This window comes from Ammospiza nelsoni, chromosome 6 (assembly GCF_027579445.1).
Source record: "Ammospiza nelsoni isolate bAmmNel1 chromosome 6, bAmmNel1.pri, whole genome shotgun sequence".
NCBI lineage: Eukaryota > Metazoa > Chordata > Aves > Passeriformes > Passerellidae > Ammospiza > Ammospiza nelsoni.
In genome coordinates this window covers 2,818,743-3,107,100 of record NC_080638.1, presented here as the reverse complement: position 1 = coordinate 3,107,100, position 288,358 = coordinate 2,818,743, and the positions used below count along the sequence as shown (strand labels likewise).

Genomic DNA, 288,358 nt, shown 5'->3' with positions numbered 1-288,358 from the left:
GCATTGAGCTTAGGGTGAGCCAAGGGCTCTCCACGCTTCCCAAAGGGAGGGGAGCCTGGGTTGAAACCATTTGCACATGTAAAGGAGCACAGTGTAATGGGGCAGCCCATCAGATCCCTTGTTCTCAGGCCTGGGATGTAGTTCAGAACCATCAGAGGAGGTAGAAGGGCTGGACTCTTAGGGAGAAGGAGGGTCTCTGCTGGAAATTGGGTAGAACATCAGAGTCCTGCCTCCCACGTTGAGATAGGCTGAAGAAGGCACAGCTCACAGCAACAAGTCTCTCTCTCCTATTGAGATGCTAAAGCAATGCCCCCCACCAAGGTAAGCCACCCAGAAGAGTGCTAGATAGAAATTCAGCATCAATTCTCCATCTATGTCAACATTCAAATTAGAAAAAATTGAGCCATTAAAAGTATCAGGTGCTGGAAGAAAATGAAAATCATGCACATCAATCCTAAACATTTATTACAACTACAGTCTCTAATAATTACAATGGAATTGGAATTCCTACTGAAACTACAGTTGCTACAGAAAAATAATAATATTTTACCTAAACAGCAATGCCACCAGAATTACATGGCAACAGCACACCAGTACAGAAACCATATCAGTATTTGATGAGGAAAACACATTGGCACCACAAGTCATGGATGGCCATTTGAACTCAATTCAAAAGGAAGAGAGAAATATTAAAACCTATTCCCTTCCCTCTGGCTACAGAAGGGGTCTCAGCTGCTCTCCCCAAGTGGAAGCAAAGGAAGCAAATTCATCCTCCCTCCTCTGCTGCAAGGATGGGTTTTATAGAGCCAGAGCAAACACAGAAGGAGAAGCCAGGGCAGGGTGGGAAGGGATTCCCTCTTCCTCCTTGGATGCTGGTGGCATAAGAACTCCCCTTACTAAACCTGGCCAAGGGAGATCAGGCTGATGCCCCACAGCTCCAGACTCTTACTAATGTCTGGATTTTCATCTCCCACATGTAAATATCAGTACCAGGCACAAACAGCAGAGAGAATCATGTGGACAGGCTCTCCCCTGAGCAGAGCTCTGCACGAAACCTCCCCTCCTGAAGGACTATCCACAGCTACTTATTCCAGCCCACTCTCTGCCAGGCTCCACTGAAAGGATTGCATTTAGCTTTTAGTGTACAAATAAGTGTTCTGATAAATAATTAATAGTAGCTGCTGGCCGTAGAAGAGGCGGCTGTTTGGAAAGTTAAAGCAGTCTGTCATGAAATATGCACCCACCTCCTCTGTGCTCTACTTCCAGGGGCTGTTCCAGCCAACATCTTGTCCTTTTCCATAGGACCATAGATGTGAAAGGAGGAGGCCAGGGTTCAAGTTTCAGACCCTCAGAGTATTCTTGAATTTGATCTCTCTCACTGGGGTATAGATTACCCCCTAAAGCACCAGAAGGGAGGGCAGGTGGTCAGTAATTCACAGAGAAATGTTTGGAAATGAGAGGAAAGGGCACTCTTCTAGGCTTCTAGGTAAGATACAGAAATTAGACTTATTGATCACATTTGATTTTAAAGCCCTCAGAGCTTCTCAGGGTTTTTTAATTTAAACAAAAAAAAAAATCAGGGCCCGCCGCCTTGATATTCTGCCAGACTACCTGCACTCCACCCCCCCTAAATAGCTGGTGTAACTATAGGGCATTTTTAGTTATTACTACTCTATAGACCCTATTTGGGGTGCAATTTTAAATGGCTCCACTACTCTGCCCCTTTGAGTCCTGCTGTTTAGAGTGGAACTGTGCATCAGCGTCCTGGTGAATTAATCACCTGCAGAAGGGCATGGTACCATTGTTTGTACCTCAAAAATCACAGTTAAAGACTAAGAGAATTTTGTGATATCCAGTGTGCACACAGCAAGAAAAGTGAGCCACGCATGCCTCCAAACACCTGACAGGCTCCCATCAGACTAACTCCCCATCAGCCTTGGTGCAAGATCCATGTGCCTGCATCAACCACAGGCAATCATTCTGCACACTTAGATTTTTAACTGAAGGACCTCCCATAAGGTGTTCTCCCCCGGGAAAAAAATATTTGGCAGAAAATAAAGTCTCTATGTATATAGAGTTACCTAAAACTGAGCTTTATGGATTACAAGATATTGTGTCAAATGACGAGACACAATTTTGTCAGCCCCTTCCATAACCCAGAAAGTCAGGCTGGATTTCCTTGTTCATGATACACCCTGGAGATTGTTTTTGAAAACCAAGTGGAGTTCTACATTCAGCCTCCAGGAGAGGAGGACAGGGATGTAAAGACAATTCCAGCCTGATTTGGGAGCACTATATTTAGAAAGACTGACAACCATTTGGATTTTTTTTTTATTCCACACTCTCCCCCTTCAACAATCAGTTAATGCCTCAGTAGTTCAATAAACAGAGATTTTTCAAGAAAGCAAGAGGTTAATCAAAGCCTCTCTATTCCATCACAGAGCTCTAATGGCATTAGTTCTAGTTCCAGTCTCTGAGCTGAGCATGACTCAACAAAAAAATCCCTTGAATTCCCAAGCAGGACCCTTATCCTACTAGCGGCATTTCCAAATTGAACTTTATCTAGACAAAACAAAGAATAGATCTTTCAAAAGGAAACATTTGTTTGTATTTTGAACCAAGAGCAAAACAGTGTCTATAGGTCACAGATGACACACCAGAAATCTCTACAGAGATCTTTCATTTGGCTGACAAAGTGGCTCCTCTCAGAGAAACCCCATAACGCAGTGGCAGGAATAAACACAAAGGAATTTAACCAGGCTACAACAAAAGAGAAGAAATAGGAAGCAAGTACAGCAAACACATTTGCCTGCACACGAAAGCATGAATTTTGCACTGGCTTTCCCAAAAGCACACTTCACAATATCCCTGCTATACACATCCAAACCAAACAAATAATCTTAGAGCATTTTACAGCTAATGTCCATGTAAAGGTAGAAAAGACCAGTATTCCCTCAACAAAGACAGGGAAAATGAAATACTGAAAAAAAAAATCATTGGCCTCCAGAGGGCAGAGACAGAAATTAAAGGTTCTACTCCCTGCCTTATCTTTTCACCATAAAGCATTTTTCCTCTTGATAGGCAAACAGTACCCCTCCAGTCATTTCAAGGTAAGAATTTCAATTTGTGTTAATCATCTTGCATAAAACTTCCTCTGACTGTCTTGTCTGCAACACTTAAGTACATTAAAGGGAAAGTCTCTTGGATACTGTAGTATTTTTGTTACATGACCACATTTCTCTGTCTAGATTAGGTTTACTGACGGCAGTCATGTGTGCAGCCCTAAGTGGTCCCCGCAAAAAGCTGATCTTGCCTGTAAAGAACTGGTACTAAGACTCAACATTTTCTTGGAGGACTGCCTAGGAACTAGTGTAGACTAAAACTAGAAAGAGACAGGAGAGATACTACAAACTTAACTTGCTTCTCCCCATCTGCCATGCAAAAGAAGCAGTGCTAAATGCAAGTATTTATGAGCAAGGTGGAAGAGACTGAATTTTGCCCTTTAGAAGGTGTTTGGAAGTCCAAGAAGCATACACACACACAAAAAAAAAAAAAAAGGAAGCACACGTGGAGGGTCACCCTGGTTTCATCTACTCTCCTTGTTTCATTTTGCTTGGAAGCCACTACTTGCCAAGCCCTGCCAGGTTGACACCAGGACTGGTGGCTTGGGTAATGCCCCAGCCCTCACATCTGCTCTGAACAGAGATTGGTGGGACCAAACTCTGAGTCTTCTCCCTCTTTTTCTACCAAATCCTCTCAACAATAACCAAATCCTTGAGCCAGTGAGGACAAAGGTAGAGACAGGGGATTCCGGCAGAAATTACTCAAAGAATAAATAAAGAGAAGCTGTTATAATGAGAATCAATGTACACAGAGCTTGAAAACTGTGTCTGACTGGCTGGAACTGGGCTTGAGAAAACTCAGCATAAAGCCCTGTTTAAATTCCATGTGGCAAACGTGCTGTATGAGAGATTAAAGTACAAAGTCTTTGTTATCTGGGTTTAAATAGACTTCCTCTGCAGTAGCAATAGATCACTACTATGTGACAGCAGTAGTCCCTCTGAAATAAGTTAGTGGCCTCCTTTTAATTCCTAGCACAAATGTGACCACATCTGACTTGCTCACAAACAGTCCCTGTGACAGGATACAGACACCACAAAACATGTTATTCAATGAAATATATTGGCATTGGTAAAAGAGTGGACACATTTTAATTATCTCACATGGTGGCAAACATTTTTAGCTCCCAGAAAAGCAATAGGACAACAGAAAGTGTGGGAAACAACTACAAAAAAAATCATAAAGACCAAATACTTCAGCTTCTAACAGGCTGTTCCAGAGCCTGGGAGTATATCTCTCTTTTTTTGTAAAAGTAAAGTTTTAGTAATCACCCATAAACCTGTAATCCTTGGTAAATTGTCAAAATCAATATAGAAAATCTGCAGCTACTTGGTTCTAATAGAACCATAAGAAAGGTTTTTAGCAATTTTTTTTTTTAAGGCTTAGCTTTTCTACCCATTCAGGCAACACGTACAGAGTTTGGCTACTACATTGATTGACTTTTAGGAGTCCTAGTTAGGCAGCCATTCTACTGCACAAATGTGTCTCAGCTGAGTTCACAGCACAAATCATTCTGTTGGAACTGGAGAGCTAATTGACAGCCTTAGGAAAGGGGAAAACACTACCAGAATAGATGGACTCTATTAAAACATCTGATAGAGCATCTCACAAAAGTTTTATTTGAAGAGTTAAATGAATTCAAATTGGCTTCCATTGGAGCATTAAACTATGAATTGAAAAGTGATGAAGAGCCATTAACCAAGCGAGAGCAGGAGATTTGTTGCATCAAGTCAGGGCAATGTTTTGTGGGCTGCCTCAGAGCACTGTGCAAAGTCTGTTTTTATTCACCTCCATTCCCCTGGGCTGAGGCACTGAAAGCATGGTGATTCCACTTGCCCTCTCCAGTAATCCCACCAGGAAAGCAAAGCAAGGACTCGATTCTGCAGGGCACACACTTCTGTGACTGCAGCCCCAACTCCCTGCCCTGACATTTTGGTTCTGTCATCGTGGCTTTGGCACTAAGCTGCTGCCCTTCAGATCATCTCTCAACACCACCTTCTCAGCCTTTTGCTGTCCTACACACATCAAGAAACAGCTGCTGAAGGCCATTATGCAAGGGGCTGCTGTTTCCAGCTCAGCCACGGGGTGTCTGAGTGACCTTGGAAAAGCCAGGCTTGATCCCTTTAATGCTGTTTAGCTTTTTGAATTTTTGGTGAGTTACTGGTGAGAAGTGGTGGATCTTAACACCATCAGTCATGCTAGAGAGACACATTTATTAGAAACTGCATTGAGAAGGTATATTTAAATAATCATTAAATTAAGTCTGCCCTGAGAGTTAAGCTGTTTTGCCTGTGACATCAAAATATCATGTGTATTGTGATAATTGTGGTACCACCACACAACATCTGGAGCTGCTCAGATGGTGAGTGTGGTCACTAACACTTATCTGTTGTGATGATCACTAGAGCCACTCTGTCATGAAACAGGAAATACATGTATAGGTTCTCTCCTCATGCATGGCTCTCCTCAGACTATACCTTAATTACTGATTGCTGGGAGCTTCCACTCCTGACACTCCAGAGAGAGCACGAGTCAGAAATTCCTGAGAAAATGTTGCAACTACTCATTATGTTCAGAAGTACCAATGCATTAGAGACCCATAAATGGTGCCATTTGGAGGAAGCCTCACTGAAACATCCCAGATGGGATATTTATGGAATTTCTGGGTGGTCCAAATGACCGTGGGACTGCTGGAAGTTAATGGGTCACAAGAAGGAAGCGGTGAGGCTGAACATCAGGCAACATTCACCACAAGGGTGGTCTGGCTAAGTCTTAAAACACATTTCTACAAGGAGCTAAGCCACATGAAATGTCACATTTGGGCTGGGGAACCAAAGGATGTGCACAGGTGTGAGAAGATCCCTATGGGCAAAACTCATCTGCAAATCACCCTCCAACCACTGCTCCACCAGGGAGCCTTCTCACCACCTTCTGAAATCATCTGGAAAAGCTCAAAGTCAAAGAGAAATAGAAGTCAGAAGGGTCAAACAGCTCCCTTCCAAGTATTGTTTCATGCTAAAAATCACACCAGCTTTCATCAAGTGCACCAGTTGAGGTATTTCAAACTCTTTTCTTTATATTCATTGATTATTGACTTCACCCTCTGGCATAATTTAGCTTTCTGAAATCACACAAGATTATATGTACAATATAGACTTGATCAAACGGCTGAAAATACTGAAAAATTGGGTGTTCAACTTACACATGATTATGCATATAAAAGAAACAAAAGAGGTGAAAGTACTGAGCAGCCTCTCCACTCAAAAATATTAAAATAGAAGTCAGAAGCTCTCCAGCCCTTATCAGCTCAGAAGCTGGCCTTATGCTAGGTAAAGAGAGTTTTCTAATACTTTGTGATGAGCTATGAGAAGCTGGTATCGAGACCTCTCTCAAACAAAGCCACATTTACAAACATAAAACACATTGCAGCTTAGTTAAGTTTGAAAAAAAAATTACTTTCAAAGAGGATGTAAGTTTTGTGAGCTCAGCCAAAAAATCTCCTGGAAACTTTTCTGAGGGAAAGAAAAGAAAAATGCTCTTTTTCTCCTTCCTCAGTGAACGGAAACCCTGAATGTTTGCAAATGGTCACCAGGAGTCATTTATCACTCAAATCAGGCTGCTTGTTTCTGTAATGAATGAGGACTCTCATGCAAGGAGCAGCAAGGCAGCTGTCATAATTCATTGGGCTGGCAGTAAATGACAGGAGTCATACAAGCTTAGAAAGAAAAGAAAAAGGAAAGGCTTTACATTAGGTTTTTAGCCTAAAGGGAAGTTTTATATACAGACAATAAAGACATTCTGACTTCTGATTTATGACAGAATAAGGAAGGGGAAGCTCCGGTCTGCCTCCAGGTGAATTGCTCCCAGCAGTGCACTGTGGTGCAGACAGGAGATTGGGAATGGCCACAGTGCTGTGGAACAACCAGGGTCCTGCTGCTATGCTGGGCAGTGCCAGCACTGCCACGCTCTGAACCCACTGCAGATGTCAAGCCCATTAGCTGCATCCTCAGGGTGAGCCAGCACAGCTGATGGCTTCATATCCATATTTCTACTTCCCACAAGCTCAAGGAGCTCAGAGATCCTCTGCCTACCATGATCAGAGGCAAGAGGAGCTCCCCCAGCCCACACACCAAGTGTGCTGGCTCAGGCACCGAGCCCTGGGGGAAGCTGTCCCCGTGGGAGCTGGCCCATGAGGAGCCAGCCTGAATTCCTGCTGCACAGCTACCACATGGCATTACCAGGGGGCTGCTTCTCCTGGCTGTCGTGCCATCAGTTTAAATAGTCAAGTCCTAATCTCCCAATCAATCATCTTCAGAAGTAGCACGCTTTAGTCATCCATCAAACGCCTTTCTGCGGGCAAGCAGGAAGTGTTATTTAGCAAGGAGGCAGCAATTTTTAAGCCTCCATTTTTCTTCAGCTGCCTGAATTAAAGAAAAATTAGAGTCCCTGCAGATGTGTCTGACATCACAACAGAGCTTTACTGCAGTGTTCTGCTCTTGCTGGGCCAAGGCCCCACATGGAGGAAATCAGCTCAATGGACAAGATCTACTGAAGGACCAACCCTGGATGAGTGCAGCCTTGATTCCTCAACCAAATGCGCTCAGCTTTGGCCTTTACCTCTCTGAAGAGTCAGTGAGTGCTCATCAGTGACCACAGGAGCACAGGACCTCAAATACCAGTTACCAAGAAGCTCCACAAGTAACACTAATTATGAAATGTGGCCTATTTTCATGTTGCTCAAATACATCTAGCACAGGAACTCTACGAAGATAGTTGAATTCTGGAGTGAATGCAAAGCTGTTGAACTTAAAGGAGGAGAGTTTCAAAGGCACAAATGGCACTTAACTTCCAATTATGCCTTGGAGAAAGTTCCACTAATGGCTAATTTAGCTGATTTATTTTCATAACCTTTAATTACTTCACACCTTTTTTTTTTTTATTGAACAGTATAATCAGTTCAACAGAGCAGTTGAAAAACAATGGGCAGACTAAAAAAGGTCCACTCCAATGCCAGGTTTCCTTATGTAAGTTTAAATTCTTTATCAATTTTAGGTAATTATGCATCTCAATAAGTGGGAATACTCACACTTAATTACAACGTCTACATACAACAGATAGTAGCTAATATGAAATCTGATTATTCATATTTTGTCTCAATGGGATTTTACCAGTGTTATTGGGAGGAAATAATTAGGGATGAAGTCCATACTTTTGTTTTGACTAGTATAAAGTCAGGGGCTTCTCCTGTTTTAGTAACACAAGCTATAATATTGGTGAAGTTGATTGTTTTGACAGCTTGCAATACCAGTACCCAGGAGATCCAGCAGGGCCAAATACTGAAGAAAAACTGTGCCATTTTAGGTCTTCTCACAAGCTATTCCCTTGGGCCACAGGTGGAGGCTGAAACATTTGCAAACCATCCAGGGTGATGCAGCGGCACATTTTTTCGAGCAGAACTCCTGCCTTTTATTTAATTTTAAGCATCGGAGTCTTAATTAAGGTGTTTTACGTGCCCTGGGGATTTGCGACGCCTTCTGGCGGGAGCGTGGCCGGAGGCAGGGCAGTGTGCTGCGAAGCGGGGGGAGAGCCGGTGCTGCCTCGCAAAAGCAAGAAGCGATTGCCCTCTAGTGCTCAAAGCAAGCCGAGGATGCACAGCCCGGGGAGCGGGAGTTCAAGATTCTTTCCCAGTCACCTGCCTGTCTGGTGCTGACCGAACAGGCTTTTTGCAGTCAGCTCTTTGCTGGGGGGACACATGACCCAGCCCTGGAGGCTGCCCCTCCCACGGAAAGCAGGAGTCCTGATCTGATAAAGTCCTGAGGGAGTCCTCAATGCCACCCAAACTCCAGCACCATCTTGCAGAGGATGCTTCCCTTGATCCGGTGTTATCTTTTGAAGGAATCTTAATTGGAGGTTTAATAAGAAGTGAAATCGCAGCAGGCAGACAATTGTAGAACAAGGGAAGCACCAAAGCAGGGCAAATGCTCTTAAGATTATCAGGATGACTTCAAGTTCCTAACGGTAGCTGTGATTCCTCTTACATTTGTTCTCTCACACATAAGAAATGAGTAAATGCATAAAAGGTTTCCTATTTCTGTCCCTACCTCACTCCCCTCTTGGCCAGTTATGTGACAGAGCAGGGTCACTACTGGAACAGCCCAGAATCCAGGGGTCTCAATATCTCCTTCCAAACTTCCAAATGAGGAAGGTAAATCAGATAAGAGCTTCAACCCACCAGCGTCACAAATGGTCTCAGAAAACAAACTCCTTCTTTCTAAATGCTTCTTACAAGCATTTTCCAGTTTTAGGTGCAAACCTTAAGATGAATGAATAGTTTTCAGAACGCAAGTCAAAAATGTAATCTGAGTTAATGGAAGAGGACACATCAACTGGGAAGGATCTGCCTGGAAAAAGCATTTCTTCCCAGCAGTTCCAAAACAGTTCATTGTTTACTGTCTCACATTGTTCCAATAAACAAACAATATCAATAATTCACAAAGATGTTAATTCCTGCTTAAATTCATAGAGCAGCAAAGGCTATTTATTTAGTTAGCTTTAACTGCCTCTGAATCATGGGGTTTATTGTTACCAGTGGCAATTTCTCATGAACTTAGGCAGAACTGCCAGGAATTGCACAAGGGCTTCAGAGCAATGAGGTTTAAGCACCCTGTCCTTGATGCATACAGGAACAGACCAGAGGCTGAGGGCTTCAGCCAGAGGTGCCATGGACCAGCACACACACCACCTACTTGTCCACCCAGCACTAAAACAGCTTCCTTGAGGTACTTCTCCTTCTACACAGCACCTCCCACTGATCACTGAGGGAGGCAGAGCCAAGCACAGTTGTACCCCACATTAGTAGCAGCCTGCTCTTCATTTGGAAAATCCCCACAGAATCTTTATAGTTCCTAAACCAGACCAGGAACTCTGATTGCTCTAAGTGCAGAATGGAAACTGGAGAGAAAGCCCTACAAATCTCTCCTCAAACTCCTGTCATATCTTTCACTTTGGTAACATTAGTTTTTCAACCCAATACAGAATTTATACCTTATGCAGTTTGAATTTGATGCAGAATATGGTCCCAGATTTAACAAATATTCACTTGGTCCAAACGTTGCCCCTAAAATCTTCCATTGTTCCATCTGCAATAGTAACGACACATTTTAGATAAGACAAGCAGATAAAGAGATGCACATCCTCAACTAGTTTTCTTCAGAGTTCATTTCTGTATCCTAAGAACACGGGGGAGTTGTTTAATGCAGTTTATCTTAATGCACCAAGAAAGCAAGTGACACTGAGTGCTCCTTGAACTACTCAGAACTTCCCTCTTTACTCACATTACCAGTATCAATCACTGGCCTTATTAATGTGTGGTTTTAATTGCTTTATGGATTTTGTTTTACTTACTCTTCTTTTACTTCTTGTTGCAGATAATGTTAAGAGTCCTCTTCATTGATTATTGGCAGCTGCTGCTCTGTGAGAAAACCTCTTCCAATTTGTCTTTCCCGATCCTTTGACTTCCCGCTCCGGCAGTCTTACAGCCTCCCCGAACGCCTCATAAATGCACTGCAATGGTCACATGAACACCTCGGAAAGGGAACTTCTGCAACTCCTCATTCCCATGGCACATTAGGAGGAGCACCTGGAAGAGTGCTAAGTCCAGCAGGAACTGGAAGCCCTGCCAAAGATGAATCTCATTGGGAAGCTCCACAGAAGCTTCCGAATGCTGGTCATTCTCCTGGCCACCTTCTGCTTGGCAAGTACTGTCATCTCCGCCTATTTCCTCTACACTGGCTACAAGCAGGAAATGGCCCTCGTGGAAACCACTGGGCAAGCAGAGTGCGAGGACCTCAAACTTCTGCCCTACAGGTCTGCGGAGCTGAGAACACCTAAGCCAATTGATCCCTCTAGGACTGATCCCACTGTGCTCCTGTTCGTGGAAAGCCAGTACTCCCAGCTGGGGCAAGACATCGTAGCCATCCTCGAGTCCAGCAAGTTTCAGTACCACATGGTCATTACACCAGCCAAGGGGGACATTCCCCCTCTTACAGACAAGGGGAGAGGGAAGTACACCATCATTATATACGAGAATATTTTAAAGTATGTGTCCATGGACTCGTGGAATAGAGAGCTTCTGGAAAAATACTGTGTGGAATACAGTGCTAGCATAATTGGTTTTCATAAAGCCAACGAGAACAGCTCCCCCAGCAGCAGGCTGAAAGGGCTGCCCTTGCAGCTGTACAACAACGTGGCCCTGCGAGACTGCGTGGTGAACCCTCGCTCGCCCCTGCTGCGCATCACCAAAGCGCCCAGGCTGGAGCAGGGCCTCCTGCCCGGCCAGGACTGGACGGTGTTCCAGTTCAACCACTCCACCTACCAGCCCGTGCTGCTGGGCGAGCTGCAGCCCGCCAGGCCCACCCCGGCCTCGCTGCCCCACGCCGCTCTCCATGCGACCGTCATCCAGGACCTGGGCCTGCACGACGGCATCCAGAGAGTCCTCTTTGGGAACAACCTGACCTTCTGGCTCCACAAGCTCATCTTCATCAACGCCATCTCCTTCCTGTCGGGGAAGAAGCTGACGCTCTCCTTGGAGAGGTACATTCTGGTGGACATCGACGACATCTTCGTGGGGAAGGAGGGGACGAGGATGAACATCAACGATGTGAAGGTAAGGCAAGAACTGGGGGATACCATCCCAGACACAGGTGCATGCTAATGGGAGTTTAAAAGGAGGCAAAGCTTGTACAAGCTGAGCAGCCCTTTTTTCTGGTAAGGGCTGGAAGTGCACAAGTGCAGCCAGCAGATGCATAAACCACAGCCTGAGATGAAAAGGCATTTTTCCCACAAACATACAGAGATGCACTTATGGATGTGTCTACGTAGGGGCATACACATGTTGCACATACATAATATGTTGCACATACATAATATCTTCTAGAGGCCTGTTCTGTATTATTTCTCTCACTATTGCTGTCAAGTAGCCAGAACACTACAAGACGGTTGCCATCACTGCATTTAAAAAAAACAAAGAGCAAAAGGAAAAAAAGAGCCTGAAGAAGTCACAGCCCCAGCATGACTCCTAAGAGTTATCAGGATAATTCTCATTACAGACTAGCAGGTAAGCATTTAAAGTTACCAGTGACAGGGTGGAAGCACATCATGCACTTGAGCAAGTGACATAACCATCTGACAGAGTGAAAGGCCCACAGACTACTCACTGGGGGCTCTTCTACACTTATTTTCCTGATTTGTTGTATCCAGGGACACCATTAAATTTGGTCAGAGTAATTCTCAAAGATGCGTGCAGCTCGGAAAGAATAGACAGAGCTCAACAGCATGACAGTTATTTCTTGTCATTTTCCACATGTGGGAATCATAGAGATTAATTGAATCCCTAAGCATGCAATATCACAATCTCCAGCATTTATTCTGGAGGGTTTTTCCTATAAATACCCACTGCTTTCAGGAACAATAAGCAAACCTTTTGTTTTCAAAAGCACATTTCTATTTCATTTCTAAACCCTTATTTCCATTTCTACAATTTCTATGTTCCTCAGCCTCCTCTCCAGACCTTTGGGGTAGCCAAACACCCAGCAAGAGCAGTAGTCTCACAAACAATTGAAACAATTTTGCACATCAGAACAGTTGGGGCAATTCCATTAGCCACATCAGGTGTATGAATGCTCATCAGGGCTGATTCTGAGCACCAAGGAGTGCCTGGTGCCTTTGAGATCTGAGCACTGTGCATCAAGTGCTTTCTCTCTGGAAATACATGGGGAAATGCTCTGAGCAAGGGCTCCTACACAAGAGGAAACTCACTCCAAAGGCACTTGTGAAACAAGTTTTTCAGCAATAGCTTCCTGCCTGCACCTTTTTGAGAGCACCTTTCTGATGTGGTTTGCTGCGCTAAGGAAGCCTTAATGTTACTGTCCCACAGCAGTCCAAGAGCCCCCACTGCCAGCAGAGCAGTGTCCACACAGGGACACTTGGAGATTCAGAGCTTAGCTCTCACTGGAATCACCTCATTATGCAGGAAAAAACCCAAGTCACGCCCATTACTGTCCAGCAGTCAACAACATTGCCAGGCAAACCTTTCCAGCTGTGCTTGGCACAGCAGCCACACTTCTGCGCTCGTTATAGGAGACACGGCAGAAAACTCCACATCCAGGGGCTGCAGTAAGAGCTGGATGCTGTTAAAAGCATTCAGAATCATATTTATGTGCTGCTTGCCTTTATCCATCTGAAAACCAACCAGTCCACGCTGCTGAATAACTAAACAATAACAAGGAAAAACATCTGCCTGGGATTCAGACATTTTTCATTTTTTTTCCAAGCAATGCATGGTGAGCCTTCTTTCATTCATTATGTTTGAGTCAGGGTACAAAGGGAAGCTTTCATTTTCCCCACATTTCTCAATGCCAAATTAGCAGCCCACCTTCCTCACAAAAACACCAGAAGTGCCACTCATAGGATAAATCCCCTCCTCACCTCACACAAGTAATCACACCACAAACACTAACCACAGGGAGACATCTCCTGCAGGCACAGGCTCAGAATGAACCTTCCCCTCAAGCTCTCTTTTGGGGACAATAAAAAGTTTTTCTCCCATTTTTAGGTGAATGTTTCACACATAAATCCACCCTGCAACTTGAGCACCCACAGATACTCTGTCCTCAACGTTATGGATTTCATTTCAAACCGGCAGAGATTTGTTCCTCAGGGTAACTCACAAACACTTGCTACACAAATCAGTCTGCTCCTACAGACTGGACATTCCCAGCATCCATTAACCCACAGAAGAGAATCCTGTTAATGAGCATAACACTGAAAGCAGAGTGCACTTTGGTTAGTTTACAGAAAAGGGTAATTACAGCCAGTTAGAGAACAATCTCCCAAGTCACTGGGGAAGGAGGAAATTAAGAACCAGCAGACCTGCCTTCACCCTGTAAGGCACAGCAGCTTTGCTTGAGAGGCAGAAATAACTACTTAGGAGGCTGATATTTCAGTGATGGCAAAGCCTTGCCCTGCCTTTGGGAGGAGGGGCTGTGGCTGCTCACAGAGAGCAGAGATTTAGGGACTCTCTGCTAGGCTCTCTAAAGGTGCCATGCCCACCCAAACCCCTCAGGAATGCTTTAATACCCAGCCAGTCCCTTGATAGCAATATTGGCATGTAACAGTAATCAAACAAGTCAACCTGTGCCTGTGTAATGACTTCCTGCAACCCAAATGTTCCTATTCCCTCACAAAGCCATTTGTCAGTTAGGTGCCTCAGGGAGATAAACATATATATAGACACACACACACTTTTATAAAGGGTGGCATCAGCTACAGAAACAGAGATTAGAGAACAGGGTTATTATGGGCTCTGTTTACCACAGAAGATCTCCTAGTCCCTGGTGTTGAAGAAGTTGTGCAAGGTCATGTCTGGCTAAGTAATTAACAGGAACTCAGCAGAGCCACAGAAAGCTGTTTTTCCCAGCTTTGTGGAGTTCTATCATGAGCCTAGAGAGCCTCTGCAAATGAATTTCTCCCTTTCCTGCCTGCCAATACATTATCTCAGTGCTTGATTTTCAAAGGCAAAAGAATTCTTCAGTTAATTTGCAGAAACAGTGAATTTGTGTTCTTGTAAATGATACTGGGTCCCAGCCACATGAGTCCAGTATCACTGGCATCAGTGATTTGGCAAAAAACCCCCGGAAAAGTCTTTTTATGCTGTCTCTGGGAGAGCCACACAGAAAAAACACAAAGCTTTCACCCTTAAAGTTTGCTTTTAACTGAGCACTAAGAGGGCTGCATTTCCCAAACAAGGAGTAAGAGCTTGCTGAAGTATTGCTATTTTTCCTGTTGCCATAGTATGAGCCAGTACAATATTTACTCCCCCAGGAAGAGCTCCATGCAGCCACCAGGGTTTTCCAGCACCTTTCACAAATACACCCTCTATTGCTAACTCAAAAGCCCTGCAAGAGCACAGTGCAAGCTAAGGCGTTTACCCCTCAATAAATAAAACAAACAAAAACCTACTCCAAATGAAACAAAAAGCTTTAGCTTTTCACTTGGTACCCTCCTCTCAGCCCCAGGATTTAGACTGCAACAAACCTCCTTCTGGGTGGAGTTAGAACCACCTGCTCCCCTCTCTTATCCCACTCTCCCAGCTGGAGCTGACGAGATAATCGAGGAGAAATTGCCTGTCCCAGCACCACCATATCCCAGAGCTCCCTTCCCTAAAAGCTCCATTTCCCTTTTCTGTAACCCCTCTAATTGTCACTATAGGGATGGGAGGATCCTGGGGCTTTCTCAGCTGCAGTAAATGATGGAGCCATGTTTGGGAATGTCATTTCTGTTAGTGCTGACTGCAGGCCACCCTTCTCTCTGCAGCCTGTCTGCCTTCTCCTGCTGCCTTCCCCCTCTGAGCTCCACTTCCTTCAGTGGAAATAACAATTTGTCTCTGACACCCCCTCACTGCCACAGTCTGCACTTTGTTTTTGACCTTGATCATCATTAAAATGCCTGGAACACTTAAAGCCTGTGATTTCTGGCTCATTTTAGTGTTTTCAAGACAAAAATCATGTTGCAGTTGCATCTTTCCTGGCAATTCCAAATTAAAGAGTACTGGAACAGCAGGGAGCTGAGCTCAACCTCTCCATCTCTCCAGCATATGATTATCCCTGGTTTTTGTGCAAAGACAGCTGCTTTCAGGTGGAACTACTGGAAATGTCTGGGCCACATCACCAGGTATGGCAGAATGGTCAGTCGTGAGATAAAACAGTCACCATGATACCCTTTTAATCATAATAAGCCCCTTCCAGTAAAGGAACCATGGCCAGCCCAGGGAGAAGCTCAGCCCAGAAACCCAGAGCAAGCCAAGCATTAGTCACTGAGCCTGGGTGGCACTTCTGTCACCTTCTGAAGCACTTGAGAGTGACACAATGAAGTGGAGTCTGCAGCTCCCACTTTTGGACAGTCTTAAAGTCCTTAAAAATGAATTCAAAAAGCAACTGAGAGGCATTACATGAAAATTTTAATAATTTTTTTTTTGTAATGGGAGTCCCTGCTCCCTTCTGCTTCATCAGAGATGACAGTTAATATTTTCCTTGTTCAGGTCTCTTGAATCACCCAATTCTTTCTGTAATAATTTGAGTGTTGAATACCGCTCAAGTGCCTTGTCAATACACATCAGACAGAATGTTTCATTCTTCTTTTGTTTCAACAGGGCCTGTTCTTTCATTCACAACTTCAGTAGCAGTGTAGTTAAACACCACAATTCCCTTGGCACCAGCAGAACCCGTATCCTTCTCCTTGGCAGCCTGATGGATTGACTGTCTATCCAAGGACCCTCCTGAATTCTAATAGATTTGGAGTTTTCTCATCTGCCACCTTCCCACTCAAAATTAGGTGGTCTTCAGAGTGTTTTAGAGAGTCTTGTCAGAAAACAGATTCTGGTGGCTCAAATTTTCTACCTCTTGAATTTATTGAACAACTGTGTCCCTAGCAAGATTTTCCTCAATGTTTGAAAACTCACTTGGTATTCTTCTGACCCAGGGAACACACTGGTGTTTGGTCTGTAGGGTTCAATTTGGTATTGTTTGTACAAGCAATTCATCTCAGAATAATCTCTGTTAAACACAGAATTAATCTCAGATGTTTGGGGTTTTTTCCCCCAAGGAAAAAAGTCTAACACTGCACAAAACAACAAATGAATTATTTAAAAAAAGTGAGAGAAATCATCCTTCATTCTGGCTATAAGAACTCAAGAGAACTTCATTTTGAAAAGCATTTTAAAATTTGATGTTTTAAAAAATGTCACAATACATTTAAAAAATGTCACAATACATTTTATAATATAGAAATGGCAGGTCTTCCAGGTCAAATTCAGATTTCTGGTGCTCACATTTCTGGTGCTCACAAGCTGACTTGTGTCACATTGCTCTTCTATACTTGCACTGATTTCCTGGATTTGTACTTATTTCTTGAATCCTTTCTCCAAACTAATTCTGAAGTCATAGGTTATAGAAAAATGGAATCTATTTCCAGGATACACGTGGTACTCTATTTAATTTAGCCTCACTTAGGAATCCATAGGAGCCAAAAAACTCATCTGCTTAATATCAACCCCTCCAGAGACCTGCATTAACCTGAGCTTTAAAACAACACATATTAGTTAAAAAGGAGCCCTAGCAGCTGCTTCCTGCACAGAAAACAACACACTGGAATGATGGAATGGCCTTGTAGAAGGGCCAGGCAGTGCAGACTGCAAGAGCAGTGATAATTATTGCCTTAAAAGCACTTGAAGCAGCAATAAACACATTAGCAGGAGCCCATCCATAATGCAGCTCCTTCAGTGGCGTTACTTAAGTGACTTTAAATAAGCCTTTGTCATCCAAATGGAAGCATGAGGAACACTTGGAGCAAAAGCTCAATTTAGCACTCTTGGCATTATTCAAATGATGTGCAAGTGGCAGTGCCCAGGAAAAGGGTGGGGACAGGGAGGGATGGACAAACAGGTGAGAAACTGAGAAAATCTCCCAGAAAAAATGAGAAATTTGAGACTTAACTACTTAGCAATAATTAACCAGGAGTTTTCTGCAAACCTCTGTGTCACAATGAAGTATAAAACCAAATATTTGACTATGTCTGGCTTCAAATCCTTAGCCATATCCATCCACCCCTATACTTTACATACATATGCTCACAGAAATTAAGTCTTAAAATCTTTGTCTTTTCTGTGAATATGGCCAAAGATCCTTTCAGTTACTGCTTTTACTCCCAGTGTTCTACACCTCCACCTGCCTTCTTTCCATCCAGGCAGAAAAAAACCCCAACAAAGTACTACAGAGTTTTTTTCACCTCATGGGAAATTCTAATATAAGACTATTTAGGAATTTAACTTTGTCATTTTGTGTCAACAAAATTTCTAATGTTAAATATGGTAATTTATAACTTAAATAGTCACACACATTTTATAGATAATATCTTAAGATATTAAGTTAAGTTAGTTCACAATTTCTCTCCAGAAATGTCAGGGAGAAAACAAAACCATTTTTATTCAATTCCATTAAGAATTTCATTTTCAGTGTTTACCAGAAAATTAAAGGACAAGCTAATAAGAATTTTGTGCAAAGCAGTGTATTAGTTAAAACACTTCATGGCTTTCTTTAGGAAACAAAGCCATGGATCAAGTATTTTTTCCCCTTCAGAAGCACAAATTTTACATGTCCTTTACCAAGCCATGAAAATTTCTCTAGGTATTTGTAAGTCTTACCCTTGTCTATGTTTCTGTTCTTTCTGCGAATTACCAGCACTCTCTTAGTCTGCTGTTCCCATTTTCCATCCAGACAACACCCAAACACAAGTGGGATCTGTGGTGTGGGACACACTCAGCTTCTCTGGCACATCACATCCCTGTTATTTTTGACACTTCTGATCAGAAAAGGATGAATCTTTTATCTCAGAGTTCAATTTTTTAATTGATGCCATCATTTAATTGGAATTTTAACATTTATTTTAAAAAAACCCACAAACTAAATCTATTAAAGCTAATACCACCCTCCCAATACTTTCTGACAAAGGTATGGAAATATTCAAAGAGTGAGAGGTTAGGATTTTAATTTTCCTTCCATCCTACTTGTTTAGCCATTTATCCTTATAGATGGGTGGAAAATCCTTCTAAAATGGCAAAGTGACAAGGCAGAGGAAAATGCAGTTTATACTCCAGTTACTTGATCAACCTGGATTGCTCCACTGAAACAGCTTTCTGTGGCAAAATGTTGATTTATGAAATGCACAATGTTTCACTGGAATATGATTCAAACAAAATTGTGCTCTGCCAGCTCATCTGCTCTGGCAGACTAAAGGAAAAGGGGGCAGTTTGAAGAATATTAAAAAAAAAATCCAAAGATCATAATTAAATGTAGCCTTGGAATTGCTGATCTTCCAGAAATTAAAAAATGCAAGTAATTCACAATTTGCTGAGACATTCCTTTAATACAAGAATTTCAAGGAAATGGATATTTCAGGTTTTTGCTGCCTCTTCATTTTACTTAAGAGACAGAATTATTAACGTAGCTTTTACATTACACATTAAATCTAAAATACTGACAACTGAGGCAATTCCTAAAAGCTGCCTCAATATTCCACTTGAACTGCTGGGATTGAATCAGAATCAATTAAATCCATTGGCTTCAGCACCTGTGTGTTTTTCACCCCAAAACATCAGCCCTTGAAGTAAAAAATGGTATTAAAAAATGATGGAATTCACATTTTTGACAGCAGACTGTATTTGCCTGCCTGGCCCAGACCTGATGAAATATTGGCTCTTCAAGCTGTCAGTGATTCTTGATAGCACAAGTGCTTTTTTTGGTGGAGACCCAATTGTTTTTAGAGGGCAGCAAGTTGTACCTGGGGAAAAGCAGCCTGGTGAAGAGCAGGACAAGGGAAAAGTGCTTTGTCCATTTCCCAGTAATATTTAATCCCTGAGGGCCACAAGACTGGAGACCTCCTTTGTAATAATATTTACTGTAGGTTTTTCAACAAATGAGCACAAATGTTTGGGAACTGAATATACATACATAAATAAGCATTAATCTGCATGAACCTATAATTAATAGAGATTAAATACTCTATAATCTTATTACTTTAGGAGTTACAGGGACAAGTGTGAACTGTTGAGGCTATGCTCTGCATGGTTAATAGCAACAATAATAACAACAATAATGCATTACATTTAAAAAATAGGTTAATCTGCAGAATGTGAATTCTTTAATGAAAAAGCTCTGCATGTCTCTTCCTAGCAACATATCCCAAGATTTATGTGCATCATAAACAAACATGTCTGTGGTATTATCAAGTGTAATTCCTCTGTGTTTGTTATTAGGAAAGGGAATATGGTTTCCCATATGCTTTCCCTCTTATTTCTGCTGTAACTGGGCACAGGCCCCCAGTACATTATCAGGAAACAAGACCCACCATCCCTGCTGTAAATATTGCAAGGTGAGTGTTAAAGACCAGAGGGAATTTCGGGCAGGAAACCTGTGCCTGGAAAGAGCCCACTGCAGGATGGCTAAAACCACCTTTCTGCTCTTCAACTGCTCAAAGCCAGCTGAGATTGCATGCACAGAAATATTCTGGATTATTCATTTCACTGGTGACCTAACACATAGGGTGTGCTGAACCCCAGCGGGGCAGAGAGGGGGCAAACAAGGGGGAATGCACAGCTCAAAGGAGAGCTTGAGGTGTAAGGAAGGATTTCCACAATGGAAAAAAACACCCAGCTTTTAGCACTTTCTCATCTTACAGCTGCAAATTATTTCCAGGATTTGGATGTACACCTGGCCAAACAATCCTGTTGGGCTAGCAGAGCAATACCCAAGCAAAGCCTGTCACAGCAATTCAGTATTTGTCATTTCTAAACAGCTATTCCCATATAAAATAAAATTATGGCATTACCCTTCAGCTGTGAGAGTAATAGAATCTCTGACTTCAGAAATGAGTGGAATTTAGTGTAACAACTATAATTAAAAGCTTGATAGTTTGCTGAACATATTTTTCCCAGTTTAATGATCCTGTGTTACATGAAATCATACTTTACACTTCAAGTAGCTACAGAGTTTTCAATGGGAATATTTAGAGGGAAAAGTGCTGCCTTTAATGATTAAGATCAAAAGCAGGTAGATTTAAAAGTTAACTGCCTCAGTAATGCCACTTTTTCTGGCTGCCACCAAAATCCCTATGAATGGCTCTGAAATAGCAATCTGTTTTAAGCAAAAACCAAACCTTCCTCTCCAACCTTTCTGTCTCAGTTCAGCACTCTTGGCATTATTCAAATGATGTGAATTGTCTTTTTTAAGATGATGCCATGCAAGTATTCCATGTGCTGGTGAGATCAGCTCTCCTCCCTGTTCCCAAGTGCTGGAGACCTATCACCACAAGGGCTGACAACCAGGGTGCTCCTGGATGTGAGAACAGAGGAAAGCCACGAGATCCAACAGTTAGGAGACTTAGGAAAGGATGGCACCTTCTGATTTTTCACTGGGCCATTATTGCCATCAGCCATTATTACTCTTGGAAGATATACTGCTCCTCTAGGGTGTGCTCAGGGAGCTTGGGAGCAGCTGGCTGGCTGTGGGCACTCACACAGAATCATAGAATAATGAAGTTGGAAGAGACCTCTAAGATCAGAGTCCAACCTATGCCCTAGGTATAGGTTCATTGAGGTTGAACACCTCAACTGCACTACAGCACCAAGTGACATGTCTGGTCTTTTTTTAAACACATCCAGGGATGGTGATTGTACCACCTCCCTGGGAAGAGCATTCCAGAACACAAGGAAAAAGGCTGGAAAAGCCATGTAGAAGGGCTTCCTGTTAGCACAAGTTTCCTTCCTAGGAAGTTACTGCAAGGACTGAAAGACTTCATCATTTTCCACAATTACCTTGGACCACTTGAATTTCTCAAGGTGCAGGTTTGAGTTTTTTGCCAGGTTCTATTCCAGAGTGATCTGAGGAGCAGCAGTACTTCAGTTTTGCTCTGAGTGTAATTTTCCCACATATGGGAAAGGTGTGGTGATACTTTTGAACCTGAAACATTTCCTTTGACTGTTAAAGAGCTTTGTTCTCAATTTTACCTGAAATCACCTAGTTTTATGAAGAAGCAGCCTACTGAAACTTCTGCAATTGTTCATTTCAAATGTGCCAGCCTCAGTTGGTGGTCTGGGTTGATTTTGTTGGACAACATACTGGCCTTTCATGTTTCTGTTCAAGAGAACTGAGTGGAAATGTAAGATGGGCATTGCCATTTAACTTTGGATCTTCAGCCGCCTCCTCTGGACAGCTCACTATGCTGTCTTCATGCTGGGAAGGATTTTCTGGCATGGAGGGATTTAAAACCTATCCTGGAGGACAACAAAGGCTTTAGCTCTCTCTGCACTGAACCTGATGGAACAGGGGGTGGCAGAAGCACTCTGATCTCTGGTGAAAGAAATGCAGTGCAAAGCAAGAACATTTACCTTGAAATTCCCTTTTTGTTCCACAGAAACATCCAATTCTAGTTATCAAAACACTGAAGCCAGCTCCCTGGATAATGGAACGCAGCATCACAAAGAAGGGAGGAAGGTCAGAGAAGCTAAGCTCTGCCAGACAAGTATCAAGCATCTCAGAAATATTAAAAAGCAACACTTAATCCTAGTGGTTTTTAGAGCACACCCTTACTCATCAAGATTCTGCAAAATCAAAGTTTGACAATAACCAAGGAAAACAGTTCTCCAGACTTCCCTGGTTGCTGATTTTTATGGAGAGGGTGAGCAATGGGCAGACTCACACAGGGAAAAGCCCCAAACGTGGAGGCACTCTTTTAATGCCACAGGACAGATCCATCCTTGTGCCAACAGGCCCATTCTGAGCCCTGAAGGACACACCTCAGCTCAGGATGTATCACCTGCTCCAATCTCTCCTCTATGATTGAATGTGTGCAGAAAAAAACCCTTAATTCCCCACCACAAAGCATATACAGCAGGTAGTTTTTAAGCAGTAAATTTAAGGCAGGGATTTGACACTGCTGGTCGGTGCTCAGAATTTTGAGATGAATGTACATGATGAGAACTTGAAGGAAGTTTGATTTCTGTGACAAGTTATCCAAGTGAATGATTTCCAAGGGCAGTGAAGGAATAGAAAACCACTCTGATTAAACCTTAGTAGATCCAAGTCCATAAATTAAAGAAGATAAATAAGGTAGCCTCCATTAGTCTAGTCTTTAAAAAATTCATAGCAACTGAGTACCCACCTGTAACAGACTGTAGAGTTTATTTGTAATTCTTTCTTTTTTTTTGCTTAAGAAAACAAGTCTGAAGCACCAAAACACAAGAAAAAGAAAGAATATACAACTCAACCAACATGTAGTTGTTGCTGTTACTTGTCTTTTACCCTATATTTGTATTGTGCCAAGGAGAGAGAGAGACTTTGGGGCATGGCCTAGTCGTGACCTGAGCTAACTAATGAGCAGTGTGGGTTTTATGTGGCTGACATGCAGCACAGTGACTGACACCGGCACAGTTTCCTGCCACAAGACCACAATGGCTCAACAACCATTTTTTAATAACATACTACTTTAGACCTTGATGCTGTCCCTGAAAAGCCTTGAGACAGTTATGCCATTCAATTTCTATTTTAGGGATTAATTTTGTGATTGATCAGAGCTGACATGAGGACTCTGTCCCTGCCTTTTGGGCCTCTTCCTTGGGGGCTCTACAGTGGAATTAGAGAGACAAACCCCACCTGCCTTGTGCAGATTGGATATGGGGAAATAGAGCATCTCTTCTTTATTTCATGGAGCTGTTGTGCTGGCCAGGCTGAACTGCAGCCACAGGGAGCAGAGCCACTGAAATCAAAACAAGCATTCCTGATCATGTTGTTTCAAAAACTGGACCAATAATCCTTGATCTCCCACTGGCAGATTGCCTTTCCTGATTCTCCTGCCTGAAGAGCCTTTCTTCAAGAGATTTCTTTTGCTGGAAATGCTTAAGCTTCTCAAAAGTCAGAACTGATCAGAAATAATCTCTAAGCCCCTTTGCTGCTCTGCTCCAAGTGCCACCAGCTCCTATCCCTGCTGCATGGACCTGCAGGGAGGGATCCTGCTCGGCCCTGGGCTTGTGCCAGCAGCTCCCCACAGCCCAGGAGATTGCTCCTGCTCTCAGCTTCAGCACAGGCTGGCTTTTCCCCTCCCAGCACTTGCCAGCACATTTGGTTAGTATTCCTAGAAAATCCTTCAGCATCAGCAGTGATTGATACTGGAGACCCTCAGCTCTGGCCCAAACAGGCTGTAAATCTTCTCTCTTCTGACACACAGCAGCAATCACTGCTGGCAGGGAGCCACTGCAGCCACTCCCTCCTCCTGCAGCTTCAGCAGCAGCTCCTGTGGATACTCCCAGCCAGGCCTAATGCCTTTGATCCTCCCCAGAATGGGAGCAATTGCCTTAACTCACCTGCGTGGCCCTGTTAAAATAAACCCTGCTTCTTATTCATGCTCCCTATTTTCCATTCATACTTTCTGCCCTGTTACACTGTCCCCTTGCTCTTCATTTGAGCTTTTTGCTGCTAGGTGCTCTAACAAGGCCAGGAATTCCTTTTTCTAACAAGAGACTGAATGATTGCCATGGATATTTTTATGTGTCTGTGCACCCACACTTGAGCAGCTGGTCAAGGTGCTCTCACTGCCAGGCTGTGTCACATTCAGCATCATCTCTCTTCTAATACTGAATCAAGAGCCACCTCCTGAGTTCTCAGGGATGTTATTCACCACTTAGTCATCAGCGAGTTGTCAATTTACTGCAGGATCCCCCCATTCATCTCCTTCAGCTGGAACTGGCTGAACCTCTACTGGGACAGATGCACTCCTCTAGGTCCAATTAAATGCAGGTAGACTCCTGACAGTTTTCTGACTTTAGGCTTTAGGACAGAGTTACAACACAGCCACAGAAATGGATCTGATAAAGTGGGTATTCCATTCAAGAAATAAAAATTTTTTTTTTCCTGTTTCCAATAAACATACTACACAAATATTTGCAGATCATCACCTGTTTCTTGCTTCTAAGAAACCCACCTATTCTGTCAGACCTCACACAAAGGCAGCCAACTCCAGGGAAATGCTGAACAGGTTCAAGTAATAGCTCTACAATGAAAAATAGATCTGCAGCCAGAGCTGGCTGTGTTCAGCCCCAGCTGAGAGCTCCCTGTTAATTATTTATATGGCACTACGGATTAGCAGGCTGCTTCACAGGAATAAAAGCACCAGGAAATGCAGTCCCAGCCCTAGGGAAGGCAGGGCCAAAGCCCTGGCTGTGCCCAGTGCTCTGCAGCCAGCACTGGAAGTGGCACCATTTGCAGGAAGGACTGGATGAGACGTGCCTCCAGGTCTGTGAGGTTTGGCAGTTTCCCTCTGATCCAGGCCCTGCTATTCCAGCCAGGACTGGCATAGGGTATAGAGCAAGTGGTTTCAAAATCCCATTAAAGATTTTACTGACACCAACCCCTAAACTGCTTTCAAACTCTAGCCACTAAGTCAATAATGTGGATTCTTGCTAATTCCTACACTCTGGTATTATCTGCTATAAGCATGGGAAGTTGGCTAAAATCCTCACCACACAGAAATCATCATCTCAGCTTCCCTGGGCTTAAAAATTCCTCAGCAAGTTGAGTTTTAACAAGTGCAGACACAGCTGAGTTGATTGTCCCCCTTATGACAGAAATTTATGCTCCAATCTGAAAGCTGAAAATAAGGAACTTAAAATCCCAGTCTTGCAGTGACCCCATCAGTAATGTCAGGCTAGACATCACTTTTTTACTGACGGCTTTCCTGTCAGAAAATAGCAGTGGCTAGTTATTTCACACCTTCCTTACAGTCATTACTATGATTTTAAGTGCTTTGTGGTATTCCTATCAATTCCAATTCCACCAGCTTTGAAAATTGCCAAGACCACAGCAGGCTTAGTCAGATTTTTTATCCTAGCATAGATTTCAGGGAGGGAGCAAGAGCAGGAAGAGGCAATCAAAAAATCACATCCTCACAGCAGCTGCCTGCAGTGCAGAGAAACATTGCTGGAAGTACTTTCTGCTTTCTCTTTTTTCCTTCCAAAAAATTTCAGCTGGAAATTTAGAGTAAAAACTATTACTTTGTAGCCCTCCAACTTCGCACAGACCAGCAGCAAAGTGCTGCACAGAACAGCTTGGGAATGAACCTCAGGGCTACGTAGCTGCACAAGCACTGAGGACAGATGTTAGGGACAAAAATGAATAAATGCAATAAAAATTGTTATTAATACCATGTTCTTGGTATTAATAACAACTATGTACCATAGAAGCCTGAGAAAACTGTCTGGAAGTGAAAAACAATTTTGGTTGGAAGGATTTTCTGGAGGTGAGCTAATCTAAGCCCCAGCTCAAAGCAGAGGTAATGTTAAAGTTACGTATGTGCAAATATTTGCACGTATTTTCTGCCCACAGTATAGATAAATAAAAAGTATTGTGTATATGGTGAGCATATCCATATTTTATACACACAGACCAGAGCAGAAACCTGCAGCAGTGCAATCACTGTCCAGCACTAAGATCTGTCCCCAAATGAATCATGACTTTGAGTAATGGCAAATGAGCCCATTTTTGACAAGACTCTCAGTCATACCCTCAGAAGGTGATGGGACAGTGCAACCTTGGCCAGCACCCCTGGGAAGCCAGGCACTGGCACATCCTCCTGTGCCAGAAGCACTTCCTCAAACCAGTCTGTGCAAGTCAAATAACTCAGGATGACAGCAAATTACAGATCCACTGCAAAGCAGGGATATCCAACTTCCCCTCCTTGCCTAGATCTCCTTCCAGACTGAGTGAAGAACTTCCTCACCTGCCCCACCCACTGAGCATCTTCACCAGCAGGCTCTGCAGTAAATTGGGATGGGGTTTCCTTGGGCAGCTCTCCCTTGTGGAATGCCCCAGAGCACCCCAACCACACAGACCCTGCCATGGACCTCCAAGACCTGGAGGTTTTGCTGCTTGCCAAAATTCACATTCACAGCATTGCCTCTGGAGGGGCACATGTATGAGCAGGAGCCCTAATGAAATGCCAGGCTGGCTGCTCCACACTGGGGAAATGTTCAGTCCTGCAGACCTTGTGTCCCTCCTGTGCTTTTTCTGATGCTCTCAGTTTCTGGCAATGTCCCTGAGACACCTCTGAGTGTCAGGAGTTGGGTTCTGCTTTGCAGAAATAATGTTTAGAGGTGTCATAAAGATGTTCTGACAACTGCAGTTTTCAAGCTAAACAATGTCTACATCTCAGAGACTTTCAGGATTTTTCCTCCAAAACTAGACTAAGTTTTCACCAGCTGATCTCACAGGCACTGATCCTTTCTTTCCCAAGAGCCTTTCTTGTCTCTAATGCTGTTACCTGCTGTGGGAACAGAATGAAGGGCACAACAAACAACACTGGCTAATAGAATACTAGAAAAAGGACGAGGATCTGTGCATCAATTCCCATAATGAATCCATTTTTGGTTTAACTGAAGTTTCAGGGATCACCAGTCCCTGTCTGCGCACTTGCACACACACCAACCCACAGCTGCACATACAATCTGTCTCCCTACAGACAGCCCCAACATGGAGCCCCAATATTTGCCTCACTTTCCCCTGTAAAAAGATGGAATTCCATCGTGCTGGCTCAATCCACGTGGCTTCTGCCCCCCTCCCCCCAAACACCACTGCCCATGCAAGTAAGGGCTCGTGCTTTACCAGCTCTATTGATCCACTCAGACCTTTGGGTGGGAGGAAAGCCTCTTTAATTACTTTGGCTGATTTTCAAGTTCTGTTTTGCCTTAACAATGTCTTCAGAAATCCAGTACTGCATTTTAGCATTGTTATCGCCTAACTCAGATTTGGAGTTTTGCTCCCCAGAGAGGCACCTTCTACCTCAGCCTGGCCAGCCCATGCTTGGCATCAAAATCACACCAAGTCATTCATTTGCCTTCTCTAAGGATTTGATAACCTCTACACTTCCCTCAGCCACAGGTGTTTTGACCTTTAATTAAAAGGAAAATTTGTTGTCTTCCACTCAGAAGGCAGCAAATAATGAACTCATTAAAATGAGGTTACTGTTCAGGCCTTAGAGCAATAAGAGCCAAAGTCTCATTAGCAGCTAACAATCCAGAACATAGCACATAAATAAACCTAATATGGCAGGGCAAAATGCCTTGGTGCATTAAATTTGAGCAGAATCAAATGTTTACAGTCAATGATGTCTGGGGCATGAAGTCTTAATGTACTTAATGAAGGAAAGCAAATTACTTCTTATTAGGCATGAAATGTTCCTGCAGAAATCGCCCCAAAAAGTTTATTATGTAAATGAGGGATTGAGTTAGAATTAACAAGGACATAGCAGGGAAATATCAACTTCTTCCTAATAAATGCACCAATTATGAAGAATAAAGACACAGCAACTTCAAATTTAGAAAAGGTAGTCATATGGATTAATGTAAAAACTACTGAATGCAATATAATGAAGAATCTGTACCTTGTGACTGTCAGAGAGAAGCTTCGCTGACAAAGCAAAGAATCAATTAATAAAGTTAAATCCATGAGTTTTGAGAGATTCCAGGCAATTAAGGGCTTACCTTAAAAAAAGCCCTGTCTTTGCTTAGCCAGGCATAGAGATGTGCCTGTTTGTCCCTGCACAGTGTGCTCCATGGCTCTTTCCCTGGAAATTGATAATCACTAAGCATGATCTGTTCAGCCGTCCAAAAATAACCACCTGTGGTTCAACAGGGAATGCTGGTTTTACTTCCACAGGCATGCAGTGGGGACAGGGGTGGGATGGAGATCACTGAGCCCCCAGGGAAGGGGGGATGCCTGTGAAGCCAGGGACAGCAGGCAGAGGGGGAATAGCTGTGTGGCACCTGGCCTTGGAAAGGGATCAGCTTTCCAGCTGTTAAAATTCAATAGACCTTCTCCACCTTGCAGAGCCTTCAGAATCAAATCAAATAAATACCTTCTGCCTCCCATGGAGCCTGTGCAAATCCTAGGAAGGTTTCTGGCTCTGGGTGCCAGGGATATGCAGCTTCTCCACTCTTTCATTAAAAATAGGGAAAGCAGACCCTAATCACCTAAAAAGTTGTTCCATATTAAGGGTGTGGAAGACATGAGTGGCCTTCCTCCAAACAGACAAGCAGTGACAAAATGAGTTTGGACTGCCTTAGCTGACAATATCTTCTTAGCATTAAATAGAGGGGTGGTCATGACAACAAAATTGAGCTGCCTATTATATGAATTAATATGTATATATGGAAATTGAAATGGCAAGAAAAAAGCCTTTAGGACCAAGCCAAAGCCAGTTTGAGTGACAGATTTGCCCTTTAGACAGAGGAAAATGCTTGACACGTTGCAGGTTCCAGGATTCACATCTTAATCCTCGCTCTGTGTTTTTAATGAGGCCAGGCTGGGCTGGGAGGCTCCAGCCTATCCTGCAGCTCTGTCATCTTGCTGAGATGTGAGCGGAGCAGGAGAGGAGCCCCGGTGATGAAATTATGTTTGTTCCCTGCCCCTTCTCCTACTGCACCTTAAGTGATGATAATTTCTCAAGAAGTTCTTCCCTCAAAGGAAAATTCAATTGATTTTGCTCAGCCCATCAGTCTTTCTCAACATATCTAAAATGCTCTAGATAGCTTGGAAAATTATCTTCTAAAATATAACGACTCTGATTCTATGCTTCTGACTTTAATGGTGTCAATTTAGTGGGGATTTTTACCAGCTGGGGATTTTCCTCAATGTCTCAGCTAACAGTGGTGTTCGTCTCTGAGGTTTTGCATTTTAGTGAACGTTTACTTGTTATATATTATGTAAATATAGTCCCACATGTGAGATTGTCACAGGATTGAAATAATCAACTTACAAAATGTCGGGCAAGATGGGCTGGAAACCATACAACCACCTTAATATTTACTGCTAAAGCACAAGATTTACTGACTTAAGATTGCTTTATTTCCTTTGGCAAGGAGAGGAATTTGCTTGGTGACTGTTGCAGCTGATAAACACTATCTCAATTTTACATCTTCCTTGCAACCCTAAGTATGTTTCTATTTTAAAAACTCAAGGCAGATGCACCCTGCCTGGAAGTCTGTTGTATTACACTCACCCACCTCAGCTGCTTAAACCCTGCTTTTGTGGTTTATCCTACACTGGAGATACTTCTGGTTTCTGGTCCTTGCTTAAATTAGATAAAAAAACTATTTTCCTATGAAGTTAAAGGAAATTATGACCATACAGAATGTAATTTTTTCAAATGAAGGACATTAGCTGGACTGGGGTAGGGTGTAAACCACTGCAATCATTTTATCTTTGAACTCTGCAAGAACATGAAGGTCCAATCAATAGGAGTGTTATTAATAGATAATAGGAAAAGTTCTCAAGGGCCACATAATGGAGGCACAGAAAATGGATGAAAACAGAGTTTATAACCTATTCAGCATTGGCAAGGCCAACAGGGAGAGAAATACACTCCCCATCTCACATGCAGCACCCCCAAATTCTAGGGGCTGGGGACCCAAAGCAGATCTGTGCGCAAGGAGCAGCTCCAGGAGCAGTGCAGAGCTAACAACCAGTAGTAAACATCAAGTAAAGCTCACACAGGTTTAATCATCTTCTCCCTTTCCCTAGGAGCTGGAAATACATCCAGAACAAAAACTGGACCAGTGGCCAAGACTATTTCTTCCATAAGCAGCACCCTTTGCTTCCTTTCATTTCCAGTGGACTTACCTTAGCTTGAAGGAGAGAATATAAATAAACATTAATTAAATTAAAAATGCATTTATGACATGGACACAGCTTCTACCACAGGCCAGACCTGAAGATTTGCTCATTCACACTTAAGCCTGAATTTGCTATTCAGACACAGCCCAAAATGGTCCTGTGGGTAAGCAAATCCCAACACCTTCATGCCTAGATGATGAGCAGTATTCCTAATTTTATTTTGTGGTGTAAGCACATTTTATCAAGCTTCACTAATGAAGTGAGCCAGTATATTGCTGCCTCTGAGTGGCAGGGTTTGAGTCCTGCTATGGATCAGTGCCCCAGGGGAAAATGTCCTGGGCCAAGGCACAGAACCATCACCTCCTTGGACACTCAGGCACTCCAACTACCTTTTCTAGCCCATCAAACTCTCATGGAAAAAATTAAGCTCTCTGTAATAGTCCTATAAAAAACGATGAGCCCAAAATAATATTAATTTTTCTAAATCTGTGTTAATTTCTTATTTATTTCAGGCTTTACTAGAGACTCAAAATTTACTGCGCACTCAGGTTGCAAATTTTACCTTCAACCTTGGATTTTCAGGAAAATTTTACCACACAGGTAAGAAGGAACTTCATGCAGTTAAATAGGTGACAGAATTTTAAATCTACCTTTAAACATTCCCTTTCTAAATAATCAGAGGCTCTGAGACATCATTTTCCCAATCTTTTATATTTCATCATACCTATCACACCTGAAAAACCTTACTCTGTCTCCTGAGGAAATAGAGATCTCTGCAACCACTTTGCCTCCTTTATAACACTAAGATTTACCACCACACATCTTTCAGGAAAACACCAAGGGCATCCTTGTGTACCTGAGCAGTTCATCCATAGTGTGTCTTTACCCCTTTGGACACTGAAATGGTGGAACATCTATTTATTCTTCTTTAAAACAGAAAGGATTATGCTTCATCTTGGTTGGGTTTTGTTATAGTAAAAGTGCAAAGTTTTATTAGGTGCATATCTAAATGTACGAAAAAAATAATGGGGAAAAGTAGGTTTTTTTCAAGAACCACACTCTACTTCACAAGTTAATAAAGCACTAAATTGACCTAAATCTACAATCTCTTCTTCTAGTTCTTTTTGTATTTCAAATACCCTCTTGTTTCCTCTCCATCCCTAACTTGGGCTTATCAAAGAGACCCACAGCTGCCTCACAAACTCCATTTTCTCCCTGCTCTGTCCCATTTTGAAGGCCTGGGTTAAGTTTCTTCACTTGCCCATGCCTGAGTGACTGCAAGTGAATCACAAACCCCAAAACCAGCCAGTCACTCCCAAAATGCAGGGCACAGAGGGAGCAGCCATCAGGCCTTTCTCTTCAGTATGGAATTCTCCAGTAAACAAGGTTGTTTTCTTTTTCCTGCAGCACTCCCTTCATAGGAGAGCAGCTTCCTTAGAACTTGCAGAGTGCTGCAAAGAGGGAAGCAAAGGGATTCAGTGACTCTGGGAGAAAGGTTCAAAGTACTGTTCTCCTTGTGTAGTGGCATTCTTCAAAAACCATGGCAGAAATGGAAAATAAAAGCCAAGAGCTGAAGTGCAGGCACTGAACAGGGATCTCTGGATGTTCCTGCCAAGTAAACAGTGACATCCATGGAGCTTTCGCTTCCAATGAGTTTTGCAAAACATTAAAGGGCCTGTAAGAAGACAGGATTTCTGTGTTTGCATCAGGGGACTGATTTTGGCAATTATTTCTTAGACTGAAACAAAATGAAAGCATTCAAATTGCAACGAACACAAAGGAAATGTGCTAAAAACCAAATATTGTTGGGTGGCTTGAAGGTGAGGTTACTGGAATGTCACTGTGCCTTTCCAGGCTGGAAAAGCAGGGCAGATGTGTCTGCAAATGGTGGCAGCAGCATTGTGTCCTCTCTCAAATTGAAGGTTTTCTTTGTTACAGCCACAAATCCTCGCTTCTGCCTGAAGCAGATCCCTTCACTAACACAGGAGGTTTTATTGGGTTTCCTTCAAGATTAAATCTGGTCAAAATTTAATATTGAACCCTAAGAAATATTTGGAAGCCTTTGCCATTACAGCTTCATGCTTTCCACCTAGTTGTATTTTAAAACTTGTTTCACACTTTACCAGAAATGATCAGATTTCAATTAACCAAGGCTAATAAAGGGGTAGTTACAAGGAGGATAGAGGGGAAGCTTTGATAAGATTTCATTTTTATCCATATGTTGCCTTTATGGAGTGTACTTGGTATTTAACAGTGACATTATTATCGGGACAAAATGAAAAATAACTGATACCTTTTCTTTAATACCAAACATCATCATTTGTCCAGCTTTCAAAAGACCTGGAAAACAGCATTAATATTCCTGGCACTGTTTTGTCATATTAAATCCATCTGCCAGGTTATGGGGATAAAAAGATAGTGTGGCATTAAAATAAAGTAAATAGAGAAAATGGGGAGGGGGTGGTTTTGAAGATCATTATATATTAAAAAGAAAGTCCTACTGTTTATATTTAATATTCCCATAGTTAGTAAACATAATAGGAACACAGTGAGACAAGCCAAGGACACCAGGGTTTTTGGCAGACTCTTCTGTGTTTAAAAAGCAATTATGGGCCTTTTTTGCTTTCTAGTAACTTTTTTGTTCCTTTCTTCCCTCTGCAGGGACTGAGGAGGAGGATGAGGGTGATGACCTGCTGCTGAGATCTGTGGATGAATTCTGGTGGTTTCCCCACATGTGGAGTCACATGCAGCCACACCACTTCCACAACGAGTCCTCCCTGGTGGAGCAGATGATCCTCAACAAAGAGTTTGCAATGGTGAGGAAGAGTTCCCAAGAGATTTACTGGGATGCCTTCACTACCGTGGCCATGCCTTCCCCACTGGTTTCATGCTTGTCTATACAATACCTATAATTTACTCAGGCATGCAAACAGAGGCATGAGTGAGGTTAGAAACTCATCCCAAACCCAGCCTGTTTGTGACTAAAACTGAATTTTGTCTTGGCCTTTCCCACTGACACAGGCTCTCTGCAGAGGGAGCAGCCCTGCCCCAATATCCTGGCAGGACCATGGGGATCAGAATCAGTGCAAACACAGCAGACAGCAGCTGGCCTAAACAGCTTTAGGCAGCACTTTGTACACAGGTTATCAGCTTGGCAAACTCTGCTGCAAAATACTCAGTAAGGCAGGGAGGAAGCGGCAGTGAACTCTAAACCTGGTGTGTGGTTTGGGACAAATCTTGATGCTGACAAGTGAAGCTTCTGGGTTTCACTGTGTCTTTTTAAATGACCTGCTTGGAAAATGCAGGTCATTGAATACAGCTAACCTCTTGCTGATATTGACAGATAATTGTGCTTCCCTTTTCCTCATTTGTGCTCTGAACTTCCATGAGCCACCCTCCCCCTTGCCCAGACCTCACAGTACTTGTACTATTTACAGCCTTTTCAGGATAATTCTGCTGGCTTATTGCACATGGCAAAGAGAACCTGAAATCCATAAATGCTGGCTTTGGAAAGACACTGTGTGGTCTTTGGTGAGGCACAGAAATGCCAAGCAACCAGAGCTGCTCACAGGACCTGAGGGACACAGTGGGGCTTTCTCAGCTGCTTTGGGAACAGCAGCTCCCCAACCCTTCCCAGCTTCCAAAGGCCAAGCCCCTGCCTCCCAACCCTCACATGAGCCAAGGCACATCAGGAAAAAGGCAGAGGCAAATGCCTGAACAAGCACTTGGAAGCAATTTATTCCCTTGTTTATGGAAATACTTTCCAACCAACCTTTAAAGAAAATTAATTTAAAATGGCTTAACTGTTTACTTGTTATGCCAGACTTGCCTCCCTTCCCATCTCCTGCTTGGCAGGATGGCTTCCTTTGCTTTCTACACTCCTGCTTCCCTGTCAGCCTTCCTGGCACAGCCTGTTCATGCCTTTGGTGTAGCCTGGCCCAGAGACACAAACAGAGCTGAGACTTGAAATGCAAGAGTAATTTTTTAAATAATCCATATCTCAAAAATACACAACCCCTTCATCTTTAAACCTCTGGAGAAATTCTAGTATTTTCAGGAAGCATGGAGTCACCCAGGTCGAGCCACCTTTGGGAGTAAAATCTATAGCATGGCCTGAAAACAGAGCTGGTAATGGAATCTGTTTGTAACTTCCACTCCAGAAAGATAAAGCCTGTGTCCTGAAGGGTAGAGACTCCTTAGGGTGCCTATAAATAAGGAGCTGATGTCAGTGAAAAGCTGCTGTTATTACACTTTTATTTCCTGCTAACATTTCAACAGGGGTTGTATCTTGAATCTATATGAGCTGTACCATTTACTTATGAGAACATTTCTTTTCAAAAGGCTTCCTCTGAAATTCTCCCTTGTGGGAGAAATTCATCTTCCCTCTATGACAGCCTCCCTGATAGCTATCAGAGAGGTCCCAGCCATGACTTCAGAGTGGTTTCATTCCTCCCTGGCTGTCTCATCCTCAGCATCATGAGAAACAAATTCCCTGTTCTGCAGCTGCACTTCTCTAAGCCCTTCAAGTTAAAGCAAACCTCTTCCCATTAGTCTCTGATGTCCAAGGTGGATCCAAATTTAAATTAGACATCTGGAACAATACTTGGAAAATTTGCTTGATGTTACATGTGTTTTGTCTGTTGTCCACTGCATTATACTCAGGAGAACACAGCTTGATGCTGGTGCCATTTTCTCCTGCATTTCTCATTTATTGACCATATCTCCCTACCTCCTGTTTTGGCTGTACATACAGGTGACACTTTGTGTCAGCTTCTGCAAGAAAAGCTGCAGTAATTATTTGGAAGTGTGATCACATTAATTCTTCACCTAAGGTGCTATTTCTTTGTTCACTTTTTTAAAACATGGCTAAGGAGGTAACAAGGTTTTCTGGAAGGGAGAGCACACCATTATATCCAAGAACAATACTCAAGGTTGCTGAAGATGCCAAATAACACCCAAAAGTTCTGTTTATTGTGACCTTTTGTCTCCTCTGGCTGGTAGATAAAAGCCTTGGCTCTGTTTCACATGGCTTTATCCACACCTCCTAACAAAGCTCTGTAAAATGGAGCTTACAATTGCAGCCTGCCTCAAATAGCCCTGTCAGCACACAGATAGAAATCAGGTACCTAAACAGCTTTTTACACACAGAACTAATTGCTAATTAGGTATCTAATTGCCTTGATCTCAGTGCAGATATGGACACCTCTGTGCATCTGCCTTCAAGGATTCCCTTCCACGCACATTGCATGTGAACCAGGAGGCTGCCTTCACCCAGAGCCCTCCAAATTGTTCCATGCATCCCTGAGATATTTATCATTTCCACTACCTCCGTGGTGAGAGGAAGAAACTTGCTCACATCCTGCAATAAATGTCATTGTCCCATTGCTCTGGATCTGGTAGGCAGCAGGGGAAATTTGCCTGGCAAAATCCTTATCCAATTGTACCTGAGTGATGGCCCTACAGCTGCACCATGCATAGCCCCATTCCCAAAGTCCTCACAGCCAAATCTCTCATCAAGCATGAGATCTTCAGCCCCAGAGGAGCAAGAGGCAGAGGTTTTAACTGTGCTAAAGTTACAGGCTACCCAAAGCTTTGCTATCCCAATGTCATCCTATTTATGAAAATATGGATGGTGTGTTCCAGAGCCTACCTAAGGAAGTGGGAAATTAAAATTATTTTGATTATCAGTTGGGTTTGAGTTGATCATGTTTTGTGGTTTGGGGTTTTTCTCTATCAGAGAATCCCAAAATCCATTAAAAACATTAATGAACAAAATCTCAGATTAAATTTTACAAACTGATAATTCCTCAAGTACTATTCTCCTTGTTTATAGGCAATGCAATGGATACACAGAGAGGCAAAAAAATTACTCAAGGGGAAATCTCTGATAGCATATATTCCAAAAATAAAACAAACCAAGCTTTCCCTGCCATCAATAACAAGATATTCCTTCTCCCCCTTTGTACATCCTTAGCTGACAAAAACAAGTAGAATGTATCTAATCCAAAGCCTGTAGCTCTTTATTCCATCCCTGGTTTGTTTGCTCAGTGATTATCTTCTGTGCTCATTTGTGAGTACAAAGCCCAAAGCACAGCAGAGACAGGGCAAAAACTGTCACTGGCTCCACGAGGCAGCTGGGAGCTGACAGGAAGGAGAAACAAAGATGTAGAACTAAACAAATCAATTGAGGACCTGTCTAGCAGCACTCCTTGGCTCCCACCTCCTGCTTACAGCCAACTGCAGATGCACATTAGCACTTCCTCTGCCTTCACCTCTTGAGCTGCTCAAACCACAAGTACAGCAGGAGCTTTTAATACACCAATTAAATCCCAACAATGGGAGGGCTCAGTGACCACACAGTCAAGGCTAAAGCATCTACATGTGATGAAAAGAGCCTCATTTGGCCCATTATTAATATCTGTACTTCATGTGGGGAAGGAGAGCTGCCCACTGCCTCTAAAAATGGGCTGTGAATAGAGGATAAAATCATCCTGTGCAGCAGGATCAGATTTATTCTGCCTCACCTTATTTTGTTCTGAAATGCTCATTTGCTGCATCACCTGCTATCAGACAAAGCCAAAAGGTTGTGCAAACTTAGCTGAGGTTGAATTTAGCTTTTGCATCTAATAAAAGCCTTCACACCTGCACCTTGACTGACTGTGTGCAAAGACCTACAGTAGACATAAAATTTATTAAATTAAAAGTTAGCATTCTTATTTTCTCTAACAATGGCAAATCATACCTACATTCCAAACTAAACCAACAAGCACAAATTTTGAAAACAAAAAACCCAATGTACATTTTCAAGGCAAAAATCAGGCAATTGCTCCTTAGAATACACAAGAAAAATACTCAGTATTTCTCATATCTTGACACCCCAGTATACGCCTCCTTTAACACATGAGTTTTCACTCCCAAAATAAGTTTAATAACAAAAAATCAGAAAATCATTAAAAGGGGACACACAGTATTTAATCTTCCCAGGTAAACTGCAAATAGAACTGCCCAAAGAAAACAGAATTATTTGATAGTTGTTTCTTCTTAACTCCATATTGGCTATCGGATGTATTTGTGTGATGAGCTATGCAGTGAGCAGGTTTTATTCAGAGACTAACTTGTGTTTTATGTTGAGAACTCCTGAAAAACTGCCTGATTTGATTTGTGAATGGCAGATCACCATTTCAGCATTCTGTTGCCATGGCAATTCCAGCATCAAACAGCCAGGAGATAAACAGGATCTTACACATATTCATCCAGATCCCTACTTTGGGATAAGTCATCCGGAGCAGTGTTCATTGTCAACCCCAGGACACATTTGCCTTACATCTCGGTTTCTGTGTACTCCCTACCCCACATTTTGTGAAGGTTTGTCCATGAAAGCTGAGACAGGATATTCAGGTTAACAGTTTCACAGTCTGAGCATCACAGACCTCCCAGGCATGGCAATAAATGGCCAGATTCAAAGAAATCTTTTGATACAGCTTTTTCCTTTTTACATGTCCATGGCAAAAAAAAAAAAAAAAAATTTAAATAGAGAACAGGGTGATTTACCATCTGTCATTATAGAGCTATCCCTCATTCCACCCTTAAACTGACTCATGCCTCTCAAGTAGGTAACAGCGTTAACAAACTGAAATTACTTTATGTCCTCAGTAAATGACAAAATAGAGAGTTTGGGTTTCTCTTTTACAGGATTGGTCTGTAACCGGAGGTCTTTACTATAAGGAGTGGATCATTTAAAGTGGTTGCATTATGTAATGTAGGAATTAGCGTTCCCTACAGATTTAACCTCATTTTTGCCAATGAATCAAAACCCTTTCTTTGTTAAGTACTTGAGGATGCTCAGCAGAACCTGCTGTTCCTGGAATTAAAGTAATCAATGGATAATGTGGGCAAAAGGAAGGACAAAAAACCCCCCATAAAATAATCATCTCATATTTTAGCCATTTCTCTCTGCAGATCAGTTTTAAAGGAGTAGAAAAGGGCTGACGTGTCTGGTAGTACTGGGAGCAAGATGAATTTGTGTCTTTGGAGGAAATTTGCAAGATAACCTATAGATTATATGATGAACACTCATATATTTCCATAGAGGAATTGAGCTAAATATAAATATTGATAAAATGTAAAAGTAGTCCAAGCTATTTTTTGCTATACTCTAACACCATGGAAAAAATCAGGAGATTCAGAAGATATGAGGAATATTTACTTATAAAACTAGGAAGGAATCTTTCTCCTATGCCAGAACTAGGAAACAAAACCCCATATATGTCACTGCAACATTTTTTTCCGTCTGTTTACTAGCTGAGTAAATAAGCAGCAGTGGTTCACTAGATTACCTTTAAAAAGAACAAGGCAAAATATGTGCAATATGTAATGGATCAGGAGGCAAATCTATTCCATGCAACAGCAATGGAACATAATCCAGAAGGATTACTCCTTCCTCACTGCAGTCACCCAACTGTAATTCCAGTTACTTCCAGCTCGTGCTAGAGTAGGTACAAGTCTGTCTAGGGACAGCAGCTTCTCCAGTGCCACAGCGTGCAGGAACACAGCTTTGAATGATGACGTGGGAGGGTGTTCTGTGTGTCCCTAACGTGTCCATCCCTGTGGTGCCCTACCCTGCAGGAGCACGGCATCCCCACGGGCATGGGCTACGCGGTGGCCCCGCACCACTCGGGGGTGTACCCGGTGCACGTGCAGCTCTACGAGGCCTGGAAGAAGGTGTGGCACATCCGTGTCTCCAGCACAGAGGAGTACCCACACCTGAAACCTGCACGGTACAGACGGGGCTTCATCCACAATGGCATCATGGTACACTGCATTTCCATGTTCATAGCAATACTACTGCAGGGACTCCAGAGGGGGCTGCTCTTACTGGAGGCCTCGCCTCTGCCAGCATCCTTAACATTCCTTAAAATTCCCCAGGATCCAGCAGCTGTAAGGATGCCCAAAGAGTGCATTTGTTAGGCAGTTTAAAAGAGGGGGACAAAAGTCACACAGACTCAGGCAACTGTAGAAGTATTCCTCAGAAACTAAATGTGCTCGTGGCCCCATCGCTACCAGCCGAGTTGTGGCTGCACTCTGTGAAATCATTAAATGGCCTAAGACCTCTGTTCCCAGCTCTGCTTCATCTTTATGCATGAAAGGATTAGAAACCCATCACCTGGGAAGATGAACAGGTGTAAGTAATCTCCTCCAGCACTTCTGCAAAGCTGAAGTTTCAGCTCTGCTCCTGAAATTCCCAGAGGCAGGACTGGGACACCTGCCTGACTCTTACACCCCTCGCCCAGGGGAGAGAAGTCTCCTCCCATGCACTTAAAAGTGCACAGAGGACAGGAAAACTTAGCAAGCCCTTTGGCCTGTCCTACCAAGCTGGGTGTTCTAAAGTGAACTGACAAATATTCCAAGGGATGGTTTCAAGTCCCAAAAGCTGCTCTGAATATTGCCTGTGCATACCAAGTGCAATTTGTGATCCCCTAAACAAGGCAGAGGGAGTGGCTCAAAAGCAAATTCCTGCAGAGTCCAATTACTGCTGGAACAGACTCAAGATCAGCAGTATTTTTACACATGTACCCAAATGCTCTACAAATGCAGGTTTTGGTTGTTGTTTTAATTGAGTAAAACTATATAAAATATTGAATTAAGGGAAATCAAAGTCCTTCCCCAGGTTGATTATGGCACTACAATACCTGAATAAGCTGCTGTTCTTCTGTTCCCAGGTGCTCCCTCGACAGACCTGTGGCCTTTTCACTCACACTATTTTTTACAAGGAATATCCTGGTGGTCCTCAGGAGCTGGACAAAAGTATCCGAGGAGGGGAACTGTTCCTCACCATTCTCCTGAACCCCGTAGGTACCTTCTTGTGCTGTTTTTGGATGTGCTGGCTGGCAGGAAGGAGGGGGAAAGGGAAGGAGATCAGGTTGGGAAATCAAAGCCAGGACCACTTGCTCAGATATAACAAGCAGTTTAAGAACAAAGGAGAAAAGTGTCTTCTGCCAATTTCCAGCTACAACTGTACCTGCAACAATTTCCTGGGAAATGCATTAATTCCAGCTCCTTATTGTTTCCCAGCCTGAAGCCAGGTCCCCCTGAGAGACATGTGTGAAGCTGAAACTAACCTGTGAGGGTAGAAAAAACTGATCTTGTTCATTTTTTTTCTTTTTTTCTTAGCTCCTCAGGCGCTCCTCATATAGCTCGATGGAAACCCCAGGACTCAGGCCTGATACCATTCCTCCATCACCAGCTCCTAAAAACAGGTTTTGAGCTGCTAAAAAAATGCCTGGTACCATTTAAGACAGGGGCCTAGAGGTGCAAGGAGCAAGCGAAAGAGCCAACCCCCCCATGTATTGATTCTTTTTTCTTGACATTGTCCTCCCTCCTTCCCATTGCACCCAAACAAGCTGCACCAGGCACAAGATGAATGTCCCTGTCTTTCCAGGTGGCCTCATTTTCAGTGAGTTTAAACTCCAGTACTCATTGACTCCTCTGCAGAGCTAAAGCAACTTCAGGTAGAGCTGACTCAAATCCAGGTCACTTTTATTTAGACACCTACAAATAGATTTTTGGTGCTATACAGTTAGATGCTGGTGAGTGAACATTTGGCTGGGTAAGTAAGTTGGTGTCCGAGTGGGATTCAGTGGTCTTAGAGAAATGGAACTTTTCTATCAGGAATTTTTCTATACCATACACATGACACCTCACTTGAGAATAAAACAGATCCTTCTTCTTTATCCTGCCTCCCCGCTACCTGCAGTTCTCTCAGGCTGGCTTTTCTTCCCATGCTTTCCTGAACTGTAGCTTGGAATTCACACTGAGCTTTATCATCCTTGGATGAATACCTGTGCATTTCTCACGGAGGTGAAGATTTCCTCAGATTTGGGCAGTGCAGCAGCCTGCAGCAGAGCATGTACAACTCCTAACCCCACAAACAATGCTTAGAACAGCCCAAATTCCTCAGCCAATCTGTGTCCCAATAACTTGAGAGCGCCCTAGATATTGATGGTGGTATTTGAAAAAACTGCCATGAACAACTTTTGATTAAACAGTTTTTCAAAAGATATATACAAACTCCATCCCTTCCTCAGATCATGGTTAGCAATTTCAGCAAATATATTACAAATACCTATTAAGCTCAAATACCAAAAATGTTTGTGCTTCCATGAAGCAATATCACACAGATGATTAAATTAGAAAGTGCCCAAGGGACACTGCATTGAAATAAAGTTTGCAGAGAGATTGTCAAGGGGATCTTCTGATGGAATATTTTAAAATGGCTTCTGCTAAATACTCTGTGGCTCAGAGAGATATTTTCACTGTCTAATTTATGAATCCTAAAGATGAGTCATGTCTGGCAGAGATGATTTAGTAGTAGGCAGAGGAGGGATAAATTCCACCAAGACAGACAGAAATCAAACCAGCTTCCTTGGAGTTTTAATGAGGGTTACAAGAATCCCAGGCAGACCTTTCCAGGATCCAGCTAAGGCAGCAGGCTGCTCAAGTCTGCAGTCTGGGGTACTTACTCTTTGCATAAACACTTCAAAGCAAAGCTCATTGAAGTTAGTGGGGAAGGCTCAGCAAACAGACTGGCCTTGAAATAAACCCAAATAGCCAAACTCTTTCAAAGGTATCAATCCAGCTCCCCTCTGAAGGGTTTCCTTCATGTGGAGGCTAAGAGCAATAACAAGGAGCTTCAGATGTATGTACAAATAAGAAATGCAAATACAGTTTGGGGCAGAAAATTAAATATTATCTTCTTGGACTTTTGCTTTACTATTTGATACAAGTAAGAAAAATTTCAGTTTAAAGTTTCTTATCTCCCTTGCCAGACCAAAGCTGACTTTTCAACCAGAGTTAAGTTATAATCATCTTTGATGTTTTTTACTATGTGGTTTGACAAACATCAAAACCCAGTCAGTCACTAAATCTTAATTAGGACAGACCTCCCAAAAGCTGTAGCATCAGCACTTGCACAGTAGCAGTGAAAAGAGAGCAGCAAAACCACCACACTCACTAGAAATAAGGGAAGAGGGAAAAATTACATCTAAAGCTACAACCAACCAAAATGTAAAAAAGCTTTATAAAACTGGTTTTGTGCCCAATCTTATTTTGATAGCAAAATAAAACTTGTCCCAACACTATGATTCTTGTAACAGCATAAGTATTTCTATTAAGTATAGGTAGATCTTAAGCCAAGAAAACACATTAATACTCCAAAAAGTACATTGCTGCTCATGATGTATCTTCAAAGACAGGAGTGCAATATCAAAGAGCATCTTAAAAGAAAATCACCATGTCCTTAATGGGAAAGTAACACTACCCAGCTATGTAAATATGCTAGAAAATTCTCTGGTTCTGATCAGCATTATGAAAATAATATTTAGGTTTTCTGCAGGTGTGCAGCATCCCACAGCTCCAGCAGCAGAGGCAAAGTCAGCTTGAAACTTGCAAAAATTTATTTTCTGTTTAAAACCACGTTGAACAGCATCATGTGATTTTTTTCTCTTCCTAAACTTCTCAATTCTTTACAACTTTTTGCAGTGCTTTGAGATATCTTTCTAACATTTGCTTCATTGGGTTATATAAGATGAAAAAAGAAAGCTTATGGCATTTCAAAGGAGTTCAACATTTCAGTTATTTTCAGCCTTTTAAAAATTCTACCGCTGGTTATTTGCTTAGCTAATTGTGCTTTAGAATAACTTTTTCTTCTCACAGAATATGTTCTTACAATCTCCCTCCCTCACTGTTTATTTCACCAGTGCTGTGCCACATTGGTTTTCTTTTAAACCTCTTCCCATCAATTCTCCAGGCACTTCTGGTTTTGCCACACTCCATAGAGAAACGAGCAGTAGAACCAGCCTGCTTTAAGGTGCCTGCTTTTTTTTTTTGGAAAGGGAATTTGGTGTGGAAGCTGTGCTATTTTCCCAGGCTCTCATCATCTGCTATCATGACCAAACACAGAACAGGAGGTGGAGAGAGCAAATGGGATGAACAGAGCAAATCCCTCTCTGCTTCCAAATGTAACCTGTGAAAACTCAGAATTAAAGGCAACCCATTTGTAACAAAGTCCCCAAAACGTTAGAGCTTTCAACAGCAGGGAAAAAAAAAAAAAAAAAAAAAAAAAATCAGGTTTCTCATAGGCAAAGTTAGGGAGCTCCATTGGTGCTGAAGTTTTCAGGGAGATTTTCCACATCCAAATGTCAGACTCAAAACCGAGTGGGTTCTCTGACCCTGCCCTTCATTCAGTCTCCCGGGAAGAGCCTGACATGTTTAATGCTTTTACAAGCTGTTCTATTTATCACCTCTTGAGTATCCACAAGGTCTCCCACTATCTGTTTGATTGCTCTTTCCTTTCCTCCCCTGCTCCATAGGCCATAAACAACAGCCATAAACATTTAACAGCCAAGATAAGCTAATAAATACAGCCCTAAATATTATTGCCTCCACGAACAACAGAGAGAGAGTCATTTCTCCTAAAAAACACCTCCTTAAACCTGAGAGCTTTTTATTAAGCCAGCAAGTGACAGCACAAAAGGCACCTCAGTCGAGCACTACAGCAAAAATGAGTGTATGGGGCTTTGAGGAGAAGCAGCAACACCCACGGGCTTGGTTGAGCAGTCAGTGAATTGGATTTATTTGCCAATGGGATACACGTTTTCCCATTACCCATTCATCTTGAAAAGCTTTTGGATAACCCAGGATCCTGGCACACCTTTCCTGCAGCGCCCTTTTTTCTCTCCCTGTTACACAGGAATTCATCAGGACTGACTCTTCCTTTCCCCTTCCTCTCACAGGGTGTTTTTACTCCATCTCCCACTGACTCCTTTCCATAGTTCCACCATCAAAATGGGCACAAGTAATTTTTCTCCCTATTTTTATATGCATAACCCTCCCTATTCTAGGTTTACACCTGCCTCACCACATAGGATGTAGAGTCAGGCACACCCTGCACAGCATTTGGCCCATAAAGCCACCAAAGTATCACATATTTGCAACTGACAGATCAGGTTAAAAATGGAAAAGCAGCAGAAAAAGGGTTCTCTTCAGGCTTCTCTTCCCACTTCAATCAAACACCCCTAAGAAGCTTTAAGCAGAGGTGAAACATGGCAGATGAATTTCAGGAAGAGTAGCTTTTATTCACAGGAATTTGGTTGTCAAGAGCGAAATCAGACCTGTGATTGAAAGGTAACTTTGAACTCCCCTCAGCAGAAGCTACAGGCAGCCCATAATAATGTACATTATTATTCCAACTCCCTGGGAAGTGGCATGGGACACTTTTAATTCTGAGGGCCACTTAAAGGCATTTCCATTTTTAAACTCTCCCCATGACTAAAGGGCTTTTGCTCATTCCCAGCCTGTTGGATCTGCATTCTCCACATCCTGCATGTGCCACACTTGGAAGACTTTATTCTTGTTCCCTGCTCCCTCTCATCACAGAGACAGGAGAATCACACATTATTGCTTTGGCATATTAAAAACAAATACAGAGAGGGGTTAATTTATACCTTCCACAAGAGATTTGGGAATGTTATTATGGAACATCTTGAGTGCTGGTAATGTTTTTCTTTTTATTTGCTTTGTTTCTCTGAGCATAGTTATAGAAAGAATAAAAAATAACCTTGGGCATTGTAGGAAATGTGCTGCAATCCAAAAGTAATTCACAGTGCGGTTCTGCTGAGGGCTCTGTGAGCTGAACATCTCAGCACATTTTGGGGACAGAAAAACATCTGGCAGGCCACCTCCCAATAAAAAATGTCAATATTTGTGGAGCTGCAGTTATCAGGGTGCAGCCCACAGGGACACACGTGTTCCTCTCCAACCTGACAAGAGGGAAAGGTTCATTCCACCAAATTAAAAGGGAGTTTTGTTAACAAGTTACATCAGAATTTATCTTAATGTTCATAAACACACAAATCAACCCTTCCTCATGGTCCTGAATATTTTTCCCCCGCCGTGGTAAATCATTATTTTTCCCCTTTCATCCCACATGGCTGCACAGAGCTACTACAGGGAAATATTTTCCCATGGAAACTCAAGCCTTCAGCAGCACATTTAGAAACTAATTAGCTTGAAACCCGGAGGATCAGGAAAACATTTCAAGGATAGCACATCTCTTTTCCTTCTTTCATGACATTTTCCTGCTTTATGAAAGCTGCTGCTCCACTCCACACATTTTGATATTTCACCAGAATTCCTTCCCAGCAAGTTGGGTGATGGCAGAAATAGCAGCCAACGACTGCATGTCAACAAGGGGGTACTGGGGAAAGAGGGAAAGAATCTGATACCTACATGCACACAACATGCAATTATTTATTCAAGTGAGAGAAGCAAGTCTTCCAGGTGAAAACAAGCTGACTCAGAACTCTCTGATTATTGAAAATGAATCCTTAATAGAAGTAAATGGCCAAGAACTAAATTTCCTCACTGTGCTTGCCATTCAAATTAATTGGAAAGTGGCTGATTTGAGAATATTATATCCTCTAGTAAACTGAAATTGCTGCCTTTTTTTTTCTCTGAAACCAAGAGTGGAGAATTAAATTAACTCCGAGGTTTGTTTGCTCAGAGTAGGCCACCAAACTGGATTAATTAATCGTCATTTATGAACACTCTATCACCCAGAGCAGTCAGAAAACTGCTAAGATAGCAACATGACAGTAGAACTGCTATAAAAACAAATGATAAATTTCCTGCATCTCCAGCCTATAGTAACTTGCCAGGCATTTCTTTGCAGTTCAAAAGAAAATATCCTGTTGAAAACGCTTTCTTAGTTTTTATAGGAGTGCTCAGAATAAACAGAATGATTTACACTTGTTCTGTAATTTGGGGCCCATAGGGAATGCCAGGGAATGTTTGCTTCCTCCGCCTGGAGATTACAGAGTGTCATGTCAGGGATAAGAGACATCATTCCTCCCATCATTCCAAGCCCAGTTAGAAGCAGATTTTCATTTACCACATGTCTAAAGAGAAATGGCAGACGAACTGTCATTTATAGGCACTTATCCAAAGTCATCATCCTTTGGGCTTCTTTTTGCCTGCATGTCCCTTGTCCTCCACAGCTCTGCCTCATGTTCAGCTTGACCTAAACCAACAGTATCCAAAACCCCTGCAATCTGCTTCATTTCCTTAATTTGAACTTGGGTTTGTCCTTAAGTCTGAACTGAGTAGATTTATTTCCTTTTTTAAGAGACAGTTTATAGTCTGGGGAAGTCTTTTCAATGAGAAAACACAGATGGCAAGAAAACAAATTCCTGTATCATGAATTTCACTAGAAAATGGAAACAACAAGAGAACTGAATTGCTGTAGACTTCTGCAAAGGCTTCCTGGGGCCCACAGATGTGACTGGCAGCAGTTTTGGCCACAATTAGCTGTGCTGCTGATCGCTTGCACAAGTGTGACAAATGAACAGCCATAAAACTTCCATTCATCTTCCACCCTCACCCAGCTACACACCAATTGCACAAATTCATCAGAAGCAGTAGTTACTTTTTTCACAGCCTCTCAAAGCATGTGCTGAGAGGGGAAAAAAACTAAAACCCCTCTTTTTTCTACTTTCAGGCTTTGAAAAAAACCAATATATAACTAATATATATAACTAATAGATTAGAACCTCCCAACCAGTTTTCTTCATCTGGGACCCCACACATCATGAGGTGTCACAAATGTATATGATCGGGGGAGCGGTGGCTGTGTTGGAATGTACTCATGATTTAGCCTTTACTTTAGAAGCAAAACTTGGAGAGATAACAGGAAAAAAAATAAAATATCAAACCTAGCAACTGTATTCTCAGAAGGAAAGGAACAAGGCACAAGATTGTTCTGTCAAAACTGAGGAATTCATTTAATCCTGCCAACTAAACAATGGAAAAGCAGAAAGCGTTCCTGGGTAAATGAGAACCAATTTTGCTTTTCCAATAGGGAATTTTAAAAGAGCATAGAGGCTCTGCAGCATTTGTACAGCTGTCCCAAGGCCACTTCCCACCACTGCTGGACAGCAGCTTCCAACTCCCATCCTGGGAGCACTCAAGGTGGAGAGCAGACACAGTAATGAATATGGGCACAGGAAATAAAATGCCATTCCATGCTTTTGTTTCCCCTTCAATCAAAGACAAAAATATTTCTGTCCAAACACTGACTTTGTTGCTTTCTTTAGAGATATTATATTTGGAAAATATTTGATTATCCTGTCAAGAGTATTAAATTATAAACAGATATGCAGAGTGGAAAGAGAGCAAAACTAAAAAAAAAAAAAAAAAGTGCGATTTTCAGGCATATAAATGATTTTGCTTCAGCAGCAGAAGGGTCATGAATATGAATAGTGCTGAATTCTAGAGAAGCCATTTGTCATTATTAAAATTAGTGCTTTGTCAACACAAAACTCTCCCTCCCAGCCTCCCCCTAGCTGCAGAAGAATCCACACATTAATTCCTCCCTTCTGGCAAACCTTATTTAAAAAAAGCTAAAGACACTAAACATCCATTTCCTCCCAGAACAGTGGAATTCCCACATGACACCCAACTCTGGCTCCTGGGCTTTCCAGCAATGGGCCAAGCAGCAGGAGGAAAGGACCTAAAGGGGAACATTGATCCTATTTAATTGTGGAGTGGCTGAGAAGATGAGGTGGAACACATTTATACCTAAGTTTCCTAATGGATTTTTTCATTGCAAGTGCTTGATTGATGGGTAGGGAGAGTTTCAGATAGCAACAGAAAGGAATCAGCCAATCTTTTATTCCCAACACAGAATTGCCATCCTTGAGATTGTGATGCACTCCAGCTGTGCCCTCCAGAGGCAGGTGGCTAATCTTTGTCCAAAACCAAGTGCTTTTAGGTAAAGCTGTGCTAAGTCTGGCAGTTACAGAAGGAAAAAAGCGCTTTATTCTGAATTAATAGGGCAGTGCATCCAGAGCAAGCACGCAAACTCTGAGTAGAGAATACAGTTTCAAGCCACTGGTTTCTATTCAAATAGCTTTTTTTTAAAGCCCTTTGCTTCTCTCTACTAACTACTGTAGGTTTCATTTTCTATAACACAAGCCTGCATATACAAACATTCCATATAGAGAAAACAAGATTCCATATAGAGAAAACACTGTATATCTAAATTCTAGATGTAAGTGATGTGAAATAGCCCTAGAGACAAAAAGCACACAGTGAGAGGGTGCGATGGTCCTGCCATTAGTTTGCAAACAATCTGCAATCATCCATGCTCTAAAGTGAGCAGTTAAAACCCATCACCTTTCATCCCCAGTGATTTGGAGGTAGACAGATATGATGAATAATGCATCATATCTGGGGCTTTTTCACTTCCAAAAAGACCACTGGAGCAAAAGAAGTCAAAAGAGTGTCCAAGATCTTTTGACTCCATGAAGAGCGATTAACTGGATCTTTTAAATTGGTTTGCAGCAAAATGAAACTCCTAGAATAAGCTAATACTCTTCTCCTACAAGTACATTTTAACATTGAAAACAATCTCATCCATTTTCAAGTGTAAACAAAGCACAAGGAGCACACAGATTTACTTGCATACTTCATTTGGTGCAATAACATTAAATGTCATTTAGCACTCATCAAACAAATGCTCCAGAAACAAGGTGATATTCTCCAGCAACATTCCCTACAAATGTTTTCCTTTTCAGCACTTTAAAACAGTTTACAGGAAGAACTTTGCACATTTGTGGGAGTTGAACTAGCAAGGATCTGTTTGCATTGGCTGGGGTTTATTTTGTGAGAAGAGGATGATTTATTACCTTCCTTATGGTTACTGGGGTAGTACTTAAGGACATGCACCAAGTTCAGGGCAATTTTAAGAGTCACTCTGTTTATGTCAAACACTTGGGGTCATAAAACGCACGAGAACTGGAATCCACCAAATCAATCCACAGAAAAAAACAACTTGTACATCTTCCAATCTCTGCCTAGCCCAGGCCCAGAGCAGAATAAAAGGGAAGAATAAATTACCTTTTGTGGCATAAAGTGTGCAGAATGCCATCCCACTGCAGAGGAGCCATGAGGGACACTTTCTCCTAAGCTCCATCTGTCTCCCCCTTGGAAGAGCACAAAAAGCTCCTTGTTAATAATTTAACGAACTGATGGACACATTTCCAAGCACGGGGGGCTGGTGCTTAAAGAAGCACCACCTTGACACAGCAAGAGGGTGAGATTGGGAAGCTGGTGGCTTCTCATGCCCTGATGGACTAGGGACAAGCCTGGGACAGCAGAGCAGGAACCTGCAGGAGGGAAAGCTTTTCTGCAGGTGGATCACTGCTAAAAACCCTCCTGAGACACACACAGAGGTATTTCAGAGCCTATCTCAAGCATATCTGACCCACAGCCCAGGCTCCAAAGGAGTGCTGCATAAACACTGTCCCTCAGGCCTGGGTTGGGCAAGGCATCGCTCAAAACACACCCAGAAACCCTCCAGCACATCAATTCCATTCATTTTGAATTTACAAACTCAAAATGCACTGACCTAAACATGACTCCTGTAGCAGCTTCCAAAAGAAGAAAGCACAGCCACTGTCCTGCACGTGACTTTATAAACTTCTCCCGTTCCTAATCATCTCAGACGAGGCTCACCTGGACACAATTATCTCTGTGCAGAGCAAACCATTTACTGGGAACCAGGTGTCCCCACTGTTGCCAGGTCCCCACTGCTGACAGCTCATTTCTTCAGAATGAGGTTGCTTCAGTCCCCCAAATCTGCCTGCAGCTGTGATCCCATTTCACTGTCAGTCCATCCCAGCTCAGGCCACTGCACTGACTAAAACAGCCAAGGGACAACATTCAGTTTGGTGCCATCTTCATAAAAGTAAAAAATTACAATCTACAGGTAAAACAGCCACAAAACTGTGTTTAATCACCTCGTGGAAAGAAAATGCTGGGAAATACATTTGTCACTTTATTCTTATAAACTCTCTTTATTCCTCTGAAATAAATCACGAGATCTACAAGGCAGTGGCCACATAAAGGCTGATAACAGGAAGTTATATCAGCTTTAAGGAGAAAATGAAGACAGAGATACTTAGCTGAGATACCATCCTTCACAAAGCCTGGGAGTGTTTGTGTCAGAATTTATTCCCTTACTTACATCCAGGCTATTCTAGGCACACCAGCCAGCACCAGGGGGGGACAGCAAATTGGATTTGTGGTGTGCCACGCCTGAAAGGCTCCTCTTGCCCCCAGATCAGCATTTTCATGACCCACCTGTCCAACGACCGCCTGGGCCTCTACACCTTTGCCAACCTCGCCAGCTTTGTCAGGAGCTCCACGAACCTGAGGCTGCAGACGCTGCCCCCCGTGCAGCTGGCCCAGAAGTACCTCCAGCTCTTCCCCGAGCAGACTGACCCCCTGTGGCAGGTAAAGGCACCTCCTTTCCCTCCTCCTGCTGCAATCCCCTCGTTGGAACGAGCAACTTTTCTTCTAAAAAGCCTTTTTCGAGCGTGGGAATGTGAGTTCAACACTGTCATCTAATGGTTACCTGTACCTGCCTCTTCTACCTGGAATACTGTGAGCCACACTGAGCTTGTAGGTTACACAGGGTTAAATCCAGGAGGGCACCAAGGAAACCTGTGCAGTTATTTAGGGCTTACACTTGCAAAAAGGTGCAGAAAATTTCCCCTATAATTTTTGGCCCAGCTACAAAGGAAGTATAAATCTACAATATTTTCACTGGGCTGCAGCAATTCTGTTCAGCTGATTATTTTCTCCATCATATTTAGTTAATTTTATTCACCAGCAAAGTGTATCCTCTGTTACCTCTGCAAAAGCAGCATCTGTATGGTAACTGCTTTGAAGAGCAGCCAGTCCCAACCTCTTCTGCAGGGCCTTTTGTTCACAGGTTTTTATTTTGCATTCATAGGTAGGAGAAAGATAAGGAGATGAATAATATCCCACATTTCTATTTTGTCCTTCCCTTTTGCATTCTCACGTAAATTAAAATTGGCACTAAGCCCCATGCATCCAGAACCACTCTGACAGCTCAAAAAGTAATGCCTCAAAGCCATCCAGAGGCTTCCATCTGAACCTCAAATGGAAATTTGATTAAATCAATGTTCCAATTTTTTTTCCCCCTTCTTTTTCTTTTCTGCTAATGACTGAACCTTGTCCTCAGTCATTCAAAACCACTGTACACACACTGTGGGGTGTTGCTGCTCAGTGTAGGGCTCTGGCATTAGTGCAGAACACTCAGACCCTGCAGAGGTTTCAGATTCCCAGTGTGATGGGCGCCACCACCTTTTGTCCTTCAGAACCCGTGTGACGATGAGAGACACAGGGATATTTGGTCCAGAGACAAAACTTGTGACCACCTGCCCAAATTCCTGGTGATAGGACCCCAGAAAACAGGTAAGGAGCACAAGGAGAGCTTTTAAAAGTTTCTATAGAGTCAAAGGTCCTTTTTTAATTTTTTTAATATTTCCTAATGGCACCTCTTTTCATTGTCATAGGTACAACAGCCCTTTATTTATTCCTTCTGATGCACCCTTCCATTATCAGCAATCTCCCCAGCCCAAAAACTTTTGAGGAAGTTCAATTCTTCAATGGCAACAACTACCACAAGGAAATTGACTGGTAAGGAGAATGACAAAATGGAGGTGTTCATTCTTAATGCATGGAAAATCACAGTGGAACAATTCCAGGAGCGCGTGTGACATCCCCTTAATTACTGGATGAATTTGTTATGCTGGGAATTATTATTAGATGGAAAGAGAATCTAATTGGTAATGATGGGGCATTTAATCAAGCCCCTAATTTTGTTTAGATATTACAGTAAGGATTTTCTGAGTTTTCACACAAATGAATGCAAGAGGCAGTTCTGTCCTGAGTAACATCTCTGTCTTGTCATAGCTGTAGCTGCACTGACTTACACTCTGTTCCTTCCAAAGTGGCTTTTCATGAAGTGAGGTTCTGTTTATCTCTTCACAAGGATCCATCCAATCAATTTTAAATGGAAAAGACCATTCAAAGCCAAAATTCAAATCCTGTAATTCTGAAAGCGTCCAAAAGCAAAAATGTGTCAGTCCCAAAATGAAGTACTTCAACAATGTTAACATTACACAGTTTGACATTTAAATGTTGACATTAAATGTTGACATTTTGAAGCTTTTCCCAATTTTTTTCTGCAGCTAAAACTGAACTCACTCCAAACTGGTGAAAGATATTCCTTTGACACTGAAGTTATTAGCAAAAATCCCATCCATCACAGGAAAAACCTAATTACCAGACTTCATGAGGGCTTTAGCTATTACCAGCACCACCTAAGAGCCAAGATGCATTCCCATTACTTCAGTCTGGGCTGAGCTGAAAAATTCAATTTTGCTTCTTGAGAATTATGTCTGAAAATTCACCTTGTCACCCACCATGATATGGGAAGCATGGGGCCATGACCCTGTTGTGCTGCTGCTCATTCTGACAAGTCTCTTCCCTTCCAAGGTACATGGAATTCTTCCCCACTCCTTCCAACACCACCACCGACCTCCTGTTTGAGAAAAGTGCCAACTATTTCCACTCTGAGGAAGCTCCCAGGAGAGCTGCTTCCCTCATCCCCAAGGCCAAGATCATCACCATCCTCATTGACCCGTCGGACCGCGCCTACTCCTGGTACCAAGTATGGAATTCTGTGCCCCAGGAATGCACAGTGGGGCCACTGCCAGGGGATGGTGGTGGCATCAGTGGGAACCTGTGTCCTTGGGCAATAATAGGAGTTGTGGCACAGCCTTGGCACCCCGTGGAAGCAGGAGGGTGCCGGATGCCACCTTGTGCAGCTGGCACCTGTGACACTGGTGTTGGGAATGATGGAAGTTCCCAGCACAGAGCTGCCACCAGCTGGGATCAAACAGTTCAGTCTCAATTACAGCTGACAGGGCACAGAGGGAGAGCAGGGCTCCATGCCCAGGGACATGCACAGGGAAGAGGAGCATGGCCCAGCCAGGGAATCAGAGCTCCTGATGCTGAGGTCTGGCCCCACTCCCCTCCCCCCAGCGTGTGCTCAGCAGCCTGCAACCGTGCTCAGATGCACCCAGCGTCTCCTGAAGTTTCCAAGGAGGTAAAAAGGGCTGTGATTAGAGACACTGGCTTTTTTCTCTGCTTGGAAACAAAAGCAAGCCTGTTGTTTTCCCCAGGAAACTCCAGGATGCTCTTCTTTGCCTTTTACTGAGCCCACACCCTTCCATAACAAAATCTGCACTACTTAAAAATTCTATTTTTAGGGAAATATATAATCATGCTTGGTTAAATGGCGTGGGCAAACACATAAAGGAAACACTAAATGCAGTGTTAAAATAGCCTGGGATTAACAATCCTGGGACAGCATGAAATACATCATTTCTGATCCTGCCAGCAAGTTCTGCAAGGAGCAAAGCACGGCCAGGGGCTGCAGCTTGTACCGGGTCATGTCTCACTGGCAGCTTTCCAGCTGCCGAGGCAAAGCAGTGAAACAGTGATTTTAAAGATTTTTAAGAATTCAGGTTTCATCTGCAGCATCCATACCGTTGCACGTATTTCCTTCCCTGCGTCCCCGCAGCACCAGCGCTCCCACGAGGACCCCGCCGCCCTGAGGTTCGATTTCTACGAGGTGATCGCGGGCGGGCCCCGGGCGCCGCCGGAGCTGCGGGCGCTGCAGCGGCGCTGCCTGGAGCCCGGCTGGTACGCGCTGCACATCCACAGGCGGCTCTCGCACTTCCCGCCCGCCCAGGTAAGGGAGCCCGCCCGGCTCGGCCGCCCTTGGCACGGCCCGAAGCTGTCCCGAGGCTCCTACGCCCCGGGAAAGCCGCGGCGTCACACCTGGTGCCAGGGCTTTTAAGAAATATAAATTTCATCCTGCTCCCTAGTCAGTCCCCATCATAGAAAGCTTCACATGTCTTTGATCCTCAGATGGAATTGGCCTTTCTTAGAGCTGGAGCACAGATTCCTTCTTTTGCCCCTCTTCCTTCAGATATTTTATTGCATTGTCTTTTATAACTTCACCGTGAAAAATTTACCTAAAGGCATAGATCTAAAGAATACCTCCATTGTTGAAGTAAAAATAACCTAATAATAATAAAATAATAAAATAACCTAAAGCAAACATTTTAGTACTGCAAAGCACGTGCATGGGCACTCCTTATCCAAGGACATGGCCACATGGCAGTTCATGTCTGTGCCTCCTGTCAGGCAAAGCTGGAAAAGGCTCTGTCATCAGCAAGGATCCCCAGTCTGCCCTGGGTGGGACAGAATGTACTGAAAGGAGGCAGAGCTGAGCATTGCCTACTTTGTCAGGGACCTGGGGAAAAAAAAACCAAACCAAACAACAAAAAGAATTAGAAGCTCTGTCTTCTTGCAATCCTGATTTTTCTTTTTATCCAGCCTCAGCTGTACTAAAGAGAGGAGAAGCAGGTCAATCCCATTTCCACAAGAAGGGAGGAAATCTCAGTCATTTACTTCTTTCTTTCCTCTGCCCTTTGTACTCTTTGATAAATGGGGAGGAGTCCTGCCCAGAGCTGCTGAGCTGGCAGCAAGGGCAGCATTGCCCTGGGAGTAAACAGGCCACATCTCCTCCTTGCCCACCTCATCCCAGCTTATTCCTCCAGAGGAGAGGGGGATGTCCTGGCAAACTCTGAGCATGCAGAGGGTGCTGAGCATCCCATGCCCTGTTCCCTGGGCTCCTCCTCTGCCCTCACCTGGAGCTGCTGCCTTCTCTCCTCAGGACTTCCAACAGACACATCGTAAACCTCAACAATATTTTACATCCTTTCCTTATCTCTTTTCTCAGAGTTATCTGAGTGTCAGATTTGGCTTGGGAGGTTTAACTCCTGCATTTGAACAAGGTGCACACACAGAGTTACAAGGTGCCCACCTATGCAAATCCAACTCAACAAGGTAAAAAGCAAACCTAAAAAGGGGTTCATCCACATGAATGCTTTTTGCACTGTACAAAGTCATTTAAAGCTAATTTAAATCCAGGTTGTCACAGAAGTGAAATAATGCCATTTTTTGGTTACCCTTAGTCCTGTTTTCAAATCAGTGCCATATTTACCCCTGCAGTTGCTCATTATTTGTGGACAGCAGCTGAGAAGTGACCCTGCTACTGTGATGGATGAAGTGCAGAAGTTTCTGGGAGTCTCTCCTCACTACAATTACTCTGAAGCCCTAACGTGAGTGTATTCCCTTTCTTATCTGCCCTGTGGGGTCCCAGGGCACATGCCCTCCCACCAGGATCCCTGCATTACTAATTACAAACACATAAGGACAACAATAACTTGGAGAAGCCTGGGGTTCTTTCCCATCAGTGTCCAGAAGCTGAAGCCTGCAGTGTCAGGTGTGGAAAGTTTGCCTTCACCATTCCAAAGGAGCCTGATGGCAGAGGCTGGGTGAGAAGCGTTCATTCCCCAATCCCATTTTCCTGTCTGCATTTCCATGTACAGCTGAGACTCCTGCAGGGGAGGGAGTGGGCTGAATTCCCCTCTCCCCTCGTAGTCCAGCAGAAAATTGTAAGAAGCTTTTGCCCTGAGCCTCCCTGTGTGAGGAGCATCATCTCTTACAGCCCCAGCCCTGGGATATTTGTGGCCTGGGAAGCCTGGCACTGCTTTTCCAAGCCCCTGAGCCAGCACATGGAGTGGGAAGCAGCACAGCCTCTGCTTCACCTTCCCTGCAGGCTGGTGCTGAGGGAAACACAACCACAGACTTTGCAGCTGCCCCACACTGCTCCTCTCTGCTTGCAATTTCCATTTAATGTTTCTTCTCCTGGCAGGGTTCAGCTTATTTATATCACAGGTTCAAAGTAAGACTTCAGTGCTTAAGGAAGTTGCTCTGCCAAAACCTTTTTCTAGAGAAAGAATTTTGGATTTCAGAATGCAATTTTTTAAGTCACTAGTTTCTTAAGAGGGTGGAGGGGAGGAGGAGTCTGATCACAGAGCTGAGCTATTGATGCTTGAACAACTCACAACTGCACATCTGCAGTGCCTTCTGCTGGGTTTTTAAAATCCACACCCACAGACATACATCTTCCTTGCTGGAACTAAATTAAAGTCATGGAGTCGCACAGCAGGAAGAAATTTGGCCTCTCATACTGGTTTGGACAGGAAAAATGGATTGTAAACAGATCCATAAAATTATGCACTCCCTCTTTAGAGGCATCAAGAATGCAAATGTGCTGTGGAAGCCCTCACTTCTGCATGGATTTGGGATGGAAGGGGAAAATGCATTAAAGTGTGTACCTGCTTTCTGGCAGGGCTTGTCAAAGGGGAAAAAATTGCCTAGGATTGTTCCTAGTCATTACTGTCTAACCACTGCACAGCACACATTCCTAAAGGTGTCAGGAAGCAGCCTAAGGAGCCAGGCCTGTGAACAGCACTGGGCAACAAGTCCATCACCCTGAGTAATTGTGTTAAAGTCCTGCAGGAGAGGGAAATCAAGCCAGGCAGAAGGGAGCCATGGGAGGGGAGCGGAGGGGCACAGAGGCAGGGCTGGAGGAAAAGACAGGATGAGAGGAGTGTGCTTAGGAAAGTGTTCTCCCTTGGAGGGCTGCTACATTCTGTCAGAGTGAGAGAGAGATCCTCATGGTGGCATTGCTTGGCTCTGCCCTCCCAGGCATTCCCTGCCTCTGGCATCAGGTAGTGCCTTCCCAGAACCCTGCCTCTCCCCCAGGCTTCCTCTGCAGGGAAAGGAAGATAACCAGGCCTCCAAGGCTTGCTGCTGACAGCTCTAAAACGCTCCCCTGTAGCTTCAGCCTTAGGGCTATCACTATTTTTAAATAAATACCTCCACTGTGCCCAATTACATTCACAGAAGCCCTGAGAGTTCTGTGATTTCTGAACACAGAGGGTTGAATTCAGCCTGAACTGTCTCACCCTCTTTTCCCCTTCCCAAATTTGCACATCATAATGTTCAATAAGCTGCTTCTGAGGCAGAAGGATTGTTTGGGGCATAGTTTTGCAGTTTCCCTTTTACCCAGCACATGATGTTGCTGCTCCTCTTGGGAAATCAATGCAAGGCAGCTAAAGCACTTCACCATGCAGGGAGCATATGGGAAAGGCCAAAGCAGAAATGAATCTATCATCAATATACCCATTTAATCAATGATTTATTTGTTTTTAATTGATACAGCTGCAGAGACAATTTAGGAAACAAAGGTCAGGCTGCATTAATAGGCTGGGCAAGAAAAAACCCATGGAGAAGGTTCACCCTTCTCCTGAAATTCACTCACTTCTGCATCTGTATCGTAGGGACAGGGCAGGGGCAGAAAGGTGGTGTGTAACTAATTAACTCTGTGCTCCAGCCAATTATCTTTCATCCCTCTCAAACATCTGCTGAGCAGCAGGAATGAGCAGTGTTTGGATGTTTTATGGCTGCTTCCAGTCCCAGAGCAGTAAATTCCAAACCCGACGCCACATGGTGCCGTTCGTTCCTCAGTGAACCCGTTTCCAAGCCCTCATCCAAACCCCTTCTATCTCTGCATTTCAGACTCCACAATCAAATGGCATGGCTCAGATAAGGCTGCTAAGACAGTATTTATGCTACAATGCCACCCTAGGAAGGAAAATGGTATTGAGATGCAGTGACAGGGAGCAGCCAGCTTCTTCCTCAGGAAGGTTAAATCATCAGCACCCAAGCAGCGCTTCCTCAGGAGACCTGCACATCACCCTGTGGGCTGGACAAGGACAACAAAAGTTACCCAGTGCAGGTAGTGGGAAAAACTTCCTGCCTTTAGACACTTCCAAGGCAGATTTGTGGGAAAAAATGAATCCCCAGAGTTTATACAGGTTGCCCCCTCTGTCCTCAGAATTCCAGTCATCCAGGGAGATGCGTGCAGCATTAATTTTGGGCTAACACTGATGTCTCAGTAGCCAGGAAATGTTTCTGTAGCAAGGTCTTTTAAAATATATGATCCTCCACAGGTTTGACCCTCAGAAAGGCTTCTGGTGCCAGTTATTGGAAGGAGGGAAAACAAAGTGCCTGGGGAAAAGCAAAGGTCGGAAATACCCAACAATGGACCAAGAGGTAAGGGCTGTTCGGAAATTTATGGGAGCAAATAAGGTCAGTTTTAATACTGACCTTAAATAAACACACTGATTACTTTCCCCCCTTTGTTGTATTTTCAATGGATTGATGTTTTTAAAAATCAGAAACTCGAGCTTTGGAAGAGAGTGCATTGAGTTCCCCCTGTGAGAGCCAATTTGTGGGGGGTGTTATAGGTTAGTTGCGGTGGGGAATGAATCACTGACTAATAAGTCCAAATAACATGAAATTTATTAATTGATAGAGCAAGCGATAATAGGCAAAGTCAGCGCCCCGGGCACGCTGGACGACAGGAGAGTCTCCGCTCTGACACTGCCGCACTCTTCTGGTTTTCTGTGGAGTTCTTATACAGTCCTTCTTCCGGGCTGATGTGCAGTACTCTGCGTATTCTTCTTTTGTGTTTAGGTGGTCATAGTCCACCTCCCGGGATCTGAAGATGAAGGTTGGTAATTTTCCTTTGTCTGATTCCTGGAATTTTTAGGTTCAATCTGCTGAGTTCTTGGAATCTTAGGTTTACTGAGCAGATACTGTGTTGTCAATCATAGCAAACCCCCCACCCATATTAACAGTTTACTAAACAGATAAACAAATGTTTGTGAAACCTATTGTCTTTTGGTTTCATCTTCCTTATCTTTTAAAGTCTGGAAATTTACTTAAACAAACTAGAGATGTTGCAACAGTCTTACTGGAATTACTTTGTCAGCTTTGATGAACAAACTTAAAGTTTTAACCCATTACAGGGGGGGTCTCCTTTAACCTGATCTTGGTTTCTTTCTCCGCCCTCTCAGTCCCGAGCGTTTCTGTCGAGCTACTACCGCGAGCACAACGTGGAGCTGTCCAAGCTGCTGCACAGGCTGGGCCAGCCGCTGCCCTCGTGGCTGCGGCAGGAGCTGCAGAAGGTCACGTAGCACCGGGGGCGCCCGGCCCGGCGCATCCCTGCCCGCCCGCACCCTCCCGCTCCTCCGGCTCACTCGGCATCGTCAGGACAGGACCTCACGGACCGCGCCCTTCCCAGCGAATCCAGACAAACCACAGGAGAATACATAAAAAGCCCCAAACCCAAGCCCGACAAGTGTTGGAATGGCCGCGCTGCCGGCGGAGCGGCACCGAGCCCCTCGGGCGGCTCCCGGCCGCTCCTCCTGCACCCCGGCCGGGGCCGCGCCGAGCCTCGCTCCTCCCCTCAGGGGGCACCACGAACTCTGCGTGGGACGGACGGACACCGCACGGACAAACTGCAGTCTGTCCGGACACGGGCAGAGGATGGGAACGTCTCTCGCTGGACTGGGAGGTTGGTCATGCGCTGGGCTTTTCCCGCTTTGTTTGCAAATCCCTTCATGTTCCCAGCAGGCCGCGCAGCGGGCACTGCCTGCGGCCTGCTATTGACAGCTGAGCTTCTGTCTGCTGAGCAGCGCTGTGCTTTTGAAACCTCAGACACTGCGTGAGTCATTTAGGGTCTCAGTCTGCAAACTGGTGCAGAAAAGTACCTTTAATTACCTTTTTCCGTGTTCTGGACACAAACAGTGTGCTGGAGCACAAACCCTTCCTGTAGACTTTTATGGAGTTGAAAGGACAAACACAGCCCCTGTATATCACACAAACATGTATGACATACATATCTTCACTCCTGAATATCTGCCTTGTGTATCTTTAGATCAGACACACACTCACTTTTAAATACCTGCTTTTTGTGCCCACAGGGAAATGAAAGGGTGGTTTACCAGAAATGTGACATGAACTGTGCTTGGTTCTCAGAGCTGTGGGGGCAAGGTCAGCAAGGCAGGGCAGAAACTCCTTACTTGTCCTGGATGGAGGTCATTCCTCAGACCTGGAAGTGGTAAACACATGTATTTGTATGTAACATAGAAACCCACAATCCCTTATCTTAGAGCACTGGCAATACCACAGATGACTGGAATAATGAGAGCTCTGGGTAAGTAAGGCTTGCTCAGAGAAGAGTATCTAAATGGAGCATTTGATAGAATTATAGCTGTTAAAATGCATTAAAACTGGCTCAGCTTTAATTAGAAGAGGACTGCCTCACTCTTGATTAAAAGCTGAATAAACATGACACTGGTTTCAGGAGCTTTTCAAGGAAATGAGACAAACACTAGAGAATCCAGAAAATTATTTCTTGTTCTTAACTTTTTGTTTAGAAAGAAGTCCATCTCTCCAGCTCTCAGCTCTGTAATGGCACCATGTCCTGAAAATCCACCAGATATTTTTATACCTCACTCGTATTTTTTAGGTTTGAATGGGCCTCACATTTCCGAGAGATCTCATGTTCCATTGAGAACTGACATTTGAATTGACTTCTTTATGTGTCATAAAGATGAAATAACATTATTTCCAGGTTCACTCCCTCCACTTGTAACAGGACCTACCAGCACAGAATTTCTCTGCACCACCGTGTGACAGAGGAGCCTTTGTGAACTGCCTGGAAATGATCTCCTTTGCTTTTTTATGCCTTTTTATGTCACTGACCACATCATTGTTGGGATTCTTACAGACCAGCAAAACAAAGGCAGCAAAAATGCAACAATTATTGAAGGCAAGAGGGCTGTGGCTGGGAAAGACTGTGCTGGTCCTTCTTTCTGTCTGTAAGCCACGGGATTCCTGTGCTGTAGGCTTTAATTCAGAGTTTCACAGTGCTGCAGGGGAACTGCAGCTGCAGTTTGCTCCCATTGCCCTGGAAATGAGAATTCCAGGATGTGACCCTGTGGGGCAGGGAGGGGAGTCAGGGCCCCTGGCAGCAGAGCTGATGATGAAAGCAGAGCTTTGGGAAAGCTGAGCTCCTATAACTGAGGTTGTCTTTGAGCAAGAAGCAATCAGAACGGAATCCAAACCCCTCTAAATTATGCATTGACCTCTCAAGGTCTAAAATAAAGTTGCAGGATTAACTGCTCCGAGATGTTGTCTAATAAACCAAATTTCCTCTCTGACAGGGGAGCAGGCTGCCAAGAGTCCCCCAAACAAATTAAAATGGCGGAATTAGAAATTCCTGGGGGAGGAAGAGGTTGTGTAATGAAAGCGCTGATGGGTCCAGGCTCTCTGATGTGATAATGAGGCAGTGGGGATGTGCCCTGAATACAGAACCAGGAGCTGAGTGTTTGCTCCTCTTCGTTCTCCCCCTCCCCACATGAGGCAGGGAGATGGGGGATCTTTCATCCCCTGAACAGCCAGGGGGTGGGGTGCTCCTTTCCCCTCTGCTGGGCCACCCAAAAGGGAGACATCAACCACTCATGTAGCTCCCATCAGTAACAAATTATGTTCATAATAAGCTTAAAATTGATGTTTCTAACAGGAATGTGAGTGTGCGACATCTGTGTCAAGCAGGGACGTAAATCAGCAGTGACCAATGGCTGATTTGATTGTACTGAACTAAGGCTAAGTTTGGGGTTTCTTCTACATAACTCCGTGTTCATGGGACAGGAATTTCCCTGTCAGACAACATTTCTTACACTGTCTTTATTTCTCTTTTTGTGTTCCAGTTCATCCTTTTAGTGTGACTGCAAAGGTGTGGACCTGCCCACGGACTCGATTCCTCCATCACTCTCCTACCTAGAAAAGCTGCCAAAAAGAAATCAGGATTTGCAGGCGACACAGATTCTGAAGTGTTCAGTGCTCCAGTGACTGGATAACTTTTATAAGACTTCTATGATTTCTGCAGTATTTCAGAGCAAAGGACATCCTGTTGATAGAGCTGAGGAAAAATTTCACTGTCTTGCCCGAGCTCTTTTTACTTAAATTTTTCTTTCTCCTCCTACATGACGACAGCAAATCCAGTTGAACAAATACTTGGTGTTGAAGCAGAAGGAATGAAAATAAATTTTGATCACTCAAAGTATTTTTATTGGGGGGGTGGGGATGGTGAGGGAGGTCAAGGGCTGTACTTGCTGGAATTGTTTTAAATAATTGATGTGCTCACAGCTGATTATGGGTTCTTCTCACTGCCACAGAATAAACATTTCTGATGGTGTATTACAGACAGAGCTTTGCTTCTTCCCTTAAACCCTCCTTCCCATTCCCTGAGCCAAAATCTGGGCCTGCCCTCCCTAAGTTTGGCCTCCCTGCACCCCACAGGAGAGGGACACGCAGCCCCAAGCAAGCTCTTGCCCTAATTAAAAATAATTTTCTTCTGCTCCGTTTGAGGAATCTTGAAAGGCCCTGATTCCAGCTACTGCAAATTCCTCAAACTGTGCACTCAGAAGTATGAGATAGCTTTTTTTCTCTCCCTAAAATCTCGTAATGCTTCTATTTTTTATTATAAAATATTCATTTGTTTTACTGATCTGTGTCATAATGAGGTTAAATCATAGCAGAGTCGAGGATTCGTTCTACAAACCTTCCAGAATACCTAATTCCACCTCCCTAGAGCTTCTATCATTGAGCAAATTAGAAATGACATTACAGATATCTCACCACAAGTTTTGCCCTTTTTTCCAGGTCTGCCTGGTGCTTGTAGACAAATTTTCAAAGGTAGCTAAATTTCCAAAGTATTTTAGGAGTCTAAATCTGTTAAAAAACCCAGGAAAACAAAAAACCCCAAACTTGTGGGCCCCTATACTTGTAGGCCCTAAAAATCAGCTGGCTTTCCATCAGGCTTTCCAGGTCCAGGCAAATTTCCTGCCTCAGTCTTATTTAATAAAAGAACAGCAGAATTCTTGAAAAATTTTACTACTTCCAGAAAATTCATGAATCAGACTATTTCCTCCTAGAACCTGGAAACCTGAACTAACTTGTGAGGTGATCTGTTTGTGTAAAGAGCTTTTCCTATGTCCAGGGAGAGAGGAGAAGGAGAAGAGAAGGAGAAGGAGAAGGAGAAGGAGAAGGAGAAGGAGAAGGAGAAGGAGAAGGAGAAGGAGAAGGAGAAGGAGAAGGAGAAGGAGAAGGAGAAGGAGAAGGAGAAGGAGAAGAGAAGGAGAAGGAGAAGGAGAAGGAGAAGGAGAAGGAGAAGGAGAAGGAGAAGGAGAAGGAGAGCTCTTTTTCAGGCCTGTAAATGTCCAAATCCCAGTCAGCAACTGATTTATAGAATGGCAGAAATGAATCCTGCATATAATTTATACTCCTATTTCTGCTCATGAGGAATTAAAGACTTCCCAGGAAACCAGATTGATATTTGCATTTCAGTCAGCTGCAGCTGCTGGGTGTGGAGAAAAACATTTAAAACATCTCAATAAAGCCAGATCTGCCACTTTGGGTTTGCAAAGCTGTTTGTCCTGCTGCAGCTCCCTCTAACCAGACCTGGGCCAGTTTTATAGTGCTCCTATTTCTTTGGGACTGGGAATGTGACACGTTAATACACAAATCTGTCTCCATCACAGAAGGTCAGGGGGGTTTATGGGCTGGCAGTTGGAGTCATCCTGGGGTTTTCTCAGAGGTTATTTTCAGCCAGGAGAAGGTCAGCAGCGGGTGGAGTGGGATTTCTCAATCTGAATTGCAATTCCATAAAATGCTGTGGGGGTGGAAAAGTGTGGTTTATAATTTGGGAGATAACTGCATGCCATTCAATTGACTTTGTACTTGCCACTTCTCAGAGTCTGGTGGATGTTCTGCTGCCTTGCAGAACTTATCTGTAACACACATCCCCTGTTGGTAATTTAGCTTCCCTTCAGAGGAGGAGCTGAGCTACAAGGAAGAGCTGGATGTTGGAGGAGATGAGTTTTTTCAGAACTTGCTCTGAGGCAGATATTTATTTACAGTTTTTCTTTAACTCTCTGTGAGTGTTTCACTGTGTTTGCCTTAGCTGGGGAATCATCTCCACATTAAATCTGCACGCCCTCCAAAGGCTCTCAATTCCCATCAGCATCAGCGGCAATTAAATATTCTGGTGATGGAGAGAATAGACCCACCAACAGAAAATGTTATTCAATGACATTGTAGCTGCAGCACATCTTCCTGCAGAGCTTTGTGTAATCACACCAAGTAAGCAAAGAGAAATTGTTCTGCAACATGAAGCATTTAATATTTCATAAGCAATCTGATCTAAAAAAGAAAAAAAGGCACAAAATCACCTTTTGGGTACTTTTTTCTTTTAGGAGAAAGTTTTGTGTCTTAGATTTTGGGGTTTCTGCCTTCCTACAAGGAAGTGCTGTAGCCTGCTTCCCCTTTGTGCTTTCCTACTCATCCACACTCCTTGGGGCTACTTCTCATCATCAGCATTTATTCATTCACCTGCAAATTTCAGTCCCAATTGAATTTCTGCCTTGGCTAACTTCTGCTCCCTGCTTCCACAGAGAAAAACTGCAGATCTCCCAGGGAAGCATCACCTTTCATTGCCTAGACCTCTTCAGGACCCTTTCCCTAAGGAGCTGGAGCCTTGACAATACTACATCCCAGTCTGCATAGGCACCTTCCAGGTGACGTGTCACTTCTGGACAGGATGGGTAGCCTTGGCGGCCGTGGAGCACACGCCAGTTATCAAATGTCAGTACGTCTCCTGTAAAGAGATTGCACCAAAGACAAAGGTCAGTAGTTGGAATGTTAGAGTTGATTCCTTCAAAAGACACAGAGGCAGATTCATATCAACAGTTAGTGAGCAATAATTTTAAGTAGCCCAGCTGGAGATGCACAGCAACAACACAGTAATTTTAACTTTCTCAACCAGAGAGGCCAGTTCCCTTTTGAGACCTCTTTCATTTCTTGTATAATGAGGAGTTAAAAAGCAGGCTGCTAGAGGAGTGCATACTGAGAAAATCAAGCCCTGAGGAGAATGCAAATCCATAGGGGTGAAATAAATAAAATGTGTGAAAACCATTAGAATACATTTTATTTGACCAGTCTAGTACTAGCTGTACTAAACACATATATGCTATCCCTGTTAAGAGAATTTCATGATAACAAAGTCAAAACACAGAGTTAGGAAATTGCATAAATAATGCTAGAATACCGATTTAATTTTTCTTCCTTGTGTGTCTCCATTATGGTAAATCTTGAATCAAATAAACTCATAGTCTTTTTTATCTTCTCCTCATTCCCCATACCACCATTTGCATTAATCAACAAAATGGATGCCACTAATGTAATGTAAGGCACTTTGTTTTTCCATTAATGTGATCTTACATATTATTTTATTGTGTGTTTCCAAAGGAGAGAGATTAATTTCCTCACAGACATTTTAGACACAAGTACCATAGTATATGAGGCAGTCAGATACAAAGATGAATTTACTTTCGTAATATCTCTTGAGAGATTCATGTATTTATTCTAATGCTGAGGAATGAAAGAACAGAGATCAAGGCCACACAAGACATTACATATAGGACTGCCAATCTATGGTGCTATTGAAACATCAATTTCTAATATCCTATGTAGCATAAAATGCTGTTTTGTATTTAGTTTAGAGATACATTTGACTAATCTATAGGTAGACTATTCTCCCCTGCCACTTTTTTCTTCTTTATAGTGTAACAATGGCAAAAGAAATCTACGAGATGAATGCAAGAAAGCAGTATGAAATAAAATAGATGATTGAAAGACTTGAAGTTCCTCCCAGTACTAGTGCTAGCAGTGTTCAAGTATTTTGATTGTCAGGAAAAACATGTGAAAAATTGTTGTAAGGAGAAGGAACTTACTGACCTGGTTTCATCTTGAAAATAAACTTGTGTTCTGCGCTGTTCAATAAATCATTAAATTCCTTTAGAGCTGCATAAAATGGCCTCACTTTTTCAGCTGGTATATCAAACACTGTGTCTCTTGTTGCATTGTTAAAATTGATGCGAATTGCTTGACCTCTAGAATCTGTGCTATAAAACAAAGAAAAGGGGAAAAAAAGGAAAAGAAAAAAGAAAAAGGAATGTATTCTGTTTTTACTGAAACAGTTCAAGATGATTAAACAATAACTGAATTCTCCTGCTGGAATATCAGTATGTTTCTATAGTAAAATTCAGATTGATATTGGATTGGATTTTGCTAATTAAGACTAACTAGGAAAAGGGATAACCAGGAAAACGTGTGGACACTTAATTTGCTCAAAGATCTATATTATACACTCTTTAATTGTAGACTTTTTAAAATAAATAATCAACTTTTTTTTTAATCAGGAAAGAATATGAACATTTACATATTATCTTCTGATAGTATATAGTTCTTAACCTAAATGTTTCATGATGACCTCTCCTTAGCATGACATATACATGTACATTGGCTGGCATTTGGCTGTTTGCTCACCGGTAATTAGAGTAACTCTAATTACCACCACTTCTTGTTTGTGTGTGGCAAAACCAACTAAGTGGCACAATGCACAGTACAAGTCACACATTTCCCCAAAAAAACAGACTAAAGATCCCAACCAATCAACCAAAAAAACTCCACCCAAACCGAGAACTACAGACCAAGTTAAACCAGTGTTTTCCCACAAGGTGGCAGGAGCAGACCTTCTCTTACCAACACATCATCCACCAGATGACAACAGGGATTTTCTTTTTAGGTGTTGTTGAAACTACTCACTCTATAATCCTTTGTTTACTGTGCACAGCAAAATCACAGTAATCCACCCCAACATCAGTATAGTCTACAGCAGTAGAGGACAGGATCTGATATGCCTCAGGATTTTGTTTCTTCAGCTTGTTGCATACATGAAATCCATCTACAACTTCACTTTCACCTCCTGCAGCTGTTTGCTTTATACAATGAAGAAACTGAACCTGGAAGGAATTAACAGCTCTTTAAAAAAATAATTGGCTTGCATATTTAACAGTTTATTAGTATCAGTTCTCTCACATCTGTGGTTCTTTTATTCTGGTTGTTTGGTTTTTTTCCCAGTGACAGACTGAGCTCTCATTTACTGCAGCTCACAACACTCTGCCACCAGTATCACAAAGGCAGAAAATTAAAATAGCGTGTTCATAAATCCATCCCATTGGGATATCCTCTAATGCTTGCAACCTGTGAGTCAGTGGCAGAGGTCTTGCTTCTTTCCTTTGAGTCCCTCTTTCTCTTCCTACTACTTTCCAGTTCTCTGGAATGATGTGAGTTATGTGGATTACAGTTTGATATGACAGGAACGGGGTGAAAACATCTTTTCTGTGGTTGTCCAGTTTTACAGAAGGGCCCTGATTTTTTGTCTGTTATGAAAGGGCAAAAAAGTATTTATCTTTTACCAATTCACAGAAAACAGAATATACCATCTTAATCTTCATTCTTTCTCTGTTACCCTCCTGAGCTGAAGAGATGAGTCCTAAAATGTCACAACCTGACTGTAGCATTTAGACACTAACTTTTGTGAAATAATGAGAGCAGTACTCACAGCATATAAAGGACCTGAAAGTTTTCTCATATGGCAATATTTTCAATACTTTGTGAATTTAATTTTAAAATTATGGGATATATGGGAGACATGCTGAATTTATATCATACCATATAAATTGTATGCCATGTGTATATAGATCGGCATTTGCAGTATAATATATCGATATATTTACATTGCTCTTTTAAGACAAAATTCAGAGCCACTGATCACCAACCATTTTTCACACTACAAGAACATTTCCCTTTCTCCTTTTGTGGAATGAAAAAGCCAGTAAACTCAATTTACCCCAGGTGGATGCTGCAGAGCAGGGTAATCAGTGTGAAAACAGAGTCTCTCAGTTGTGTATGCTACATTGTTAGCATCTGCTTTGTCTTGCACTTGCCAAGTTGGTCTTTATAATGAAAGGGAAAAGAGAAAACACATTAGAACATCCAGCCTGCATGCCAGACAGTACACATTGAAACTGTGAAATCACAGCACAACAGTCACTTCATCTTTGGACATGAAAATATTGTAACATTATAAGGAAATAAAGATTTAGCAGTGTCCCTCCACCCCAACAGAGGCTTATTTCAGCAGTCCTAGATAAAACTTCAGTGTGTCAAGGGACATCTGGCTTCAGGGCAGTACCTGGAAGAGGGATGGCTTTCCAGTGGTGGAAAAGGCCAGCTGAAGACACTAACCAAGAGGCTTCTGCCAGTAGAAATCATCCTAGTAATGATGCTTCAGAAATAAATGAGTAGAAGCTGGCCCATTTCTTTTTATCAACCTTTCACTTTCCCTTTGCCACATGGAGCACATTATCAATGAAATGCAGAACTTGTAAAGGCCATGTAATTTTCCCCAGAAGTTATTTTTAAGGCTTCATAATCTTAGAAAATATAGAATATCCTTTACAGGGGGATCTTTCCTGTAAGCTGAAAATTTGCTTCTGGAGAAAAATATCTTGATGAAAGACTTTGAAACTTCCTCCCTTTCTATGACATCCTTTTTGAGAACTAGCTCTGTTTATTTTATTATATAGTTCATCTCTTGGAATATGGCACAATTCAGTAAAAATTTTCTGACAATTGCAGTGAAAAAAGTAAGTCACAGCTATATGACAATGACATGAATGCCTCATGTTGCTGCACAGACAAAATGTGTTTTGAGTGACACACCATGCAGGAGAATTTGAGACCTAGAACCACAGGTTTTGTTTATACAAAGCTCATGTGATGGAAGACAATCCTCAGCAGATGCATGTTATAGATCCAGATGTTTGTCTGGAAAAGTGTAATTTACCATACAGAGATGATATAATTGCACGCACATCAGTGACCAAAAAGAAATTGTGAAATTCATTTTCCCTTGTGGAATACTATAGACAAAATATGTTCCAGATGGTGTGTGCCTACTTTTACTTCTTAATAACAGTTTAAAAAGAAAATAGGTTAAAGATCATGCAGATAAAATTATTTATATGTAGTATATAAATACTTTTGTTCTAGGAGTGCTATTTAGTATAGAAATTATGAAAAATGCTAAAATTAGATTTCTACAATTTCCAGAGGGAAAACCCTCTTGAGTATTTGCAAATGTGTTTAACTGACTAGGAGAAATAGTTTTTATTATTTGGTATGGCACATATTCATCAGTACATTACTTGAGTAACAGCACATATTCATTATCACATGACCTCAGTACTCAAGTGTGACAATTTCAACCACATTTCCACAGTCTGACAGCCAAAAAATAGCCCCTTTTTATAATTCCTGCAATTAGTGCTGAAGGCAGCTAGATTTGCTCCATTTTTAAATTCATAAGCTTTGGTGTCACTTGATGGTTCTAAAACAATTTAACACCGTCTTATTTAGATAAAATATATAAAATTGCTGGAGTGGTAACATTTTATAGAATCATCAGAAGCTTTTGTAAAAGCAGACATTGCTTTAGTATTGTCAGGATTTGCAAGGGAAGCTGCTCTCCAGGAGCTTTCCTTCCACACAGTGAGCTTTGGTAAAACCCAAATTACTGACTTGAAGTCAAAGAGGCTAATGGGGAGCTCAGCATTGAATAGGGAAAAATCAACCTCACTTTGTCTAAGTCTCATCTGAGCCGAAGCATCTTGGCCATGTTGGGGGCACAGGTAGTAAGGTTATGTTAGAGGACTCTGGGACCTTAAGGAGAGCAAAGTGGGTTGGAATGGTTTGTGGTTTAATAATTAGGGTCAGATTTCAAAGCCCATTGTTCAGGCTGTTTGATAGAGTAGGAAGATTGGCACCAAGCAGGTGTAGCAATTTTTTTGCATTAGATAGCAACATGGGTTCAGCCTTCATCAGTAGAAAACCAGGCTGACTGTCACCTCCTTAGTCCTGCCAAAGTGCAGCACTAGGAACTGAAGACACATTTGAATAATTTGATCTTACACTTCATTAAAAGTGTATGTCTTATACATATGAGATTTGGGACACGTGTCCTTCTCTTGCTGCTGAGGACCTCCAGGTGACACTGATGGATTGGCTGTTTCCATGGCAGTGCTGGAGCCCTGAAAGGAGGACTTCACACCACACCAAGCACTGGACAAGGCTTCAGAACAGAGGAGGAACACAAGGTCTCACAAGGTGAGAAGTTGGAGAAACAAATAGCAGTATGACTGGAGACTTCATTAATGCAGTTGGGTCTCCATAATGGAAAGAAAAAAGTTAATTTAAAAAGTGGAAACTCTTGGTGCTGTTATATGGCTGATATAGAGAATGTTTCCACTTTTTACAGTAATGACATTTTAGGGAGGTCACACCAAGCAGACATCTAGACACAAAGAAAGGTTTTTTTCTTTCATGTGTTAGAATTGTATTCATTGCTGTTACATTACAGTTTAAAATTCAGGGTTCTGTTGCGGTAATGTTTAATTTGGCAGGCTTGCCAACTCCAAGTTTATCCTTTTATTTCTCATATTTTGTAGGCCATGTATTTGGCTCCCAGTAAAACACCAGGGAAATAATGACCCAAAGTTATTACTTTATTACAGTTGTGAAAGCCACCCCAGGACTGGAAGCCAGCAAGAACTGAACTTCTGTTTTGGAGAGGAAAATTATGGTAAGTACTAGCTACAAACACTTTTTCTTAGTTAGATAGAGGTTACTGATTCAGCTCAGCAAGATCTGAGTTGCCACCATGGTTTGTCTGCTCATTTAGTAGGTGCTTGCAGAGGTAGAGCTTCAGTTTGCCAGTTCCTGGCATCAAAAAGATAATTTCCAAGTGCCTGCTTGTGCGCCTTCAAGCTGAACTCTGCTTGTTGGGATTGGCTATGGCTTTCCAGAGCAGGCTCTGTTGAAAGCAGGAAAATGGGTACTCAGCCCATTTTCTTGGTGAGGTAGGCCATGATACCATCATCTAAGTCTTACCTATAGCCATAACTCAAAATCAGACTAAATAAAAGTTTCAGAACAGATAACTTCCTCTGTTCAGAACAGGACTGAATTAGGGATTTCATGGCATAGATAAGTAAGTCTGTCTCACTGTTACCCTATATTCAACAGCATTTTCCTTCTCTTTGCAGTTAGTGTTATTTCTGCTCTTCTCTACATACCCTACCTGTAACAGCAGAGCAATTATCTTTTAAAGTATATGAACTTGATGCCAAATTTTCTAAAATATAGAGAAAAAAACATACACTTTGCTTTAGCATATAAATCCTCAAAAGAAATATAACAAGCTTAGACTAAGAGCATTAGAGGTGATTACAACACTGGCAAAACAAAGATTTTATAAAACAAACTCACCCATAAAATGTGAGACGCAGGAACCCAATCCTGTGGCCAAGTCTAATCAATTCTCCCTGCCCTGTAGCAGCTCCTGTCAGTAGAACAATTCCTACCTTCTTTAGGGTGCACAACCACCTGTATGCACTTTCATCATTGTACATGATCTCTTCAAAAGGTATTTTGGGAAGTTGAAGGTCTGAGCCCCAGTACTGATGTTCTGAAAGGGAAGAAATAGAGAAACAAGTTCTTAGCTGTTTTAGTATCAAAACTCTTGCATTTACTGGCTTGTATGCACAAACATACACACACATTCAAAGATAGTGCACAGGAATGGGTAAAAAGGACAAAGATGCTCATTCTTACTTTTTTTGTTTTGCTTAAAGTTAGCATTGATTCTAGTTTTTTGCAAAACTTGAAACATTACTGGTTTAAGTCAAGCATTCTCTAAAATATTGAATCAGGGCTTTTATTCTTACAGTAAAGACATAATTGTTTTTCCTTGCTATTATATATTTAATCTGAAGCTGCTATTCTTAGAAGAGTGTATTATAAAGCATGAAAAGATTTTATCTAGAATAATTGTTTTGTTTAAATCATAACTACCTTACTTGGTGTTTTAGCTAATATTCAGATAACTTGCCCAATCATCAATCACAGAGATCACACACTAAAAAATGAGACCACATAAACATTTGTAAAATTATGCAGGTGGCATGACTTATAAAATGCCTGTATCTCCATTTATTCCAACGTCTCTTCGTGGACAGGACAAATAAAAACTACAAATTCCAAGGAGCTTTCAGAATTGAGAACTTTGGGTAATTTTACCTCGTGACTGAAGGACATCCTATAGTTCAAACAAATGCGAAGATCAGGTTTGGGCTTCTTTTTTTACCTCTTTCTAGATATAGGTAGGAAGCACAAAATACAATATGCTCTTAAAAAAAAAAATTAACTCAGACACTACAGAGTTAAAATATTTTTTAACCAGTAGTGTTCTTCTTTCATCTGGCTAAGGCTACTTAGAGATGGTCCAAGAATCAGAACACACATGGCCAGGAATAAGCTATCCACAAAGACCATCTTTTATGGTCTACCTGATTTTCAAAGAAGCAGCAGTAGTATGATTCAACAAGCTGTTCAATTTTGTAACACAGGTCTGCGAAATAAAAAAATGCAAATCTTGAGGAGACATATAATCTCACATCATTAAATTCCTTTTTGATACCACTCCATGGTCAGTTACTCACTGATCCACTGTGTTTAACTTAATATAGATCTTTTCACAGAAAGTTTGAAGGATGGTGAAAAAATAAAGTATGAATATTTTCACTTTACTCTATTAGAAGCTAAGAAATTTAAATAGACTTAAGTATGTTGTATAAGAATATCCTTTGAAAGACAGAGCAGGTGAATAACTATGTGAAAACTAATAGAACATTTTAAGTTTCATCTTTTCCATCCTAGTTTTCTTACTGACTTGCTAATAAATATTTTCCTAATTTTCCAGAAACAAGAAGTAGAATTTCAAGGAATATATCAACATATTTTCTTCACTTTGGAAAATAAATACATGCACCTAGAATTGAACTGCAGCTCCAGGAGTCCTAGGCTTCCAAGGGTACATGGACTGTAGTGTGCTCTTGTTCAAGTTCCCAATTGCTCTTGCTAGAAGTTTCACCTGATATGGGATGATCCTTCTGGAGCAGAGCATGGCCTGTGGTGTTGGGTTTTCCAGTGGGTTTGGCTTTTGTTACAGACCTGTGCTTTGTCACAGCACTGCAGAACAGCACATGCTCAGCATAGCAGGCTGGGATTGCCTTGGACTTTGGCATGATAAACCTGCCAACCCCTACAGCTGCCCTGTGGAACCACCACCCTCCATCCTCCACCCAAGCAGACCTGCAGCGCTGGTGCCTGTCCTCTGGCCTCAGATTCAAGCTGTGGAGCCAAAGGGAGGTAAAAGCTAAATTCAAAATGCTTCTCATATCACTTAACTTGAAGAGAAATAATTTTTCTGGGAAATTAGCCTTTGCAAGACTCTGAAATGTATTTGGGAATAGTACTGTAACCATAATATGCCTGCTGACTGAAGAGATATTTAACCTCTATGGTACTGCTAAAGGTGGAAATTGCAAAGTGTCAACAAAACTGAACTCTACACTGATACTCCTAAAACAGCTACTAAAACTGAAGAGCTTTTTTTTTTCTTTAATGCTTCACCACTTTGCATTTTAAAAACAACAACAAACAAAAATAGTTGCCAAACACCAACAAAACAAAAAACTAGAGATTAAATACAGTTCAATCCTGCCGTGCAAAGCCATAGACTCTTTTCCCCAAAGCGTCACTTTTGTTATATAAATTCCCTTCCAGTGACAAGTGTAGCCAGCACCCTTAATGCTTTAGGTTTGTCTTTCTTTTTAAAGGTGCAAGCTGGTACACAAATGCATGTAAATCCACCTCAAATTTCAGAGAAGAAAGGCTCCAAGTTTCCAGCCCCTCCTGACATGCTGATGCAGTCAAGAGCTTGGCCTTTGAGCTACTGCAGGAGCAGCCTTTTCCTCTTCACATTTGCCAATGTACTCCATAATGACACCATGAGGTTGGAACATTGCATATAGCTCCAAGTGGTAATATGAATGTGACCACACCATTTAATACTAATTATCCCAAAGAAAATGATTAATTTTAGCACAGGATCTCCAGCAGACTTTTTAATCTTTATGCTTTACATATTAGTAATTGTGGGGTTTTTCAAAGAGCTCTTAGAGCTTAATTTAAATACATTAGTGCCAATTTTGATCCTTCTAGTAGCTGCAATAGTTCTGAGGTCTAATTTCTCACACTTATGGTATACACATGAACAGCTTTTAAACAATTCATATTTGTATGAAAAACAGTGAAGGAATTCTCCTTACTGGTCCCAGAGAGCATCATAGTCAGGTGAGCACAACAGCAATAGGTGAAAGACAAGTCATAGATCTATGCTAAAAGAAGCAGCATTTACACCTTGGCTCCAGAAGAAAATGCTCTATGTTGTCCAATATTTACAATTTGACAGATTACCAGGTCCATAATTAATTGGAAAAGGGACAGGAAAGCAAAAGAGAATGGAAAAAAGATCTTGTGGTATGCAGGTTCTTCCACTTAAAAGTGTTTTTTAAAAAGACTTCCTGAAAGTCTTAGAAAACTGTATGCTCCCCATGGCATGTTATTCTTCCACATACCAAACAACAGGAACTTTCTACCCATTTTTATTCACAAAATCTCTTCAGCCTGAAAATCTATCAAGGAGCTGCACTGGACTGCACAGGGACTGTACTCTTTGGCAGTATTTCCTTGTGGATCCCAATCAAGCACTTTATTGTTTTATCATGTCATCATAGAACAATTTCTTCCCCCTGCTAAGGCAGTAAATACAGTTTCCATTGTACTACAGTAGAAGTAGTAGAACATATGCTCTGAAAGCAGAAGGGGTAAGAAAGATAAGGGTGAGTCATTAGTGTCTGGACAGCCTTAGGTCTCAATTGCACAGCACAGCTGCAGTTGCCAAATTAAAAATCTTTATGTTTGCAAATCACAGTCAGCTGGGTTGGGAAAGACTTTTGTGATCATCAAGTCCACCCCATGACCTGGCACCACCTTGTCAACTAAACCAGGGCACCGAGTGCCACATCCAGCCTTTCTTAGACATCTCCAGCACAGTGACTCCACCACCTCCCTGGGCCACCCATCCCAATGCCCAATCTCCCTTTCTGTGAAGAAATTCTTCCTGATGTCCAGCCTGAACCTTCCTGGTGCATCTTTAGTCTGTGTGCTCTTGTTCTGTGGCTGGTTGTCTGGGAGCAGAGCCCGACCCTCACTGGGCCAACCTCCTTTCAGGGAGCTGTGGGGAGTGATGGGGTCACCCCTGAGCCCCTTTTTCTCCAGGCTACACAGCTGAGCTGCTCCTCACAGGACTTGTGTTCCAACCCGTCTCCAGCCTTGCTGCCCTTCTCTGGACATGCTCCAACATCTCAACGTCCTTCCTGAAGTGAGGGCCCAAAATTGGACACAGCACTCCAGGTGCTGCCCAACAGGGGAACAGTGACCTCCCTGCTCCTGCTGGACACACCATTCCTGATCCAGGCCAGGAGCCACCTGGGCACACTGCTGGCTCACATTCAGTCTGCCACAAGACAGCATTCCCAGGTCCATTTCTGCCTGGCTGTTGTCCTGTCACTCTGTCCCTAGCCTGTAGTGCTGTAGGGGTTGTTGTGGTTTGGATGAACCTCACCTTGCTGGATTCAGCCCATCTATCCAATCTGCCCAGGTCCCTCTGCAAATGTAACTGAACAACTCATACAGGATAAAAACAAGTCTTATAAAATAATTTTGTATCTTTATTGATAATTTATATTATGACTACTAAATCCCCAGATCGATGTGCTTTTCAAAACGGGAAGAATGAAAATCTTTTGAAAGAATTATTGCCTCTTTCAATAATTTCAGAACAATAATTTGGGGGGAGGGAAGAAAGGAAAAACAAAAATCCCATTTCTTGATCATACCAGGTTAGTCCTAACTACATTAGAGTTTGCATAAAATGAGAAGATGCCCTTTGTTCAATACCTGCAGATGGTGTGCATGCATCAACACTTGGAATTATCCAGCATTTACTACACAACTTGGGACAATGCTGATCAGATTTTCTGGAGTAATAAAAGAAAGTCTAGACACCACTAGAGTAAATTACTTCATCTAAAATTATTTTGCCTACAGCATGTATTTTAATGTTTGTTGAAAGCCAAGTGTATTTTTGCTGTATCATAAGTTATGTATATGGCAGCCTAACTTGTCATTAAGCCCTTATTAGTTATTACTGCAGGATAAATTCAAATGACCAAACTTTTAAAGTAAAAAAACTACTTTTAACTTCATCCTCCTAAAATTATCATCTCTCAGGACCTAGCAGAGAAACTGAAAACAGCATTGATACTGTTAGCACCCTGATTCAAACTTTTATGGAGCTGGATGTAAACATTCAGTACCATATTATCACATTTTAAAGAATTATCATAATTTGAAACCTTTAAATTGCTGTTTAAACATTAACCTAATTTAATATTAAAAATATTAGGTACCACTACAGACTAGCTCTGCAGAATCTTCTCTTTCACCCAACATGAAAATATGATTGTGATGTTATCTAATTTCCACCCCCACCTCCCGAACCCCCCAGCCCCATCCTATTGTTGGAATACCAGCATGTTGGAAAATGAGCCTCAGCAAACACAATGGAGTTAGATACTGGATACTGGCTTACTCTGTGTCTCTCACAAGCACCCTCTACTAACCCCAGCATCTGAATTACAGACATGGTAAATCATTCCTGTGACATCTGCTGTGTAGAACTCCAGTAAACAGAAAGAAAAAAGAGTATCTTTGAGACACCACAGCTCTAGAAGTAGAATATGGCTCTTTGGCTGTTCTTTTGGGAGCATCTTGTAAGTGGGGCTGAAATGAGCCTTGATATACACAAATAGCAGATTTTGATTTTGCATATTGCATGGATAGGATTCTGGCAATGTTTTAAAAGAGAAATCTTGACATACTGCCATAAAGCTATTTATAGTCACTTCATCATGCACTGAAAATCTGACCTACTCTTCTTTTTGGGCTTGACACAATGTCTGACATCTATGTTTCTGGAATCAGAAACCATGATGGAAAAATATTTTTTTTAAAAAAGCAGCACTAAAAGCAAATAACCCCTTGCAAAAGAAAAAAAACCACAAAAAACCAGCCACAGGTCTGAATGTCAGCAGTGAAGGAAGGTTAACCTTTAACTACAGCAGTCTGGCAAGCTTGCATTTCTCTTTGTTGAAGCAGCATGCAGGGCTGGCATTTCATAGCACTGTCTGTAACATTATACTCCTGGGCTATGGTTAGCTGCTTAAGGGCATGTGATTTGCAGTGTGCATCACCACAAGGAAGTGTGTGCTAAACTTACCAAAATATACAATGAAAAACAGATCTTAAACAGCCAGCAAGCAAACTTGCAGCCTTTTTTTGCAACTGAAACCTGGGGAAAACTGCAAGAAGGTGTCAATCATAATGAGCTAGGGAGCTCATTATTATCATTGTCTGAGAGCATGAGGAAGATTAATGACACCACTAAAATAAAGCCAGTTAATTGGTGTAACATTTATACACAATTTCTTCAGACCAACCATGTGAAACAGAATCTGAAAAAGCATTGCCCAAAGAATGAAACAGATCTTTGGTGTATATTTTAACCTGGATGGCTCTAATGGAGAGGAGCAGTAGCAGAGCAGAGAACTGGCTTCCAAAACATGCACTGTATTTAGATGCCAAAGGTAACCACTGCGCAAATGCATGCATGTGAAGGCAAATCACAGTCAGTTAAGACTTCATAATAGGTAAAAAATGTAGCATTACATCTGAAATATTGAAATCTCAGTAATTAATACCTTTGCCAATGAACACAACCTGAGATCTAGATTATTTTGCATGGGTACTAATTAAAGCAATTTACATCGATCCCCTTGAAGACTACGAAACATCCTGCTAGCTTTCATAGGGCATTCATTTTCACAAATAAAAGTTCTTGCCATCTGAAAAATCAAGTCTAGTTTCCCTGAATGAGGTCTGCATCTTCACCATATTCACTCTGGAAGCATGCAAAACTCTTCAAAATACTAAACACAACCGTTTATTTTTGCCAAAAGTAAAGTAGATAGAAACATTTATATTATCAGGGGAAATAGATCCATTCTGAACTATGAAGAGTTTATTACACATCCATTGAAATGAATGGAGATATTTCTTATCTTTTAAACCAGTAATGTCCTATTTTAACAGATACTGTATTAACACTGAACACAGCTTTCTGCAAGAGCAGATCTCGCAGGAACACCGTCAAGAGCAATCGCAGGCATCCTCCAAGCTTTCACACCTCCATGCTCAGTCTGAAATGCTGTCAAATTTCTGACTGATGAAATGCATCATGCCAAACCTCGTGGCTCTATAATTATCCACTTTAAAGGGTAAGTGATCTGTACAGGGTAAATGTCACAAAGACAGTTGAACAAAATACTTTGTGATCAAAAGACAGTCTACCACTAAAACACGCACGGGAAGCAAAGCAAACACAACCTGAACTTCAGCACTACACACTGCCAGGCTACACAGTTACTTTTTAACAAGAAGGCCATGAAAAAGGGGAAAAAATATTTCAGTTGTAACTCCCTTGCAGTTCCAAATAAACTTTCTTTTTAGAAAAATTTAGAAAAAATTTAAATATTTTAAACAGCACTCAGACACTTGCATAGCCACAGACCACTAGTGGTCCATGGCTCATTTATGAGACCTACTAACACTTTCTGGAAACAGAAGGCTTTTAGGAAAGTAAGTGCAGCCCAAGTAGTTGCATTTCTCCCAGGTATAGAAGGTAGAAGAGGGAAAAGATAACCACAGGTCCCTGTCACACATGCACAGCCTGGCACTGGGCACCAAGGGCTGTTCCCACAGCTTCAGCTGGGTAGACCTGGTCCTCACACAGGCACCTCAACCAGGACTGTCAGTGTCAAACCCCTTGCATTTGTCACAAGCATGGCAGACATGGATTTAATTCCTACCTGGCAAAAATAAATCTACTCGCATTTCAGCTCTGGCTTCTTCAGAGAAGCATCGTTTTTTCAACCACTCAGCTTCATATTCACTTGTGTGTTCATCAGGCCATGTAATAGAGATCTTTCAACACAAAGGAAAAGGTGAATTAGGAAAAAAAATATTTGAAAAACATCATCTAGAACAACAAAATTCCTTAGAAACAGCAGAAGTTGTAATACTTAGATCAATAATATCAGAGTTAAACTTTTCCTGAAGCATGATAGCAAACAAGTAATGAAAACCCAAATGAAACACCATTCACATTCTGCTACTTCTTATAAATGTTAATTTTCATTTCAACCCATGACCTAATTTGCTGGTTTGTGTGGACTGTTTCCACTGTGGGCGCTGCGCTTAACAGAAAGAAGGGAATTGTAAAAACTGGCACGTATCACTGGGGAGAGCACCTCAACCCAGCTCAGAAGAGCAAAAATTTCTTGCAAAACACTGACAGGTTGTGAGAAAAGAAAAAGAACAAGACAGACAAGGACCTTTTTCGAGAAGTCCACCTCCTACTTTTGAAGTCTTCCCTCTATCAAATAAATTTTTATAAAGTGTTGAGTTTTTCAAACTCTTGAAAAAAAACATGGATAGAAAGCATATGGCTTTGCTTGTCATGAACTGAAAGAGATCAGTCCAGCACAGACCCCTAGCTGAATTTTTAAGGTGGATGAATAGGTATCAATTCCCAATTCACATGACTCTGCTCATTCACATGATGGTAAAACACTGTCAGTATCATTTTAGTATTAATGCTGTGCTTTTATCAGTTTCTGAATTTAAGTGGAAGCAGACAATTCCTAATTTGCCTGATCAAATACTGAATTTACATGGCATTAATTTTGTGTACAATCAACTTGGGAGTCCAGAATTCCTCACCAGGGACCCTTATTCTGTGGCTGAGCTACTCACACATGAGCCAGCCTCTGCAAACTGCCCCTGCAGCAAGGCTGCCACATCTGACACAGGGCTGACTGCTGCATTTCCAATATGTTTAAAATATCTTTAAGTATAAAACCGAGGAAATCAGTTTGCCAAAGGAGCCACGAACTGTTTTTAATAAAACATTACAAAAATCTAAATCATATGCTAGGATTTTATATGTCAGGAAAGGTTGACATTCATAAGGAGGGCAGCTCCTCTCCTCTCTTGTCTGATAACCTATTTTGCAGGAAGAAATGTTAATGTAGATAAGTAGACAGGGATACAGACATTAGTCCAATTCTGATTATTGGCTTTAACTTTGGATCAAGCGTTCACTCAAGATAAAGGTTATTTTGCATCGAAAGTTTCCTAATAAAGCTGATATTTTTGTTATAGATTAAAGTCATTCATCGTCTTACCATTATTTTTTCATATTTTCAAGCCATTTACTTAAAAAATTAAGAGAGGAAGAAGTGTAAGTGTGATTAAATGTGCAAGAAATGTCTGAATTTTCAACAACTAGTGATGAAGAAGGATATGGCAGAATTTTGAAAAGCATTACTATATTATAAAAGTTGAAGCTTGAGTTTATGCAGCCTCTGCATAAAATCCATACAGTGAAGTTTCACATGAAGGTGGAAAGATCCGAATTCCCCAAAATGCGATTCTTCCTGAAAGCTTTGCAAATACCTGCTAAGGCGTGCAAACAAGCAAACTGTCATCAGAGTGCGACTTGCCATTGTCTCGAATTTAAATTAATAAGCATCGTTAGACAACTTTCACGAGAAGGTGAACGACGGCTTGCTTCAAATACCTTTTTGCTACCTGCCAGAGCAACCTGCTTGGCCACGATGTCCACATCCAGGTCCTCGAGGCGCAGCCTGCGCGCCCCGGCGGAGGGCAGGAAGCAGAGCGGGCACTGGCAGCTGTCCCGCAGCCACACGCTCGGGTAGCTGCTCTCGCTCCCGTCCTCCCACTGCACGCACACCGAGCGGCCCCCGCCCGCAGCCCGCACCGTCCGCACGGCCGCGCTCATGCTCAGACGCCGGGACTGCGCTCCGCGGCGCTGCCGCCTCCTCCGCTCTCTGGACTCTGTAGCCAAAACGTCACAGGGAGACGTCAGAGGGAAGTCATGGAGCTCCTGAAACCAGTTGCCATTTGTTTTTCAGAGTTTCAAGTCGTTTACTTAAAGAATAAAGAGAGGGAAAAGTGTAAGTGCGATTAAATGCATGAGAAATGTCTGTATTTTCAACAGCTGGTGGTGGAGAAGCATATGGTAGTGTTATAAAAAGTATTGTATTGTATTGTATATTGGGTTCTACCTTTTGGGTCCTATAGCAAAAACATCAGAGGGAACTCAGTCACGGAGATCCTAAAGCGCCACCAAGAGCAGCTTATTACTGATGAAGCAAGAACAGCACAAGGACAGTGTTACAACGATTCCCCCTTCCCTTCCAACTACCTAGACTACGGGAATATTCATTATATTGTGAAAAACGCAATTAAAAAAAAAGTTTTTAAAAAGACATGTTTTTAATTTTTTTTTTTTTATGTTAACAGTTTAATAACAATAAAATGGTTATAAAAATAGCAATATAATTAGAGTAATAATTATTTGGACAATTTGGATTAGGACGACATGAGACAATAGAAACAAATAGTTATGGACATCCATGTACCTTTTTCTGGGCACAATAAACCTAAAAATGGACACTCGTTAACAGAGGATTAACCCTTAAAAGCAACAGCCTGTTGCAAATTCATACACCATACAAGATGCATAAATTCCATTCAAACACAGGATTCTCTCTGGTCAGGGTCAAATTTTTCCTCCTAATCTTAATGGCGTCTTCAGGGCTGAGCGAGGCAGGAAGAAGTTCATGTATTCTGATAATGGAGCAATAAATTCTCTTTCTCTGAAAGATTTAGGTGTCCTGTGGCTGCTATCTGGTGCAAGTACTTCATTCCTGTCTTTAAAAAAATATCCCACATACATAGTTTCTATTTTAACATTATGTTATAACCTAAAACCATATTTAACGCATTACTTAAGAAAATTAATTCAGCAACCTTCTAACATAACACATATAATATTCATTTCAATATTTGCAAAAAGCCAATCATAAAATAGGCATTTTTCACAATATGTTACTGACAGAGGATATAGTCAGACATATCTATTCAAAAATCCCTTCCATTTGATGATCTGTCATCTTGGCTGTCTTTTGTTGCCATGCCCTCTGACCAGAGATGATGCAACAGCCCTGAAACCTCCTCTCCCCTTGGTTGGGAGGAGGGCAAACCTGGCCTCAACAGGTGAGTCTGTGGCCTCCCCCACCCTGGACACAGCCAGAGCTCATTTTCAGGACAGATGCTGGGTCTGGCTTTCTTCTGGATACCTTTTCTTCCCCCGCCTTGTTTACTTCTCCCTAGCCCTGAGGTAACTGGAGAGTACTGTCACTGTTATCTCATGTCCCCTTAGGCAGCTGAACTCTCAGTTCCAGTCAGAAGGCACATTCAGGATGGGGTGGGCTTTGGTGGTTACAGTTTCATTGTGCAGTTTTGCCATAAAGGGCAAATTCCTTCATAAAAATGCTTGAGCCCTTAGCCATAATGTTTCAGTCTCTCACAGAAAGACACCTCAAAACCAATTCCACAAACCAAAAGCCAGAGCTGCTACTAACCATGTTCAAAATCCAAAGCATGAAAGTACATACACCAGAACTCCTGCTGTGGATACTGTGGAATAGAAAACATGGAATCCACCTCCCTGCAAGGAAAAGCTTTGTAAACATGACTTTAGCAACAGGGTTCTGTGAGAGTTCCTCTCTCCTTTCACAGCCTTTCTATGGATATACTCTTTTATTTAAAGCCAGCTGCATACTTTCCTGCAGAACGATGGTGTACAGATGCTAGAATTAGAAAAGCTCTGGTCTAATGTTTTTGAATATTCAGAAAAATTCAGGGGACGCTCCCTGGATCAATAAGTCATTACATATGTATTTTAATGACTTTATCAATGTCAAATATTGCATATTTATTAAGTATCTTCTTGTTTTGCTCTTAAGCTCACAGGGCAACATATTGATGCTACCAGGACCGAAGTCTTGCCAGCTGAATTTGTGCACAAAAAAATGTCCTGGGCTTCAGTATTTTGACTCACAAAGGCCTACTGGAGTTATCAGATGGTTTTTCCTTTGCTGCAGTTTAGAACTAGGCTACACAGGACCAGAATATAAGGGTCCTGTGTAGCCTAGTTCTAAACTGCAGAATATTTTTCCTTTGCTGCAGTTTAGAACTAGGCTACACAGGACCTTGGGTCTTCACAATCACAGCAGCAGAGTGACTCTCAGCTCTCAGCCCAGCGGTGGTGACAAGAGAAAAGAGACTCGAGCACTGTGTGGCAGGTTCCACAGAGTGGAGACCTTTATTAGAGTAGGGCCCTCTGTGAAGGGAGCCAGGGGCAGCAGCTCCAGTTTCACAGGGAAAAATAGGGGTTTATATAGGGAACTGGAGAGCAGGGAGAAACTAGTAATGAATGGAATACACGTAACTTGAAGGAGTGACAAGGGAAAAACCAATGAGGTACAACAATTAACATAGAACTGCGAAGGATCATGGGCGGGAAGGGTTCCTCACCCTAACTGAGGTGTGCCTCATTCAAGGCTTGGCTCTCCAGGGGAGAGCAACCACTCCTTTGCTGGCTGATTCTTTGGCCCCCGCAACAGGCAGGGAGAGACTAAACATCTTCAAACCCCCACTGCCACACCACACCTTTTCAGAAGGCTGCAGACATCTGCCCATCTAGTTCTTTAATCCAGCCTTTTATATTCTTCATCTTACATGCACTGCACCTGTGTGCCCTCTGTTCCCTGTATGGCTGGTCGGCACACCTGGCACTCCAGGGCTCATTGCTCTCAGTGCTGCTCACCTGTCCTGCACAGCTGAAGCCACTGGGAATCAGCCACAGCTCCACTCCCAATCACCACAAGCTCTGTGCCCACATGTGCCAGTGTCTGCACAAAAACATTTGTCTGATGCTGTTACCTCACAAGCCAACAGCAAATATGCCCCGTGAAGGCACAGAGCCCTGTGTACCCACCTTCCTTCATGGCTGCACAGCTCTGCAGTGGAGACACTGCCTGAAAACCACTTCAGCCTCCTGGGAGGGAAAGGGAGTGGTGGTGGTGTGTGGAAAGAACAAAAGAACCTGGGCTTTTAAACACCAGATGTAATCTACATCTGGTAGATTAGATGAAGATGGCCTCTTGTTCATTCGCTCTTTTTTCTAGGGTTACTCTTCTGAAATTAGAGGATGTGAAATTTTATTTAAAGTCACAAATTTAATAGCATCCTAATTTATATGCAGATCCAGTTATGAATTATGAATTAGCTTGCATTTTGTTGTACCTCTGTTTGAATCCTGAGTAAAAAGTGCATTACTTTAATACAAATCTCAGATAAATTACAGTAAATTAGAAACAAAACAATATCAATTAAGAAAGGACAAAGTCTGCTACTAAGAAAACTTAACTGCTCTTCATTAACCAAAAAACTGTCCACACAGAAAGTGTAAAAGAAATAATTCTTAATCATTACCCCAAAAAAGGCATAAAAAGGTCTTAGATAAATCCAGCTGAGAAACTAAAAGTCAACTGAACTGATTTTCGTGGATTAAAACCTAACACAAAACTAAGAAGAGATAACAAGTACACAGAAAAAAACCATCTTGCAGTTTGGAGTATATCCAAATTTTTAGTGTACATAATAGTATTTACGCTATATACCAAATATATAATACCAAACTATTAGCATTAATAATAGTAAATTTCTATTATAACACTAAAACTACTCGATGGTTTCCCTGTCACAGGGAAAAAATTGCAGAGTGGAAAAATGTATGGAAAATATCACGCAAGTATATATCTTTTTTTGTCATCACACTCTTAACAATATTCACATTATCCACTTCACTGGATAATGAATCTCTTTCCTAAGCCAACCCACCCCAATGACTTTCCTCCCCGACCCTCCAAGAGAGTTTAGACACAAACAATGACTACTAAACAGTTTCTAAGCACCTATAAGGAGCGTCTGCAGTCACAGTAAGGTTGTCATCTGAGAAAACATGATACTCTTGGCATTGTCTTTTCTTATGAAAGAATGTTAATGGCATGCTGGAGACTGCCAGCAGTACCTCCCAAGGTAAGGTAGTTTTCAAGGAGGAATGGCTCTGTCCAAGCCACATCATTAAAAATGTAATGGTTATGGAGACCATATGTTTTCCTTGTTACAGACGTAGTCATTAAATTCTGCCTTTTCCAGTGATAAATTGATCCTGTAGGCAGGATGACAACTCAATGAAGAAAATAAAACAGGCAGTTTTAGTCTTTTTTTTTTTTACACATATGTTCTAATAACAGCTTTTTAAAGAAGCACAGTTTTTTTGCCAGTTTCACATATTATAGGAATGAAATGCAGACCCACAAATTGAACTATGTTTTGCTAATGGCTCACCAAAAAAAGATCTAGGTAATGAAAAAACAATTGCCCCAATGAACTGCAAGTAAAAATACATTTTAAAAGACATTTTAAAAATTACAGACTTTGAATCCACAGGCGTACTTCAGGAATAGTGGCTGTGAAATGCACTTCACTCACAACACTTCAGCATTACCTGAAAATTTCTTTAATAGTCACAAAATTGATATTCAAGAAGCATGAGCTAGAAACTGGTAAAGCAACATGAAGGCCATCTAAACAAACAGTCACACCAACAGTAATAGACACATCCAAAGAATTTCTCCACAAAATACACATTTCCTAGACAAGATTATGACCAGAGCTCTGTAGCTCACAAGGTTGTTTCTAGTGACTAAGCCAGGTATATTTTTTGCTTATGAGGTTTACATCTTGCCAATCTGCATCTGAGTACATGGCAACCTATAGGAGCAACAATTTAGCTTCAGACAATTCATACATCCCAGCTTGGCACACATAAGGTTTTTTTAAAGGCTTACTGAGGTTTTGGAAGTTTCCCTTAACTTCTCTTTGTGATGATGGTCCCGGGTAAGCCAACCTGTGAAACTGAACATCGCAGTTTTGAAATCCAGCTTGCACACTCCCCTCCAAATCCCCAACCATTCACTTGGCCCAAGGCAACACAATTTCTTTCTCAAGCTTTTGTTAATGGTTTTGTGCATGCTCTGAGCTTCTCCTGTTCTGTGTGTATCAGTAGATGTGAGAATGCCCACATCAGAGCACTGCCTTCAAAAGTGAGCTACCTGGAGAGAAGTGCAGGTGGGTCCCTTAGTGCCTCGCTCTGACTCTGATCATAGAACACTTTGAGTTGGAAGGGGCCTTAAAGATCATCTCATTCCAATCCATTTGCCATGGGCAGAGACAGCCTCTACCAGACCAGGCTGCTCAGAGCTCCTCCTAGCCTGGCCTTGAGAACTTTCATGGATGGAGCATCCACACCTTCTCTGGGCAGCCTGCTCCCCTTGATGAAAAACTTAAATATTAAGTGAGCTCTCTATGATTGTTCCAGCTGCAGCACTTGTTTTTCCCCAGAAAAGGCATTTGCTCTTCAGCACCATCAACTCTTTAATAAATTCAGAAATAATACATGTTTTGAAAATCTTTAGAAAACTACAAAAAAGCCCAGCTGTCACCTCAATTTTAGCTCGAACTTCTGCATTCTGAAAAAGAAAAAATCTAGTACCAATATAATATTTTAACATAAGAACATAATGGGGATTACTGCTGCTACAATCATCCTTTTAAAGCTCTCTGCTTAAAGGTAATTACCACATTTTCAATGATAAAAGGGCCTTTACTATTTAAAATAGGCTGCATGAAGATCCAGATCCAGGGCATCTTCATACCTCCCAAACAAATAAGTTTTATTAGATAAAAAGCAAAAGCAAGACATTTATAAGATTGCAAAGAGTATTGCAATATAGTTTTCATAGTTTTTAAAGAAAAAAATTGAATTTAAAACTTTAAACTGTTGAATATCACTAAGCACTCAGTTCTTGCAGGCAGCTCTATGAAAAGCATTTAATATATCAGCTCTGACTCAAAAAATGATATATTTAATGTACATATTTGCTTTGGTCAGCCAAAATTATGTAAATCAAACTCTAGTAGATTTAAATTTCCCAAAAGATTTTTGTATTGGCTTCTTCAAATCCACATAAGATGGACCATTTGTATTAAACTTATACATAGACCAGACTCAGATATCTTCATTTTCTCCTAGAAAGGACCATTTAAAGCCTTCTGAAATCAATGCTACTTAAATAAAATCAGAATTCTGCCATATTTAAAATAGAAAAATGTTTATGTTTTACTGAAACATAAAAGAATGTCAAGTATTCATATATGATATGAAATAGTGTGGACTATAGTGTGGACTATAAAGTACCACAGTCTTGTTTCATTAGATGACAATTTACAGGGCATTGGGTCGAATGAGTTATTCTGTAAATACCCACACATCTCCTGCTTTGCAAAGTAAGCATTCTGCAAACATTTACTCTTTTGGTATGCTGCACACATTGGAATAGTTTCAGCTTGACCAAACATTTGCTACTGCAAACAGAACAGTCAAGCTGCTTAAAGAATATTCAAGAAGCGGTATTATGCTACTACTGCTTTTTATTAGGATTAGAATACTGCTCTCATATGCCTAAAAAATAGCACTGTCATGCCATTTTTGTTTATTTACTGATGTTGTAACAAACAGTTTGATGTTACAACAAACGCTGATGTTTATTTACTTCATGTTATAACAAATGACTCAAAGTGGGTAAAACACAGACTTAAACTTCACTTAAGAAGCCTCTGGGCACAAATGGAACTGCATGACATCTTTGGGGGAGACTGGTGTCAGCACTTCTGGAGCTTGGTCCAGCCCAGAAATGCTCTTATGTTTTGCTAAGAGAGTGAGCACACAAGACTCAGTGACTTGGCTCACTCTTCTGTTGTGCCATCCATCTCTAGTGGCAAGGGAAGTATCACCGATAAATGAATTTTTAAGAGCTAGAACTTGTCATATAGTTTCTAACTTGAGAACAGAAAAATAACATTGAGTGGTTCCACCAGAGTCAACCAATAAAATGGTTTTTTGGTTTTTTTTCCCAGCAAATCTTTAAAGATCCTGAGGACTTAAAAATGCAAAATGACATGTAAAGTATCTTGCCAGTAGACTACATTTCACTGCCTTCAGCAAAATGAGCTGTCTGGTTCTGTAAGCACCTACCTTCATGAGACTTCCCTGGTGCCTTCAGCACTCTAGTCCAAGCTGACTTATGTTGAGCCACTGCAATGCTGAGTAACTTACCCACTGAATGGCTTGCAGACTGAAGTATAACTAAATGGGAGCAGGGTTAACAGGAACAGACCTCAGAAGTACATCAGCTTCTCTTCCATGGGTGCTTAAAAAGGCTTAAAAACTCAAAGAAGTCTGGCCCACAAGGCCTTTTGTATTGTTGCTTTTAATGAAACTTGATTACTTCATGGGTCTGTACATTTTTATTTGTTTTTACTAAAAAGCAAGTTATTTCACTTGGCAAGGGCTACAAACTTCCAATGTTTTGCTGAAAAGACACATCCAACAGAATGTTTTAAAATCAAGAGAGTCTCTGAAACTAATAACAGAAATGTACTTTAACATTGTTTTCAAATATTTATTACAACAACCCATAAACTCTTTTCATCCCAACAGGTATTCTGCCTGCAGTATCTGTAACCTAATAGACACATTACCCAAAATTGTCAGTTAAACAGCAACGAGTCTAAAAACCCCACCCTCCTTCCTACCAGACACTTTTGCTATTGTCTAAGACCACGAAGTTATATTAATAACTTAGCTAGCAAAAGTAAAAAGGCACCAACAAGAAAATTCAATGTGTTTGCACAGACAAAACCTTTTAGTCAGCTTTAGAAACACGCTCCTGGCTCTCAAATCTGGGATCCAAAACTCTAACCAGTGCTAGGGCTCATTCTTTTTGCTATAAAAATCTCTACCAGCATTCTCAGGATCTGACATAAGCCTTTTTGGCTGCTTCTCAGGGTTATGATAGCTTAGAGTCACAGATAAGCAAGCCTGGAAATACCAATCCTGCCAGAATAGTTCCCATCTTTCCAAACACAAATGAAAATCACAGCTTTACATAGTGGAACAACATGTAAGGAGCATATAATACATAGCATTAGAAAGGAACTTAACAGAGGGCCAGAGGTGTCACCCTGAAGGACTAACAACAAAAGCAATTTAAGAATTTGCTACACAGGAGTCTGGAAGGAGCTGGCCAGCACCTCACTTCAACTACACTTAGGGCAGGTGAGCCACAGCAGGGCAGGTGATACAAAAAACAAAAAAGGGAATCAGACATGAGAGAGCTTACTTCAATAGCAACCAAAGGTGAATGATATAACAGAAGGTAGCTTTTTTGAATATGGGATATTAACTTAAACATACCTCGGACATTAACTTAAACATACCTCGAACCTCCTGGTTTATACAATTGTGCTATTTGTTTGGAAGGTAAAATAAATAAGGGGTTTTTTTTCCATGAAGAAGAATGTATTTTCTGTTACTATCCCTGGAAGCGTTCAAAAACGAGCAAATGCGGCACTTGTGGTTTAGGAGGCGTGGTGGTATTCAGTCAAAGATTGGACTTGATGAACTCGGAGGTCTTTTCCGAGCTTCATAATTCTAGGGTTTGTCCAAGGAGGTGCTCCTTCCAGGCGGGCGCCAGGGCCGTGCATTGCGGGGGACGGGCGGTCGGGACGGCGGTGACCCCAGCAACGGGGAGGCTCAGACGCGGAGACAGTCGTTCTTGAGGCGGCCGAGGGGAGCTCAGACGCGGAGATAGTCGTTCTTGAGGCGGCTGAGGGGAGCTCAGACGCGGAGACAGTCGTTCTTGAAGCGGCCGAGGGGAGCTCAGACGCGGAGATAGTCGTTCTTGAGGCGGCTGAGGCGGGCGCCGTGGCTGCGCACCGTCAGCGCCAGCAGGTCGTACTTGTCGCGCAGCCCGCTGGAGACGTGGCGGGTCTCGCGGAGCAGGGCGCGGGCGTGCAGCAGCAGCCCCAGGAAGCTGTCGCCCAGGCGGGACTCCTCCCGGCCGCCCTGCTCCTGGCCCTGCCGGAATTTGCCCTCCAGCTCGCTCAGCGAGCGGTCCGAGCTGGAGTAGGCGTCGCTGATCTGGGCGGACTCGCGGCGCAGGTAGGCGCCGTAGCTCTCCTCCCCGTCCAGGTCGTAGGAGATGCTCCTGCCGATGCCCTCCAGCACCCGGCCCGCGTCCTCCACCTGCCGGCCCAGCACCGTCAGCTCCTCGCGCAGGGTGAGCCCGCCGCCCGGCGCCGCCGCCGCGCCGCACCGCCGCTGCTCGCTCACCCGGAACAGCAGCTGGCACCGCTCGGGGTCGTCGTTCTCCTCGTAGTCCCCATCAGGGACGAAGTAGTGGTGCAGGCTCCCGTTGGACATCTCGGGGTACAGTGGCCCCTCGAAGTACCCGCGGCAGAGGCTGCAGAGCCCCAGCAGCCACGCCAAACGCACAGGGAGCGGCATGCTGCGGCCGGCGCGCAGCCTAGGGCCGCCCGTGCCGCATGGGGCTCCCCGCCCCGCCGCTGCCGGCCTCGCCTGGGCTGCAATGCGGGCCGAGCACGGCAGCGCGGCCGGAGGGCTGGCGGCGCTCTGGGGCCGGCCTCACCGCGCCGCCCTTAAGAGCCGCGGCCCCGCCGAGGGGGAAGCGGCCCCGCGCCGAGCCCGACAGGCCCGGGCCACCCCCGCCCCGGGCAGCGGCCGCAGGGCCCGCGAGCACCGCCCCCGGGGCTGCCGCACGGGCGGGGAGGGAGCGAGACGCGTACACTGCTCGGCTCTCAACAGAAAACTCCGTAAACCTGACCTCCACTCTTCTTCCCGTTAGAAACGACGGCTTTGCTGACAGCCTGACCTATGCAGCGTCTCAAATGCACGACTTGCGACAGAAGAACTTCTCCAAGTTGCTCAGGCACATAGTTGGTCATTGATAAAAAACTTGGATGGGAAAAAGATGCAGGATCAAGTAGAAACTGTAAAACAATAAAGCTTGATAGGGTAAGATGGGAAAATGAAACACAAATATGCTCTTAAACAAGATGTCTAATGTGTTTAAGTAAAACCCCATTACAGTGCATCTTATGGGGCTGACTTTGTAAGAAGCGTTTGTTTTCATTAAACAGTATTTTGGGTGAATCTGGTAGCAGAATTGTGGCACAGCTGAACTGTGCGCGTGACTTTTAGAAATCTGTCTTTATCATTTTTGAGTTGTTAAATCAAGGTGGGATCACGAAAAGAAAGGGTCTGTAAAGTTACCAACTCCTTTCATATCATTTCTCCTCTTTCATGGAAAAAAATCACCACCTAACAAAGATTATACCAAATCCTGCAGTCTGGATTGGGAGAGATTTACATGCAACAATATTTATGTTGCCTCTATAAAGTAAGTACTTTAACTGTCATCTTGACACTTTCTGCATGTTGTAAATAACTATGGTGCTTACAGTTAATTTAGTTGGGAAAATAAGCCAGACCAGCTTTTTTTCACTATTATTCTGGGCATTGTAGATTAAAGGCTTATGGGGCTCAGGGGCCTTTGGGTCTACAATTTCTTATGCTGCCATTCATTTTAGACACCTATAATTCAAACGCTGTCTTGATCCCCTTCCCTCACATCAGCTTCTTCTGTAACCACAAGCTATCCTGTCTCTGGGCACATGTGAAGCAAATAACAGCTGTAGAGACCAGCTCCTCATCTTAATTTCAAGTGTACTGAGCTCCACAAGCTGCTCCCTTCTTTGCTGACTGTTCCTTGAGGCAAGGCATCTATTCCCATGTGTCTGGTAGGTTCTTGGGAGCTCAGGGATAAACTTAACTGCAAGGCCAGGCCCTTTAATGTAAGACACAAAGTTACTGAGAGCAAGTTTTCACCTCTGTGTGGCCTTTAATAAATACTCCATGGTAACCTGTGATATCAGTGTGCCTGGGTATTGACTTCGGAGCCTACTGCAGCACTTCACATAAGCTCAGATGGTCATAAGATTTACACCAAGAGACAAAGGCAAAAAATAAACCAACCAGTCAGACAACCAACAAAAAACTAACCAGAGACAGCAAGAGCAATAACTGAAGCCTTCATCTACTTAATTGATTTAAGGTAGTCTCTGCAAGTTCTGGAGTCCTTTGAAATCACAAACACCTCAAGATGAGAAATATTTTCAGTGTCTAGGCAGCTGGTGCGAAGCCCAGCTAGACAAGCTATTGTAACAGAAGCACTCCACTCATTTGGAAACATTTTAAATTTGTAATTAAGTTCACAAAACACTCACATAAATAAGTTGGATTAGACTAAGTCCTTCAGCTTTCTATAAAATGTTTAAAGCTTATTCAGTTGAGGCTGTTTGGTATTTGTCCTTGGTCTCTGTTGGCCAACACAGGCTCCTTGAAACAATTTCTATTCCCAGGGTGCTCTTGTTTCACCTAATGTTTTGTTTGCATTCCTGTTCTTTGCTGATCATGGTACATAGTCTCCATCCATTTCCACCCAGGCTGGTATAACTGACAGCCAGCTGGTTTGGCTCATACTTGGGTTCTAGTGGACTTCCATTTTGATGTCTCCTCATGGAAGTACTGGACTGTAAATCACCCAGCTATGGCTTTGTCAGCATGGTTATGCTTTCAGCAGTGCCACAGAGAGTAAAAAACCCCTAGCTTTAGTGACTATGTCGTCTCTTTGTACATTTAGAGACTGAGTATATGCTCTTCCCAGCTACAGCTGCTGCCTGCCACTGCTGTTTTCAATTGGGCTCACATTATCCAGGTTTAATTTAAATTTTATATCCAAATAGTCTCACCCCAATGGAAGGCAGACTTGGAATGTCTATTTTTTAAGGAAGTCTGCAATTCTGCAATTAAGGAGATCTGCAGTCTTAGTTACTCAGTGGGCATAGGTTTGGAAAAACTGGAACTTGATGAAAGATACACAACAGCCTGATATAAGGCAATACCTATTATGGGTCAGGATTACAAAGGAACAGAATACTAAGTTTTAACATCATCAAATGGTGGAAAAGATGAAGACTCACACTGACAGAACAAGACTGTGAATGAGTAGCCACCATCCATTCTAAAATCACACCTAAAGGACAAAAGTCTCAAGACTGCAATGATATAATCTAATATGAATACCCTTAAGCTGTCCACGAAACCATGAAATGGTACAAATGAAAATCAGGTATTTTTTTTCTGAAAGATATGTACTGAAAGTAACAATTACCTTTCTCTATGAAGACTTCAGTTGAAGGGTCTGAAATCTTCATCACAGTTAACAGCAGCAGGCATACCACAGCAAAGGCTGAAGGAAAAACAAAAAAAAAAATCAGTCGGTGTAGAACTTTGTAAAGTAATTTCTGGCAATAGCTGGAAGTTTAGAGGACAATAAAACTGAAGGAAGACAGAAGGAAATTGACCAGAAGTACCAGAAACCTGGGATGCAGAGAACCGGGGAAATGAGCAAGGGCTTACCTGTTGGATGTTGCATTTTCTGCTAGGAGTCCATAGGGATTGCTGCATGACATCAGATATATGGGGAGCTTTTGGGATGCATCCAAGAAACAGATCTTCCTTGTGGCACCCTCCCATGAAGGCACTCATTTAAATCCTGGCATTGTCAAAAGACTGCTTGATTTCAGTATTTTATCCTCCATGCCTGCTCAAGCATTTAAAAGTTCCTTCTGTATAAATGAGGAAAAAGTACAGGAAGCAAAAAATAAAGCAGCATACTGGTACTGTTGTCTTACAAATACTTGGCATTATATACTCTGCTGTGGTAAAGCCACTGTTTTTCCACTGAACAACATTTTAAACAAAGTTTAGAATAACATAAAGAACTGCAGAATTTACTCTGCATAACCTGCTTATGCAGCACCAAAATCAGCCTCCAGCCCAGAAATTGCCTATATAAACAGATGGCAAATGCACAGCTCAGCACTGGATTTCAGGTGATTTCAGTTGTATACAATTTCTTCTGCAAGCTATGCTTCATCTTTGGTTTTTGGCTCACATGTAGTTGCTATTTCTGTTGTAGATCATGGTAAACGTTGCAACATCAGAATATTTCAGCTGTAAATGGCTGTTTATTCAGAGAAGAGAAATATGTTATATGGTCCTAAAGGCCCCACAGGCTTCAGAGTATAAATGTTTTCTGACTACTGGCTTCTGTTTTCCTGCTATGAACAGTACTATGCCTTTACATAAAGAAACCTTGTTTTAAAACAGGACTAAAAAGTATATGTATGTAATTTCTAATTGGAGGGTGCAATGCTAAATACTCAAATGGCATCAAGTGAGGGGGAGGTGTGAAATAGTCCACGAAGGAGTAATGCCAGGAGTTTTTGTAGGAAAATTGCCATAAGAACATACCAGAAATTCTATAAAGTGAAAAAAAGGTTTGGGAAATGAAGCTTTTATAAGGCATTTAGTATTCATTCAGTATAACTTTGCAATACAGCAGAAATTCAGAATCAGTATGCTGAAGCACAAACCATACTGAGTATTCCAGGACCAGAAGAATGTCTGAGGTTTCACTGAAATTTGAATTTGAAAACATTTTGAATTTCTCAAAAAGGCATATTTAATTCAGAATTGGAACAGCTGACCAACAGATAACTCAAAAACAAATTTGTAGAGAAAACAACTTTAATGTTAGCTGGTTTAAGCTACCTGGTCATGATAACCCTTTTCTCCTTCACAAGCGTCAGGCTGAAACCACATCTATATCTGGGCACAGAATCCTTTGAGTCCATTAGCACTGGCCTGTCTTGGATAAACATTACAGAAAACCAAATTAAAAAAACACAAGTAGCTATAGACAGATTTGGTATGAGGCTGAATGTGAATACAACTAATGGAAAAGGTCTGTCAGGCTGTTTGTCTCAGAAGAGTTTGCAATTAATATTGAACCTACTTCAGTTTTAGCCAACACCAAAATGACCTTGGCCTCAGCAAAAAAATATGGAAAAAGATTTTACCAAAGCCCTTCTCTGTAGTGGGTGCTGGTTTACTTTATGGAAATATCATTTCCTTAAAGCAGAAAACTGAGGCTGTGCTCAGTTTGCTTTTATAAAGTGAAGCAATGCATCTGGATGCTTCCTAAGAAGGGAAAAGGTTAAAAGAGAGTTGAAGCAGGATAAACATGTACTGGTATTTTAGTAGTGGAGTTTCTGCCTGTTGATGAAAAACCCTGAACCCCAAGAGGGATATTGCTAGCATCTCTTCGGCAAGGTTCCTGAAGTGGAAATAATAACACTTCCTCACTAGAAATGAAAACACTTAAAAAACATCATTGCTGGCCAGCACATGGAGAAATTTTCCAATTACTGTAAATGTGGCTTGTTACAGAGACAGCATATCATGCTTTTAACATGATGGTTTGATTTTCAATCCTTTCTGTGTTATTTTTAATGTTCTCTGTAAGCATGAAAACACTGCATGTGGAAGCACATACTTTGCAGTTGTTACAGAAACATAGTTCACTAATTATTCATAAAAGATACTTTCTCCTTCCATCTAACCTGTTAGGAGTAAAATAAGATTTTAAAACCCCTAAAGTTTCTTTTTCCTTCTCTCCCTGTCTCACAAAGTAGGGAAAGCTTACAATCTGACACGTCCTTCTCAGGTAAAGGTAGTAAAGAATTTAAATAAAAGCCTTGGAAGAAATTTAGAAGAGTCTGGTGAGGAAATGCTGATGTCATCTCCAATGGGATTAATCCATTTATACAGTTTCTCAGGTTTTGTAGATCTGTGATCTAATGTATTCATTTGAGGCAAGGTCTTGAGGACATAAATTTTCTGAAAGCTGGATTTCACCAGGTCTGTTTTTCAGGTCAAATCCCCAACAATTTAAACACACTAAAGAATTTCCAGTTTTACCAGCCTTGCAAGGATAGTATTTTCTGATTTATACGTAATCTTAATATATAAGATCATGCATGAATTTCTGAATAAAAGCTAGATCCTGACATGTTTATACTGGTTATTCATCAAATTTCCTCTCCTCACTAATCTTTTAAAGTCTTCGCTCATGAATTTAAAGGGGGAGCCTACCTGTTTAGGATAACCAAATGCATGTAGTTTTATTAAACATGTCTCCACAGAGGATTAGCCTTCCTGCCTGAGGTAAAACTCAAATATATGTAATAGTATCCTCTGTGCAGATAAAAGTAAGATGAGATGGAAAATGTAAAAAAATACATATGATTTAACTAGTTTAATCTCCTCTCCGCCATATCTTTCCAATTGTAGCATAAAAAGAATAACCCCTACCCCATGCTTCTATAGTAAAATTCACTTGTATTCACAGATCTATTTTTTAGGAGTTGAAAAATGTCCTTTTGGTATCCTAACACATTCACTCTGATTTTTATTTAGTTGTTTTTAACAGGGTATTAAACTTAAAACTAGTCAGACATTGTATGTGAGCAGCATAAACCCAGACATATGGTTTCAATTCAAATATACCAAAATCTCTGTGTTTAAAAAAAAAAAAAAAAACCACAAAAAAACAACATTCCCTTTACCAAACATTTTTATAAATTTCTACTAGAAAAAGCAGGTGAAGGAATTACTTACAGTCAGCTGTATATTTATTTTTGTGCAGCCATGGTTGACTATTCCACAGGATTTTAATGACTCAGTGCACACAGAGCACTCATTCAGCAGCCTGAACAGTGTGTTATTCTCCCATGCTTGAGGCTGGAGCAGAATGTCTATATGGAATTTCTACCTCCTACTACAATTTATGACTTTTATTTGGAATGGCGTAGCTTAGGAATTGGCATTCAAGGTTATTTCCTCGTGGCTTTGCAGATCCTTCAATAGATGCTGGTGAGATTTGCCTCTGCAGCTCAACCTGGAGCCCCAGCATGGTTGTTTGCCCTGACTCTGAACCACAGTGTATGGGATGCTTCTCAGAGCTGCAGGAATATGACCTGCCTGCTTCCACATTTATGGTCAAAAAGCAAAGACCTATGGCCAGCTTTAAAGTCCGGGGGCTAGTTTAGGCTTAGGAAATATTACAGCTCCTCCAGCTTGGTTGCCTTGGATGAGAAAGCCCCACTGGGTGTCACTCACAGCCTCTGAACATGATGTTTGGGCTCAAATATAAGTTTGTTCAGGTTTTTTAATCCCACTGTTGTTCATGCTCCCAGAGATTGTGCCAGCTGTGCAAGCTTTTTGTGTCTTTTCTGGGTGCTGAAAAGTCTGAGGCAGCAGTGCTGTAGTACCTTGACAAATTTGGAAGGGTTTCCCATAAGATTAGATAGGTGATGCCTGAGTGTCAATATGCAAAAGGGTCTCCCAAACACGCAGAAGCACACAGAAAAGTAGATTCCCTTTAGTAACAGAATGCTTCAGTTTCACAGTAAGCAGCTTTGGAGCCATTTAAACAATTTCCTATTCAGAGCCCTAAGAAGGTTCAGCAAAATCAAAGTGATGCTGTGACAACTGTTTGAAATTAAAATTAAGAGGGTATATTCAAAAAGAAGTAGTATCTGAAAGGCAAGACAGGACAGCCCACCCTCTCCACTGGAGAAGCCCAGAGTAAACCTCTGTGGTTAAATGCTCTCTGTCACACTGTAGTTTGGGTTGGAGGGGACGTTTAAAGGTCATTTAGCCCAGCCTGCCTGCATGGAATAGTGACCCACATTGCAGCAGTTTGTGGAGAACTGTTGCCTGTGGCATGGACTCACACTGGAGAAGTTTGTGGATGACTGTTTTCTGTGGGACACAACATCATAGAGCATTTTCTACCGTCCACAGGTCAGCGCAGAGGTAAAGTGCTGGCCATTTCCTTTCTTCAGTAATGTCCAAAACCAGCTGTACCTTCAGATCTGCAACCTGGCTTGATCCACCTTGTCCCTTGAAAGCTTCTGGCACTCACTGTGTAGGTCTCCATATAGAAGTTTTCTATTTCTAATGTGTTCCTACAGTATGTCAGCAACGACCAGTGAAGAGAGTGCACCGCTATTTGGATTCTGGCAGCTGATTAGATGTTGGGGCACCCCCAGCACATGTCACCTTCTCTTCTTCCTTTGATGACAAAAGTCCAAAGTTTTCACCTTCAGGCCACTTTGTGATGAATTCCAAGATTCCTGGGCAATTGGGGTTTCCAATTCAAACTAGCTGTGTGATCAGCACGACTCACTCCACGTAGCATCAGTGGCATGATGTGAGGAAGGGACTTTCTTGGATTTTTTCCAGTACACTTGGGTTTGATTATTTTGTTTTGTTTGTTTGCTTTGAGGTTTTTTCTTCAGGAAACTATTACTTACTCTATCTTGTTTAAGCTTTAGTTTAAACTATTGTATTTCCTCAAATGATTATTTCTTATGCTTCTTACATCCAATCAATGTTTTGAATTATTGTACCACAGCTTCAGGCTCATGTGACCAGATGTGGAGGATCAGGGATGAGCATGTAAGAACATTTTTTCTCCAACATTCTGACTGACAGTTCTGACTGGAAAGTTGTGATTGGATAAGAAGTCCCCTCCAGAGTAGTGGCAGCACTGTGCTGATCCAACTTTTTTTCTGCCTTCAGGCTTATGCTCATTGCATCTGCATCAACTTTCCCCGTGCCAACTCAGTTCCTGGAGGGCTTGAAATGGCTGGTGCGGACCAAATGGCATGACAAATCCAGTTTTCATGAGAGGCATGCAGCAAGTTAACTATAAAAGGAAGAAGATCAGTCCCCCTCTGTTTTTCCTCCCTTTCTCTTTGTCTCACTACCTCAGATCTGGACCACCCATGCAGCAGGACCAACACAGGATCTAAGACCTGGTGATCTTTTTTCTCCTTTCTCTCTCCTCTGCATTTATTTCTCTCCTGTCTTGCTTTGTCTTAAAGTCTGCCTATCATATTATACCCATGATTTTATTCAGAAGTTCGTTTGTGGGAGTTGGGATCTTGTTGAAATGTGTTGTAAAAATTAAGGGCTTATGAGCCAAGGCTTTTGAGAGCAAGTAGTGGGCTAGCTGCCAGAGTTAAAACAATTCTACAGTAAAGCAGAAGATTCCCTGACACATGGACTGGTGTGTTTGTTCAACCTGACAAGAATTTATAATGAACATTATGCCCCCTATCAAGTGGGTCATGACACCAGGAAATAAAGCTGTAGCACTCTAGCTGCATAATAAAATTCCCTATAGACATACAAGGTTTTAGTAAGACAAGTATTTCCTTTCTTTTTTTTTTTTTTTTTTTTTGCAGTTATTGTCACACCTATACTTGACCAGATCTAGTAGATGCTGGCATTTTCACTATGACAGTGCTGCTGGGATACAAAGCAGGGATAAATGGAAGAGGTAAAGACTGGACTACTTGTCATACTTTACATATCAGGGAAGAAAAAACCCTCTAGGCAACATAATCCTGTGTTTAAATCCTCAACTACAAAGGACAGAGCTTCAGTAAAGATTCAGCACAAATCAAATGAACAAAAAGTATCAGGTTGAGGTCATATAATTTTTCTAAATGCACTGAGGAATGCTCATGTTCAGTTTTCCCAGCCTGTCTCTCAGTGGTGGCAGCTTCCACTAGCCAGGGATTGCAGAGCATTTTTGCTTCTAAGGTCAGCTGTTTCAGGGACATAAAGTCAGTTTTGCCTCGAGATCTGGTATGCAGTGTTTGGAATGCTGAGGATAGTGTGAGTCTGCTGAATATCAGGAGGCTCAGAGAGCCTTCAACTATATAAATCCCCAAACTCTGATTTATTCTTAGGCTTAACAAATTCTAGCAATTTTGGTGTGTGCATATCCCTTGATCTTATCCAGGCCACCAAAGAGCCTCCCCATCTCCTACAGGGCTTTGGCTCCCTGGGCAGGGCAGTGCATGTCAGCATCACAGCCAGTCATATACACAAAAGAGGTTTGTATCTGCGACTCTCAGCACAAAAAAATGGCATCATGTGGTCTAGCTGGGAAGACAGGAGTAAAAAAAACCTTCTACTTCAGCAGTTTGCACCTGAATATCTTTCCTCTTTATACAGAACAACTCAAAATTGGCTCCAGACAAACACCCTCACACAAAACTTCTTGTCTCAGTGAAATTTTGTGCTTTGACAGTGCAGACATACAAAAAATATGTCTTTTTATCAGGAAGATAACCCTATTAGTGCTACTTTGTCCTCACTGCCATATTTTGCAGGAAATGTTTAGTCTGTTTGTATCTGTTTATGGAAAGAACAGGAATTTCCACAGAAAGAGAAAAAAAGAACAGCAAACTGGGAAAAGGCTTTCTTTGTCAGCACTACAATATTAATAGTGCTTGCCATTTCACTCAGCAATAAATAACAACCCGTTTGTTTCTTAAAAACAAAAGGCAGCAAGAACACACCCTTAGCCAAAACCATCCCAGGCAGAAAGGCCAAATTTCCCTAAGTGCAAGACCACATTGATTCTACGTCTAAGCACTCCTCAGCATTTGCAGAAAGCAACAGATCTTTTTCAGAGAGTTACTTTTATGTAAATGACAGTTACTATACCACAAAAGTTAGGGCAGGCAAAACATTCTCATGACTTTTACCATCAAAATGCCCAAGCACTGGCAAAACAATTCGATTTAACTTTGCCACAGGCATGGGATGTACTAAATAGTTGCTCACAATGTCAGCAGACTCCTCCTTTGCCAGAAATATTAGGTACAAACCCACAAGGGTTGAAACCTAATGACATTTGGCAAACAGATGTAACACACATATTGAGCTTTGGGACTTATAAATGTGTCCCTGTTTCTATTGATACCTTTTCCGGATTCATAGCAGCAACAGCACACAAGGGTGAGAAATCAAGAGGTGCCACCTGACATTGGCTCCATGCCTTCGGCACAATGGGTGTCCTTCAACAGATAAAAGCAGACAATGGGCCCCATACATCTCTTAAAACACAATAATTCTTCCATGCTTGGGGTATCAAACACATCACAGGTATTACCCATTCCACAACAGGACAAGCAATAGTCTAAAGGACACATTTCACATGAAGAAACATGCTACAAAAACAAAAGAGGGAGCATCTAATAGGCATGCTCCCTCAAGAGCAGCCTGACAAAGCAACCTATGTTTTAAATTTTTTGAATCTCTCCAGTAGAGATGGCTTAACTGCACATAAAAGGTTCTGGGGCAGACCGCTGATTGAGAAGGAGTTCGCTCAGAAGTTACACACAAGGATGTCACAGTGATCAATGGAAAGGTCCAATTCTACTGTGAGCCTGGGGAAGAGGCTATGGGTGTGATTCTTTACCTTCAGGACCGTACTGGCTTCCAGCAAGATAGATCAAACCCAGCCAAGGATGACAACAATGAACCTCTTTGTCTTTCTACTGCTGTGCTGCCATCAAATGGCAGAAGGGACAATCTGCCGGACCCACATCATTTAACCTCTGCTGTTCTGTTTCAGCCTCTGACCTGGTGAGATCCAGAGCCTCCCATCAGCACCAATGGAACAGAATGGACAGGAGGAACTTGGCTTCCTCCCCTGGGTCAGGATACATAGAGTATTAACACTACTTTTGTTACTGATTTACCGCCTATCTGCTTAACATGGAATCAAACAAATGCCTCTTGACCTTTACCTTGTGCTAACTTTTCTGTGCAATTGCATTTGATATATGCACACTCAGACAATGCAAGAAAATTGACTTCTACTACATCGCCAGCCATTCTGTCTGCCTCCAACTAACCTGTGGATGCCCTCCACCCCATTTCCCCAAATGTCATTTTGCACCCATCTCCAATATAGGGCATTTGGAATGGACATCATGCACAGGACAGCAGCCACAACAGCAGTTCTTATAGTATGGGAGGGTAATTGATTGGGGACCACATGGTATCTTGAAAGACAATGGGACCAATACAACCATTCCCCCATTCCAAAAGGCAAACCACAGTATTGCTTGGCATGGTGGTGGGATAGCCAGATCATTAATTCAATATTATTGAGGTAATAATCAGTCCCGTGTGCGCAAACAGTTGTGGAAAATGTTGTTGCCTGCTTATGGCAATAGGATATACCAAGTAAAATTAGATAAGAATGCTACAATTGCTACTTCAACACTGCAAGAGGAACAATTACTAATGACTTGTACTGCATACCTGTATGTTTTTGCTTTAGTTAATGATTTCTTGATAGAATATAGAAATGGTTTGGTTTTTTATCTGCTGATTCTTTTGTTTTCAACTCATGCATAATCTATGGAGATATGTGTAACTATTCTGTCCTTCTTCTATTTAAAAGATGATTTAAAATTTGGGTACCTGTAAATCCGACTCAGTCTTGGGAAGGACAGGATGGTCTCTCACAATTGGCTCAACTAGTACAAGAGGAAATCCAAATAAGTTTGCAAATTTCTGGGTTGGTTAATCTTTGCTATTGTTTGTGTTGCAATAATATTAACCACAGCCTCTGTGGCTGTCACTGCCTTAACTCATTCCATTCAAACTTCTCACACTGTGGGACAAATTAACTAATATCACAAAGCAGTTACAAAGACAAGAAAACATTGATAAAGAAATAACAGCCGTATTAGATGCCTTGGAAAGTGCTCTTATGAGGGTAGGCAAGAGAGTTGAGGCCCAAAAAACTCATCTATCCCTGCACTGTGATTGGAAAGATATCCATAATCCCTTATGTGTCGCTCCCCTTCCATGGAATGACATGGAACACAATTGGGAGACAGTTAAAAACCACCTCCAAGGGGCCCTTGATAAGGCCTTACAACAGAATATACAACCACTTCACACTCAATTAAAAGATCAACTCACAACTTTACAAACTCTGCAGGAACAAAAGGTGTTGACAGATCTGAAAAACGATCTCTCTTGGTTAAATCAAAAAAATTTGTTTTCTGGGATAAATTTATGAGTTTGGGTTTTCATTGGACTGAGTTGTCTAGCAATAATATTGTTTTTAATCTTCTGTCTTGTCCTTTTTAAAATAATCGAGCTGTTAAAAGCACGCAAAAACAAGTAATGGTTACCTTAGCCTTAACTATTACTCCTTTAAAAAGAAAAGGGGGAAGTGAAAAGAAATAGCAAAGCCTGGCACTGCAGAAAATTCCTGGGAAGCATGAGAGAAAGTAGATAACACGCTATCTGAGAGCAGGAAAGGCATCCTCTTTCTTCAAAGCCTGCAAACCTTGAGGAAACTAACAGTCAGGCCAATGGATTCATTACAGGCCTGCTGCCAGTCGTGTTCAAAGGACTGAACAAAGATTCTCACTCTGTGTGTAAATACTGCCTTAACTCTGCAATAAACTGGTTCATTTTGCTCTCAGCTTGTGAGTCTCGTTTTCATATGCTGTAACCTATAAATGTTCTTTCTAACCCGAGCCACTCTATGATGTAAGTGGAATTCAAGTAAAGAATAACATTGTGCTATACTAGATTCAGAATTCAAACACAAATGTAACACAGGAACAGAATCAGACAAAAATATAGAAAAGAAATTGGACCTGAAATGCTTCATTGGAGTGCCTCATCTTCAACATGTTTTCACTGAACCCAAGACAGGGATTTGTGGCTCCCCATAAGAGCAGTTTCCCAATGCTATGGCAATTATTCCCAGGTGAAGTCCAGACACTGCAGACAAACACGACTCATTAGCAGCAGGTTTAAGAATGACTACTCATCTGAGTGTCTGAAAGAGCCACTTGGCTAAAAAGAGAGTTGAATTTAGTTTGATTTCACTCAAGGTAGACTTTGAGGAAAACAATTTCCTGGAAGCTTGAAACCTGGCGTCTCAGGGACCTTCAGAAGGGAATTTTGGATCCCTGAGGATAGTCCCTGACTGCTGTGGTGGCTGATGTGTGTAATCCTTTCCATTACCTGACTGCATGCCGGCTTTTGCAGGATAAAGCTGTCAAAGAATGACACTTCAAAATGTTTTATGAAGAATTTCGCAGGAAATATTTTATGAAATCCTCAATCATAGTAAGAAACTGTCTAAATTTACTAATAGATCATCCCTCAAAGGTAAATTGGTTTTTACTTAGTTCCCAGAATTAATGGAACATTTTTATCCCTAGTTTAGGTCTACTGTGATATTCCATAAAATACCTGGAACATTTTGCTTATGAATTTCTGATATTTCCAATTTCTGATTGGGCCACTTTTCCTTTGTTAATTTTCTTAATGCAACCAGTGGAGACTAAAAGACAAGAGTCCTTTATCTTAAAACATGTAAAAATTGAAGTGTCACTTAAACTAAGTACAGCAGCCAGATCAAATCACTCAACTATCAAGTATTTTTCCATCTCTACAATAAGACTGCTACACTGCATTTCATTCTTTGATTAATACTGTTCTAATAATATTTGGAACACTATAAATCTTAGAACCACAGAATGGTTTGGTTTGGAAGGGACCATAAAGATCATCTAGTTCCAACTGCCCTGCCATGGGCACGACACCTTCCACTAGACCAGAGCCCCATCCAACCTGCCTTGAACACTTCCAGGGATGTGGCAGCCACAGCTTCTCTGGGAAACTCGTTCCAGTGGGTCACCATCCTCACAGCAAAAAATTTCCTCCTAATATCTAACAAGTTGGAGAAAATGTAATACAAAGATGTTGTGGATTACAAAGATATCTTTTGGTGCCAGTAATGACTATTTGAAAATCCTAAATATGTTACAGTAATGGTTGTTAGTTACCATCAAAGCAATGTTACCATTAGTTGTTAGTTACCATTTTACAGAGCAGGGGTAAAATTAAAGGAAAAAAAAGTTACAAAAATACCAGACAGCATTGCTGAGGGGAGATGAAAATGGAGGATGGAGCAAGGTGGAAAGTTACAGACACAGTTATAACAATATTTAAAATTCCAGGGAGAAATTGCTGTGGCTACTCCCAGGATGGAATGTGGTCAGCAGGCCCAACTTCTCACACACAGTGCATGCTGAGGGGGCCTAAATAGAGGGTGGAGTGAAGTGGAAACACCAAGCTCAGGCTCTGCCAAAATTCTTGCAAAAGGGGATGCTAGGTGATACCTGGTACCTGATTAGTCACATAGCACGTGTCAAATAAGGGAGGAAGAAGATTTCTTGCTGTTGAACCAGCGGCCATGGTGAGATCACAGACATCCGTCCCCATTCCCAAAGGTTACTTCAGATGCAATGCAAATGTTTCCCACCTCCAAGGCACGACCACCCCGCATGGAACGTGATATACCACTGGTAACTCAAGGTGTGCCAAAGCACAAAAATTAGTATCAAAGTAGTAAGATTAAAAAGTGCAGAAGATAGGGAAGACTCAATTGATGGTTCTGGCATCAGCTGACAGACAGAACATATCTCCTCCACCACAGGGACACCTGTGGGGTAAGAACTGCAGTCTGTGTGCAGATCACTTAGCTCAGGCTAGGCTTTTTAGTAATTAGATCTTGCTAGTATATTGCTTTGAATAGATTTTCTTTCAGCCAGATACTATCACCTTCAATCTTAAAACCTTAACAGTTTTCTGTTATATTAATAATGCGTGTTCCATAAATTGTCACATGTGAGTCCTTCAAGGGGGCTACCAGTTGCCAGCAGTGGATAACATAGTTGACTGTGGAGACCTGGGAGGGAGTGTCTCTTACCCTGAATCTTCCCTGAGGCACCACAAACCAATTAAAGGTGTGGAGACTTGGGAGGAGGTCCTTCTGTCTCCGTGTGACCCTGAACTGCCCTCTGACTCCCCAGACTTTTTAGTGAAGGGCCCCCAAAACTGGAGTCTAACATATTTGGTTGTGCACAAGGGTCTCAGCTGACCCAAGGCACTGACAGACTAATCAAACACAAAGGGTTTGAGAAAATGTCCTCTTTCACATGACAAGATCTTTGAATTTACATGACACAGTTCATGCAAACATTATAGTGACTTGCCAGAAAACAAAATAATAGCCAAGATTTAAATAGTGAATATAGTGAATTGGAACAAAAATATTGCGAAGAAGAATTCATCCTTTAGAAACAGCCAAAATATGTAGCTCACATATTACTGTTTTCTTCGAAGGTAGGCATAATAATTCAGTTTTGAGCTAGTTCTTTATTGACTCAGCTAGACTGACAAATATCTTTAATATTTTAAAGTACATTGATGATTTTCTGATATAAACTAAAGAGAACCCCTTATTTTCTTGTGATTTATTAATTGTCTATAAAGACAAAATATACATCATTGATGAGCATCATCTGCTCCCACTCTCTCGTAAGATGATGCAGTTCAGTTATTGCAAAATTCATTTATGTGACACCTAATAAGTTAGGTGACTGCTAACTTAAAACTGTGTGAAGAAAGACATGTTAAAACTGTTTCCTTTTACTGTGCATTTTAGTTCAGTATGAAAAGGGGAAAAAGAACACACTTTCATTGTCCAGAAAGCAGATTGAATTCTCATTAAATCCTCCTCCTTATATTTTAAGCTAAGTTAAACATTTCAACTGACGTAAATCCTGAAATTCAAACCAAATGAAATTATCAAGAGTGAATTTTTAATGATTGTGACAAGCCCCTTACATGCACTAAACAGAGCTGGAAAAATGCAGGATCTAAACTAATTTACAAGAATGGCAGATTTCCACTACAAATAATGTTTTTCTTAATGACTGATGTCAATCTTGCTTTATGGTTCCAAAAGAGTCAAATTGCTCAAACCCCCCACACTATGATTTTGTAATTTGTTATTGTAAGAAAATACTTATTAATGATTTTAAGGGAAAAGTCTTACTTGTAAAGTAATCAGCAAGCATTACATAATCCAAGATAAGTCCTCTCCTTCCAGAAATGCTTAAGTGTTGCTAAGGTGGAACACCAGGTGCTTCTATTGTAGTAAAATACAAATACCCATCTTCAACAAGACAGCTTATTGAGTTCTTACAGAGCTGTTCTTGGAACCAACATAATTTAATATTTTCATAAGTGATTTTGCCACAGAGAGCCAGAGGATACTAACTAAATATGATGGTGCCCTAAAACAAGAAGACATAATTAATATAAGGAGGATAAAGAAGAATTTACAACTTGCAAGCAGAATCAGGATAAAATTTGGCAAAAATATGTGCTCTGGAACTAAGAGCAAGAATTTCTGTCTTGAGTTTGGAACTAACAAATTAAAGGCAGAAGAGGAGAAAAATCTTTGGATATTAATTGATCACAGGATAAGTAAATCACTCTATTACAGCTGTGGAAGAATCTGAAAGGAGTCCATTCTATTTCAACCAAGATATTTGGGATAGAAATAAATAAGTATTAGTTGGACTAATGTACTTTGCAGTGTGCTAGCAGAAATTTCACGTTTGAGCAAGATAATTTCAAATTTTAAAAAAAAGCCAACACAAAGCAAGAAATATCTGTCTTATGACACAGACTGGAAGACATTGCATTAAGGCTATGAAAATAAAGCCTGAGAAGCAATATAGTTACTTTCTATAAATGCACTATGAGCTCATAGGAACATATGAGAACGATTTAGGCTAAATGACTATATACGTCCACATACATACAGCAAATAGACATAAAATGGAGGGAAATGAGCCATCAAAGAAAAAGAGTTCTTAAATATCCTCCCAGTAAATCACCACAGGCCAAGGACTGATAGAACTCAGAAATTAGGTTTGAGCAAATCGTGGAAGTAATTGTGTGCAGTGGCTGACCCTCAGAACACGGTGCTGCTTTCTGTGAGCAAAAGGGCTCAGGGATGGACACTGAGGCCGAGTGTTTGCTGAATTCATTTGGATGAGTAGAGAAAAGCCCAGGAACTAACCAGCGCAATTCAACAACTCAGGAAGACACACAGTGGCTGCTCATCAGGAAAGCAGCTGTCCCAGGGCACATGGAAAAACCAGTGGGGAGCTAGGTCTTTATTGACTCACTTAGCTAGACTGATATATGTCTTTAATACTTTAAAGTACATTGATGATTTTCTGATATAGACTAAAGGCATTCGGATATAGACTAAAGACATTCAGCAATTTTAACCACTGCCATTCATCCCTATAGACTAGGGATGAATGGTAGTGGTTAAAATTGCTGAATGCTGTGACACTACTGGGTGGGATAGTGCCACATGGACTGGCACACACAGGAGGGGCAGGAGGGGACTGGAAGGGGAGGTGAGTTACAGCTGGCTGGAAAACCAACCAGAAAAGGGTATCTGCCAGTTGTGTCCTTTTTATTTTCCAGCTGCTTGACTTGGAGACCTGAACTTAATCTTGAAAATTTACTCACTTATAAAACCAACTCTAAGATTTCTTGCACTAAGCACTTCAAAATACTGTGTAAGTTAGGTTCTCAGACCTCAACTGGCTTCAGTCTTCAATTGAAAACAGTCAGCATCTTCTATAAAAAACCTTCACATGAATGTTTCATTTCCAGTTGAACAAACATTTCATTTAAGGATTCTACACTAAAGATTCACACTATTTTAGGCATTTCCCTAGTAAAACACTATCCGTATTCTTTAAGTGTACTTTGTTTCTTGGCCAACTTTTCAGGAAAACCTCAGCCTCAGCATACATTATCACAGCTGAGGTATCTATACCACATATATACAATGTCTAATTTAACTGATGCCAGTTCTTACTTTCAGTAACAGTACAGGGAGATAAGTCACTCCTTTTCAGAAAAATCCTGTTGTAGCTGGGTGTTTTTGGTTTTTAAATATAGGGAAATACTGAAGGAATGTTTCTCCGATGCCTTCTGAAAGACCATGCCATGCCTTATATATACATACCTACTTCCATCTTTTTTCCCCTTGCATATTCATTGTCCACTCAAAACGGGCATTACTGTAGTTCTTCCCAAACTTTTGGTCAAAATTTATTTGGTACATCCGTTATGGTGGTTAGTAAAACCTCTCAATTAAAAAGTCATGTAGACAAGTAAACAGTTATATTTCTATTTGTGGAAGGCAGTTTAGCTGGAAAATGGCCAAAAAGAAAATACCTGCTCCACTGTATTTTACAGTCAAATCTTCTGAAAAGCATGAAGAGTGTGATTACAAAGATATCACAGAAGATGTTTTATGTATTCAGAAGATGCTGCAGCTTAGTAGTTGGCTGTGAATCCCTTGCTGGGTGACAGGTCCCAGAGCAGAAAGGGCTTGCAGGGATAGCTTGGGGGGCTCAGCTGGGGATGGCACACAATGGCTGTCGAAATAATTGAACTGACACACAAAAAGTGCTGCCTGGGAAAGAAGGACGTGACAAGGGAGGCTTAGAGAAGAGGAGAAGCAGCAGTAAGCAGCATCACCACTGGTGGCAAGAGGTGAGACCCTGAAGGAATCTCTGAGTGTCACACACGTATTCTTTGTCATGCCTGCATTCTGAGGGTAGGCGGAGATGGCTTGACTTAGAAGGAAGCACACAGATGGGACCTGGAGAAGTAGTAAACTTCCTAAATAGCTATCTTGTAATGCAGCTAAAGCTGGCACAACTCCCATCTACAGCAGTTGCACACTGGCAGCTGACCAAGCTGCTTCAGCCTCACTGTCCATAAAAAGTTCTCTGACAGTATTCAAACACAAGCCAGCTTCTGACTGCCCAGGTAAGTGTTTTTCTGGGTGAACACAGACCACAGAAAGACCTTGCAGGAGTTTTGAGAAGATTTAGTAGTGCTCACTCTCTTGTCCATGTCATCACCTGAGCAGTTTTTTTCCTTGGCAATATCTTTAGACCTTTGGAATCTGTACTCTGCTTGGGACTGAGCACGTAGGACCAAAAAGCACTTGTGTCCTGACTATCTGCAGTGGCCAGACTCTATCCACAATCACCAAAAGGGACGCAGCTAGAGAAGTTAAATCCAAATCTCAGAAATAAAGTGATAATATATTAGGAATTTATATGTAATACAGCATTATATATTACATAAACCCATATCAACAGCAGTCCCCCAATTTCTCGTGCCTTCCCAAAAGAATAGTAGCACTAGACAGAGTTCCTTATCTTTGCCAAGAATGATTGAACAATCCTGCATTGCTCCTTTTCTACTCTGAGTTTTTCTCCTCAGGAAAAAAAGCCCTGTCCTTGGTTAAAATTATCAAATAAATTACATTGTTTTGATTTGGCCATGTGTGCTGATAATTAGGAATCTGGATTCTCTTTTGATAAAGTTTGTTTGCAGCAATGAAAATGTAGGACTGCAACAATTAACCTGCAAGTTACTGCAAATTTGGCTGCAAGTTACTTTCTGTAATAAAATGTGGACTGATTTTGCCTCTCTGGTAAGCTTACTTAATTGGTTGTTTAAAAAACTATGTAACTATAACTAAAATTGTATGCAAGCTTTACCAATGAATTCAACTGGCTGAATTTCTTTTCTTGTTCTGCTTGAACATCTAGTTAACACAGCTGGTTAGAAACTTCTCTATGTGTATTTGTGCAAATGTGGTTTTAGCTAATTTCTAGTTTGCATGATTTTAGTTGAAGCAAAGTAATCTATGGTGTCTAGATCTTCTTTCCCACATGACTCCAGTATGGATGGTTTTGACCAGCACTATTCCAAGCCTGTGTAATTTATACATCTGCAGTGTATTTTCTCTGCATGCAGGCCAAGTTCCTGTGTAGATGGATCTCTGCCAAAGAATTTTTCCAGTCCTTGTTTGATCACTCAAGCCATGATTCTAATACCAGCTCACTTCTTACTACAAACTGACAGGAACCAATCACAAATTTGTTAAAAACTATCCACTGAAATTATAACAAAATCATCTTTCTTTTTATTGGTCTGGTTTTATGCTTTTGTTGGTATTTTAAATTTGCAATGAAATGTTATTTGTCAAGGTATTTCTCAGTGCTAGAAGAATTCTTTGCCATTTCTTAGCTTCCTTTTGATTTCTTGCAATGGCTGTTGAAACAATTTAATTGAACCTGAATATATGGAATGTCAGATGGCAATTTGTTTCAGGCAATTCTGCACAGACAGTTTTAACTGTATTGCCCAAACCAAACAGATTTAAAAGATTCTTTAAAATTTGATTTTAAAATAAAATATGAATGATAATGCAAGTCTAAATTCTAATGTCATTTCACCTGTAGATTTTGGCCATTTTGGAGAAAAAGAATTAAACTGATTGACTTTTTAAAAAGTAACAGAACTACTACTACTGGATTTGCTTTAGTCTGAGATTTTGTGTGCCTTGATTTCACCTTGGGCCCACTTAAACAGTGTGGAGACAATGTTTGATGACCAAAATACACAAAGAATTTTATCTAAAATATGGTTGAAAAGGACATCAAATTCAGCCTTAGAGCTTGGTCTTGACACGTTTTTCAGTAGTTCATTCAGAGGGACATATTGCATTTAATTCTCTGAGTTGTGACCCTTGGAAACAGAATTTAGGTCCTGTTGGTGCCTACCTTTTTAGGATCCTCCTGTAACTCCCACAGTACCAGAATCAGTAGCTCACATTGAAGCTCATTTTCAAGGGCTGCAACACTTTTTGTTAATCGAGCAGCAGAACCACTTTCTATTTGTTGTTTCACCCAAAAGAAAAGGAGAAAGGTAACTTACACGATGCTGAGATCATGTTCCACTTCCAGGGTAGTGACTGCTTGAATCATTAGACAAAGAGAGGCAATGTGTGTCTGAAGATATATTTACTGTGACTCCTTTCCCCATCTCCAGAGCCAAGCACTGCATTCCAATCCTAATGTGCCTTGCTGCATTTTATCAACACTTTTTGCCAAATCTCTGAAGCTCCTCTGGGGTTTCTTGAGTGGCGCAGGATGCCGAGATACAGCAGATACCTTTCCTGTGGGATTTCTGCTGTCTTTTGACAGGCTCAGGAGCTCTGAGCCCTATTAACCCTTTTTTGCTCACTGTGTCTTACCATCCTTTCAGCCTCCGTGAAGGACCAGACACAAACATGCTTTGTTTCAAATGTTCTGTTAGGACAGGAAAGGTGTGATTGCAAAAGAGGGTCCCAGGGAGGGGTGCAGACCTGTTCTGAATCAACATCCTGCTCCACCCCTTGGGACTCCTGCTCAGTCCACTGTCCCTCTACTTGCTTCCTGGAGAAAGGCTCAAAGGGGCTGTCTGCACGCGGGCAAACAAACAGCAGGAAAAATCTAGTTGGCATCAGAGGTATACACCAAGGTAACTGTAAAAGGAAGTGGATCAGGCCCCCTTGTGCTCTTTTTCTTCCCTTTATCTTTGACTATTACCCCAGCTCTGGACCATCCATGTGGCAGGATCAGTGTAGTATCTAAGGACTGGTGATATTCATTGTCCTCTTTCTCTCTCTTCTGTCTTTATTTCTATCCTTCCTTGCTTTGCCTGTGGAAAGAATAGCTATCATATCCTACCCCAATCTCCATCCTGAAGTTTGTTGCTAGAGGAGCTTGTGGAAGTGTGTTGGGTTTGTTCCAGTACCTTTGAAAAGCAGTGTTGTGGCTTATGCCAGCACCTTTGAGAACTGCTGTAGTGTGGCCTCTTAGCCGGCAGCTTTGAATTGTGGGATTTGAGAGCTTATTAAAATGTAATGTAAAAAGTAAGAGTGTATTAGCCACTCCTTTTAAGAAGTGTTAAAACTTAAGGGGTTGATAACCAATGCCTTATGTGTCTAAATAGTGGTCTGGTTGCTGAATCTAAAGCAGATATATAATAGAAGCATCAGAATTCTTTGACACATAATATCATAATAATATCATAATTATGTTCTTTGACACATAATATCATAATACGTTCAGCATGAGGAGGACCTAGAACAAAGATCATGCCCCATTCCAGTGGGTCGTAACAGCCTCCAAAGCAGCCCTTCTGCAGCATGTGAGACTTCATTAAGCTCTCAAACAGCTATTTCCTATTTCATGATCTTCTGACACCAGTATCAGCAGCATTGAGTGGTCCTGGAACAGGCTTTTCCAGGAAAACAGGATTAGTTTCATTAGCCATCCTCATTTCAGCTTCAGGGTGGCATGTGGAAAATCCATGTCACTAAGAAGGCTACAGAGCTTTTGCCATGGTTTAAAGAACTTGCTCCTTATGGATATTTCTTTTCCAACTTATTGTACTGCTGGTGCAGTTTTCCAGCCTTACAAAGCCTAGGTACCAGTCATCTCCTCCTCAAATCTGCTTTTCAAGACACACATTCTGCTCTTGGGATTCAGAAAGAGCCACCTGCATCTTGATGTCTGAGAATGCTATGTACTTATATATATGTACATGTCCACATACAGTTATATATATATATGCATATATATAATGCAAAACATCATCCTGTAGCCATCCCTAAATGGAAAATATTCTGATAGCTCACAATTACTTTATTAAAAACCAGAAATCATATAATTTTTTTATTTATAGTCACAAACATATTGCTTCACAGCAGAATTACAAGCCATGTTTTTCATGATACGACACATGAAGGATGAGCCATATGTCTGCAAAACAAGGCATGTAAGTTGCTATGTAGAAGCAGAATCTTTGATTTTAAATATAACTCACAAGAATTCTTGTGTACTTAGTCATTCCTAGCCTTTCCTACTTGGAAGCAAAACACACTGGGGTCAGATTCAGCCACAGCTCAAGATAACATACCAGATTAGTTCAATGTGGTTACATTAGTAGAGACCCTTTTTGAAATCTCAAGACAAAAGCTTGTAGTACAGATTATTTCAAGTGATAAACTCCACTGTACTGCTGTGTGGCATGCAGGAACAGAGTTCTTCCTCTACTGCAGCCACCCACCCTCCAGCAACTTCTCCCTTACTAGACAAATCCATGCAATTTCCCTATTCAGGTGAAAGTTTATACCTCTTGGCAAGCCATAAAACCTTCCTCTTTTGGGGCAGTGCAGGTAGTTTGAAACAAGAGGATTCTTTCTTTTCCTTTGCTTCAATGATATATATTCCTTTGGCACAAGAGGAAGGCAGTCTCCCTGTGGCCCCACAGCTTGTCCCACGGGCTGCACTCAGAGACAGAAGGAGATTTCTTCCCTCTTGGTGCAGCACCAGCTAAACACAAGGGCTGCACTATTAGCAAATTTCTCTTTTCCACTGATCCTCTTTTACTGTTAAGTCCTCCCTGGGGTCTTGCCAAGGTACCATTCTGGACTTACAAGTTTTTTGATAGAAAAGGTAAAAATTGTATTTAGAGAGACAACAGATATTCATATAAACACAGACTTCCAGATATCTTTGGATGTCACAGAAAATGGAATTCCTTCCTTTCTTGACCTGCCTCCAAACTTGGAAACAGTTTGCAGAAATAAGGAAGTTTTTGGTTATTCTACAAACTTGTAAGATACAACCACCGAAGTAAAATGAAAAAAGACTCTACTTCAGAAAATGTGAGATCATATTTTTGTGTGTGGCCCACAGAGCCTTGAATTTTTGTTAGCCTTTAGAAAGGATTTATCACTCATGCCGATGGAACAGCCTCAGAGCCTGGATGCACAGAAATCACAATGCCCACTCCAAATGTACTTTCTATTAAAATTAGTTTCGCTTGGGAATTCTTGTTTTCAAACAAGTTAATTGCACACAAACTGTGAAAACTTGCAGCTCAAGATAAAACTGAGTCTCAAGCACCAAAGTGGTTAAATTGCACTGAGAGTGCCAGTGATCCAATCAGCCAGAAGCAAAGGGATGGGGCTTTAATCCTGGTCTCAACCTGTTGTCCCTCAGTGGACAGACCAGTGCCAGAAGAGGCAGGAGCATCTGTAAGACAACAGTGACAGCCTCAGAGCTGTCACACAAGTGATGTCAGCCCTAGCCTCGTGAACAAGACTGTCCCCTCTCCAGCCCTTTCCAAGGGAGGGGAGAACAACTCCTCAACAGCCCAGCTCCTCAAATCTGCCCCTCCTTTCTCTCAAGATAGAAGGACACCAAAAGTGAGAACCTCTGGGGTACTTCTGTTGTATTTCATACAATAATGTAGAGGGGATGCCACCTGATGTTAGAAAAAATTGTATCATATTAAGCCTCATTGCAAGCTACTAGTCATCCATCAGGATGGTACAGCTTCACAGCAGATCAAAGCATACTAGTGGCTTTGCAATTTAAGCCTCAGGTTTATAATAGCCTGATCACAGGCTGAAATCCCAGAAGTGTCAACTCTTCTCCTGGAAAGAGAAGATTAGTATTTTGCAGGTGGTTTTCATGCTCATTTCAAACAGGATATAGCTTTAAAAAATAAAAGGTGTCTTTATGTGTGTGATTACAAAGTACTTTCTTTAGAAGGGAAGGAGATTGATTTTATTTTCACCTTCTACTTGCTTTCAAAGCTGAGATAAACAAACACTTGGGAAACTTAAAGCAATCCCCCAAATTCCATATGCATGTACATGTTTATACACGTGTATGCGCATGCATGACACTGTATTAACACTCCTTAAGAATAAGTTATTGTTCCTTATATTGAGTAGGATAGGCAAGACTTCAATACAATACTTCCAGGCTTCAAAACAATACTTCAAGGCTTCAATACTCTTGCAGATTACACAGCAATTCATTTGGGATCAAGTCCCCAAGAGTACAGAAGGCCTTGCAGATACTGCATGACCTGTGTTGCAATCCTGTGCAGGAGTCCAAGTGGACATTCAGACACTGCACATTTCTCCCAGAGTACCAGTTACACTATCTATGTTCCCTTCCCATTAATGGATCCCCTGACAAGGTCCCAGCCACAGCTCTTAGATATGTGAAAGCAGAAGTGGGAGACGTCAGAAAGTCTGAGCTCAGTTTGTAGGGGCTTATCCATCTGGCAGGCAGCCTCATCCTAATGGGAAATCATCTCACATTTGGCCAGCAACCTCAGGGGCAAGATGCCAAAGCACAGAGGATATTTCCTCAGCAGCAGATAAGCTGATGGCTGATCATAGTCCTTCCACTGCCAGCTCTTCACTTGCTTCATGTCTTATGAGAAGAGCTCCCACAGCTGCCTTGCCCTCCTATTAGCTAGGTGGCTGACTGACACTCCATTATGTTGCAGGAGAATTAAATTCAGTTTCCTGCCACAGGAGCTTTTGTCACTGAAAAGTGGAATGTGCTTATATGTCCTCCTTTCTTTTTATCTTCAAATTTCAAGGCAAAGTTGTACTGCCTGGTCAGCCCTACAAATCCCTTTTTTTTTAATCTACCCTTCTTCAAAGTCATCTTGCACAAACAGCACTTTGAACACTGTTGTTGAATTGCTGCTCAAATAAAGGAGCTATGGCACAAAGTTGTAATTCCCCACAAACATACAAAACATTACTGCATTACTGCAACATGTAAGTGAAGCAATTTCCAGTCTCTCATTTATTCTTATATTCTTAGAAAAATTCATTTCTTTAAGTTGCAAGTCAGAATTTAAAGGGCTGAAACTAATATCAAATCACTGTTTTCCCTTGACACTGAAATGATATGTTATCTGTAATGCACTAAACATGTCACAACATGAAATTTTACACCGCTACAGGGCTGCCGTACATTATTCATTAAGGGCAGAAGCTTCTAATAACACGACTATGTGCACTTCTATCATCTTTTCTAATGACAATAATTTTCTGAAGGCAGTAGGGCAACTTCACAGGGTAAAATTTCACATATCTTTGCAGTTTAAAGGCCTAATTAATTATACAAATTTCTAAGTTTATAAAGGCAAACAAGTCAAACTCCCATTTACTTTTTACAGCAACCACAGAGCATGATCAAGATCTGCTGGTGTTACTTGACTAGATTCATCCCAGCTCCCCTGTGCTGAGAGATCCCTGAGTACATCTCTGACGAAGGTCTCTGTGACCTAGTACAGGATGGGACACACAGCTGCTGGAAGAGTTTGTATTCTACAAGAATGGAATTCCGTGGAGCAAACTGAACCTCTCATCAAATACAAGCAACTTCCCACCACTCCCTGTCCAAATTGCTATGACTGTGCGGGTTAAAGTTGCTCTCTATAGGGTTTGGGTAAGTTTGTTGGACACAAACATATCCTAAAGAGTAAGGATGGTGATAGTAATTAATTTCCCATTGCCTAATATACTCTTTGGGGATCACAACATAACAAAAACACATATAAATGTTCCAAACACTTTAAAATATGACTTTCTACAAAAACATTCTGTCTCTCAGTCTTGGTTATTAGCCATTTTTGTGACTTCCTGCATTGTTTCATAAAAGGTTATGTCCCAAACTATCTCTCACTTGTCAGGAAACTCCTATTAATTAAAATAGGAAAGCAGTGAAAATTTCACAGAAAATAGCTGTCTCGCTACTCATGCAGGACTGCTTTAGATTACATTAGATTACAAGTTGCAAATAATTGATAAACTGTACCAGCATCATTAAACCAGTTCACCAACACTAATCAAACAAAACTCTCATAGAAGAAACTCTCATGCAGAAACAAAACTCTCATGCTCCTCACAGAAGCATGTACTGTCTATAGGTGTAATTTCTGGAATAGATGCAGAAAAAAAATCATTAATGTGTCAGGTATCTACCAATAGCTCAATCCAACAGCAGAGAAGAGTGACTCTGATTCCAGGTTCCAGAGCAAGAACCATATTAAAAAGTGCTGGTTTCAGTGAAAATATAGAGACTTCATTACATTCCACTACCTCAGTACATTTATAATTACTTTAGGGATTATAGATAGTATTCCCAGGATAATTCAAATTTCCATACAAATTTGCATTCAAAGATTTTGTGCATGACAGACCTCAACAACAGTTACCACACTGTACTCACTTTTACACATTGTTGACTAATCTTTCTATTTATGATTGCTATTGCAGGGGTCAGCCAGACCCAGACCATATGAGTGCTTTCCAAGAGCAGGCCAAAAAAAGTCCCCTGCCCAGAAGGCCATGCTACCAGCAGATCTATCTGAAAAAGACAAGAGAGGCAGGAGCGTAGCCACCACCCTGCAAGGGAAAAGCAATTTGCTCAAAGCTCAGAGCACACTGTGGATCTCCTCTCTCTGCCTTGAGCTATAGGATTACATTTTCTGTGGTGACAGAATGAAGTCTGACAGCCTAAATCTGAATAACCCTGGCCGCAAGAATCACTTACGTAATTGAGAACAATTGAGAGTACAGCATTATGGGTATTTTTGGGGTTTTTTCCATGAGCTGTTCTGTGGTTTAGCAAAATGTTTGCCCTGCTCCAGCAGTAAAGAGCACACACGAGTTGCTGCCATGACATATTGTCTAGGCAGCTGAGATGCTTTGGGAAAACACCTGTGATGCAAGTACATGTTGTGCTTGTGAGCTTTGCCAAAGTAAACCTTTAATCCATGTGAACACTGAACTGCTCAGTCCTTTCTTCCTTCCCATCTTTTATTAGCAGATCCCTTTCCTGCAAGCTATAGAATAAAAAGTAAAATGATGCACTTAATCTCAATGCAGCCCTATAGGCAGGACTTGCTAAAAAAAAGTAAAAAAAAAAAAAGAAAAAAAAAAGAGGAATAAACATCCTGTTATTCTTTTGCTGGTTAGCAAAAATGGAAACAGCTTGAGCACAGGCTGGTGGCAATGAGCCAGGACTGTCATATTCTGCAACTGGAAGCACTCACTTCTGATGTTCTGAACTTTAATAACTCTCATTACTGCTGTGTGGTGGCAGCTTCTTGGGCAACTGCTGGGTTTTACAGAGAACATTCCTCCTCCTGTCTGAGGCTGTCATGGGAAAAAAGTTCTTTTAAGTGAAGGCTTCAAAAGAAGACAAAGGCCTGTCCTTTCCCTGCCATGGAAGACTCTAAGGATGGCAAACTACAAATAATAAAAATAGAGCATGCTGTGTTTTCAGGGACTGCAGTACCACTCTGTACAACACTGATATGTGGAGGTGATGATGCCCAATTTTGCCAACCCTTTGGAATTAATATGCCATAAAACAGCATCTTAAAGTCTTTTGCATGCCAAACAAACACATCCTAAGCTAACTGCTACAGCCCCCAAAAAATGGAAGTCAAGAGCTGGCTTGGGTATTTATATTATACTTAAGGTAATGACAAAAACCGGAAAATTACAGAAGGTCTTGAGGGCGGAATCCAGTCATATTAAGCTGGCAGGAAAATAAGAAGTTTAAATTTACATATTAGTAAAGGAGCAGTTGGCACATGTAGGGAGCCTAGCAAGAAGGGAGATGTAATTGGTGGTAATTTTTAACAGATTGATGCAAAGAAGGAAAAAAATTTTCAGTGGGGAGGCAAATACTATCTACATAAAAGTATCAGTATCAGAGATTTTAAGAAGAAATATGAATGTGAGGGTAAGCATGAAGAAGTAGAGAGTAATAGAGGTTTTCAGTTAGTCTTCAAAAAATCCTGATTTGCTTTTCTGTTGCCTTTGTTCCAAGTAAAAGGGAGCTCAGAGCAAATGGATACTTGTATGTTCTGGGGACATCTCTCTCATTACCAATGCTTTTTGTTATAAGGACAGTTTCATGTAAGGCTCAAGACTTGAAACTTTCATCCTAAAAGAAATTTGGTTCCAGCTTCAAGATTCTCAGTTTCTTTTTAAATAATAAAACATTAATATAAATTTACTTGGCACCTTTTATTTGTGAAGAGTGCTCTACCAAATAAAAAAGGGACAGTATAAGGGCTTCTGAAATAAATAAACACTTTTTCATGTGTTTGTAAAGAGGATCCACAGGATTCTGTCGTGGTTGTACCCATTGCATTTTAGGTTGCATTTTAGTGATGATGTAGGTCTAGAGGCTTTTGCTCTGGCCGCCTCAGTCTGCTCATCTGTTGCATCATATTACTTGCTAATATAGACACAGCAAATTTAATATAAACCTCTTTTTTGTAAAAGTCTAAAAGACTTTTACAAAAAACCCTAACATATAGATCTGAAAAATGATCAAATTATCCAACCAAGTTTTAGACTAAATTGGAGTCTGCAACTTTTTTATCAAACAGTAAGTATCTCAAAAGATGTGCTGCTATTTGCATTTTGATTATCACAGGATCCAATTCAAAGCTCATTAAATCACTAAAGGAATTCATCCACTGGTCTGCAGTGTCCTTCCTTTCAGCTCATTTCTATGCTTGGGTAGGAAGGACCTAACAAACACCTTTTTTTTTTTTTTTTCTAGGAGAAAATAATCAAGTGTTTATGTTTGCAAACAAATGAGCATCTGCTCTGACGCCAGTTAGGTTTCTTTCAAATGATACAAGAATTCTGCCAAAAAGCAAGTTTTTGTTCCACGTACACCTACAGCTGTAAAGCTCTGATCACCCTCAATGCCTGATACAAGCTGGGAAAGTTGTCATGGTACATGTGACGAAGCCCCATATTTGTCATTCCATTAAAAATACCTTTTGTATGTACATGACCTCATGAAAAAGTAATAGAAGATAATTTACCAAAGGAAAAGGAAATTAATTTTTATTTATTTTAGTTATTTTTCACAAACTCTGCATCACTATATCAAAAACCTCAGCCTGCAAAGCCATTTCAGTATGAAGGAGCAAGTGGAGTTTTATGCCTGAGGAATGGTTGTAATTACGAACAAGGACCAATTTTCAAATTTATAAGCAAATTTATATATGCTATTATCCTTCTGTTATGCAATTGTATTTTTTCTAATGACACAAACACCTCAGTCTTGGTAAAACATGATACCAGATCTTTGCATGAATAGTCTAAGACATTACCCTTGATTTCAGTATAGTTGGTGCTGAAAATTTTACCACTACTGAAAAGTTTCTTTATTCATTACCTTAAAAATAACTAAACAAAAATGCCATTTCAAAATAACACAAGACTTTTAGCCAGCATGCCTTTCTTTCTTCCTGCCATGGAAGATCTTGAAGGTTTGTGTTATAGCCACAGTCACTGACGCGATTCAAAGGCTACCAACATTAATTTGGCAGCAACAGCCAAACATCATATCAAAGCTGACTACAAATCCTTGCATTTCTGCTTTATTGTTTAAAGAAATATAACTGAAGTGTGAAAAAGAGATTTTAAATTGGAGCCATATATCCACAGCTATTGCCAAATAACTTTCAGGCAGCTGCCCCTCCCCTGGGGGCAAAGATAGTTTATTATGATACTTGCAAAAAAAGCCTGAGCATGCAAAATGCCAACAAAAACCTAAACAAAGGAAGAATGAAAAATTAGCATTAAATGCAGCAGGTTTAAGTTGTGGAAATGTATATAATTTTTTTTTTATTATGATGATGATAAAATATGTGTGTTTAGGAGGCTGCTCTTGCAAATAATAACAAAAATGAACAAATGAAGCACCAAGCATAAGTGCCGAAGAAAGAAAACAGTGATATTAAACAGAGGCAAACGGTTCAGGAGGAAAGAACTCTGCTCAAAAGAAGATGAGATGTAATGGCTTCAGTTGCATATGGGCAAAAATAGTCTTTCTGCTTAACTTTTCAGGTATACCCTTCTGTGAAAACTTTGAACACATCACAAAGACAGATGCAGGTTTAGTTTCACAAAGAGCAGTCCCTCTGACACTGAGATGCCCCCATGCTGCTAGAAATGTTTTCTTTGCTCCTCCTTCATGCTGTGGATGTAAACATTAGCATTCAGCTCAGTGTTGTCTAAAGTGGGGAGCACTCCCTTTTGGTGAGGGATAGTCAGGAGAAAATGGGTCAAGAATACGTATGACTCCATGGTGCTTAAGAACAGTAATTGCATGAAGAATATGTGGGGCCCAACTGAAACACTGGTTAAAATGGTATTAAAAATATACATGGGAATGTGTTAAAACACTTAGCTGAATTTGCAATTATAAGCATTTGGAGGAAGTTTAGCAAAATTCCAAAAGCAACACTGATGTCTTTAATTTAAAAAACAAACCACCAAAAGCTAGTATTTCAAATAAGTTCTAGAAACAGCCTGGAGAGGTTAATAAAAAAATATCTCCTCTTCATGCCCTGTTCAAGACATTTTCAGATATAGAGTTTTTCTTATAAATGGTTAAAATTGCCTACAGCAACAGACCACTGTCTACCACAACTCAGGATTTTTAGCAATTATACATATATACACACACATTTAACACCAGACTCTGGAGATCACAAGTGCAGGGTACAGTAGTTTATATCCACCACTCCAGCACTGTGTGACACACCTGAAGGACAGAAAGCTGTCCAGAGGGACCTGGACAAGCTTTAGAAGTGGTGCCATGAGAATCTTAACGAATGCACCAAAAAAATCAAAAGTCAGTACGTATCCAAAGCTGAGGATCTGAGCCATTTTTATCCCACTATAAGGACAGATAGAGATATTTTGCAGATATTGGCTTGTACAAATGAACAATATCTAGACCAGAGACTGAGCTGCTTGCATCAAATTTAAATAACCATATCCTTCATTGCTGTATAGACAAGAAAGGGTGTGAATGAAAAAAAAAACAGAAAGAAGATGTAGTATATACAGGGAAAAATGCCAAAGTTCAGATTAAAAATATTATAGTAGGCAATCCTCTTGCATACCCCATCTGAGGAAGCATTTGTGGCTACAAAACCATGTTTCTTTTGAACAGCATAGGAAGGAAGCTAAGGGTTCCACTTTAGGACTGCATTTTCAGAGAAACACAAGGTGACAAAACTCAGGCTCCTGCTCTGACCTCACTTTACACTGAGAACTTTTTGATATAAAGCATGGGGAGAGCTGCCCCCCCGGTCCTCTTCCAAAGGTATTTATAAACAAGGAATGCAGCAGCTCCTTCTAGATCATGGCTGCTTCTGCTGTGCTTTTAGCGCCTGCACAGTGCCAATCTGCCAACTTCATGTTCATTTAGAAAGACCTGGCAGCCATCAATATTTGAATCCTGCCAGTCCAGAATAAATAAAAACTTGGATGGTTTCAGAAAAAAAAAAAAAAACCAAACCCAGAAAACAAAAACAACCAACCAAAAAGAACCAAATCAAAACCAACCAAAAAAAACTCCACCCTGAAATTTCATATTCTTTTAAGTGTATTTTTCTTTCCCCCAGACTGGAGCTATTTTTAAATCCTATTTCCTTAGTGTTCTTTCCAAAGCAGAGCAAACTCTCTCCTTCATACCTACAAGTTAAAGTTGCTTTCTCTTTATTTGCACAAGCCACTAAACCATTCCTATGTTCCTTATGCTTCAAAAATTTCAGCTTGCAGAAGAAAATGTTATATCTGGGTTACATCAAGTAATGTTCATTCTGGTACGCAGACAGCAATTTCCTTGCCAAGTTTTATATTATTAATCCCTTGGTAAGCAGAAGGGGAAAATATCTGGTTCTAAACTCCTCATAAAGGGAAGAAGGGAAATCCACCCTTGTGGGAGCAGGGAGAGGGGGAATAAAAATCTAATCTGTGGAATTTTTACCACATTTATGAACAGTGCTGTTAAAAGTAAAAGAATAAGAAAGGTTGAAGTAAATTTCAGCTCCTAATAAATACAATTAATTAAAATATTTACAACAAGATGGACGTTTTTTAACTTAACTGCTAGGTCATTTTTAATAAGAAAACAGTAAGGTAACTCCAGACTCACATCTCTTAAAACATTAATTGTTTCCAGATATGATAGGTATTACCTTTCCCCTACATATTCTAAAATTTATTAACTAAACTTCTCTGGCTGAATCAACATAAACCTGACATAGATGTATGTGGAAACAATTTGCCTTAGGTGAAGACATTCCAATACAGGTGTGGAAAAATGTGGAAAAGCACTTAATGTGCACCCTTGCACTTTATGACAGGAGGTAACTTGCCATGTCAGCCCCCTCACTGCTGACCTCTGCATGCAGCAGCCTCAAAGGACAGTTTCTGCCTGGATTACTCAAAATGAGATTACCCTGTAGAGCTTATATATAATATTTTACACTCTTTATATGTTGCTTAAATCCAAATGTTTGTAAGAATAACTGTGACGGTGTTCACAGGGGTCCAAGGATGAGGGAAGAGACGAGGATCTGACTCCATGTTTCAGAAGGCTTGATTTATTATTTTATGTTATATATCATATTAAAACTATACTAAAAGAATAGAAGAAAGGATTTCATTAGAAGGCTAGCTAAGAGTAGAAAAGCAAGAATGATAACAAAAGCTTGTGTCTCGGGCAGAGTGTCCGAGCCAGCTGACTGTGATTGGCCATTAGTTAGAAACAACCACATGAGACCAATCACAGATGCACCTGTTGCATTCCACAGCAGCAGATAACCATTATTTACATTTTGTTTCTGAGGCCTCTCAGCTTCTCAGGAGAAAAAATCCTAAGGAAAGGATTTTTCAGAAAATATCATGGCTACAAGTAACCCACAGGGCAAACATGTTCTCAGTAGTGACTTCATGAGCATTTTTATGTACAAATTAGGAAACAGCTAACACTTCAATTAAATTATGTTTTATTGGTGCTCACTGCCATCAGAATCCCAGGTAATCTGTGCTGGTGGGGGGAATTGCTGCAGTGACAAACTGCACTCACCATCCCAGTGTGCTGCTGAGGGTAACTACAGCAAAGCACAGCCCAAGGCAAAACCTGTTCCACTTGGCACAAACCAGCAGGAGAGGCTGGATGCTTGAGCTGCACACAAGCCAAAGACAAACCACCCATTCAGCTGCCTGGCTAGTTAGCTCCAGTGGGCTGTGAAAATACAGGTTTACATAATGGAATACAGCACTCCAGTGTATAGCATTTCAAGAAGAGTTCATTTTTCCTGGCATTTACTTTTCTTCCATGTTATTTCACTCCCTCAAGAAATCTCTCAAATATGCTTTGGTGTGAGCAATCTGTCTACCAAAGCATTAGCAGGACAACATCTTTGCATGAAATGATTTGCCAGAAAATTTTGGACAATCCCTTCAAGGTTTTCTTGCACAGTATTTTGTAACAACAGTTAGTGCATCTATATTGAAAAAACTTCCAGATGCACAAGATTGCATTTCACACATGTTCCCATTGTTATGATGCCCCTCCAAGCCCCCTGTGTAAATACATTACCTTACCTCTTTGAAAAATCAGTAAACCCTTTTAACATGCTAAGTTCTTTGAAAGAAAACCATCAAATTTTTAATAGAAAAGTAAAATAAGCTCAGACAGTACTCAGGTAGCCAAAACCCTAAGACTGAACCATGATTTGAAACCTTATTTCACATTCCCTGCACACACATAATATATTGTTTTCATTGTCATAACAGACTGCTAAATCATACATTTAAATAAAAGATGAATTTTGCAGATTTCAAAACTCTCTGCAAACCACTAAAGAGACATAGGCATATGGCAGCATCCCTGTGGGGCAGACGATTAAACCTTCACATTGAGGTGAAAGCTATGAAAATTCAAAATATCAGTGAGGTATGGTGTAACTTGAGAAGGTCCTCAAGTGTTCTGAATTCCACATCAAAACTCCTAATCATAAACAAAATGTAATAAAGTACTATGAGGATATTAGCCAAATGTTCCCCTTCAGGCAGCCCTTCCACTGAGCATGTCTTTTCCTTCATTCAAATAGTCTGAGCAGAATATGTCCTTAATGAATATGAAAGCAAATTTTAAGGTTTTATCAGATCCCAATAAAAGTTCTTCCAGAAGCCTGAAGCATATAGTGTACAAAAATAAGGTGCAACAATGAGAGAAATAAAAGCATAAAAGTGGGAAAAGATAAGATAGTTGTTATGCAGTTAACTTGAGCTGATCATAAATTTTTATTAAAGTAGCTTTACTAAGACACATGAGTCAAGCCTGTTTAACCTAGTTGTGGGTAATAAGTTTTACATAGTATATTTTGTGTTTGGATACTCCTGTATCTTCTGCTATCTTTTACATATTGCATTGAGATGATTCATTCCATAATAAATGCCTTTTTTCCTCCCCTGACTAGATCTAAAGCAGAGGTGTTCTTGTAGATTTTGTTTTATACCGCATTTACATGGAATTATCTTTATGTATGAACTCAAGTGAAACATTCTTACCTAGCTCATTCACATTCGCAGAGCAAATTTGTAGGGCTGTTACAGAAAAGAAGGCAACAGCAACGCCATACACAGTGCTATACGGCAAAGATGAGAGGTTCTCATGCCCAGTGGGCTTCAGAAATCACTGGATTTCTACACGAAAAAAAAAAATCAAAACAGAACAAAAAACCCCCTTCTCCAGCTCTGACACAGCATTTGCACCACCTGACAACCATTTAAGTTTCCTGGACTTGGAACAGGCTTCACTTTGTTCACAATGCAAGCCATGGCACAAAATTAAGAAACAAAGCTCTTTGCTTCTACTGGGAGTCTCCCAATAACCAGCACAGTTATTGTTTCACTTGCCTCACAAGCTATGGTTTCTTAAAGAGAAGAAAACATAGAAAAGCATGATGCTGCATGGACTGGCAGAGACTAAAAAGGTTAACTGGAAAGACATTTTCGGATCATGTTGGGGGACAGGGGGCAGGTCAGGTGATGCCACTGCTGTGCCTGTGATTGGCAGCACTGCCAGGCAGGGACAGAGGCTCCAGGGCTGGGGGCAATGCTCTACTCTGCCCTAACCCAGCTCTCCAGCGGCCAAATTACCTCAAGTCTTCCCGGGGGGAAAGGCACAGGAAGGCCAAAGGGGTACTCAAGACAAAGCATTTCTCTTGACCCTACCTTCATCTTGGAGTTGCTATCTGAATACCACTATATGCTTTTCTGTATCTTTTCCCTCTTGTCTTCCCCTCTTGTCACAGCATATATCACAGCAGAAGTCACAGTGGAGACAGCCCCAATACACAAAATATCACCATGCAGTATCAGAAAGCTTCAACCCATAAAAATAACACCTTACCTCTTCAGAAGGCTTCAGGCACCCGCCCATACAGAGTAACACCACACCTCCTCAGAAGACTTCCAGTGTTTGTCAATGCAGAATAACCTCACGTCACTTCAGAAGGCTGCAAGTATCTGCTCATCTTTGTCCCTCAGCCCAGCCTTGTATGCCCTCCTGTTGATGCCCTGCCCCTGCGTGCCCTCTGCTCCCTGTGTGATTGCTCAGCACCCCTGGGCACCCCATGGCTCCTCACCTTCAACAGCATTCACCTGTCCTGCACAGCTGGAGACAACTGGGGATCAGCCACAGCCCCACTCCCAACCACCACACACTCTGTGCCTACACCCTCTTTCTTTTTCTTCTAATTCCCTCTTCTTGGAACTCTGAGTAAAATAACACTGAGTGAGTTTGATATTTGCTAAGTCAAATAGGCCAAGTTAATGCTCTAAGAAGTGTTTTACATTGACTGGATGTTGTACTAAATATTTTACTAAAGCTTCCCGACTTTCTAAAGTTTGCCAGTAAAGTTGTTTTGACCTCTTGAGAATATCTGGTATTGGTATTTCTCCCATGTGTCCTACCCAGAGGTACAAGAACTATTGTAAACCCTTTCAAAAGCCTCCTTGAGGGAGTGGATTGAGGGCTTACAATGGATACTATTATTTGTTCATTTCAGTACCATCCATTTAACAGCAAACCCACCCTTTTCTTTCCAGTCTCTATCTTCCACATGCCAAACCCTGCACTGGCATATCCAAAAAATTAGCTGCTTAGGGTGCAAAATTTGAAGCCATATAAAAATCTAACTTTTTCAGTTAGGAGTTTAAAAATACCTAACTGATTAAGCTGTGGTCTTAAAACAGTTGCTAATGTACCAAAAAAAAAAAACCCAAACAAAACAAAGCAAAACTAAGCCAAGCAAAACAAAAGAAAAACCAACAACAACAGAAACCCCAAACAAATTCCAGAACTATTAAATAAAAATACATGTACAGATCTGTGCTGAGAGAGATCCATCCTATACATAATATGTACATCCACATTTTTCAAACAAGTAAACTCACAGGATGGGTCTGAAAGAAGAATTCTCGGAAGAGTTCTGCAGGGGATGCAGAGATCTACCCACAGCCCGTGGGATCCATGGGGATGCAGAGATCCACCCCCAGGCTGTGGGGATCCACAGGGGATGCAGAGATCCACAGCCCATGGGATCCACGGGAGATGCAGAGATCCACCCCAAGCACATGGGATCCATGGGGATGCAGAGATCCACCCACAGCCCATGGCAGAGGTGCCCACACCAGAGCAGCTGGGTACTAGAGGAGGCTGTGATCCAATGGGAGACTAAGTGGAGAAGGGGCCCTGCTGCCAGGCTGGAGCAGCCTGTCCTTGGAGGAATGCACCCCATGGAGCAGTGACCCACACCACAGCAGTTTTTGGAGGGCTGTGTGCCCCTGCAGGGAATTCACATCGCAGCAGTTTTGGGAGGACTGCTGCTGGTGAGACTGAAACCATGTCAGTGAGGTTTGTGGAGAACTGTCTCTCCTGGGAGAGACCCATGGTCTCACAGGGAAACAGCTTCTATCCCTGAGCCAAGCAGAAGAAAACCTTGGGTGATGAACTGACCAAAACCTCACCTCCTGTCTCCCTGTGCTGTTGGTGGGAAGGAGGGAAGGGTTGGGGAAAATTGTTTTGAAGGGCTTATTTTAATTCTCATTATCCCACTCTGATTTTGTTAGTAATAAATTCACTTTGTACCTCTAAGAGGAGCCTGTTTTGCCCCTGGAGTGTTTTCTTCAGGTCCTTATCTCAACTCATGGGCCCTTTGTTCAATTTTCTCTCCTCTGCCCAGCTGTGGCAGGGGTGTGTGAGCGCGGTGCCTGGTGTTTGGCCAGTGTCAAACCGCAACAGCTTCTACTCTGCAATACCAATTTCAATTAAATCTGCACTGCAGAGACGCAGATGACATTTCCAATCCCTCTTGAGGGAACACAGCAGTTTGCTTCATCTCCTCCTCTAAAAGAACACAGAGGCTTCTCCCAGGCTTCGTTAATATGACAGCCGTAAAGAGGGGCTGTTCAACTACCTTTTGAACAAACAAGAATTAAAGTTTACTACTAAAAAGAAATTTACATCTGTACATAAGGAAAATAAAATAATCAAATAATCTCTTTAGTCATCCTTGCCTATGAAGTCTGATCTTCAACCCTTCTTTAAGCACTTGTAACAAGCAGAAACCCAAATCTCCCCCCACAAAAAGACATCAATAAATCTTCACCAATCTAATTGGGATTTGCTTATCTACTACAGCTGGAGAATCAAAGTCCTAGTGTGCAGAAGGAAACTCCAGCTCCCATCCACAAGACTCAGGCAGATTGAGAATAGTAACACAAGTAACTGGAGTACTGAAAAAGTGATCTGCTTCTAAACCTAAGGAAAATACTCATTCCTACATCAACACACACACTCAAAGGTTCCATGTAATTGAAAAACCAGATTATATGATCCCCACACTAAGATCATCCAGCTCTGTGTCAGTATTTTTTCCCCATTTCTTTTGAATTTTTGTTTTCCAGATGAGGAGTGGGGTGATGGGAGCTAAAAAAAAATAAAAATAAAAACAAATCATTCTCATTCTGAAGTCACCTCTAACTAAGTTAACATGAACTACATTTTTTAAGTCCCCACTGCTCCTGATTTACTGTTTTTCTTTCTACCTGATGTATTTTCCAGATGGAGAACTGTAGAAGGCAGACAATTTTTTAGCACGGTGTCTTATTTCCTGCTGGGTTATTTTGTCTGTCCAAGGAGCTCTTAGAGAAGAGAACAGAAAAATGGATTTATGTTGCTGTACCTGATAAAGACATAAATAGCCACACGTGAACATTTTTTTCAAAAGCTTTTACTGAAGATTTCACAGGCAACTACATTAATAATAGACATTGCCTGCAGCAAAGTATAACAAAATACCTCTACTTTCTCCTTCTGTCCTCCACTCTCTCACCTCCCATTTTGCAACCTGCCTGGCAGGGCATCTTACACACACATACACACACTTCACACCTTTATTTATTTATGATGACTCTGACAACACCATCTGTAATACCAGTTTTAAAGCAGCAGCAATGATGTAAAATAAGCCCAGTGAAAGGTATAGAAAATAGTTTCATAAAGTGTAGATCATATCCATTCATTTTTTAGCAAAACTGCTCTAAAACTTAGTAACCTCCCAAAATTAAAAAACAAAACCACATAGATCAAGACCCAGCAATATCTAAACTCCTTAAGCACCTGGCCAGCCTATTTGTCACCATACCCTACCTTGTATTTATTGTACCTCTCAGATCCCTGCTCTTGTCTTGATCCACCTTCTTTTTTGCCTTACAAATGGCTTTGCATTATATATTCACATAAGTGCATGCTCTCACATGGAAATACTTTAGCCCAGAGAGGCTGTGCGTGCCCTGTCCCTGGAAGTGTCCAAGACCAGGCTGGCTGGGGCTGTGAGAAACCTCCTGTCATGGGAGGTGTCCCTGCCCACGGCAGGTGATCTTTGAGGTCCCTTCCAAGCCAAACCATGCTATGGCTTTCAGATTGCCCTTGAATGTGACTGTGCAGTTATAGGCAGGAGTGAAGCCTTTCTCCTGTGAGTAATAGCACTACTCCTCTTTCCCAGAGCATTTACAACTCTTACAAAGGCAAAGAAAAGAGGGGACAAGCAGGAGATGAAGGAGTAGGAGAATAAAGACAATGTTGTAAGATGCAGAACCTTCTTCATTTGCCCCAAGGACTTCCATAAGGGTTTGATTTTCTTCATTAATACAAGATTTAGTACCAGGAGTTTTCATCCACTGAAAAATTAAACATACCACATTAGTCTACAAAAAATACCAAAAATTAATATATAGCAGATGTGCTACATTGAGCATGAGAAAAAGTATGCATTTGTGTGAATGTATTTCAGCAAAATCTTCTTCAAAGCATAGTGATACCACTGTCAACTTGCTCTTGTGGGTAATGCCACGGGCTTTTTCGCTATTCATTCAGCAAAAAGCGACAGAAACTCTCAATTTTAAAGTTACTTCTATAGAGAAGACCATGTAATTAATTAAAATACCATTTTTTATGAATCAAAGCAAGTTATCAGGACAGGTATTGTGGCACTGAGTAGAATTGCACACCAGTCCATGCAATTACAAAGCAATTGTTTCCCAAATATTTCCTACTGACTTACACAGGATTTCAATTAAAACAGCAGTTGAACTACAACTGTGAGGAATTGATGAGATTGGGTGACATTTCATGTAAAGAGGTTTATGAGTTAGGCAGCAGGATCTAATTTTTGAGTTATCTTGAGGATAACACGTTCCTCATTTTTTCAAACTGTGATGCTATAGAAAATTAATATATGCTGGTTTTTATTTCCTCTGAACATTATCTAAGGTTGTCCTTGGAAATAATTTTTCTTTCATTTAACATCATTACAAGGTAAATCTAGACAGCTGATTCCCTTTAAGGAAAGCAATCCACTGCCATATTCTAATTTCTGCCCAATAGAGTGCATGAAGAGGTGGGAGCAGCACCTGTCCTCTTCTGGGAAACTTTATACAGAACAGCAACAAGCACATCGAATCTTTCACTAAGCATCAAAAGCATGTTTTATTTGACATTATCTTAGGATTTACTTTAATATTTAAATATTAATTACTATTATATATTTTGTAGTAATTATTAATAATAATTTAATATGAGGACAGCTTTGTTCACTCCATTCTTGGAAAAAATCCAAGCCCCATCTCTTTCAGCTTTCTTTGTGCAGAACTGTCCTACTGAGATAGTTGCCACACCTGTATAAGCAAGATTAGGGAGTTAAAAACATGGAGGGTAAGAATTATATTGGACTTCAGGCAAGGAAATAAATATAATTATACTAAGTTGTATATAATACAAATATAGTATAATTTAATATATGATAATATATAATGTCATAATTTAATATTGAATAATATATATTACTATATAAATAAAAATACGACATAAAAAGAAATATATAATATCCATCAGTAAAATTATACTATGTGCCAAGTAGATTGTGAACCTTCTAAAAAATAACAAAGAGGTATTTTCTTAATGCTGATTCATTCTCCTTAACAATGTGGGAAGTTGCTAAATTTGCCATTCAACTTATGCCTACCTTGAATTATTCCAAGAAACAGAGGAACCAATATCAAAGCTTGATGTGGTTTTGAGTTCAGTATTCTCTATTTAACTATTATTTTCACACCATCTAAACCCACACAAAACCCAGAAATAATATTCACTTGAACACAAACTAAATTGTGTTGGTCTAGGAGCTTTACCCCAATTATAAAGGTGTTTACTCACTAAATTATGTACAATCCTTATGTCTTTTTTTCAAAATTAGTCAACTTCTAAAAAAGTAAAGAGCAGGAATGTTACTCTTCCTATGATTTTTGCTACTGCTCATTTGTAAACAAGATGTTTAATCACACTGCCTATGCCTTCATCAATATAAAAGCAGATCAAACCCTGTACTACAAATTTCACTCATAGTTCCAAAGAGAAAAAACGGACTCCTTCCAAACCACTTCTTTTCAAAACAGTATTAGTCCAAGCCTTATATACAGTTGTGTTCCAAATTCTTTATTACTATTTCTAGTTCATTTCTATCTCATTTCTTCTCCAGACTTGTCAGTTCTCAGCTGTTTCTGGGTCATGGAGCTGCGCCTAGTCATCATGTCTTAGGAAGAAAAATGATAAAGAACTATGCATATTGCAAAATGAATTCACAAATATTTAATGTACACGCCAGTAGTCAGGAGAAGTAGTCCAGAGAGGGGTCTGTAGGAGTTGCTGGGGGTCGCACAGTTTGGACAGACGGAGACGAGATCTCTTTGAAGCTAAGTCTTATAACTTGCAGTTTGTTTCAGAGGGCGTGGGTGCAGGGCCCTGCTGCGAGCTGCCAGCCACAGCTCGGAGCAGCCCCGAGAGAAGAGAGGCTTAAAGTGTAAGAGAGTTAAAGGCAAAGGTTTAAGAGCGGAGAGCATGTAAAAGGAGGGGGTGAAGAAGTGCAGAGGAGAAGACAAAGAGAGAAAAGGGCGCGAAGAGGAGCGCGGGACAAAAGGAGAGAGAGCGAGAAGAGATAAGAGAGCGCGAAAAGAGACCGAAGTTCCTGTTACAATACAATAAATCATCTTCAGTGTTGAATATTCAGATTCTCATTAACTAATCTACTACAGCATGCATATCCTATAACATTTCCATACAACCTATAAGAATCACTACATCACCATACTATGTTTACGTTTTAAACCTTAAATTTTATTCTTTGGGCCCCATCTACCAAGCTGCAGGGCCTGCTCTCACTCTTAGGCCTGCCTGCTTGCAGAGGGAATTCTTTCCTCCAGGGGGGATTACATTCAGCTGGTCACATCATTGTTTTTCAGCAACTAAGGCATCTCAAAGGTTGCTTTCATTTCAATCTCACTTATAGTTTCTATATTCTCAAAATCTTTTGCCAGGCAGTAATATTTATAAGGCTTTCTTGTTTCATCCTCCCCAACAGGGGTCCTTTGTGTTAGCATCATTAAACTACCAGGTTAGATAACATTGTGAAAGCAAAGTGTCCTACAACTTGTCCTAGTTATAAATCAAAGATTACAGCCCGTAAAGAGCATTTAGGTCAGAACTACAAATGCCTGTAAAGTTATACTGGTGGAGCTGAGGAAAGGCAACTTGAATATTTCTGCATTTGTGAGGGGGATCCCAAAAGGTTTCCCCCTGCAGCAACCTTTGGCTACCTCTTAAAAAGCTGATTAGCCAAGTCATTTCCAACAGCTCCAGTTCAGCATCTGATCTTTTTTATTTTTCTTTCCTATGGAAAAAGAAAATGAGAACTTGAATTACTAACCCAGACCTGTGCAGCCAGCTGGCAGGAGCTAGGCATCCCATCAGAGGTCCCACTTCCAAGTCTTCACCCGCAGACAAAGCCTGCTCAAAAATTAAATCTAAAAAAAGACTGCTGCCTTTCACTTTTCCCTTCTCTCCTCTAACCAGAAAGCAAAAGTTAATGTTCCACAGATGTTACAGGGCAAAACAACACCAAAGATATATACGCTAATTCAAAAACATCCAACAAAAAGCCAAAGCAGAAAATCCCCTAGCCAAAAAACCCCCAGATTTAATGCAAATGGGGGAAACCCCATACAGTAGTAAAAACATTATCCAAAAATTCAGCAAGCTACTACTCTGCACTGGGTGTGTTTCATACAAGAAGGCAAAGGAAGATGATCAGTTGCAAAAGCCAAATGCTGAAAAACAATTCCTTTCATTTTCATGTCAAAAATTCTTTCACTCTGATGTTGATTATCAACAGCAAGCGATTTACCATGAACTTTTCAGTTGCCCTGTCACAGATTTAAAAGGAATCTAAAGCAGAAGCAAAATAATTGATCTATTCTCAAGCCTGCAGGGGACAGGCAATATTTGTTTCACTTCTGAGTTTTCATTCCACCAAGGCAGCATTGAATAAACATTAAATAGAGAGATGGCCTGTTTACATGTACACTTACATTCATATTAAAGTAAAATAAAATAAAATAAAATAAAATAAAATAAAATAAAATAAAATAAAATAAAATAAAATAAAATAAAATAAAATAAAATAAAATAAAATCTTTTCATCTTAGAGAGATGTGTTTAAAGAGCTTCACGTGTTCTGTCAGGACAAAAATTCATCTCTCCTCAACAATATATAGTACATCAAAAGTGCAGTTTTCCACCATAGGCCATCACATACAGCAAAAATCTTGGTTTAGAATTTATTGCTGAATGGATGCTCCTTTGCAATATCCTTAATTTTGATGTGTAATTAATGCCATTCCTAAATAGCATTTTACTATCATAATATTTTTCTTTTATATGTATGATTTCAGGGATCAGCTTTCCATAACAGTTCAACATGTGTACCCAGAATCAATTTTCCAAATGGATGAATGACTCACACTGCATAAAAATAACACTAAATTCCCTGCAGCTTGAACAGAGAACCACACCAAAGTATTTTGTTATACAAGGAAAAATGTGAAATCTCAAACAAAACCAACATGACTAACAGAAGCTCTTCCACTTGATTCTTTCAAGCCAAATATATCATGCAGTTGTAAGCAAAATCCTATTTATTCACTTATTTTGATGGATTATTTTAACTATGACTAGATCTTTATTTTTTAACTTTATTCATTTTAAGCTAGGGGAAAAAAATAAGATATAATTGAGGGAATTTAATGATAACAAGCTATATAATAAAGTTCAAGAGAAGCTATTCTCTGCAGAAAAATACAAAAAACTTTTTGCTGTGTAATAATATTGCACTCTAATCTATACAAAGATAAGGATGTAAGTACACAAGGAAACTGAAATTATGTAGGCAAAACAGGATTACGAGATCCTTCTGAAGTACACTAAGAATGAAAAGTGAATGTGACAAAATAAGCCAATAATGATTAAAGATGATTAATCTCCAAGTCCTATTAAAGAAGGTATCCCTTTAATTTGGATTTTCTGTGATGTGGGAAAACACACTTTTTATAAGACAAGTACACTAGAGTGCATGAACCATCTTATCTGGGGGAAGATGTCATGCCTCTTTGGTGTTAAACATCTTCACTCCTCAGGGAGTGCCTGAGTTTCTCCTTTATGCTTAGCAGGGTATCACAAAGGTGAGGGGATGTTTGTGATCCTCAGCTCTGCTGTGGGCAGGGATGCTCATTAAAGCTGCTCATGAACAGCACAGACCTTCAGACCTCAGCTGCAATCCTGTGAAGTACATATTATCTGTCTGTCCCTAGGATTGCTGCCTGACTGTTCCCAAATGCTTCGTTGCAGGGTTAAGGTGGAATGTCTATAACTTATTAACAACTGAAGACCAAATCAGATGACTTTGGTTTCTGAAGCTTTGAACAGCACAGGAATAATGAAGCGCACATTACTTTTTCATTCTCCTAAAGCATGTTCTGCTTCTTTATTCTTAAATCACCTGCAGTGATATCTCAACTCCCTCTTTCCTTACCAATTGCAACTGCCTTACCTCCTTGGTGTCCACACCAAGAGCACAGCAGCCTTCCCAGCCTGCTCTGTTTCACCAGCAGATCTGCACCAGCTGTTTCCACACCTTCACCCACTCTGGTCTGTTATGAGCTCTGTCGCTTGGGCTATCCAGCTTGTGATCCAACTGCATTAGCCAACGATTGATTGATTTTGGGTGATTTTTGGATAGAAACATCTTTCTACATCATATCTGTGCCATTTCTAGAAAATTATTCATTTGGTTGTCTCTCTTTTCCACATAGACACTGTGGCAAATACTCCCTGAAAGGTGGGACTGGGAAATGTCCCATCCTGTTTTGGAACACTCCCCAGCCACAGTGCCAGCATGTGATTGTCTCATCCTTGCTCTGCACTGATGTCTGCCCACTGGTGACAGTTTATAGGCTTCAGAGGAAGATACTCCCTGGGCAGATGAGCGGCAAACTACTTTCCTGTATCCCACTTTCCTTCCCACTGCTGGGAAGAGGCAGCTGGGAAGATGTGAGGATGGCTCAGGGCCTTGGGAAACTGCAACCACAGAGGGACCCTCCACCACTGTCACCGTCATATTTTCTGGAAAAATCTCCTTGCCCAAGATTCTTCTCCTGGGAAGCTGACAAGCCTCAGAGAAAAAGGAAAACATTATCTCATTTGCTTCTCCCTGTGTTTTGCTGCTTTGGAATGTGGTTGGAGATTGTTTATCCAACAGGTGGTTGATTCATTAGTTTTATGTTAATTGTTTTAACTTAAGGACCAATCACAGTTAAGCTGTGTCAGGACTCTGGAAGGAATCACAAGTTTTCATTATTATCTTTTGAGCCTTCTGTTTGTATCCTTTCTGTATTCTTTAGTATAGTTTAGTATAGTATTCTTTAATATAATAGAATATCATAAAATAATAAATTAGCCTTCTAAGAACATGGACTCATTCATCATTCCTTCCTCTGTCTGGGGAACCCAACAAATACAAGACACCACTGCAGTTGTGGAGGGATAAATGATAACTGATATATGATTTTAAGCTGGTTTGGTTTTTTCTTAATAATATGACTATTGAAAATCCAGTGTTTCAGATTTTTCTTCCCATCCAACTTTCTAGCTGTCTTTGTAGAAGAAAATCCAATTCTCAGTGTAAACCATGCATTTTTCTCCTGAAAAATGCTCACAAAGTGAACAATTGTGTTTGCAAGCAGCTCCACAAACTTTGCATCCTACAATGAAAGTAGAGGGAAGCAGGACTGGATGGGTCCTGATCACTCGCCACAGAGGCCACCAGGTGCCCTGATGTGACCTGGCACTTCCAGGGAAGAACAATCCCACAGGGAGGACTCTGTGTCCCCAGAGAATGATCTATTTTGAAACTCTAAGCAATACCTCCAGTTCCTCATACTACTGGACTATAATCATCTTTTTATAGATAAATGAGCAAACTTTCTGAGGAAAGAGTAATCATTAAAGAAGAGTCTCTTAAGAAAAACCAAAGTCCACTGTCAAGGAAAGATAATAACCCTTAAGTTTAACTTCTTTCTGAAAGACACAGTTTTCAGTGCACTTCTTTTGCTCAAGAAATTTACTTTTTCTCAATAAACTAGTTAGCACTTCTTTTTTGCCTATCCAATCAAATGTGACTAAATCCTCCAGTACCTATTTCTATGAATTTTTCACAGCTTGCTATTGAAAAATAGTGAAAAGGAATATGAAAATAATTTAGTTGTATATTAGGATACAGCAAAATAGTTGGGTTTTTAAGCAAAATACACTATTCACATATTTTATTCTATTATTTGCATTTTTAGAAGGAAAAAAAATCCTTCAGTACTGCACAGGTATTTATTTAACTGACAGTTGCACTTTAAATGATTTCTAGTGGAAAGCAATATACTAAACAGAGAAACTTTCGGACCTAGGTGTTAGAAATCCTTTCCTTATAGAAATACATGTAATGTTTATTTTTTTGTAATAATATTTATAGGCTGTTGCTGTTTATGAATACTATGCAAGGTACACAACCTGTGAGATCTTAATTTTGTAAGTTAAATCAAGTGTATTTTCTATGTATAGACCTAAGCACCAACAAATGGATATCAACAAAGGGACATCAAATTTACATGTGACTTGATCCTATGTCACAGAATGACCTGTTTATAACAGTGGACACATCTCAGACTCAAGTACTAGATGTCAGCATCAAAATAAGTGCAGAAGATGAAAAAATAGTAAGTAATTTAGGAATTCAAAACCCACTTTTCTTTTTCTCAGTACTAGTGACCAGTCAGTCTTGGATCAAGGGTCAGGTCCTGGATCTGTTACACATGACAAATCTAGCAGATTAACTCAGCTGAAGCCAGAAAAAAATGTTCATGATCTGATCACTGAGCCTCAGACTACATGATTCTATTCTGGCCTCAGACAGGAATGACTTCCATCCTCTCAAACTGGCATTTACTCCAAGCTGAAAGCTCTCATTGTAAGGAGAAAAAGAAGAAAAAAGGACAAGAAAAAAGGGCAATGTAGCTGTGGTGGTGAGAGCATTAGGCAGAGGTGTCTTCAGCTTCCTCCTAGGGAACTGCTTGTAAATTTGCACAGTGTGCACATACAGCATCACTTTTCTGCATTTTAGGATAAATTATTTTAATAATATAAATATTAAAAAAGTATATATAACTGCATTTTAGGATAAGGCAGGTGTGTCTCACAAGTGCTCAACTCTCAAGCCACTAGAATGCTGAATAAAGGTTTGTCTTTTCCCTGATCCCAAACTGAAAGATGCAATGATATATATATCCATACACCCAGCTGTGTCTCCTCTCCCCCTCAAAAGGCTTATGCTCCCCATAGACAGGGGCAAAACGAGATAGCAGCTCATGGAGGAAGAGAGCATTCCTTGCAAGTTTTCCTGCCTGACTGCAGCAAGTCAGGCTGCAGCTCATTAGTCACATCCTAAACTTTGCTATCCTCAAGTGCTTTTTTCACATGTTGAAATGGCGCCTGACACAGAACCTCAGATACATACAGCCTGGAGAGGAAAAATGAAACACTCAGTTTGGAATTTCTTGTCAGATTCTTGGTCAGATATTGAAAGAGGTATTGAACCTTCAAAAAGTGAAGGTTCTTCCTTGGGTTACCCTGGCTAAAAATTAGTTTCACAAGAGTTTGCATAAATAAACTTAAAATAATCTTATTATTTCAGGGAAGTAAAAATACCAATTATTTCCATATAAAGTATAACATCATGACAGAATAACAAATGTTTCCATACTATTTAAAAATACCTTTTTCTCCAGAAATTGTATTTCTAAGTTATATTATTTTTTCTGTATGAGATTTAGCCAAAATGGTTATTCTGAACAACCCCATGAGAGAATGCTGAAAATGTGTCAGAAGACTATGGCATGATAAATACACAAATTTACATTTCTAGCTTGATTTTCAGTTTGTTATTCCATCAGTTTTTTCCTACTTTGTGTAAAATACTATCATTCAAAAAATCCTCACTTTTCTGCTGGAAAAAACATTGTAATTTAAAAAAAAATTCTGCAGACTTATATTTATGCCAATAGGAATTTTTACACTACACTTATTTTCCTAGAATGGATATTAAAGGGATCTTCCACTTACAGTTTCTTTGGTAACATGACTAGGAGAAAAACCTTCTGACTCAGATGATTATTTTTTCATTTGCTTTATATTTTCAATTTTTATCCCAGGCTTTAGAATCAGTTTCCCCAGTGCAGAACTCAATGTTGAGTTCTCTGCCCTCTCAACACTGTAAAACTGATGAGGTCTTATTTAGATAACACATGTTCAGCAGCTCAAATTTAAGAAGAAATACCCTCAAGTTTGAGGGTTTTGCATCTTTTTGTGAATTCACTTTATGTCCCTGTGCTCAGGCTAGATCAATCTATGATTTTCCTGGTTGGCCCTACAAACTGCATGCAAACCCCATTAAATTAGCCTCCTGCCAGACCTGGAGGTTGACCCCAGAAACTCCATGTTGTAATGGCATAGGTCTTACCATTGCCAGAGACATTTATTAATAAGACCCTCTAGGTATGAAATAAAACATGCAGAAAATATTCAAATCCATATCCACACTTATAAGGAGAAAAGCAAAAAGCTGGGGGAGGAAAGGCAAAAAATTCACCCTCTTAAAAGCAGAGGAATGCTTGGCTATTTTTTTGAGAGTGCAACACTCTAAGGCATTTGGTCTGAACAAAAGAGAAATATTAACTAGCGATGGTTGCATACTGGGATAGAGTTGTGTGAAAACTCTCAGCTTGTTACCTGTACTGACTCTAATCCACACCACGGAATGTGGTTCACTGCTGTCTCCTCTGGCCCCTCCATCTCACCACCCACAGGCCACAGGTTAGACAGTGGTGTGCCATGGCAACTGCTACATCCATATCCTGGCTTTCACACATTTGGGGTCATGGGTACCAAACCTGCACTCCATATTTTTAAATTACATGGACTAAAAATGTTTTGTCTGTATGCAGCAGTACCTTTAAAGAAGTACCTTTGGTTTGCGTTTTTTATTTGTCTTTTTCAGCTCATATTTGGCAACAAAAGGGGAATTTCAACTTCCCCCTTCACACTCAGTCTCACCAAAATCAACTAGAAAATTGCACAATCTCTACTGCACACATGGGCAGAAGAAGTTCTTCTCCTGAGCAATGGATGGGAACAGGCAAGACTTCAGGTCTGGTCACACACTAAGTTGCTACTGACATAGCAAAACCACCTCTGTTTACCAATGACTTAACAGAGAGATGTAAGGATCCATCCCTCACCAAGACAAGGCTGAAGAAAAGGACTTCTGCTATTTAAAGCTCTTCCAGGTTACATAATTTCTTTTTTAAAATTTTCCTCACAATACACTCTCCACTCTTCCTTCAGGGTTGTGACTGCACACACTACCTCTCTGTAAAAGTTCATCCTTCAGGATGACAAGTAATTTCCTGCTTCTTTGGAAAATGTATTGTTATTGCATTAATGAGGATAAAATGAATGTTCAATTATTTAAAACACAAACACAAAAGGAAAACCTAATAATTGAATTTACAAAATTATGCCAAAGACATAGTTAAGATAAATGTTGCAGTTCAGTCTGTTTTTCTATGATTCTGTAGTCCTGTAAGTCCAACAAAATTTTATATGGATAAACAAAATAAGCAATTTCTCACATGAACCCACAGAAGCTATATTGTCTTTGGCAGAAGTCAGGTAAAACTTAGTTTCTAACTGAAACTCACCCTAAGCACAAACTACACATCTGGAGGCCCATTGGGTTTCCAAACACACCAAGGCTGAACTCCAGAAGGTGGGGGTGGAGCACCATAATTAGTTTTAACCATTAAACACTTTAGTTTCTTATGGCCATGGTAAGTTCCAGAGAATTCTACCCAGGAGCACACTTAGCATCTCAAAGGACAGCTGCAAAGCCTATTGCTGGCATTCAAGATTAGTTTTTAACCATATGAGGAAACTGCTTCTCTGAAAATGAACTCACTACTGATTACAGGTTTGTACACTGAGCTTCCCTTCCTTTTTCTCTCCTTTTTTCCCCCCTCTATTGCTCTCATTTCATATTTAAAAATGCTGAGACATTAGAAAAGAGTTGGATCATGTCAATGTGCCAGGCTAATGTTTAACCTTAAACTTACACAATACAGATAAAAAGGAATTGTACTACAGATTTCACAGCTAACTCCTTTATTTCAGCTTGCCTGGCAGAAGCACCCACAGTACTTGGGTCTAAGTGTATTCCTCCTTAACTCATCCTTAGCTACCTTTTTTTTAACTCCCTAGAACAGAACTGGATTAGAAAAGGTGTTCTGGCTGAACACTCTTCCAGTTTATTTTTTGTCATTGCTGAGCTACAGATAAGATTCATCGTTGCTGTCAACAGAGTCAATCTGGTCAGAGCAGCAGACACAGTAAAACAGACTCTTCCATCAGAGAATTATACAATTGGTATATCAATTATACCAATTGGTAAATTGGTTTGGCAATGCCAAACTTTGTAGCTCCAGAAGTTAAAAAATTTGTGACTTGGGACTATATTGTTTTTGCAGCCCTATTTTTAGTCTCTGCCAGCATTGGAGTCTTTTTTGCAGTTAAAGAGAGGAAAAAGAAAACGTCAAAGGAATTTTTGGTGGGCGGTAGGCAGATGACATGTGGACCCATAGCTTTTTCTCTTACATCAAGCTTCATGTCAGCAGTGACGGTCCTGGGGACACCCTCCGAAGTTTATCGCTATGGGGCATCCTTTGTGCTCTTCTTTCTTTCATACACACTTGTCATCATTTTTACTTCTGAACTTTTTCTACCTGTTTTTTATAGATCTGGCATCACAAGCACTTATGAGGTAAGTAGAAATCGTAAAATAAAGGCATTATTCTAGCATAACTAATTATCATGAATATATTTTTTTAGAGAAAAATCTTCAACAGAAAGCTTTCTGCAGTGTTTTACAGAACAAATATATTGATATACTAATTATTTTTAGAAATAATTTGCATTTAAATTTAATTTACTTATTTAAACTAGCTATTTATATGGCATAAGCTGAAATCCTAGTCCAAGGGTCAGAGCTCCTTTTATGCACATATAGCACAGACTGGATAAGGGTTTATGCACAGCATCAAGTTAAATTACAGCTGGAAAATATTTAAGCGTATCCAAATGTTTCTGGTCTTTTAGTATTCTGCTCTGGTTTAGAGAGACAGACTTTAAGAACAACATTCAATACTATCCAATTCAAACTTAGTCTAGATATGGTAAATTTGACCAAGTTACTATATCTAAGTAGCTGCAGTGGGAAGAAGAGAAAGAAGGTGGCAGGTTTGTTCAAAAAAATAAAAAAGAAAGAAGAAGAAAAACCAGTCAGGGCTGGAGAATAAATTCAAGCATTCTCTAGGAAAAGAAATCAATGACTTCTGAATTTTGTAGAGTTTTTTGCCTGGCATTTTCTCTGGAACACATTTTTTCCTTCATATCAAAGTTCAGTAGCGGTCCTTATAAATAGCACATCCATGGGACAGCTACTGATCTTTTGGGATGGCCTCTTACTCACTTCAATCAGCTCCTGCAAGTTTGGTTGCTCCACTGTGGGCAGTTTCAACTAGGCATGAATTGGATGACAAAGCTGGATTCTTTCACACGGAACCTTCTGGTAACAGAAAAGCTGCTTGTGCTCACTGAGCCCAAATCCAAGGAAGGAAATTTGGCCAAACAGATCTGCCTGGGTATTTGGAAATACTTTCAGGTCTGTGAAGAGCAAAATTGACCATTGCTGCAAGTAGTTGCATTTTCTAGCTGGTTTTGATACAATGTTAGAGAATTAATTATTTTTGTCATATGAACCAGCAAAAGGGTCATTGTAGATGGAGAGACCCTTCAAGCATGCTGCAAAGATGACTGTTGGCTTCACAAATTATTTTTAGAAATAGATCAAGTTACATAAATTAGCCATGCATTTATATGGCAGACTGTGGGGTTTATTATGCAAGAAACACAAGATCAGCATGAGAAAAATGGAAAAGAAAAATATATTTTGGCAGTAGGAAGTGCACAGCCTAGAGACTTGTAAAGAGAGAAAACATGTACAGGCCATGAACATGAGAAAACATGTACAGGCCTCCAGCCTGGTGTCTGGGGGGCACATGGGACTGTGGCCCAAAAAGAGCTTCCCTGCATGGGGGCTGCCATGGGGCAGAGAGGCTCTGCAAAGACCCCAGGTGGTGATTCAGCCTTAAAACCTGGGCCTTTGGGTCTAGAGATCCACTCACCTCTGCAGTTCTTTTGAAGGTGGCAACACCTCTCCACATCCTTGAACCTGGAAGTCCCTAAGATCCCCCTTCGCGCCTCTCCATATTGGTGATGTGCAGATTTGGCTTTAGGCTAACACAGAAAAAGGGGGAAAGCCAGCTCAGCTCCTGCACTAGCAAACTCCATGCTGCTGTTTCACCATCTGCTCCACCTCCACTTTTGGCACTACTGGAGTCGATGCTATTTCTGCTAGAGACGAGCTCAAGTTTCCTCATTGTAGAGCTGGAATATACCTTCATTTGAAGTTAGAATTTCTTTGTAGTTCTTGGGATCTTCCAGTTATTCCTGGTGCAAAGAAGGTATTGATTACTGCAACCCAATATAGATCTTCCCCTGGTTCAGATGAGGAGATTGATTTCTTAAATCTAATTATCATTCTGTCTAATGACAATCTTGCTCTCCTCATTAGCTGCTCACAGCAGCAGGGCCAGCTGCCAGGAAGTTTACTGGTAAGCACAGTAAGGTGTCACTTGGGGCAAACAGAAGGTAACAGCTGTGTCACAGATGCTACATGTGCACTTTACTGACATTACGCTTTTTCCTAGTATTTGGAGTTAAGATTTAACAAGATTGTCCGTCTTGCTGCAACACTGATTTACATCCTCCAGACGGTAAGACAACATTGACTCTTTTTTTATGCTACTTTCACTCACCATTGATTTTCACAGCCTAGTCCCATACACCACACTTTTTATAATGAGATGTTTTAATGAGTAGTCTTTTTTCTTAGTTTTTTCACCTGAACTATGAATGCTAAAAAGAAAGTCAGATTGTATTTTTAACTGTCTAACTGCCCTAACCCTTCCTGTTTAGTATTAAGAATGCCATTTTAGTTGTCTTTAACACTCCTTAGTTGTCTTTAACACTCTTTAGCTGTATTTAACACATGTTGGGCTGTACTCTCACAGCACATTCTTGGTCACATTATGTTCATTGGAAGCCTCTCTCTTCCCAAACAAGTGGATTCTGTCTTTCTTGAGAAGCTGGTCAAGCTTCACTGGGTATGTTTAGTTACCCATTTATGACACTGAGGTGAAGTGTCCTATTTGAAAACTGCTTTACAAGGTATCCTTGTAGGGCAGATGCCCTGCTAGCTGCGGTCCCATGATGGTCACTGCTGTCACCATCTTGAAAGGTTACATTATTTGTGTATTTAATGGAAAGATAGGTTTTAATGGGAGATTAGGAGACATTTTCTTCTGCATTAATTCCATTTTAATTATTCCCAAACATTTGGCAACAGATCTGAATGCTTAGTGACTTTGATGCTTAGTTTCTCCATCAGCTCTCTCAGATCTTAGACATAAAAGGTATTGAGCCAGTTACTTTGAAAGGGATTGAATGGAAAAATGAAAATTTAATTTCTAATATCAATGCAACTTTATATCTGTATCACTATTTGTGTTTTCTGGAGATATCCTTTTTCTATTTCATGAGGATATTTTGTCATGTACTTGTCTTAGCAGTAGAGAAATAGGTAATACAAAGACAGATAATGGTTCTTCCCCCAGAAAAGAACTAAACACGACATTTTAATTTTTAAGGGCTGAAACAGAAAGCCATAGTACAATACAAGCTGATCTAAAGAAACCCTAGATCTGCTATTTTGCTCACAGCCCTACTCTAACTACAAGTTCTATCACTGAGCATTCAAACACATAATTTTTTTCCTTCAGATCCTTTACACAGGAATAGTGGTCTATGCTCCATCACTGGCACTCAACCAAGGTGAGTTCTTATGCTGCACTACACTGCTACCCCAAATAACCACACCAGAGGGATTGCTTCAGTAAAAGAAGTAACAAAAATAGATAAAAACCCAACCCTGCTCAAAGGTGCTATAAGAAGGTTTTTGCCTTCACCTCGTAGCTCCACATCTGACTCCCCTAGCTCCTCTCACACCCAAAATTAGCAGGAACCTCGTAGTTGCTCTTCTGCTCTCCTTCCTACTCATTACCGTCTGAAGAGACCTGAAGCAAACAATTTCCCAACATCCTGACAAAGTCCACAGTACAAGCTGATGATCCAAAACCATACTATGTACTTTGATTGGCCCCGTTCCTGTCTCTTGTGTTCAGGTTTCCTTGGGAATAGCTCCTTTTCCTGCAGCCAGAGATGAATGCTGTTCATCTGTCTGCCCCTAGACTTCTTCAATTAATATTTGCAAATTAGGCATAAAGCCATCACCATAGGTGAGATTTGTAATTTTGCTGTCATAGGGCACAAGGAATCATTGTGGCCCAAAACCTGATTTTACCAAAATTGACTGGGAAGAGATTGTAAATGTCTTTTCTTTGTTCATTATCTGAGTTGCATTCAGACTCACACAGCACCAAATTTTCTTCCTCTATCATGCAGCTGAATTCCATGTGAAAGTTCTCATTCATTATCACACCACACTAACTTTGCTAATAAGAGAACCTTTACAAATAGGTTTTGCCCTCACAGGTTATGGCCGGTGGGTGAGATTTCAGTATCAGCCAGAACAAAATGTGTGCATTTTGTGTAAAGAAACTTTACGAAGCAAAATGAACACAAAAATTTGTTTTAATGAAGTTCATTTTAGCATTAAATCATTCTTAGATGCAGGTAATGGAATTACTTAGGGGTTGGATGTTTTTTCATCTTAGGATTTTTGGGAATCTTTGAAGAACTTGGTTTCTCAAGATGAGGTCTGGACTAAGAACAGAAGTGAAGCATTGCTTATAAAGCTCTGTCCTGTCAGAATGACATTTTTGCTTTATGCAAGTATTCTTACTTTTGCTTGAAAGTTAGTTAATTTCAATTCAAAAGAAAACAACAATGAAAAACAGTATCCAGAAGTTCTACAAAACTTGAACAATCCAGCAAAGCTCCTAATAGACACGAAAGATTGAAGTTAGTAATTGCTCCTATCCTTCTAAAGCTAAAGGATTACAGCTCTTCTGCTACCTTCCAGATGACTCGCACCCATTTCACTCCCAATTTTGTTTTCATTGGTTTCACAGTCACTGGATTTGATCTCTGGGGCTCTGTAGCTGCAACAGGAATTGTCTGCACTTTCTACTGCACTCTGGTATGTAACAGGCGTAACTGAATACTTGGAACACAGACGGCTAATTCGACCATCCTTTAAACATTACACACTATCAGAAAAAGATGGCTCCTGCGAAGAACACAGATAAATTTCTTCCACATTCTGTGTTATAAGGAAATCTATTTGCTGGAAAAAAAAAACCTCTCTAATCCTCTGCTGTATGTCTCCATGTTTAAACCAGATATCTTGAGACAGAATCCAGATAAGGAGGCAATAAGCTTCCCTTGTCTTCTTTTGAGAAGATGATTCTTATATTTTACAAATTATAAGCTGGAAAACACTGCAATGAAAATTGTGTTCAAGAACAAAGCACTAAAACCTAGGAAGGATAATAAAGGTCAGAGAGCTTTACTTTTGAGTGGAAGCAACGTGAGACTCAAAATTCCAAACCAAATATCTTGTATAGATATTTGCAGCAAAGCAGCAGAGCCCTGTGGCTCAAGACACAAATAATTACCATTCTCATTGCCACTAATGATTTTTTTTTTCAATATACTGCTACACTCCTCTTGAAAACACTTATTATGTGCTCTAGTACTGATTTGATCAAATAAGAAATCTATGGAAGAAGCTGAATGGCAAATTGTCTGGAGATGTTTTTCTGTGTTGTGCTAATTGTGGGCTCTGAGAACATATGGAGTCCTATGGGATGTAGGAACAGGCCAAAACTCCCTAAGTTCCGCACTATCATATGTTCTTCAAATGCATATAAAGGAGGCAGTAAAAAAGCTTTTAACTGAAAGTCAAATATTCTTCTGTGCCTGTGAACAAACTATTTAGGCTGTGAAATTTTCTGACCTGCAAAAATACACACTTTGTGGTAGAATACAGAGCCCTGATTTGCTGGGTGCTGCACATACAGATCAGAAGCTGTCAAAATAAGGAGTCTTGCTACATTTTTCAGTACTTGAGCAACAGTAAAGAAGACTGGGGGTGTACAGTTTCTCTTTGTTCTAGGGAGGATTAAAAGCTGTTGTCTGGACAGATGCATTTCAAATGGTTGTTATGGTGGCTGGCTTCGTGGCGGTTCTGATTCGAGGCACTAGTCTGAACGGTGGAGTGACCAAAGTCTGGGAAGATGCCCATGAAGGATCTCGGCTAAACATATTTGAGTAAGAAACAAATGATGCAAACCATTCCTCTGTGTTCTAAACATATTTAATGTTTAGAAACCATTCCCTCAGTAAGTCAAAAATACACAGACTTGCTATTAAATAACTCTGGTGACTCAGAGAAGTCCATTCCTCATCTCTTCAGCTACTGGCAGTGCATTTGACCTTCAGGAAAGCTTTACTCTTTGAAAAAATCAAAGGTCTGCTGAACTGAAGGGGAGATTTGCCATTTTTCCATGTGTAGCTACAAATGCAGCCTAATTATTCCTTCCAATGTCATACACAGAATAGAGTTGGAAGGGATCCACAAGGATCAACAAGTCCAGCTCTTAAGTAAATGGCCCATAAAGGGATCAAACATGAAACCTTGATGCCATTAGCACCATGTTCTAGTCAACTGGACTAATCTCAGTGGCTAATTGTATATATCTTTCATTTTCTATTCATAAAACAGACACTGTTTTACTTGCACTTACCACAGCAGCAGGCAATAGTGCACCAGTGCACTGGGATAGAAATCTGATCTTCATTTGGTTGTTTGGGGCATTTGTTGGTTAACCAAGGCAAGTCAGTGACAGAATCCAGCAGCAAGGTCAAATGTTACCTGCTGTCCCAACCAAGATAAGAAGAACTGCAAAGACTACACATTCGAGACAGAAAAATATACTTGTACAAGTTAGATTTGCAGAGTAGCAGAATTTTGTTAGATAACACAGCAGCTGAAGCAATTTCTTGTAAAGGCAGTTATAATTATTATTAATTATAAATAAAATTATTAATAATTATTAAAAATTATTACTAAAACTCTGCTGGATTTTTTTAGAGTTTGGTAAACAACCTTGCTCCTTACAGAAGATGGGGTCCCAGGCAGGATGGCTTGTAGGTCTGCTACAGCATGACACAGGTCAGATGCCTGAGCATAAGCACCATTATAAATTTAATTAATCTGAATTAAGTGATCCTCTGACTAGGTCTGAATGATATTTGTTTATCCTGTCTTGAAAATAATGTGTTCCAATATAAAAGTATAAAACCTTCCAAACCTGAACACATCCGATGTCGTCTGTTCTGGAAAACCGTATTACCAATGCAGAATTTTTTGATTGAGGTGGTAGGACACACCAGATAGTTCTGAAAAAATCACCTACCTCTTGCTGAAAAAAAATATGTTTAAATAAAAAAAATTAATTGCTTCTTTCTTTCTTTCTTCTAGCTTTGATGTTGATCCTTTGAGACGACATACCTTCTGGACAATAGTTATTGGGGGAACATTTACCTGGCTAGGGCTCTATGGAGTCAATCAGTCCACAATACAGAGATGCATTTCCTGCAAATCAGAAAGGCATGCTAAACTGTAAGCTACCTCTTGTCAACCTATTCCTGCAATCAATCAAGAATTACACAGTCTGTCAGCTATACTGAAAAAATATATTTATATGATAAATAAATATTGGGATACCATTAGGTGGTAGTAAGCTAATTTTGCTCTGACAGACTTACTACCTCTGGCTCAAAATGACTTAAGTATATGCAGAGGAAAAAGTGAAATCCATCTCTTGCAGCTTATCAATTTGTGATCAGGCTGACAAACTAATCCTCAGAAGGAGAGTATGGCAAAGACGCCAACACCGAAGTTGCGCTATCTACAATCTCATTGTAAAAATGTATCTATTGGAACTGTGTTTATGTTATACAGGATTAAAAGTTGTTATTGATTTAGTGGAGCACTACAGTACAAGGTATTACCTAAATAAAAGTAAATCTTAATTTCTTAAAATTCTGCAGTGTCAGAATAATCAGAATCAATGAAGAACAAAGTGAATCTTCACAATATAGATACGCAGGTCTCCAGCTTGCTACCTGCCTCAACTTCAGCAGTAATATATTCATAGCTAGACATATTTTACTAAACAATCAGATTTTTTTTCACACACCTAGGGCCAATTGCCTGCACATGCAGCTAAAGAATAAAGGTATTAATTTTTTTCCTTTTTAAAACAGTTAGCTTTTTTGCTGACTGTAAAGCCATTAATTTCTCTGAAGGTCATGACTGTCTATACGAGTTCATCCTGTACATAATTCAGTGTCTGAAAAGCATTTAGAAGTCACACCAGGGAGAACATCACCAGTAACAAGTTGTGTTAACCTTTGTTTCCTGGCAGCACACTCTGAACTGGCCTTAGCAATAGATCTTGTGCAAGGTGTGTCCAAACAGGATGTGAGCTCTGTAAATCCTGGCAGCTCTCAGAACCTGCAGGATTGCTGACCCACAGCCATACAACCTCCCCAGCAGAGGCTGTCACCCACATCCATTCATGGAACAGAGAAAAGCCACCAGGACTGTTACTGTCCTGTTAAAAAGCCACTGACTGTTACTGTACTACCGACTGTTACAGTAACATTGGAAACAATATTCTGTGTGCTCTAAAGGGAGAGCAGCATCAGCATCTCCCAACAGGCAAAAATCTGTTCTTACAAGGGACAGGCATTACAGACCCAGCCCTCAGTGCAGCCCATTCTGCATTGAGGTTACTTGACTCTCCCAGCTCTATGGAGTTGCTTGGAAACTTTATCCTTGCCCTATAGCACAGAGATGGTGTGCTTTTCGTTTTTTTTATTTTTCATCTTGCTTTGAATTATACAGCCAGTTTGAATTATATAACCAATTGAAATTAAGAGATCTCCCAAAAAACTTCAGAATAAGTATCTTATAACAACTTTTTAGTTTATCTTCCATTAAACAGTTTCCTTCTTTTCCTCTAGAGCACTTTACCTGAATCTATTGGGACTTTGGACAGTCCTGGTGTGTGCAGTATTTTGTGGATTGGTGATGTACTCTCATTACAAGAGTTGTGACCCTTGGACAGCTGCTTTCATTTCAGCTCCTGATCAGGTACAGATGTCCATTACAATATTTAGGAGCTGCTTTGGGCTCAGATATAGCACATATCAGAACAGTTTAATTTTATGCAATGCTCTATGTCCTTCCAGCACTCAGGGACTAAGGTGGGTGCCAGATCAGAGCTACAATAATATCTATTCTGGCACTCCTGCAGTATTAGTTCAGTTGAGTATTTTCCCCAAAAGATATTCCCTTCGCTCAAAATCTGAAACCATGTTATTTGGGACAACATCAGAATTTAGCAACATGCTAATAAACATAAAATACTTTGCTTCCATTACCTTAATTAATTTCTTGTGTTGCTTGTGTGCTCCTTCTATGCTAGCTCATGCCATACTTTGTTATGGACATTTTTTCTTCGATGCCAGGAGTCCCAGGACTGTTTGTTGCCTGTGCATTCAGTGGAACACTAAGGTTTGTGAATCTGAATTGACATTTTAGCTGTTTATGGTAATTTCTTGAGGATCCAGAATGAGGTCAAAATATGAAACCCTAAGACTTTGTTTAATTATGTTACATCCCTGGAGATATTTGAAAGACACGTGGATGTGGCACTTAGGGACATGGCTTAGTGGTGGACTTGACTGTGCTGGGTAAACAGTTGGACTCTGTGACCTTAGGGATCTTGTCCAACCTAAATTATTCTATGATTATGTTTATGATAAGTCTAACTCCACATCTCCAGTATCTTTTTATCCCAAATACATTTTAGAATAATGTTACCAATACAAAGAAAGTGTAGAAAAACTGAGTTTAACTTCCCAAAATACTCTTGGGAGCTGCTCATGGTGAAACTGTGTTTACTTAAGGTAACTGCCACAGTATCATAGTCAGGGGTATAAACATTTTCACTAAGTCTATCTGAACTGTATTCACCAAAACCAGGCGCACTCACCCAGCTAAAAGAGTTGGGCCATTCATGGAGGACCAGGGTGGCAGTAGTGGTTACTGCACATCCTTCAATTTGTGAGGGAGTAGGGTTTTAATTCTGGAACATGTCTATACTTGAAGTCTTTGCAAACTTGTAAAAGGAAGGGTCACTTAGGATGTGTTTTTATCTTGTTCCATGCCAGCATGAAGCAGAGCCCCCAGCAATTGCAGAAGCAGCAGGAACCTCCCCAGTTAAAGTAGCATATATGAAAAATACTGTGAATCATACAGTTCTTGGAGAGCATTAGTGCTGAAAAAGAGGAAGCATTTCTATATAAATACAACTTGATTCCAGATTATATTGCTTCCTATTTACTTACCATTCTTCTCCCTTTCTACAGCACGGTAGCTGCCAGCATCAATGCTTTAGCAACTGTTACCTTTGAAGACTTGGTCAAGAAAGGTTTCCCAAACATCTCTGAGAAGATGAGCACATGGATCAGCAAAGGCTTGTGTGGGTACTCCAGATGAGACCCCTTTCTTTAGCAGCAAAGGGCACTGGCACAGAGAGACTCCCTCAGAAACAGAAATGCAACACTTTATAAACCCCCCAGGTGAACATCAGCTGAGGCCTTGGTAGCATCATCAGCACCATAGGGCAGAGGAACAAACAGAGACTAGCATGAACAACTCCCACTCAAAATCCTTGGAAAAATCTGGTCTACTGAAAGTATTGGAAAACACTCTTCGTAACACAGAATGAATGTTAATGTAGTTATTACCATATTACTCTATAGTAGTATTTATTTAGAGTAATACAGTAGATAACTTCTATTCAGAGTATCGCATAAGCAGGTTATTCAGCTTTTCAGAGAACAAAGCATAAAAGCAAAACAAAACCACTAAACATCATCAACATATCAAACATCCAACATTATTTAAATTTTTATGACATTTGTTACAATTATTGCAGTAACATCATAACCCTTTTATGAATACCATGATAATACCATAAGAATTCTATTAAAATTCATAAATATAATGAAAGCACCAAACTCATCTATTTTCTATCTCTGTAACTGCTTCTAGTCTTCTCCCTTCTTGTTTTTCCACTTACTACTTAGTTTTTTCACTCTGGACCTAGAAAGATCATTTTTATATCTGAAACCAAGGTTATCTAGCACAGAAGTTTTGGCTGGCTTTACTCAAGGCTGCTGCATACAGAGTTTCACCTACCATAAAGTTAAAACTTGTGTCAAGGGAAAAAAGCCATGCTGTTTTATCATTTCTCAACTCATTTATTAGATTATTTTAGAAGTGATACTTCAAGGCAACAGAAACATTCCTATATGAGGCATAACTTCTAAATTAATTTCATTGCTATTGTTCTACTTTGTAAGAAATATCAATCCACCAAAAACCCAACAAGACTTCATACAAGCCACTTACGGGTATGTAATGGTCTATTCTAAACACTCAATAAGTGACAATTCCCCTCTGCTGGCTGGTCACCTCAGACACTACTGAGCTAGAAGCCATCCCCACCTTAACCAGCACTGAGAGCCTCCCTACCTTACCTTTTCCAGGTGTATTGTACGGTGTCCTGTGCACTTCCATGGCTGCAGCAGCATCGCTGCTGGGAGGAGTCGTGCAGGTATTTCTTGCTTCAGAAATGCAATTAATGGAATAGGAATGAACACAAAATATAATGAACTGAGCAAATAATGCTGCCAGCTCTGATGGCTACTAGATTACCCAAACCATTTCTGTGGACATTTTGCTGAGAGGAATAAGTAAGGGGAAAAAAAAGTCCTCTAACTCCTTCACTATTGATTCACTGCTAGGAAACAATACTGAGCACAATTCTCTCTTTAACTGTGTCCTGAAATCACTACCTATCCCTTCTCCATCACCATTTTCCCAGAGAAAATTACAGATCAAAATCAGAACTGGGCATGCTTCCCCTCAGCTGCTGCCCTGAACTCCTCTTTCTTCTCTGCACCCACAGGCTTCCCTCTCCATCCATGGGATGTGTGGGGGACCCATGCTGGGATTATTTACTCTGGGAATTGTGTTTCCCTGTGCTAACTGGAAGGTAAGTAAACAAAAATCCTGATCTGAAAGATCAAGTTGTTTTTTGGTTAAAACCCAATTTTGAAAATTGTTTAGGTCCTTGAACTGCTTTTCAGATTTAATGCCTGAGGATCTAAGATCTATTTATATGTGCCTTTTCCCTGCCTAAATTTATCCTGCTGAATTTATGTCTATCCAGCTGTGGAATAACTGGTGATTAGATTCACATGAAGGATTTCTTAATTTTTTTTTTTCTGAGTTTCATTAAGAAGAAAAAATTATTCAATACTTGCCCCAGCTTTGGGATGCACAGAGTGATTTCAAAAGCTTTGCCTTCATTCTTTCACTCAAAACACATCATGAGCTCATTCCATATTGTCCCATCAGGATTCCTATCAAGGCTAGCAGAGGTAAAACTAAAATCTGTATCACAGCTTTAAGCACACTTCTGCTTTAACTTTTACAAACAGAGAGCACTAAAACACCATGTTTTATAGCTTAGTTGAGAGAGAACAGAATTTATTTACACCATAACCCATCATTACCTACTCCTGGCTATTTCACATTCACAGAAAAGCACTTTGCACATACCATCTTTTAACAGTATCTTTCCATACTTTCCAAGGGTGCTCTTGGAGGCCTCTTAGCTGGGATCAGCCTGGCTTTTTGGGCTGGCACTGGCTCTTTCATTTACCCTGCACCACCAACAAAGTCCATCCCTCTGCAACTGTCTACCCTCAACTGCACCCTGGCTAACAGCACCGAGGCACTGCTAACAGCAGCTCCCACGCTGGCTCCAGAGAGGTATTTTTCCTATTGTTACCATTTAAGCCTATGCTTTGCCAAGTGTGCCCCCCAGCCTGCAGCTGGGGTGCAGGCAGTACTGACAGGGCAGGCTGGAAGTGCAGACTGGTGCCAGACGTCACACCAGCTGCAGCTTCACCTGCACTGTGCTGGCTCAGTCAGGCAACAACTCAAACTTAACTGATGCTCATCACTAGCTGTTTCTGTCACCTCTTCACAGGCCTCTGCTGGCAGACACCTGGTACTCCCTCTCTTACCTGTACTTCAGTGCCATTGGCTGTGTGGGCTGTGCCATCACTGGGCTGTTGATAAGCTTTATAACAGGTTGGTGTTCTAAACATACATAGACATATATATATACAGACATATATAAATAATCATACCTTTGCATAAGCTGACTCAGCTGTTAAAAAAAGCCTTTTAAAAGTCTAGTGGGTGACTTGGGACACAGACTCAGAAGTGGGCAGTGGGCTCTGATCCTGCTCCCCCACCTCATGGTCTGTGGTCTGAGGCTCCCAAGGCTCATAGCCAGCTATCCATAGACTCACTTATTACTATTTTCTTTTTGCAGGACCTAGTAAAGGAGAAGACATCCCACCAGTGTTAATTAAGCCAGTCTGCGACCTGTTTTGCTTTTGGTCCAAAAGACTCAAAGTATTTCTCTGGTGTGGTGTGCAGCACGACAGCCTGGAGGTGAGTGCTGAGCCTATCAGCTCAGCCCTATTGTGGCCCAGGAGCCACAGGAACATATGAGAGCATGTGCCCACGTGAGGGCATGGGCTGAGCAGAGAAATAACCAGCCTTCAACAGCCGCTCTTGAACTTCTGCAAGGGATGCTGCATAAGCAGCAGAGACTGGAAATGAAATCAGCTAAACCCTGGTCAGTATTAAGTTGCATATTGTTCCCTAAGATTTTTTTCCCATTGTTCCAATTTTCATCAAATATGGGGACTCATGCCCTCAGAAAACAAAGAGCCCTCAGGAAAGCCAGGAAGCTGATCTAGAACAGAGGCTGGACAGAGCTAAAGAATAAAGCAGGGATTTATTCAAAGCATCTCCTCCATGGATCTACCTTGGGCAGCACAAGAGCCCAGCCAGGGCTGCACCCAAGAGGAACCAAAATGCATGACCACTCATGGGGGTCTCACTTTTTTAAGTTCTGCTCCATTTGCATATTGGAGTTAATTGTCCCATTCCAGCTTTAGCCCATGCAGTCCCATCCTGCTTGTTTTTCGCTCTTCAGTCCTTGTTGTTTGTGCTCTTGGGCTGAGATTTGGATCATTTGTCCTTGGCCCCATGGTAGAAAAGGAACTGTTTTGTACAGCTGCTCTGTGAAGTGAGCTCACCAACACTTAATATGAAGCTCAGAACTACACACTAAAGCAGAACAAAATCTGGAAAACATAAAAGCTAAAACCTAAGGCATCAAAACAGGGTCTGACCTCCCTCTCCCTGCTAGGACAAAACTGCACTTTACACTCTAGACAGTTCGCCAAGCTATTGCTTTCCACCAGGCTCAGGGAAAAGGACTTTAGAACCGACACTCTCATGAAGCTCTCTTGCTGCTGTCATCCCCACCACCATAGCCCCTGAGGCTTCTGCCCTCCAGAGCAGCACCAGAGAGCAACAACCAGGCAGTGCTGCACTCACCAGCATCTGACCTGCTCCTTCCCACCTCTTCCTCCTCCACATCAACAGGGCCAGCTATTCTCCAGGCGTCCCAACGCTTTGTAGCCCATTAAAAAGGCATACAGAATGAACATCTTTTTTCTTCTGCACTGTTTCCATAATTTTTCTTTCATCAAAGGAAAAAAGCAGTGAATACAGGCTTCAGACTACAAGGGTATTTTCTTTCTTTTTTCAGATGGACTTTGAGAAAAAACTGCCTGAAGCTGCTGCAAATAAAACCAGAACAGATAACACCTTCAAGAACAATACCAATAAAGAAAATAACTACCAGATCTGTGGTTACAATTCCGAGGAGAATTCATATACAAATATAAGCAGAGAAACTCGCCTCTAGAAGCTTAAGGACAAGGGACATTTAATCAAACTTTAGTTCTTCAGCTTCAGAAATTAATACCTTCTTTTACTGCACTTACCAGCTTGTAGGTGACCAAGAGGGAACAGCTGCTCTCAATAGCAATAAAGGTCAGATTTTTATTCCCCAATCTCTTGGCAGACCTGGGCAATGATGGGACAATCAAGTTTTGGAAGCACTGCTATTTCAGAAGAAATGTTTCATGAATTTTGTTGTGGAAGCTCCCACTCAGACACAGCTGCAATACATCTGCATCACATGCTCTATTCAGGAACTCATCATTGAAGGGAGTGTGCAAAGGTGAACTTGAGGTAAATTAAGACTTTGGAGAAGTTTATGGGGTATCTCACTAAGGTGAGTCTGTGAGCTGCCCTCTGATGGAGGGAAAGAAGAGAGGTCAGACTGAGCCTACACCCAAGCATCACAAAGAGTCTCCTCACAGGAACTCTGTACAGACCAGAATGGTCTTTCAGTCACCAAGATAACTGTGTTTGCTCCCTCTGGGGAATTCAAGTTTTCTTTATAGCTTCTCATTGTAAAAGCTATAGGATGGAGTAATAAATTTTACTTTGAATTCAGGATAGTTCTTTATCTGTGTTAGTTTTCACCTCAAAAGGGTCCACTTTTTAGCAATAAAGGAAATAAACCAACATTTAATGATGATCATGCCTCCTAATTGATAATTCATGCTGAATTTTGAAAAAAAAGACACATAATTAGGCAAAATAATCTGTCTGGTACACTGTCTTGGAAGCAGAGCACATTCAGTGCTCTATTCCAGTCAAACACATTTCCTTGAAAACTTGCTGGTTGAAAATAAAGCCAACAGATCACCTCTCACCTTGACTAACTTCTGGATATAGTTTTTCAATAAACATATTTGTTTTAAAACAAAATTCACAATTGAGTGAAACAGACTGAATGAAAATATCAAAGACAACTCACAGACTCACCTGAGACATTTAGCTTGTATTTCTTTGAAGAGCCCCTCTGTTGCTTTTGCTTTAGCAGTGACCATCTTTATGATGCAGATGTATGTCAATCTGGTCCTTGAAGTCACTTGACCTGTCTGGGTTCATGCTCTACCCCTGGAAGTGGTCCCAGGATTTTAATCAGAAAACAGAAATAGGAGCCTGTAAATGACACTCCCTTGCTTGCATGGAACAGTTTGTCAAGAAACTGAGAACCAAGTCACTATTTGTGTTAATCCTCAATACTTGTGTTAATCCCTTTTACAGTGCTCTTATCATCTCATCAAAGCTTCCAGCTGAGTCTGGCTGCAAGGCAGCTGCTTGCTGTCTCATGGAGCATGCTCTCCCTTCCTGCTGCCACACCTGGGATTGCCAGCAAGGTGAAGAGGGAAACTCAGTAAATGCTACTGGACCATTTGTATCTCATGGGCACACACCTTACATTTTCAAACAAAAAAAAAAAAAAATTGTATTTTTTTCATCAAAATACACAATCACTTATACAAATATTTCACATTTCCAAAAACCAAACAAAAACCATTATTACTACTTACCTTAACTATCAACTTCTATAACTTCCTGTTTCTACAAAAACTGTTAACCCTCAAAAATTATAAACTTTACAACTATAACAAACAAATATTACCAAATACCCATCTTTTATGAAATTTAAAAGCATTCATGTGTCTATTAATACTTTTTCAAATACAATTTTTACTTCGACACACAAAAAAAACCCAATCATAATTACCAACACTTTCTACAAACATTTCCTTCATTATTTACCCCCAAAAAAACCAGACAATAACCTCACATACACAACTCAAAATTTAACCACATTTTTAATAAACTAAAATATTCACCACACTTTTAAAATTCCCGATCCCCTACGAATAAAAAAATTATTAAAAAAACACACCACACTCTAAAACACATTTTAAAGCAACAACAACAAAAAAATAACCAAAACAACACCTCACATAAAATTACACAAAACTTTATATATCCTTAATTTTTTTAACTCATTGACAAAATCTAATCCTCCAATTTTAAAACACTTTTCAAATAATGCAGAAATGAAATTTTAAAAAATCATCCAATTTTAATCAAAACCCCTAAAACAAAAATTAAAACATAATTTCCACAAATAAGTTAAAATAAAAATTATATTTCCACAAATACAAAACCCAAATAAATGCCCACAAAAAACATAAAACCATATCCCACTCAAACTCACACCAACAATTCCACAAACGAAAAAGCAAACACACAAACATAAACTACACAAAAAACCTATTATTTATACCAAACATTCCCTATTCAACCTACAAAAACTACAAATCTTAAACTTTATATTAATATTTAGACTACAAAAATTATTAATATAATAAAACTCTTTTAACAAAAACGTAATATCGATCATATTTTTTTAAATCCTAAAATATCTAAATTTATAAGAATTAAGTATTAAAAAAACAACTTAATACCTTATAATTAACCAATCCCTAAAGAAATACTAAAAAATTTACTCTCCACTTCCTGAGCCATTGATCCTTTCAGAGGCAGATCTGGCCTGTCCACTTTGGTTGAAAAAATGAGATTATGAAACTAAGCACAGATAAATCCTAGAAGAGATTACATTTAAGAAATTGTTAGTCACTAGTCAAAGCAGTATAACATAAATGACTGAAAATTTGAAAACTCAGTCTAGCTGTGCCTTGAGGCCAAAATAATTGACTATTTAATTGTTATGAATTCCTAAGCCAAGTATGACCCTGAAATTACTTTCTTACAAGACTACGGTTTGAATGCTCATGAGCACTCACTTTTCAAGTATACAATTCTTTTAATTATCTTTGACTATTTGGAATAATAAAGCTCACAGCCTTTTTCAAAGATATCCAAGTTTATTACTGAAAAAAAAAGTAATAATCAAATGTGCATGATACAGCAAGTAGTTGCATTTGTAAATGTAAACCTTGATAAAGTAAACAGCATCCCAAAGACAAATTGATGCCAAAAGTGTCTTACAATAGTTAATCAGATTTACAACTTTTTCCTCAGTGAATTCTTTAATTTCTGGGGTACACAGCTGCTTGTAAAAGCAATCTTAAAACACAAAACAAACTGAAAGCTGACATGCTGGAGGAACTTACAGCTGTTGCACAGAAAAGTAGATTTCTCCAAAAATGCTCTCTGATACTGTAAAATTGTTTCAAATATTACTTACAAAGTGTAGATTTATGAGTAGAAAAAATAGCTGAAATTTTGTTCTTACTGCTTACTTAGAAATCAAGTTGTATTTAAACATTACATAAATTTCAAATATATACACATTTTAAGAAATCTGTTATGATCATGATATTGCAAGTTAGCCAGGACTATCAGAGTAAAAAATATGATTGAAGTATCTTATTCAGTTAGATTTTACATGAGATTATTTCAAAGAACTGAAATTTCAGTGATACTACTCTAGGTAAAAATTATAGCCAACAGTTTGGAAGATTTTTCAATACGAAACCCCAAGTCAATTAAATAGAACAAGAAAGCAAATGTGGTCTGTTTTTTTTTTTTTTTTTTTTTTAATTAACAGAGAAATCATCATGTTCTTAGTGGTTAAAATCTCACCAGCTTTAGACTCCACTAGGTTTAATTCTAATTTCTCCCCCTGTTGCATCTGAATAAGTAGCTCATGTAAGTAAGAATGCAAACTCCAGAGAACAGCCAGCAATACAGAGCTTGTATCAAGAAGACAGAATGAGCCAGCAGAACTCACACAAGACCATTCTGAGTGCAGTGCAGAGGGAATACACCATTACATTTCAAGAATACATCCCAGTCCTGGATTTAAAAAGTTCCTTTATACCACGGAGCAGTGCAGTGCTTTCCCTACTGTTCCTTGTTGTGCCATTAGAACTTTGTGCTGCTGTGGTAATGTGGTATTATGGCGATGCCAAGCTTGTGACAATCCAAATTTCTAGTAAATATGTTTGCAATGGCAATATCAGATAAAAATTGTCAAAAGGAATTCATGGTAGAAATTTCAAAATTATACGACTGTGACAGTTTCCAAGGATTTACTGAAGTCATCATGAGGGTTGCCCTGCTTCCAAATATCCAAAGAAGGGTATTTAGGATGTAAGTGCATGTGTAGGAAGAGACATAATGGGAAAAGACTGTGGTGCTTGGGGAAGTGACTAAAAGGACAGGCACAGCACAGGGAGAGGTGCCCCATACTTCCTCACACTGCTTCATCCCACCAAGGCAAACTGATTTGTAAAAAGACTGTTGCGCACTTTCTGCTTTGGCATTTCAGTCAGGGACATCCAAAAAGAGCCTGTAAAAAAAAAAATCTGCTTTTACAGAATTGCCCTGGAAATGAGACTGTCACCCAGCTGGCAGTGTTCAATAAAACACTGAGGATAAGTAAAGAATGAGCGAAAGGAGAAAAAAAAAAATATCAGGAGGCCTGTCCTCATGCTTCCCATTCTCAAACCCTTATTTTTCAGAGCCGGTTGCAATTCTGGAGCAAAACTAGCTGGGGTGAACAGGAGCCCTTTGCTGCCTGGTGCTTATTCTCACCCTCCACATGCTGGCTCTGAATTTGACCTCAGAAGAACGTGTGTTTTGCAAGTGTGAGGTTGAGTATGAAAGGACTCCAGGAATTTTTGAAGCTACTAGATTTTCTACTACAGGAATATAGGTTAGAATTCACTACAACACTTCCAGAAAGTGTCATTGTATGCATCTTAGTCAGACAAAGTATGCATTGGAAGCAAGTAACAGGTCTGCCTAGAAGAGGAATTCTAGAATCAGTCTTAACATCAAATAATTATTACAAAATGCTGCCCTTATATTTGTTTCAAACTTTGCCCCCAAACAAGCAACATCAGCACTTTATGAGGATTCCAAAACAATATAATGCTTCTGGAAGTACTACTGCATTGTAAGTGATTACTGACACCACTATTTTCTTCTCTGTCCATTTTCTTAATAGAAACTAAATAGAAAATGTGGGTTTTTTTTTATTTTCCATCAACTTTATCGCATTCATAAGTAGCTGTTTCTATAAAATGAGCTTTATTGATAAGGCTACTACCCAGTATATAAAAAAAAAAAACTAGTTTATAATAGTTTTAATGAAAATTGGTGACATTTACAGGCTAACTATGCTAATTTGCCTCCAAATAAATTGTTACATAATGCAAAAGCTTGCTAAGTCCCACAGTGCCATGTAGGACTTGGCAGGTAACTCCAACAGACTCCATAGCTCCAGAAATTCTCTCTGGCAACACTCCCAGTTGGATTCCGCAGTGAAGGAAGCCACAGCAAGGATGTGCATTACATATATGATTAGACTGATCATCTTAATGGCACATTAAGAATAAAACATCCCCAAAACTCTTGCCTTTCCTCATATTAATACTTGCTCTGAAGCTAGTATTTTTCCTTCTGTAGAACTTTTTGTGAAGGAAACTTCTGGAAATTTATTAATTTTTCCATTAAGGTATTTATCTACTAACCTTTATGTACCAGTTTGTCTAGATATTTTCCTTTTGAGCTTTCCACAGGACACAAATGAGCCTAACTGTGCTCAGAACACAATTTATGACAAGCTGTTGTTGGAAAAGGCCACAGCTGATATGTATTTCATACTAGTGAAGATATGTACTTCCAAAGAAGCATCTAAGGAAAAAAAAGCTCACTTAATCACTATTGAAATTTTAGCCCTGTCACCATTTTCTCAAATCCTTGAATGAAAACAGGAAAAAACAGAATCATTAATGCTGGAAAACATCACCAAAATTATCAGGTCCAATCTTTGACCAAGTATCACCATGAAAAATAAATCACAACACTAAGTGCCATGTGCAGTCATTTCTTGAACACACCCAAAGATGATGACCCCACCACCTCCCAGGACAACCTGTTTCAATACCCTCAATGAAAAAATTCTTCTTTATATCCAACCTGCACCTCACTGTGTGCAGCCTGAGGTTATGTTCCCTTGTCTTGTCCCTAGCTGCCTGGTAGAAGAGGCTGATTCCCACACCTGCTACAATCTCTTTCCACCTAGTTGTGGAGAGTGATAGTACTCCTCTGAGCCTCCTCATCTAACTAAACAACCACAGCTCCTTCAACCAATCCTTCCTATGACTTAATCTTTCCAGATGCCCCAGCAGCTTCACTGCCCTTCTCTGGACATGCTCCAGCACCTCAGTGTCTGCCTGGAACTGAGAGGCCAGAACTGGACACAAGTCTCAATGCATGACCTCACCAGTGCCAGGTGCAGGGGACAATCAGCTCCTGCTCCCACCCTGTTTCTGACACAGGCCAGGATGCCATTGGTCTTTGTGCCCACCTGGGCACAGCTGGCTCACGCTCAGCTGCTCCTGGCCAGCACCCCCAGCTCCTTTGCCACTCTGCCCCCAGCCTGCAGCACTGCAATGGGTTCTTGTGATCCAGGGACAAGACTTGGCCACACTGAGCACTCCACTGAGCTGGGCCCATGGATCCAGCCTGTCCAGGTCCCTCTGCAGAGCCTTCAACAGTCCCACCCAACTTAGGATTGGCTGCAAACTCACTGAGGATGCCCTTGATCCCCTGTCCGGATCATTGATAAGGACATTAAACAGAACTGGCGGTTCCCCTGGGGAACCACACTCCTGACCAGCTGCCAGCTGGATAAACAGCTTTCACTGCCACCCTCTGGGCATGGCCATCCAGCTTTAACCCAGCTAAGAGTGCACCTGCTGCCACCTTCTCCAGGAGAACACCATGGGTGACAGTTTCCAAGGCTTTACTGAACTCATCATGAGGTTTGCCTTGTTTCCAAATATCCAAAGAAGGATTCTCAGTCAGTGTGCTGTGGGAGTTGAGTTCAACACTCAGGCAAGCCTTAGCACTCAGTTGTGAATACTCTTAATGCCTCCCTGATTGCAGAGACAAACTTAGGGGAACCTCTCATTAGGATGGGCAATAAAATAGAATTCTTATCTTCCTTTTTTTATTCATCAAAATTCATATCTCATACATTAGGCACAAATTAAGAATAAAAAGTTGTAAGAAATGAGGTGCATCTCATGTATCTGAACTTTGTGCCATTCCTGAAATAGAAATATTTTTTGTCTGAATCAAGATGCAGAATTTGGTTAAGAATAATTAACACATTTTGAACAAATACTTCATATATAAAAAAATCCAGTTGCTCATGCAGTCTCTCTAAGGGCGCATGCATAGAGCAAACTTTCCATAGATCAGACCTGCAATGATCTAAAGCATTTTTGCACAAACTGAGGTTCTAAAGCTTTGTCAAATTTCACAAATGCAGCCTGCATGCACAGTCTAGTCATATTAGTCATTTGTTTGAAAAGACAATATTTAAAATATTAAAAGATCATTCACCATTCAAAAAATACATTATTCCTGAGGACAGTGTGTGCCTTATTATTTAGGAAAATAACGTGCAGTCAATGAAAACAGCATACTGAGCAAAGTCCAGCAAAAAGGTTTCTCTGCTTAAGCAAATGGCTAGACAGTTGATGTCCTCCAAAAGTAAAGGACATACAGAGTGTTTCTCCAAACTTCTTGTCCTTTCCCAGGGCATAAAATGCACCATGTCAGATCTACATACTTGCCTTTCATACGCTCTTATATCCCAGTGTTGAAAAAAATTCATAATATATATAAATGTAAATCTCAAATACAAAAAGATTGTTTAATGTGGTTTTGGAATTTGCCTTGGTATGTATTGACACATGCCAATATCAATAGCAAAGCCAAAAAAGTATAAAATAATGTTTCTGATTTTTGCCTGATTTTACTCTGAATCTTTATAACTTGGGCCAGCCAAGACATTTTGTTTTTAGAGAAGATATTACAATGAGCTCATTTGTGGCCTTCTGTAGCATTCAAATATTATCACAAGCTGGCACACAAATAAAAACTGTGAAACACGGTTACTGCTGTCAAACAGTGCTTGACAGTCCACAGAATGAGACAAAGAAACAATAAATTAAATCAAACCTCGTGACTGTATTAGCACTGAAGAGAGTGCAGTAATTTTTTCTGATAATGACTTCTGAGGAATTTAATGCACAACCCAGAAGATGAAGGAACAAAACAGCCTTTCCAAAATATGGCAAGCTGCGTTCCATCCGCCCTTTATCACAGAATGAATGGGTAATATACCTGATTGGGCCAGATCTTCAAATTTCCTTCCTCCTTTTATGCCGTACTATAGATACTCCTACAAGTACCTTGTCTGGTAACAGAGCTGAAATTAATCAAGAAAGCTCATGAATGTGGTGAAACAACTGAAGAACTTGAAAGTCTGATGTTAGGCTCTCTGGATACAACAGATCCTATTTACCTACTTTGATGGGCTCTTGACTCTTGAAATTAATTTCAGTGAAATAAAATAAAATTATTGTGCTAATAAATGCAAGTGAATACTAAAATCACACTTTTTAATTACACAAGATTAATGTAAATAGCAAAAATTCAGGTCTTTTGATATCTGCCAGCAGTGATTTTGCTGTAGCTTTATCCCTAAAAATAATGTCAAAATTTGTAGACTTTGTAGCTATTGTGCTTTGCTGACTCTTTGTTTTTTAGATTTTTCTCATCCAATACAGAAAAGCATTATTTAAAACTGTAGGAGAGAAACAGAACAACTGTAACTCTGTTTATCCATTCCCTTCCCTTCAAGGTATCCCTTAAATTTGTTAAAAACATTAAGCGCTTTTCCTGTATTATGAAATGCTAGTAACAGACAATTTCATCACCAAAATGTGACTATTAACCACAAGCAACACTGCAGTATGCTGTTTGCACATAAAAATTGAAATTTGATTCTTCAATGAACACCTACTTTTTTAGTGATTTTATCAAAAAATCCACCCCAAGTGTAAGAAGGCATACTACTACTAATAATAATAGTAAATACCGTGTGTGTATGCATTTATATACAATCTGTATACATATTTGCCTGTATCCAGCTCCAATGTTATGACATATTTAGGCCAATAAAAGAAGTGTACATTACTGCAACATTTACTATTACAAGAAGAACCTTGTTACAAATTCCTCTTCTTCTCCTTCCCTGAAAAAGCAAGCCACAATGCTATACTGTGTGCCTCATATATATTGGCAGAAGCTTGCATACTATAAAGATGTAATTGTATTTGAAGAAAAAGTAATTTGCACTGCATGGGAGTATTTCAAGTCAGCACTCTCTGAAGTCATGGAATCATTGCCCAGGCAGATCAAGAGGAACAGTAACACAGTTAGCATGAAAATGACAGTTCTTTCATGCTGGAAGCATGTGGAGATGGCCTTTCACACAGAAAAGTGCAAGGACAACTCAACAGCTGTGTAATTTTCAAATAGAAAATTACCTTCTCCTGGTACTGCTGTTTTCTTTCTGAATTTGGACTTTTTGGTTTTCAACTAGATGTATAAATTAATTACACTAATGACACTAATGTGCAAATCTTAAACTGCATAGTATATATTTAGCAGCCACAGACCCCTTTTTTAGGGTAGGACCACATCCACAATCTCAACAAGAGACTAGGACAAACCTGACAAAACAGTAAGCCTTAAAGATCAAGTCATGGCCACAAAGGCAACAATTGCTCTTTTCTTCAGAGGCATTAGAGATGGAGCTGAGCAATCAGAAGCTGTAGAAGTAGTGGATATCACGTAAGTTGGTTTTAGTCATGCCCTTACTCTATAGGTTCACAGGTAATTTTCTGTTTTCATCATGCTGATAGTATCTTCATAAACAGCATGAAAACCCATTGCCTTTTTTTTAAACAGTGCTCAGATTTTTACTCTGCACATTTCTGAATGCCAATTATCATTGGAGCTCATCACAGACCAGTTACAGGTAAGGCTTTTCATTGACATCACTGGAAACATCCATTTCTCGGTGCCCACCAAAGTATGCAATTGCACTGCCTAGCAAGAACATAAATACACCACCACCAAATCTCACACGGATGCCAGACTGAACTTCATTTTGCAACTTCTCTCTCCAATTCCAAAGTGGTTTTGTTGTAGCATTGTAGTGACTAAGGCCATTCATGGTGATACTGTTTCCCATTCTTTTTCCTTTCTCTTTGCAAATGTTCCAGTTCAGCCTCATACATCATTTCCTGGACTAAGTATTTCTCTCTTCTCATTCTGTCACACAAGTCTTTGGGTATGTCTGGAATTAGGTAGGCAATGAAAGACTTTATTCCAAAAACAAGATGCTGAAAAGAAAAACAAAAATAATTGCTTAACATATCAATAAGTATTCCTTTGTAGGACTACGGTTTAGAGCCTAAAAGTCTGTGGCAAAACTGGAACTGAGATTCAATTTGTGACTGCAAGGCAACTCCTTTGGTTTTTTTTCTTAATAAAAACACTCCTATGGGAGTAAATGAGTCATCTAAAAGAAATGGGCAAATGCTGAAGTTTTCTAAGAAGGAAAACAAAGAGTAGAGTTGGTGACTTAAATGAAGATGTGACTACAGGATATGCTAGTTTGATCAACAAATGCCAACACTACCTACAAGCAGTCTTTGTTCAGGGCTTATCAAGGAAATAGGTGATTAGAGTCCTAGGGAGTATGCAATACGTACTTCAAACTTAGTATACATGTTTCAACTTTTATATTAACCTAGAATCATGTATCATCTTCCTGACACACATTCTATCTTGTAATAACTGTACCTAATATACACGAAACTTGCATTTCTTCTTTTTCAATAAAATAGGAACGATTGGGCAGGGAACCAACATGATGGATAAGATGACTGTCAAGGAAATATGATTTTAGAGGAGTTCTACAGCAAGTGCATGCTCTGTCAGTTCTGTTTGAAGTAGCTGATAGTCAACAGTTTGGGGAACACAATTTTTTTTCCTCTGTCTTGACTGTAATGAACAAACAATTGATTAAAATGACAATTTACTTATAGGACAACTATAAAGAATCAACTCAGACCTATAAAAGGTAGAAAGGGCTTGCTCCCTTCCACAACTAACCTCAAATACTATGATGAAGGCCAGCCGTGCTGCCAGGACATGCCAAAACTGCAAAGTGAATTCATACGGAGTCGAACTCCATGGTGGGGCTCTGTAGTCTCTGTACCTGCAGAGCAAAGAGAAAACCAGTGAGTTACTCTGTGCTCTCTTGAGCAACTAAAACTTTTGACATGGCCAAGGGCTCTCTGGTTCATCCCAGATCTGGCTAAAAGGAGAGAAACTGAAGTGAAAGCAGACTGCAAGAGGAGTTAAACTGAAAGGGAGAGCTGTCCAGAATACAGGCTGTTAAATAAAGCTGTTTATGAGACAGTACTTTTTGCTTCTAAAAATCCAGAGCAAACAGTTTCTTTTATTGTTAAAAAGCTGGAGTGTTAAGTGTATTGATTCTAAATTGGTTCTTGTCTTTGCTTACAAGCCTTTGAGAGTCTCCAGACAAAGTTTGCATAAATGAAATATGATCCTAATTTAAGCTAATGCTTACTGCAAACCTAAGTCAGAAAACAGAAGTGTGCTCATGTCCTATTTAATTTTTATGCTGTATTTCTTATATTCATCTTGCATAATTGTTTGCAAGAATTGTAATCTCAATCTGGTTTAGAGAGGTAACAAAAATTTTAATTGTGTATTTTAAATTTATTGACTTGAGAATGCTTAACAAAATTGAAATGAGGATTTTTACCCTTCTTGGCAGCTGGTAAAACAATTATATTAAATAATTCATAGAGACATGAAAGATAATGGCTTGCAGGAGTCTACAAAAACTTAAAACACAAATTTCCAGTATGTTAGCAGTGTATCTTACCACACACTCTTTGTACCCAAGGACTCCATGTTGAACAAACATGAACTCCAATGCTTTTAAGGGCAAAAAAGGAATGCCAGCAATTTCAGCACTGTTAATTTACTGTCTGCATTAATGTCCATGCCTGTATTGCAAAAAGTGAGAGTAAGGAAACGTACCGACAATATCCTGAGTATCCCATCCCAAGTTCACTCAAATCAAATACTGACAAGCTGCTGTTGACATATCCTTTTAAGCATCTGAAAGAAAAAGCCATATGGGCAGCACTTTCTTCATAAAGTGGTTATACAATAAACATCCTGTATGTAAACATATTCTGCTATCAGATACTGTGAGCATAATACTTTACTTGCTTATCAGGACAAAAGCAATTCTGAAATTCATGCAGAGAAGCCAATTTTACTGGAAAAAAAGGACTAACAACTGTTTCAGCTATAGCACTGTTTACGTCTATTTTGAGCACTTCTTATGGTTTTGCTTCTTACCTGCTGGGAGATATAAACAAAAATTGTTGCTACAATGCTTTTAACTGTTTTCTAAAATTACTGATCTTTGAAAGATGGATAGAAAGACAGAGAGCAGAATAATTTAACACCTTTGCAGACTTGGCCACCAATAATGCAGCATATACAAAAAATAACAGGTTTTATGAGTTTTCATCAACAGTAACATGAACAGTGTATATATACCAAACACTTACATTAAAGGCAAAAATGTATTACTATTAATTACAGAAATTATATAAATATATTGATTTATGACTGTTGGAGTGAATTTTTGCTGTTGCTTGAAAAGCACACAGACATGAAAGATATCCTGTCTTTAAATCTGTCTTGTAACAACTAAAGCGCATTTGAAAGTCAAAGAAGATATAAGAAGAGATGCATGAGGAATCCTTTTACAATCCTGGATCTTCTGGTTTGCTGTAATACCTCAAACCACTACTGACAAAAGAACTACACAGTTCTCTCTTAAACGGGTAGGGTGCATCAAGCACTAACATTTTTCTGATAGTGTCTCTTTTCTTCCTATCCCATCTCACAATGTTTACCCTTAAACTCTCTTTTCCTGTGACAGCTCAGGAAGAGTAAATCACTATTTTTGGGAGCATATATGCGTATTTGGGAATGCACTGGAGAAGACAGCATAGACCTACTGCAGAGAAGAGGAAAAGCTTATCTAGAAAAGATCTGAGAACTGATACAATGTACAGACTTTTTTGTTTGCATTCAGGAGGGAAGAGATGGTTTTCCACTTCTATACAGAGCTACTCTGCAAACTCTTTGGACTTACTCTTTAGATCTGGGAAGGTTTGCACAGGTGTAAAGAAATATATCTGATATATGTTATCATAGAAATACAGCAGTAAATTGTGTTCCACTCAAAAATACATGTATATATAAAGAATATCCTAATTACTTTTCTTGTCTGTACCCTTGATCTGTACAGGGACCATATTTGTATGCATAGACAAAACGTGGAATGTAATCAGAAGTAATGGCAATAACAAAGGCATTGGTGATGACAGCCAGAACTCCAATTCCTTCCAGAATTCCATACCAAATACCTAGAAACAAGAGAAATTTCAACAAAATAGTCAGGTTTTTTTTATAGTCATATTGAGTCATATCAGTGATAATAAAGTCATTATTAGTCATTCAGTTTTCCTTTCTTGTAGAGAATGAGTTATGAGACAGAAAAACTAATTAGATGAAGCCATGTCCCCACATTGCAGCCACCACCCATGCCACCCAAATGAAATCTTAAAACAGGGCACACCCTGCTGAGAAGATAAGCCAAGCAACAAAGCCATAACAAGTTGTTATGAAGGCCAAATAGGAAGTTCCGGAAAGAGATTTCTTATTTAATTCAATTTTAAGTTAAAAGTTAATTCAGTCCTTTTATTTAACTTCTAAATTCAATTTATTTTAGACCTAGAGTTCCACAAATCAGAAGCCTGAAATAATTTTAGCCTGTTTCCAATATTCAAATTATAACAATTCCTTATTGTAAATGGGAAACAAACTTGAGGAATCCTCTATGCAAATCAACCAACTATTTCTTTGTTGCCAAAAAGGAAAGCTGTCACTGAAATCTGTTGGTTATGTCACCATCCTGACACATGAAATACTTCAGGGGTGGAGCTGTTCTCAAGAGGAAAACCCAAAGAGATGGCAGTGGCAGTCACTGGGTTTTCTCACCTATATCTGTTGCTCTTGCAGGCATGGGTCTTCGCCACTGAGTGACAAACTTGTATGCATCTAATCTGATTTCTATGATGTTGTTGAGCAGTGCTAGGAGAGGTGCCAGGGGGAAGGCAGCCACAAAGATGGTGGTAAACCCAAACTGTAAAACTAGACAGGCATTTCTGTGGTTAGAAATTGGAAATTCAAAAAAAATCTTATAACGTGCAACATAGTTCTACCTTCTGAAGAAAACCAACACCTCCCAGATTTGCTCACCCATCTCTAAATATTCGTCCATTAAACCATGGAGATTCATAGGTTGCAGATTCCAGTCTTTTTCCCATTGAGGTAGAGAAATTTTATTCTCCATTGATTGCCCTCTTCTCTTCATTTTGCGTCGTGACCACCAATTCTGTAATAAACTTTATTAGATAAAGAGAGTATTAATGACTGTATCTGCTCACAGATCTAAAATATGTTCTTGTACTGTTCTGAAATAAACAGCCCTGTTTTGAACAGCATCTGAATGATTACTTAAATACTTTATGGAAAATTTTACAATATCCTCTTAGATATAATGCAAAGAACTTAAAGAAGATCTCATAATTCCGCATTATTATTTTAATTGTCTTTAATGTAGCATGTTTTGCATTGTATAAATAAGCTTTTCAGAATATGGAACATGCTCGCATGGACTTCTTTTATTTTGGTAGGATTTACCTGAATGACTAAATAAAAAAAAAAATTAAAAAATCATGCATAGCAAGAGCACTAAAAAATAAATAATGCTTTATTTCAATCCTGTAAAAGACAAACCACGTCAGTGGAACCCAGTAAAAATACCATAGTAAAACACACTGAATAGTAGAATACATATATTTTTGAACAAATGTAAAAGTCTGGATGTTCTACAGAATACTTATCTTTATAAAGCAGGAAAAAGCATTTAAAGAGGTGTTGCTGTATGTGGAAATATTTAAGACTATTCTTCATAAAGCTGTGCAAATATTTTCACAAAGTAGTCATAAATATTATGGAGATAGTAGGCTCATGAATTAAAATGTTATTTAAATGAAAAATATTATCTAGTACTGACACATGGGCTAACTAAAAGATTCTATTTGTTTCTAGATAATATGGAAGAGAGACTAAGGATGGGAAATAACTTTCTTGTAAGTGTTTTCATAAAAAGGCTGCTCTTTTTTCTCTCAAGCTAATTTAGTGTTTGGCTCTTGATCCCTCTCATTACTGAAAGAGCAGTTTTTGTTTGTTTGAAAGATAAACAGTTGCCTATGTTGCAAACAATGGTTTTGTCAAAACAAAACATTTATTTCCGTAACAGAACATAAGCATGTTCTAAAATAAATTTTAGACAAGGTTAACATCCTGCTTGGCTGAGAAGACAGGAAGCCTGGCAGTTAAAGTAGGTTTCTTAATTTCAAAAATCCTCATTCCACAACATACAGTACACTGTCCCTTATGTGTAGAACAATTGCAAATTTCATGTTGTGAGCAAAATCCTTTCTAACATATTTTCAAGGTTGAGACTTTAATTTGATCAATATTTGATGATCAATATTATACAGCAAACATATTCTTACCGTTTCAAGAGAAGTGTAAGACTCTTAGCTCATTAGTCATTTCAGAGGCTGAACATCTCTGTATTATGGAAAATGAAATCCTAATAAACAACTGAGATGCTTAATATACCCTGAGAATCTTTATCTCAGAGTGGAAGACAATGCTTTCCTTGGGAATAAAGTGACAATATCTGAGGTGGAATGAGTGAAAACATTCTCCAAACATAAAACCGCTTCTCCCCAGCACTGAATCAGGCTAACATGGATTTACTGTTTTTAAAATGAACTTTAGCATCTGAACTTACGGATAGCCTAGTTCCATGAAGTTGTTCCACATTTGTTTTAAAACCATAATAACTCCCATTTGTAAGCACAGATCTATCAAGCAGCCACTAGGATGACACTGAAATAAAGTGGAAGAGATCAACAGCTAAAATCAGAGAATTAATTTATTTTTATTTGTTCAGAGTGTAAATAAAAAATATTAAGTATGTGTGTTTAAAAACATTATTTGCCATCTGCAGAAATATTAAAAGAAATGTTAATAAAATAAAAATTAACAGACTTCAGCTGAACAACCTTCAGACATATTGTTAGATATTAGATCATATTGGCTAATTTAAAGGTATGTGTGCTAGATTTATGATAAATGATAGAGACTGTTTCACTTAGACCAATAAGTACTTACTCATTTCAAAAAAATGGAGCAATATTTCATCTGCAATAATCTAATTCTAAAGAAAGACTTCATTAGCAGAATTTCTGGTACTGGTATGTTATCTATATATATCTATCCTTGTGTGTGTACTGCCATGTTAAAATGTTAAGTAATTACAGAACTATTTTTCAATTAATTGACTACAAAGTTATAATATTTTACTCTTTGGCTACCAAGCTGCAGTAGAAGTAGTTTGATTTTCAGAGAAAAGAAGAAACTTAAGCATGCTGGTAAGTTGCAATTCTAACAGTCTAGTTAAATTTTGAAAATACTATTCATCTTCCTCTAGAACTCTATAAAATTATAGATTATTTTGGGTTGGAAAGGATCCCTTAAGGTGATCTAGTCCAAACTTCTGCAGTAAGTGTGGCCATTTTCAACTAAAGGAGTCCCATCCAACTTGACTTTGAATGTTTTCAGGGATAAGACATCCATCACCCCTCTAGATAACCTGTCCCAGTGTTTCATCATCATCTTCATCATCATATTTTAAAAACCTTTCCTTACACCTAGTCTAAACCTAGCCTCTCTTAGTTTAAAATCATTAATCCTTGCCCTGTCTCAACAGCCCCTACTAAAAATTTGTCACCTTCTTTCCTTGAAGCACCTTTAAGTACTGAAAGGCAGTAGTAATGTCTCCTTGGAGCATTCTCTGCTCCAAGCTGAGTATCTCCAACTCAGCCTGCCTTCATAGGAGAGCTGCTCCAGCCCTCTGATTCGTTTTGTGGCCCCATCTCTGGGCCCATTCCAATAGATCCATTTTTTTTTTCTGTGCTGAGAGAAATTAAGCAAGTTGATTAAAAAGCTGATGGCTTTACATTTATGTCCTCTATCCAAAAATCCCAAATACCAGGAGATTCCAATCTCACAGGAGTCACAGTGCATGTGAGGTAAGGGTCTATTATTGATGGCTTTTCCCTAAGACAGACAGAAAGAACTCGTGTGCCTCAGGCACAGTCACTCAGCACACTGGAGAACACAGAAGGAAAAATCCATCTCCTGGATCCTATCCTTTGCTATAAACTAGAGTTTAATATTTGCTGCGCTTGGAATAATAAATACTTTAAACTGGGCTTCAGCCACCGCCTTTTTACTCATGGAAATATCACAGGAGCAGAAAACAAGATTGTTTACCTCTTCCAGCCTCCATCTGTTAAAAAGCTTGTTGTACTTTCCTGGGCGGCCTGCAAATCTGGAAAATAAGATTTCTGTTTCTCAGTGGACATTCCAGAAACACCCTGTATCAGTAGTTGTTTCACAACATCCACTGAATTCAGGAAATACCAACAGAATAAATCACACAGGCTTAAATCTGGTGTAGGATATGGAAGTTTCAGAATGCAAAGACTATCATTTTGCAAACAATCCTAAACTTTTATTATGTCCTGAATAAAAATCCTAGCTTCAGAGATTTTAGATGTTAGCTATTCAAACTCTAATCTACTTCTAAGAAGTCAAGCCAGCCACTACAACTAATGGGAATTAACTGCAGCACAGGGATCTGCTTGCCCACATGAAGTGTACACTTGATTTGTAAAGCAAATCCCAGCTCTTGATGACCTCAATGAAAGTTATAAAAGAGAGAAAGAAACCCATGCCTGGTTCTGTTAGGTACAGGAGAGAGCAATACACACGGAAATTTTGGTATTGTATGGTGAATACCCCACTGAATGCAGCAAACAGATTCTCACCAACAGTCTTTACTAGGCTTTTTGTGTTTCTTTGCTTTTTGTTTTTGTTAGTTTTTTTCCAAACAATCCTATCGCAGACATTTCTTCACAGAAATCCTTTCTTTCGGATTTCTGTGTCTTCTGGAGGCCAGAGGCCTCAGAAGACCAGGTAAACAATTATTATCAGATGCTGTGGAATGTAACAGGAGTTTCCTGATTGGCTCATGTTCTATGTTTATAATTAAGGGCCAATCACAAAGTGCAAGCCAGGGGACTGAGTCCTTGGCCACAGCTTTGTTGTAGATTCCTTGCTATCTATTCTTAGCCTAGCCTAGCTGCTCTGCAAACCTCTCTATATTCTATTAGTATAGTAATAATGTACTATATATAATATCTTAATAAATCAGCCTTCTGATCAAGATACAAGATTCACCGTCTCTCTCTCACCAGCTGCGACCCACTCAGGCGCTGTAATACAATCCTGAACTGAAATTATACTGTAAAACTTTATAGAAGATACCCTGAAATGTTCTGTAGGTTCTGCAGGAATGGTATGTGTGATCATTACAAAATTGAACTGAAAATGAAGCAAGGTTACATCTGTGCTGTATCTCATGCTCTAACCTAACGATACACATAAAAATTAGAGCCAGAATTTTTGCTTCCTGCTCTTGTATAACTTTTGCCAGACAATATTTAATATTTACAGAAATGCATTATTGGAAATGTAACTCAAGCAGAATAAACAAGAAAATATTAATCAAGCCTATTAACACAGGGCTAAATACAGATCCACATCTAGGAAGTTACTGCATTTTCAAAAGTTCTGCCTTCTTATTTAGTAAGAAAGTAATGTACATTCCAATAAAAAGTAGAATTTTTACTCTCCAGTTTCATGAATAAACATTACAATGGTCCAACCCTTCCATACATTTAGAAATAGTGTTTTAATTATGCCCAGAAACCAACTCATACCTAAACCTTACAGTTCATACTGTCCCTGTATTTTCTTCAAATCTATAAAATTATTGAAAATTTTGAGTTCTGTGCAAGTTTTCTTTTAAGTGCGTATGGCAAACATAACTTACCTGCCAAGAAAAAAGGCGATGTAGAAGATGGAGCTGTTCAAGTTGACAAACTGGAAGAGGAACATTTTCAAGGCAAAGCTGTTTTCCCACTCAGATTCTGTTCTAGGGTGCTCTTCAGAAAGACACAACATACATTATAAAAACAAAAATGAAATTGAGTTATGCATAAGTTTGCTCACAAATCAATCAATATTAACAAAACAAGTGATGGTTTTAAATCATGGTGCCCCATCATGTTGCCATTGATTTCTTTTCATTGCCCCAGCTTAGACTACGTTGTTTCTGTGTGGAAGCAGAAGATAGGAACCCCTTGGTCATAATCATAAACCCCCAGCATAAATCAAAATACTGTGGGAGGATACCTGTTTCACTTCCATGAAAAAAACTGGAAACCAGTGTGAATTTTTTATCTTAAGATTAAAGATATCTTGATTCAAAGAAAAAAACTCACCACAAAAAATCCCCACAAAACCCAACCAAACCCCAAAACAAACAAAACCCAAAACAACCCAACCCCCCCCAAAAACTTGAAAGCACTTGGAATCAGTAGAGCTGCCCAGGGAGCAGAGGTGAAAGAGTCACCTAAAAGCTAGCTGATTTCTCATCCAAGCTCCTCACCCTCTAAATACTTCTGTAAAACCTTTACTTCATCCTTAGGAGTTCCCTTTCATAAAGCTTGAGGAGTGCCAAACAGTTTATAATTCAGCAAGGAAAGGACAGAGGCTCTCTCTTGGCTTCTTTTGGAAAGAAATGTAGAAAGGTGTAGTAGGGCTACAAGTGCTCTGTGTGGGTCTGCACTGCCTTGGATATCTTTCCTTAAGATTATTTATGTCTGAATTAGAATTTGGTCATAATGTTTACAAATTAATTTTTACAAAATCCATCTTTGATAGACATATCAAAGTTGGAATATAGTACATTGGTAAAAATTTTAAAGCACATGAGTTGTAAAAGCATATGAGTTGTAAGTTAAAACTTCCTGGATTTGTCAGTTAAAATTTGTTCTACTTAACTACCCTGGTCTACTGATGACTAAATTTGGATAGAAATATACAGGATACTACTAGCTTTACACAGAGACAGTTGTCTCCAGAAGGGTGTGCTTTTCTGATGTAAAACACTTAGCAAGAAGAATGAGTGACCTATCTGAAACACCTAATGCTCCTTTATATTTCATTCAAGAAATCTTTTTTGAAAAAAATTTTTTCATGTATTTTGGGAAAAAACTGCTTAAACACTTAAACAATTATTTTCTTTCCCATTCTGTGACCTGTAACAATACAAAATACTTTAAAAGGAATAGAAATATTTTTGATATGAAAGAATACTTTAAAATATTTTAAGAATTCAAGTAAGTTGGTGATAAATTCTGAATTTTTCTAGCCTGTTCTACTGCTTCTTAAGTGAAGCACTATAAAGCTTTGAGCACCTCGTTTAATACTTTAACCAAAAGAGGGAGCTGTGGAATTTAAGCAGCCAGAGCCAGCTGGCATTTAACCAAGACAAAATTACTTGCATATTTTGACAGGAGGTAAAAGTGAGCATGTAAAATGAAACACTAAATAGTAACACATTGACACAGCCAGAGATCTTAAATTCTATCTTTGTTTTCATGTTTTCTATAAGCTAGAAAACTTTATGTCTGTGATTGAATCATGACTATAGGCTTCAATATAAAATTTTAATGCTACCGAATTGGAGCTACTATAAAATTCATGACTCGACATTTTTATCTGGGACAACTTAATTTTATCTTAACCCATTTTTTTCCATCTGAAAGATCAAATTAAAACTTAATAAAAAATAAACCAAGAACTTGGGGATAATAGAAAAAACTCTTCAGCATGCTAAGAAAGAATAAGTTTTGACTTTTGCTTCAAAATAAGATTACTATTTTTCAATGTATACCACGAAACATTAAAAGTAGAAGAACAAATTCATTAGTTTTATTTTATTTCCTCACTGAAATACTAATGTATTTTCTTTCTGTGATATTTCTCACTTGCTTAAGGAAATGCCAGAAATGTACTTCACAGATCAAGTTTTCAAAACACTTCTTTAAAGTCAAATAAAGAAGTATACTATAAAGGTATATGCCACAGCCATCAAGAACCACACCATTAGTAAAGACCTACATACCTAAATCTGTCAGGAGATAGGCAACTTTTTCATACACCTAAAAAAAGAAATGAAATGGTGTAAGTACAGGACATCCTGGCTGTAGTGATGACAAATCCACTCTGAAAACAAGCATCAAAGCATGGTATTCTCTTGCTCTATGGCATCAAGGTAACATAGTTCCGTTTTCCTTTGCTGAGGATATCAGCCTTGTACCGAAAACTTTTCTCTCTATCTATTGACCATCTCAAGTTTTTATTTTAAATGTCATTTAGCCCCAGGCAGTTGCCGACTCCGAAATACATTTCCGACAGTACACTACAAATAGCAAGTTATTTTGGATAGCTTTGCTTGTTCACTTGAATATACATTTTATGATGTGGAGTGATCATACATAATAACACAAATAACTGATCGGAAGAAGTATTTCTTATTGCAGCGAGTGCAATTCCTTAAGAGAACTAAAAGCCAATGTTTGCTGGGTTATTATTCCTTTTTATCTGTTTGTACTTGCATGGGGACAAAAAGATGATGAATAATAAAGCAGCTGAAATAACAGAGTTTCTGTTCGTGTAATGCTATAAGAGCAAATGATTAAACCTGTGCTGTTACGTGACAGAAAAAAACTAATACCAAAATCACATATCACAGTGATTCCAGGACTGTGCAACACTGATATCACAGCTGCATTTTAATAAGAAGTCATTAATCAAAAACAACTCAGAAACCAAATTCTCAGTCAAGAAAATAATGTAGTTCAAATTAGAACTACATCTCAAATTAGAGATCTACTGCAAAAGGTTAATATTAAAAAAATACAAATGTAAAAAGTAGCAATCTATACCCTTGTAACTTGGTGACACAAGCGAAGATGTGCAGTGACAAATCAAGGAGGATTTAGATAAAAACATTAACAAACATTGTATCAGAGGAGAAAAATCCACTGCAATACTAGCTTCAGATACTGCTACCTGAAAAAGCATGAACATGTATATATCTAACACATGGGTAACTCAGTAAGCTTTTAAAAATTAGTCTTTTAAATTAATTGTTGTTTTAAAAGAACAGAAGACTTACAACATTGAGTGACATGATGATCATAAAATTGATACAGACTCCAGTGCCAGATGTTGCAAACTGCCAATACTTCTTGATGAAATACCACTTGAAAGAAGCAAACTGCTCCATGGCTACCAGTCGATACACCACAACTGCAAACACTGCAGTAAGGACCAGTGAAATCTACAGATATGTATTTATGAGCAGAGGTATTAGAACAAAAGGAATCACATCTGAAATTATATCCGCTGAAATAATAAAACAAGTGTTTTAAAGACTAATATTTGTTTTGGAGAGTAGAATTTGAGAGAACAAAAAACTAAGATGAGTTACAGCATTTCTTTACTGTTCTTTTCCAATATAATTATACTCCATCTTGGGAAACAAAGCAATAAGACAGACAAGCAGTTTTGCCTATGTTACGTAAATCCACTAATCTTAATGAATGCACTCATGCTGAGTTACTATTTACATCAGAGTAAGATGAATTACAATACAACAGTTCTAATATTATGAAACATCACCATGAAGAATATTCCTGAGACAGACACCATCAGTCGACTGAGCTTATCAGGGAAAGGCTGAAAAGGTTCGGGTTTTCCTGTGATGGGATTTACTCTTTCCACTTGGGAATATTTAGCTTCAAACTGGGGACGCAGCTCTTCCTGGAATGACAGGGTGGATTCCATTTGTTGTATTACTAATTTCTTTCAAGGAACAGACATGCATGTAGAACATTATACTGATAAGGATCATTTTTCATAATGCTGCAACTCAAATACCTAAATAATTTGCTCTTTTGAAAATCCAAAGAAGAGAAACCACAGGAGCCTTCCCCACTATGTGAGGGTGTTAAAAAGAATCATGGGTCATATTGCTGACTTACACACTAGGATTGTCTGCAAAAATTGGTAACAAAACTATAAATTAGGGCCACTTAGAATGGTATCGTTTGTGTTATGAGAGCATTTATTAAAAATAGCCACCAGCTTCTATCTACCCATCCACAGAAAGCTGCAAAACAAGTGAAGTCTATAGACTTAAACTGCAATTAAATCACCAATACAGGTAAACTACAGCTATGCTGACTAGTAATTTATAGAATAAAATAAATTATTATTGCTGATGCCGATAACAGAATGTTCAAGGATAGGCTATGCCTCTCCAAGGATACTAAATCTAGTTTCTGTCTTGTTGCTTGTCTTGGTCTTATTTTTATGCAGGATCAAGAATTTCCAGAACAAGAACCATGGAACTGAAAGGCATCTGTACTGACATCAGAAGCAGCTACTGTCCTCTGTATTTGTACAGTATTACAAATACAAATACAGGAAGTATTTGCACTCAGTTTTTCCAAGGATACTTTTAATAAATGTACAATTATATTTGGAATTATAACATTAGTTGCAAAAAGCAAAGTATCCTTGTACAATCTCAAGCATACCTTTGTATTCTGCAACTAGTGCTATAAATACAAATATGATCTGAATGACAAACTCAGATGACTAACATACAATATGGATTGATACTGAGACTTTAACCATGCTGATAGCATGGTTTACATGTAAACTTCTATTTCTCCTTACCTCTTCATCTTCCCAGTCTATGAGGTCCCAATCATAAGTCAATACAGCTCTCCGTCTTTTCCAAAACTCCAGAAAGACTGTTGCTGTGGAAAACAACTGTACTTTAGCTACAGGAGGGGAAAGGGCCATGCACATCTTAAGAAAATCAGCAATGCAACATATCATTAGCCACTTTCTGACAGTTTCCCTCATAGAATCTGAAAACTCTAAGTAGCTTCAGGATAATCCCTGTTAAATTTAAAACAGTACTTAACAATGTTTATCTAAGAAACATATTTTTGCTGTCTGCAGTAGCTGTACAGAAATAGGCACCTGACAACATGAGACACTGTCATCCCTTTAAATTCATCATTTTGCTTTTCATTTTATTCAACACGTACAATCTTCTCTTGAAGAAACAAGGAAACACATACACTATTAATAAGGAGCCAAGAGCTATCTCCTTCTATTCAGTTCAAATAAGAACCTCACTTCTTTCCCAGCTATACCAGAACTGCATATATACTGTATATAATACTGTATATACAGTATTATACTGTAGCAGTCTTGCTACCAGAATAATTCTTTAGACAGTTATTTCTAATAATTCTTAGGTATGAGACCATAATCAGATTTTCCATACACTTAGGGGTTTGGATAAGATAATTACACCTAATAATTAACTCCAACTTTCCAAAACACTGTTGTCTGCCACTGAGGAGAGGTAACCTTGCTTAGGGTGTGACTCCTGACAAAACACAGAATTGTCCAACTGTTCTTTGAAAAACAATGAATTCAAATAGGAAGTAGGAAAATTTGCTTCCTTCTAGAAAGCCAACTGCTCAAAAGAAGGATTTCTAACTCAAAATAAACAGGAGGGTAACATATTCCTACCTTTATCTATATTCCTGTACTATGCTTAATATCTTTTTGGGTTTCTATACATACTTGATACATAATTAGTTATCATAATTAGTTATATATTATACCAATATCTACATAATTATGTATAATTTATATAATATATACTCTTCACATTGCTCCTAACAGTGTTGCATACAAAGAACCTAAGCTGGGAATAATACACACTCAATAAAAAAACCCAAATGAACAAGTTAATAGAACCAGCCCTTATTCTCTCTGGCCCCTGCCCGAAACAAAACCAAAAAATCTAAAATAAAATTTAAAAAAAAAGAAAAACAACAAAACACAAACCCTCTAAAAAATCACTCATAGGAAAAAGCATAAGAAAGTAGGCAAGGCTTGCAGACAAAAGAAATAAGCTACTTTTTTCAGGTATAAATCTCCTTCATTCAGGTGGTGAAATACCCACATACATGGATAGCCAAATAATTAATGATGCTGAAGAATAACTAATGATAGAATTTACTGTGCTGTCATATGAGAGCTCATGTGTGGGAGTTAAAAAGTGGATCATCCCAATCTGCTTCATAAATAGAAAAAGTACCCCTCACCAAAACCTCACTGAAAAACATATGCTGAACAGCAGACCTACCACAATCATGTGACTTCAAGGTGAGGTTTTCTCATTCTTCTCCATCTAACATTTGAAAAATTAATGCTTAATACACAGTTTCCAGTTTTGTACTGCAAAACAACTTTGCACACAAATTCAGCCTCATTCATAACTTCTGGACTGATTTAGTTTTCAATTTGCTCCTGGCAGCGTTCACATGACACTCACTGCTCAAGGCCACAAAATATTATCCATCAACTTTCCACGTTAATTGTAAAAATTCTAATTCTTCACAAGGCAGCAGAAATCTTTGGCATGCTCTTAGAATTGCTATCTGCCCAGAAAACATTGCCTTGAGAACACCATCCATATATGTTTCATGACCTCACTCCATAGCAACATGGATTTGAATTATCAATGTGGTTTTGATTTATTCTCTTCTGAGTATGAGGTCTGTTTATAGAAACATGGCATTTTCTTACGAAATGAAGCTTTTGTTCCAGAATCATGAAATGTGAAATGGGTAAGATTGGAAGGGAGTGGATCATCTGATCTAACCTCCCTGCTCAAGGAGGGTCATCCAAGAGCATATGGCACATGCCTGCCATATGCTGACTGAGATATTCAAGAACAGGCAGTTCTTGAATATCTTCAAGGAGGGAGGCTCCACAGCCTCTCTGAGCAGCCTCTTTCAGAGCAAGCAGGAGAGAAGTCCTTCCTCACATTCAGGTGAAAATTACTGTGCATTAATTTCTGCTCATTGCATCTTGTCCTACTGTTTGGCACTAAGCAGACTCTTAACACCCTCCCTTTCAGATACCCAGATATATTGATGAGATCCCCTCTGTCATCTCTCCTCAAGGATGAACAGGCCCAGCTCCCTCAGCCTTTCAACAACTCCAGGAGCTCCTTGTCTTTCTTGACATGAGGAGGCCAGAGCAGGACACAGAGCTCCAGATGCGCCTCAGCAGGCGCTCCAGATGTGCCTCACCAGGCACTCACTCCAGATGTGCCTCACGAGGGCTGAGCAGAGGGGCAGGATCACCCACCTCAACCTGCTGTTCTCCCTAATGCACCCCAGGACCCCACTGGCCTCACTGCCCACAGGGCATGCTGCTGGCCCACGGACAATTTATCATCCACCAGCACCCCCTGCTCCTTTTCCACACAGATGCTGCCCAGCAGGTCAGCCTGTACTGGTGCATGGGCTTGTTCCTCCCAAGGTACAAGACCCTGCATTTCCCTCTGTTGAATTTGACACAGTTCTCTGTCCATCTCTTCACCCTGTTGAGGTCCCTCTGAAGGGATGCACAGCACTCTGGGGCCATTTCTCCCATCTTAGTGTCATCAGCAAACATGCTGAGGGGGCATCTGCACCTTGGTCCAAGTCATTGATGAGTAAGTTACACAATACTGGGACCAGTATTGAACCTTGGGGTACACCAGCAGTGACAGGCCTACAGCCAGACCCTCTGCCAATGATTGCAGTTCTCTGGGATTGAGGTGAGGCTGATTGTTAAGCAGTTTCCTGGGTCCTCCTTCTTTCACTTGAAGATTCGGATGACATTTGCTTCCTTTCAGCATTTGGGAACCTGTCCTGATCACCAAGACCTCTCAAAGACGTTTGCAAACAGCCTAGCTTTGGTGTCTGCCAACTCTTTCAGCACTCATGGATGCATCTTGTCAAGGCCCATGTACTTGTGGATGTCAAGTTTGTCTAAGGGTTCTCTCACCCAGTCGTGCTTGAGCAAGGAACCCGACCTTCTTTTACCCTGGGCAGCTGGGACAGAGATTCCTGGGGCTGGTCATGTCAGGGAAGACCAATGCAAAGAAGATGCTCAGTAGCTCTGCCTCTTCTGTGTCTTCAGCTACAAGGGCCTCCCTCCACTTAGTAATGGGCCACGTGATCCTTAGTTTTCCTTTTGTTATGGATAAGCCTTTGTATAAGCCTTTCTTGTTGTCCTTCACATCCTTGTCCAGATTTAATTCCAGATGGGCCTTGGCCTTCCTTGTTTCAATTCTACTTCCTCTGATCACCTCTCTATATGCATGCCAAGTGACCTGACCCTGCTTCAATCTCCTGCATTGGTATTTCCTGCTCATGCTTGAGAGGAATTCTTCATTCATTCACACAGGTCTTTTGACTGCTTTGCCTGATTCCTTTCTCAATGGAATTCATCATTCTTGAGCCTGGAGAAAGTGGTCCTTGAACATCAACCAGCCCTCTTAGACCCCTCTTCCCTGCAGAGCCAATTCCCATGGGATTTTTCCAAGAGACCCCTAAAGAGGGTAATGTGAGCTCACCTGAATACCATGGTTGCAATTTTACTTGCTGCCTTGTGTCCTCTTTATCCAGTACTGACCGCCACAATCACATGATCCCTGCAGCCAAGGTGGCTCCCAACCTTCACACTTCCAACAAGACTTCCCTGTTTCTTAGTATGAGGTCAAGCACATGCCCCTCCTTGGAGAATCCTCTACTACCTGTTTCAGAAAGTTGTAATTAATGCTTTCCAGGAGTCTCCTGGACCGTTTGTGCTGTGTTGCTTCTCCAGCAGATGTCAAGGTAGGTAAAGTCCCTCACAAGAACCAGTGCTGTGACTTTGAGGCTGCTTCAAGCTGTCTACAGAAAACCTCATCCACTTTTTATTCCTGATCAGCTGGCCTGTAGCAAACACCCACAACAGTGTCACCCTTATGAGTAATCCCCTTTGTTCTGACTCATAAGTTCTCGACTTACTCCTACCCCAAGTCAGAGCTGAATACATTCCAAGTCTTGCCTCACACAGGGCAACTCTGTCGCCATGTTCTTCCTGGTCCTGTCTATCCTAAGCAGTGTGTAGCCCTCCATGACAACATTCCAGCCACGTGAGCTATCCTACAACATCTCCACCAGCACACTGAGATCAATATTGCAATTGATATTGATCAAGATGAGATCAATTTTATTGATCATCAATATTAATTTAGGTGATTCTTATGTCATTAACACTTAGGGACATAATGTTTCCAGCATCAACATGTGATAAATCAGTGAGATTTCTATTGCATAACTTATTTTACCAACTTATTTGGGTCTTCAGTGAGTAACTTGGTTTGGTTAAATAAAACTATTTTAAAAAGTGAATTTCTTGCAGGTTCTCTATAAAATAAACTTTGAACCCAACACCCTGCAACTCTCCTGTGGAATGACTCTCATTCTTCTGCATTGTAAGACTGCAATGGAACTGAAGCAATACTGAGGCTGAAGAAGTAAAAGAAACAAGTAAAGGAAATAGCTCCATTACAAAAAAACATCAGTCTCCAGTGCAACTAACTTCACAGAGATTTGTTCTTCATATGACTACCACAGTAAGTCCTCTGACCACAAGTCATGCTCTACCAGCAGCTGCCAATGTCAAAGAGAATGTAGTGAAAAGAACAGAAATTATCAGCAGAGCAAAAAGCAGATCCCTGAGGCCCTCTGATAGCACCACCTTCTCTTCAAATGTGTCAAAAAAATGGAATAACTCAGCTACAAATATCCACAGAATGTCTTTAGCAACATTTGGAACAACAGGTGACTTTTCTGAAGTGAACAAAAGTGCTGAGCTACATCTCCTTCCACAGTGACACCAAGTTATTCCACAGTCATCCATACCACCCCTGGGGCTTTAGTGCTTCCAGTGATAACTCTTCAGTCAAACCCACCATGTTATTCCCCCATCAGTATCATTCTCACATCACCCATGGTGAAGCAGAACAATCCTACCCCAAATTTCAACTCTATTCAGCAGACAACAAAGATAAATCATAATTCCAGCCACCCTCCTACTGCATCACCAAAAGATGCCAATGAAGGTAAGGATCTAACTAAAATCCAAGTGGTTTAATAAAATTATAATGCTGAAATAAAACCTTTTTTTAAATCGAACCGGAGGCTTTATAAGACATGTGAACTTACAACTTATCTAGTACAGACTAAAACTAAAGCTCACCCAAAATAAAACATGTACTTTCAAATTATTTATACTTTAATTAATTAACGCTTCCAGAGTGGGAGAACCTAGTGAAAATAGGTATTGTCTAATTTCACTGGAACGGATCTTCAAAGCAGATGTGTATAAATTAGATGTAAAATATACAGCACATCAACTTATTAAAGTTCAGAAATTTTTGTGACCAAAGATGACTTCTTATAAACAAAGTTCCAAAGGAATTACTCATTGTGCGTTTAATTACCAAGTTAAGTATGCGTGGGAAAACAATGGAACATAAAATTGTCATTGCACTTTTCTGCTATTCTGAATCAGGTCTTCAGAAAAAGAAAAGATTAGAAAGGCACAGTAATTTTTTGCATTAATTAGCTTTCAAGCTTTTAACACAGGACTGAAAGTACAGTTTGTACTAAGAACTGAAGGATCATCAGACTTTCATGTTTCCCATCATAGTTAATATCTAGCTAATAATTACAAGGCACCTGATTTTTAGCTAACATCAATTGAAAAGGAATGAGAGTTGGAGAGCACGTTCATTTCCAAGAAAAACTGAGTATCTTGAAGAAAGGTTTTATGAAATTTGAGGGAAAATCTTGAAGAAATGCATTTATTCTGCTAATTAAACAGGTGCATGAAGCATTACTGAATTTTTAACTTTGCACACATAGAAACTGAAATTCAGAGGCTGCAATTTTAACTGCTGTCTTAAATGCTTACAAATAATTGCATTCAAAGAATGATTACTGGTTTTTTTGTTTAATTAAAAAATAGTTGTGATTCCGTAATTAATCCTGAAACCTTTGTATTTGATTAAAAACTCATTTAGCGGCTTTTTTATTTTTCCTAAATCCCCTTTATTCCTCCAAACTTCAAGGATGGAGATGTCTGTTTTCATTTACAAAGGCAGACAGTTTCTGCAGATAGGCTGGTTTACTTATAGTTTGCAAAGTGTTTCAGACCCTTGCTGAAAGTCTCACTCACTGGTTTTATAGATTTATTATTCCCGTTCAACTGCTTAATTTTTGCTTCTTTTTCTCAGAGAAAAAAACAACAAAGAAGAAGTAATAGCTGTCATCTCTGCAGGAGCATTTTGGGATCTGTATTAATTGGGCTGGTTGGATATTTTATATGTGCTACAAAGAGGCCTGAGTCATTTTCCCCCAGAAAATTCCTATTTCCCACAGAAAACTTCCTATGCTGAGACAAGGAGTGACCCAGGTAAGGAACAGCACAAGCGTTTGCCGCGGCAGCTATATACAGACACGAACGGAGACGGGGCAATCCGGACCAGTGACATGAGCTATTTATTCAGCACATCGGTCTCAGCACATTGTTAGGACAATGGAGACAGATTATGTTAACAGCTCTCTGATCCAAAGGGAATGCAAAGGGGGTGTTACATTACATCATAGCATAAAGCTATCTTAGCCTAGGTTTCAGCCAATCACACAGAGCAAAACATATTGACAAAAATTCTATCCAATCATATGAAACACATGTAATAGTAGTTAACACAATAAAGACTTATTTTCTAACACAATGGCTCGTTCGTGAGAGACAAAGCACAGAGACTCATTCATACTAACCTTCTAAAGGTATACATTAAATAACCTTGTTGCAACCTATGAAGACACATTACAAAAGTCTATTGTGCTATTTCTCACGTCTGCTCTACTGCTTAGAAAACTTTTCGCTGTATTAGCAATGTTCACAAGTCTGCTGTCTGAAGCCTGCCTTTTTAACCACTTTCTCAAAAACCTCTAATTTTATGAATCCCAACAGTGTTTTGCATAAGTGTTCCTTATTTCTGCACAGGGCTGCTTAAATTGTCGTCTTACTGAATTATTAGGATATCATTGACTCCAGCCAAACTAGCTTTCAACTGACATTAATTTATTATTTAAAAATTTTAGCTTAACCAATATGTCTCTTAACTCTGTATCTCCTCCTTACAAGTTCTTTCTTTAAGCTCTGAAACATCAGGAAAATAGTATCTAGTATCAGTGAACATGTTCAAAGAATTGTGGGCAAATTTAAAACTATAGCTCAAAAAGCTCTCCCAAACTGAAGAAAATCTAAACTCTTTAGTCATCCAATGTCAGTTACAAAATTAGGGATGAAGCTGCATCTGTTTTCAGAAGTAAAAATATTTTTAAGAGGTTTAAAAACATGACTGCTTTTGTCTTCTCTGTGAGTATGCGTACTGAAGTGCAATCACAGTCCAAACATCTGTATCATGTTTCTGGTCCTTATTTTTAAATATTTAAACAATTACTGAGAGGCCAAACACACCTTTTTTCTCATAGAAAATAAAATCAAAATAAATTTTGGCAATATGCCCTTTCCAGCTTAAAAGCAAGAGCTGAAAGCTGCCAGAACATCAGATTAGGAAGCAGCTTTGAAAGCTGACCACCCATGGGAGTGCTGAATGGGTGTTGCTAGAAGGACATGAGTTATCTTCAAAAATAGTGCATCAGGGCATTAATCTCTTCGTCTCCCCTATGTCAGAAAGCTGTTAACTGGACTTACATGTGAGGGAGTGCTGAATTAAACTATGAGGTACCCAGCAGACAGTGATTCAAATCTTTCAAGCCATATATAAAAGAAATTATTATGTTATTCCCTCAGTTCTTCACTAAGACAACTCCCTTGAACCATATGAGAAGAGGCAGAGCTGCCTCACAGCAGACAAGACAGAGGAAGACAATGCAGGGTGCCCATCTGATGGCATTCCAACTGCTGACATCACACCATCCCACCCCTCATTGCAATGCTTGCTTCAGATTATATTCCTGCCTGTTATCTACATCCCTTTCATTTTTTCCAGAACATGCTGGCCATTGTTACCTTACAGCCATTACTGAAGTGAAACTATTCCATCCTAATATAATTTCTATCTGAAAAATTACTCAGGTCATTATTTTCTCAGATTTACATCTGTACCTTCTTCAGTGAATATGCCAAGATTGATTAGGTTTACTTGGATTATTTAATTTGGATTACTTGAGGTTTGCTGGGGAGAATGGAATTACTGAGTAAAATGAGCTACATCTAACCTTTGACTAGATGACACTGATTTACTATCACTATCAAGGGGAAAAAAGATGACAAGCTTCTATTCCTCTGTCAAACAGATCTGTTGTCTGAATTGCAGGCTAGATCTGTAGAAATCATTTAAAACATATCAGTTGTCCTGGGGTGACGCTATGATGCTTGTATCCCCATTCATCTGTTCTGTGCCTTTAAGACTGGCTCTGAAGAGTGGAAGTTTTGCTTGGGTTTCTCTTATCAGGGACACAGAGACAGGCAGTACATAGGGCTGTTTTTCACTTCTTGCTTTCAGCTTGCTGCTTTGCTTGCTTGCTTTTCTGCTCTTGCTTCTGCTTATTAGCTAGTTCTAGCTAAACAGTCCACATTCCTTCCTGGACTGTTTCTCCTCTCCTGTTTCTGTGACCATCTCGAACCTGCTCCAGACTGGGACCTGGGAACACCGAAGGTTCGGCTGCAGCAGCTGCCCCAGCACCGGAGGGACTGAGAACAGAGCAACCACCCCTAAGGAGACTTTCTGATTTTGTCATCTTTCTCAGAGCGGTGTCATTGGGTATTGTTCATTTTGTGTGCTGGAGGGGTGCTGGGCCAGTCAAATAAACAGGTTCTTTCCCCCTCTCTCCAAGGAATTTTTTCCCAAACCAGTTGGGGGGGGGGAGGGGCCGTGTGGGTTTTTCTTTCTGGAGGGGCCCTCCTTTGCAGATTCTTTAACAAATTTGCCCTAAACAGATTAGATAGAAGAAATACTTAACAAGAGAGGAAAGGATATATATATCCTATACCTACATATATAGGTATCCCAAAAAGCATGGTCCAGTTCTGCCCAGCTAAAGAGTAAAATTATGGCAACATAAAGCAAATAATTGCATAGCTGATCTGCTTGCAATTACCAGACGTGTCTACATAGAAAGAAAGAATATGTAAAAGAAACAATTGTAAAGGCACAGAATAAACAAAATAAAGTGCAGAGAAAACTACCCATGAGGGATATGTCCTGGTTATTATGCTCTGCTAAAACACTTTAATTAGTGTGGAGACTGTGGATCACACTGATGGAATGGAATTATCTCACTGTCTGTGAATGATGCCATGAGGTTTTATTCAATATGTGAGTAAATTACATGCACATACACCCCAGAGAGAAACTATGTCAGTCAAACCGAATATGAGCAAAACAGGTATTTATTTTAAATATCAAAGATTTCAGCCCATATATGCATTTTTGCCTCTTTTTTTGAGTTCAGTCATAAAAACAGCATTATGTCCCATCAGTGCCAGGACCTGATTACTAACATATGCAGGATGTTTGGTAGTACATAGTATGCAGCACATAGCATGCAGCATGTTTGGTAGCAGACTGAAAACCTGAGACAGATTCACCTATATTACACGAGAATATCAGTCTGATGCTTGAAATGAAGAAATATGTAATGGTCAGCTTTCACATTCCTTAGCCCATATAATACCATCTTCCCTGTGGTAAAGCAGTGTCATACAAGCAAATTCCTCGTCACACTTGAATCTTGGCCTCAGATGAAAATGGAAGGAGCTCTCTTGAAGGAGAACTTAGAGATGAAGAGATGCTAAGAAGCTATCTCTGTTGTCTGCACTGCTAACTATATAATTAAATGCACTGTATTTTAGGAATTTTACCAAGTAATAATTAATAATTGGAAGACAGTAATAGCAAGATTAGCAGTAAATGAAGAAGCATGAGTGAGGAAATTAATCAAAGTGTGCCCGTTAGTTATAGCAAGTTAATTTTTAACAACCCAATCATAATTTTTGCATGTATGAGGATGTGCTTCTGTTCTCCATGTAACTATTTGATGTTTTGCTGTTGTTTGTACATTGTTACTTGCTTTTACCATGCCAGCCTCCAAAATCTGTGACATTTGTTCTTACTTTAAGTTAGAGTCATTAATACTTATTCATACACATTACATAAATAAAGATGTTGTCTACCATTTCATTCAAAACTGTGAAACTCTGGCTTGAATGCAGACAGCTCTGTGTATGTGAACGAGGGCTATTTTCTCAGTGTTTATACAGACAAACATGTTCATTGGTAGAACCAATTATCTCTGGTTCTGTCCTCTTCCCTATTTCCCAGCAGCAAAATCCTCTTAGCTGCAGTGAAAGCTAATTCTACTGAGGATTTAATGCTGGGCCCGTTAAATCTGTCTTTTATGGTACTATTACACTGAGAGTCAGGACTGTTTTTGTAACTCCTGCTCAGCAGTGTCCTCTGTGGATGCACCCCTGCTTGGCTTTGTGCTGCACAACACAATGTGTGCAATGGCAGTGGGAACATACCAAGAGATTCAGACTGAGAATTTCAATGGAAACACCTTAACTGCAGTAAGCACTTACCCTCACACATTTCCCATACCTTCCTCTAATTAGTTTCCATAAAACCATTCTCATTTATTCCGTAAGAATCCTCTACAAGATGTGTTTTTGATATTGGTGCAAGATCAGTAACACAACCCACATGTTTTCCTCTAAAAGGACTTTGTCCTAAATAATATAAAATTCAGGCTGAAAGACATTTAAGACCCTAAAGAAAATCATTACATTAAGCGTTTATATACATACATTTACATAAAAGGTGTTAGCCATTACTAGCATGGAAATCTAAGTTAATGAAAATGAAAAAAAAATTAGTTTATGGGACAAAATAATAATCCTTCTTTAACTTTTATCCAGAGCTATAATCTCCTTTGTCAAGTAATCATATAAAAAGGTCAGGTGAGCAAAAACAAACAAACAAACAAAACAAAAACAAACCAGGAAAAAATGTACTTACCCCAAATTGCCATGAAAATTGCAAAGAAGACAGTCCCTCCGTTATCAAACAAATGTGTAACCTGAATAAAAAAATGAACACATCAGGAAAAAATAATCGTGCCATCTCATCTTTTGCCCCAAATAGTCCCAGAGTACATAACTGGCATCAGAAACCAAAAGCTAAGCTTTCTCATAACTAGTCCTACTAGCATGTTTCTTCTACCAAGGTTTGTCAATGTCACACTGTGACTGCCAGTGTAATTTGAAATCTGCTGTTCCAGACTATTATTTCACGCATCACCCGTCATTTTGTTTCACAGACACTGAGCTGTTTTGTCCATGTCCAGACAGACTAAAATTTCATCCAGAATTCTTGTCATATGGTAGGTCAAACTTAATCTCAACCATTTCTATTTTAAGGTTTTTATAAGCTAAAAAACCTCTTCGCTTTTCTCCATCTACATACTTACTGTCTCTTGATTCCATTTTGTTGTTCTACCTAGGTATTTTGCAATTTCTGGTGCGATTATTTAAGTTTGAAGAATAGATTCTTGCAGCAAAATATTTAATTGTATAAAATCTTCACATTAGTTTGACAGACCAAAGCAGGAGCAAAAATTCAAATAGAAAGTAAGCAAAGGAAACAGAGTAACAAGATAGTTACAGAGAAGAGTAAGAAAAATCTTACAAAAAGTTTAATTATTAAGTCCTCACAGAGGAATTAATAAGTTGATGAAAATAATATTAATTTATTTATAAGGAAATTCTCACAGAAAGGAATTTTAGAAAAACCCCAGATCACTTTAGAGCACTCCCTTATTAGAAAGATGCATTGCAAAGGCTGAAAACAACATCTGTAGAGAAACAACATGATTTTTAGGAAACTTGGCAGAAACAAGGGCAGCTATTTTACAACCACAATCATCCTGATTGCAATAACACAATAATTACCTTGGCATATATGCAGCTTTCGTTGAGTTTTTGTAGTGTGCAATTGCGTTCACACATAGGGCACATAATGGTTTCATTTGCCTCACAGATCTCTTTGCTTTAGTATGAGAGAGGAAAATAAAGGTTATAAAAACACTTCTAGCATTCACAAGGTTTTCTGAGTTACACCATTTATATTCTCTGTTTGTCAACAGTGCGTGCACCACAAAGCTGAGCAAATAAAATAAATTAAAAGTGAATATTTGGCTTGGAAATTCTAATCCCAAATCAGGAACCTGAACACTATGGGCCATAGAGTAGCATACAACATTTCTAGGCATCATGTTACACTTCTCACACTAGCAAATTCTCTCCCAAATATCTCAAACAGAAAAACAAAAAATTGCTCAATACCCTTCAAATGCATTTACAGCCTATTTTTCTAAGTTACTATAAGATACCAAACATTCAGAGGATAGACAACACTGGTACATCTACATTGATCTCAGTCAAATGGCATCATTTGTATGTAATTGAGCAAAGAAGAAAGACACTATGACAAGAGGCAAAAGTCAGTATGAGAGGGGGATATTTGCTCCCTTTTGGTGGTACCCTTCCTTCTTCTCCATTTCCAACTTGCCCATGGCAGCCAGAGAGAGGAGCTACAGAGACAATCTTCTTATACACAGAGGGCAGAGACTCATGGCCCTGTGCTGAGCTGAGATGGGCTCCTGACATAGGCTGATACATACATATATATATATATCTTACATGTAGTATATATTTATATAATGTTTTCATACGTGTATATATATATATATAGCCAACTGCTAGCAGATCCTGAGCATGGAGCAGAGGCAGGCACTTGGACAAGTCATAAGACAAACTAATTCTTAGGTGTGACATCATTCTGCATCATCCTCAAATTACTGCTGCACAAAACCTATGGCTGGCATGGTTTGGTTCTATGGCAGTACATACTCCTGTATTTGCTTACTACTTCTCTATTGAAACTATGCTGGATATCTGGGAAAAAAAAAAGAAAATTATAGTTTCCTGCTTGCAGCCACTAGAGGTGGGCTGATGGCAGCTTCCTGCACCTGAGGGGTGAAGGCACATCAGTGAAGAAAGTATCCTTCTGCAAAACTGATTTGATCATCTCTTAAATTCAATTTTTGTAGTACATAAGACAGATAAAAAGTAGGGCTTTGTGATGGAATTTATCATACTTAAATCAACACATTCTAACAGCGATGGATTCCTCTTAACAGGCATAATAAACCTGTTTCACACGAAACAGTGATCAGCAGAAAATATTGAATCTGGGGCAACGCGCCAGTTCTGACATTGCCATAATGCCCCAAAATTGTGTTTCAATTTCTAATTTCCACTGGGTTTCCTATGTTTACATTTTTTAAGATAACATATCCAGTTCTGTTTCTGCCAGATTGCTGTTGAACACTGCATTTGTGTATGGCGGCAGCTGAAGTGCTTAAAATCAAATGATAGATTTTAATACTCTTACAGATGCTTATCTAGAATTTTCTTTAGAAGAATGCAGAAACACCAGGTAAATAATCTCTCAATCTCAGACTACAGCAAGAATAAGAACAGGTGTGCAAGTCCATCTACCTGCTAATGGATGACACCTGTCTGCTCTAGGTACAAAGTTCCTGTCTAATCCTTACTTACACCTTCCAGGCTAAGTAAAAAAAAATCCGGCAAGGACATGGCAACAATATCTGTTATCAGTGGCCTTTAGAAATGCGTAAGTGCACAAGGTGATATAGAAAACGTCTACATATATTTTATCAGCCAGGCATAATCAACGTGAGTCACACATTTCACAGCTGCTCTTACTAACAAAGTTGTAGCAATGCACTGACAGCACAGTGCCGTGCCATGACTGACCAGAAGGACTGCACACATTCACACAACCAAAGGCAGGTAGCACCTTCTCCACAGAATTAACACATCCAGATTATAGATGTGGGGCTGCCACAGAGCACCTGGTTAGGACTTCTGCCATAACCCATGCTCTGACAGCATTGCGAAATTAACACTGGCTAATGATAGCTATAATAAATAAATTAATATTCACCTACCCTTGCAGGCATACAGAGCTTATATGAGGGTTTACCTAACTTTGAGTCTCTTGTTTTTCACACAGAGGCCTGGGGCACACTGGCACTCTGTGTAGCACAGCACAACACTGAGGTGCCTCAGGATGAGACCCAATAGAACCAGCCCCACAGGAACACACTCAAATGTTCTTTGTCTGTGTTTTCTCTGCAGCTACTAAACAGCAGCCAAAGGAAAAAACTGAGGACAGAAACCCTCAAAAGCCAGCCTACCTCTGTGCTCATTTACAACACCCTGCAACCTTCAGCAAGGAAGATAGCTGCATTTTTCTGTTAAAAATGAGTCGTACCTGCAAGTCTTCCTGGGAGAAGCATATGACACACAGGAGGTGATTGCCTGTTCTATTCTGTGCTGGCGCAGCCTCACCTTGAATATGGTGTGCAGTTTTGGGAGCCACAATACAACAAAGATAGAAAGCTCTTAAGACAGTCTCCAAAGAGGGCCACAAAGATGGTGAAAGGCCTAGAGGGGAAGCCATATGAGGAGCAGCTGAAATCACTTGGCTCATTCAGCCTGGTAAATAGGAGACTGAGGGGAGATCTCACAGCAGTCTAACAGCTGGAATCTAACAGCTTCCTCTCCTTCTGGTGACCAGTGACAGGACCAGAGCAAACACATGAAGCTGTGTCAAAGGAGCTGTAGGTTAGATGTTAGAAAAAGGTTTTTCAATCACAGGGCAGCTGGGAACTGGAACAGATTCCCCAGGAAAGTGGTCACAGTACCAAGATTGGCAGAGTTAAAAAAAGAATGTAAACAATGATCTCAGGCACATGGTGGGATTGTTGGGGCAGTCCTATGCAGCCCCAGGAGATGAACTTCAATGATCCTTGTGAATCCCTTCAAATCCAGGATATTCTATTATTCTATGGTATAAAAACACGTAATAGCTTACAGTTTGAAAGAATGAAATTATTAGAAATTTTGTTCTTTCTCTCGGGGAGTTGCCAATGACACACCTTTCTCTTCCACAAGGAAGAAATACTAAGCTATACCTTGACAATAGTAGATTATGGCCCCTTGTTCCCCCTTTGTTGGTACTGTGTCATTGTACATGTGACAAATACAAGACTGACAGTTCAACAGCTGTGGTCCCTGTGCTCTAAGAATAGGCTGATCCTCAACTTTACAACCACTGCATTTTGAAGGCATTTATGATGAAAAACAATCATAATACAGTATCTTAAAGATAGCATAATTTCCTGGCTGTTAAGTTCATTGCATTTAACTGTATTTGATGTGGTTTGAATTAGTACAGTTTCTAAGGAGTTTGCTGTACAAAGCAAGCTTAAAAAAAAGTGTTCATTAGAGCACTGTAGAATATAATAACTCACTGTGAAATAGAAGTTAAAGAAAACTCCTCAGATAAAACTTGAATATGGTCTTGCTCAAAGCCAGACAAACAGTATTTTTTATGAAAACTGACTCCAAGTATACATACAGCCTAAGCACCCAAACTGCTTGGAGCAACAGCTGCAATTGTGAGAACAGATACTGATACTGTCTGATAACAGCTAATGGAATACTTTGCAGTACAGTGGATCCTCAGAGAGTTCCCAGAAGTACAGTCAGCACTTGAGCACCCTCATCACAATATCAAAACTGACACAGAACCCTTCCCAGAGCAAAATCACAAAAGTGAGAAACTTGAAACTTGGTTCATTTTATGTGGTTGCAATCTCCCTGAAGCTGAGTCTCCTGGCTGCAAGTTACATTGATACAGATAAGAATTTTGTTAGAGTCCAAGTTTGCCACTATTAATGAAGAAGGAAAAAAAGACATAGGTCAAATTTGAAGTTTAGTAACTGTACTACACTCTGGAAGTTATAGGAAGATGGAGGTAATGAGGGAATATGGCTGGTTTTTCACCCATTAGCCTTAATTAGATCAACAACTACTGCAGTATCAGCAACATGAGCATTGGTCCTTACAGACTGGTCTGTTTTTCCTTAGTGGGAATCACTGCAATGCAGTGATAAGAATGGCCACTGCCAGCAGTACACATTTTACTTGATGCAAAACAAATGTACTATGTGCAAATACTTGACTCAAAGCCCCAGTACTCTATTTTGGTTATTCTTACATTATTACCATAACTGCAAAACATTTAAAGGTACATCAATCTAAGATGTGCCAGACTGTTCTTAATTAGCAACAGGCTGTTACATATTATTAAATAGAATTTTACCTTACTTGGCTGGAATCCATTGTAAATAATCCATAGAGGAAAACAAAGAGCCCAACCAGGGCAGCAGGAATAAGCATTCCAGTATACCATCCCAGCCAGGCAAAATACAGTCCAATTTTTTCACCAAAGTATCGCCTACATGAAAAGGAAACACATATATTGTTTAAAACTAAATTTTCTGATGACTTCTCTCTATCTCTACTTTCACAGTAGCAGAATAATTCTAACAAGGAACTATCATTACAAGTTTCTGGTAAAATTATCACTTTGCCAAACAGTTTTTTTTCAGGCTAGCATAATATTTTAGTGACACTAACTGCAGATTTATGAGAACAAGATAGCTGCAGTGCCTCTGTAATTGTGATGTTCTTGCAATGACTAAGTAGATGGACAAGGAGCAACATTATTAAACATAGGATAGACAGACAAATGCATGTACACAGATAGAAAAAATCTGGAAAGGGATAAGGTAAGTTAGTATGACTTAAGTATTCAATTTAAAATCATTTATGATAGATAATCATACATAGATAATATCACATATTTCCAACTATATTAGTGAAAACAATGCTCTGAAAACACAAGCTGAAGACAACTTCAATTCTTCAAAACTTGGGTATCAATTGCCAGAACAGATGAAATAGCAGTGATCAGAAAGTCAATCAAGGATGAAACAGCATAAAATTGCCCCATGGCACATGCTTAGCTCCACCAATAACAAGTTATGACTCAGATCAGGAATAAAAACTTACAGCAAGGAAAATGAATTACTGGTATGCAATGTCAGAGGGGGAAACTGTGAAACCCAAACATCATCATTATTTAACTTAAATTATATGTATTTCTCTATTTTACATTTGGTAACCTATGACACTAAGTCTAATACGTAAAATAAGAGTTATTTAAATCCACATGGAAAAGTTAAAATTCGGTTGCATTTTAAGTCCTCTGCATCTGGTAACTCTGACTGTCCATGTGGGTAGGAGTCCGCTTTCAAAGGTGCTCTCACAAGGGGCAAGTGTCTCTGATCAGCAGACCACATTATGGGTTTGTATTTTAAGTTTCACACTGCACATCTTGAGCAGTTGGAACTACATGTTCTTTTAAGAAGACTCATTTGAAATTAACCTACAAAAGACCATCCAAAATAAGCAACTTCAAGAACTCCAGCCTTACCTAATAATAGGGAATATATAAATGTTATAGGAAAGCACAAGGAATTTATGAATATAGTTAGCACACTGTTGCCAGGCTTTTTGTACCAGAGAAAATCTTCAAAGTACTCATACCTGATTAAATCAAGAGGTTGGTATTTGTACCACATTCCCCACCGTGCCCAGCGCTCATACAAGAGGTGTCTGTGATTCTGTGCTCCGTGTGTTTTGATGGGATGCCTGCTTTTGTGGCTTCCCTGCAAAAAAACCACAAAGACATGTAAGTACATTACTAGGCACTATGGAAAATGTATACGTTTCTTAGGTATTTCTGATTATAATTTTAATAGAAATGTTCCTTATATTTAATAAATAGGTCTCTTATTCTGGGCACATCTGGAACATGTCATCAGGAGCTAAGAAAGGCAAGTCTGACATAAGAGGCAGGGTTACATACACTTCTGAAATGGTCAGTTTCTCTAATAATTAATGACTGAAACATATTAATACAACTTTAAAGAAGTACTCAGCTCTGTTTTTATTTCGCTAATAGATCCTACTTGTATGCTTTACCTATTTAAATATTTCAAGAAATGCTTGTGGTATATTTTTATTTCTTCTATAAAATTTTTTAACATTTCTAGTATGTCTGCTTTCTTCTCCCAGACATTTTTTATCACTTTCTTTCACTACTGTTGAAGGTATAGAAAAGTATATTCTTTCTGTGGTACATACTTTCTAAGATGAAGGAAACAGAATTGGCATTATTTTGAAGCTACATAGGACTCTCAAGGCATTAAAAGCAAAACAGAGTCAGTCTGATCCAAAAGGTGTCCTTCCAGGCCGTGTCTGACATTTGTAGACCACCTAACAGACTAAAAGAACAGCCTCATGCTTGGCAGTCAAAAGGTACCACACACATCTGCTAGAATCATCTTGAGCAGAATGTCTTGCATTTGTAATTTTGATCCAATTCTGAAGCAGGACATATACCTTACTTGAACTTTTTCCCCAAAAACTTCCATCACTCAGCAGTGGAAAAGTAAATATTTCATCAGCTGTTGACTGCAAGTGAGCCAAGTAATTCTCTTGTGAGGAGAGCAGAGTTCTCCAGCACCCAACTCAGTTAGTGATCAGGTAGATTCTTGACCCTGTCAGATGCAGGTAACTAAGCAATTTAGATTTCATCAGGTATTTGAAATCTTGAGCACTCCTCAAAGTTCAAAGAACATCATCAACTTGTTGCAATCTGCTGACCCTCTGACTTAAGAATGAGTTACAACCAAAGCTAAACACAGCAAAAAGTCCAAGTCTACTCCTTTCTCTTTAGTGTCAGGACAGCAGCATACCAAAGATGCCAACACTGAGTGCGACCTTTGCAGAATTTAGGAACACCCAGGAAGAGCACATCAACTTATTCTCACAGCAGGCTGGATAAATAACTGCAAAGTATTACCCAGAATTACATGTTTTAATTTTTTTTCCTGATTCTTTCTGCACTGTTATACATAAAAGAGTAAACTCAGCATTCCCACTGGGATTGAATTTTCACTCTTATTTGTTCATGTGGAAAAGGAAAAAAAATAAATTGAGTGTTCCACCAGTAGTCCTTAGCATCAGACAAGGGGCAATTAAGGTAAGAGTGGCTTTAAACTATGATTTCACTAATTTTAACTGAGATGTGGAAACAGTAGCTTATGCCATAACAAAGGAACACGTAAAATGGATATGACAGCACAGCTTTGATGCCAGAGAAAGCTTCACAGGTTTTTATGGTAGTAGAGCCAGCTTTTCCCTGAAGTCAGTAAAGCACAGCTGAAGCATTAACAATGATGTTACATTATTTATCTAAAATACTCCTTCTCTGACTTCCTAGTAATTAATTATTAAAGCTAAAGTATTTAATAATTTAAAAAATACTCCCAGCCATTTGTAAAGCCTTTGAAATATGAAACCAAGTCACAATATTCAGCTGAAACACCCAGAGTTCAGAGCTGCAACCGCCATGTTCCTGAGTGTGGAATTTGCAGACAACCCCAACAAGGGAAGAGATGTGAATCTTGACTCCATGTTTCAGAAGGCTTTATTATTTTATTAAAGATATTAAAAGAAAATTATATATTAAAACTATACTAAAGAAAGAGAGAGGAGACCTCAGAAGGTTACCAAGGCAGGAATGAATAATAAAATCTTGTGATTGCTCACAGCCTTAACAAAGCTGGTTGCTACTGGTCATCAAGTAAAAACAATTCACATGCTGGGTAAACAATTCTCCAAATCACATTCCAAAGTAGCAAAACATGGAGAAGCTGAAGCTTCCCAGCTTCTCAGGAGAAAAGATCCTAGCGAAAGGATTTTTGAGAAAATATGTCTGTGACACCTGAGAGCATTTCAAGGACTGAAACGTGTGATTTGCTTCTTCTTTTAAGCATAAGAGAGCTTTCTCAAAACCCTCTTAAGTCAAACACAGGTTTTTAGTTCATTTTGTGGGTTTCCAGTCTTCAGTAGAGTTTTGAACTAGAGGAAAAAGCACTGTCAAGTGTAGCAGTGTGGGGTTTAGATGGTGGTTGGTGCTACCTCTATCTCATTGCCCAGTGAGCATCTCCTGTGGCAGAGCTGCTTGGGGCGCATTCAGGCAAGGCAGCCAAGTCCACACCCCACACTCACCACAGCTGGCCCAGCCAAGAGAGGCAGGAGGGCCTTCTGTAGGGTCAGTTCCAGCAAGGTTCATTTTAGCACACCGAAGAGGAACCAGGGACAAAAGACCAATCAGGTTCTCTGCACAAGGCTATTAAGGGGGCGCCTATGGGGGTGCTGCCAAGGGAAGAAGGGGCTGGTCACAGGGGTAGCCCAGCCACTGAGGAAACAGGGAAAGGAGAAACCAGGGGAAGTTGGGACAAATGGGGATGGGAACTGGGATGGATCAGTGTTGTGCAAGACTCCATGGGGAGGTCCTTTCCCTCTGCCCAGGTGTAGAGAGACTCTATGGTAAGTCTCTCCAGGGGAGAGCCCTGGGGATTTCCCTGAGGGGGAAAGATCCTGAGAATTCACAACTCCTCTGGTTTTTTCTTACTATGAAGACTTCCCCAATGAACATCTGCAGACACTTCACAGGGAAACATGAGTAAAACAATAAAAACCAAATCCAGATCCTTCAACAGCCTGAATAGTCTTTTTGAGAACCATCTCTAAAGAACAGTCTCAGTGTGTATTAGAAATTACCCAGAAGTATTCTGAAAATAGTAAACAGGAAATAATTATGCAGTCTCCCTAACTGTGATCAAGTGGACAAGCTATTAGAAAAACAAATCCTTTTGTAGGTGGCAAGTAAAAATAATTTAATACAACTAATTGGAACAATTTGGAACAACTGATACTCTCCTTAAGAACTCAACAGGAAATGTAGAGTTCATAAAAACCAGAAAATAGTTATAATATCCTAGTCAAACCAGAAAATGTTCCAGGATGTTATTATAATATCCAAATCATCCAAAATTTGGAAAATTTTAAAAGCCAATATCAAAGTAAAAGCTATAAATAAAAAAAGCATCGAAAAATTACAATATGAAATGAAAAGTTTGCAGGACAGAATTAAAGTAGGATCCCAAACCACTAGTGGAAGCTTTAATCTAAATATGAAACTAAAAATCAAATTAACCAGGTTACCTCATGTGGTGGAAATGCTGCTTCATATGTGCCATTATTTAGTAACCTATTAATACCTAAAAAAAAAACAAAAAAGCTTTAGCTCTGATATAAATTTTTCATAGACATTTTTCAAGTCACATTTGGAGAATGTAACTTAGTGTTAAATGATAAGAATGCTGCAGAAGATGACAATCAATAACCCCACCAACTACTTCAGCAGGTACTGCTGGTGCTTTCAGATTTCTGGCTCCGTCAAACTAAAGAGCAACTTGCCAAAGCACCAAAGCCTGAAAACTTTCCCTCAGGGCTGAGTGCTTGTACCAAATTGATTGTGAGAAAATAGTTACATTCACACTGTATTCCTCAGGGCATATAATTCAGATTTTATGGGTGACCAGATGATCTGATAGAGTGGTATGGATAGACAATCCTTGAGGCAGTGAAACTCCTGCAGGGTTAAAAGCTATTAGGTATCTATTTAGCTACCAGCTAAACCCTGGTATTTTTAAATATAAGCCAGCTGAAAATTTCATATCAGAGCAGTGCTTTGTACCAGACTGACTACTGCATTTTGGATCAGTTCCTAGAGTCTTCCTAAGCCCAGATTTGTTGTACTAGCACAGCACATTACAAAACTTGAAAAAAATAAATAACCATTGATAGGTACAAAAAAAAGTTTCAATAGCCTTTAAGAGCAAATCTGTAGCCAAAAGTTTCCCCAAGAAACAGGTACATATGGTGGAACACAGATTGGTCTCTTAAAATATACAAATTATACTAAACTAATCTTATAATGAAATTTCCCATCATCAACTTCAAAGGTGCTAGGTATGAACATTTATTCTACCTGTTTTTCTTACTACCATTTTTGTTCAGAAACTCAAGAAAGAGTTTTCTGTAACTGGAATCACCCAAGCCTCTGCATATTAAATCTTTAATTGAATTCCTGCAGAAAATATAGAAAATCATGCATACATTCCCTGGTCATTGAAAATGAAAATGGGTAGTTTGACTTCTGTATTATGAGTGTTGATATAAAGCAAATTCAGTCTTAGATCAGCTGTCTCTGAGCTACACAGACATCTTAAATAAATCAAGTGTGGCACACATTGATTCTACTGGACTGAAACTGATGGACAATAGCTGAATACTAAGATCAGTCCTTGAAAACATTTTCAGCTTTCTGAGGTAGATGTAACCCTTACTGTGGCTCTCAATAATGTAAAATTACAATAATATCTCCATTTTGTTTTAATGAATGAGTAATTAAGTGAAAAATATTGCAAATTTTCACTGAAATATTTAGGTACAAAATGATGGGACATTGTTTCAATTCTGTTACTGTGTGAAAGGAAAGATTTCAAGAATAGGAAAAAAATTAATTGAGTTTATTCAAATGGTATTTTTCCAGACAATTAAAGATGAACAATTTTATAGCTTTGGGTTAGGTAAAAAATGTAGCATACTCACCCATTTTGGATTTTCCATCTTCATACTTAGTTCTCTGTAGCACATGATGCACAATTCTACTTCTTGTGGAATTGCTGAAGAAGCTGTCTTTGTTGTTTATCGTAAAACTATTAAAATAATGAATGTCTTAACATTCATAACAATGCACACACGTTGAAACATAGCTGTTCAAGTGTTTTTGTTTGGTTTTTTTTTTTTTACAATGATTTAGTGGAGGTTCACATTCCTTAAACATAAGGTTATACATTGTTACAGCAGGTCCAATGAAGTTATCCTTATCACAAATTAAACCAAAAATATCCTACTATCTAGTTAATTTCTGTTCTGGATATAATTAATTAAATAAAGATCTTCAGTAACAGTGGTAGCCTTAAATTCAAATTACTTATGAGTTGACAGTTGTCTGTGCACTGGAACCACCAAAATTACTATTAAAAGAAAACCAAATCCACACACTGGAGACTTGCAAAGCAACTCCACAACCATTTTCCCTTAGAGGATCCCAGGATGGAGCCAAGTAAAGCAGCCTTGGCCAGATGGCTCCATTCTGGATGCGGGAAATCTGATATGCAGGGGCTTCTTCCTGCTCAGCTGTGCCAAAAGTTGCTACTACAATTCATTACATCAGCTGAGCTGATTGAGAAAAAAACACCAGAACCAGGGGATTGATCCAGTGCAGTACGGTAAATTACTGGGAAAAAAAAAATTGAGTCTATAATGAAATTACTCTGTTTTTCTGGGGTAAAGTCAGTTCACTACCATTTAGGTTCTTTACTGAGTGGAAAAATCCTGTTTATCCTAATTCACACTTCTATTTTAAATTAACTTTTATCTTCTAAAACAGTTATCACAAAATAACTTTAAAATTAAGAAACAAAATTTTAAAACCTAACTTTTTAGGTACTGAAAAAAATTTATGTCACATTTTAAATATAGCATTATCAACATGCTGATTTGAACACATAGTTTCACTGTATATATATTTGTATTTTCAGAGGCAATAGATCTTTTTAAATGCAGATCTGGTAAGAAAGAAAAAGAAAATTATCACTGGTCTTAGCTTGCTTCTGGTGTTCCAAATCTCAACTGGTTTTTGCCTACATAAAGTAAATAATAAGCACAGAAAACTTGAGCAAGTATTTGCATTTTGTAATGTAAGGGAACAAAAAACCAAACATCTTCTAAACTAAAATGGAAACATTCATCTTTCCATCAAATTTCAGATGATGTTACTGAGTGACCATCAAATAGCAAGTAGCAAAGAGCAGATTTTCACTTGAAGAGAATAAAATCAAATATGATACTTGGTACTGCCAGTGACCATCTGTCAGCAGCTCCCTCTCTGGCCCTTGCTCAGAAGTGAGGGACAGAAACCCTTGTGGTGCGCGGCGCTGCCTGCCCACCCCAGCACTCACTGGTGGATGCGCGCGCGGCTGAAGGGGGCTGTGTAGCAATCTGTCTCCTCCAGATCAGGCAGGGCCTCCTTATCCAGCTTCATGGGATTTCTGGGCAACCAGCTTTTCAGCTCTCTAATGTTCCTCTGCAAACTGAGACAAGAAGAAGTCAGATTCACACGCTCTCATTTCCTCGTCATTTCTATCACCAGCACTGCATATTTATTGACATCGTACTAGAAATGAAATTAAATGAAAGCAGGAAACTTCCACATTAAGTAAACAAAAGAAAAGAAAGAGTCAAAAAGCAAAATGAACAATATTCGTTTGCAATCCATCTTGAACACTTTACTTGAGTAAAACTCATCCTAAAATTAGTGAGCTTACGGCTCAAAATGGGACTGTGGTATTGAGTGCAGAAATTAATTTTCCAAAGTAGTTCATCTGGCAGAACTGTAGGTGCTTATGCTTTAGCCAAGAACATACCCAGCTGCACTGAACAAAGCAAGTTAAACTCCTCCCCACTCTCTTGCCTGGCAACGTGGACACTAAAATTAATAAATTTTTTAAGTATATTTGAGAGTGCTAAGGATCCGATTATGGTTTACCGATTGCAATAAAGTTTTCCCCTGCAAAATTTTCTTAAAAATCCAAGAGCTGATATTGCCTTATGAAATATACAACAGTATACCTAAATATCAAATAAAATAAAGGACATGTTACACTAAAATAGTTATGCAGTATTTAGACAAGAAAACTCCTAAATATGGCTTCCTCCAGATTCTTAAAAATGGATACTACAAAATACAAACAGAACATTAATGCTGTATCTTCAATTAAATTACATACTAGCAACATAAATGTTTTTTTTCTCTAACTGCACGTTGCCCAAATGATGTCTCAGGACATCATTCATACATGTGTAAATCCAGTCAAGTGCAGTTAATTTTTTAAGTGACTTGCTGACCTATATCTTTTCATATTCAATTGCAATGCAACATGGTTATTTAAGGAGTAGATCTCAAATTAAATGTGCTATATCATGACACAATAAGCACATCAGAGATTCAGAAAAAGCCTAAATTTGAGAAAAACATTCCCCAAATAGTATTTTTTTCGGTGGAATTCGGGTTCTACTCAATGAATATGTATGCATGATATATAAAGCATACATATTTTACATCCACAAGAAGTGTAAAGCTAAGCAACAAATTCTTTTCTTTGAGGTGAATACTTCATTGCCTGTGCTAAGAAGCAGCACAGCTACACATTTCATAATGCCCATAATAAAAAGTTACATTTCATAATGTTAATAGTATTTCATAATGTGAACGCACCTATTTTCATAATGTTCCTAGTATAGACTAATAAGTGATGATGTGGTAAATTGCTCTCATGCAACAAAGTAACCCTTATGAAAATGTACTTCTTATTATCAACAAAAACAGAAAACCCCTATTTCACACAGTATCAGATAGAAATTTCAGCCAAATGTAAGAGAAGGATTTTACAGTTACATTTAAAATTCTCAAAATTTTCTTCTTGCTATATATTGCAAGCTATTGGTGCACACTGTGTTGTAGCTGATACTGCACTTGAGGGACACCACTTGTGTTCAACACCAACCACTGTAAGCCAAAGAACATAATATGTTCATGATATTGGAACACAGAACACAGTACAGAGGCTGGTGGATTCCTTAAGTGTCTCCTTAATAATACCTTAGTGAGTTGATTATCTTTATTAGTTCCAGCAGAAGCTCTCTTAATACAGTTTATATAAACACAGTTTCCCCTTTATTCTCTTGAACCCTTTTTTCTGTTATACACTTGCTGACTTCTTAGTCGAAATCCAGAATTTTTTTTAATGAGGAAAATACACAGATGCATCAGGAAGAAAAACAATGCATCTAGTTTCAGATTTTTTCATTATGAAAATGCTTTAAAATTGGTTATGGGAGAAGTCTTGATCACTTCTCCCATAAAAAAATCTAAAAAAAAGTTGATAAATATAATGTTAAAAAAGACAGCTCTTGTTTAAAATTCATGACTGCTTCTTTTAACATGAAAAGCAGCATTGGAATAAATTAATGCTTGTGTCCCCATTACAGTTGCAGTTTCTCTTCTGAGAAAAAATGTAATGCCTTTAGTATTAGATAGCATAGGTAGATAGCATAGAATATTGCAACTGAGAAATGTATAAAGATGATACAAGAGAGCCATTTTTAGGTCATTTTACTGTTGAAGAAGAAACTGAGTTTTCATAGAGCTTGCCTTTAAACACAAAATTTTTGCCTAAATCATAGGACTAAGTATTAGCATTTTTACTCAGAGTGGCTTTCTAGGTTTAAAGCAGCAGTTTAAACAGATTCCTGACTTAATCTGTTCAATGTAGCCTATTTAGCTACAGTAAAAGCAGAGAGAACTGCTCTGGGGAAGGCAGTAGCTCAGGCAAGGAGATAAAAAATATCCCAGTGGAATGGTGCTGCAATGTTATGAGATACTGCTTCATGTATGCTTTTACCAAAACCACTCCAGCTGGTGCTACAGGAACACCTCAAACCAAGGAACAGCACTCTTGAAATGCATGCGCATTTCATTCTTAGCTATCCAATTTAATATTTTATGAAGACACTTGTAATTTCAGCTTTTCTCGACTCTCATTCTCAGTTTTACAGATCTGAGTTATTTGGTTGGTTAGTCTTTTTTTGCAGAAAAGCTCACCCAAAAATCCTTGCAGATTATGTTTACTCAACAGACTACAATGTAAAGGAACACAGTATATGGATAATTTTAGCATTATCTGATCAAACTCATGGAATGAGATACCAGAATTAAGCAGCTTCACCAATCACGTTAGGCAGCTTTGACAGCAACAATCACCGAGCAGTTTGCTTGATGTTTGTGTCTCTTGAGACTGGCCACAAGTGCCAGCTACATGCCACCAAGTTACCTGGGCTCAGTGTGTTTCCATGTAATAGGAAACACGTCAGTGTTGACAGATTCAACATACAGACACAATCATCACTAAAAAAAGAAAATTATCATACCTTTGTTTACTGGAATGATATCAACAATTTCACTTCAGTGTGAAGACTGAAACCCCAAAGATTTTAAGTCCTTTTGCAAAGCAAACTAACTGCAGGTCAGGCGCTGAACAAAGTCATTTTTGGTTCTCTATTTTTAGAAGTAATAAGTGATTTTAACATTTCAGTGGGTAGAGTGCAACTGCATATAAGACAACTATATTTTCATTTTCTTTTCCTTGATGCCATCCTTTACCAGCATAAAATCAGCAGGTCCAATGTGGCAATTACAAGACAGTCTTACTAGATTATTCAGTCTTCAATCTGAGAGCTCAGACAATTTTTGATACCAACCCTATTTATAGGTATATTTCTTTCTTTTGAGAAGAGCAAGGCTTTCCAAATATTGCTCATAATGAATATGACAGATTTATTTCTATAGTGTGATTCAATGGACAGAAAACAAGCTTCTTAGAATTAAATACAATGTTAAGGGCTTTTTAAAGGTGTGTAAATAAACAGACCACCTAGATACCACATAAAAGAAATTAAGTATTACATTTTTCTTGTCCTTTCATTAATGCACCTAATAATCTTTTGCAGATCTTTTAAAGAACATTTATAGATACATATCTACCTATCATATAACCGTGTCAATAAAGTTAAAGAAGTGTACAGGCTACAGCAGGTCTAATATACTAGAATTATACTAGAATACTTTGTAGTCTTAAATCATAGAAACTTTATAAGCTTAATATTTTGGTATACAAGAATTTTAATATACTTCTTCATGTAGCTCATATAAACTCTATTTAACATAGAAATTTTAACAAGAGATTAAATAAACTACAGGGAAGCAGTAATTTGAAAAGTTTGAAAAGTTGCAAGATGCAAGGTAACAATGACAGTTGTAGAAGTATGCATGTGATGTGTATGTCAGCAATTTTAGAGTCAGCTTTCAACTTTAAATATAGCTTCTTTCTATATTTTTGTTTCACACAATTCCTATTTGCACTGAATTTTATAAAGTGCCAGAAAATATACACATAAAAATATTTATACCCAAATTCTCACAAAGTAAATCACAAGTAAAAGCATTTATCTCAATACAAAATCAGTCTGGCATGGAAATTACTCATTACTCAATTCGCAGGTACTGTGCAATTTCAGTTGCATCTTTCAGACATTTGTCCTTCTAAATAAGGAAAACAAAATTTATGTAATATCCGGGACCCACCAGATGGATTATAGACAAAACAAGACAATTTTGAAGTAAAGCTTGTTGATTCTGCCTTTTATTGCAAGCATTTCACTTAGACTTTTCATAACGCATGCTAAAATGGAGCAAGCATGCGAACTGGGAAGAGGACAAAACGCAGTTGTAAATCTATGTTATAAATTGGTTTACTTCAACATATATTATCAGCTCATATGTTTAAAGTTTTCTCACTTTACCATTCAACATTCTGCTGTTGTTAGCTGATCGTCTTGGAAATTGTTATCATGAGACTCCCTAAATTGCTCCAGAGAAATGAGAGCGCTTTACCATCTAAAGTGACAATAGGAGAACCTAAAGTGATCTCAAGATCCATCCCAAGAAAACCTATGATGGGGAACTCTTTCAGGAGAATTCCCTCATGTGAAATACTGTCAGGTATCTTTTCTGCTGGGGATTAGGATTTACAAGACATAATTATGTCTGACTAAAGGGATAGGGAGTAACTACAGCTCAGTGTCCCCCATTCTCATTTCCTAGCACTCCCAGGCTCCTTTCCCCTGCCCCTACAGGCTCTTGTACCCTTCTTCTGGCTGACAAAAACACCACAAGTAGCATCAGCTAGCTAAAAGTGAGTTTTGCAAGTTACTCTCTCAGCTAGCAAACAAAAATTCAAAGCAGCCTTCACCATGCAGCATTAATTTGTTCCTGATCACGACGACAGGAGAAAAAGTATGTTTGCATATCTAAGGAAGTAGCTGACTGCCAGAATCTGAGGCACACACTCAAAAGCATCCTTCATGCTAAAGAGGTATGCCTTGGTGTCAGCAGATATAAGGGCAGAGGTAGATGCAGTATTAAATCCTTACTGCAAAGATAAGGTCTCTTTTTTGTTTGTTTCCCTAGCATAAACATTTTTACATTTCTAAAACGACAACTGGCAAAGCTTTAAAGAACTGCACCTTGTTGCAGATGAATATTTTAGCACTTTGAGCTGACATATTTTGAGTTTTCAGGAAAATAATCTAATTTTCCAAGTGTCACGGATAAATTTACAACTGCGAATGGGTTTTCTTTAGCAGGGTCACTATCTGACAAAATTAGAAGCTACACATCACCCACCAACCTGCCCATGGTTTTGCTCCTCCAGTCAGTGTAATAACATTTTTTCCTGAAAGAACAGCAAAAAATCAGCTGAGATTAATCAAGTAGGACATAGTTGAAAGGGACATACATGTTACAAAAGAATGTTATACATTTTAAAACATGCATTTTCATAGACAAAAACATGAAAAAACTTTAAAAAGGCAAGTGAAATAGAAGAAGTCATTACAATAACATAGTTTCACATTTTTCAAGTTTGTTCTAAAATAACAGATTTGTAGCTACTGACAAAAACGATTACTGATCAATAAGCCACTTAACAGTTCTTTTCTCCCCACCCTTTGCCAATTAGAGAAACAAGACCAGAAATTCCCAGTAGAGTCTTCTCAGAACAGTTATTTTGAAACCAAATGGAGACATATTTGCTACATAGTTTATATATCCCACACCTAGTTTCAGGCTTTTTGTTTGGCCTCCTCCTTTAATTTCACGCCACATTTCAACCACAAAAAGAGCCTTGATATTGCAGATTCCTCAGGAGTTAGGAAGATCTGCAACTGCACACCTGGGCAGCACGTGAGATTCATAAAATTACATTACTTACATTGAAGATCCACTGAAATTAATACCTTAAAAAGAGGGTGAAAGACTCCTTGCCTGGAAAATATGTGGCCACCTAAAAATTATGTACCTACCAATCTGCAGACTGTTGGCAGCCTGACACTTGGTACTGCTAGGCAGCATTGTAAATGAAGCAATGAAAGGTATTAAAGGGTTTTCAGACTTTTTTTTTAACAAAACCCTTAATTACCCTTAGCTGTTTTGCCCAGATGGAGTTCAGCTGTTACAAATAACTTATTAACTACAAGCAATAATAATTATGAGTTGCAAGATACTTGTAGACAAAATTAAAGCTTTGCCTCAATTCTAGAAACAGATATAGTTTTATTTCTACTGACAGACCATATACTTAACAAAAATACCCATGACAGTTAAAAAATCATAACTCAGTCATGACCTAGCTTTGATGCTTACACAAACCCTGTTTGAAACCATGTACATATGCTTCCAAATAAAGCAGCATGGCAAAGTCAGCCATATATACAAGACAGTAATGATCACTACACACTGTCTATTGAAATTTCAGAAAAATTTCATTCTGCAATTGACACAATGAGATCCCATCTATATTACATATATGATACATATTATATATCTGTCAACACATTTTGGTATAATACCGTGCTAAAACAGTTCTGGGGTGCGGGTGAATCTCAAATGTATTTTTACTTTTCAGAAACAGAGAGAAGTAACCTGTGTGATAATAATTCTGTTGATTTTGTTTAGATTCCTGGGTTGAGCAAAATGAAACTAAAAAGTTTGAATTGAATTCTTCATGTGTTATTCATATATGATATTGACATATGGCATATTTTAGTGACCATAACTAAAAGTCAAAATTTTGCAAGACTGTGCAAGAACAAATAGGTATACTGCATTAAAGTATTGCAGGGAAGGTTATCTGTCATCTTTAACTTTGTACTAGAACCAGTCAGAAAACACTGATGAAACAGATAAATGAGAAATAATTTGCTTTTTAGAATTACAGAATATCTCAAGTAAGAAGGGATGCATAAAGATCATCAAGTCCAACTCTCTTTTCCCCTTAGGCTTACTTAAATCTACCTAAGGATGACCTAAAACTTTTTGGGAGGAAGATGCTCTAGTTCACTGAGTAATCACTAATTGTGGGAGAATTGCAGCATTTGAGGTTCCTTTGTCCATTGAATGGTTACCTCAGAGAAACAATACACACCATCCAGGTAGGAATAATTTCATTTAAAAAAGCAAGTTCAACACTTCAAACACAATTGTTCTTAACAGAATACGTAATTAAATTATAAAATGTGTGGTCACAGGATGTTGTTACAGGAGTGCAGGTTTATATTTCTGCATCCATGAAAAAGCCATCTGGGCAGATATGAACAAAGATGAAGACTTGAACTGTGTCTCAGCAAGTTTCTAAAGCACAGCCTTCTACAGAGAAGGAAGGTATCATGAAAAACTGCTCATCTCCTGTAGGGGACACGTTGGAAAGGCTGCTGGCAAAGCAGGGCAGACCATTCCTCTATTCTGCTACATCCAGCTTGTGTTTGCAACAGAATTGTGTCGAGTTTTCTGCTTGAAAAGGTAAAGAAATTCAAGAAATATACTAAAATAGTCACACAAGTTCTAGACTGCAATTTCATTTAAATACCTATTAAAATCTTTTTAAAGATAACAAAAATGTTGACCAATTTACTATTTCTCACAGTTCTATTATGGAGGTAGAGGTGGAAAAATATCTTCCCAAATGTATGTATTTCATTGTACAGCAAAACTACCAAAAAGGTGAAATTGGAAAATTTAGTATTTCATTTACTTTTGGTTTACTGAAATTAATTGGATAAAAAGAAGCCAAAGCAACAGAGACCCTTTGGGGGAAACACTAAGAGAATATATTTACACAGCATTAATAATATAACAAACAAACATGATTTAGAATGTCTTCCAAATAAATCAGGATTGCAAAAGCCAGCCTTTTGTGTCCTGAGAGCACTATAGATCTATGAAGTAACTAAAATTATGAAGAATTCAAACCCATTGCTAAAACACAATTTTGTGAAGTAAGGTATCAAAAGGAGGAAGAAATAATTTTTAATTGCAATTTTGATTATTTATGTCTGTATGCCCATATATAAACACTTCTATACTTAATATACTGGCAAGTATTTTTTGAACTAGATAAACTCAAATAGCACTATAATAATATTTTTAAACATACGGAAGATGACTATTACTAAAACATTTTTTATGGAAAGGCCTTTGAAGGCTTAATGGGATGAAGTGAAAATTCACTACAGAAGTGGGTATGTGGAGAAAGATTTGAGCAACGATGATTCACAATGACTGTTTCTGTCTTAGGACCAATGCAGGAGACCACAGTGTCACAGCATAAAAGACTGAGCATTTGGCAAGGGCATTTTCCATGGCTCACACAACTTTGGCACCTGGTTACCACTTGAACTCATGCACACAATATGCTCTTCTCCAAGAGCATTATTAATCAATTTGAAAAGGCACATTTTCTCCTTTAAAGACTTAAGTATTGTGGCAGAAAATATTAACCTGTCCCACAAATTAATAACAAATATTAATTTGTTAATACGATAGAACTTGTTTTGCATTCAGACAAGGAAGTCAGTTCAGGCCATTATTCTGCCTAAAGAAAGTTACTGGACCTCAGTTTACTCAAATTGTGACAATATGTATTATATTGGAGACATGGAAGACACTTTCTGTCATTTCACCTGCCTTTCAAGAAGACTCCAGAAAAACCCTAAAATCATGGAGGACACTCAAGCTCAGATGAAGAATATCTGAAACTCTGCCAAGAACATCCAAAACAATGCGTGAACTACTGTTTTCTAAAAGACATATGCTCAATCTGATGTAAAAGGCAAGTTTGAAAACAAGTAACACATAGTATTGTGTAAAAATGAGGAAAGAACAGGACTTCTTATTTGTTTCTCCTCTCTCCCTATCCCATCACTAAAATAAATATGAGCACTCCTGGCTACAGAGCAGTAAAGACTGCACTTTAAGACTTGAGTAAGTGACGAACTTTCAATATTAAGCACTAAATCATAGGTTTCTTAAAATATTTTCCACAATACCTGAAAGGCATCCTGATGTTCATTCTTTCTGCATACTTGCACAATGTCTCCCACGGACAGTGAATTTTCACAAACATGATATCACTGTTGGTAACAGCTGGCTGCAAAGAGCAGTAACATGCAAATACATATTAATAATTTAAACCTACAGCAATCACCCTTCCAGAAGCATTCTACCGGGTCAAATTCTGATTTTAGGCCTGAATTGGGCATGCAACTCTGAAAATAAATGCTCTTCTAGACAAAGGAAAATAGGTAACCTTTCTCGCTTACAGACTCTGTAGCATGTGTAGACAAGTGGGACAAAAGGCATCTGTAGGGAAAGATCTGTGGTCATGAACTTAAGTAAAGACTTTATGCAGCACCTTTTTACATGGAATAAATTTAACATGGAATTAATTTTAAATCTCAAAAAAATCACCTTAGATAAGTAGATTGAAGACCATTCTGTGTCTCCCATTAAAGGAGAAGTGTGGTCAGTGCTAGAGGCATGAGAACAGATGAGAGAAGGCTCCAGGTTGCAAAAATGGTAACTCAAGGGAATGGTTGAGCAATTGAGTTACCTGCTGGGAATTTTTAAATGCGTATGAACTGGGATGTTTAATTTACAATGTGTACTCTACACAAATGTTTTTCATCATTAATTTATTTATACATAAAAAAAAAATTAGTTTCAGCCTTACAGATTTCTATATTCACCTTCTCTTGTCAACACTTCAGTTCCCCACACTCTTCCCAGATGTATTTGCTTGAGATTCTATAACTAGATATTTTGATAGTTGAATTGTGTCCGATTAAAGCCTCCAAAAGCCTGACTTTGTAAGGTTTGGTAAGTAAAGGTAAAAGAAAATGCAGTTAAACTTAAAATGTTGCCAATTTTACCTACCCGTTCCATAAATCATGTCACAGTTCCATAGTACTACCTCAAATATTTTACTTTCTTGAAAATTGTGGATAAAATACAATGCTTGCGGAAAACAAAATAATTCAGAACTTATAAAACCATTTGTTTCTGAATGTCAGTAATTCTGAACTGACAAAAGCTCTATATATTAAAACTGGAACAAAATCAGCTATTTTTATTACCATACTGTAACAATTCTTAAAAGTCTTAAAACCAAATTTTAGTCAGGCTAGCTATTTATGAATATTTAACATGCTATATTGTGAGCTATATCTTGCAAGCTCATTGCTTAAACCCAGAACACGTATTACAATTCTACTGAGATGAAAAATCAAGACAAAAGACACATGAACAATAGGAGCTTACATCAGAATAGAGTAAATATATACCTGTTCTGCAGGTCATTCATGAGACAGCAAAAATGCAAGGCAATGTTTCCCTGGCTCATTTTCTTTCATTTTTTATTAATACTACTATTACTAGCCACAGATTAACCAGAATAGTGACAACCTTAACCCCTTGAGAAACAGTGAGACATTTAACATCAGGCATTCTGCTGAAAGACATAGAGGATATGTATTAAAGCAACAACATGAGTTACTGAAGCTGCTTCTGTTCTGCAAGCATGAGAAGCTGGAACTTTTCCCCCTGTACTGCATGACACTTCTGTGTACAAGCATGTATCTCCAAATCATTTTAAAATACACACTATCAAACTATTCTTCTTATTAGTTTAATACAGTTAAGCAGATGATGAGAACTGCCTGGAAAGGCTTGTAATTTTGTCTGGAATCTTTTATCAGTTCAGTAAAGTAGGATGGTACAATAAAGGGCTTTTTTTATGCCACATAAGCTACAGAACTCACCTCCCGTTCTAACATAAGCCCTTCTGCTCTCAAATTCTTCTCAAATGTGCTTCTTTTCTCTACCTGTGGGCTTGATTTCTTGTAGACCAAGATGTAATCAATGCGCTTTTTGCCATCTTTGAAGAAGAGTCCTGATGATGCCATGGCATCACTCTAGCAAACATAAAAGAAACATACTCTAAATATGGCATCTATAAAGATGAAGAGCTCCATTGTGAATTGTATATAACATAGCACTTACTAAACCATGGAAACAGCCACATATCTAAAGGATGATGAATATGCAAGAAGTTCAGAAGAACAAAAAAGTGATATGCATCAGTTCCTCAGGATTTCAAATTAATTAGAACAAAACAAAATAAAATAGCTTTGCAGAGCCCATATTCCAGTTATTTCAGTTGAGCAAAAACCTTAAAATTCTTGAGTGGTGTGTATTGATATGAACTTTTGTTTATCCCTACTTTCAATTGGAAATTAAAAAGAAAAAATAAGTCAATTAAAGAAATTTTCTCAGCTTTGTACCTGTGCAAATTTTATAAAACAAACATACCTATATTTTCTCCAAGGCAGAAATAAATCTAAAAAATTTAAAAAGAATGCTATTGATCGGAATGTTTGCACGGACAGTCTAGTTGAAGTGCTTTTTCAATGCCATGTTAGCCATGTTTCAATCTTGACTAGTTCCTTCCCACCATGCTTGCAAACATAAGGAATTACCTGACCTTGATATGGAAAACCCTGCTTTACATGCTGCTGCTGCTGCAGAGCTATTTTTGCATTCTGTGATTTGCATGCTTCAGAACAGAGACCAAACCAACTGGTGACAGACTACAGAATGATAGAATTATTAGGTTAGGATGGACCTCCAAGATCATTGAGTCAAACCAAACACCACCTTGTGACGACTAAATCACAGAACTAGGTGCCTCATCCAGTCATGTCTTGAACACCTCCACAGATGGTGACCCTGCCACCTCCCAGGGCAGCCTCTTCCAATGCTTAACCATTCATGCAGTGAAAAAATTGCTCTTGATGTCCCATCTGAGTATCTCCTTGTACAATTTAAGCTCATTTCCTCTTGTCCTGTTGACTGGTAGAAGAGGTTGATCTCCATCTTGCTACAATCTCATTTCAGGTAGCTTTAGAGAGGATGACTCCTCCGAAGCTTCTCTTGTGACTGAACAACTCCTGTATCCCCACCTTATGAGGCGTGCCACTCCTCTTACGAGGAGTGCCTCGTAAGCCTTAGTCTCTCTGGACCCCTCACCAGCTCCACTGCCTATCTCTGGACAGTGGACTTAATTAATTAATTGACTCCAGCACCTCAATGTCTCTCTTGCAATGAGGGGCCCAGAACTGGATGCAATACTCAATGTGTGCCCTCACCCATGCAGAGAGCAGAGGGACAACTACAGCCCTGCTCTATTTCTGATACAGGCCAGGTGCCATTGGCCTTCTTGGCCAACTGGGCACACATATTCAGTCAGCTGCTGAGCAGCACCCCCAGGTCCTGAAAACTTTAAAATCTGAAAAGGAAAACTGAGAAACTATCATCATCCTCTGGAGAATGCAGCACTTATTTAGACATGAACCATCCAGAAGAATGTTGGTTTCAAGAAGTATGCATTACACCCATCGTAAATGGGTCCAAATGTTTATGAATGCTGCATCTTCTGAACAATGGGATGATGCTGGTCCTAGGAATTAATCCTATTGGGATTATTTGGATATGAAATTTACAATAGTCAGTTATATCCCACAGGGACATTCTCTATTCAAAACTAGAACCATGTGCATGATATCAGCATTATATATATTGGATACCAGCTCACTTGTTTCTATGTGAAATGTTTTTCTTACACCCACATCTCTCACTGCCAGCTTTCTACACATTTAGTGCTTCTGAGAACTCCTCAGTCTGCAAAACCTAAAGCATTCTAACAAGATTCTTTCTCTGTCTTTGCTTTTTTAACTCCCAAAATAAAAAACAACAACAGTCTGTCTCAGACAATCTACCGCTACAAAGGAGTGCACCAGAGAACATTATTTAAGTACATTAAGCTTCAATTTCAGCTCTAAGATCATTGAGTCCAAGCATTAACCCAACACTACACCATGTCCCCAAGGGTCACATCATACACCTTTTAAGTACCTCCAGGGATGGTGATTCCACTTCCCTGTGCAGCCTTGTTCCAATGCTTGACCACCCTTCCAGTGAAGAAATTTGCCCTAACAGCAGATTTAAACACATCCTGATTTAACTTGAGGATGTTTTATCTTGTCCTGTCACTTGTTATTGAAAGAGACTGAGTCCCACATGGCTAAACCTCCTTTCAGGTACTTGTAGAGAGCAGTAACACCCAGCCTGAGCCTCCTTTTCTCCAGACTAATACTTTCAGCTGCCTCAACCACTCCATGTAAGACTAGCACCCTGGATCCCTCTTGGAACACACTCCAACACCTCAATATCTTTCTTCATATTCAGATAAATAATATCTGAAGTCCAAATTAAGGTAGCAAAGAGTGTCAACCAAGACTGTTAGTGTTAGTGAATATAGGGTCTGCCACCCCTTCTAAGAATTCTGAATGGGAATGGTAGTAAAACCATTATTTTTTATAATGTTATAGATTTAATGATCTAAATCCATAAGACCCAGAGGTTTGAGGGTGAGGTAGTAGACTGAAGGTTCAAAAGTGCAAGTTTGAATATGCAAGTTTTTAAAACACAAACTGTTTCAGGTTCAAGACATGAACAATGACTCTACTCTTGAACACTGAAGGATTCCTGCGCAAGTATTTTACAAAACCAGACCAGGGCTGCTTTTACAGTTAATGAAGCAGGCACAATAAGATACAAAAAGCCTGGCCAAAACTCCCCCAAAGGGGACATCTGGAACTTCTCCAAAACACTTTCTGCTCATGCAATTTCTGTACAGACATGCTGCAAATTACACCCACCTTTTGTAATACATTTCTACTGCCTTTCTTTAGGTTATTACTTCTAGTCTTTCTTTCCTCATTTCTGAAACATCTGATTTTCTTCAGTCTTAGAAAAACATGCTTTGTTTCTCAGATTAATGACAGTATCCAAATATGACCTCGTATTCATTAACATCAAACAGAATTATTTGGGGTCAATGTTAAAGACATAATGAGCAGTGAAGACAGTAGAAAGAAATCTTCTATCCCAGTTTAAACCAGACCACTTTCAGAGAACACCCCCCACAGGGGGTTTAGAAGTGCAATAGTGAAGCCACTTACCACATTCATGCAGTGAACCTGGCCTACATAACACTGATTTCATGACTGATTCACTTTAATGCTACTGGCACCATTAGTTTCACTTTTGTCCTATTCAAAAAAAACCAATGTTGACCACCTATATTAGCAGTAATATAAAAATTACTTAAGTAATTAAGTACTAGTAAAAGAATTTATATGGTTGATTTGTATGGATGATTTAGTTGGGTCTTTTCAGTTGATCTGAAGGAGCTCCATAACACAAAAGGGCAACAGGCAGCAGTAATTTCAATTAAACATCTAAGTCAGAGTATATTATCTATACCTAGCAGAAGGAATCAGCTGTTAGTGCAGTGGGCATTCAAGCACAGATAATTTATTATTTATCTGCTGGTTTAGACCAATACATTAATTCATTCTTTCACCTTTTTAAAGAGAGAAAAGGATCAGAAAAGGAGAAAAGCATCAGAAGAAATATTTTGTGTAAAGACCTTACTCTCTAAGATTTCCTGTTTCACCTGAAAAATGAGTATAAAAGGACTAATCAAAATTCCTTCATCCTCTCCATCACCTTACTCCTCCAGATTTTCTGAAACAGTATCCATCTGTTAAGCTTTCTTACATTTACACACATATGAAAACTTGTTTGTTTGGAAAAACTCCTTTTAGAGTATTGCAATATAGTTCAGATAGTAAACTCAACAATTTAACCTACCCTTGTTCTTTCAAAGTCTTTAAATAGAAGAACTTCAACTGTGAGGCACCACTTGACTCAAGCTTGTCCATTATGCAGAATCATAATACACTGGCTTGCATCAGAGGCTTTGATACCATAGATGCTGCAGTTTCTTGGTTTTATTATGTATCAAGATTTTTGATTGCTTCATAGTTTGTGGTTAGTATAACAAATCACATGACAAGCTGCTTTGAAGTCTGAAAGTGTAAAATTCAAAATAGTGCCACTATCATTCAACTGAAGTTTACACAAGGCAAAACACATCAATCAATTTAGCCTAGAAAAAGGAGTTTTGGCTCAATCAAAAAGAAAAAAAAGGTGGAAGCACAATGCAAATATTTAGCAAAGCTATAAAATAAAAAGTTTGTATTTTCATTCAAATGTATAAAAAGAACTTCCTTGGAGGGACATCCCTCCAACATGGAGGGATTTCTCAATAAACTATTTTTCAGATTCTAATTAATTAGAAATGCCCTTTTCACAAAGTGGGAACATCTGCTTTACTGGATCTTTCTCTCCCCAGTTAATTTAAGTAGCACATTTCACAGTAATTGTAACTCTTTCAACTTCATTTGTCTCACTGCTGCTCTGATGTGTAAATTAAACTTTTATCATTTTTTCACCCCAAACACAGAAACAAATATTTCTAAAGAGGCAGTTGAAACCATTCTCAAAACAGGAGCAAATTTTAGATTCATACAGTCACTGTATCCTAATTTAGTGGTATATTTTCTTTGTTTTCCACCTTATACTGGTAAAAAGTTTAAGATAGTGAATAATATACTCTACTTAGGTGAATTCAGATGTTAATGAGAACCACACATAGGTACAACATACATGTTGTAGCCATTTGTTTCACCTTCAGTCCACCACTGACAACTCTCTTCAAAAATAACATAACAGCAAGGCTTAACGCCTGACAAAATAGGTGTTTACATTTTAATGGATTTTAAGAAAATTCCCATTCACTTGTTCAAGTATTTGCAGCTTGAACTGTGCAACAGCAAAATACAAGTACATTCAAACCACTATGAAAGGCTCTAATTTGTTTATACATTAAAGGTACTAGGATAGAGCATGTAACTAAGAAATTGTAATTAATTACTTCCCTCTACCACATGCTCAGAGTTCAGCCAGTGTCAGCTCTGATTTCTACGTATTCAGTAACTTTCTAGAACATCATCCAGCAGCCCTCAAACCCATATAATCTTTAAAAACCCACAAGATCTCTCACAAGGATGTCCACAGCTCATTTCTGGGACAACTGCTTGCTATTCCTTGTTCTGAATTCAGGACAAATTTGTTTTTTTGCAAAAAGCACAAAAAAAGAGATGTTTTATACATTCATATGGTATCTTAGAGCCCAAAAAGGCCAGTATGGATTATCATATATGTACATATATTTATGTGTATTAGTGTGTATATATGTATATACATACACTCTCAAACACACAGATACGTATACATGCATATTCACTATTGCTGTCTACACTTGTAAGTAAAATCAGCTAGGAACACAGTAAGAAGAGCAGAAAGACACTTAAAATGCAAAACCATACTGGTTTCTAGAGGGATGTCAAGGAAAAGCAGTTTTCTGTACTTCTTCATGCTTTTAAGACAACTTTCAGAGATAATAATGGATTAATTCAGGGCTTTTATATAATGAAGTAAGAAAAAGCAGCCATGGAAACAACTTGAAGAACTAGGGCTGGAATTCTGACAGAGGTCAAGTCTGATCTGTTCACTTCTTCAGCATGGCAACTACCTGAAACTGAAACATCTACATGAACAGCTTTTCTGTTCTATCTCTGAGAAGAATGGTTCTCTGTAATAAAAGAAAACTTTCTTCCAATATAATATATTGATGATCTTGATCTTCATATGATGCTAATAGGTTGGAAGATTAATGGAAGATTAATGAAAAACATCCCATTTGTTTAGGTTACTAATTCTCCCAAACTCTGTTACCATGATCTTGGCATTAACATCTACAGTAATACTCACACCAAAGGATGCCACCATTTAAGTGGTGAGTGTCCACATCCACAGCTTATGGTTCGTCTTACACCTTAAGTATTTTCTGGAAATAAACACATCTGTGATTCTAACTACAGTGGATATTCCCATGAACAAAAGTAGGATACCTAAATAATGCTTGCTTTATTTCAGGATGTTTAAAAATCAAAGCTGGGACTTCAATAAGTTTTAGACTTCTTAAGTTACTTGGAATTAGCTGTGAAGTGTTTTTAAATAGTACAAGACCCATTTTTTACATTCTAAAAACATACTCTGATTAAGAATAATCTAAGGCATGCTTTATGTGAAATTTTCAAAGCACACATCTAAGTTAGACTTCATCATTTTGTGTTTGTAGGAATGGATAAACCATAACCAGATTTACTAGAATCATCCTTCCAATTACTTAATTTCAAAAACAGATTGATGATTTCAAATGTATATTGTTTTAGCGTTCTTCTTGTGCAAATAACCAAGAAAATTTGGGACATATTTGCATATGCAAAGACATCCAAACTACACTGGGCATCAAAGACAACATGACAGGCTTCCATAATTACCCACACTATTGCATTTCTGTGAGATTACACTGCTGGGCAGAACAAAGCTTTTTCTGTGGAGACAAAGACTTCCAGAAATATCTGACCTTCCTAATTAAACTGCATTTTAACCTTTTAGGATTTACTAATTTAGCAATTACTTCAGCTTCCTCACAGACGATTTTTTTTTCCATTTATAGTCTACTCAGACTTGTAGAGTAAGCATGAAAAATGCATTTGTATATATTATGAAAAACATATCTGACTTCAGGAAAGGAGTGGGTTAGGTGATATGCAAAATTTTTAAAGGAAGTCTTTTCAATATTACCATATGAGGGAGCAGCAATGGAGGATGTTTGGAGACAGGAGGAGGCTTTTTTATATTAAACCTCTTCTAATTTGCTCTTGAGGTCTAATAGGGATGTCTTAAGAAGCATACTAACATAACCACTGAAAATTCTTCTTTACATATTTTTTTTCGAACATCTTTGTCTATAAGTTAAAATGACTTGCCATTTACCCCGAATTTCCTGAAATATTTTCTGAGATTTTTTGGCTTTTTTTCTTTAATAAAACCTCACAGGAAATGAGACCCAAGCACTAAAAGCACAAGCATGAAGTCAACTTTTGTTGCACTTTACCACATCCTTCCATTGTGGGATAAGGATTTTATCTGTTATCATTGCTTTTAGGCTTTATTCACTTCCGTGTTATTAGACTGCATTTTTGGACTACCAGAAAAAGGCAGTAAATTGGGCCATTGTATAGGTAGCATTTCTTCATAGTTCCTGAATCCAAGAGATAATAATGCAAACCTTGTTCCAAAAATTATTTCTTTACCTTCCCAGACAGCAAAATGCATTACCTAGATAAAATATTTACAGAATCAAAGAGAGTAACAGTGATCTAGTGAATGAAAGGAAATGGAAGAGCAATTTCTCAAATATTCCTATCTTGCTACTATACATGCAATAGCAATAGGTAAAGAATTGGCTGCTACTGATTTTGCCACTTCTCTAGGAAAACATTGCCTTCCACTCAAAGTCTGTTTTAGCCTGCTTCCCTTTCCTAAGGAAACTAGAGCATTTCAACTATCAGCCTTTCACCCAGGGGCCTTCTCATTTTCTACATTTCCCTTGCAAAGCAGATACTACTCGTTTTTGCTCAATAGACACTTGTTGGCCTCATTTTTCCTTGTGAGACCCCTTGGCAGAACCACATACATAAAGTGGTACTTTCTGTGCAATTTCAAGAGCAGCTGGTGATGAGAAGCTGGCAGAGATGGATAATGATGACAGCTTTTTCATGGGTCTGAGCGACTCACAATTTTTCAGTATGAAATCTGTGGATTCTGAAATATACCAACCCACACTATAGGAAACTATCAGTTATAATTCATAATCATGCAAACAAGAACAGTAGATGAATACAGTGGCATCTGGTTGCTCTAAGAAAATTCTCTGATTTTTCAAAGCTTTAAAATGTAATAACAAGAATCAGATTTATGGAGGTATCACGCATGTAAGCTGAAAACTAAACAATTTCTGGAAAAAAAAAAAAAAGTGTATTGGGTTTCATCATGTCAGCAAGACACATTCACTACTGCTGTAGTATCCAGCCAAGTTATTGCTGAGAAAGATAATGGCACCAAGTAGTAATTGCAGACAAATTTTTTTGCAATTTTCCCCATAATCTCTCAAGAATACAACAACACTTCTAAAACAAGCAAAAATTTTAGAAACATTAAAAAGTAGAGAAGAAGAATATGTTTTTATCCTTGCACTCCTGGTCAATGCAGTGTTTCACATTCTCATTATCTGGTCAGACTGAGGAGACCTTTTTATTGTGGCAGATCAGTTTACACTTCAAATATGTGAGAGTACTTACCAGCTGTAAAGCTGTACTGCAGTATTCTGTGTTTTCAGCAGTCTCAGAAAGAATTAGAAGCCCTCTTTTGCTAGTTTTATATCAATTTGGGGAAGAAATTTCCCTAAGGCTTTTTAAACTAATTGCCACAAAGACTCCTATAATAATCCAAAGGCAAAACTTTTTTCTAAGACTAAATTCCTTTCTAAGACTAATCTAAATTCCCCTTGCCTTTTTCCTGTGGAAGCAGGCAAAGATGAAGGGAAGGAGAATCCTGGTTGCTTCAGGTGTGGCTTTTTGCTGGGATAGAGTTCATTTACTTCACAGTAACTGGTACAGGGCTGTGTTTTAAATTTTGCATTTAACCCAGCTAGGGTTAAACCAAACCACCTCATTTGCAGAAACATTCCTTCTAAATGGAGAAGGAAGTTTCCAGAGTGGTTGTTGTGATAAAAGAATTTGTCAAAGTTAAAAGCCAGAGGCACTGTGAGAAGACTGTTTTTGAACTCTGAACTAGTTTGCTCAGTAGTTTGGTACATACAAAGACTGTAATATAAAAAGTGTATTTTTGTTTAAACTTAATACAAATATAAAGCTCCTCTTTAAACTTTGAAAGAAAGTTAGCTTACTGGCTGATTATGAACTTCATAGCCATCCTGAATGCAGGGCTTGGAAAAAATGCAACTAGTAATTATTCTCTATTTCACATGGAAGTAGAAAAAAAAGTATTTTGCTTTAGCGCAGTGAAATCCCTGTTAGTAGACAGACAGTACAGCATCTGTTACTAGATTGTTTTGGCAGCAGCCTTACCTATTATTAAAACTATTTAGTGCTCAGTAACAGGATCTAAATTCTACAGACTCCACATTGCTTTTCTGCCTTTTCAGCCACAATTGATATAAAAGGCTTTGTCTGTTTAATCAACAAAATCAAACAAGAACATCTATTATTATTTGTCTTTGTTCAGCCACTTTTGCAGAAACAGACAAAGAAAATCTTTGGATACAAGAAGTTCTCATTGCAACAGTTTAGATTAAAATGTAACCAGAAAAGGTTACATATATGACATACGGATTTAATATATAATCTCTTAAGTTTCATTGTCATGTCACAGATTCCCAGTCTGTAAATACAATTTCCTGTAAGCCTATTTAAAAATTATTACATAGCTACTATTATAGAAGATCTTTCTAAAAGCATCCTATGAAATGAGGACACATCTACCTGTGTTCCAGAATACTGCAGTAATGATGATGAGTGTGATAAGCATTAGAGCTGTTGTAGGACTTGAAAAAAATGAATTCAATGCCAAAACCACAAAGTGCCACAGGTACCATCCATGAAACAACTCTGGAATGGTCTCCTGAAGAGAACAGCACATGTGCTGTGAATGCAGCAGAGAAGCTTACAGTAATTCAAGCATTACTAGAGATTTGTAATACAGGATTACTGATGTTACAGTAAAAAAAACCCCGTGCTGCAGAATTCACTATTTCCACAGTGTGACGAAGAAATTATTCAGAACTTCTTGAGGTTAAGTCATTTGTCATATATATGCAAGCAGTTAGGCTTAATGGAAAGGAGAATTAAGGGTCTCCTACTTGAAAGTATGACTAAAAAAATATACATTTTGTGAACAGAAAATCCATCATAATTCTTTGACATTATAGTGGATTAAGTGCTGGAGAAAATGCATTGTGATGAATAGTATAATTATGCAATTACTAAGCAAGATAGCATGCCAGATTTATCTGATGAGATGGCTTTTCCAGTGCTTGAAAACTCAACTGCCTTCCAGTTGAGGTTTCTGACAACACTCCTACACTCACCTACACATAAGTGAGTTTTATCTCTCTTTTAATGGGTCTAGATATCATTTTGATGCTGCTTAGAAGAAGGATCTTATACTCTATCTAGATCACACTTGACTGACCATTTGCTACATGAACATACTTTTTCTACACTCTCAGAATTTCTGAGACCTTCCAGACAACATGAATTCCACTCCATGTTCAGAATCCTATATCCTGAATTCTGTGCAATATAAATTTATTGAAAGAAGGCTACTACCTCTTAGGTGAGTCAATAAAACACATAAGAATCTTTGATTTTATATAATTTTGCTTGATTTTAGTACAGAGAATTCCATTCACTGATTCTGTCACTCAAACTATAATATTGTTACTAACACCTTCCAAAATCATCAGGCTGAATAAAATACTCTAACACTGTCTTCTTAATGTTAGCAAGCAAGGCAAAATTCCAGCCTCCAAATAAAAATTTGTAGAAAACTTTTTAACCTATTTATACATTTTTAGCAAACAAAGAAATTTGTGTTCATTAGTTCTAAATTGCATCATTCTTTTTCATTAATATTCTATCCTCAATTGCTTATTTAGTTCTCTTGGAACATCCTAATTAGCCCATATTTTTAATACCTCTTTCCTCCAGCTCACATACTTAGTCTCTTCTTTATGTTCTGGTTTCTGCAAAATGACCTTGTGATCCAAAAATTCTGCACTCCTTGTATCCAATTTCAACAATACATCTTTCTTCTCCCAGGCTTTCTTCATTGAAGCATATCAAGTTCAGTTTAACAAAAATAATTTCAGTTTAACAAAACTAATTTCAGTAATTTTATGCAGTTGTGTTCCCATAATAGCAACTCATGACAATTTTGCTAAATGCTAACTAAAAGTGATTTAAGACTTAGCAGACTGCTTATGATTAATTAAAAAAAATAATTAAAAGTTATTTAAAACCATTAACTAAAATTATTTTACAAGTTTCATCATTTTCAACAATGTGGGAGCCACCTAAATTTCTTACCATGAGACGCCTATTTACTTAGGCTGCAACATATGTTGCTTTAGAAATCGCATTTTAAAAATATTTAAGCACATTCTGACAGCTGATACAATTTAATAGAATTTTGTGTCCATTACCTTTAAAGAAGATTTAGTTCGAGGTTCTGTTTTCTGCCTGGTGAGCTTATTTTGAATAAGCAATGACTGATCTGTACGAGCATCATAATTCCCATGTTCTGAATCATCTGTGTATGTATCTTTTTCCTTGCCTACATCTGAAGGAAAATCAGAAGAAAACAATGGGCTCATTTTAGATTATAATGGATAGAAACAAACAGCAATATTACAGCCACAGTTGAATATTCATTTTATGTGTACACATTTTAATAATGCACTTATTTTCCTGTTAAAGCTTTATACGTGAAATGTTACAATGTTCATCTTAAATTGGATGTGACTGCTATTTTTAGTAGAAGGCCAGGAGAAATGGTTTTTTTATTAGCCTTCAAATAAAAAAGTCCATAATGTCCTTTACAGTAGTTCTAAAAAACAAAGTAATATGAATATTCAACTGCTTGAGTCACAGTTGTTGAGGCTCAGGATGTTTCACCAAACAGGCAGCACAGCCTGCAGACCAGAGGAACATCTCATGTTTTAAATCTAAACAAACAACTGAAATGCCAGTTCCCCTACACACATGCAGATATTCCATTTGAAAATTTGCAGTCAGATATTGCAGTAAGTTCCTCAGAACACATTTTAATAGGTGTACCTTGTTCAAGGATGGTGGTAGGAGGTAGGAGATCTTCATGGAGAAAATGTTCGCTTTCTCACTGGATTTGGTTTTAATTGCTCAGCTGAAGTTTTTACGAAAACTTAGCTGAGTACCATAACAGAGCTGCAGGAAACTGAGTACTTCCCTCAGAGATCACCCATATTGTCCATCAAAAATCATGGCAATTCTTGCCCTATACACCAAGAAGAAGTAAAATGAAGGGCAATGCCTGTGCAGTGCTGGACTGTAAAGTTTAAATTCATGTTAGAATATGGCTAGATTTGAAAAAATATATTAAAGATTAAAAAGACGGAATAATCATTGCCACGCAATTTTATCTTGGCCAAATCGGAAAAAGAAACATATTCAGACAAAAAATTTACCCACAAATCCTAAGTTCCCATCTCAGCTTTCACATCAACATGGGAAAAGTCAGGTGGACTAGGAACAGCATTTAGCTCAGTATTTTGAAACCCTAAATAGAAGCCAAGAAAAAAGTCGTGGTTGCTGTGGGAACCACGATCTTGAATTTCATGGATTTTAAATTCATAAATGTTCATCTGAAACATTTAAGTATTTTTCATTAAGTTGTTCAGTTAAATTCTCTACACTAAGTACTATAGAAATTAAGAAAAACAACCACAATTATCTCACGCACCCTAAACATTTCACATATTAAAATATTTAAAACCAGAACATTTACTGAGCGCTATTTTTTCCTCAATTTAGTCTCTACATAATGATTATACAAAATGTACCCTTGATAATTTCTAATACTGATATTAACCATGGTAAATCCGTGGTGGGATTTCTTAATGTACAAACCAGCTCATTTTTATTGTCAATGTGCATAATTCAGGAGTTTTATTTATTTTAAACAATGATGTAACTTCATATACAACTTACTCTCTGCTCAACAAAAATGAACATAGTTAAAAGAAGGCTTCAGGTAGGAAACAGTACTTAGCAACTCTGCATATTTGACTTATGCCTAGGTTTGAGCTCTTAGTTTTAGGAGCCAGTAAAATGAAGAGGCAGGCCTATGAAACCTAAACTAGGTCATTTAAGCTGAAAGAAAGACTATACTTATATTAAAAAGTCTATTTCAATGAGGGAAGTTTTAGAGGATTAGACATTATGAGTACACCTAGTACTAAAAAACAAAATACATTTGCAAAACTTTTGCAACTTTTTAAATTTAAGTAATTTGAAGTTATGAATAAGTTCTCCCTCTGTGCTCAATGCATTTCACCTGCTAAACATCTTTATGCTTTCAAGGACACATATTTCAAATTGCAGCATCTCCCTTCTATAAAAAAAATCTTTCACCTAGAGACGTCTGCTATTTTGCCTGAAATGTAGTCAAAATTTGTTTTAGCAAAACAAAAACCCCAAACAGCCTTTAAAATTAAGTGAATTTATAAAGAAATGTTTTCTAAAATCCAAAGATACTTCCTATTCTATCTTTCAGCAGTTGATGACTTATTTTATACATAAAAGTACTCTCCCACTATGCAATGCTATGAATACAGTAAAAAGGGGAATATTATTTAGCTCTGAACAAGCCTCTTGAGGCTGTAAGCTGCTGGTCCCTGCTCCACCATGGACTTCTACAGGCTCCAGGGGCACAGCCTGCCTCACCATGGTTTTCACCAGGGGCTGCAAGAGAATCTCTGTTCCAGCTGAAGTTGCCCTTGTGTATTTTTTTCTCCCTTCTCGGATCTGTTACTCCAAAGGCACTTCCACAGCCACTGATGAGCTCAGCCTTGCCAAGCAGCAGGCCTGCCTTGGAGCTGCTGCCATTGGCTCCACCAGACACAGGTGAAGCTTCCAGCAGCTTCTCAGAGAAGCCAGCCCTGAAGCTGCACTGCTCACACAGACCCACCACAGCTTCCCAGCGACAAGGGTCTCACCGACGCAAACACAACCTGCGTGACCCTTTACATGACCTCTCTGTGTGAGTTTCCAGAGTACCTACTAACAGCAGAAAGACTTTAACATCCATCTTTTTACCAAGTCTTACATCTCAAAGACCATGTTCAGGGGCAGTTCTCACAAGCAGAGGCTCACCCCAGGGCAGCAGAAGCAGGTCTGGGCTGGGCTCGGGAGCAGCCAATTGCCTCCCGAGCAGCCACCCCAGCCCTGTCCTTTACCTGCCCAACTCCTGCGCTATCTCCCCCCATCAGAGAGAAATTCTGGGACAAGACAAGTGCAAACACATGCTCTCCTCCCCTGAGGCTTGGCCATTTCTTTGGTTTTCCCAAGTACTCAGTTGCTAATGTGTCCTAGCAACTTATGGGAAAAAATTCTATAAGTCAATTTTATAAGTAAAAAGGAGCAAAAGGAAAGAAACTTAAACCCCCAACAATCACAAAAACTAATCAACGCTTCCTGACACATAATTTGGCAACACTTAACACATGACAGTAAGATTTGCCCTATAAGGTCATTTACATGATAAAACATTGAAGACAATTTCATTTCTGGAAATCCTTTACACAGTAATGCAGAAGCATTTAGTTTAGAAATACATAACTAAGTTCACATTTTGAATCTTTTTGGGTCTTAACTGCTTGGCTACCTTTCTTACTATCATACTTTTCTGAAGGGCCAAAACTGCATTTCAATTTTATCACAGGAGATAAAAAGCAGTTGTTCTGATTTCTGTGTATCCTGCAATCCAGCGATATATTTTATATATACCCAGTAGTGTCTGGTAGCAAATGTTTTTCAATTGAAAAGTGGCATAATGATGGAAAGAAAAATTAATATAAATATTTCTAAATAGTTTCTGTTTCATAAACTTTGATACAACAACTCTACTCAATCCTTTGAGCCTTTACACATTTGAGGATAGGCTTTGCAAAGCTTTAGTAAGAAAGAGATTATTGGTCAAGTAAATAATCCCCTTTTGTCCTAATTTAAATCCTAGGAAAATCATGAAGAAGAACATCACTAGACACCTAGATAAATGACATTGTGATAGATTTAGGTCTTATTTTATTTTGCTGTGCACCTGGAACACTATCTTATACAGATAACATAGAAATGTTTTCACCTACCTGTGTATGTATATTTAGATATGGAAAACCATAACTACCAGAAAAACTCTGGAGCCACAACCTACACCAAAGGAAGCTTCAAGCATCTGCTGCTTGTTGCTCTTCAGCCCAACCTTTTATACCCCTCATGTTGATGCCCTGCACCTGTGTGCTCCCTGTGTGATTGCTCAGCACCCCTGGGCACCCCATGGCTCCTCACCTTCAACAGCATTCACCTGTCCTGCACAGCTGGAGACAACTGGGGATCAGCCACAGCCCCACTCCCAATCACCACACACCCTGTGCCTACACACAACAGACAAAGACCTTCCTCAATGTACAACTTTTTAGGAACTTTCAGACAGTGGTAACTGTTACACAGAATATTTCTAATTTTTTTAAAAGGGAGTCAGTCATATATTATTGCTCTTTAGATGCGTTAAAATGGTGCATAAAACTGCTAGAGACAGATTAAATGCCTAAAGCACATCAATATTTTGGACTGCATATTAAGTCCAAAGACTAATCCTTATTATGTTCCCATGAGCACTGAACAGATTACATAATTTCTTCATCCATACTGCCAGCTCTCCAGGCATGAACCAGCTCCAGTACGGGAGCGTGACAGCTCTGGGTATAGGACAAACTGTTCTCATGCAGCTTGTCAGCCACCTCACTACACAACCACAACAGACGTGACACCCTCATTTATGTAGGCACTGACCACAAACTTAGGATAAAATTATTCTAGAAGGCATAATGGAAACACCACATTTCTCTTGAAGCAGAAACTGAACCTGGTTTCCTGGAATCATATCTTCTGTGATCTTTCAGTCCCTCTTTTTATATAAACATGGTATGTACTGCACAGGTTATACATATATTATATGCCCATTTCAATTTATCATAACATCACAAAATTGACTTACAAACACCTCAATAATTGAGCATTGAAAAGTAGTTTTTATCATTCAGTTATTATGATTCTTTGTTGGATTGTTAATTTTGGTCCAGCTTTTCATTTGTCAGTTCACTGTATTGCAGCATAGCATATAAATACATTGGTTTTTATATATAAACTCTGTAGTAATTGGATTCATGATAAATTCAGAATACAAGGTATCTGTCACAGCAAAATTGTTAATTATCTAGGAAAGCTTTCATGTCCTGCTAAGAAAGATGAGTTATTATGCACAAATCCTCATAATTAATCTAAGGGGAAAAAAAAAACAGAATTAAAAAAAGAATAAATTAGTTTGTGATGTTTTACTTGCTACTGAATGTTACTTTTGTTCTTATTTCAACCCAGTACTCTCCACCTTCTGTGTCTCCCACCAGAAGTGGGAGGGGATTGAGTGAGTCAGAAAGAGGGGCATTGCATTATGCCTGAAACCTCAAAGTTCACGATATACATTAGAGAAGCTCAATATTTATCACTTGGATTGAATGTACCACTTCCTCAAACTAAAAACACTACTGACTACCTAAAACTGGCAGAGGAAAAATTACACAAATCCATAATGTCCTTGATCCCATTTATCCCATTTATTTATGTGTAATTAACAAAGGTGTAATACATTGACTTTTTACTTCATAAATCTATTAAGATCATTAACTAAGCTTGTCTGACAGCCTCAGCTATAGCCAACTGAAATAAAAGTGAAGCTTTCCACTGAAGTTCTTTATTTGATGCCAGTTAATCTTCGCTCAAGATAATTTTGTCTACAAACAGCTCAGGAAGAGGAGAAAGCCATTTGGCCTACATTTCTACAACACTGCCTAATTAAAAATTCACCACATTCACTTAATTCCGCTTTCTTTCATGTTCTCAGGGGAGCAGTTTGAAAATATTCACTAAGATGATGATACCCATTAAACAGCCTTCTTTTCAAACTCCATGAAACTGCCAGAGTACCTACAAAAGCATTGTTTTAACCTATCTGGGGATCAAAGCTGAAGATGCAATATTCCTTTTTCAGGTTTATTTTTTACATCCCCTCCCTATCTACATCCAGACTCAGGATTAAACTGAAAATTTTAGACTTGGAGACAAATTCTTACCCACATAAACACAATAATTAAGGATCAACAAACTGTATTTTGAAGGTATACAGGCCATTTTGTTACATGCACCTTTTAACTGTCCCTTATTTCTCTTCATGAATCTAACAGATAGTGCAAATATAAAAATAAGGCAATTCTTATTACTGACCTCTGGCAGTAATGTTTTTAATACTGTTTTCTTGCTTGTTTATAACTGACTAACCTAATCAGTTACATTTCTATAACTTCTATAACTGTGAATAACTTAACAGATTTCACTCATGTAATTTGGGATTGACTCAACATGAGCAAATTCATAAATCAAGTTAGTAAAGGGCAACTATTTAAATACTTTTTCTTCCACGAGCATAGCTGTAGCCAGAAGAGAAGAAACATGCACACCAAAATTTAACACAATTTTGAAGTAAAAGGAATCAATCTATCTTCTCCTGAGTTGCTGAGCCCTCCATGTATCTTTTCAGGTTAAAACTAAGTAATGGGACTGAAAACCAGCAACGTTTATTGTGAGAAAGAATTACTGCTGACATATATAAATACACAATAATATCAGCAAGTGTATGTGTAAGCAATTCACATACATAATAAAATAGAGCAAGATATTACAAATAGAGCAGGGTATTAAAAAAAAAAAAAAGAAAAGAAGGAAATTATAACAGTAAAATCTCCTAGTAGCCATGCTTGCCAACCAATTACCCCAGGAAAGGGCAGCAGCTTTAACTGGAACCTTACTAAGACTTGATTTTCTTATATAATCTTCATGCCAAATTCTCGTTCTGCGCCATGATTTTGGAATATCTGGTTTTGAAGAAATATCAATTTCACTATATCCAGTAGTTACCTACCCAGGAAACCTTGAGGAGCCCTCTTATCTATCATATATTTTAGGGATCAAGAAAATTCAATGCCAAATTATGTGAGAGGTGAGCAGACCTAGCTTTCTGAAAGCAGATATCTTGATATCTTTCATTCAGCATGAATATCTGATTTCTAGTTTGATGTTCATCAACTGTGAGTAAAAATATCTTTCCTAGTAGTTGTGCAAGGTGCAGAAATATCTTTGTGTCTGTATGGGTAAAATAGATGGCAACTACCTCATCCTGGAACTTGTAAATTACTACCCATGTGTGTATTTACAGATTCAATTTGCAGTTACAAGATAATTCTAAGAATAACTTTTTCCCTACTTACTCTGACTTAATTACAATATCAAAATAGTAGCAAAGCATTAAAATTATGGCTATTATCTCCATTACCTTTTTTTTGCTTCCCAAATTTTAACACTTTTTGTATGTAAATGTCCAAAGCAAATACACAAAATATCAAAAAAAGCCCAACAAAAGAACTGCAGCCACAATAATAGTGAATGACATGACTATATAGGAAAAACAAGTGAATAATAGCAACTTTAAAGGAATTTCAAGTACATTTGTTCAAAATTATTATTATTTTATGAAGAATTGTTATAGGAAAAGGATATATTCAATATATGACACTTCTCTCTCTTCAGTCCCTGCTTTTAGTCTAAAAGGTGAGACAGTATCAGGAAATTTATGACAGACACATTTCTTTAATCACACTTAGTCTCCCCTTTCAAAAAAAATGGAAGTTCAGGGTAAGTATGGCCTTTCCACACTTAAATACTGTGAGATTATTCAAAGAATCAGTAATTTTTCATTGTTTCAGTTCAGACAACAACTTACCTGAAAATGGATCACCATATTCTGTATTAGACAGTTTAAGCAAGTTGCTTTCCAAAGTCTCCACCACTTTAGCTGAAATAAATGCAATAACTGTATCAGCATTGACATGTATTTTCTACGTAAAAAATCTTTACTGTAAAAAACACTTTTCAAAGTCGTCAGTAACTCAAATAAAACACTTTGGACTGAAATTTTGAAGAGCACTTTCTATCAATAGAAAAAAGAGTAAGATCACTTTAATGAAGACTTTCTATTACTAAGAGAAGTTTAACTCAATAAAATAACTCACAAGAACAATAATTAATGCCTAGTGTCCATCAACAATAAAGACAGACTTATCAAAAGCTACTACCAGATGAGTTAATTTATTCTACAAAACTTCACACACATTTGGCAATAGAGGATGGCAAGAGTTGGTAACAGGTGACACACAGTGACTGGGATTCCAACTATACTAGTTCCTCCGATAAGGCATGTGTATCTGTTAAATTAGAAATCCTAAAATAAAAGTAGTTCCTTATCCCACACGAGCTAAAATTTGGAAGGATTTTCTCCATTCATTTTCATTCTTTCCATACAGCTCTTCCCTGATTCTACTGTTTGTGAATGAATGCATCTCCTTCTACATGTTCATATATAAAGACATTTTTTGCCTGAAGCCTAATATTTATTCCTTCTTTCTCCTCTAGGACAGACTACAAAAACTTTCCTACTTTTCTCCAGCATAAATGAGCAAGACTTTCTTGTCTTATTACCAGTGAGAAGGAAATAATGTCATCATTGACAAAAATAAAAATTAGTTTAAAACTCACTTCAAACATTATAAAGATTCACTTAAGAACCTGTTAATGTAATATGTGTAGGTGTTTTCTGCAAAAACATTTCTTCAACAAACCATAGATATCTAAATAAATCAGTTTATCAGAGCTGGAGCAAACTCCTGAAAGGGAAAAACGTCCTACCTCGTTCTGACACGACATCCACGGCAGCTGCTGACGTCCCTGCACTCAAAGGCTGGGGCTGGAGCTGTGGCTGCACACGGTTTGGCTGCAGAAATGATGAATGCTTGCTCAGGCTCTGAGGATGTGTTTGGCTCTGGGCAAGGCATGGCATAGATCTTCTAGAGGGTTTTAATGGGTGCTCTTTCACTGTCTCGCTCTTGCTTGTATTCATACCTGAAATAGCCAAAAGGAAAATAACATAATAAGCTCTAGCATATTGGACCATGACAAAGAAAGATGGCTAATTATGAATCCACTTAATAAGCCACTCCTCAACTAAACAAAAATGCTGTGCTAAAAGGTTTGAAGTTATTAAAAAAACAATGTAATGAACTAAAATACAGATGCTAATACTATCCCATTCTGTAAATTATTTACATTTTCCTTTCAAAGCTACAAAAATTTCCCCTTCACCATTATGGAAATAAATTAATGTTCTTAATCCTTTGATCTGTTGGGTAACCTTTGTGAAAAAATACTGTAGAACTGCGGTGGTGTTTGAGGGTCCCCAGGATGAGGGAAGAGATTAGAATCTTGACTCCACGTTTCAGAAGGCTGATTTATTATTTTATGATATTGTATTATATTAAAAGAAAATTATATATTAGAACTATACTAAAGAAAGAGAAAGCATACACCAGAAGCTAGAATGGAATGAATAATAAAGTCTTGTGATTGCTCACGGCCTCAACACAGCTGGCCATCATTGGTCATCAAGTAAAAACAATTCACATGCTGGGTAAACAATTCTCCAAATCACATTCCAAAGTAGCAAAACATGGAGAAGCTGAAGCTTCCCAGCTTCTCAGGAGAAAAAATCCTAGTGAAAGGATTTTTCATAAAATATGTCTGTGACATAGAACAACAAACAAATGTAGCAAAAAAGACCCCAACTATTCCAGGGTCAGTTAGAACAAAGCAGCTGTGACAATGATTTGTCTCTTTTAGAGTTGTTTCTGAGAGACCTAGAAATTAAGTAGCTTTCCTAAGTTTACATGGAAGAAAAACTCAGTATTATACACCTCCTGATTCAATACAGAGCAATGACACACACAATCCTTGTAAAAGTTAATTCAACACAGAGCAAAACCAAAGTCCACTAGTGTAGCTAGTTTCTTTCACTGTACTGTTTCTCTGCTCAACAGAACAATTTACTTTATACACAGGTAAGCTTCTGTTGCCTCAGAAGATAGCATAAGTCTTTAAATAAGTATGTGCAGAAAGAACTCTGCCTCTTAATAAAAAGGCTGCTGTGTGCCAACAGAGAACACTGGGCACTGGGCCTTGACAGTGCCTTGTTCATAGCAGAGCAATGCCACACGTCTTGTGCTACCTGAAAGGTTTCCAGAGAGTCTCTGTTATAGTTCTTCCTAAATGGACATTTATTAGACAAAAATCTGCAGCAGTTAGACACAGCAATGGGTAATATAGAATAATATATAAAGACATACACTTTGTAATTGTTCTGGATGGCTTCAGTGATAAATTTCCTAAGCAGGGATAGGCTGCCTGTAAGTATGGACCCCACTGCATAATTATTAGAGTTGCCAAAGAGAAATGGTTCTTTCATCTACTCTGGAGTCACTATGTGTGGCGAGATGAATCACTGTTACCAAAGAAATTTGTGATAATGCAAATAACACATACTGACATTCAATTTTAGCCCAAATTTAAGTGATACATATAAAAAAACAGAATGCAATTATTTTATTACATAATGCCTCAATTGAAAAGAAAATTCTTCCCTTTTGCTCTCTCTTACTCTGTATTTCCCGGTGTCATTTCAAATGGATTCCTTAATATCATGCTGCTTCTGCTTGAAGAAAGTGAATCACAGCAAAGTAATCTCACAGCAGATTTGCTCTTATGTTATTGGTATGAACTACCTTAAAATTTGGAAAAGTTAATTCATACTCTGCTACTGTGCCAGAGTCCAGTTCTGTGATATGCTAGTTTTGATGGCACTTGCTGCTGCATGGAAATGCTTACCCAGCATGAATAACATGTGGCTGACATAATGAATTGGATCACTAAATTGAGTTACTGAAATTATTTTCATTCCTTCCTCTCTTTTCCACAGAGCAGTTTTCTAGACGATATATTTTCCAGCTAGAAAGTCCTTGCTTGTTCAGGGATCTTTTCATCTGCAATAGTAGACATATATACACTTAGCAGAAAAAGCCCAACAGACTTGTTTTTCTACAACAATTTCATTTATTCCTTCTTTTCCTACATAATATTCCTCTGGCAGCTAGCATGAGCATGGGAACAATTATAACATGAGTGTAGAAATTCCTCATGTAGGCAAAAAAGGTAAATAATATATGGTTTAATTAGATGCTGCCCTTTTTTTTTTAGCACTTCTGCCTTGGAAAGTCTTCTTTCCAAGGGGATGCTGGGGATTCCTGTTACAGAGGCAAATCTCTACGTGGCTCAAAGCCAGAAAAGAGAGCTGTACTACAGCTGTAGAGCCAACAGAGAGCTGAACTACTCACAGCTTTCTGATAGGTCAGGCAGGAAAGATGGAGCTAGAATATGAGAAGCTTTTCTGGTTTTAAAGTGAGTATGCACAATTTAATTGCATGCTCAATATTATGCCAATCTAGAAAGACTCTAAATAAAGCAAACTCTCAGAGGCCTTCAGGTTTTGGCCACTAGAAACATAAAGAAAAATTTTGCTATGCCTCATTCTGTGAAATACAAACTCAGATGATAATTTTCGTACTGTTAAGAAAAGAATTGATCTTTCATTTGCTCCTTATTTTACATGAGGAGAGTTTGGCAGCTAGTCCCTATTAATTGTTAACTCAATGCTGTAAGCAAGGCTGGATCAGTGCTAGCCTCATAAAGAGCAGCCCAGTAACTATCCCCCATTTAATCCAGCACAAATCTTAGCATCAAAAAGAAGTAGCTTCTATAGAAGCCAAATCATAACACCAGCTTTTGGCCAGCTAATGAGGTACACATCATGTGTGCTGTGCTGCTTGAGGCCTTGCCCTGAACAACACTTAGGCACTGATCTCCAGACAGAAAACAGAGTCACTTATTTTGGTCACTGCATTTTCAGTCAACCAATACTGCTCTATATATTCCCAGTTTGATCTGAAAAAACACCCCTAATCCACCTCCCTCCCCTCCAACCCTATCCCCAGATTTCATTTACAGAGACAGACCTAGTTTATAACAACTGCCAAGCCCTTGGTCCTATTATTCAATTCCAGTAAGGTTGATTATATTCAGCTGAAAACCTGATGCTAGCAAAACTTCAGTGGAGAATTGCAGGTAGGCAGAAGGTACTCAGGATAATGACCTGGCTAAGGCTTACAGTATTTCTATGGGAAAAGTGCTGCAGTAAAACTGAATAAAAAATGGAATTTGTGCCAGAAGATATTTTTTGCAGGGGATATTCTTTTCCCTGTCACAGGGTTATTTGAATGCTTAAGTTATATTTTTAAGTCTTGAAAAACTTCTGCAGAAAAAGGTGCATGCATTTTACTACTACTTTCAAAACACTCCCTATAGGGTTTCAAGCATCTGAAGCCTGAAAGGGATCATAACCTCTGGCATTACTACTGACAACACCAATCAAGTATCTCATTAAAATATTTATTTCTCCTAATTATTAATTTCACTAATTTAAAAGTTTATATTTTTTTCACAGTCATTTCATTACTGAAAAACACAGCACACCAGATGGTTACAAATGTTTACTGAACAAACAAGCTATCCTAAGGAGCCTCAGCCATATAAATCTTCAGTTTTTCTCAACCAGAGATGTTGGTATCCTCTATTCAGTATGAGCAACACTACTTTTGTTGTGTGGGAATGACTTTGAAGAAAACAAGGAACAGCAATTCCTTCAAATACAGCAAAACACACTGTGTTTATGTTCCATCACATAGATTGTAGCTCCATCTGGACCAAGATAAAAACTTAGACTGTTCTAAAGCTTCACATGACGAAGCAAGCTCAGAATCCTAAGACCAGTATCTTGAAATTTCCTTATTTAACTGGTCTACTTTTCACTGTGAAACTCCAATATAACTCCCAAGCTTTTTAAAATGGAAGCTTTAAAATTGATTCCTTTGCCCCATAAAGTCAACCAGTACCAAAATCAAAGCAAAGTAACACAGTCTAGAAGCAGAGCTACGGTCCATTTCTCTCCTAAACGCGTTTGGGTGAGACACAGATTGGGATGACTTCACATCTGAGGTTACAGACAAGGCTGAGGAAGAGGCACAGGGGATGCTGATGTGAGACCCAGAAGAACTGATGAGTTAGGATGCCCAGAAGAACAGAGGATGCTCCTTAACCCCAGCTGCCAGTTTGCCCTAGAACAGCCAGGTTTTGTTCTCACACATTTATTTGCTCCCACAAACAAAGTGAGATGCGATTTTGTTGCCCATAGCCATGTATGAAAGTCACACTGATTTTGGCAGCTCGTGGCTGTACAACTACTGCTCACCTGAGAACTCCTCTGCACATCCTTAGAGCTCTCAATCCTGAAGAGCTGAGCATTTTTTTCGTGTTTGAACTGCAGTGCAGTTTCCTGGTAGCTTTAAGTGACTGCTGAGAGGCAGCATGTGACAAAGGCTGCGTGGAGGAAGGAGCAGGATACAATGGAAAGCTTGTTAAAAAGACAGCTTTTTTTTCACCTCCTTCAGCGACCTTTGTACCAAACTCAACTCAGCTACTTGAAGATTAGGCCCACGTAGGCAGCTCAATGGTGTGGAGGTGTACAAAGCTATTTAAAAAATCTGTAATTTTACAGTTTTCCTAAATTACAGGGAAAAAGTTGAGATTATAACTTAAGTACTTAAAAACTCTAAAGGTTAAATACCTGAAAAAAAAGTTACCTGTGCTCTTTCAAAGCTTATTATTTAAAGAGAAAATTATATCCTTTCAACAAACACAATTAAGCAAAATGTACAGAACTAAGTAACTCTTCTATGTTCATCTCTGCACCTGACTAAGATTTCAATATTGGAATATATTGAAATACATAACTGGAAGATTTTTTTTTTGCATGCATAATGCATTTCATTAACGTTCTATAACTTCATTAAGTTACAGAATTGCTCATATAGAACATAATTCTTATCGCTCTGTTTCATAACTAGATGCAACTACATTTCAACCTTTATTTTGTCACTTTTAAAAATATACACTGTGTCTCCTTTCATAAAAACATGGAACATCCACCAATCTCTGACCTTTGGTGGAAAAAGATTTAATTTGCAACAGGTTCATGAGAGGCTGCAGTACAATGCATCCTGCAGGACACATGTCTTAATACATGCATATTCACACAAGAAATTAGGAGTGACAAAAGGTCTTTCCTGACAATTCCCTTCACTGAACACACACCCCCATCATAAATGCATTCAGATTGATCTCATCTTTTACAAATGAAGCATCCTACTGAACCTATCAAGCACATTCAAACACTTCAGTAAGAGTTATGAAATACCAAGATGACCCTGATTAATTAAAATTCAGTTAAATCAATTAGATAATTTGAAAGAAAAGACAGGGAATTGTGTTTAACAGATGTTGTTAATCTCATACCAACTTATTAATTTACATTTGAAATTTGCAGCATTCATTTCAGATTTGCAAATAGTTCTTACATGCTAAGAAGCTTATCTGACTTTTCTAGTTATGGCAGCAATTAAAAGACACTTTCTCTAGCACTGCAAAACTTGCCTCACTTTCTCAGAGCACAGTCCATAAAATTATTAACATTATAATAAATTCTGTGGAATTAAATACAAAGGAAACATATTCAACACAAAAATCAGAGTCTAAGTTAAATCCACAAAAAGTTTTCCTGGAAGTGATTATTGACTTTTTTAAAATTACTTCTTCCATTTCAGAATTTGAAAACTATGTCTATATATGTTAATGCATACAAGGGGGAAAAAGTAAATACTTTCAGTTTTTAAGGATGTAAAATAAAAGTGAATATAATATTAAAAACAGCTGGCACTAAAGAGACTGCAAAAATTGTAATTTGCAATTAACTCATTTCATTTAACATGAAGACTCATATACCTATTAACTTTTTTCAAAATTTCCTGAAGCACAACTCAGAACAGTAAAACCTGACTAAAAAGCCCACCCTAAACACCAAGCAGAGTGTGTGGGCCTAGTGACCAACCTTTGAAAGGTTGCTTTAGGAAGGGTAAGGATTTATTCTCTTTGTTTTGCTACTAGTAGGACACATGACTTGATAATAGTGCTTTTATTGCTGGCAGCTTTTTAGGCCCAATTAATTTAGTGTGTTGGGTTAAAAGTAAATTAAAACAGCACAGCTCATCTACAGCAGGTGATCTGCCCTTCTTTAAGTCATCTGTGCCTGTAAGATCTTCTAATAACAGCCAGAATTCTAAATTAGCAGACATTTGGTATTTGGAGCCTTGAGACCAAAGTTTGATGATGACCTGTCGCCTATTCAGTATTTACAAGTTTTTGCTTGTCAGAACAAACTGTAAACCTCTCCAGCGGCAAAACCATCCATGTTCACGCCAACTGACAAAGCCATGCATACTTCTTTTGAACAGCTGCCTCCTCACTTTGCTGGTGAAACCAATAAAACAATTTCATTTAGAAATTCGTGGCACTGGCTATTTGCTGTAATAACTGGCACTGCACTTCTCAACAGGTTGACTCCCAGTTGTGTCAGCAGTGAAACCCTTGCAGAAACAAAAGCTGATTCTTTCTTGAGCTACTTTGACATGTGTGAAGCTAGGAGGTCAAGGGAAGAGATTACTCCTCTCTAGTTGACTCTCCTGCAGCCACATCTCAAACAGCATCCAGCTTTGGGGTGCTCCTGGTAAATAACATGGAGAATATAAATTTTCAGTCCCCCTGAAGTTGCCGATCAGAGCTTCAAAATTTCTGCGCAAAAAAGATAAAAGGATGCAAAGGCACGTGCACAGGATGATAAACATAGCTGGAGCCAGGGGAGAAGAAATAAAGAGAACTACAGGGGGGTTTGGGAAAAGTTATGTAACACGGAGCAACAGCACATGCCCAAAGAAAAAGTTCAAGGAAAGGTTGCCTGTAATATCAAAGCATTCAGTGAATACAACCACCTTGAGAGGACCCTCCAGGGCCATATAAGGACCTCCAGTAGGAGGAAGATGCATGCAAATCAGTTGTAGGAAAGTGATGTTTATGTATTAGGTAGGAAGCACATTGTAATGAATGTGCATGATTATGATGGATAAATACCTAGTGGTGAAGTCTTGTCACACACATTGGATTGAAGGAGACAGCCTTCTAACATGTCCTGCACTGATAAAGAATGTCTGCTTCATAACACTTCCAAAGTTTATTTTCCAGCCCCTTCCAGCTCTGTACAGGACACCTCAACATACCGAAGGCTGGGCAATGGAGGGTTACAAACATGGTTCAGACGCCAGAGGGCATGGAACAGGAAAAGCAGCTGGTGCAGCAGGACTTTACCAGCAGAGTCTAACAAACAACTTATCTGCACATCCAGGCCACTCTGAACATAACTCAACCACCTTAAAATAGAAATTACAGAGGGAAAGGAGAGCAACTTAGATGCCTCTCCCTTTATTCAAAGTTACAGAACTCCTCTGTCTCCATTTTTGTCCTAAACCCCTGACATCATGGATTAGTTTTCCTGATAAAAGCAAAACAGCCAAAACCACATTAATACACATTTCTAGTGGAAACTGTATTCAATAATCACCTAACAATCAGTAAAAAATAATGACAATAGCAGCAAGAAAATTGTGTTGCCCCTCTCCCCTCCAGCCCTTCACCTCTGGAAAACAGTGTAATTCAAATGGAGAGAGAAAAGAAATAGAGGAAATTACCTTAATGAAGATAAAAGAGGCTAAAGTAAACTAAAAGTCCAACAAAATGTACTTTTCATGAAGGTATATGCTCAGAGGACATTCTTGAAGAAATCTATGAAATGTTCTGGACAAAGCTTCTGATTTAAATTCAGCTGTTATAATTTCTTTTTTAATATTAATGCTCACAGAATTAGTCTTCTAAACAAAAAATTTGAAAAGGAAATTTGAAAGTGTCAGAGCTTAGCACTGGTATAAATGCTTTTCAAAATTAAAGGGGTAGTTGTTTTGAAAGCATTTCTCTATTTTTTCCCTTGTTAAAGGGAAAAATACTGAAAAACCAGTTTAATCCATTACTTGGTGCCTTGCTTTGCCTTCTTTCCATTCCAGGCTGCCAGAAATTTGAATTCCTTCTGCTTGGGCAGAAAAGACTGATAGCAAATACCTATGATGGCCACAGGTATGAAATTATAATGTCTAATAGACTATGCATGAACTGGATGATGGCACTAGTAGACCCCTAAGACAACACTCCAGAACCAACATGCCAAAACTGAACAAACAACTACAAGCTGCAACCAAGAGGGAAAACGCCCAGTCAAACTGACAAACAGATCACTGTCGCCATGACACTAAAAAATCATTTTTCTCTCTAAAGAAACTCCTTCCATTAAAGTACAAGCATTTATGAATGCATATTTCAAAATTTTTTTTTTTATGACTGAGCTTGAATACAAGTCAATCTCAGGTTTATTTTGAGATTCCCTACAATATAAAGTAATAAAAAGTTGTAGATGCTCCCTTCCAACACTACAAAAGAATAGAAAGTTTTGTTTAGTCTCTACCAACACATTATATTTAATTCAAAGTAATATCCTAAAAGGTGTTTGCCTGGGGTTCTGGTTGGTGTTGCTGCCAGGGTTGTTTGTCTTGTTACACATAAATATGCAATAAAGAACTGTTATTCCTTTCCCCATACCTTTGCTTGAAAACCCTGTAATTTCAAAGTTATAATAGTTTGGAGGGAAAGGTTTCCATTCCAAGGGAGTTCTCACCTTCCTTAGCAGACACCTGTCCTTTAAACCAGACAACAAAATAGCCCATAATGAAAAAGAGACTTCTCCAAAAAAAAAAAAAAACCAAACAAAAACAAACAACAGCAAAACCCAAACAAATAAACAAACAAAACCTAAAAAACAAAACAACCCTAATGCTTCAGGAAAACTAATTCATTAAAAGCACTAACTCCATTCGTTTAATGAGCCAGAAAGATAAGAGAATACAAATATTACATAAGTTAGAGATCATCTAGATTATAAAGGCATATTATTGATAAAGCTACTAAACAAACAGTAAGGAGTACGGAAATTTTTGAGCAAGAGTAATTCTACTGAAGCAGACAGGCAGAGAATAGAATGTGACATCTCAAACATATTTTAACTCCAGAGCTTGCCATCACCATAGGAGCTCTCTGGAGCATACGTGACTGGCTACAATTCTTGTGCAACTGTGATGTACTTAAAAATTTTTCAATGTAGATTTGAGCGAGCTCTGAATTCCTTCGTTCGTGCATCCTTCTTGTGCTGGGGTGCTGTGGAATTTGTAGGCAACCCCGACAAGGGAAGAGATGACAATCTGGACTCCATGTTTGAGAAGGCTGATTATTTTATGATATTATACTATATTAAAAGAAAATTATTTACTAAAAACTATACTAAAGAAAGAGAAAGGAGGCATCAGAAGCCTGGACAAGAATGAATAAAATCTTGTGACTGCTCACAGCCTCGACACAGCTGGCTGTCATTGGTCATCAAGTAAAAACAATTCACATGCTGGGTAAACAATTCTCCAAATCACATTCCAAAGTAGTAAAACATGGAGAAGCTGAAGCTTCCCAGCTTCTCAGGAGAAAACATCCTAGTGAAAGGATTTTTCAGAAAATATGTGTGTGACAGGGTGCCACACAGGAATCCAGTAACAGCAACAGACAAGATGCAACAAACAAACACTTTGTCCTATGCTGTTACTAATCAAATCAATGAAAACCCTATGAACAGTGGCAATTTGTTGCTCAAAAGGGATTTCTGCAGATACTCTTCAAAGCACACTTCCTTCTCCTGAGTTGCTGATGGATTTTAACTCAGCAGGATTTCACAGTATCTTTTTTCCCACTCACAAGATCCTACCTTTAAGCAGAGCAAACGGTTACATAATAGTAAGGCTATTTGCCTGATGTATGAATATTAGACAGGACCCAAAGGGAAAACCTAATGTTTCTGTTTCTTCAAAACCTCACTTAAATACTCAAATATACTGAGAATTAAACTGTGACCTCACCAGTCAGAAAAATGAACAATTCCTCCCTTAAGTAACTGCACCGGCTAAAAGCCCTCACGAGACAAATGATAATCGAAATTGAGGCAGACTCAGACTCTCTTTCTGAGAAAACAGTGACGAATTTGCATTCATTGTAGCTCAGAGTTGTTAAAACATATTGCTGTACACTGCAGTTTGGTTTTGAGTTCACCTGTCTCTAATAAATAATCTACTGTAACTTATCTGTAGAATATATAGAGCTGACCTAGCTCCAGAACAAGAGTGGTAAAGATTTGTAATCTGAGTAATATATATACATATATATGTATAATATATACAATGCTTTCCGCAAATGTGATTGCACGTTCGACTCAAGACAACACAAACACACTCTTCAGTTTAGACAGGCCAAAGCAGAAAACAAGTAATCTTCATGTTGCTCAGCAAACTTGTGAATTTAGCACATCTACTTTCTGCTATCATGCTATGTCTAAAATATGGATGGCTGGGGTTTTTTCCATTACTTTCCCAGTTACTGCTTAGCCATCTGCATTAGCTGTAATGCAAGGCTCTTGGTACTGTTAGCTAAGACAGTGTTTTAATTTCTCACAGTTACTGGAACTTCAAAATACCTCTGATCATAAAACATGCTGACTAGTCTTGATTTTGAAACAAAAACTGATATGTTCAAAATGCTACTACAACAGAATACAAAGTGAAAGGGCTGTTTCATTTATACTCATTTAGAAGATTTCAAAAATGACCAAAAGCAGAATAAATAAAGCAAAATATGGAAGCAGATCAGGAACTTGCAACTTTGTGGTATACCCAGTGAAATATAACTGATGAGAGTTCTAAAGAAAATGAGTGGTGGCTAGGGTTGCTATTTTCACAGGTCCTTACTCAGGAAATTTTGAAAAGCTGTGGAATAGGTACAAGGTTTGTCCACAGATACAACTATATCAAGCTATACTTAAAACAGATTGTAAGAAGTTAATCTAACCACAGCAGCATCATCTTCTTTAGCTAGAGAGAGTTATGCAACATCCCAAAATTTTCTGATATCCTTTAGTTTCTCATTTCAAATATCCATTCTGTGAAAAAAAAAGTTACTTTTTTCTACAGCACTCATACATCTGCATAATATAAGGTTTAATATGTCATGTTTAGTGACTGTTTTCAAAAACCTCTATATTTTTTCAAGTTACAAGCCACAACAGTATAATCTGGAATAAAAAGACATGGGCCCTTCAAAGGTGTTTGAGTGAAGAAGATGGAGTGGATCCTAGGCTGAGTAGTTGTATCAGGCAAAAGAAGTAAGAGCAAATATAGCCTTATTAAACATTGGACCTTACTTTTCAGTGCCCTGAGAAAACATTTTAAGTAACACTGTTTAAATATAGTATTGTTTTAAGGGATTGTACTAATAGCTGCATTGCTCTCAGCTTTCAGAGTCAACATGAGTATGGCACTGAAATTTTCTGTGTGTGTTAGTGCTCCTTGGAATGAAAACTGAAGAGCTGAGGCCAAAAACTTGCTTCATTCACACTGACATGAAAACTTGGCCTTTCTGTTCTGAACAACAGTGGCAAAGGGTCGCAGTCTATCGTAAAATTTTGTGTGACAGAATTCCATCTTCTAGTAATTTCAGCAGTCTCTTCAAATTATTAAGTTCACTAGGTTTACTTATGCCACAGAAGCACCAAACATCCTTGGATAAGCCTCCATGGGATTCTTTATCACAAGGCCAAGTTCCTGAATACTGAAAATTCTGGTAATAATACAATATATAAAATGTAAAATTCTGGTAATAATATAATATATAAATGTAAAATTATAATATAATATATAAAATATAAAATGTGATGTTTACAAATTCTCATTGAAATTTCACAAGAAATGAAAGTCAGTTTCACATGCTGTTTTATAAAAAATGCAGATCACTAAGAGCTTAAAATCTGAGTAAAGAAACCATAAGGGAAAGCTTTACTCCACAACAACAGTGCTTCTCAAAGTAGCTCCAAGTGATTTAACAAAAAAGCCAATGAAGCAACAAGCCTCCCAGTGAAGGCAGAGCTATTCAAGATTCTCCATCCTCAATCCCTCTAAATCACACTACAACTTCAAGTGGCAATATAAAAAATGAAACAAAATATTTGGTAGAGATAAGAATTGGAATGTGTCTAAATACACATCTTCTATGAAGATCCCTGATTTCTTCAGGAGTCTCAATTCAAGCTACTCCAAGGTAAATCCCTTGAGAGGCTAAATCAGTGCCCTCAAAGACTTAATGAGTATTGACATTGATTAACTTCTTCCTGCCTCATTGAACCAGGAAACATTGAACTCCTTGACCAGACACCTGCGAAGCCACCAGATTTCAATCTGCACTCCACGTTCTTAAATCTCATACACCAAGATGAAAGCAACTCCATTCTAAAGCACAAAACATCTTTTCTTCTTCCCAGCATTGAACTCCTTCATTAAAAAGCTTTGATAGAGGTATTAAAAAAACAACACTATTCAGTAAAAGCACCCAGCAAAGTATCCAGGAAAGTGTAGTCTGCGTATTTGGATAAAAGTCCTAGACATTTAAAATTTTAAGCATAGCAATTGCCTTGACCTACACCTTAAACACAGATTTATTCAAACTCTACCACCAGGTATCTGTTACAAGAGCCCACTGCAAATCATGTTGCCTTTCCTTCTGAAGAACTCAAGTTTTCAGTAAAGTCCCCTAATAAAACAAACAATTGCTTGGTACCTGTCCCACACCTATTATGGAATCCACAAAAATCTGCCCTAAGGCTGCAGCATATTTTTATGTCCTGCATGTAAAAGATTATGATTCCTAACTAGCTATCTTTCCCTGGAATTATGAAACTACAAATTACAGTAGAGATTATCTTTGCTCTTGTCATCATTAACTGATTTCTCCTTTATGAATAACTATTAATTACTTACTAGTTTTAAACAAACCTGTATATAAAGAAGTATATACAGTAAGGTACAGTATATATTACCTGTATATTAATCTTTAAGGAAGAACATTATTCTTTTGTAAAGGATGGTTGGGAAGAAACCAGTAAATAATAAAAATTTCTTTCCCTTTCCTCTGACATAATTCCTCAGAGGCCATAGGTTGCATCACCTTTTGAAAAAGTAAGAAATATCAAGGTCTATATCACTTATATGATTTTTATCTGAGAATATTACTGACGAAAATAATTTCAGAAAAACCAGTTTCCGCCAAAGCAGAGGTTAAAAATAGCCAGAAAATACTATACAGATGGCTAAACAGATCTAACACACTGCTGTGTAGAGACACAGATTAGTCTACCTCTAGGACACTGCTCTTCTCCACAGACATTATCTTTGGATACAAGTAGAAGAACAAGAATTGCGGGGGTGAAGAAGAATGAGATTATTTTTTTCAACCCTTTCTGTGTCTTTTTATAACACTACACTGAGTTCTGCTGCAGGTTTTGAAACTGAGGGTTTCACTCTGCATACACAATTTGAACAAAGAGCAAGACAAAAAGATGGCAGCAGCCTCCTACTCTGAACACCTCCTCACTTTGTCAAGAAGGGAAAGCTAAATCAAAGAAAAACAATACCTAAATTCTAAACAGTAACAAATCCTCAGGATGTAATTTCATTCTTTCTTTATTTTCTCCTTCCAGTTGAAGGCTCCTAGATACCCACGAGACTGGAGAACTTAATCTTTTTCCTCCAAACCTTGTAAAAACAGCTTTGGTACTGAAATCACTTCTCAGCTAGAACAAAGTGCTCAGAGTAAGTAAAAGAAAAAAAAATGCTCTTTACCACATTCTGTGTCCCATTTTAAAAGTTAGTTCGCTTTAGCAATTGAGTTTGAATATTATGTTACCTAGCAATAGGTAAGTTCTGTTTCTGAAAAGTTTAAAATTATCTTCTATTTGTTTTCAGGATCTATGAGACTTGCTGATGTGTATTTTTCCTATATGACTGAGAATCCACATAAAAATTATGTCCTTTCAATGCCCCCCCCCCCCAAAATGAAGCTTAGTCTTAATGCAGTGAAGCATACAAGGCACAGCTGTGATGGGCATTTGGCCATTTCAGGAAGATTACCCCCGATTCTGTAAAGAAAGGGAATTTAGGGCACAATTTAGTGAGCACCTGGAAAACAAACAATGCATTTAGCCAAAATCTCAGCAACAATAAGCCAGAAATTACAATAAGCAAAATATTAAATTTTAAATAAAGACTGATAAAAAATACTAAATGAAAAGGAAAAAGACAACTTTTTTTGCTGCTGAGATCAGTGTCCATGAACTTCAGAGTACCAGATGCTCAGCTTCTTCTCAGTACCTCATGGTAAGATGATGAATTCTTGATTACCATTTATGTTTGCTTAGTTTTGCTATAGCCTTTTGCTCAAGTTTTCATGTTATCCTTCCCCATTCCTAAAAGCTTTAGGCTGAGAAAAGCAGGCTGAACTCAGGTACATTTTGTACAAAGCACACTGCATTTGAGAACTTTGGGAAAGCCACGGTCATGTTAGTCAATGCTGTACAGGTTACCCAGCTCCATAAAAGCATCATCTCATCTCCAAAGCCTGATGACTGGCAAGGTACCTCAATCAGGATTTTGGGGGAATGAGGAGATGAGAACAATAATCTTCTCAAAAAGTAACTGCCAAAACTCACTTAGTTTTTACCAAGTTTTTTGACTTGTGCAAACACAGAGTTTCATAAATCACAAGTCAAAGAACCTGAACATAGTTGAAGTCGACAGACATTGTTGAGAGAGAAATTGAACACAAAACAAGTTTCAAAGGATGGCCGTGCCAAATAAGACTGGATACTTTGGAGAAATAGAACTGAAAGATGAAAGATGCACTGTAGTGGGACCCACAAGGGGTAGTTTAGATAAGTGGCTTTAAGGCATCTACAGCATGGAGTGGCTAAAGCTGACAGGCCAAGAAACACTTAAAATGTCTTGTAATTAGGAAACAGTTGCACTTCTAATTGTGATGGTGTCAATTATAACAGCTGTATTCTCACCCTTCATGTGAGACTGAAAATGGAATAAACATTTTTTAAATGCCTCTCAGCTGCCCCATCTCTGGGTCAGCAAAGGGTATAATCTGACAAATGAAAGTTGGGTTTGGGGTTTTTTAAAGATTATTACAGAATAGCTGCATTTTTTCTGAAGAGCCTTGACAACGATTCTGGAGCTTGCTAATCATTGCTGCAATGTAAGAAATGCTGTCTTATGAAAAAGAACTAACACTGTGGCTTCAAGTCTTCTAATGCTTTTGTAAATGTTGACTTGACAGTTGAAAAAATACATTTTTATACTAATCAATTACCTTTGAGCCTGACTAAACTAGAGTTTTTACAATCTGAGACAGCACCACTCATTACTGCACACAAGACTGGCATTAAATGCAAAACCTCTACTGCAAGGAAGTAAATTTATTATGTGATTATCAGAATGGAAAAAGCACTTTGAATTATTTATTTTCAACTAACCAGTCAAAGAGAAGAACTTGAATGAGGCAAAATCCAATAAGTGACCTCATGATTTATGTATAATGAATACCACTTCCTATCATAATTTACACCATACTGCACTATAAGAACAACAAAAAAAAAGTCTGTCAATAACTGAAAGAGAACAAAGTGAGAGAAATCTTGGTTCATCTGATCCACAAAATATAGAAAAATATTGGTTCCGTGATAAAGAAATAAATTTTAGAAGTTCATTGAGAGAATTACCTTTTTCCTAACATGAACACAATACAGGTTTTATGGTGATGGTAATCAAAACCGGAAATTCACCTTTATATTTGCTGACCAGCAAAGAGCTTCTGTTTGGCAATTAAATCCCAGACAAAAAAAAACCAACTCAATACACAGACCGAACCTAAGTTGTATCTGCACCTAAAACACCAGATCCCTGCTCACAATTACAATTAATATTCTTCCTCTGCTTTTGTACTTGGGTAACAGGATGACACGAAGACTAAAACCTAAAAACAAACCTACTAACAACCGCAGCGAACTCTGGAGGCTGAACGACTGTCCGTATCACGCATGTAGGCATCTTTAGACTCACCTGTACGGTGAGAACCAAAGCAGCACCGCCCTTCGCTTGAGAACGCTTGGGCGGGGCCGGGCCGGGCCCTTCGGCCCCCAGCCCCGGGGCGCGGACAGCTCCGGGCTCGGCCCCGGCCCCGCCGCAGCCGCATTGACGCCCAGCAAAGCCTCCGAGAGCGCCGGTGCGCCTCCAGAGCAGGAGCGGGCACGGCCGCATGCCGGCACGCCGGGCAGGGAGCGGGCACGGCCGCATGCCGGCACGCCGGGCAGGGAGCGGGCACGGCCGCATGCCGGCACGCCGGGCAGGGAGCGGGCACGGCCGCATGCCGGCACGCCGGGCAGGGAGCGGGCACACACACAGAACGCGCCGGCACCCGCGGGCGATCCCGCACGGACTCCGCGGCCAGACCTGCGCGTCCCCCCTCAGGCTGCCCTCTCTGAAGATGCCCTCCCCTGAGGCTGACATCCTTCAGACTGCCCACCCTGAGGCTGCCCCCACTGAGGCTGGCATCCCTCAGGCTGCCCCCTCTGTGGCTGGCATCACTCAGACTGTCCCCCCTGAGGCTGGCATCCCTCAGGCTGCCCCCCCTGAGGCTGCCCTCCCCGCGTCCCCGCCCCCGCAGGGCAGGCAGGTGCGGTGGCCTCCCGATGGGTGCGCTCGGCAGGGCTCGTACTGACCTTTCTGCTGCCGAAAGGACTGGATGGAGCCCGAGTGGTGAACCATGCCGGCGGAGCGCAGCCTCCCAGCTGCCAGCCCGCCGGCTGCGGCGGCGGGGGGCGGGCACCCAGCGGCGCGGCCCGGCCCGGCGCGCAGCGGAGGCCGGGGGAACGAAGGGCCCGGGGAATGGCGGCGGCAGCGGCCGCGGGGGAGGCGGTCACGCCGGGCCCGGGGGGCGAGGGGCGGGCGCGGAGCCGGGGCTGCGCCTCCGCCCGCAGCCCGGGCCGGGAATGGTGCCAGCGGGAATCGGTGGGAAAGGCTGTGCGCACCCCGCTGAGGAGGAGCGCTGGCCGCAGCCCCGTTATCCCTATTGCCTGGCTGTGCCCTCGGTCTCCCTTTTTAGAAAACATCAGGTGTTCCTATTGAGGTGAAGGGCAGCGAAGTAAAAATTGCATCGGCTTTACGCGGTAACGGCTGCGTTTGAATCTCAACGTTGTGAGTTAAGCTGGTGTTACATCGCTTCCATCCCCGTCCTCACACTGCGTCCCTAAGTTGCATCACAGCTTTTTTTATTTCTATGTATTTTATAAAACTTAGAGTCTCAACCTTACTGCAGATAATTTTTTACAAGATACTAAATTACAAACTCAAGCCTGATGTGGCCCATTTCTATCCTATTTGTATCATAATCTCCCCTTTCTCTACAGTGTGTGCCAGTAGCTCATTCTAGACAACAGAAGATTCAAACTAAAAAGGGTTTTATTTCTTTCCTTGTTGCTCTCTGGTCACATTTTTCTCTCTGGATTCTGAATAAATTTTATGATAGTATCCTTCAATCCCTGTAGAATGCTTTGGATTTCTTTTCAATTTTTTTTTTCTACCACAATATTCTGGAGGGTTTGGTCCTCCTAAATTAATTCAGTCAAATATTGTAGCCTGCATCTAGGAGTATCTATATCCTCTTCTCCATTTAGGGGTACAAATATCATTTACTCATTAGAAGTCAATTCAATCACCTAACTAGCACAGGTTACTACAGTATTCCTTCAAAGTCTGTGGCTCCATTTGTGTCCAGTCAGATTTCCTCTGACAGTAAAGGCAGAACTTCCCCATAGCTGACTGGGGCTTGTCATGTACAATGTGCCAAAAAAATTACATAAATGCTACCCCATACTACAGTCTGTACTATAAATTGTACTACTTTGTCTATATGGGTGTAGTTAAGCAAACAAGACGGATACACACTTTTTAGTGTGTGTGTAAGAATGGTTTTCCACTATGAAAACATATTAAACAACCATATGTAAATCAATACATCCATGCATGTAGAAAGGCAGACAAAAATTGCATCCTAACTGGTGAGGTATTCCCCAGCACTTTTTTTAGAGTACAACAGATATTGCTCTTACATAACATGCAGCTGACACATCCATAAGGGGAAAAAATAAACTTACCTCCTCAGGATAGCTGACCACATTTCAGGCTGCTCTGCACCATTTGCAGAAGGTTTGTTGTTAGTTTAGGAAAAGATGCAGAAGCTATAGTGCTATAGTATGGATCTTACTCATTTTTTGGTCTCCAGTGGCAGTCTGCACAGTGAAGGTAACAGATGAGGCATTCCTCTGCACTCATGCAATTTTAGAAAAGCTCCTCAGAACAGCTTTTTCCTGCTGAGATACAGCACTATAAATGTTGCATGGCAGAGTAAGTCAGCCAGCTGACTTGCTGATCAACAAATTCTGGCAAACTAAAAGCAAGCTAAAAAAAGAGGTAGAATAAAATCTTTGTTGTTTACTTTCAAGCTTTAACGTAGACATCAGAGTGGACTCATGGAGATTAAAACCAAATCTATTCCCTGAAGGTCAGCCAGAAAAAACAAAAAGAGAGTGTAATAAAACCTATAAACTTAATAAACATGTGCAACCTGTAACAAGCAAAGGTAGTTCTTGCACTGTAAGGGTCTAAACCTTTGCCAGGTTCCAGGACAGATCTATTCTTTGGGAAACCTTGGCCAACACCTTTTGACTTGCCTACAAAGTAGAAGAACAGTGTGCATTGTGCTCCTTCTCTTAGCAGCACAAAATAAAAGAGGGCCATTGCTGGCTCTCCAATGATAGTAATTACAAAATGCTGAGGGGAAGGAGAGGGGCTCACAAGTAAAATTAAAGAAGAAAGAGATTATCATACTCAGTCTTGGAAAAGAGGCTGTCAGCTGCCTGGTACTCAGTGCCATCTTTCTAATTTCTGGTCCACAATCCTCCACAAGGACTTACAGAACTCCTGAATCCAAGCAGATTTCACTGACACTAGTAGATTTCAAGTAGATTTCACTGACATAACACACAAAACGATGGGAAGAGGAAGCCAGGGTAAGGCAGTGCTCAGAAATCCTGTACTGGATTAAATGCTGAGACTAGAAAATTATAAATTATACACATTATAAAGCTCTATTTCTAACAGTAGGTGGTATGTATGCATCAAACTACAGATAAGGCATTTGTAGCTAAGGTCTGCAAAAGAGAAGAAAAACTACCTCTACAAAGGTAATTAATTTTTAAATTAAATCCTTCACAGTGTCAACTGAGTTAACTTAATAATTGTAAAATATGATCATACGAGGATCTTGAAACATAGTTCTTTGGTAAGTAAGGAGAGTTTGAAGATCTTTTTAGGGTGCAGATAACAGAACAATTAAGAATTGATGGCTAAGATATGTAAGAAATGCATACATCCTTAGGCTTCATATGCATTGGCTACATTGGCTTTGAAGGCCATTGAAATAAAAATCTACCCTCATAAGCACTGTCTAATAAAATATTTAGTTCTATTATGCTATGTCTTACATTTATCTCTTAGTAAGCTTTAATAAATCATTTCTAAAACCAATGAAAGATGGAGAGATCAGGATCAAACAGAACTAGATTAAAATCTTCTACCTTGACAATCAACAGAACCAAAATCACGACTTAAAAGCTTAAGGTTGGTCACATTGAATTTTTTAACTAAGTTTTAGGTTTTTAGTTTTGACAGTGAGATTAATTCTCTGTGATAGACATCATTTTTCATGAGATATTTCCTTATATCTTCTGACAAAGACTAAGATTTGGTCTTGCTTCATCATAATACATCTAGCCTTATGAAAATCTGTATTATTTGAGATCTGCAAAACTTTGAAATTATGAGAACAGGAGGACTGAGTTGTTTTGCCACAAGAACGGGCTATGAGAAAGAGATGCTTTAAATTAATTTTTGTACTTTCACAGTGCTTTTCAGAAAGTCAGAGGAAACAGAACCCTAAATTAAAGCCTAATTCACCTGTGTTGTGTCTTATGCCAAATATTTCCTTAAGAAATACAGCCACCTCAAAAGTTGACTATAGCCACTGTTAAGTATTGCCCAGAAAGAAAATGGAACTTACTCCAAAGAAACTCAGGAGGTTCAGCAAGTGCAAAATCCTGCCCCTGAGAAATCCCCATACATAATTCATGCTGAGCAGCAGATCTAGCAGAAAGGACCTGAACTTTATGGGAAGCACTACCTTGAACACCAGCCAGCTGTGCACTTGCATCATAAATAAAAAAACCTTAGGAGACATGGAGCCAGGAGATGAAATTGGCATTAATCCCCTTTACTTGGCCTGACTGTAGCTGTACCTGCAATTTTGTGTCTAGCTTTCCCACTTGAAGCCCACTCAGTTCAGGAAAGGTGTTAAAAAATTGGAAAAGATCCATAAAATGCTACTCAAGAAGTGTGGGATCTCAGCACCTCAGGATGGAGGTGCAGAGTGGCCGAGACCACCCTTGGGGGGCTCGGGAGTCCTGGAATGTTGCCAGAAGTGTCTGGTGGCAGGATTTTGATCCTACACAGGAGACGACACGTGTATGAGGACTGGGAGGAATTCACTGGGTGAATGGTGAAGGGATAAGTTAATTAGAGTGTAAGACACAGGGTTTAGGATTTTGGTACAGGGAGGTCTAAAGAAGTAAGATGGAGGAATTGGGGCGTGTCCTGTTCTTCTTCTTCTTCTTCTTGGCCTCCATCTTCTGTGGTGATGGTGGCACTTTGGGATTGGTTATTACTAAAAGTGCACCGGTTAATAAGGGTAGAAGGTATTGGGGAAAAATGATAAATATTGTACACGTAACTTCGGGTATAAAGATAAGTGACCGCCCGGGGGCTTGTGGAGTGTGCCCATGGCTGGCTTGCTGTGCAGACCTCTGTCGGGCTGAAAGAAAATCTTTTAGATAAACAATTAATAAACACCGAGACCAAGACAAGATCAGAAGTCTCTTCTCGTCCTTTGAAGCGTCGGCTCTTCAAGGCCATCCCTGGGCCTTTCCAGGCCACCTAAACAGCTCACAGAAAACTTACAAGCCTAAACAGCCTAAACAGCCGAAACAGAAAACTTACAAAGAAGGTCAGGGATCTACAGTAAATAAACTGTGAGAAGTTGAATAAACTAGGCTAATTTAATATGAAAAATAAACTAAGGAGTTTCAGGAGCCTACCACTACTGGGAAACACTTGCAAAGGTTACAGTAATAAACCCTTTATAGTCCTAAATTATCTGCTTGGTGACAAAAGCCACACATCATGGCATGGGAGGCTCAGACTGAGCCCTACTAACGAGTTTTTAGCATTGGTGATACATCATCAGAGCTTGTAACCCAAAAAGAGGTGAAATACCTGTCCTTGATGGTTTTCAAATTATGCCTTGACAAAGCTGTGTCTGACCCAGTCTGATGATGGCAATGGTAAAGCTGCAGAACAGGAGGTTGGATCTGCAAGGGCTATAATAAAGGATGTAATAAAAATAAAATTCAAGGGAGTTGGAGCCAGATCAATTCAAAATAGGAAGTAGACACACAATTTCAAATTGTAATTAAAATAAATCCGAAAGGGTTTCTTTTCGTATCGACAGTGAAAGATTTTGTTGACTATATGCTTATGCAGTTTTCAAAGGACAAAATAGGAAGATGATATTAAATGTCCTTTCTCAAACATATTAATTTCTAAAATTCTTGTGGAGTACAGTTTCTTATAAATTTGCAGGAAAGGTTTTGAGACAGGGTGATTCTTTAGCATAAAATGTTTGAATAAGAGCATTAAATATTTACAGCAGCACCCAAATTTACTTATTTTGCTATCAATTTTTATCTAATACATTTAAATAGTATGAAAAATCAGTGTTTACAGAATTGTTGAGTCCACCTCTCAAGAAGAGCAGTTCCATACTACTTAATGTTCTGCAATGCAAAAATCATCTTGTTCAAATATTTACAGTAATGTTGTTCTCAGATTTTTTGATCTTACTGAAAACAGTGAGAATTTTGCCGTAGAGAGTAACACAATTATTCTCTCATGAAGCTGTCAGTCACTATGGAGAAGGTTTAAAAAGCAGACTTGCTAAAGTATGTAGTAGATTAATTAAAAAACTGAACAACATATCGATAATGATTTTACCTTGTGTTGCTAAGACAGAAACTCTTGAAATCTCACTGATTTCCATATTTTAATATTTCATTTCTATGGTAATTTAAGAGACATTTTCTCCTGGTATAGATAGAATTTTGTTATATCCATGGAGTTGTGTTTTCTGACTGATATAAAGTGTTTGGGATTCAATTCTGCAGCTCACTGCAATTGCATGCCTACTTTAAAGCTTGTAGTTTACTTTTATACATTTGTGTTTGCATCCTGATCATCTCCCTGAATGGAGTTACTTTTGCAGTATGAGATTGATTTATCAAGGCAACATGAAAGAGAACCAAAGAAACAAACTTTACAGTCCATATTTTTTGTAAAATTTCATTTTCCTCAGCAAAGAAACTCAATTTTGTTGTTAAATATTTGGGTCAAACACTAAACTAGAATTGTAAAGAGTTCCTCATTCTTATGCCTGGTATACACTGGAATCCTTGCAACATACCTATATAGAAGTGAAAACATGAGTGAATTGTCCATTGCTAAAAACCCTTATATCATAATGCAAAGAGATTATAAAGAAAATACTAATGTCAAGAAACATTAAAAGGTGTAGAGGAAAAACTGAATTTTAATAGCAGCATCCAATTTATGTACCTATCCACATTTTTCAGGTAGGAAAACTTCTATATTGTGATATTTTTCTCTTCTATTACGCAGCTCAGTTTTCTTATTTCATGTTTTATCTGAAGCAAGCAGCAAGAAAGATTATTCTCCTCTAACTGCAGTACCAGCTATCAAACTGCTGTAATATATTTCTGAATCACAGCCTCATTTTTCAAGTAAGGAAGAAAATAATCAGCTAGAGTATTAAAAATCACTGTCAGTGATGAAACTATCCCTCATCTAATTTGTTTTCACAGTGTAGACCTATTCTGCAAATGTGCCCATTGTTTCTTGAGTATCATGTTCTTAGTACAAGAAGCTTCAAGAATTACAGTACTAGATACTTTTAGAAACAAGACATAGTCCTTAGCTGCAAAGTCTAAATTTACAGTTTTTTAAAAAAATCTGCCATTTAGGCATTTCTTCCTAGATTTAGGAAAAATCTCTTGTCTTGTCTCTAAGAAGATCTGGTCTCCTGGGTATTCAGTTCTTTGGTTTAGAGATTAACCCTCTATTGCTGCTTACTGCAGTTTTGACAGCCAAGTCTTTCCTCACCTTCAAGCTAGTTCTGTGTAGAGAACCTCTTAGATCTTATTATTTATAATGGATATAAATCCATTTCCTATTTGCTGATGGCTCATGGAAAAATTCAATGCACAAGGAGAGAAAAAAAAAGAAAACTTACTTATAAAACCATACAAAGTATATTCATGTTCAGAGCAAAATGTTGCAAAGGCTGAATAACCCTTAGAGAACTAATCTAGCTTGACAGTTACACAGTGTTAAAGTTTTTCACTGTTCCTTTAAAACCTATGTAACTCTGCCGTCACTTCTTTTTTTTCTCCATATCTCTAAAGAAAAAACCTATCATACTCTCTGTAAACAGACTGTCCTGTTAAGAATGTACACAAAGACATACAAAAAAAGACAATAATCCCTATTGCTACAAGTATTATGTACCCAGACCTCTTCCCTGGTGGTGTCTGGCAGGAAAAAATTGAATAACACATATTATTTATAGTATTAAAATATTAAAAATTACAATAAACAATATTATTTCATCTTGATCCTGAGGAACTGTTCTGCAGGAAAGGAGACACGATGGGGAAAGCATTTATGCTGCAAAAAGGAGCCTGTGTTTGCAGAACAGAGCAGCAGGTGAGAACCTGAGGTAAACAAGGAATGTGGCCTTAGATGGTTGAACCTTTTTCTGTCTTGTATTTCTGTCATTCTGTCAGTTCTGGAGAAATAAAATGTGTGAAACAGTGCTCAAGGATGGTGGGAGGAAAATGCTCGCTGATAGCTCTGTGCAATAACTGTTTGAATATGAGGCACTTGTCAGTTTGATGTTGATGCTTTGAGAAGCAGATTTTGGGAGAGGCATCAGGAAAAGAAATCATGCTGCAACTGCCTGCAGAGCTTTGTATTTATTTCAGATAAATCGGTTAATTATTTATCTGAGTTATTTATGCCATGGGGTATTTCTTTCACTGTAAGAATACTCAAGAATGAACTGATAAAAATAAAAAAAATTTGAATGCTCACTGAACAGCTCACAGGTACTGCTCTTCCTCCTTCCCAGGGGATTGCTCACACTAACTCTGTGCTTGTGGAGCTGTATCAGCCTGGCACCTAGAGCCTCTTATGCACAGAGATAGATTTATTCTCAGAAGAGGTAAGAGACTTGAAGTACCCATGAAGTGCATTAATGTAGTCTCCCTTACAGGCCTGGATAGAGAGAACAGCAGAGATGCCACAGAGGTAGTGTAACAATAATTTGGATGTAGATTTTACAATAGCTAGGAAGCAGACTATTGCTTGCAGAAGGCAATGGCTGGCAGGAGCTACTCCAGCTTTTTTCCTTTTGTTTTAACAGAAGCTGTTGAAACTAGAAAATAATCCAGTTACAAGTAACTGCAAAGAACAAATTAAAAACTGCATACTGTTTTTATCCATGAATTTTGTCCTCTAGGGATCAACAAGGCCCTGTTTTAACAATCAGTGGGGTAAGGGAGAGATAAGATGTTAGGTATATTAAAATTTAAAAAAAAAACCTCAAACGTTTCCTTTCTGAGCCTTCCTGGCCTTGGATTTATCTGTCTGCACCCTACCCAAACCTGGGCATTCAGCCCTAGGTTCTCCTCCCCTTTTCCTTGGTTGTTAATGGAACTGCCTCTACCAGTACCAAAGATTCATGGTGAAGGTTCTGGAAAGTATAAGAAATAATTCAAATCTCTGCTCTCCCAAAGCCCATTTCACTCCAATTGAATATTTATGTGACCACAGGGAAGGTATTTGATGTCATGTCATTCCAGCTGACTGAAAATCATTGCTGTGATAAACATTTAATAATTTATACAAAGCAGTGGCTCCCAGAATAACTTCTATAGGAGAAGGAAAAGAAACATCTGGTAGATAGGAGACACCTGGAATTCGAGAGGTTTAGTCTACTCTGTATAAGACATAGCACTGCCACTGTCACAGACAGCTATGGCAACTTCTACACCCTTCAATTCTTGGCCAGGACCCGCCCAGCTGCTTTGCTAAAGCCAAAGTGTTGATATGTACGTGCCAAAGGCATGAAGAAATTTTCCCGAGGAGCCGTGCTCAGTGTGAGTTACACTCAGCTGAGGAGTTGAGTCAGCATTCTGTGAGGCCTAGGCTCCAGCAGCCAAACAGACAAGAGGATGCCCACTGGTAGGGCTGGGGTTGATCTGGGTAAGCCTGCTCACAGAAGAAATTTTGGCTGGATTGATACCATATGTGGTGCTGGAAGATCTAGGAAGGAAGTTAACTTCCAATTTCCAAGTTTCTGCAATATCTTCGCAAAAACCTCCTTTGCATCTCTCCAAAGCCATTTTTCCTGTGAGTATCTACTAAAAGAAAGACACATTTGGAGAGGAAACTAAAATTAAGCTACATGAATATCAATTGTAGTTACAAGCAAAAGTTGATTATGCACTCATGACATGCAAGCTAGTTATATCTTTTAAGGCTAAAGAATTGAGTAAGATCCAAATACACAGGCTGTAGTTTACAAAGGGTAAGAAAAAAGAGTGGAAACTATAGGACTTTAAACATCAAAAAGCATGAAAAAGAAGCTAAATGCTTAAGAAAATAGGTTGGGAATCAATATGTATGTATACATATATACATATATACATATGTAAATATATAAATAGATAAATAGATAAATAGATAAATAGATAAATAGATAAATAGATAAATAGATAAATAGATAAATAGATAAATAGATAAATAGATAAATAGATAAATGAAGGGTACATAAAGAGTTTTTGTCATTATCCCGCTCTGATTTTGTTAGTAATAAATTCACTTTGTACCGCTAAGAGGAGCCTGTTTTGCCCCTGGAGTGTTTTCTTCAGGTCCTTATCTCAACTCATGGGCCCTTTGTTCAATTTTCTCTCCTCTGCCCAGCTGTGGCAGGGGCGCGTGAGCGAGCGGCTTCCGTCGTGCCTGGTGTCTGGCCAGTGTCAGACCACAAAAAAGCTTTTCCCCTCTCTGGCTCCAAGGAGCTGCAGCAGTCATCTTTCAGCTGCTTTGAGGTGAACTGGAGCCCACTTGCTAGTTCAAGACCAGAGACCTGGGACCCATGGGAGCAGCATCACCCCATGCCAGCCCCAGGCCTCCAGGAGCACCTGCAGATTGAGACAAAAGGCCAGCAAGGTCATAAAGCTGGAATTCAGAAATATGTTTTCTATCTGAAGCAGACATCTTCCTGTTTATTTGGGATTAATTAGCAAAATCATCATAATGGTTCACACAATCAAAACCAGAAGATCTTCACCATGGATTATGAAACCCCATCTCTTACACGCCATTGCTCCGTGGTGTAAACAGCTATGTTTGGTTTAGCCAGAGACACTACAGACATTATTATTAACTCAGAACAGCACTTGCTGAAAGTGTAATAATATAAACTGAAGTGCCTGTGATCTCATTTGTAAAATAGTGTTAAACAAGTACTAGACACCAAGTATTGTCAGCAAAAAACTGTAAAAGATGTAATTGTTAGGAGACAACAGCTACAGGTTATTTTGTAGTAGATTTGGACAATTTTTTTTCTCTGCACATAACTCATCTTAGTTGTACTCTTCCTCCCAAACATATTTACAGCTTTTAATGATAATGGCAGAGAGAAATATTTACACATCTTTTCAAAGGCAACACGTTACAAGTTGCCTTTGAATCTGAAAGTCATCATGCCAGCAAACTATCAACAATACCAGATGGCAGGGGATTCCTTTAATGCTTTCCATTCCACCATCAGTCATTCCCTGCTGCATAACACACGTATGTTGAGTCTCATCTAAAATCCATTGAAGGTTTTAAATGCATTTCAGCATTGTTTGTAGCAAACCATCTTTTCACCCCTAGTATTCTTAGGCCACCAAGAGGTAGCATACGTCCCCAGAAGGGAAGTTCCAGCCCAGCAGAGGACTTTCTCCTTGGGACACAGCGCTGCTGGAGCACCAAGTGACACTGGGACAGTGGCTTGGACAGGCAAGGTCCCCAACACAGCAAAAGTTGGTTTGTAAGCTCAGGCTCCCAGCAGGCAAGAAGAAAACAGTGCCCTCATGAAATTATCTGTGCCTTCTACATGCTGTGAAAGAAAGCATGTAATTTTTCTGAGGAATTTTCTAGACAGTTTGTAACCTCAGGTTTGAAAGGCTAACATGGGGTTAACATATTATATAAACTGTTAATTGTATTCAATTCTTCCCTTCAAGAGCTAAACACAGAGGAGTTTCTGTTTATTGAAAAGCAGAGACAGCATTTCATCAAGTGTTGACATGCCTGCTCTTTGAAATATGACATCTATCAAGCCAAGTCAAGCTACACTCCAGCAAGAACAATTCTTTGTTCCATTCTGGCATCTGGGCCAGGAAGATCTTGAGGAAGACACTTTTTCAACTAGTTCCACCATTTGTTCCTTTAGGATACTACCCCATTGACTCCAGAAACCTGAAAATAGTTGGTGACATCTGCTCAAGGTCTCTGCTGGGATAAGGACTACAGCACTAGCTGGAGTGTCATTCAGCCAGCCTTTCTTATGCCACTTTCATGTTTCCAAAGCAAGAGAAGGGAGAAAGCCAAAAGAACAATCTCAAGGTAGTCTGTAAATAAACTAACAGCCTTCAACCTAACTCCTCTTTCAAAAATTGAACTCTATTAAGAAAAAAAACCAAACACCAAAACTATACAGCAGCAAGCAGAAATACATCATAATTCACCCTATATGAAGTAAATACAGAGCTTAAAGGCATAGAACTTAAATGCAAAAGAAGAAGCTTTAACTGCCTTGTGCCTTACTGGACAGGAAAAAAAGTTTGTGTTAGTAAAAATAATGAAAAATGCTTTTCTGACACTGAAAATATTTCCAAAGACAATTTAGTTTTCAATCAAGAAAATCAATCATGCACCACCAGAAGTTCTCAAATGCCATTAAAATTTTGAAAATACCTGCCTAATGCTTCATGAGACACACTTGTGTGCAGTTCAATTTAGTTGCAAAGATATTTGTGGAATTATAGCTTTTATATAGGAAGACTGTTGCACAGAAAAGAACAGTGGAATTTGCTTTCATGTAACAAATGGAATATGAAAAGTTCTAGAGCTGTATACTTAAGTGTAACCTAAAGGCCAAGTTTCAAAATTGAAACTTGTTCTGAACAATAGAACTGAGTCCTCTTGATGACTGGGCACCTGAAAATACCATTCTTGCCTCTAAGACAACATTCAAAAGACAAAAGATAGCATAAAAGGTAAAAGATAACATTTTATCAATTGATTATTTAATCAAGTTACATGAACCAGGAAACCAATTATTGCAATAAATCAGTTACTTAATAAAGCACTTCTTTCTCCTTTTAGAAAACAAACTCCTCAGCCCCAGAAAAATTTCAGCCAGCAAAGAATTGCAGACAAGATTCTATCTTTTGCCATGTCCTTATAAGCCACCATCAAGTTTAACACTGACTTAAATCACCATGTAGTGAAGGAATACCAGAACTGTGGCCTGCACTCACCTTGCTAAGTCTAGAACTTGTTCATTTATTAGCCCAGAAAAACCCACCTCTATTAGGTTCTGCTTGGCTTGGATATCACATAGTCCAAAGATTTCAAGGAAGCACAGGCTGAGCTTTTGTTTCTTGCAACATTCATACAAAGAAGTGAATCAATAATTCTGTGAACATGGATGCAAAAAAACCCAAAGCACATTTTACCTATCGATCTGTACAGTCACACATCCAGGCACAAATCCCCCATCATGGTAGTTAAGTAGAAAGGGAGTCAGAAAGGTTATTGATGGGAGAATGCACAAGACAAAAATAAATTTGCCATGAAGCTATGCCTAACAATCAATTTTATGTTCTGCAGAAAGATTGCACGATAAGAACAGAGGCAAAGTTCTTAGGACCACCATGTTAACACAGTAATTTCTGACAAAGTAATTCAAAGAGGGATTCCAACTACTAAAAAAGCAAACAGAAAAAATTACCTGAATATATTTAATTATCTAAGTAACACAATGCTAATCTATTTCTAGTGATTGATTCCAGAGTCCACATGTACCTGTCAGGATCATAGCTTTAAAGAAAATGTTGGATCATGTTTTCAGTGTTGGAGATGGGTTTCCTCACCATCAACAGACCGTAGCTTTTCCACCATTCTCCAGATTTTGTCCTAAAAATTCCACGTGGACCTGCCAAGTTCAGCCAGGGCAAAATTCTACATTCTTCCTGAGTAAGTTCACTACAGTTTTCTAAGTGTGTTGCTTACTGTGGAACTGTGTTTTGGATTTGCTCTGAAAAGAGGACTGATAACATGGAGATGTTTTCATTACTGCTGAGCAGTGCTCAACGAGTGTAAATGACTTTTCTGCTGCTCCCTCTGCCCCAGCAGAGTAGGCTGGGGGCACACAAGGAGCTGGGATGGCAGACAGTGAGGGCAGCTCACCCCAAATGACCCAGAGACATCCCACACCACATGGCGCCCAGTATATAAAGCAGGGAGAGGAAGAAATGGGGAACATTTGGAGTGATGATTACATTTGATGCAGCCCTAATTTCCAAGAGATGGCTGACCACCTGCCCATGGGAAGCGGGGAATGAATTCCTTTTTTTGCTTTTCTTGCATTCACTGCTTTTGCTTTGCTTATTAAATTGTCTTTATCTCAACCCTTGAATTTTCTCATTTTCATCCTCTGGCTTTTCTCCCCCATCCCACTGGTGGGGGAGTGAGCGAATGGCTGCATGGTGCTTAGTTGCCTGCAGAGGTTAAACAACAACAAAAAGAAAAAATTAAAACGTTTGCTTTATTTAGAAGTAAGACTTGGAGCAAAAGTTGAGACAGGGACCACCTCTATGATTTCATCTATAGTGCAACTGTAAGACTACGATTTCTGTGTTAAGAAAATACTGTAAACTCTAGTCTCAATACTGGTCACATCTGAGTTTTTGATTAGTAGAAATTTTACAAGCAACCCTTGTAAATATTTGTATGTGTCACTGTCACATTTTCTGAAAAATTCCCTTGCCCAGGATTCTTCTCCTGGGAAGCTGAGAAGCCTCAGAGAAAAAGGAAAACAGTATTATCTCATTTGCTTCTCCTGTGTTTTGCTGCTTTGGAATGTTTGGAGTTGGTTTATCCAAGAAGTGGTTGTTTGATTGGTTTCATGTGAATTGTTTTAACTTAATGACCAATCACTATCAAGCTGTGTCAGACTCTGAGGAGAAAGTCACAAGTTTTTCATTATTATCCTTCAGCCTTCTGTAAGTATCCTTTCTCTATTTGTTAGTATAGTTTTAGTATAGTATTCTTTTATATAATATCATAAAATAATAAATTAGCCTTCTAAGAACATGGAGTCAGATTCATCATTTTCCTCCCTTTGTCCAGGGGACCCTGAAAATACCACATGTACACCCTCCTAAACACTGTCAATTACTCTGCCTCTGATTCTAGTAACCAAAATTATATGTTCAGTGAAAAGGCAGCTTGTAATTTATCAGTACCTACTGCAAGAAGTACAAGACCTAAACATTTAAGATATCAAGATGGTCTAAAAGGAATTGCAAAATGACAAACATTGACAGATGATTGCAAACTCAATACAGTGCCTCCACAATTATGTTCTTCCTCTTTTAATTGTGAAAATAGTAACAAACATTGAGCTTATTGGTAGCCTTGAAACACCATGAAAGGGGCCAAATGGGAAAGGCTGAAGAGTAAACAAGGAAGTCAAAACTTAAGGTCCCTTGTTTTCTAGCTCAAATTAGCACAAAGCCTTATAGTTTCTGTGGAAACTTGTCTATTTGGCACCACAAGAAAAAGTTGCAGTTTCAAAATGAGAAATAAGTCAGAGTACTAAAAAAGCAATGAAATTAATGTTAAGGTACTGAAGGCAACCAAAAGGTAAACTGCTGGTTGTAAGGAAGAAACCAAAGATGCATGTTTAAAATATATTATGCTTACAAATAATTATCACTTCAAAAGTGGAAAGGAATGAGAAAACTGACTTTAAAAACCCCAAACCAAACAAAAACAACCAAAACCACAAAGAAACAAACACCAAACAAACAAAGACCAAACACCATGTAATGTGAAGTGAAATTCCCAAATGAGATTAAACCAAAAATGTTGATGGGCAGATGAGGCAAGTCACTTTTGTGCAAAGGCCAGGAAAAATTTAGCAAGTTGAGGAGAGAGAAAGATTGTTTCAAGAGCTTTATAATGAGTAAAACAAAAGGAAGATGATAATATTTTCTTGTTGCAAGGAAAAATGAGAGCAACAGACCTTGTTAAACTTTGAAAAAAAATGAGATATGCAGAAAGAAAGGGATCAACACTGGCAACAAAATGGGAAAACAAGATTATGAGCCAAATTCCTTGTGTTAATTATTAGTGTTTTGAGGGATAATCATAAGATGATCAGTTCTAGAGAGTCTTTTTTTCCTCTCAGATTCATTTCACACCCTTCACCCCAGGCTGGAACTAGGTGAGGGCAGTGGTGTGGGAGCATCTGCCTCAAGTGACTGAACTCTGCATTTTCCCCAAGCCGAGAGCCATAACCCTTGCAGTGCTTCAGTGCTGCTAATTTGGAACAAGTGGTAGGATATCTTTGAAGATAGAAAACCTGGAAACGGGACCAAGATGCTTTCCTGTTTTCCTCCCCTCTGAAATAGTGGATATTGATTGTTGCCACCACAGGATATCAAAAAAGTGATTTTGACCTGAGTATAGGAATTCCTTTGGGTTATGAAGGGCAGAAGAAGATAACAGTTCCTTCCCAGACCTCCCCATTATCTGTGCTTTGCTTTTCCCAGCACAGCAAAGGAGTTCAGAAGGAAAGCATATGGAAATTAGAACAGCAGAAAACAAAATTTTATAAAAATAAAAGTAATAGGCACCACATTTAATTCTACTGTAACAAATACTATTAACAGAAAGAAAACATGCCAAAACTGTGTTGTATTAAACTCTGTGAATTTTGAGGATGACAAGATGTCTATAAATAAATTAAGAAAAACTATTTGTACTTGTTTGAATGGCCCTCACAATTTCCTTCCTGAGGTAAGTGAAGAGGCCAGTCATATCCTGTGTAAAAACTATGTACAAACTGCATTCTTCCAGAAATGAAGAAAAAAGGTGAAACCCCTGAGCATTAGTTGCGTCATTTAGTTAAATTACCCAGAGGACAAGGTGAAATCACTCTCAAAAATAATAAGATGTCATTCAGCTTAATTGAGAAGATTTATGTTCTCCAAAGGTTTTTGTTAAGAAAAATAAAAAGAGTGCATAAACATAGAGTCTCCGTTATTCCTAACTGGAGTATTGAATTACTCCAATTTCTGTCTAGTTTTGGCAGAACTTTTAGTCAATTGAAGTGAGCAGCAGCAATTGGCAACTCATACTAGGTGTTCTATAGAGTCTTGAAGAGCAGGAAAGCCAACCATCCTAGCAAATTCATATTCTATTTCCCTTGTTTTTTATTTTATGGGTGAAAACTTCCAGAGTTTTCTCCCATAAAACAGAGTTCATGGATTTTTCAAGACAGACATTTCTAAGAAGCACACAGGTCAATATAATTGCACTTTGACTGATACACTCCAGGAACTGCCTTTCTGAAAGACTGGCTTTATTAAATCCAGTCTTTATTCTGTCAAAGCGAGTTTATAAAAAAGGCATTTTGCCTTGCCAAAGCTGACAGGGCAAGAACATCTATTCATTAGTAATTTTCTCTCTAAAGCCACACTAACAGAGCTTCCCCTAGCCAGGATCCTGGAAGGTCCATGCAGACCTTGGGCAAAAGAGAATCAGGCAGGAGGAACATAGAGTATGGAAACATGAGCTTTTGATGGTGGCTCAGTTAAATAATTCATTAGTTCACTTAGTCAGGTTCAGCAAAATGTTTTTTGGGTGAAGGAAGGATTGAGTAAACTAATACTTCTACAAGGGTGTTTTCTTTGGATGTTCTTTGAGTGTCAAAATCAAAACCTTTAGAATATAAAAGGCAAAGGTGTACCAAAATAAGATGAGAATAATCTTAAATGCGGGCTGACTCAAATCAATTTAGTGATTTCATAAATTTCTTATATTTAGTTCTTTCTCAATGCCTAGGTAGAGAAAGCAAAAATCAGTTTTACCCTCCTACTCATGGTCCCAGCGCCGTGCCCATTATCACTGGCCTGTTATTCCTTATTAGGTCAGGAAAATAATGGGAGAAAAACAAATGAAGGAAAAGAAGAGTTAATGTACCTACCAGAAGAAGACTTTGCTAACAAGAGAATTTATTTTCTACAAGGAAGTCTCAGAAAAAAAAGTTTTTCCAAGATATTCAAGAAGGCACTGTAGAAATTAGCATGTATTTCAGTAAACAGGTAGGACAAACAGTTCATCTTCAACATACATCATTAAGTGCTTTTGAATCAAATTTGGTAAAGAATTAACTACCTTTTTTATTAACAGCACCTTAAGAAAATAATATTGGCATCTGACTACAATCTGAGTTTACAGAAAGCCTGTTGCATTAAAACACAAAAAGTATAAAGTATAAAGAAAGTATAGCAGCAGAACAAGGACTATTGCTTTTTTAAAAGATTTATGATACACCATGTAATTTAGAGTGCTATTTTTAAGTGTTATCTGTTTTCTTTTCATACACAAAAGAATATATGCATTTTAGAAATAACAATCCTAAATAGTCAAATCTTCAAAACAGAAGCCTGAGGCTACCTATTCCAAAAACTATACAGCCAGATAGTTTTGACATAGCTGTCCTGCCACAAGGAATAGATGTATTTGGATCTGAGTGACTCCAACGTGCCCTCCCTCTTCCCCCACAAAGGCAGGAGCACAAAATGAGAGAGATCTAAATGACTACAAATACTTTTGCATATATAGATACATAATTCCTGAAGATACCATTCCCAATTTCTTTTACCAGCAAAACAGCACACTTTAGGACTGAGGTTAATAAGCAGCCAAATCCTTTCTCACCATATACTTTTGGAAAAAGACACTCGAGTCTTCCAGTACCACTCAGAACTTTCAATTTATAACATTCAGCTCCTGCACAGATAATTCCATATAATTCTCTCTCTCTCCCATGACATCCTTTCTAAATTTTACTAAACTTGTGTTTTCAGGAAGAAAAATAAAAATAAGGTTTTTTTCTTGGCTTATTATTTTGGGTTTTTTAATCAGATTAACGTAGATAATATTACAATGCTGGTACAAATATCACAAGGGTTTATAAAGTTTGCCAGAGTTTCTATCCATTTTTGGTAGTGTAATAATGAAACAACCCATATTTGGGGTCTCTAACACTGCAAGAAGTAGCTTATATACAGTGTACTAAGTGACATCATTTGTTTCCTGACTGCATATTGTCTAGAGCCATCAGCATTTACAGTTAATTCAGTGTTCAAACATGAAATACAACTGTATTCTGCATCACCATAGGAGCCCCCTTTACTTACCAAAGTTCTTGATTCAAGACCATCAGTCCATTCTAGTTATGATGCTCACAGGCTTCAGACTCGGCTTTTAAAAACACATTGTTACAGTTGCATATAGACACATAACTCAAGACTTAACTTGTAAGAAACCTGAAATTCCTAAGTGATCTCCCCATCTACACTGAGTCATTTGGCATCTTCCAACACACTGGAGACCTGCTCATCAATTTATGCTCATTGTTCAAGTAAAAAGGACTTAAGCACAGAGATAAAACCAAGTATTTCACTGTTGTATTCAGGCTTTGCAAGTGTAAGACACACTTTGCTACAGGAAGAGTTCTCCGGCTTCACTCTGGCTCCCATTTTTCCACTGTTGCTACCAAACCTGCACTCATCTGTTTTGCAGCTATTGACCTCACATTTCACATCAAGGCAAGTTTGATCTGCGAGGTCAGCATACCCTTTACATAGACATACTTCTATTGCTACTGAGATAATTTGGGAAACAAAATCCACTATTACGAGTCATTAGTGCCTTTTCTTGGAGTCTGCTGAAAGCCCCATTCTCCACTGAAAGCCCCATTCTCCACTGAAAGAAAATAGCCCATTAAACGAAGGAAGTACATGTAAATGAAGCAAATGAAGAAGATAAATTATGCCTCTGGGGAAAGTTAAATTTTTGTGCTCAGTTTAGTTTCCATTTATCCACACCCTGTAAGGACACAAGTCGTGACTCCTGGGAAAGAGGTGAATGCCTCAGTGTGTTAGGCCTCTCTGCTACTTCTGAATTATTCTTTAGATATAGGCTCATTTTGTGTATTATTAATGAAATTCTAGTACAGAGGGCAGTGCCAAAGAGTGATAGAGCTTCCAGTTGGAGCTCATGGTACATCTTTACTCCATCCCTGTATGAGCTAATATTCTCTTCCTCCCCCTTTCTCTTCGCTTGCATTCACGATAGGAGATGCCCCAAAAAGCTCATCAGTGAAAGAATCACATTAAAGGCAAAACCCAGTAGGTGTTCTTCTAGCCTTGTACCATTCCAGTAAAAGTCACAGAGTCAAACCCATGTGGTTTCCTGCATTTCTAATTTCAGGACAGCTCAAGTGCTGCACTCTGACTTGGCCAATGAAGATTTAGGTCAAGTGTTTTCAGTCTCTTCCAGACTAACAAGAGATGAAGTGGAAAAGCAAATATCAGGGATAATAGGGTTTAAATCTGCACAAATATTTACTTCTGCAATATTCAGATAAGCTTTGTTGGCTGTGAGAAGTCTGAAGAGCAAATAGACCAGGTTTTGGAGGAAATTCTACTCTCAGCAGTACAACAGAGAAATGGTTCTGTATTTCTATATTAGGAACAGCCTGTTTTCCATTACAGACAAAGTGTTGTGGCTGTGACACTTTCATTCATGTTATATATTGTATTAAAGACTCTTCTTTGCAGAGTAAATATCTTAGAAATCAAGATGGGCTTGATTTTTTAAAGATTGCTCAACATCTCTAAGATGTCAATCCCTCCCAACCTCACATTATCTGCCATGTCTAAAGTGTCACTGCTCCATTCAGGCTCCCACCCAGAGAGAGTCCAGGTAATCTAAACACCATGGAAGTCTCTGATCTGTTCACCTAAAGATTTCAATAAGGCTCTACATGGAAAAAAAAATTCTTTACTCTGTACTCAGAACTTATCCATACTTTAGTTATTTTTCTTCTTCTGTTATTAATCTGCAGTGTATTTTGATGTACGTGCAGATCACCAAAAAACCCCCCCCTCTGGATTGGTACCTGCATCAGAATTGAAGATAAAACAAAATAAAAATATGGTTAATATTTTTCTGTCACAGCAACATTTCCTGAACATCAGAGTGTATTTCAGGGTACCACTTTGTCAGCGTTCACTTTTTCTAAGTCTTATGTTTAAAAGTAGCAACACATCAGCACTACATGGAAAGCTTTTTTAAGTGAAATCTCTCTATATTGAATCCTCTGCTTTATATACCAAAAGAATTATATGACAAACACTGCATAATAAATTTTAAACTATAACCTCTCAAAGGAAACAATATTGTGAACAGCAAATTGAACAGAAGGACAAGGAGATGTTCTCTGTCACTGCTTTTCTGTAGGTTAACACTGAGTACTTCATGTTTTCATAGCATTTCCTGGTGATATGAACAACTTTACGTGAGTCCTTGAAAAATTATTTTCAAAAAAAAACCAGTTTAAAATCTAAAGTGCATTGCCACTAAATATAGAGATACCCAAGGCTGCAGCTGTCGAAATGCAGTCCCCTGGGGCAGAGAAGCCAAACCTCAGGGCAGCACTCAGATGTAGGATGTCGATTCCCTGGAGGTTTTTATATTACCATTTGAAACAAATGCAAACAAACAAACCACACCAACCCAAATCTTAATTCTAAGAGAAAAATTTCTGTCAATCACTATAGTTTGAATTTTTTTCTGCCTGACAAACAGCATTGTTGGTAAATAGTCTACTGAAAGAAATAGGGTCCATCATTTTAGTATAACCAAGAGCTCCTTAATTTTATCAATAGCCATGGCTGAGCAAGCAGAAGTTCATTTTAAGAACTTCTTTTTAGGAAAGAATTCCTTTTAGTAACTTTTAGGAAAAGACATGTGGAAGGCAAATGGGACTTGTTTACACTTCTCCATTCAGACTTCAACCAACATAGCACCACACTAGAAAACACAAAAGGCTTGTCTAAAGACAGGTAAAATAAATATATCAAGGAAAACTTTACAAAGTAAAAAAATGAGATGGAATTTCCTTCAAGTGATCATTTATAACACCCCAAAACACTAAGACAATGCATCAGTATTCATTTGATTCTGCTCACAATGCAAAAATATAATCCAAAAAAATCTCCATACTCAGACAAAACATTTGTCAGAGATGTTTATTAGCACTCTGATTAGATGTTTGTTATTCCGCTTCAGGAATATTAACCAGTGTTTCCAACTGTTTATCCTTTAAAATTCCTTTAAAAATTCTTTTTAAAAGAAAATATTATTTTTTCCTGAATGGAAGAATCAAATGAGGAAGTGTCTTTATTTATTACCTTCTTTGCAGAATTCTGAACAACACTATGTTGCTTGTACTGGAAGTTCATTTAATTCTTTATCAACAAGATGAAAAAGGTTACTTTTTCATTTAAGGAATATGGCTCAGCAAGTCACCCAGCACACACACAAGTTCTTTAGTGACGCTTGTAGGGGTAGGAAAGGTATTTTGAAAATTATGCAATAGGATCCCAGAGGAGCAGACAGACCTTACAATTCCTGACCATACAAACCCTGCTGTCATGGAACAGAAAATTTCAGAAGTGCATCAAGTATGAAAATTCTGTTTTACAAAAGTTACTGAAAGCTTTAGAGAAAGAGAAATTAGAAAATTTCTATTAGGGAAAGCACAAACCATCTGCTTTTCCTGCAAAGCAAAGATCCCAACCATTTGACCATTTTAATGTGTAAGAACTGAATTTATAACTAGAAAATGTTCCAAACACGTGTTGCAAAGTTGAAAATATAATTTTGATTTATTTGATTCATATCTTCACCTACTTCACCCAATCTGAAAGGTGCAGACTTGCACTGCACTTCAGTTGTCCTACTACAGGATATCAAGTGTCAATACTCAGATATTCTCCACTTGCCAAGTCTGTGTTTTGTTCTGGGCAAGGGAAAACATGATGAAAGTAAAATTACTCTTTGGGAGTTGTGAAAGCCATAATGCATACATAGTCAAAGAGAAATCAGAGTAGCTATTCTCAGAAGGGGTTTCCCATGTGAAGAGCTATCCAATACTAAAGAAGATGTGTTTATTATTAAATAATAAATATAAATTAACTGAGATTCCATTAATTAACTACAGATGTGTCCCCTTGGTTATATTAGATAATCCAAGGCAGCTACAGTCTGTATTTTTCATGTCTATAAATTTTTGGAAGAATTTAAGTTTCACAATGCTCATAAAATTGACATTTTTGTGAGTATAACACCTGTACATAACACCTGTCCAATACAAAAACAAGCAAAATGCATTTCCCTCTTTACATATGACAATAAAAAAAAAGGAAAAAAGCAGTCAAGGAGCCACAGTGCTGGGCACTAGAGAGCACAGCTTACAGACACACTTGGCCAAGTCTCCTCTCAGAGCAGCAGCTCAGGCTGCTATTACTCACACAAAAGTTGTATCATCTCCCATGGAAAGTTCATCCATCTGTAATGCCAAGGTTACAGGCTCCTGGAATACCCCTGCCACGTTCTAGAGAGTTCAGGAGACACAGATTCTTTTTAAACGATCATTTGTTCCCGCCCTTTAGCTGAACTAAAAATTAATTCCTATAATGCTTGCATGACAGCATCAATTCCTATTTTTCCTTGTTGGGTCTTACAACTGTAAGTTTAATTGCCACATCACATGAATAAATAGACACAGATTTGAGGAAATAAATAATAGAAATGTATCCTTACCAGCTGGTGCAGAACGTGAGCAGTGAAGTTGAAATCCATGATGATGATCAACACATGATTGACTGGATTTGCCTTGCTTCAAGTCTGGCTTGGAATCTCTTTTGCTCTCAGTCTCATCTGACGAAATCTTATCCAGTTCAATTGTAACAGCTGACATTTTGATAGCTTCAGTAGACATTCCAATTAAAAAAAACAAAACCTGAATAAAAGGAGAAGTGAGTTTTAGTTCAGCTTGCTCAGACTTGCAGTCCAAAACCAATTCCTATCATAAAGAAAAGAACACAAAAAACCAGACTGTAACAGTGCAGAAAGTTCAGGTTCTTTTTTTTTTGGTGGTGTTAATTCAATGACAGAGAAACTCTAAACTCTATTTCCATTAAGCTGTTCTTCCATCTCTGGAGCATCTGATAAACACTGCAGCTCATTTCTGAAAATGGAAAACAACCACATTAAAAACTTCTTCTGTCCTTGCAGTGAGAACCATGTTATGAATAGCTGCCAGAAACACAGCAAGGGTAAGCAGAGACATTTGTATGCCTGCTAATTGGGGACTTCCTAACTTTGAGAGTCCAACTCTGATTTTGTTCCTGGGAGGGGCCAACACCAGTGGGAGTGAGTGCATCCCAGCCCAGCCCATGCTGGCACCTGTGCCACAAGTCATTGTATAGCTTGTGAGTAGGAGGATTAATTACCAAAAGCTCTGTAATTCCTTGAAAATGAGTAAGAAATGCATCACACTTACTCTGCTTATTATTTTAGAGCCTTGATCATAAAAATGTGTCTTTCTAAGCAAATATTAAGGAAAGTGGTTTAATCTTTCAAACTTTATAATTATTACTTTTGTTTCCTTAAATGCAACTAAATCTCAACACAACTCAAGGCGTGAAAATGATCAATCACTTTCTAACCTGTGCCAGCAGAGTCTGAGCACTCTGAAGAAATGAATACATCTGTTTACCAGTGGGATACTTCTTTAAATATTTAGGTTAAGGGAATTTCTATGAGATAATGGGACATGATTGCAGCTAGGAACCCAACTGAGGTAAAAAGGCTAATACTAATAAGTAGAAAAACATGGAAATGGGACTGTAAAAATCAGTCAGAGGGGAAGCTTTCCAAGGAGACCAGAAATATGTGACAGTTTTGCTTTCATTTCCCTTCAAATAATGCACATCAGGGGCAGGAAAAGCTTGATGCAAGTGTCACAACACTAAACAAAACTTTAGAAAGGGTTATATAACAGGAAAAACAAGTGTGGTTTTTGGGAGGCAAACCCAGCGTGGCTTACACCAAAAAGGGAAAAGGCAAAAATATCAGACAAAAAACATTGCATCTTTTTTTAAAATAGCCCTCCATTCCAGTCTCTCTTAAATATGTAAAGTCTACTTGTGTAATTTATGCTGGCTGAACTAATCTTGCTTTGTCTTCTGAAAGAAAGTTCCCCAAATGAAAATGTTGGCTGCCAAGTTTTTCAGAAATTTTACAGGAGGTAACAACCCTATCTGTTTATTCAAAAAAATTTATTCCAAAAAATCCATAGCTTAAGTTGCTCTTTCCTGCTCATAAAAATTTAAAACATGTATTTTACATGGATGTGTTACATAAATGAGTCCAATGTAGTAAAACCAGTAAAAAAAGAAGCAGCTTAATCCTCTAAAGGCAGAGCACCTCAAATGCCCAGAGGCTGGATAATTTCTTCAATATTCAGTGTCCCAAGAACTTTAGCTTAGCTTTTGCTGGATTCTTGTAACTTTTCCTGGACATGGAAGCAATTTCACTTCCTGTACAAACCTTTGTCTGAAGGGTTTGTGTTTCTTCCAGTAACATTAATGTCAATGGGACTGCATTTTTTTTTCTCCCATTACCATGCTGCTGTTTAAACTCTGAATATGTAAATCAGTCAAGAGCAGTCTGCGACTGTGTCACACCCAGGTCACTCAGACCCAGGGCTAAACCAAGGGTGTTTTACTCTGGGTGGGTGCAAAGGAGAAAATTTCACCCAAATATTCTCAAAAAGCTCCACAAAATTTTACTGGCAAACTATAGAAAATTAAGGAACATTTTTGTCAAAAGAGTAAATACAACACAACATCACTTATCAGAGTACAGACTTCATCCCACTAAACACAGAAAACCTTTAAACTCATTTGATGCTGTGTTCCTTGAGAAGAGAGATAGAAGAAGAACAAAGGGAGAAAAACAGAAAGGTAGGAATATTTTTTCCAGCTAATTTTGACATACCTTTTCCATTAACCTGAGTAGGAAATGCAGGCAAATTAAATCCCCCCCACCTTGGGCTGCACAGGGAATGTTCCTGCCACGGGCTCAGCTCCACCCAGCACAAAAGCTGGAGCAGGAGAGCTGGATAAAGAGTGTCAGGGAACTTGTCCACATGACAGGAACCCAAAGCAGGGTGTGCAAGGCTCTGCTGCTGCTCAGGGGGGAGATGCTCTCATTCAGCACCTGAGGCACCACTTGAACTTCCAGCAGGGACACCTGGAGTTTGGCAAGCCTTGGAAACACAGGAGGTGTCATGGGGCAGCAGGAAAGGCACCAGGCAGTGCCCCTGCATCCCCTCACACCAGGGCAATGTCACACTGCACAGGTAACTCACACAGTCCTGCGCTTCTCACCCCTTGGAAACAAAAACTGGCGCTGTTCTGACTTGCCAGTCTGAGTTTTCACCACTATTAAAGCAGTTTGCACACAGTAGCTGTTGAGTCAGTTGTTGTTTTGAGTCACAGGTTGATGTGCTCACCAGCACAGTGACACTGGAGGAAACAGTCTCCCTCATGCTGACAGCCAATGTGAGAATGCAAAGGAAAACTGCTCCTAAACTTCAAGGGTTAAAAGAGAAGAAAATAAACCCATGATTTTTCACTAAGTATGAGACACTTTTCAACTATAACCATAATCAGTCAAGTGACTGGTTTAAAATGTTTATTAAACCATCAAGAATTTGCTGTAGTAACACTAAGATTTTTTTTTTACAGTGAGCTGTATTACTACTGAGTGTAAAAAAAAAAAAAAATTACACTTTACCTTTTCACAGTTGCAGAACTCCCATAAGAACTGAGAAAAGCCTTTTTAAAGTATGAACTTCTGTAACTATTTGTTTCCAAGTTAGAAAAACCAGCTGAACAGCTGTAGATATAGGACGTGATCTACTTTGGAGTAATCATAAAATCCTAGAATAGCCTGGGTTGGAAGGGAGCCATAAAAATCACCCAGTTCCAACACCCCTGCCATGCACCGACGTCCTTTCACCAGATCAGGTTGCTCAGAGCTCCATCCAAACCTGGCCTTCAACACTTCCATTGATGGGACATCCTCAAATTCTCTGGGCAACCTGATCTAGTGCCTCAGCACCCTCTGAGTAAAGAATTCCTCCCTTATATCTCACCTAAAGCTGTTCTCTCTCAGGTGGAAGCTCCCCACCCTTGTTCTGTCACTTCATGCCCTTCAAAACATCCCACCTTTCCTGCAGGCTCCTTCAGGTACTGGGAGGCTGCAATTAGGTCACCCCAGAGCCTTCTCTAATACAGGAGGAAAAAAAAACACTTCTCTCAGCCTTTCAATCAGGTGAAAACCAGAGATTTCACCTGAATAATAAGGGAGATTGGGTTTAGATGCCACGCCCCTAATGTTAACTTATCACCCCATATTCTCTGGCAGGAAATAATTACCAGCCATTCCTAGCAGGCTGACAGAAGGGAACTAGATGGCTAGCAAAGATAAATGAAGCATATTGTTTCCTGTTTACACTGGACATGAGCAATTATCCCCCCAGTTAGCATGGAGTGGGCAAGTATCCTGGCAAACAGTGGCACATTGAGGGCAGCCAGACAAAGGCAGCTCAGAGCCCCTCCGAGTTCCTCAGTGCTGGCTGCCATCCCAGCACCAGCCACGCTCCAACAAGGCTGCACAGTCACGGGGCAGCAGCAAGGGAAACAGTTTTCCTGACCTGGCAGCATTTAACAGCACAAACATTTTTTCTCACCACAAAAGGAGCTGAAATCTGGAGGGAAGAGCGTGTGTGCAGCAGACCAGAGTGGCTGGGGAGAGCAGTTTTGCTTTCCATCCTTCTGAAATGTTCCCATTCGATTTTCACCTCCTTCATTCAAGTGAAAGCAGCGTTTCAGCAGTGGAATGGAACAAAGTATAAAAATTGGAATGTCAAAGGACTTCTTTTTTTCTTGACCCCAAGTCCATAATAGCAGGAGCCTCAGAGAGCTGAGTCTTTCTTGGCGACAATTCCATCTCAGTGCATTTTCACTCGCTTTGTCAGGGGAATTGTGAGCAGACACAGCCCGCGGTTCACACGAAACAAAGGGATGACACAGCAGGGCCATTGCCGTGACGGCTCCTCCAGCAGCCCGGAGGGCTCGGGTGCGGCAGGGAGGGCACCGGGCTGGGCAGGGGCACTGCTGCGGCTCCTGCCGTGCCGGAGCCCCCGGAGAGGCTCCCTGACAGCCTGGTGGACCCTGGGACAAACCCTGGCTGTGCCCAACCTGCACAGCCCTGCAGCACAACCACAGAAATGAAGGGAATTGTTCCAAACACTGACACTGCCTGTTCCTGAGGCAGGCGAAGGCTGCTCTGAGGTGCTCTGGTGCCTGCTGGATCCCTTTAACCGAGGATTGCCAAGACACCAGAAGTTGAGATTTAAGTCATAATCTGGTCAATTCTATTTAGCCTTATTAATAGCTCTTTTGCGCCAAGAAAAAAGGATATTTCTCTCATTATCTGAACACAAATGAAAAGATGATTTTGACTGCAGAACATCTCCCACTAAATCTTCAAGTAGCTAGTACCTTATGTACTTAAAACCCCAAATCTTTAGACAGAGATTGAATATCTACAACAAAACTGATCTTTAAAATCCTCACTATGAAATACTTCAAACGTTGTCTCTATAGCAATACCTACAACCAATTTTGCTTTCCATCCTCCTGAAATTGATCTTTAAAATCCCCACTACTGAAATATTTTAAACATTGTCTCTAGAGTAATACCTACAACCAGTGTCTTGAAGGAAATCAGAGCTGCAAATATCTATTGATGATCTAAATTCCACATTCCCTAAGGTAAACGAGCTGCACTGTGAGAGCTGGTGCTGTGCAGCTGTGAACAACACTTATTCCTGAATAATTTCACTGCCTTACTGAGGCAAAAGTAAAAACTCCAGCAAAACAACCTCATGCCTCAACCAAATTTAAAAAGGGACAAATTCTCAGTTTGGTGGATCTCTGTGTTTTATTCTGTTAATTTTTTTTCCATTCTGGACACTTGTAGCCACAGACAGCTCTGTAATCCTCTTCTCCATCCATTGCAGATATATACTAAGGAAATAAGAGTTGCCTTCACTTTAAGGAAACTCATTACACAGGCACATTTTCTTCCAGAAATTGAAGAAAGCTGGTATTTAGCTTCTCCTTTGGTCTTTTTGTGTTTGATTTTTGGTGGAATTTCTGAAGGTAAAGTGTAGCAAAATATAGGAAAAAATAATTTAGCATCTGCTTGAGTTAGCAAAATACACTGGAGAAAACAAGAGAAAGGACCTTCACACTTCCACACTTAAAAGCAGGAAACAAGCAGAGGGTGGATGCTTTTTAATGAGTGTGCTGCTGCTTTTACCTCCCTGTTCTCTGGACACCTGTATTTTGGTTTTGACTGATAATAGCAGGTTTCCTGCCACTAACAAGGAGGTTCCAGTCCCTTCCCAGCTCATCTGGTCCTTGGTCCTGCACACACCAGTGCTGGCTGGTGTACTCAAAGCACACACCAAAATATTTCCTCTGTGCTTCTCCTGCACTTCTGAAACTCCAAATATTTCCTCTGTACTGTGATGGTGTTCACAGGGGTTTTCAGGTGAGGGAAGAGATAAGAATGACTTCATGTTCAGAAGGCTTGATTTATTATTTTATGATATATAGTGCATTTAAACTACACTAAAAGGAATAGAAGGAAAAGTTTCATCTCAGAAGGCTAGCTAAACTAAGAATAGAAAAGAAAGAATGCTAACAAAGGCAGCTGCCTCAGACTCTCTGTCTGAGCCAGCTGGGCTGTGACTGGCCATTAATTAGAAACAACCACATGAGACCAATCACAGTTGCACCTGTTGCATCCCACAGCAGCAGATAATCAATGTTTACATTTTGTTCCTGAGGCCTCTCAGCTTCTAAGGAGGAAAAATCCTAAGAAAGGATTTTTAATGAAAAGATGTCTGCGACACTGTGCTTTTCCTGCACTTCTGAAACTCCAGTCACACCCCAAAATATTTCCTCTGTGCTTCTCCTGAACTTAAACTCCAGTGACAAGGTGACCCAGGGCAGAGTGAAATCCATTTTAATGGGGTCTTGGTTAAATCGGTCAACTGAGTCCTTGCTGAGCAAGGCAACCCTGTGCAGAAATACATCCAAAAACCAACCAAAACAAGAAACCAAACAACCCCAAGCCCAATGGAAACTACATTCCTGTTTCTGTTGGCAGACCTAGAAATCAAGGCCAGAGGATGTTTTCAGTGGTAATCCCTTGCTTCACTGTCAAGCTCATCAGCACCACCCAAACACCGGCCATGCCCCCGTGGTGCATTTTGGCTCATTTGGGCAGCACTGCTCAGGGCCTGCTCCACACTGGGAACAACTCAGGGAAATAAGTGCTGAAGGTGAAGTCAGTGCTTCTGACTTGCACAAACTCAGTAGTGATGTCACCCCCTGGCGATGACACGTTCCAGCAAGGAACAGAACTGACAATTGCAAAGGAACACATCCAAGCTGGGTAAAAAGAAAGTAGGAATGTGCCTGTATTCCACCAGAACATCAATGTTTTTATCTCTTTTTTCAATCTGTACTCTAATGAGAGAAGCAGAGCTGTAACAGGAGATGTATCACATTATCTCTGTTGTGCTTTTCTCTGGAGCAGAAGTGCATTATGTTTAATTGTACCCTAGAAATTTTAAGATTAGTGCGCAGAAAAAATACTAAAGAAGTGAGATGTCTTAAAAAACTTATGTTATTTGCATTGTAAACATCAATCATCACATATCCAAACTCCTGCAAGTATGATAAATCCACCTCACCAAATTAATGCATTCTTTAATCAAATTTTAATTTGAATTAGATTAACAATGACAAAAGAGGCAAGTTTTGTGAAAAAATATGGCCAAATTCCAGCCCTTTGTATTTTCGTGTGTATTTAAACAAAATCAGTTGCACCAAGAGAGTAACAAAGTGAGCAGCACACCTTTCCTATTGCATGAGGAACAGGTAGCCAAGGACATGCAGGAGACAGTGGAGAGGGACCCTCCCAAAGTCTGATTTTTACCTCCTCACTGAGTATATTTCAGTCTTCCATTGACCTTGAGGCGCAGCTCTGTGAGATCCAAACCCAAACCAGCCATAAGTGCTGGGACTGCAGCATCAAACTGGTGTTGAGCTGTTTATTTGCAGAATCTGAAAAGTTTGATTAAATCCTGCCAGGGATTTAATCAAACCAGGGTTTCAGGCCTCCACACCCACAGTTCCTTGAGCAACTGCATCCATGTGCATTATGTAACACCATTCTCTGTGACTTCAGCACACATTGCCTCAGGTCTCCCTTGCCTTTTGTATTTCTGCATCAGCAGCCTGAGCTTCTACCAATCCACAGCTACGCAAAATGTACTTTCATTCTGGCATTTCGTCCTATTTTCAAAAACATTTTTAGGAATGAGTTCAAGATAAAGAAATTTTCTCAAGTATTGAGCAGTTTCTGATTTTGAAAATCTTAGCATGTTATTTGGATGGCCACCTATGAGCCCCTAGGCAAATTTTCAGTACTGTGAAACAAAGGAGACACTCTCCTTTCAGCACCACCAGTATTTGACAGCCTTATACATTTGAAATTAAGTCCTTGAAATTTTTGCTCTATCCCCAGGCACTCTTTAAACAAAGGGTGCCCACATTTGCTGAGTGGAAAGATGATAGGAAAAGTTTCTTACAGTGAAAACCACAGAAACAAGGAAAACACCAGTTTAAATTCAGAGCCACAGCTGGCAAAGGGTCAGCACCTCCAGCAGAAGGGAATGCCTCTTCCATTCCTCACATTATTTATCCAACTAATTCCTGGACTTCACTTAAACAAGAGCACCATTTCTCCTCCTTTGGTTTTGTTTGCCTCTAAATTCTGAGTAGTTTAGCAACAGCTGGTCTAAGTAAGGAAGTTACTAAGGGCTGGTATGACCCTGCATGCCTCTGTTTTCTTTGTGGCTCTTTTACCCAACCACCAACACCCAAGCTCTGCTCTTTCCTTTACCCATAACTTGGACACACTATATTTACATTAAACAATCCCAGTCCTTTCAATTACTCCAGTCTAAAAGCAATCACTGCTCTCAGCCTTTGTGAACTTTACAACTTGTTGGATTTTTCTTGAAATGGGTCTGTTCTCAAAACCCAGAGCCATGGAAAAAGAACTGAAACCAAAATCCACATGATCAAGCAACCACAACACACGAGAGCCCAAAAACAACAGGAGAGGCTGTGGCCATGTCTGACCCTCTGAACCTGCACATGGCCTGCAGCAAACAGCTCAGAATCTCATTTTACAGGGTGCACATTGCTCCTGCATTTGGAGTTAAACAGCTCATAGTCTCATCTCACATGGTGCATACTGCTCCTTCATTGGCAGTTCAGAAGATCTCCATTGACAGGGCCGGGATTTTACAACTTCATGGACTTGCTTCAGATGCCAGAAACTCCTTTACATTTGGAATAAGCTTAAAAAAGGTCACAATTGAACTTCATGAGCTTATATGATCAAAACCAATTAAGCAGGCAGTTTCAATGGCTGCAGACATTCCTTCTATCTCCTACCACCTTTCCACCTCAAAAAGGGGAGGTGCATGGGTTGATTTTCTGTTCTGAACCTCTTTAAACATGGAGTTACTCAGGCTGACCTGAAAGCACCAGGTCACAAATTTTTATTTAGAATATACTGGCCACACAAATTCAACAAGAAGTTTCTTACAGAGGTGTTGTCAGCCTGCTCAGCTCTGCATCCAGCACTTAACTCTAATAATAATAGTAATAGTAATAGTTATTATTATTATTATTATTACTATTACTATGGCCATCAGTTACACTCCGATAATCCTTGTACAAACTGAGCACTTGTAGTCCTACAAATAGGACTACAAATAACTATTATAACTACTAACCAAACACACAGATTATGTTGCTGCTGACAAAGACATCAGAGCCCTTCATTTAGATCCAAATATGCAGGGCATTATTGCCACCAGTAGCCCTACTGACAAGAAATAGTGATTTTGTGTAGATAAAAGCCCCGTGAAATATCAATAAACTCAGGGAAGCTTTGGCAGCTTTGCTGGGTAACAGCCCCCTGCCTAATTCCCCAAATTACATGCACAGGCACTCAGGATGTTCAGTAGCTGTTGCTGCTATGAGCTGAGCTAAAACTCACTGCAAACCATCAATGCTGTGCAAAAGTACACATGCTACCCTCAATCCAGCCTAAATATCTGAGAAACAAGACAAAATCAAACTGCAGACATGCCACCTTCACTCCAAAGTAAGTATATTCAGGTTTTCCCAGGAATTAATAGAGAAGTTTACTGGGAAATATTTTTAACAGGCTGTGCAACTGTGACACCAGGAAAGGAAAAACCAGGGGAGGAAAATCCCGATCCCCTTGTAGCTGAAAGTTCTTCTGCAGCTGGCAGCAACTCAGACCAGATTTTCTTCATGAACAGACCTTTACTTAATCAAAGAGTTTCATTGGAGTGCAGAGAGGAGACATACAAGAACTATGCACAGGAGTTTCCTCTCTCAGCCCTCCTAGGAGTACAGATACCCTTGTGTGCCCATCCTCACAGGCCTCCTGCAGCAGAAGCTACCAAAGATCTTGGCACAAGTGGCCAAATCAAGAGGTAAAAAACACCAAAACTGTGCAATTTGCCATTCTCTACTGGATAAATAATCACCTGAAATGGGCAGTTTTTTGAAAAAAAAAAAAAAAACAGTTTTGACAACAAAGTGAGATGTGGCAGCCAGACTACAGAGAAAATAACATATCCAACACGAAAATAAAGGGAACTCCTGCAGGAGACAGGACAGAATGGGCAGAGGATGAACTGCTACAGCAGCTGACTTTGGCAAGGGATGCTGCTCCTCTGTGCTACTTCCTGCAGGTCCCCTTGTGCCAGCAACCGGCTGGCCAGAGCCCAGAGTCACTGAGCACCAGCAGAGAGCACTCACACCGAGAGGAAAGGGGCAGATTCAAAACCTGCATCACCACCTCTTCCAGGCCCCACAAACAGAGGGGACACTTCCTTTGCATGGAAGTCAGTTAAGTGGATGTTTCTAACCGCGGGCAGGGATACTTCTATTCATGTTGTTTGAGGTTTTTTTATTATCTTCCATCAAGAATGCTGAATTATTTTTTCTTCTCTGTTTGTTCCAACCACAAAAGGGAAGATGAACACAGGGAACTGAGAGTGGTTCACACAACAAGGCACAGGGCTGACCCCAGGTGAATTTGTTTCTGTTTCACCATCCTGTGCTCTCTCTGCTGTTGGCAGCATCCATAATGCTCTCATCACAACACTGCAAAATGTTATTTTGCAAAAATGTAACCCTGCAGGCAGAAAAAAAGAACAGTTGCTGCAAAGTCTTTCTTCTAAAGTATTATTTAATAATGAAAAGTCCAATAACTTAATATGATCAGGATAGGAATCCTTCAGCTCTGACATCTGCCCACTCCTATGGGGCAAAGGATGATCCTGATCTTGCAAAAAAATCTCTCTTCATCTGCCTCCACTCCCACCCTTTCAAAGCACCAAGTTAGTCACCAACACTTGTATAACTGGAAGAGGAAATTGAACCAATTTCAACATCCTCAGCTTCAAAAATTATCTTGTTCCCTTGTGCTGTATCACTTGCTGCCTTTTGAATCCTGATCAAGTACAAACCAGAACAACATGCATGAGCTTTGCTTAGCTTCAGTTTTTAACACTCAGGCTTAATTCAGGGCTTGAGCTCAAGGGCCTTACTCCAGAACACTGAATTTTAGAATCACCAAGGTTGGAAAAGTCCTTTAAGATCAAGTCTGACTGTCAACCTACCAGCACCACTGCACCCTCTAAGCCATAACACCCTGGAATTTTTACCTATACAAGATTTTAAATGCTGTCATTTCTGATTTCAACAAAATATTGTCATTCCTCTGTACACTGTGCCCTCTTTCTAAAAACAGCTTGAGCTTCCTGTCTCAAAAATTGGTCTGGCTTCAGACACTGAAACAGGATAATACAGAAAATTTCTCCTCCAATCACCTGAAAATTCAACATGTGCTAGAGGGCAGCAAATATCAGTGCTATTCTTCATAATAATTCTGATTACAGCTATGTCCTATTAAGTAAAAATCAACAAAAATGCAGACCAGTCACACAATACTCTATTAACAAACAAAATATACACACCTTTATACATGTTTAGCCATGTCCTATCCTGGACAAGATAATTCAGGGAAAGTAAAATCACTCAGGTATAGCCTCATCAAGAAACACTTACTGAAAATTGTCACAGTTATGCTTTTTCCTAGAAGTTACAGCACTCCCCAGATTAAAAATGCATGGTAATGTGTTACTATTGGGCTTTGAAGAGAGTTTTGTGATTATAGAAACTATAATAATTATTTGGAATAATTCTGGCCTACACGCTTAACAGCAGCTCAGCCCTCCCCGTCACAACTTTCCTCTGCCCTGCCTGTGCCTGGTTTCTGTGCATTGGTAGAACTGTCTGTTGCTCCCCAATCACCTGGAATGAGCTTTTTTCCTGCCTGCAGCACCTTAATTACAATCCTAAAAGGGTTTGAATTGGAAGAGCTTTGTTGCAATCACCCCTGCCATGGCTAGGAACGCCTTCCACCGTCCCAGGCTGCTCAGAGCCCCATCCAGCCTGGCCTTGGACACTTTCAGGATCCAGGGGCAGCCACAGCTTCTCTGGGCAGCCTGTGCCAGGGCCTCAGCACCCTCTGGGTAAAGAATTCTTACAAATATCAGAGCTATATCCACCACCTTTCATTTCAAAGCCATTTGCATTATATGCCCTTGCAGAAAGTCTGTAGGAAAAATCAGCTTGTCAGGAAGGGGGAAGCTGCAGCTCAGGAGTCCATGGCAGAGGTACAGCTCGCCTAAAAGGCAAAATGTCAGAGCAGACTCCCAGAATCTTTGCCATGAATCTCTCTTTTGCTGAGGTACCTCAGTCTCAGCAGTCCTGCACTTCAAGCCCTCCTACAGACACCAGGAATAAATAAATAAAATGTGCTGCCAACACAGATGTCAAAGGCGGCACCCCTTCCTCTCACTCTGACCATTTATCTTTTTAGCAACAGCAAGTTCTGGTTTTCATGGATTTCTGTGCCTACTTCATGACAACAGCTAGAAAACAGAGTGAAGCAAGCACAAAGGCAAGCCACAAGAAATGCAATGGGCTGGCAGCATCCCAACAATTTGGGGAGCAGAATGAAGGGCTGCCTGTTTGCAGCTTCCTCCTGCTTGTTCCATCACGTAAACAAGAAACCAAAGAACATTTTAAAATGTTTTTCCACTAACTTGTGTTTCCAGATCTTTGCCACCACTGGGCTCTTGCAGGAGGTGACAAGATCTATGTTCATATGCACAGCATGCAGATGTGCACAGATGTTAGCAGGGGATGTCACAGAGCATCCTCTGTTCACACATTTAGTTATCCCTAAAATGCTGAATGGTGGCAGAGCCCCCTGCCCTCCGCTCCTGCATGTGCCTGCCAAAGGTCAGGTTACCAATTCCAGAGCGTTGTTTTAATTCTTAGGGCTGAGGGGCATCCACCCAAGCCAAGCCAGGACAAGATGAGGATTTACAGCTTAAAACCAGGATGAACAATTGCCTTGGTTTCAAGACAAGTTTAGGAGAAAAGCACTCTGGAATAAGTGAATAAATGCTGAATAAATGCTAGATATTGAATTTTCAGGCCTTACCCCCACATGCACACACACAATAGAAAAAGAAAAAACAAAGCACCAGGGAAAGAGGCAACATGGTAGGGAGAAAAAATTGGTGCTGGCCCCTGTCTCAAGGGAAAAAGAAACCAAAACAAAACGTTCTTGCTGCAGCTTGGGCAAAACAGACGGGAACCTGTGAAATTGCTGGTGTTGGTTCCCTCTTCACAGCTGTGTCAGTTTCGAGACAAATTTCAGGAGAAACTGCCCTGGAATGAGCGTTTCATATAAAAAGGAAGAGTTTCAATAACTCTTCTTCTGCCAATGACAGAAATGGATAGCGGTGAGTGAAAGGGCAGAAAAAGAGAACTGCTGATTAATGAAAAAAGAAAACAAACAAAAAAATAAAAACAAAACAAAAAACCAAAACTAAACAAAACAAAAACAAACAAAAAACCCCCATATTAAAAAAAATATTCTTTTTTGTGTTGTAAAGAGAATTGACTCTGCTTTCCATGCTCTCGGGTTCAGGGTGCCTCCCAGACACTGCAAGGAAGGTCAAGCCGAAACAGTTCAAGGAAGAAAAAAAAAAAAACCAAACAAAAAAACCCAAAGAAACACAAAAAATCCCCCCCAAACCACCAAAATGATTTGCTGGTGAAAGGCCTCCAGAGCAGGGGAAGAAAGACCAGAAGCTCCTTGCCCAAAGCACAAAGTGGAAGCCAGAAAGTGCGGGCAGGCACAGCCGG

The 288,358-nt window shown here is 39.5% G+C and overlaps 5 protein-coding genes across 10 annotated transcripts; 2 read left to right on the top strand and 3 right to left on the bottom strand.

Moving 5' to 3' along the window:
• Positions 1-10,747: 10,747 nt before the first annotated feature.
• Positions 10,748-59,281, top strand: LOC132074212 (bifunctional heparan sulfate N-deacetylase/N-sulfotransferase 4-like). Its single transcript, XM_059473842.1, has 13 exons — positions 10,748-11,785; positions 30,902-30,989; positions 33,051-33,205; positions 39,015-39,200; positions 40,109-40,237; positions 50,565-50,738; positions 51,629-51,725; positions 51,827-51,950; positions 52,812-52,986; positions 53,902-54,072; positions 55,401-55,510; positions 58,253-58,355; positions 59,162-59,281. The coding sequence occupies exons 1-13, from the start codon at positions 10,805-10,807 to the stop codon at positions 59,279-59,281; spliced, it is 2,613 nt and encodes an 870-aa protein (XP_059329825.1). The 5' UTR covers positions 10,748-10,804.
• On the bottom strand, positions 58,633-81,008 carry BBOX1 (gamma-butyrobetaine hydroxylase 1). 4 transcript variants are annotated; one of them, XM_059474974.1, is made up of 9 exons: positions 80,782-81,005; positions 79,010-79,124; positions 71,385-71,583; positions 67,906-68,011; positions 66,819-67,015; positions 65,949-66,115; positions 64,723-64,809; positions 60,092-60,198; positions 58,633-58,841 (listed from the first exon to the last, which is right to left on the bottom strand). In XM_059474974.1, exons 1-8 carry the CDS (start codon positions 81,001-81,003, stop codon positions 60,122-60,124), a joined length of 1,170 nt encoding a protein of 389 aa, XP_059330957.1. In that variant the 5' UTR covers positions 81,004-81,005; the 3' UTR covers positions 58,633-58,841; positions 60,092-60,121. The 4 variants fall into 4 exon arrangements, with proteins under 4 accessions (XP_059330957.1, XP_059330958.1, XP_059330956.1 ...); XM_059474975.1 differs by lacking the exons at positions 58,633-58,841; positions 60,092-60,198 and adding an exon at positions 62,200-63,825; XM_059474973.1 differs by lacking the exons at positions 58,633-58,841; positions 60,092-60,198 and having other exon boundaries at positions 64,311-64,809; positions 80,782-81,008.
• Positions 81,009-84,702: 3,694 nt separating this feature from the next.
• On the bottom strand, positions 84,703-90,637 carry FIBIN (fin bud initiation factor homolog). The gene has a single exon (XM_059473651.1). The coding sequence runs from the start codon at positions 90,544-90,546 to the stop codon at positions 89,920-89,922; it is 627 nt and encodes a 208-aa protein (XP_059329634.1). The 5' UTR covers positions 90,547-90,637; the 3' UTR covers positions 84,703-89,919.
• A 51,024-nt stretch (positions 90,638-141,661) lies between these two features.
• On the top strand, positions 141,662-159,228 carry SLC5A12 (solute carrier family 5 member 12). The gene is made up of 15 exons (XM_059473533.1): positions 141,662-142,206; positions 144,215-144,280; positions 145,346-145,397; positions 146,657-146,724; positions 147,703-147,857; positions 149,071-149,211; positions 150,621-150,750; positions 151,085-151,173; positions 152,031-152,143; positions 153,216-153,283; positions 153,638-153,724; positions 154,328-154,506; positions 154,727-154,830; positions 155,078-155,199; positions 156,371-159,228. Exons 1-15 carry the CDS (start codon positions 141,850-141,852, stop codon positions 156,527-156,529), a joined length of 1,890 nt encoding a protein of 629 aa, XP_059329516.1. The 5' UTR covers positions 141,662-141,849; the 3' UTR covers positions 156,530-159,228.
• A 4,280-nt stretch (positions 159,229-163,508) lies between these two features.
• ANO3 (anoctamin 3) lies at positions 163,509-275,081 on the bottom strand. 3 transcript variants are annotated; one of them, XM_059473530.1, is made up of 27 exons: positions 274,629-275,081; positions 235,132-235,344; positions 234,170-234,241; positions 226,728-226,864; positions 215,386-215,538; positions 213,616-213,716; positions 209,922-209,966; positions 204,576-204,707; positions 203,161-203,267; positions 201,709-201,764; positions 198,178-198,299; positions 196,889-197,023; positions 192,583-192,679; positions 191,651-191,711; positions 180,361-180,443; positions 179,299-179,439; positions 178,793-178,957; positions 177,737-177,773; positions 175,598-175,709; positions 173,974-174,031; positions 172,427-172,524; positions 170,818-170,963; positions 170,557-170,709; positions 169,775-169,922; positions 168,514-168,594; positions 167,554-167,659; positions 163,509-166,778 (listed from the first exon to the last, which is right to left on the bottom strand). In XM_059473530.1, exons 1-27 carry the CDS (start codon positions 274,804-274,806, stop codon positions 166,596-166,598), a joined length of 3,120 nt encoding a protein of 1,039 aa, XP_059329513.1. In that variant the 5' UTR covers positions 274,807-275,081; the 3' UTR covers positions 163,509-166,595. The 3 variants fall into 3 exon arrangements, with proteins under 3 accessions (XP_059329513.1, XP_059329515.1, XP_059329514.1); XM_059473532.1 differs by lacking the exon at positions 274,629-275,081 and adding an exon at positions 253,514-253,617; XM_059473531.1 differs by lacking the exon at positions 274,629-275,081 and adding an exon at positions 252,080-252,152.
• Positions 275,082-288,358: the final 13,277 nt, after the last annotated feature.

Excerpts from the sequence above, each read along its gene's own strand:
- BBOX1 (XM_059474973.1), bottom strand. The coding sequence starts at position 81,003 with ATGAGCGCGGCCGTGCGGACGGTGCGGGCTGCGGGCGGGGGCCGCTCG. Across the intron at positions 68,012-71,384 it reads CTGCGTCTCACATTTTATGG|ACCAACTTGGCAAGTGCAAG; the intron begins GTGAGTTTGTTT and ends TTCATTATAAAG. Across the intron at positions 66,116-66,818 it reads AGTAAACAAAGGATTATAGA|CACAGATTCTAGAGGTCAAG; the intron begins GTGAGTAGTTTC and ends TTTGTTTTATAG.
- LOC132074212 (XM_059473842.1), top strand. The coding sequence starts at position 10,805 with ATGAATCTCATTGGGAAGCTCCACAGAAGCTTCCGAATGCTGGTCATT. Across the intron at positions 51,951-52,811 it reads TACCACAAGGAAATTGACTG|GTACATGGAATTCTTCCCCA; the intron begins GTAAGGAGAATG and ends TTCCCTTCCAAG. Across the intron at positions 52,987-53,901 it reads GCGCCTACTCCTGGTACCAA|CACCAGCGCTCCCACGAGGA; the intron begins GTATGGAATTCT and ends GCGTCCCCGCAG.
- FIBIN (XM_059473651.1), bottom strand. The coding sequence starts at position 90,546 with ATGCCGCTCCCTGTGCGTTTGGCGTGGCTGCTGGGGCTCTGCAGCCTC.
- SLC5A12 (XM_059473533.1), top strand. The coding sequence starts at position 141,850 with ATGCCAAACTTTGTAGCTCCAGAAGTTAAAAAATTTGTGACTTGGGAC. Across the intron at positions 146,725-147,702 it reads GCACTTTCTACTGCACTCTG|GGAGGATTAAAAGCTGTTGT; the intron begins GTATGTAACAGG and ends TCTTTGTTCTAG. Across the intron at positions 154,507-154,726 it reads CCCACGCTGGCTCCAGAGAG|GCCTCTGCTGGCAGACACCT; the intron begins GTATTTTTCCTA and ends ACCTCTTCACAG.
- ANO3 (XM_059473530.1), bottom strand. The coding sequence starts at position 274,806 with ATGTCTACTGAAGCTATCAAAATGTCAGCTGTTACAATTGAACTGGAT. Across the intron at positions 226,865-234,169 it reads ATATGGTGATCCATTTTCAG|ATGTAGGCAAGGAAAAAGAT; the intron begins GTAAGTTGTTGT and ends ATTTTCCTTCAG. Across the intron at positions 178,958-179,298 it reads TCTCAGGAATATTCTTCATG|ATTTCACTGGTCCTTACTGC; the intron begins GTGATGTTTCAT and ends ACATATCTGTAG.